Genomic DNA, 284,281 nt, shown 5'->3' with positions numbered 1-284,281 from the left:
AGCAGATACTGTAGAAAACAGAGGGGCATACCCAGAACAAGCTGACTGAGGCTTGAGAGGTAAGGAAACAACAAGCCTGCACAGCTGAAACATTAACCGAGCCTGCTACCTACCCTCACCCTCCCTCTGCTCTGAATCAGGTCTCCTAGACACACTGTCTCTCCCTAACAGCCCTGAAACCAGCCGCTGTGTTTTGTATTCATGACCAGCTGCTTCACTCACTCACGTCTCTGTTCTTTGGCTCTAACAATGCAATGGCTTCTACATGTACAGTCAATCCTCGCAATCTTCTCCCTGTGCCACTGAAAAGAGTGTCTGCGCTGCCACGGTCACATGACCGTGCTTGTGTGTGGTGGGTCATTCCTAATGAGGGGATGCTGCCTGACTCATCGTCTCTATAGCAACCACTTTTCCTCCCTTTTGCCATTCACAGCCATTCTTTGTATTTTTCCTGTCACACAATGCAGTGGTTTCTCACTCATTCCCTCTCACTTCTCTAAGTCACATGTAGGGTTGTTTGTGTAAGTAATGGTTCTGTCCTCAGATGGTCTCCAACTCCACCCTCCACGGTGATACTGGGATACTGCTCAGCAGTCTAACACTGCTTCCTTTAACTGCTTCTTTTCCTTTATCAGCAAACAAACTGGGGGTAAGAAAAGACAGTAGTTTGGTCCTGTCATAAAGGAAATACTACAATGACGTGGGTTGTTGGGCTGCTCGACTGTCAGCAAAAAGGATGAGAAAAGAGACAGAGGGAATGATAGGAGGGGAGAGGCGGCTAATGCCGACACAGTCATAAAATGGCCTCATAATAGGTAGGTTGACAGTGTGGTGGACATTCATTGAACAGTGGCATCAACACCAAGAGATACAAGTCATCAACCCAAGAACCCAATCTGTCAATCAGCGGATGAATCAGTAAAGATTATTTGTGACAGACATGGGCAAAACACAACTTTGGAATATTACTTCAGCCACGCACAGAGAAAGGAAGAGATGGATAAAGTGGACATGGGTAGGAGGGCAGACAGGGGAAAGGGTTATGTATTTAAGTGTTAGTGGGAAGGAGAGCAGTAAATAAATAGAACCAGTTGGTTGAGGTGGAAGCAGGAGGAGGGGGGTTTTGATGCTTTCTATTCCACTGCAAGCAGCAGACTGAGCTAAAATGGCTGCTTGCGGTGAGAGAAAAATGTGACAATGATCTATGCTAATGAAAACCACAGACACAACAGACAAAGGAGTCCATAAACCAGGTAATGGTAACCTCTAAAGGAGTTAATTCCTCCAACATATGGATCCAGATACGGTGCCAGGCAGGGAAACGGCTGAGACAGATGTAAGTAGGGTTTCAGAGAGTGCTGAGAAGGGTGGGGACCTGAGAGCGGGGGGAGGGTACAGCCTCATGGAAACTGCTCTCTACCTGATGTGTGCCCTGCCAGGTCTATCTTTGCTTTTTAGTAGCTTCTGATTGTGGCTCCTGGCCATGCTGATTGGGGCTTTTTAAGAGAGCTTGCGGCAAGGCCCGGCTGCATCAGAGAAGCCATTACGAGAAGCCGAAGCCCTCCCTACGGGGGATACACCTCCCTCCACCATCTCCTCCCCTCTCCTTGAACACATAAGGAAGTGGATGGAAGGGATGGACTGATGTGGACATGTACTGGTGGAGGAGGGGAGGAGGGGGGGGGCAAGACAAGTTTATTGTGCATGTGCAATAAAGAAAACAGAGAGGTGGCGGGGATAAAGTCTGCAAAGAGGTAGAGAGGGCAGAGAGAAGAGGAGGAAGAGCAGTGTAAGACAAGATAAAAGAGCCTGCAGCTGCCTGTGATGGTCAGATGTGATCTGAGAGATAAACCAAGCAGTGGGAAGAGAACAAGAGAAAGGAAGGGTGAGAAACACAATGGAGAAAATGTGTTATAAGTAAGGGGTAGTGAGAGAAGAGGAGTTAATGGAAACGTGATTAAATAAAAATGAGCAGAGAAAAATGGGAGAAGGACACTGAAGTACCTGGAAATGGGACACTGAGGCAATGATCTGACAGCAACTTTGCCAAGTTACTTTGTTATCTTAACAGATTTGTTTTGTTTGTTTGTTTGTTTTGCTTTAAGATTTCAACAACAGCAAACTTTGAATCTGTCCTGAGAAACTAAAAAAAAGAAGGCAAGAGATAAAGCATGGGAAAAAAAGAGCAGCTGAATAATGTGAAGAGAAAGAGGAGAACGTGTTTTTTTTCTCTCAGATCTGTAGGGACAGATGCACTGAAATATCGAAATGAGTGAACAGCTACTTGCGAAATGCGAATATATGAGATTTGAATAATGAGACAGTTCTATTGTCAGGCGTGTGAGGCAACAGAGTGAATATGAAATATGGTTTCTAAAAAGGATGGGAAAAGAGGAAAATATGCCATCCATGAAATGACACAGATGCATGTTGTCTGTACATTTAGGCTGAGATGTGCTTCTTCATACAGGAAAGGAATGATGTTAAATTCTCGTTTATCTCTCTTAGATACGGGACTGACCTTCTGTGATGCTTCTTTTCGTTTGTGTGTGTGTGTGTGTGTTTGTCTGTGCATGTGTTTGTGTGTGCATGAGTGCAGGTCAGGCTGGTGTCATCAGAACCAAGGAGGAAATCTAGAAGGACTTTAGAGTTTTGGTTACAAGTCAAAGAGAGATAGAAAGAGAGGAGCAAAGGAGACGATTAGAGATCGAGAAAGAAAAGGGAGGGATATCAACATCAAACATGACCACTACACAAGGTGCTGGGTTAGGAGGGAATATGGGGGAGGAAGGGAGACAAGGGAGGAGGAGGAGGAGGGAGAAAGGGGCGAGCTGTGGTTGTTATGTTCATTGTGGTCTTTACCTTTTTGATCCACTTCTATTCAAGCATCGGAAAAAAGGAGAAAGAAGGAGACAGAAGGAGATAGAAAGATACAAGAGAAAGACAGTAAGAAGGAGAGAGAGAGAGAGAGAGAGAGGGGGGGAAAGTAAAGGGAATGAAAGAAAAAACAGGTGCAGGAAAAAAGAGAAAATTGAGATTAAATAAAGCGCTGTCCTTTCTCTCTCTCTCTTTTGTTTTTTTTTGTTTGTTTTTTTTAAAGCAAGTTATCTGTCTGTGTAATGGTTGGCTACTCAGAGAAAGGATGGCTCAAATGGAAAATGAGAAGGGGAAAATGGCCTGACCTGGGTTGAAATCCATTTCCATTTCATTTCAGATTTATCAATAATCCCCCAACAACACAATCCACCCCCAACCACAAACTCTCGACCCCACCTCCACCCATCTTATTGCTACACCGCTCCCTCTCTGCAGCCCTGCTTTCCCTCGTGCCCTCGTGCAGCTTCAGAAACCTGGCGGAGAGAGAAAGTGAGACGGGCGTCTTTGTGCAACAGTCGTCTTCTGCTGTGGAAATAAGCAAGGAGCAGAGAAGGCAGAGAAATAGATAGAGAAATGGGAGATGGTGATGAATATGCCTCTATCTGTGACCGGTTATCTTTGGAGAGATCGTTGAATCTCTGTCTCTCTTCCACTCTCTCCAAGCGCAGTTTGTGTTGACATTAGAGCGGTCCCTTGATCTACAGAAAGCGGTGCTTTTGGCTTTGCTCAATTTACAGAGTCAGGATGCCTGCTATAGAAGCCAGCAAAAACACTCAACCCATCGACCATCTAATCAATGGGGAGCTGCTGGCTTGCCTGGCCGAGACTGGCTCATCAAAGAAAAAAAGAACAAACAACAGGGGAAAGGGAGGGCTTGACAGAGTGTAACGCCTGAGAAACACAGAGAGGAACCGAGAGGCACAGTCGGGGGGGGGAGGGGAGGGAAAATAAAAAAGGGCAGACACAAAAGAGAGATGAGAGAAATATCTACAGCGGGCTCATCACACACAAATCAATAGATTGGTGTGTTGAGTCACACTGAGGCCTTAGCTGACACGGGCAGGTAAGGCGTGGTTCCCTCAATATCCATGACGCTGGTAGGAGTCTGCTTGTGTTGGGGTGTTGAGGGAGGTTCACGAGCAGCTGGAGACTATTGGAGAAGCAAGCAAAAATTTCAGCTCCGCCTTTCACATTACAGCACTCAGCTTCTCTCCATGTTTGCTGAGGCACCAGTGCCGTGAGAGTTGTTCTTCTAATGTCTCGAGAAAGACGCGTGTCAAAAGCCACATGGCTGGTGGATCCCCGCTGTGAGCGTGATTGTCATGTATGTGTCGTGGAAAGTCCCCGGGGAGCGCTGTGAAATTGTCACGACACCTCACCGGGTTGCCCGTAAAGATAGGGGAAAAAAGCGATAGCAAGAGAGAGGGTAAAAGAGAGAGAAAGAGAGTTTTACAAAGACAAACAGAATAGAAAAGAAAAAAGAGTGATAGCAGCGGTTGCCTTAGCTGTGTGGGGGATGCACCTCGGCAGAGGCGGCATCAGCATCAGCAGCCACATGATCATTTATCATCATATGCCAAGATCAAACTGGACAAACAACCTCCACGAAGACCTGGGGAGTGGAAGCCACTTTCAGCCTAGAGGGGTAAACAAGGGAAAGAAACTAGTGCAAGTTTTGTGATGCTGGGGCAGGGACCAAAAAAAAGAAAAAAAAAAGGCACGTTACATGCCTGCCACCAACTGTGAGTGCAATCATTAGCTCCAAGGTTAGGGGAGGCTGACACTGGCCACAGAGCATCCAGAGCTTTCATCCTCTCTGTGAAACCGCTGCAGGGGGTAGATGAGGACACCAGAATTCAAATATACAGAGTTTTTCCACGTTCCAGGTTTCTACTGACTGCAGAAGCTCAGCTCTTCATGCAAGTGTGACACTGCAGTCCTTAAAAAGTTGTTGTGCTAAACACAATATTATAAATGCACCACTGTGTATGTTTTTCAGAACAGGAGGGAAATGATGCAGTGACATGTAGAGAGAAAACGAGAGAGAGAGTGAGTGAGAGTGAGAGAGGGGAATGAAACTTCTTCAATGCTGCAAAAAAAAAAAAGACTAAAAACAAAGAAGATGGAAGACTTCTGTTGACACTGTTCTTCCATTCTTGGTTGTCCTGAAAAATAGACACAAAGAAACGACACACACAAGATCTTTACAGATTTCTAAGAACACACACACACACACACACACGCACGCGCCTACACACACGCACGCACGCACATAAACACAGAGAAAGGAGAAGGAAACTCATCAAACTGTCCTCACAGTGAGTTGGAGGTTAGTTTAAGGCCACCTTGGTTGTTTGTCTGATTCATTCAACGTTTCTCTTTCAGGGATCTTCTGAGAAATAAGCCACTGTCCTCTCCCCTTAATCACTCCGCTCAGCGCTCTCTACAACCCTATCAATTACTCCCACACTAATGAGTACAGCTAAAACACACGCTCTCAAATACGCACACATATTGCTGAAGCACTGCAGGAACACTTGGCCTCCTTCTAGCGTGTCCTCTTCTGCTTCTTCTTCCTCGGCCCCTTCCTATTGTCTCCTTCTCAAACTTCGCATTTTTCACAGTAAAGAGCCATCTCTTTCCATGGCCCGAGCAAAGCTTCCTGCTTCTCATTCACCAGACATGTATGAGCCACTCATCTAATGGTGTCCCTATACATATTAATAGAATTTCATTTTCAGCTACATCAAAGTGTTTCCCCTCCTCCCCTCAAAACTTGTCATATTACAATGCCATTATTCCTGCGACTGACAAACTCCTTCCGACAAGTCAACTATCATTTCCAGTGGCTTTGTGTCCAAAAAGTGATGTCTTGTAATGAATAGGCAGTGCTGAATACATTTGTGGGGAAGAATCAATTTTATAAAGTGAAACAGCGGCAGAGTACCAAAATATAAATGGAAAAACTGGAGGATATAAAATTAAGCTAAGAAACTCTCGACTGTAAAGCCTGTACAGCCACCTGCACTGTGCATATTAACCAGATATATAAAAGCTGAAGAAACAAAAGAGCCACAGGAGAAGGTCTGCTAGCTCTGGCATGGCTAGCATAGATAATCCCAATAGGGAGCATTAGGAATCAATAATGATGTAGCACAGTGTTCTGAAGAAAGAGCGGGAACAGGTAAGGGCTCCCTCGTGGGATAGATTTATTTTAACTCTGCGTACATCTATGTTAAAACTGCAGTGTAGGGGTTTAACTGCAGTAAACACATCCTGCAGTTGTATCCATGGATCTGTGATGTCTTAATGGGATCTAGCAGGCTACGGCAGGCTGTGCCAGTGTGAAATGAGAGTTCATTTGAGCCATTTTGTCGTCTTGTGTTCCGGATGGCAAAAACAATGCTACGTGGCAACGGCTGGGCGGCCTTGCAGGGCTTTTTGGCTCGATGAGATATGACTTGACTAGTTGGTGGTTTGTTGTATTTTGCCAAGGCAGTCCCACGCACAGCAACACACACACATACTTGTGCAAGACCCTTGTCTGAGCTCTGCCAGCTGAGGTGTGTGCGTATGTCAGCTCAGCACTGGCTGTCACCGTGCCGTTTCAGGTGACTGGAAACACAGCTCTCACACAGAGGACCCTGTCAAAAGCAAACATCGCTCGTAGCCATCAACATGGCTGCACACCATCTCAGCTGCCATGCCACACAGCCCTTACATATCATCTCTCAATTGTTCACCTTTTTGTCAAGACAACCAATGAAAACCATGTGTCAGGTTTAGATGATACCAGAGTGCCCAGCAATCCCAACCAGACATAAATGATGGGGCATTACCAGAGCGATTAGCTGCAGCAAATTCAATTAATCTTGACAAATCTCTGCTGAGGCAGAACTGAAGAGAGCGAAGCGCCCCCTCTCCTGGTAATTAAAAGTGGCCGAGTTGAGTGGCGTGTGGTGCGACGGTGACTAGGTTTTGGGATGAACAGTTCCAGCTCTGAGTCTGAATGTGTCAGGTCGTATTTAGTTTGTCAAATGAGCACAAATACATAGAGCAGCCTGCAGAGTTTGAGTAGCGTGCATCGCCTGTGTACGCACGCGTGTTTCTATTTTTGTGAGGGTGCGCAAGTTAAGTGCTTTTGCTTCTCCAGTGGAGGAGAGTGGCAGAGGACAGGGGTAATTGGCTCTTCTTTGTCACCTCAGACAAGCGAGACTTTATATCATAGGAGGATGATATATCAGCTTCCAATTTTCTAAGTCGTGCCATACTTCGGGCACAATCAAGAAAGTTTTTTTCCCCCCAAACACAAGGAGGAAAAATGCAAGTCAGCAGCTATTTAATCATCCCTTTGATTGCCTTGCAGTGAGAGAACAAGCTCCCTTGTGCAGTCAGGGGGAAAAAGACAAGGTTAGAATGCATGAGGAGAGGAAAGCAGGCACAACTAAGTAATGCTACCTTGACCCTCTGTGGACAATGCAGGAAACCGAGCAACAGCACAGGACTATTAAAGGACTAACAAGCAAAGTCATATCAGTGTGGAGGGAAAAAATATAGCCAACACAAATATCAACTGGAAGAGAGGGAAACCTAATGTAGAGGACACTTGAGAAGAACTCTTATTACCACTAGGAAGGCTATGAATAAAATCCACACCAGAAAATATCACCCAATGTAAGAAACCAACCTTCTCATATATGACTCTAGCCGCAACCTGAGTCAACACAGTCTCTCATAAGCTAAACTAAGTGCACATAGCACTGAGCAGAGGAAGGGTGAGGACTGAAAAGTGGCACCTGGAAAACCCTGGATGCTTTGCATATTTGTACCTGTAAAAATACAAATAAATAAATAACAGGGACAGCAAAAGAAAAATGATAGAGTGGAATGATAAGCTAGTGTGGCAAACTGGTGGTCAGAGAGTAAAAATAAAGGAAGAATAAGCGTAGCAGGACAAAGAATAAAGATTTAAGACCGTGGAGTGAAGATTGAAAGTCAAAGACAGAGAAGAAGGGCTAAAAAAAGAGGTGATGCTGACTGTGAGAAATAATAAAGCGAGTGTGAGTTGGAGTCCTCAGAGAGAAGTGATAAAGAGGAGGGTGAGGAAGAGGAAAAGAAAAGGAAGTTAGCAGCTTGGTGTAGTCTTGATCCTGTGGTTCACTTCAACTGCACCTGAGGAAAAAGTAGAGACAGTTATCCCACACCCTATCATGAGAAATAAATAGCTCCCCCACCCCAGTAATGTCCTCTTGTCCTCCACCCCTCTGACACAACACTCTCATACTTCCCCACCACCCTTTCCTGAACCCCAAATTCTGCGTCTGCCCAGTGGAGGGGAGCGCCACTGCTCCTCCCCTCCAGCCACGTGCACCTGCACAGTGAGGGGATCAATGCTGAGAGTAATAATACATGAGAGGGAGGAGGGGAGACTGAGCGGAGATTTTCACATGAGTGAGGATCAACACATCACCGTATAATCCTTGCTGTGTCTGCTCCTTTGGCGGTGTGAGTGTGCTCTTGTTTGTGTGTACATGCTTGCTCAGAATGGAAGATTCAAGAGAAGAGAGAAAAAAGCAACGGTGCCCCCTCCCCCCCTCCCTTTTTGCAAGTGTAAGGTAGACTTGTGTGTATGTGTGTGTGGGCATGTGTAGAGTCACACCTGCCACATAGTTTTGAGCAAAGCAGTGAGGAAGCCAGCCGTTACCATGGGGACATTAAATTGTGTGGCGCTCCAGGTCATGTTGTCTAAAATAAGCCCTTTGCTGTTTGTGTTAACATTCCTATTGTGAGGTGTGGTATACACACAACACCCCCTGCCTTAAAGTCTCACTGTGCCCAATTTTAATTTTTATTGGAAATCAGAGGGACAGCAAAGGTGTTTGGCACCAGATAAAGGCAGTCGCCTGCCCCTGGGTTAATCAGTGCATGAGTGTGGGGCGGTGTGCGTTACACTGCTGTGATTGCCAATAAGGGCTGACCCCGTGTTTGCTGTGGGTGTGCGTAAAGTGCTTATCGGACCCTGTGTTTGTGGAGCACCTTCCCCCATGTGAAAATCCCTCTCAGCTACTGGTGCGTCAATCTGTCGATGAAGAAAAAAGGTTTAGTGCTCTGTGAGTGTGGGTGTGTATGTGCCTGTGCAGTGTATGAGAAAGAAGAGAGAGACAGAGAGAGCAGGTGAGGATGGCTGTCTGTCTTGTTTTGCTTTGACTGTGTTGAGAAAATCCAGAGAGAGCGAGTGAGCACGAGTGAGTATAAGAATGTCATCTTTTTTTAGGGTTCGGGGTGGGGGGGTTGAAGAGGACTAGAGAGGCTCAGGTGAGGGTACAGGGAAGGATGGGAGGGGCGGTGAATGGGGTGAGGGAGGGCGGGGAGGTGGAAAGGTGTGACAGGGTCTCAGTACTCACTGTAGGGGACACACTCATACTGGATCTCCAAGTACTTGTAGGTCCCTGGGCAGGGGTCTGGGAACACGTCTGACCCCGCAACCACCACACACTGAGTACGATTATTACACCTGTGAGATGAGACAGCAGGGTAGGAAGCGAGAAAAGAGAGAGAAGGGAGGAAGCAAGTAATAAAAATAATGATGAGTGCCATTGTAAGAAAGACAGGGAGGAGGGGTTGTATTCCAAAAAAAAATAAAAAATATCTTCAGGCTCTGAAAGACAGAGGGAACGGTAGGGATGGGAGTAATTTCACACTAGACTAGATCATGTGACAGCTGCACCCGAAGGGAGGTGGAAACAGAGGGGGAAGGAGAATGGGGGGGGGGGGGGGGAGAGAAGTGGGATGAAGGATACAGAGAAGCATGGAGGGAGGGAAGAGGCAGAGAGAGGGCGAGTGACGTAAGACCTCCTCTCCTGGGGGATTGTGAGTGGGAGCAATTAGAGGTGAGAGAACAGGGAAGGACGAGGGGGGCTAAGGCAGATACTCTACACCACACGCACAGGGAAAACATTCATATGCACATAATACCTACATCTAAACCGCATCGCTGCATGCCTTCTCACGGTTGCACACACCGAGAAACACATCCACACAGGAGAAACGATACACATCCACACGCATGTGCACTTAGTTATTCTCACCACATAATCCTTCTCTATCCAGCTTTGAGCATTTCCCCACTGCACACTCTTTCTCTCCATTCATATCTCAAATCTCTGCTGCACTCTCTCTATCATCCTATCATTTCTACAAGTCTTTCTTCTTCCTTTACCCCCTCAATTTTCTCCTCCACCCCCTACTACTTCCCTCCCTCCCTTGCTCAAGCTAGCACCCTGTGCCTCCATTACAAGCGTGATGGATAGCTGGAAGAGAGCTTCCATTGATCTGAGCTAAAAGGAAGCAGATGCTGAGCACAAACACAGAGAGCAGCTGTAGGAAGCGCTACAAATACTCCAGCAATAAACATATAGATTCTCATGCATACATGAAACTAAGCGCACTCACACACTCACGCGCACACTCACGCGCACACACACGCGCACACACACACACACACACACACACACACACACACACACACACACACACACACACACACACACACACAATTCCTTACAAATAAAAGTTTTGCCAAGACACAGCAGCATTAGTCAAGTATGCTGACTTCAGTGTTTCCCAAAAGAAACGTTTGAATGCACAAGTTCAAGTGGCCCCTGGCAAATTGCCTGTTAGTTATTTTTAAGTGAAGAGAAGTAAATAAAATCCTGGAGCAAACACACATTAAACAACTAAACTTCCTTCAAATATTAATGCTTTTTCCCCCTTCTTTCATGTACTTAAAGTTGGAAGTTACTTTACTAACAATTCCACCAGTATAGTCTCAAACTTCATTATAATGTTAGCAAGAGCTGTCACTAAGAATAGTTAGTTGATAACAATTTCCTCCCAAATTGTGCCACCTGCTACAATTATTGTCATTTTGTATTCTTAATTAAATAAAAATGAAACATTAAATTACATTTAAGGAAAGCCTCAGTTTGACATTGGTTTTACTTAATGTTATTACAAAAAAGATCTACAATTTGCCACAAGGTGCCCAAATTGTGCATCTGAAGAGGAAAAGCAAGTAAATCTAGAGGAACTGTGTTGTGAAATAAAATCTTGTTTCCTCTGCCAATACCGGGCTCTTACTCTGCACAAACACACACACACACACACAAGATCTAAACAGATCAATAGTCACCTCTGTGACATTATCTTGAAGGCGTCGGGCAGGTAGCACTGCACATTCTCCATCTGAAAGGGGTCTGCGTCACAGATTTTGTCATCGGTGCGGCCATAGTTAGCCGTCTCAATCATGATGACATCACTTCCAGGGCAACGCAGCTCGATCGGGTAGCCTTCACAAGCCAGCTCCCGGCGCATCAAACCGAAGGGCATCATTGACCGGCTCAGAGCTGGAGAGGAAAGAGAGAGAGGCAAAGTTATTGATAACTCATTGAACCTTAATATACACTTTTAGGAGGCACCTCGTTGTTCCGTGTAATTGTAAATCATATATGCATGTTTGACAGGAGCAGGTGGTATGAAAGTGGTTCCTGCAAACGAGCCATTATTGACTTGCCTTCATTGAATGGTAATTTTGCAGTGCTACTGATGCACAGCCTGGCCGACCACTTTCCACATATTGGCATGAAGGATTTGGAGACATACCAGCTTTTGCAATGAGATACTGCACCACTTGTGAAACAAACTGTGAGAGTTTCAAATGTTAACAAACTCCTACACACTGCCAGACAGCAGCTTATCATACTCATCCCAATGTACTTTCTCGCATCTTTTAGTGTATTCTACCTATCAGAAATGTTGGATTAGGTCTGAGCAAGAGAGGAAATAGAGGTGAAAGAAGTAAAAAAAAAAAAAAAAAAGAGAGACAGAGAGCATCTGTATGCATTTTCAACTCTGGTGTGTACACCATTTCCACACCCACTGCTGGTAATCAGCTGTCTGAGAGGCATGTCAATGTACTCCTGCGGCTCTGTGTGGAGAAGGGTCAGCAGGGAAAGCGGGGTACTCAGGGTTAATCACTGAGCCAGGCTGAGAGGCATGAAAGAGGCCTGCAAAGAGGTGCTGAGAGAGACACTCATTGCCTCTCCAGCTCTCTCCATAACTGCATACCTTTCCAACTGCTTCTCCATTCAGCCTAAAAAAAAAAAAAAGGCTGCCAGCTTCCTTTACAGTGCAGGTGGAGGCAGGGGCACAGAGACTGAACAGAAGTAGACAGGAGTAGAGTGAGTGATCTGGAAGTGAAACTGAAGGACAGCCAACGCTCCTTTTGTGAGCCTCATGCCAGGCCCTGTGAGAGCTGCTATCCGTGGTACTGAACTGACTTTAAAACTTCTTTTGGGAAAATGGCATCCTTAGATTTGGAGCTGCTTCAGAGATAGCTAGGTGTGGAGCTGTCCGCTGTCCTGAAGGACCAGAAGGCTTTGACCGAGCTCTCCTTTGCAGTGTCAGTAAGGAGGACATGATACATATTACCCAGATGGTGGGAATCCTGTGAAATCTACACAGAGTGGCGGTAGGTGTACTTTAACAGGGTGCAACTTCTTTATAAACCAAGGCTTTCACTATATAGCGCTTCCCCTTGCCAGACAGGCTCAGCAGCAGACAAGGGCACTGAGTCAGCCCCTCTCCCCCGCTACTCTTATTGCTGAAACCCACAGAGCAGGGCTGTTTTCCTTTTCTGACACTGAGCTAGCAGTGCTTAAGTTTCAGCCACTGTCCATTCAGAAGGAGTGCCCATCTGGGTCAATGTCAATGTCAGTCATCCCAGACATGCTCTGCAGCACTGTGCTACATGATTCACTGCCATCAGACTTGCTCATATTTCTAAATGCCACCCATTTATGCAGCAGGGACTTCAGTTCAGTTGTGTAACTAACGCCATTAAGGCTGAATGACTAGCACAGACAGACTTCAAATCTTTTATGCCTCGCCAGAATACAGTGCCAGTGCCAAATCACAAAGGCCTAAATGCAAAAGCGCATACTAATTAAAGCACATGGAGATGCAAACAGCAGGCGAGGCCAGACAAACAAGTCCACACTCAAACGCACAAGACCCACAGAAGCAAATTAGCACATACGCAGACGCACTGTGCAGACGAGTATGCAAGATCACATTCAAGCACACATACACTTGCACACATCCATGCATACACACAGAGTTCTTGTGTCACAGTGGGGATACAATGCGTAGTGTCAGTGTGTGGCCTTGTCGTCTTAACTACCCTGTGGTGTGAATACGCAGCAGTGTACAGCTGGCCAGTGATTATAACCTTACAATGAGCCAAGAGGGAAGTAAAAGTGAAGCGGGCCACCAGGAGTGATCACACTTAGTCAGCTTACACTGTAGGTTGGCGCAAAGAATATTAGTCCCTACCAGAGGCAGCAGCTCACTCATTAACCACACTTTATATACCAAGCAAATTTAAATGGTAAATACAGCATTTCTGGCTTTTCAGTTCCATATACTGCCACTGAGCTGCGAAGATCTCCTTTAAGCTATTTCTTCAGCAGAGTTTCAAAAGAAGTGCATATATTTACAGTACTGTGTAAACATCTTGAGCCACTTGTCATTTCTTTATATTTTGCCTCTAAGAAGCCAGACTTTTTTCTAATTTTGTTAAAAGTGGTCTTGAGCACCAGGCTTTCTGATGGTATTTCAAACTTTTAATTTGGACACTGACTCTATTTTCTCAATTTCAGTCTAGTCCTTCACCCTTTTCAAAGAATTTAGTTTTGTTTGTTTGTAAAGGCACTTAATATTGCACTATGAATAATTTATAGGCATATAAAAGACAACTAACTAAAGAATGAACGTGTTGAGTCCACACAAAACAGACAACTTGGCTTATCTCCTGATTTAAAAAGATTTACCACATTGAAAAAAAAAGAATTGGCAGAACTAACTAACTGGGCTCTATCCACAGTTCACTAAGCCTTTATCAGGAAAGGTCTCAATAGACACCTGTCAAAAAGTAGTTGGTAAGGGAAAAAAAAAACAGGGAAAAGAGGCGAGGTACGCCACATAACACAAGAACTAGACTGAAAATCAGTGGAATGATCAGTATGTACAGGGAAGGTCAGGAGAGAGGTGCAACAGTGAGTGTCCACAACCTTCTGTAAAACACAATGAAGGCTAATGGAGGCTTTTGAGCTCTATTTCAGGCAGTAGTGTAGACACCACTGCCCGAAATGGAGTTGGGGTTTGGGAATCTTGTCAAAAATGACGAAATTATGAAAAGTACCATTAGATTTTGAATCACCATGCAACACCATCTGGAAAGCAACTGATTGGCAATGGCAACACATCTGGATAGAAAAACACACACATACAAACGTACAACAGAACACTATCAATTATGGACTGACCTCCCCAGAGCCCAGACCGCCACATTATTGAAGCAGGATGGCATCATCATGACAGAAAACAGAACAAAAGGCAGCAAACATCCCCAAAAAACCTTAGAATTTCTTTTAACTAGCCTCGAAAACTATTCCTGAACACTGCTTAAAGAAGATACAAGAAAGCTTGCCTAAGACAGTTCAGGCTGTATTGTAGCAAAAAGGTGAATAATAATGGCTCAAGACATTGGCACAGAACTTTTTGCACAAAGCTCAACAATGTACCTTTCATAAGCTTTATATAATTGTGAAACATTATGTGGGATATCTCACTTAGATCTTACAGTTACACTTTATATAGTCAATGACTAGGCAAAAGTCTGCTGAATCACAATGATATGTACTTGATTATGAAACATTACCAAATTTATGCAGAGACTGTTGTATGGACCTAAATCCGTTGTCTTTTTTCCCAGGTATAACTTTCTCCGGCCCAGCTGTTACAGCATATATTTAGCCTTAATTGAGCACAGCCATTATGAGCCAGTAAATTTCAGTGTGGCAGCTAGATAACTATCCTATTTCTAGCACCCCTGCAAATCTCTGCTTGTGTCATTAATATATCATATTTCACACCGACATAATTCAGAGCAACGCAACCACTTTTTGACAAGTTGCAGTTCTAAGGTGGGTTTTAAAGTTTAGATATACAGAAGGATTCATCTTGCATCCATACAGAAATTTCTGAATGGTGTATTCACAACAAGCATGGATCTTATTAACTTGAGGGATGGATTCAGTGTCTATGTGTGTGTGAGAGGGTGTGTGTATGTGGTAGCGTGCCAGCCAGATGGCCTGAGGCCTAGCTGGAGCTGTGACTGGCTCTGAGCTGAGCTGAGATGAGATGAGCAGAGGATAAGCTTGGCCTGGCCATGGGCTATGATTGTCCTTCACTCTGCAGGAATCCATTAAGGTTTCAGGGTCTCTTTAGCCAGCACACACAGACACACACAATAACACACATGGGCATTTAGTCTTGTCTGTCAGACTCATAATAGCTGAATGGAGTGACTTTCTCTGCAGCAGCCATATGTATACTTGGATGTAATCCCTCGCAGTAAGACTATGACTTATCTCCTGTGGTGTATAAAACTGCATTAACAGCCACCGTGCTCAAGAAATGCTACCAATTGTTACACATACCAATAAAGGGCCAATTCAGTAATTATACGAGCTGATTTTCATGGATGTGGCAGAGTGGAAGTGACAGAGGTCACACACACACAGCCACACAGCCAGAGCCCTGGTGTCACTCCAGGGCAGCTGGTGTGAAGGGCTGAAGCGGTTGGCTTCAAATAGAAGCTCCATACAAATTAAGAGCAACAGAGAGAACTGATTGGATTTGACTCATTATCCTCACACAGTAATTAAAGCCTGAGGGTGGATAGATGCTTGAACCATCAGACAAGAACATAATTTTGCACAAGTCAATCTAGACTTTGCATGCTCATATGCTCTCTACTCCTGTTAGTCTTTAAATCTATTCTTAATCTTACGTCTGTAGCTGCAGTGCACATAACAACTTTGCGCGCAAATCCGATATAACTGATGAGGAGCGATAAGAAAATCTTACCTGCAACCAGAGCCATGCCCAACACTTGAGAAAAGTTAAGAGAAAATGTTTGGTCTGTTATGTCAGTACTGACTAAAACAGGTGGCATTCAAAATGATTTTACATTTTCTGTACGAACAGACAAAGATTTGTCTTCATCAGCAGCGATGTGCTTTCAAACATAAAAGCATCTTCATTTCACCACCTCAGACAGTTTGACCTTGGGATGTATTATCACCGAGGCTCTCACAGAAACTATAGTGTCTTTCTCTGTGAAAGTTTGGCCTTGGAGGTATCCAGCAAGTATGCGACTGAGTCACAACAGGAGATTATACTTGTGGAGCTCTGTGGCTCGTGGTGTGTGCTTTTGGAAGACTGTTTTTTTGTGATGATATGATCAGCCCTTTTAGCCTCTCTGTCTCCCAGTACTACTCATTAGCCTAGCACTGAAGCATAGAACTGGAAACATTTTGTCCAGTAGTGGGGAGGTTTCTTGTTATATAGGTCATTTTCCTATTTTTGCCCACATATACCAGTGGTATTATTAAAACACCCCTTACATCTACATATACCCTTAGCATTAGAGCTAACGCAAAGAGCTAACTCCCTCATAAGTTTTAGGTTAGTTCTTTAGTAAAGCTGGCGAGGAAGAACAAGTAATTTTACAGTCATTGGACAGAACTGAGAGGTCTCAGTGATGGGGATCCCTCTCCAGCTGATCCCAACCAATTTCTAGAGCTCCTTATCAGCTTAGTGCTGCATCTTAGCGACTCACTTAGCACTGCGAGTTAGCGTAATGACTCACTGGAGCATGGCCTGTCACCACAGACAGGCTGAGGCGATGTGGCCAGAACTGTCACATCCAGGCAGCCTTCAAGCTGAGGAGTTGTGACAAAGTGACATGCTGAGACAAACCTAAAGGCCTAACATGAGGGTGCGAGGGGTGGGGGCAGCCTGAGCTTGTGGGACAGTGCGTGTGCATGTGTGTGTGTGACTTTGGATGGGAGGGAGAAATGCTGGCCTCAAAGCTAGGATGCTATCTCATCTCTGACTCCTCCGCCTGCCTGCTGCAGGCAAAGGAGACAGAAGAGATGAGATGAGGAGTGACTGTATAGGGAGTCACCAGTCTTGCTATAAGGTCAGAACACAAAGCAGTGCCAAAATGACACACATCCACTGTGATGGAGCTGAGTCGCACAAGCACACAGGAGGAAGAAATGGAATGGCACAGCAAATGAGACAGGGTAACAATGGAAAAAGATAGAAACCTTCAAACAAAGTGCTGGCAGCAGATGAGCATAACGACTATTCTTTGTGGAGGCACAAGGTCAGTGACATAAAAGAAATGAGGCAGACAGATTCGTGGGAGAGGAGGCCTCCTATTGTTGGGATCTGCTCAATAAGACAGCTTCTCTCCTCAGCAGCCCCGTCCTCTAACAGAACTGAATTACAACATAGCCCATAACATTACATCATTCATAAGAGAATTAAATGTGCCCCTGTTGGAAACGGGATACTTACACTCTCACACAACACACACTCAGGCATTTGCAATTACGGACAAGCACATACACACAAACTCTCGCAGGCAAATGCACACAAGCTCTACCCATCATCCATCCTCAACCTCAAGAACTCTCTCTCGCTCTGTGCGTTGACAAACTTTGCTGTGGGGGGAACTAGCAGGCATTGCATAGATATTAAGACGGGTGGTTAAAAAAACCGCTGAGACACTGAACAACATACACACAAACTTGAGGAGGGAGGCGAGACGGGACGTGCTCATACTGTCAAACCACTTCATTGCTAGCCCTGGCGCCTAATTATGCAATAAAAGTGCCTCAACACGGGGAATCGGCATAGCCCAAAATAAAAATCAGCCTGCCTAAAAAGTAGGAGATTCACCGGGTGTAAAATATCCTCCATCTCCCCGGGGAAGGGAGCAGTGCTACAGGCCCAGCACAACTCTATTCTGTTCTATGTTTCCAGCACATATCAGAGGAGGCAGGCCAGCAGACAGTGAGTCAGACCTAGATTCATATAAACACTGTGCTGGGGTAAAACTGCTGGTGCTGCAGGGAAACAGCCACAGGGATGAGGGAGGAATGGAGTAGAGACAGAGAAGCAGAGAGAGGAAAGCGGGGAAGTTGGCGAGGAAATGAAGAGCAGAAGCAAGTGATGAGAAAAAAGAAAGTCAAAGTGTGGAGGAGAGAGGGGAAGACGGAGTGAGTAGCTTGTGCGGAGTGCTGTCAGAAAAAAAGGTGTGTGCAAGTATGAGTCTGTGTGTGTGTGTGGATTTGAAAAAGTCGTAAGTCGCAACCGGAGACCTGTTAGGAAAGATGAGTGTCAAAGCCCGGCCCCGCTGCTGCATTAGACACTTAATTAACCTCCTTATACACTAAGCCAAAGGTCCGGACGCTTGGACAGTGTGTGCGCCTGAGTGTATTTTCACTCTGCATGTTTATGAGGTGATCGATCTGTTTGCGAGTATACTTATGTGGTTAACTACAGCACGGAGGATTTTGTGTGCTCCTCTACTTTCATGTTTTCATAGCTACAGCATGAATTAAAATATTCCTCCTACACTTACAGGCCATTGTATTCACTTGCACTGTAATGAGTAACACTGTGAGTTTCCTCCTCTCTCTGTGTTTTTCTTTTTCACCTCACACCATCCCTCAATCCCTCATCTAATTTCATCCACCTGGAAACGATCTCATTTACCTTTACTTGTCCCCAACACACTCCCCTCATTCTCCCCACCTCTTAGCTTCACCTTCCTTCCCAGCCCTTTACCTCTAGTTTCTCATTTCAATTCCATTCTCCTCCTTTACTCCCTTTCACTGTATTGCCACCCTCTCTGCTGTGATCTAGCTCTGTCTTTCTTCACTTCTCTACTCTCTCTGCTCTTGGTTTCCAGCCGTAAGCTGCTGCTATTAACTATCACTCTGCATTCCACAGAACACGAGATAAGCAAATGCCCACATTCTTAATCACATAACATGCTTGATACATACACACCTTTGTACATGTTCACAAACCAGCCGTCTCACATACACACACATGCAGTCCTGTACGGCTACAAAGCCTCAAAGTTACACACCACGGCCCGGAGAGAACAGAGGCAGCTATCACGCGACTGCACAAACAGGAACACAGTACTCAATCCTTGATGTAGAAGCTTGTTTGCAGTACACAAATCAATGTACACAAACTAACATGCCCTTGCATACACACGACTACAAGCAAACACAAACACACAAACACACAAACAAAATGGGCGCAAACACACATACACTAACATGAATGAATAAACAAAAAGGCACAACCCCGTATACAGTCACAAGCACATGAGAGCGGCGTGCGTCATCTTCAAAGTGAGGTTTGAAAGAACACGCCGCCACACCGCCCCGTCGGTCCCTCCTTCTCCCCCCCCCCAATGCCCAATATATGTTCAAAGGCCATCCATTAACCTTTCACTCATACAGGCCTCTCTGTGATCTACTGCTCTCAGCCAAGGGCTTTGAAGAGCACAGTAACTCTCAGCACCAGGGAGCGAGCAAGGGAGGTAGCGAACGAGATATGACAGAAGGCAGAAAGAGGCGAAGAGAAACGAATAACAACGACAAGAGATGTGCGCTGCTAACGGACGGGAGGTAGAGGGTAAGGAAAGGAGGAAAATGTGGCTTGCAGGAGGCAGCGGGGTTAATCTCAATGATGGAAGCTCGATAGAAAGTGGGGTCGAGTGATGGGGAGAGCTGAGAGTTTAAAAAGGAGGAGAGCAGAAACGATGATGGGCGAACAGAATGGGAGGCCAGGAAAGAGATAGGAGGGAGTGTGTGGGGAAGTATATCACAGCGCAAAAAGGGGGTATAATAGCTAAGGTTTTGGGGGGGGGGGGGGGCTGAGAGACTGGATGAAAATGAGAGGAGAGAAGTGAGAAGAACTGACTGTTGCAAATAAGATGAGAAAGCAACAAAAGCTTGAAAACACACACACAAGGGGCACTGAGAGAGAATAGGGAGAAAAAAGGCTTTAGAGCAGCTCCTTATTGCAAAATCCAGATGATATGCAATATTCACAAGCCACTAGATTAGCAATTAGTGTCAGTAAAGGCTGTGGATTTCAGCTTTATGAAAGAGAAAAGCCACGCTAAAGCATACTCAAAGGTCATTTTCAGACAAAATGGGAGCATTTACTTGTCTCAGTGAACACACAACATGCAGTTTGGATGGCCTTGGTCTATAAAAATCCAAGCTATTAGAAATGAACTTGTCTCTATAGTTTATTATTTATGTCATTTAAGTCCAGCAATAGTCAACTGCCTCTGTGATCCTGCAACTAATATTTGTGTCAAAGGAGAATTGGTCAAAGTTAGTAACTGTACTCTTCTACTGAGCATCCTTCCCATGTGAACTCGGGGATGTGAAATACACAAGACTGATCGAGATTCAAAGTTACCGTGTAGAATTAATTACAAATAATAAATCACTGCAAAGTACCAGGTGTTGCAAGCAGGAGCAATGTGAACCTGACAGGATACAACATGCCTGTCTCTAAGAAATTCTGTTTTTCCAATTACACTGTGGTTGCTCATGTAATCAGTCACTGTCTGAATTATGTTCAGAGGCACCTTAAAAAAAATAACTACATTAAACTATGCTGAAGTTGCCAGGATAGTGGCTGAGGTAACACCGGAGACTAATTTTGAATTAAGTTCAAACAACAAATGTACTTGGCTGAATATATATATATATATATATATATATATATATATATATATAAACAGTATTTGTAATTACCAAATCCATTTTTGCTTCTGTAATAGGTATTCCACTATTACACACCAGGTCTTTAATCAAAGTGATATTTTTAATGCTAAAATGTAATTATTGCTGTTATCCATGAATTTTCAAATTTACTGTTTTACAAAAAAGCAGAAAAAATGTGAAGCACATTATGATTTTTTGATTAAGATGCCATTTTTTATTTGCATTCCTGAGATGAAAATTTGTCTTAGTGACTGAATGTTACACTTACACAGATGTCCAATGTGTTATTTGCCAAATAAATAAATAAATAAATAGAAAGGTAAATATATAGGTTTTTGACAGATTTCTAAAACATGTTTTTCGTTTTTTGACAGGCTATTTAACAAGTGTGTTAAACACACACGCACACACACACACACACACACACACACACACACACAGATATATATTCTTCATTTCATGTCTCAGATCTCTATCCACAAAGATGTGCAGTGAGTGCTTAAATATGACCATAAAAATAGCGAGTGGGTACTGTACTACATATGAGCAAGAACATACAAACCACTATGATAATTGTAGTGACACTTGAAGTAAAGCAAAAGGAAGAGCTAATACATTTTTGTCACAGCAGTCGATCACTTTCTTCAAATCTTTGAGGTAGAGCGCTGACTTTGGTGAGTGATGCACTTTCTCAGCGCCTTTGTAGTTCTAAAAGTATTTATGAATGCAAATTAATTGCATTCAGAATTAATTTCAACAAGGAAAGGATCTTTACTATGTTCCCGTCATGGACTCATTTAAATGCAACTGAATCTAATCAACTAATTCAGTGATTTAGTTCAACTAATTCAGCTTCAGTGCTCTGCTTGACATATACTCAAGCGAAAAGTGTAGAGCTGTGAGTTAACAAAATGAAGGGAATAAGGAAATACAAAATGCTGCTTGTGAAGCCTCAAAGTTACATGCTGTTTAGGATAGTACACGGCGACAAAAAGCTATGTGTTAGTAGCACTCTTTTATTGCCTCCTCTAAAGATATTATTGGCATAAGCCTGTCAGAGTCAGCTCTTATGAATTTATGAGTAGGTCACTGTTTTAAAATTACAATTTTAATATTTCTGCAGGACTGAAAGACGTGTCTTTAACTGTGCAAATTCAATATTGGATTTTAAGACCCTCACTCACTCATTTTTTTTTTAAATCTTTGCTCCCACTTTTAAATTTAGGATATGGCAACATTTGGACCTGGAAAAAACTGTCAGCTCAGACATTTTAAAAAAAGCATCTGTCTTGCAACAGCATAGTGAATTCTTTATGTAGCCCTCCATTACGGCTGTGCGATATGACCAAAAGCTCATATCCATATCATATAAGACATGTATCCTCCTGATAACGATATAAATCACAAAAATTTAACATTTTCTGTAAATTCTGTGAATCTCGGCTCGACTTGCGTGAAGTGTTTCCAGCTGGGCGTCGTGTACCTGGAGTCAAGTGTTTTAACGATGTATGAAACTATACATTTTTAGACATAAGTTGTAACGTATATAAGTATTAATTACAACGCGTGCTGCGGGGAAAAGCCTGTTCTAACATTTGAGTCTAAGGTTTATTTTTTAGCACCTGACGGCTCTTTTTTTGCTTCTCATCCGTAAATACTCTGCATACTCTTTCACGTGATTCAGTTTATTTTGAAAAGTCTCAACAGGATCTTGAGCTTTATTGTGAAAGGTTTATGTGGAAAATAAACAAGCGGACACGCGATGGCTTTACCGTCTTGTTGCTAAGCACAACGCATAAAAACAGGCGCTTGTGTGTGGTTATATTAAATATAAGAGAAAGAGAGAACTTTAAGAAATTAATATAGCCACTACAGTGACCATCAAAACGATGAAAAAATATTGCCGTAAACAGTTTATTTTGCGACACCACGAAACAAACAATAGATGTTTTTATATCGTCGTCCGATATATATCGTTATATCGAACAGCCCTACTCTCCATGGAACAAAAAAAACAAAACAAAACACCGAGCCCTGCATTACAGAAAGCAAAAGCATACACTGAGAACAGTCCCCATTCAAACATTGTGTCACCCTTGGAGAACAGTCGAGAGACTAAGCACTTTGTTGAGAAGATGTGTAAAAACAGCTAGTCCCCTATCCTTAAATAATAGCTACTGTTCAGGGGAAAAGGCAGGGAAGAAAAAAAGCCAGGCAGAGGAGGGGAAGACAGATAAAAATGTCTGCGTGTGCACTAAAGGACCAGGGGCCTTTCCACACGACTGATCTGAGAGCAAAGGCTTAAATACAGGGGAGATGAGAACAGATTCAACCAGTCAGCTGGCACTGCCATCCTGGTATGAGTGGCACACACAAACACACACACGCACACATACACACAAAAAGGCTCATACGCACATCTATCTGGATATGTCAGCACTCTCACATAAACACAAAGATCCATACAGACTCTCGCATGCACACATCACCATGCACTCATGGACATACAGGCACATTATGCACTATACTGTATGCTTGCAAATTCATACCCATCACATTGCAGACTGAAAGGACCTACAAATAGCCTTGTAATGGTCTTCCTGCCACCACTGGTGCACATAAATACGAATACACATGCACACAGCAACGCTTTACACTGTGCTAAATGAAAGTTCTGTGTCAGGGCTTCATCACGTACAGCGCAGCTGCCTGCAATGCCTGCCACATTAAGCAAGCCTAATGGGCTTTCAGATCAGCAGCACTATGTATGAAGGGTGGTACATTCTCAAGCATTCTGTGGAATCAGCGGGACATTCTGTTTGTCAAGGTACGCATGTCAGGCTGTCAGGGAGACTGCCGGGACAAAGGGGTGGAGGGATTTTCTATATGCCAGTATGATTATGACTTTATTTGCTTGTGTTAGTATGAGTTTGTATTCACAGATGAAAATATTGTCTTTTGTCTCACGCAGCCATTGGATTTCAAAGACAAATGAAAAACTGCACAGTGATTTAAGGGGATAAATATTCACTATGTGAGGCGTACGTGTACAAAGCTCATGCTGGTTAAGAACATTTGCACTAAAGAGCTACTTCCAGAGTAGAATAAATGGGTGTGTGTTAAGGGTAAATATTAGAATGTGCAGCCAGGAGCAGAGTGAGGTTAAAGCATCGCAGATTAGTCGGGACACGGAGGAGGAGCAGGGAGTACACATTAGACTGTGAAGCCATGTGTGATGATCATGCAGGTTTCCAAATGAGCTTTGATTAGTCTAAGAGGGATTTCAGCAGATCTCATCACATCAAAACCCTGCGCTCTTCCTTTAAATTCCACTTCCCTTGTTCTCCTTTCTTTTTCTCTCCTGCTCCTCTGGTCACACTATAAAAGAGAGAATGAATTTCAGCCAAAATTTGACTGCCAAAATTATGTGCACCAAAACAGTGTGGGTGAACATGAGCCAATGTAAATGTGCAATGTGCCTGATTCCAATAGAAAAAAAATCTTCTTAATTTCATCCAACCAAATGTTCTGTCTGTGCGCTGATAGTGATTGTGACTGATTATTGCTGTATTATTACTATTCCCGAAGTGCCAGGTCATGCAGATAGGTGGAGGCTTATTTTCATACAAATATATACACCCACAAGTAAAACACAAAGCAACATGATGCCAGTGGCCTAATGGAACACAACATGGGCCACACAGATCTGATGCAACCAAAGGAGAAAAAAGAATAGCTTCTCAAATTAGAGCCACACCTGTCCAATCATAGCTTTCACTGGGGAACTGTTAAATCCAATATTGATATCAGCACTAATATGAAAACACACCTTACTGTTCCCCACTTTCTTCATCGCTAGCTCCTCCCTGCGGTAACCATGTGTCCTTAAGATCCTCCTCTTCATTCTGGCTGTCCATCACCCAGCGGCTCATTGGCACAGAGTTGACGGAGAACATACAGCAGATGGTGTGCTGCTGTCTGTGTGGCAGGCCACTAGCAGGACACCCAGCAGCCCCTCCTTTCCCTCCTCGGCCCGCTGCCTACCCCTGCAATTCCCGTTCCTTCCCTCATACATATCTTCCAACAAATACACAACACCCTCCAGCATCACTTCATCCCATCCAGGTCACCTGCTGCCAAGCTTACAACAGCTAGCGCACATGCGACACAAAACGAAACATCTTATGGTACATGGCACATTCAAGGAGGTCACACATATGGCACCATTACATGCACGGATTTCCCCCTTATTCTCTTGCCACGCTCCAACTAACATCAAGATGACAAGAAATTTTATTGACATTCTCACATCCACCTTGCTCAGACACTCTCTCTCTCTGTCTCCTGTAGAGAGAGTTCAGTTAATGAAGTGCAGCTTTTCTAGCCTGGTCAGCAAGTCAATACACTTACAACCTTCATCACATGTATAAATATTGCATCCTCATTTGCAGTAACCTCAGGCCAGGCCGGCTACAAGTAACGGTGAAACCAACAGAAGCTTACGGTGTGTAAAACAGTCTAAGCTGGCTCGTTGAGTTAAAACAGAATCTTAACGCATAAATTCTGAATCCAGATGCACACATGTGCACTCGTCATGATATAGACAACACTAGAGAATTTTAATATTACATACCCTGTGAGGATGGAGCAATGTTGCTGGAAGCCACAGCACAAGTGAAGACGATCCAGACTGCAAGAGCCATGCTTGAGGCCGAGAAGTGTAAGGAACTGGTCTAGGTGGTCAGAGGTGGTCAGCAGGCACAGGTGAGTTGGGGGGCACTTCCTCAGCTTACACCCACTTTGAGGGTGAACCTGCAGGCAAAGGGGAAAGAAAAAACACGGAATTAGGAGCCTCTTTAAATTCTGTATGTGCATACGTCAAGAAAAAGGAAATTATTTTTTCTTCTCTGTACAGCATTTAAATGAGAGAAGAGGAGAGGAGAGGAGAGGAGAGGAGAGGAGAGAGGCTCCCCCTGTGGTGGTCAGGTAGAATGATCAGTTGGGAAATCGGAGGCCATTTTGTGCAAGATGGCTTGGCAACAGCTGTTGCCACTACCAGCTCATCACTCTCAAGTGTTTGGACGCTTGATTGAATCAGACTTGCTACATATGTTTTGGGGCTGTTAACAGAGTTATTTTCACGTGAAAAATGCATGTCTTCTCTATGTGTGCGTGTGTTTGTGTTTGCAGGCGTGCATACAAATCGAGACAGTGAAAAGCGGTGACTCAGTCAGCGGTGCTGCGGGGCTCACACATCTCATTTGCCTAATGAAATAAATCACAATCTGGAACTTGAGCTCTGATTTTTTGACAGTGGAGCCTGCTCTGCCCCTTCAGGGGCTAGAAGGCAGAGAACAGTAAAGATGGTATCGTTATAGCTAACACTGCTCCTGCTGAGTTTGCTGATGGAGCAGACAGATTGGTCTACATCTCTTTGTGTTGTATGAGTGTTTGTTTGTTTTAGTGGGGAGCCGGTTGCTTTGTCTTATTTCATTTACTGCATGATACACACACATGCTCTCTCACACACACGCTGGGATACTGTATGGAGCTTTTATTGACTCCATTCATTTTCTGTGCTCTATACCAGTTTCAACTAACCTACAGTCAGCACTTCACTCTTGCTACCAATCAGCCACATAACATAACGCATGCTGAATATTATTTAAGTCCACTCAAGAACACCACCAGAATACACACTTGTGACTTATCAGGGTCTGGATACAAGATATGTCTGCAGTATGTGGCATTGGGGCTCTAGTAGATTTGGGGACATCATGGATGGATGGTATGGTCTGTTGAGTTTGGATTTGGGATCAGTGCTTTGGCTTTTCTGGTTGTATTTCTTGGGTTTCCTCAGGCACTTTTTTGCAGTATGAGTGCATTTTCCAGCTTGGTGGTGCCAACACCATGAGCAGGATGCTTTGCTCAATTTTTTTTAGCTTTCTGGGATGTGTCAATGTAACATTCAGATGTAGAGCATCAACTTTTCCGTTCACTTTGGCTTTCAACAGTTTTAATGTTGTGGTCGATGGTCTATTGTGACAGTTTTAGCTCCACATATTTGTGTGAGATAAAAAAAAAACGAATCCTAATCTAGAGCCAAACTTTCCAAATGCAAGAAAATAAATCTCGCTTAATCACACACAAAAGATCAAACATAAAAATGCATGATTGTGATAAATCTTTAAGATGACAGATTTAGTGCATATTGCAGACTATGTGACATCCTCAAATAGTTCAGAGAAATTTTTATCATACTATGTGTATATCTGTACAAAAATAAATGTAATCCTAATCTTGATTATAAACCTGAACTTAGAATACAAAACAGACAGTTGGGATTATAAAAGTCCCTGCATTTTTCATTTATCAAAGCTTTTCATCCTGCTAAATATGTCAACACACACAACATCACGCAGGCATGGCAGTGCTTTTCATCTGGTAGCAAAGACGGCAGGGCGTGAGCGGCTTCGCCCCTCTCTTTATCATCGCTGATTTGGTTTTTCCTTCGACCTCTCCAGCCCCGCCTCTTTGTGACCTTCTCTGATATTTAACCTCTTCCCCAGTGGCAATGCAGGCCCACAACCTGCCCCGGTGTCGCTGCATGGATTAGTATGTTGGATATCGCAGAGTACAAGCAAGGCAGAGAGAGAGAGATGCAGAGAGCAAATAGCAAAGAGGGAGAGAGAATAAAAGCAGAACTGAGTGGCAAGCACATTCACAGCAGCTGTTCTTTGCACCAGCGTTTATTTCTATCATACACTGTATGCACAACACACAGACACACACACACAACCTCTGAACTAATGCAGCTTGTGCCTTAATTTGAGTGTTGTGTGACCACCCTCTATGATCAGCAGTTGAGAGAAAAGGACATGCTCAGATGGAGGGCAGGAGGGACAAAGAAAAAGTAGAAGAGCAGTAAACAAACAGCAATAGACATGCAATGTACTACTCAGCTCCACAGCTCTCACGGCATTTACTCTCAAGCTATCCCGCAGCCCCCACCTCATCCCCATTCAGTGCAATGACACGCATTTGTTTTTCCTACCAACATTTGTGCTTCAGTGTAAGAAAAATCTGTCTTTTCTCCTGTTTCTTTTGATTGTGCTTCTTTCTGTGCTTTTCAACAATAGCTCTCCTGTGGTCTCTGAAGAGGGCCGGGTAAAGAGAGCAAGGAGGGAGGCAAGGCTGGTGATTGAGGGAGAGAAGGAGAGAGAGAGGGAGCTGGGTGGATAAATTGGTTTTATTTTGTGACAAAAAAGAAAGCTGGCATTATGAAATGTTCATTTTCAGTGTGATGGGGAGGGAGAATGGAAGGAATAAAGGAAGAATGCAAGGCCAAAGTGAATGAAATGAGACAAAAAGAGATGACAAAACAAAGGAATGAGGTGATCAAGAAATGAAAAGAGAGGAAGCATCACACAGACCGAGTAACTAACAAATAAAGAACAAAAAGAGAAAGGGAAGTGAAGGATGACTTTCTGTACAGGGAGAATAAATTCTAGAGAATGGGAGGGGAAACAGCTGAAAATAGCCAAGTGAGAACAGCAAAAGGAATAGTAAAAATGGACGAGTAAAGGCAAAAGGGAAAGTATTTCTTCTGCTTGTGTCTATGAGTCAGCGTGCCTCTGGGTGGAAGAAGGTTAGGACTCTTTGGAGGGTGTGAGATGGGTGTCTTCTCTCTTTGTGCTCTCCCTACTTGGAGGATGTTACATGCCTGAGGCCAAAGCCTGCCCTTTTGCACTGATCACATCCACCATTATTATCATCACTGTTTCTCTTCTAATAGAGCAGAACATCATATCCCTGTGAGACTGGAACCCACAAAAAGCGAGAGTGGACGGCAATTTCAGAGCACTGGTGTAAAGGTGAGGAGGATGATGAATAAAGCAAAGCCGGGCAAATGGCGATCGCTTGTGTTAACACAAAGACAAACGCGGCAGATTTACATTTAAGTGCACAGATCTGCTATCTTGTTTCACATGCTACACTCTGTTTCTTTAGCTATTAATTTACAGGCCGCCTTGATCCAAAGCAAATAACCTCATTATCCACTTCTATTGGATCATTACGATAATCACCATGATCATTAGAATCTGTTTGCTATGGCAGACATGCTCATCAAGAACAGGGTGACACAAGTCCTTTCAGTGCAGAGTGGGGGAAATGTTAAAAGCTGTGTGTGTCTGTCACATGAACCATTCACGTTAACCCCATCACTCAAATCATTTCTGTGCAGAAGAAAGAGGCATTTAGTAACATTACCTGACCAGAATCAAGAGACAGAAGAACAAAGAGTTTACGTAGACAGTTTTTGCTGCATAATTAGAAAAGCTGGTGCAACTCTCAGAGCTGCTACAGCTTCAGGCTTTCTCTCTCCTGTTTTCTCCCACAAAAGGGAAGTTGATATCAAGGTGGAGGAGACAAGTATGATAAGTGTGAGTGAAATCACTTTCTGTGTGTGTGTGTGTGTGTGTGACTGGCCAACGCCTCGGCAGAAAGTTTTCCAACTCGATTGAACAAACGCTGCAGCTTTTAAAGCAAATTTTCTGAGGTTTCCAAAAATAGCTTGTACCCATAAAGTGTTCTGGGACCTCCTAACATCTTAATTAGCATTTCAGTGCATTCGAAAATGAGGTATGCTGAGAGAACAAGCCAAAATCATGCATGGCAATGGGGGGCGACGCGGGGATCACGATAACACAAACACAAATTTATTCAGCTGGGAAAACACTCGTGATTGATTTAAAGATTTGACAGTCATAAATTATGACGGTCAGTTTCTTCATGCAAAGAGAAGTCTTTCCATCTGATGATGAAGCACAAGCGCTTCCCGTGCTATTAGGATTGATGTTTATGCCTCAGATGCTTCAACAACAAATAGTTGGTTCAGTAGCAAAGCTCCCGCTATGAAGGAAATGATTGCCTCCTAGCAACCGACACAGCCGAGCGTGCGAAACTGAATGGCAATCACTCACTTACAAATCAGAAAGTGATGCAAACTGCTGCATTAAATATTTGTAATCAAGTAAAAATTCAGTTCAAAAAGACATGCGATTAAATTGGAATAAATTGAAAACAAATACATGTTGTATTTACTCTGCGCTGCTTGGGTTTGGCATCAGTCATGTCCAAGGCAGGCACTTCATTTCAGAGGAAAGTATTATTTGCGGAGGTTATCTATGCCGTATTGTGTATAGTATGATGAGATGGCAAAGAATGACAAAAACCTGTGCTTTGCCTGGGGGCCTCTAAGTAATTCTCCCTCTGACTCATTGGTGCCGAAGCTTTGTCACACTCGATACTCCTTTGTACTCTCTTGAGTTAGGCAAGAGGGAGCCATACAAGGAAGTGTAACAATAAATTAGGATGAGATGGAATTCATTAATTACTTCTTCACCTCCATAAAACTAATCACTCGCCAAAGTGAATATAATTATCCTACTTTTCCTTTCGAAATGTACCAGACATACCATGAAATATCATTATCGCCACCATCTGCAATCAAGCTTTGCTGAGTGGGAGTCTGTACTTCTACTGACAAATCTGTCTTCCAAGATGCTGAGGTATGACAGTCAAATTTAATGATTAAATGATTATCCAAATTAGCCCAATTGGTAAGTTGGACTTAACAGTTACATCTGCATGTCAAAATTAATAGAGAACATGCAATCATATCAATCTGGTACTGACAAAGAGTTTCTCTTAATTTTAGTGCTATTTAAATTGAATGGATTGAATTTTGCTTTATTGAGAAAAAGTGATTCGAAAGAAAAGGAAATCATGAAATTTTCATTTCATTTCATAAGAATTGTGGCATTTTCCACAAAGTACAATATGAGCTCGGTACACTTAACATCTGATAGCACCTTGAATAAACCGCTGCCCTCCCAACCTCTTCATTGTTATCCTCCAGTTGGGCCTATCGTTAATCTCCCTAATCCTTTTTGGTAAAGCTAGCATGCTAGCAACGACAACATAATAGCATTAGATATTATTCCTACACAACAACCTGATTTTATTGCATTTGCATTGATGCTGAGCAGCCCACTTGCTTGACCATAGTGAGAAATGATAGCCTCCTGTTATGTTAACACGAGAGCAGTAATTTAGGATGGATAATATTGTTAAGCTAGCAGCAGCTACAGAAGCACATTCAGGTCAGATCATCCCAACACCTCCATTTACTGGGGTAGGTCAGTTAAGGGCGAAGCTCTGGTGTGGTAGTATCTTGCTGGCTGCAGCAGCAGGGCTGTTTATATAATGACACCATTGTGCCGTCTGTGTGCAGATGGAACATCAGAGCTCTTGTAATGGCCTGTGTATTAGGGCCAATGTGTTTGATTACTGACTCAGGGAGAGCAGGGATAGGCTGTGTAGTCAACAGGGAATAAGACTCTCTCCAAAAGAGCAACCCAGTGAAGAAAGACCTATTTGAAGAAACAGAAGGAAAGAGGGAAGAGACAAAAAACAGGGGGAGACTTTAATGGAAGTGTGCTTTAAGGGAATGCAAATGAGACAAGGGAATCTGCAGAGCTGCAGAACACAGTGGAGAGATATTACATGGCTAGTGTGGCTGCCAAAGAGGTAAAGGCAAAGGGAATGGGGAGTGAGAAAAAAAAGAGCCATTCTCACTTTATTCAACAGACACTCCTCTACATTATTTCCTGCTTCAGTATCAGCCCTTGGATGTAACTCTCCACAAACCCCAACCCACACACCTCCTCATCTCTAGAGTATATGCTTTGACTATTAATATTATTTCTCCAACAGTAGTAGTTGTTTAAAAAGTCACAGTACCTATAAAGCAGTCAGTAAGAGTCCAATATTCCTGAGGGACAGCTGTACATGCTAACCAGAGTACATGAATACCTGAAGGGGGTCGACTGTGTGCGATAACAGTGCAGCATCTGTGAATGAGCGATAGAGATAGGCTGCTGCTAGCCACCGAGTCAGTCTGTTCGTCAACACTGACACCGCGCTGAAGAGAAGCATGCTCCCAGCCTGGTCTTCAGTGTCTCCAGTGTGGCCTGTGATTTATTGTGGCTGTGGAGAGCTTGTCACTGTTCATTATTACTGATGCAACAGGAGGCAATGCCACTACCCATCAATGCTTGCCCTGTGATGCCTGCCATGGCTGCCAGAGGAAGTGACCTTAGCACCCACCTGTCTTCTCACACAAATACTGGTTGCAGCCAAAGTCTAATGAGCTCTAATATCTTACGGGGATTAAACCCTTGACCCAGTTTGGCATCCATCCCTTAACCAATGTTAACCATTTCAAAAATATTTATTCAGCTTTATTCAGTCAATTTCGCACCAAACAAATGGCAAAGCCTTATTTTATACAACACATAACTTTATCTTGTTTCTAATGGGGGGTTTTTTCCTTCCCCATTCTTCCTAACCTCACAGTCAGATTAGATATACTCACTATCTGTCAACCTGCGCTGTCAACTTTGTCAGCGTGAGTTGCACTGCAAATCAATGAAATGAAATGAATAATTCACTATGACCATTAAGTCTAAACAAAAAGAGTGATAACTGCCGGCTCCGACATTAATCTTCTGAGCCACCAACAATGGATTATGATATAACATGATAATGTTATGAAATTGTACTCTCTAGTGACGCTCCATCCCACCCTTTTCACCGAGCTGTTCCCAGATGTCACTTGGCTGTGACTGGCAGGTTGCCACCCCAAGTGCCTGTGCACCGCCAGGCCCAGCTAGATCCATCTTCATTAAGGACAAAAGCGCTGTGAGTTGTGTGTGTTATTATCAGTGCCTATTAATCTGAAAGCTCCAACAAGGCAATCCCCGTCTCACTGTTGCACTACAGTTCACAACAGCAAAGCACATGGAATGAAGAAGCACACTATGGATGCAAACCAGACACACTGAGAGTGTGAGTGTCATCGCTAGCCAGAGCTCGCTCTCTCTAAAAGTAACAATGATAACAGACTTAAACAATTTGTAGATATTGTGTAGACAACACAAAGTGAGGTGGGAAAAAATGAATTCATAGCTGTTTAGCTACCTTTGGGATTCACCCGAGGCAAACTGTAGACACCACGTCCCAAGTGCTGGTTTATGCTAAGATGCACATAGTCAGGGCTCGGAGCACTTGCACACATGTTCGCACACATGCACACAATCACACATGTACACACACTGAAGAGCCCACTGGGGCACCACATGTGATGTTGACCCAGTTTAGATCTGTGGCACAAAGTAGAGCAGGGATTCAGAACAAAAAGAGACAGTGACATTTAAAAATAGGTTGACATTCTTTTCATCTCATTGCTGAGGCCCATACAATGGAAGTATCCATCTTTTGTGTCAGTGGCACTATCCACTAATTATTCCGTTACATCTTCAACCTGCCACTTTAGAGACCGACATTCTTTACACGGGCATCAGTTTGGGTTGAATGAAGCTAGTTAGTCAGAAAGGCCTACTAAAATCTACGAATGTACGCATTTTATTGGGAAAAGGCAATTATTTGTTACAGATGAACTATTTGAATCATTTCCAATGAAGTCTGTGGAGGACTGTGATCACAGGGTGAGTAATGAAAAGTACCAACATTTTGTTTTTATAGATTTTTGTTTTGTACATTGTTGTACCGTGATTAGTTAACAAAAATTTGTGTTCAATTTTCCAGTCATCTTATGAGACGTTGTACTTCTATTTCTAAATATCTTTGAAAAAGCCACCTTTTAATTCATTTTCCAGGCTGATGGTTTGAGTTTCTAACACAATAGCTCAAGAGTGCTGTTTTTAGCAGCCCTAATGTCTAATTCGCAGTCTCATACACACACACACACACACACACACACACACACACACACACACACACACACACACACACACACACACACACACACACACATAAAGACACGCAGCACTTCAGTGTGTTTTTTAGCTTTTCAAATGAGAGGACATTAATTAAACCTCAGATGATTACATCTGGACATTTATCACCACACTGCTTTCTCTCCTCATGATAGCCGAGAAGTAGATTAACTAGTTTATGCCAATTTAAATAAAACCAAAATTTAACTTGAACTGTACTCCCTTGCCCATCCATAGCTGTCTGGAGTTATCCAGAGAGATTATTCTGTTGTGGGTCACAGGACTAGAGTGCGGGTGTGTGTTATCCCAATGCAAACATATCTACCTTTTCCAAATGCATATGTCAGAGTGATTTGTATTGTGGAATGGGGTGAGTGTATGTTTATGTGTGTGTATGAGTGATGTATCTGATTTGATAGTACTGACCCCAATCTGCCTGCCAAGGTTATCCAGCTTAGGGATGTGCCGAGTGGGCATCAGGAGATTCTGACACAGCAGGCCTGACTGCCCCAATTTTAAAACATGGCTGTCAGTCAATTTCTTTCTTTTTCCCCCATCTCTTTGTACCTCTCTGTCTACACACACACACACACATATTTGAAGACATGGACACAGCACACCAGCGGTCTTCATAGCCACTTAGGAATAACTGAGTAGCATTCACGGGCATGTGCACAAACAAAAACACATGCATCCTATTCAACTAAATGTCAAGTTAATATGTACCTGTAAACTGAAAGAACTAAACTGGTGATCATTTTTTAAGAAACACTGCTAAATACAAGTGCTGCAAACAGACAAGGGGCACATTCATGTTTCTGACACATTCCCTTTCAATCAGACAAGTGCATGCATTCATGCTATGAGGTCCTTGAGGAGGAAAACGTGGTGGTGGTCTGATTATTAGACAGGACCTCTGGGAGAAACAGCCCAAAGCTTGGGGGTTCAGTCAATCCGGGCATAACAGGTGCTACTTTACACTGTCTGCTTCTGTTAATTATCAACAAAGCAGTGCTGGAAACATTTACCGGAATTCACACCAGGTGAACACCCATTAGTGCATGGAGAGTACCCAGAGGGTCTGTACAGACCACCTCTCCAACTACAAATCATGGAGTGAAACTAAGCAACTATACACACATGAACCCAGAAATTAGATGCTAGCGAAAGTACTGTTCAGTATCCACACTGTGTAATACCATTACTCTTATTGTCCAAATATCCTCAACCCACTGCATTCAGTCATCATTACTGTGCAATATTTAACACGTTTCCGTAACCTTTCCTAATCTTTGTTTATTCTTGAATATGTACATAGCGCTGCAAAACTGTGCACCTTACCCCCCCCCCCCCCCCATCCACCCCTAATTTCTTTTACATGTCTGTGCTGGATAGGAATTGCTTTTAATCTCATTGTACATGCGAATAATGACAATAAAAATGCATTCTACTCTAGTCAATTCAAACAACAGAACTGCAAACGCTGCTATGCACTCATAGCACATGCAGTGGTAGATTTCTGAGTTACGGACACTGGGCTAATGGTTACACCTAAACACAAAAACATTCACACACAAGAAGTCAGCTCTGTCTCTCTCCTCAGTTTCTTTTTTTCTTTTCAAATACTCATTTTTCCCTTCATCCCTTCCTGTCCCCGGAGGCCCGAGTACATCAGTTCATCGACACATTTCAGTCTGGTCGGTGGGCTCTATGGAGCCTCCTGTTTGATGCGACCTTTCTGCCCTTTCGTTCTGGGAGTCTCAGGCATCTGGTCACTCTGAATCATTCCCTCCGTCTGCTTTTGTTTGGGAAAAAAGGTTCGGCAGAGAAAGGGAACCAAGCGCATAAAGGGAGATGAATCAACAGACATCTCATGGCGCCTGCTATCCAAGTGAAGTATAGTACTGTTTGAACTCATCCACCTTATCACCCCTCCCCTTCCACCCATCTCCCTTCAACCTTACATTTCTCCCCCTCCACACACCGTAATCCCCCTGTTTTGTGCCTGCATGCTCCCGAATCCCTCACTGGTTCTCATCCTATTTTCACATCTCATCATCATATCCCAGTTTGCTTCATTCCCATAAATAATGAAAGAGATTCTGACTGGGTGAAAATAAATAACTCTGAGCCAATCAAGTGGGGACTTGCAGACATTCCACCAGATGCTTTCACCAAAGCGAGACAGAGCTTTGGTGGCTCATATAAGAGATGTGTGTAGGCTATGAGGCCACTGAAAGAAAAAGTAAATTATTCAGGTGGCATTCTATTTTGCAGCAAAGTCGCCTAAACCAGTCTACTTTTGCTCTGCTTAGAAGACTAGAGCATAAAAAACAACAAGAAACCAAAAAAAAAAAAAAAAAACAAATTTTTTTTTCACAAAGTGAAAAATTTAAAATGCAAATAGGCATTCACTGACAACAGCACTCAGTCATAAACTGAAACACCCTTAAAGATAACTAAACACATGCAAATGAGCTGATTAGCTAAATATGCAAATTAATTCATTATTTGTAGAAGGCATTTATATGTTAATTGACATATGGCTCACTGAGGATTAATTATTTATATACAGTATACATTAAGCATAGAATAATTTACTAAAATGCATGTAGATAAAAAGATAACAATTATGTGTCTTTATTCTCGTCTTTCTGATCTGACATATTGCACTGACCAAAAGTACAAATTGAGAAAAATCTCACTCTCATGTTCATGAAGCTGAACAGAGCTTCTACAAATACTCCAAAGCAGAACGCTTGCTTTGCATTCAGAGAGGATGGGCGTGGAGGGAGTGATGCTAGCTGTGAAGCTCTGTAGGTTTCTCTATTCTCCTTCTCTCTCCCCTTCTTTTCTTCTCTTTTTTTATTGTGTCTAATCCCCACTTTCTCTTGGCCCCTTTGACCTGTGCAGGTCTCACGTTTCTGGCTCTCGCAGCAAGCATCCAATCGATAGATGGATCTGACTTTACCCTGACTCAATAACCTTTCATGCACATCCTCTTCCTCTAAGGAGTGGATGCGCATGTGTGTGTTTGAGTGCGTGTGCCATTAGAGGAAGGCTCTGGGTCTGCATGTGCAAGTTTGTGCTTGCAAGGCATGGTTTTGGGCTTTTTTGGCAGAGTTGTTGATGTGTGTGTGCGTCTGTGTCTGCCAGCTTCAGTCTCTCACCCTAGGGCCTAGAAGTCACGGCAGTGTGAAAACAGATTGATTTCTCCCCTCCCACACACAAACAATTAACTACACAGCGCTCAATTAGACACACGCTGGAGACGCCTCCAGACAAGCCTTTGCCTTGACCTGGGATCTGTTTCCTGCACACCAACCTATAGTACTTCATTATGCCAACAAAGCATGAGAGGTGTGGAAGGTGATGGGAGCAACTGAGATGATAGTAGGAAGGCATTTATGTGCCTTGCTCGGACAAAATTAGCTCCTCCTGTTGTGCATGGCATCTTCCTAGGATTATGTGTCCCAGCACAAAATGAGCCAAGATTATCTTTAATGATGTCAACGGTGTGCAGTTTCATTTTCACTGGTGTTCACACACTGCTCCACAGCTTGCGCTGCTAGCTGAGTAAGCGGAGTTAGGATGCTAATTTAAAGACAGGGGAATTCCAGTGGAGCGTGGAACTATCTGTATCAGCCGCCCCATGTCCACCTTTGGGACCAATATCCACGTAACACATGTTGATCATCCAGTAAAGGACAAACAAGGTTGTCATCCCTCCGTCAGCTTTCTGTCACTTTTCATTTTTCCAAGTGAAACACTCCAGTGAGCATGTCTTTCTCTGTATCCCTCTCCCTTTCTGTGAGCCAAGACATTTGTCAGAATTTCAACAGTGTCCACTGCTTGAGTAAATCGAGCTTTGTTTGTTGGCTGCCTAGAAAAACATGTCTATTGTCTACGTCTACTCAAGCAAACACAGAATATCTGCTATTTACCATCCTTAAATCTTATATTAAAGGGTGATTAATTCAACTCCGAATGCAATTAATGCCACATCACTGTTGGTTTTAAAAAAGATTATTACATCATCTATCATCATTTTAACACATGATCAAAATACCATCAAAATTCATTCAAAATTCAAATTAACCAAATTCATTATTACCCAATGAAGAAAAAGACATAAAAGAAAATTAAAATGCATTTCCCTTCATAAACATAAACAAAGAGTGGGACTCAGGGCATTATTTCCACAGATATCTTTCCACTGCCACATGGCCAAGTCATGCCATGCTTTGCATGTGTCATTCATAACACATGCTTGGACTAAGGGAGATAATATAATTCTGAGAGAATGCGTGTGTGTGTGTGTGTGTGTGTTTATGAAAGCCACAGCAAATGAAAGAGAGAGAGAGAACGAAACTGAGAATTCATAGGAGTACAAGCTCCAGTGAGTGTTAACATTTCTAATTATCTCACTGTCACGTCTGGAGGCTAAGAAGATAACACCTGAAGTCACCAGGGTGGAGAGCAGGCACACACACACACGCACATAGTACACAAATACTCACACACAGCCAGTCCCACAAGCTGATACACCTCCCACCTCCTGCACTTCCATGCAAGGCCTTCAGATTTGTCTCTCTCTGCATGATTGCCTCTACCTCGCACTCCTCTTTTTCTACTGTTCCCTAATTTTTTCTCCCTCTTTTTTTGCAGTCACACCCTCTGCGTGAAGTATAAAGTGAGGTCCAGCTTGCAGGCTCTCCCCTGTTTACCTACGTATACACTGATGTCAAGACGCTGCCTTTGCCTCACCCCTGCTGCCCATTTGCAGGCAAGGCCATCACTATACTGCACATTTGCACTGATGTTTATCCTTGTCATGCCCATTGAACATGGTTTAAATCCTGTGTTTGATATTAAATCCCATGCTATGGGGCTTGATGGTTACTCTACTGATCAAATAAGTACCAGTGGGAAGGCGAATGGATTTAACTGGTTTTAGTATGCACAACAGTCCATTCCGCCTCTGATCCTAGTGTACATCACAGCTGAGGGATTTGCATTCAACCCACAGAATAGTTTGTCCACTACCATTTCAATTTAAACCTGTTTTTTTTTTTTTTTAAATATACAGAGACATAAGATTTGACTTCACAGTATAGCACTTCATGTGCCATCATAGCCAACTTGCTACATTCTACAGCTTGCTTAAAGGTTGATAAAATATTCACAGACCAGTGTGTTACAGCAATATCTGGAGCTGTGAAGGTTTTTAAGGTCAGCTTTCACAGAGACCAGCTCTTGCCAGGCTGTCCTGTTTTGCCTACAGATCCTGTAGAAGGCCTTTTGGTAGTGACAGCCATTCTCCTGTGACTTCATTCTGTCACCCAGCCATCCGCCATCCCTTCCCTGCTAAATGCATGTAGTGTGAAAGCTGGCAACATTTCTACTGTATGCCTGGGTCAGGGTGACTCACTGAGTGCCAGAGATGTGGCTTTTGCTCTTTTAGACTGTTTAACATTATAAGGGCAAACGGAGAAGAGTCTTGAAATATTAATCACTTCAGAATTAACAGATCTGTCAATCACAACAGCTACAGTAAATTGCCCTTGTGGCCGTGCATGGGCTTCAGTGTCACTCTCAGCATTTGCAATGTGAAACAGAGACGGAAATGCCATATTTTCTCCACAAGACAAAGACATGTGTACTATGCTGTTCAACCACCAAAAAAATAGCTTGTACACAGGCCAACAATGCGTGTTTGTCAGTGCAGAAGCACAAATACATCACTTCCCAAAACAGCTTCCTCCTCAGCAGCAGAGTCCGCCAAACTCATGTCTCATAATCCAGTCTGCTGACGTTCACATAGCTATGTCCTGATGGTCTGAGCTGCAGCCCAACTAGCCAGTTCCACCAGCACAGAGGTCCAGTGTGATTCATGGCATTTCCCGCTCCCATGGAACCCAGATCTCTTTTGTTGTGACATCACAACCAGGGCCCTGATTGGTCACCAGATGTCTGCCCTGATTGGATTCTGGCCCAAACTGTGCCGACTGAATCACTGGCTCAGTGCTACTCTGGATGCTGATCCAGCCCACCTGCACTGCCCAACAAACACACACACACACACACACACACACACACACACACACACACACACACAACCAGAACACTTGCACATGAGCAAAGATACAAGCGCACAGCAAGTATGGGTGACATTCAATTAAAGATGTCCATTCATAAAAATAAGTCACTTAACTGCCAACAACTATATCTTGCTCCTTTCAATCTGTCTTTACCTTTTATATGTCTTGTCAATTGATTTTAAAGCACTCCTTTTTGAAGATTATGGCCCTTTAAAATCTAAGTGCCCTTGTTTAACTTAGCTTAAACGACTCTCCCTCTTTGCTTCGTGGGTTAGGCCTCATTTCAAGATTTCTGAGCACTGTCCTGGGAGACATAAAGCGTATGAGAAAGCAAGGGCATTGGGAGAGAGAGAGAGAGAAAGAGAGAGAGTGGTTTGCTGTGCTATGTGTCCATCTCTAAGTGTATCAAGGCTTTTACGCATGTATCTACTTTCGTTCACTGTCTCTGTTCGGCTACATGAAGCAATCAGCAACCCTTAAGTGCAGGCATTCTCTTTTAAATACAGTACAAATGGACGTTAGCTTCTACTTGAGCCTTGAGAGGCACTCCTGAAGCCTCTCTGATTGAGACATGAAACCAGAGCTCTCTTCTATTCCCTCCTCTTCCTGCATACCCAAAGGGATGCCTGCAGCGCAGGTCTCTAAAGATACCCCTGGCACACACATCCTCACCAAACACAGCTCCCGGAGGACAGCTGCAGGCATTCTGCAGTGTCCATCCATACAACCCGACCACCGTTTCACATCTTCAGTCCCAGGGCTGCACACTTTTCAAACAGTGGCATTACTCTTGTTATTTATTCTGGTCCTTCAAAATCCTCATCAAAATTTCCCTTCTCTGTTGTTTCAATATCCTCTGTTTTCTTTATGCACTTTCCTGTTGTATCGCCCGGCTGATCAAACACTTGCATCTGCAGCTTTTTCAATCCCTCCAGAAGTGAGAGAGAGTGAAGCAACACCCTCTCAAAAGCCAAAAGGAAACAGAAGCACCAAATTTGGCAGAGGAACAGACCCCCTGCTGCACCTGTGCCCGTTCAGGCAGATCAGTATTTAGCTGAGCCCGCCTGCTGCCCCGGGGACAATGAGAAGGGATGGGAGGATGGACTGAGGATTTGAGAGGAAGACTTGGACACCATTCCCCACCCTCTGTGCCAGCGTTACAGGTCGAGTGGTCCAAATGTGTACTCGCTGGCGCTAACAGACAGCTGTTTGGTGAGCTGCCTTTGGGCCAGCCCCTCACAGACATGAATGTGAAGAGTAACACATTGAACATCTTGTCCAACATTGCCATTTCCTCTTTTTCTCTAGACATGAATAGAAAAAAAGTAGTGTAAAAGGGATCGCGCGTACAGGAAGGAATATAAATAAAATTATGGCCACAGTTAATCAGATGGTGGTAAATAACAGATGGTGTTTGACTTGAAATTGCTTCATGCAGAACGTAACAGAAACTGTTAGAGAGACCATTACTACCTTAACTTGTGCTAGAATGTAATATGTGCTTTGCAGATGTACTTAGATTGACATCACCTGTTTCTGCATTTTAGCACATGCAGGCACAGCATCGTACCTATCTCAAGTTTGTTCCCCAAGGTTGTCATTCCAACAAAACAAGCTTTAAAATTCAGAGAGAGACTGTCCGCCCTGGTGCCAAACACTCCCTTACCCCCTCCCCTGTTATATTTAAGAAAGCTGTTGATCACACCTGTTCCCGCTTCATCCTCAGATGTGGGAATCACGATGAAGGGAATATCACTGAATGTGTTATCTGCTTAGGAGCTGTGACGCTGTGTTTCTATGGTAACACTCCACCCGGTATTACAGTCATTTTGTTATCTTTTCTTTTACTGCCAGCTATTCTCCAAAAACAGCCTAGGCCCTGCAAAAAGGGCCAACAGGAGTGCTTTGTGAAAAGCTAGCCAAGAAGAGAAAGCCAGTTCCATGTAGGCAACTGATTTTGTTTTCTGTCTGTAGATTTTCCCAAACTTACCTTTCTCACATTCTCATGTTCCCTACGTAGTTATCATGGGAACATGAAAAAGTTGTGGGCTTTTCCTGAGCTGTTCAATACCCATGTTTAGAGCACATTATTCACAGAGGAAGACTTAATTCATGAATCCATTCCGCTATTGGCTAAGAGCTATCTTTACCTAATTATGCACAAAACAGACATTCATCAGACTGGCATTTGTTTGTGCCTGTGTTTCCTCTTGAATAAATGAACATAACAGCCTGTGGTGAGGAAGTAACACCCTCCCCCCAAGAGCCTGGTGTCCTACAGGGACGTCGATCTGCATGGTGACAAACTGTTGGTCTGATCGGTACAGCCCATTATTGATTGCTCACTGATGATCAATTTCTCCTACTTTTCAGTATCATTATTGCAACAAATACCATTAATGAGGAATGGTGTGCCTATTATCCTGTCCCATAGATATATATTCTTACTCACACACCTTTAAATTTTCCACTCAAATACATTGTATGTTCTGAGGCTTACACACACAAAGAGAAAGAAAAAGGCAAGAATCTTGTGGAGTCTGTGGAAGAATGATAAACTTGACCTCATACCACACAAGGGGAGTGTGTAGAGAACAATGGAGAGCAACACAAGGAGAGGAAAGATGAGAAGGGATGTTAGAGAACATACACTCACCATATCACTCTTTCCCTCTTTCCTGGGGCTCTTGGGCTTTGGAAAAGAGGGGAGAAGGAGAAAGAGCTGACCAATCTCCAAGGAAACAAAGGACTTAAGGGTAGTGGGGGCAAAGTTAAAAGGCAAACCTGAGCATAGACAACGAAAGCAACTTTCCTTTCTGTATGACTCCGCCAAGGATTATAAACATATATAAGGAGGCATACTAGGGAAGTAAAACTGAGTAATGGAGACATGGGGAGAAAAACAAGAGAGACAGCAGCACAGAGGGAAGCCTGATGGGAAAAGACAAAGAGGAGGAGAGGGAGGGAGGGATGAGGATAGAGATTGAGCACATAAGAGAGTTGTAATTTGCCTAACGAAAGAAGAGAGTGACAGATAGTGGAAAATGAGTATGTTGAGAGGAGGAGAAAATGATGGGCTAGTGAACATGTTGGTGAGTCGCAATAGGTTGAAGGAGAAACAGCACACAGATGAAAGGGAAGAAGGTCAGAGATGCAAATGTAGGGGGAAACGGAGAGAAAGAAAGTGAGAAAACTCGTCTCTGGGCGTCAAACTCAAAGGGTGGGGGGGGGATGAAAGCTGATGAAGATGGAGGCATCTTGGGTGCGGAGACTGGTCTTTAATCAAAATGTTTTTTAATTAATTTTACAATTAAGGCACTGCTCGTTAGCTTTGGCGCACGTAAGGAATGACACCGCAGTGTTACGCGTGTCATTAATATAATGATGACAGATCGGCGCTCCAGTGGGACCGCCTCTGCTCTGTGACAGCTGGGTCCTCCAAACACTGTCACCTGACTGGCGTGACATCACCTAACCTCATTCAGCGTGGCTGCCAGCGGCACAAGTGACATGACCACTGCACGACAGCTACTGCACACCTACTTGGCTCTGCTAGTAAGGCCAGCGACACAAACAGAAGACCTTCTCCTTTCTTTCTCGTCGCCTCTCTCCCTCGTTTCATCATTCAAACAAATATATAGAAGCAAATAAACAGTTAGGGAAAATACACTCCCACCCACCTTCTAACAAAAAAAAACGACTAAGGTGCACTTGTGTTATGGTATCACATTGTATACTGTTTCACAGATAATCAGTCACTAAAGGAGCAGGGCAGACGCACACACATCCACATACCGCACACACTGCTGGTGCCTCACTCTCTTATACACTGTTGTCATGGCAACCCCATTAAGGGAGGACAGTCAGGCAACAACTCTGGTGAAATCATCCTGTCTCCTTTCTACCTCTCTCTCTCTCTATCTCGTTCTTTCACACACATGCATCCACCTTCCCTTTCTTTCACTGCCAGCCATTTCTATTTTGTCTCCCTCCATTACTTTTTCCTTCCTCACCCATTGTCCTTCTCCTCCTCTCCTTGCATCACCCTTGGCACACCTCTCTGCCCGTCTCTCTCCATTACTATGCTACCTTTTCATCTTTTCACCTCCAGGCTCCTACATCCCAGGTGAATGTAAATATGTCATCTCACTTCTCAAAGGCTCACTGCATTTATAGCTGACTTATGTTTGGGCACAATCCCTACATTCACACGTACGGCTATCTGACTGTCTCACGCTCTGCCTGTCTCCCTTCCCGCACTCATTCTTCTAGACACAGATTTGTGATTGAGCCACCTCCTTTTTTTGTACTCTCTCCAATTAAAGGTGAGATTTACAGGGGGAATCAGACAGAGGGCAGCCTCCGAGGACAGCTTTAATAAGGGGTCTGTGCTGCACTGCTCTCTTTTTCATGCTCTCTCGCTTTCTCTCTTAGGAAGATGGCTTGCCATTTAGCAGTTGCAAGGACAGGAGACAGGAGAAACAGGTTACATGATAACCCCTCCCTGACAGGAACATTAAACACTGGCCCAGCCATTAAAAGCTAGCCAACCAACAATGATCAATGCCAATTTGCGGGTGACCCAATGCAGTTGAAATAATCACATAAAGGTGATCTCTAGAACTTAACAGCTAATATTATTCAAGCTCATGCTCTGAGACTTAACTGCCACATTAGTTCCAGTAGCCATCTCATCTATCTTTAGTTCACCAGCTGCTGTTTGACTCACTCTGTTGCTTAACAACTTCATCATAACAGTGGCACATGCTTACAAATAATGCCTTAATGTTCAGAAATCATCTTTCCACGCCTTTCTACACAGCAAATTCAAAAGTGTTAACTTTTTTGGTGTTAATAGTCTCCTTGCAAAAGTAGAGTTAATTTTACTCTAAGCAGAGTCACATTCTTTTAATGTAACTCTGAGGTGTAAAATGATAGTAGTTAAAATCGAGTGTTAAAAATGAGTGTTTCTCTGTCAAATCTGGAGGTGTTACAATGGAAACATTAACTCTTGACCTCTTAACTCTGAACTCCTACAGGGGCTATGACACCAACAGAGTAAATTCACAGACTCCGCCCCCAGCACGGCTCCAATCGAAGCTGAAGTGAAGCCGTTTCAGAACATTTGCTACATATTTGAGTTGTTTGCCATGCTTGGTAAGTCACTTTTTCAAAGATTGTTTCAATTGTTATTAGCTTTTACTTCTGTGGCTCTTTGGAGTTGAGACAAAGCTGTGTGAAAGGCATTAGCCATGTTGCTCGGTGATAGCATAATATTCTGTTTTAGCTAGCTGAAAGGTATTGTTTGCGGGCAAATACCACAGCCTTGAAAAAAAGCTTGCATGTGAATTTTCAGTCAAACTTTTGGTCAAATACACCTAAAACAATGTCTAGAATGTGAAATGTTGGTATAATGGTGCTACTTGAAGCCTGAAAACGATCGCCCATAAAAACAAAAAAAAACCGAGCAAACAGCAGTAGCAGACGTCCTGACTGGATTCTACGTTAGCATAGATAACTCCAGAGTTTTGTGCACACGGTTTAGGTAAAAATGAAAAAGGTTGAGGTTTTACATTTAGTTCAGTATTACCTGTTGCCTGCGTCCTTGTGTAAAGTATTTTCCCAAAAGACAAGTAATGGCTCAAAGAGGATTCCCTTTTTTTTTTTTTTTTTTTTTTTTTTTTTTACTGTGCTGCAATTGTTTACTGGATTATTTGTGCCATTAATTAGTGTCAACTAATTTTTATTCGATCTCCGCACAGGATATGCTTGTGAAGATGGAATATGGGGGAGAGCAGAAGTGTGTTGAAGTTCCACAAAGGGATGAATGAAGGACATGCATATTGTATTGAAGAAATAAGTGATGAGAATGCTGTTATTTGCATTTACCATGTCAGACCTTTTGATAAACAAAATTCTAATGAAAGTGAGAACATGTACACTGTTACATCTTTCAGAAAATGTTTTGAAATTGTGGTGCACAGTTCAGAATAAATGTTTTTCAAAAACCATTGCATCTTTTTAGTAAATGTTTATTTCCAAAAGAAATTTCTAGAAGTTCAGAACAGTAAAATTCCCGCTTTTTAGAATGAATTAGAAGATAACTCTTACGTAGTTAAACTAAAATACTCTTTGAGAGTTAATATATAAACTCTTAACACCAAGTGTTAAATTATCAACTCCAGACAGATTTGGTGTTTAACACTAAATCAGAGTTAACGTACCAACTCTCCAAAAAGAGTTAAATTAACACTCTCTGGTGTGGACCCATATAGACACTTTAATAGTGTTGAAATCAAATCCGACAGTGTTAATTTGGACATGATGGATTTGCTGTGTATGACTGATAGTGCTCATCCCTATGAGGCACCTTTTTGCCACAACCCAGAGCATCATGTCTTAACCCTCGACCATCTTGATCCACTCTAGCCCACTTGATGAGGTAGATAAAACAGTATGGTGGAGAGCACATACAGGATGCTCCCACGAGAAATAATCTGCAGATACAATGAGCGAATACAGGAGGATAAGCAGCATGGCCCTGCACTAGCAGGAAGCCTGCACGATGAGAAGACAGGCGAAATAAAATAAATAGGGACAGAGACAGAGGAGACAACAATAGAGAAAGTGAGTAAAGAAATGGAGGGCATGAGGAAAAGGCAGGATGGGGGAGGCTTCATTAAAGGAAGTAGAAAGGAGAGAGTGAGGAATGAGTAGGTGGTAGCATGTGAGGTGATGAAAGAGGAGAAGAAGGGGGAGCAAGCATTAGAGGAAGACGGAGGCATCTGCTGCTGCTCCACATGGATGTTTATCCAGCCTGTGGCTTCCTAACAGATTCATAGTAGAACTTCTTTCACCGGAAGGTGCCTCTCACTTCACTCTATGGTCCTGTGTGTTCATGTGTGCCAAAAAACAAAACAAAAAACTGAAATACATTTCTGTTCCTAATAGTCTTTGCATGAATTACACACTGGCCCAGCAATCTGCCTTTGCCTAAGTATGGAATGGATCTTTCTTTGCATGCATAATAGCTTTGCTTTCACTGGCTGTAGCTATGCTTCAGTGTAGTTTAAGTAGCACGACCCCTTTAGCGACTGATGGTTGTGCCCATCCCTGAGAGAGGGGGAGGGTTAATATAGTGAATAGTGTGAAAGAGAAAAGAGGAATGTTTATATTTAGCTACACACTAGACTGAATTTTGAAAGCACTGGTTATTACTTAGCGTATATACTGTACTGTTCATATAGACTGACCGCAGAGTAGAGTAGCTGACTTGCAGCGCTGTGTTCAGGGCCAGGAGAAGCTACGTCATGAGAATTGCCTCTCAAAATGGAGGGGAGCGGATAGCTCTATGTTGCAGCGTGGCTTTTATGAATATTTGAAGCAACCATATCGCTAGACTCCTGGTTGTGGCTTGAGGGGAAACATGGGTGCGGGCATAGAGTGCTTGGCAGTACAGAGAGGCCGGGGTAGAGAGAGGATGACGGGAGGGGTAGTGGGCAGTGGCGGAGGCAGCAGCCCATCCTGAGGCTGGCAGCAGGCAGTTCAGTGAATGAAAGCAGGGCAGGTCATGTGTGGGTGGGGAGGCGGGACTCTCCTGCTGCTGAGACAGATGCCACGGTTGTTAGGCTTAATTTCTTCTGCCAAGCACCACCCAGAACTGGCCAAAAACAAACTCAAATGCTTGTGGCCAGTGTGTGTGTTTGTGTGTGCGTGGCTGTGCTCGAGTGTGCGTGTGTCAATAGAAAGAAAGAGCACTGTTTGATTCGGTATCAGGCTCTAACAGGAGCACACACAAGCAGAGCAGTAATCGTTTATTGTTCAATCCCGTCCACCTTCCTCCTCTGTTCTCCGAGTCACCCTCCTATCTCCATTTCTCACCATCAATCTTCCAGACTCTTTCTAGTATGTCTTTTCTCTCTCCCCCCATCTTTACCCCATCTTTCCCTCTGCAGCAAAGCTGGCTCCCACTGCAGTGAAAAGAAAAAAGACGGAGAGAGAGGATGGAGGCACAGAGACCGAGAGAGAGAAAGAAGTGTGAGATAAAGGAAAAGCAGTGTGGCATTATTGGCTCTAGTTGATCTGATCTGAGCAGATTACAGGAATACACCACTCACAAACTCACCGTTTTGCCTCTTGAGCCTCACATCCCATCACTTGTCTGCAAACACAACACACAAATGCTAATGCTTACACACAGACACTCTCTCACACACACACACACACACACACACACACTCTGCCTTGAGCCGACACCCACACCTGTGGCCTGTCTCGTCATTCTGTAGTCAGTGCCCGTCATACCTAACACTACATTCACCTGAACACTTGAATGCACACATCATTCACTACAGTGCTTCCTTCCTTGTCAAGAGGCATCATCCATGCAGCAAGTCATAATTATCTCTTGACTAATAATTAGTAAAATAAATACAGCAGCAAAAAAAAAGAAGAAGAAAAAGACTGCAGAACACATTCTTCCAATGTACTTCCATAATGTGTTCATTATGAACACTTACGTTTTTCTTTCTTTCTCCTCACTTCCTTCTTGACTTTGCTCAGCCCAGCTGAGTTGAAGGTTGCTGGGGTGGGGGCAGAGCAACAGCTTGCGCCAAGCCCAGTGTGACATGTTTTGACTCTTTACTTACACATTAATTCAAGTATTGATTATGTTTGTGTTAAGCGCAAGGATAAAGAGCGCTGGGAAGTCAGAAAAACACGAAACTGAATTCATCAGAAGCCACCATTACCATTCAGGAAACAAGAAATAACACTGCTCACACACACACGCATGCCTTCACACACACACACACACACACACACACACACACACACACACCCCTCAAGTACCAAGGACAAATGCATCATACATGCACAGTACACACTGAACGCACACTGATGCAACTGAAAAGCATCACTGCAGCTTTCATACCCAGATGCTGCCTTACTTAGAAACATATGCTGACACACACACAACTGCTACCACATTCATTTCATCTGTAGCACAGCAGGTCTTTGGATGCCGATCCATAAACATTGATTCACACTTCGATTCGCTCTTATTCATTTTATCTATTTACTCATTCATTCACTTATACATTTCATGTCAAAGACCTGCCAGCTGCCGTGGCTAAGGTCTGGTAATTGAATCATGTAGGATTTTGATATTATTATTTCTTTTTTTTTTCACTAATTAGACATAAAAATCTTATTTTGTTTGTTGTGGAAGCGGTGTGTCTTTTTCCATCAATCAAGCGGGAAAAAACAAAGCATTTTCTGCCTTATTATGGACTGAGACATTTTTCGGTCTCTAAGCTGATAGACATAACACTGACAACTGCGAGTTGTTAAAGTAAGACTTTCTTTAACAAACCTGATCAAAACTGCACAACAATAGGAATAGCATTTCAGCACCTTGGAGAAATGTAGCAGCTGCGCATGTGCATCACATTACAAATTCTACAGTGTCCATTGGGCAGTAAAACAGTAATCTTTCACTCACACACACACACACACACAATGGAGAAAGCACTACCAGAGTGAATCATGGTGTCTGAGTGGTAGACAGGTCCCACAGACAACAACGGTGTAAATTAAATTCCATTTAGGGCTAATCCCATTTCCAAACCTCTGCCGGGTCTCACTGCTGTTGTGACAGTCAAGGAAATCTGTCTCAATTGTTCACTGCTACACTGCACGAATTGATGGTGATACACGATACAGCATAAATAATGGAGCTTGATCACCAAGAGACAGACCCTGAAGGAGACTACGACAGGGTCAGAAAAGAGTGCTGCAGCCAAGGATGCTGGGGAGTTCACGAGATGAAGAAGGTGAGAGAGACAAGCAAGCCAAACAAGTGAAAGCCTGATGAAGGAGCAGCAAGAGCAGACAATGTATGTGCATTTATACCACGCAAATTCTCCTGACATTTTATACTCAGTACTGTCTTGCTGGCGGGTTACTGATGAAGAAGAGGTAAGAGGGGGAAGGATTTGAGTGCAGCACAGGCTGGACAGACAATAGCCTAATCACAAATGTCCCAACATCATCCCAGTGACAGTGTTGCACATAAAATACGTCCACACACTTCTTGGCGTCGAAAGCAAATCGGCCATTGGCATCCCAAGGGAAAGAAAGCAAGAATAAATTATCTTGCTGCTCTCTAGTAACAGCTCCTCTCTAATCGAGCACTGGCATCACTTAGTGTTCCTCTCCCTAGGAGAGTAAATAAACTTGTCTATTACATGAAACAAAATGGTTCCCAGTTATAGCATGCCAAGAAGCTTGAGATTATTTTTTAATGGCGTTTAAGCTGAACTAAAAATACAAGCCTCAATTTTGGTACTCTCTGGGTGACAAGAGGCAAGGATAGAAGAGGTTCCCTGAAAAATTACACAGCCCAAACCCACTTTCTATAATTACACAGAAGATGAAATGAGGTGTTCAAATGTAGCTGAGCTTTTGTGCCAAGGAGGCTAGAAAGATGCTCATCTCCTGGGCTCATCTAAAATGATGTAGAAACGACAGTAGCCTGACACATAGATATAAATGTGCAAACACCATCCACCTACTTTTCCTATTTACATTCATTCCACATCCAACTCGAAATTCACATCCAATTTTACAGTCAGTTCACGTCCAAGCTGGCACTCAAATTCAGCCACTTGTGCATGCAGCCTGTATTCGCAGGTCAGTGTGGTTAAAGCTGACACTTTCTGTCAACACACCCATCACTAACCCCCATTACTCACTCACTTAGTCTCTTCCATCATGCCTCACTCATTCATTTGCCTGCAAGCGCACATGTGCAACAACGCCCCCACAATTTGCATGAACACACAGAAACACACACTCACTCCCCACTTGTTTGCTTAGCAATTTGTTCATTTGCTCAGGCCTTCACTTGTTCACAATATCCTCGCCCCTTCATTTGACTTTCCTTTATTGTCCTAGCCACTCATGCTCTCATCTGGTCCCCTCAATCTTTGCCACCACTCCTCCATCACATGCTCATTCTCTCATCCACTTGTTCCTTCTACTTCTCACCCATCGGTCTCTGTCGCACACACTCTTTTTCTCATCCCCATTCGCTTGTCTCTGTCACACACTCCTCATCTAGTCCATCCCACCCTGTCCCTTCATTAAACTCATGAATGACACACTCACTCACCTCTCTGTTCATCCTCCACTCTAACTCTCTCTGACCAAGTGTGTTGTCTCCCTCTATGTATAGATTGCTTCCACTTATTCCAATATTAGATTTAAGAGCTCCTTTAAGTGCTAATCAGGTTGTCATCCGTGCAGCCAAAATCAGAGGCTTGATAAATAAAGGCTTGTCTTTGTTGGCTAGCGGCTCACTGTGTTTAAATAGGTGACACTGGAGTGCATTCTAAGCACACTAGATCGATGCCAGAACCCCTGGGGTCCCCTGAAATGGTGAACAGAGACAAAGCTTAGCGCTCGATAATAACACAAGGATAGGTAGCTTGCTCCCTATTTTCAGAGGTACTCTCCCTGGGATTTTCCTCCACTCTCCTCACTTTTTTTCCTCATCCTTTTATCACGACAGACCTTTTCAACTCACCACTTAAACACAGAGACCTAAAATCTGACACCTAAAACCTTTATTTTTGTACATTACACCGAAGATTAAGCTGTTGCACTGATGGAAGAGCATTAAAAAATACCTACAGACACAACAAGCACAGTTATCTTCTATTCCCAAGCAGCACTCTCTCCTGGCCAATCATCCCATCATATCCCACTATGGCCAATTTGCTGCTATGCCTAATCCTGAAGTCAAACTGTTCGCCATCACTTGAAAAAGTGTACCAACAACCCTCACTGTCACCTGCAACGCCATATCAACACACATCTCTCGCTCTCTAAATATATATATTAGAGGCGATCGTGGCTCAAGAGTTGGGAGTTCGCCTTGTAATCGGAAGATTGCCAGTTCGAGCCCCGGCTTGGACAGTCTCGGTTGTTGTGTCCTTGGGCACCCATTGCCCATTCACCCGTTGCCTACTGGTGGTGGTCAGAGGGCCCGGTGGTGCCAGTATTCGGCAGCCTGGCCTCTGTCAGTGTGCCTGAGGGTGGCTGTGGCTACAATGTAGCTTACCATTAGGGGTGGGTTTTGATAATCGATTTATCGATTAAAATCGATTATCGTGATATCGATTCATTAAAATCCTGAATCGATTTTTTAATATAAATTTATTTTGCCCAAACACCAGAATCTCAGGTTAAACCTCACAAAATTTCAACAACCACCAAACAGCTAAAACAGTAAATGAGAGCAGGAACACGGATTCTGCACAAAGACGTAAGCACTGACTAAAAAGCGCGGACCCGCCGACAGATCTGAATCAGTGAGATGTCGCCTTTCTCACCCGACGGCACGGGCACGGTCGGGGCTGAAAGCTGACAGCTCGCTGATTCTGATGTTTCGGCGGCCCACGCTTTGTGTTTACACCCTTTTGCGCTGATTCTAAAGCTGCAGGTTTTATATCTCTCCAAACAATATTGACCGAACCAACAGCAAAAGAAGATCCAAACTACGCTTCACATAAACATTGTCATGAATTCCCTCTGACTTTTGCTGTTTTGCTTCCACCATGATAAAATCACACTTCATGCACAGCTCTCTCTCTCTCTCTCTCTCTCTCGCTCTCTCTGTATACTTCAAGAACAGTTTCCCATCTAAAAATCTGTTTTCTGCATTATTCGCTTGCTTGTTACGCACAATTCTACCGTTGTTTACAGCGCTGTCGGCCGCTGTTTGTTTTTCTTTTACTTACTTCCGAAAAGAAAACCTAATTTCTGCCGTTCAATAGGCTTCTGAACTAATTTGAACTTTTTAAAATTATGCAAAATGCAAAACGCTTAGCCGTGTCTCTAATAAAACCTCTGTAACTTCAGAGGTAATGTTCATATGTTGATTAATGGTTTTCTTTCGTTTTTGATGTACTGCAGAATATTTTTTATAAAATCCCAGGCCAGGAAAATCAATTTCATGTTTTTCTGTGTTTTATCTTCAGCTACTTTGACACAAAGGCATCTGCTGTGATGCTTACACCTTTGATAAAGTCTGTCGAGTGTCAGCTTCCTTTTTATAGATACAAATAAATGTAAATGTACTGATCTGAATTATAATATTTCTGACTGTCTGAGGAAAAGTTTCCGAGATTCAAATTGAATTGAATCAAATTGAATCAAATCGTGGATCGAATCGATTTGGGACCTTGTGAATCGGAATCGAATCGATTCTAGAAATCAGTGACGATACCCAGCCCTACTTCCATCACCAGTGTGTGAATGTGTGTGTGAATGGGTGGATGACTGAATGTGTAAAGCGCTTTGGGGTCCTTAGGGACTAGTAAAGCGCTATACAAATACAGGCCATTTTACCATTTACCATATATATATATATATATATATCTACACTGCTTACACACACTACTGTAACACAGTGCCCTTCCTTTACTCTCCTCCTCGCTCTACCTGATCTCACCCTGCATCAACTTACATTCCCTCACATGAAAGCTTTACACCATGCAACGCCACTACAAAGGTCCACCTCTCCCTATGTGGCTCTTTTCCTTCACTTTGATTTTCTGTCCATCAAGGGGGCGTGGATTAGTGCTCTCTTGTTTATCTCCTCGTCAGTTTTATCTATCTATCACTAAGCCATCCACTGTGTGGCAGCGGCCCCAGCACTGCATTAATCCCCTATCAGCCAGCCAGCCATCCATCACCCTGCTGTCTATCACGTCAGATCCATCATCCGCCCATCTGTCTCACACTGCCCATGCTCGGAGATGATCTCCTCGGAGAGCCCCACCAGCAAGTCACAGAGGGCGGAGGGGACAGTGGGGCAGAAGGAAATTAGAGGGAAATGCAAAAAGAGAGTCAAGATTATAAACTGCTGTTCTTTCTCTCTCCCTCCCTCAGCCCATATCCTGCTGAAAGCTTTCACAACATGCTTATTAGATGTTGTGTTTTCTTCCTTTTAATTTGCCTCTTTTCCTCGCCTGCTAATTCCACCCAATGGGAGAGATGGCAGTGGTGGGAGAGACGTCTGCTAGGACGAGGGTCGTAAATCCCATAAAACCCAGCTAAAGTGAGAAACACTAGCCCCTCCTTTTCTAGCATGTTGGAGCAAGGAAGGGATATTGTCTAAAGCCTCCAGCTTTAAAACAGCTCAATATCTGGGTTCATCAGGGGTCATTTGTATTTCCATCCATATCTGCTTGAATCAAAAGGTGAGTTAGGGGGGCACATGAGCAGGAGAGAAGGTGAGTGTAGGGCAAACGTTAGTACACTCGCAAAAGGAAGCAGAATTCACAAAGGTGCATGAAGCGCAGGATGAAGGGGCAAGAGAGTGCAAACAGGCACATATTAGGAGAACCAGTGAGCACACAGACATTTAGGTCTGTAAACTGCAAATGGTAGGTGAGCAAACAGGTATGTATGTGGGCTGAAGCGGCATAATAATTTAGACTAGTCGACAAACAGTCTGTGTCTGTGAGGGCAGAGCAAATTATGTAGAGGGTAACAAAAAGAGCAGAGAAAAATAGGCTAATGTAGATGCTTTCAGACTTATTACAGAGGGAAAAAAGTGAAAGTCTAAAATGTAGTCTAAGAGCTCAAAAGAGACCCTAAGTACTAGATCTGTGGGAAGCAGTTTGTTTAAATACAAACCATAACCTGTTTACTATGTGCAACCACCTCGAGGTGATTGCACGATTATGGTTTGCAGTAACTCGATTTGCTCGGTAGACGATGTTCGCATGATGCGTTTGATGCAAAGCAGCCAAGCAAAACATGTTTTTTGCACCACAAGGAAAATGTTCAAGTCTGTTTTGCTGTGATGATCAGTTTACAGAGCCCTGTAACACAGGCTTTGTTACTTTACTTTGAAACACAAAAAGACACTTCTCTGTCACCCAGAAACGTGTTGTGCTTTTTCAGCTGACTGTCTACCTCCAGCCGTACCTTGGTGTTGTACATAAACCCACTGCTTTGCATGGAAACAAGGAATAGTGAAGTAAAGCAAAAGATTGATTTTGAGGTCAGTCACCTAAGTCAGCCATTCTTCAACTGTGGCTCCAATTTAGCTAAGATAATCCAGTTAGCATGACTACATGACTGCTGCAATAATTTGGTTATGATCACGTTATTAGCATTCATGTAACCTCTTCAGGTTAGGTGTAGAGGTATTTTACATTGATTCTGGTGTTTGCTTTTATTTTTTTAATTTCAGCCATCAGAAATCTCTACAGTATAATTATTACATGACTCTTTGTGAGAAACACCAACAATAGAAAACATAATGGAATCTTCTTATAAAATGAATAAAAATGCCCTCCCATCACGCCCACCTTATTTGTCCCTAAGCCTCTTTAATACAGTGTATTTTAGTCATACACCTTATTAAATATACAGTGTAATATGCACAGCAGAAATGTCAGTGGAATACAGAATGCTGCATTCGTCTGAACTTGAATGGTAATTATGACCTAAGCAGTGGTCCATGTCATATGAGTGAATAAATACATCGAGTAAGAGTTTACAGTGCATGGTTCACTGTATCCCCCGTTAATAAATTAGCACTTTCTCCTACAATCGACAATAGCTATAGATCTCCGATCGCATGTAGCGTCTTATACCTTCATGTATTTTAGTGCTACTGTAGACTGATGCCCAGCCCCAGAAATGCATCATTGATCATTTCTCAGTACAGTTAAATGGTTTTTTATCCTTGCAGGATCCATTCTAGGATCACATCTGGGACTGCAAAATGTCTTGTGAGCACACAAGATGCTCCATAAACACAGGAAACCAATTGACAGCTGAGATATCTGTGTAACAGCAAAGCTGATGATTACAGCAGACATAGAATGGGAGAAAATAGATGTGCAAAGCTTCTACTTTTATCTATAATGAGCCTAAACAAACATCTCCAAACAACTGCTTCTTCCATGGGGCAGCAGAATCAGATGAGACAGCTGTCAGAAAGCATCCATATCCATCCTGAGTTAGCTCTAATTAGAACTGTTCTCCTTCTTCTGGCCCTCTTTGACAGATACTGCTCAATCACCACACCGGTGCTGAGCACTGCTCCAGCTAGGCCAGTGCAATTAAATTGAATTTTATTTTCATTTACGATTTTGGCTTCTGTCCATAGTGAGGCATGATAATTCAATTCAATTCAATTCAATTCAATTCAATTTTATTTATATAGCGCCAAATCACAACAAAAGTCGCCTCAAGGCGATAATTGAGATAACAAGACGCTTTTGTTTGGCGTCATAAAAATCTAGTGCACCCCTTTCATTTACAGTGGTGCAATTCCATTCACACCGGACTGTGGCAGGTTAAAATTACCACCAGCTCAGTTAAAGGAAAGAGAAGTCTCGGTTTACAGGATAGGTAAAATGCATTACGTTATGCATTTTACGTCATGTTATGTAATCTCGACCACAACAGTGTCTGAAATATTAATGATCATGATTTTACTTCAGCCCTACGATATATTATCTGCAATGACAGAGCACAGTACTAATACAGGGACACCTCACATGTGGCACAGTCCCCATATATGCATATACTGTACTGCGCAGTGTGTGTATGCATTAATACTAATCGCACAAGAGCCGAGTCTTGATGTGATGAGTCATTAGACACAATTCAGTGGCAGCATGCTTTTGCAGAAAAGTTATACCTTCCGAACATTGCTACAGAGAGAAAGACACACACAGATACATGTATAAACAGCTGCACAGCCAACACACACCTAAATTATTTCGTAAACACTGAATTAATCAGCTCTTAGACAAATGGCTGAATAAATACTGTAGATAACCAAATCAATATTATACACTCAATTCATTTGAGTTCACAGAGATGTCAAATTCCGCATAGTTCCATAGCACACTGATTAAACAGGCACCACATTAATTCAGTAAATCAATAAAACCAATCCGTCAAATAAATCAAGTCGCATGGCCGACTGCAGCCAATTGGAGGGCAAGGGCACATTAGAATTCCCTTGCTCTAACTGCATATCTGTGTCAAGCAGGCAGAACACTGATTTACTGTGTGGATTCCACAATTTGTTGAATGAAAATGATTAATCCATGAAACAATAACCAGGGTGCCAAGAAGGCACATGGTAATTCTATAATGATCAAAGACTCAATTAAATCCATTCCCATTCTGTTTCCTAAATGCCTCTGCAGCTGCAGAAAGCATGTGTGCGTTTGTGTCTTTGGTGATCAGTTTATGTTGTGTTATGTGTGTCTTTTCTGTATCAACTTGGGGATGTGAGCTGATCAGGGGGCAAGCTGTGCTTTAGCGAAGTCCTATTGTGGTCAGGTGACGTACGGCTCGTGATCATACACTAAAAGCACTACAGGAGGACAAGCGGTGTGAACGTAATTGTTACTAGATTAAAAGTACAATCATATTCGGACAGACAGACTAGCTACTCTATTCAATTACAGACATGTCCTTCACCATCCACAGTGTAACCTCTTGCGGTCCCCATCTTCAGATTTTCATTTTTCATAAAAACGTTTGACTTTCTTTTGTCCCCGTTTCAGACAAAGGTAACAAAGCACTCGATAACTAAAAATTGCTGCACAGCAGTGTAGTTTTTAGAAACAACGACAAAAAAAGAAAAAAAAGAAAGAACCCTCCATATAACCACAGAGGGTTTGCTGAGCATGCATGGTCATTTTTAGCAGCATCTTACCTCACATTGATTCTGTTAATACCACACCTGGGTGCTAGTTGTTGACTGTTTCAGTGGAAAAAACAAAGCTTTATCCACTCAGAGGCATGAGCATTGCAGCCTCAATACTATCTTTGCAATGCAAAGAGGAAACTGTACTTGTGCCTCTATAGCTGATCAGCATAGAAATATCTTGGATTTTGCAGTTCATTCCCATCACTCTCATCAACCCCATGTACATGCATCTCAGGTGTTTCTGAAAGCATGCTGATAGACCCGGCTTATGTTACCTGCCTTCTACCACAACAGACAGAAAAGTACCTTGCTCGCTAATGAACATGATGAAGCAATTAGCTGCTAGAAAGAGAGTAAATTTCACGAGGTGGCCAGAAATATATCAAATAATTATTCCCGTTATGCATCTACCAGCTGTGTAAATAAGCAGGTGTTTGTTAACTTGTTCACCGTAACAACTGATACTCAATCACTGTTTACAGATGCTAATTTAAGCAAAGCATGTGAAAACTGAGACTTGTGTAGTTGCTCTTTAGTGCCATCAGCTAATTGTTGGGAATTTAAACAATTGCCTGGACACAAACTCACTTTTACCTCAAGACGATTCCTACAGGACTGTGCCGCGTTCTGTCCAGATAAGTTTGGCATGTTCGCTGCACAAGTACAAAAGGGAACATTATAACAACAATATTGTACTAGGCCGATTAAAAACACACACACACACACCCAGAGCGGCAAAAAGGTTAATAAGCTGTTGCACTCATTCACTTTTGCATACAGTGTCAGGGAGGTGAATCTATGATACCACAAGTGTGGGTAGTACTTTGGTTTGTGTCCATATGTGCAGAGGAGCAGAGGGCATGAGGATTGGAGAGGCGCAGCACAGGCTAGTCTCAGGTGAGGCATGCATAGTCCCAACATAATTATAATCCTTAATTAATCCACCTCGGATGCTCTCTCTCTCCATCGCTCTCTCTCTCTCTCTCACTCACTCATCTACCTCTCTCTTGAAGTCCATTGCTCTAGGTGTTTATGGACTTTTTCCATCACGGTGCACTTCCCCCCTCTCCGTCTTATCTGGCATCATGTAAAATGCTCTGGGTGTTTTTGCAGCTGTTTATGTATATACGTGCCCTTTCATACCTTTCTCAAGGAGCTCCATCTCTTCTCCCATTCCCCTCCTCCCCTACCTCATTTCTTTTTTTCTCAATCTGCTTTCCTCCAGCTCCCATCTTGGCAGACAGGAAAACAAGCAGCTTCTCTCAGTCCCATGTTGTTTCTTGGTGTTCTCAGTACTCACAGCACGGAACACAGAGACATACAGACACAAACATGCTCACACCAGTCCAACACCATATACTCCAATGGGAGTGCTGCTGACACAAATACAAACCCACTAGGGCCGTCCCTCTGTGGAATGACTCAGGTGTGTCTCGCATGAACACAGCTTGCAAGGATCCTGTTTATAAACATGTCTCTCCTAATTCTAGTGCCCAACAGAATGCCGGTATAGCAAAGACAACACCGAGTAACTCCTGCAGTCATTGACTGCGAGAGGTCGGTGGCAGAAAGCGAGAAAGGAAGAGGATTGTGCAAACGGAGAAATAATAAAGGAACAATGAAGTTCCATTGAAGATGAAGGGTCTGGACATGGCACTAAGCAGAAGGTAATGAGGATAAAGGTGTCAGTATTGACGCAGGTAGAATGAGAGCACCAGGTGTGAGGAGGAGTGACGACTACTTCTGCCATTACCACTCAGTCTCTCGCTCTGTCCATTTTGGCCAAGCCAATTAGAGGGGCTCATCCACCACTCCGCTCTGCACCCTCCATCAAGCTATCAGAAAACATAAGGATTGATTGGACAAGCTATTAGGTCAATTGATCCCTGTTTCCTTTCATCTGTGTGCTCCTCCTTTTTCAGATGGATAGCTTAGATGTGGAAACCTACTCCAATTACCTAAAGTTTCACCTTTTGTCTAGTCAAAGTTTCTCCCATATGCTCCTTTTGGGTATTTAGTTTTAGGTGAAAATTTGCATTTAGAATTTTATAAATATTTGGGTTTACTTGCACATATTTGCATTTATAGAGCTTTCTGTGACTGCATCCACGGTTCGCAGAAGGACTGAAGTTGATCTCAATGGCACCATTGCCATTATACACCTTTGGCAAGAGCTGCCACAACTTACTTTCCAAAATGCCAGACAACCCACAGGGCAAAATTATACTGATTTGTGATCATTATTTTCAAGTACCTTTAAAATTATATCCTGCCACAGGGCTTTGAAAACCTGTAAAACGCATGTTCATAAATGAAAACTGGAAAACAAATTGATTTGATACCTGGGATTTAAAGTTTTCCATTAATTTTTTTTTAGAAGCAAAGGTGACTGGACAGCTCAAGTAGTTTGGGTATATGTTTGCCTACCTATCTAAACTCTGAATATCCAATAAAGGCAGAAAATTACATAAAATAAAAAGAGCAACTGTAATATGGTCACTGAAACTCCAGCGACACATTTGTTTTAAACAGAGATCCCATTTTCTCTGACAAATCAGTGTAAAACTGAATGAATTGCTGGTGAGGCTGATTGGTCACATTGAATGAGCATCACTGAGTCTTTCCCCTGCTGTACACCCAGTCGTCTCTCAGTCGATAGACACAACCCAAATACACCAGACACTCAATCCAATGTGTTGCTACATGGACCAATCCAGCTAATTTAACACCCACTCCATTTATGAAAAAGAGTCCTCATCGATTTTTTTCCGTTCGTGTGCTCTTATTGCTCCTGTTCATTTTCGCCACGCCGGCGCCTACACGTGCTCAAGGCTGGCAGCAAGTGAATTGAATTAGTGTGTGGTGGGGTTCCTGTAAGATTGGCTCCTCAAAACCCACACCTCCAGACTTTCTCCAGATGTAGCAGAGACGCCAGAGCCGATAACCAACAGGCTGCAGCACAGCTGCGTGACTACATCACCGATAACTCCACAGCACAAAGCCCGGTAGCCTCACAAAGGACATTCAATGCCCATCACTTCTGCACCTCATTGCCACAGCAAAGAAAGGCACTGTTTCTTGGCCGTTATATATATCCCTGGCCAGTGCAACCTCCACTCTTCACCCCTTCTATTTTCCTTTCCCGTCTCCCTCTTTTTGCTGCTTTATATCCAATCCATTATTGCATGTTTATCCTCCAAAAATGTAATCTAGCATTTAAGGGGAAAACAGCCAAATGGGCTTAGAAAACATAATATGGTATTTTTGATTGCAATAATTAGTCCAACAAAAGCTGTTAAAAACCATTTCCAGTGTATTTTGTCAGCAGTGGTAAAACACTGAAACACAATAACTGTCATAATCATAATGGTTTTCCTGTCAGGACAAGTCTTATCAGGCTAGTGACAACCCCAGAACTGCCACTGCCAGGTAAACACTGCTAACTACAAAGTCAAGGAGCGAGGAAAAGCTACCTGGCACTACACAATAAAGAGCTTCTGGGTCAGTCCAGAGAAAAACTGCCCAACAGACACGCAGAATTTGGACATAACAAAAAGGGTAATAAAAGAATACTCCTGCCCATTCACAAGGGGCGCACAGGTACCCAGGCAGCATCCCGTGAGACAATAATAACGGGCATGGATCCCATCACTGCCACAACCCTCACTGGTTACCTCCACCCTAATAAGATTGAACAGGCTGAAGAGCGCTTCTTAATCTCATACTGTAACGATGCTATATCACTCATCTGAATGCTTTTTGTGTGCTATGCAGAAATCAGATTAAGAAAAAAATGTTTGTTAGCCATGTATTACAATGGAAAATAATCTTCAGATTTATGATAAATCTATATATATTGACCACGCACATATCCGAAAATAAATTTTTTCAATGGCCTGCTGTACGTGCAAGGATTTTACTAATCCAATATCATATCTGGGAACCTTCCATCATCAAAAGACAATTCTGAGATTAAGTTTATCATTTGAATATACTGCAACGCCATAGTAGAGTTCCTCTGTTCTGTACTGGAATAAATATTTGCCTTTAATTCCCTCCTGGAGATTGAAATAGCTTATAGTGGCATTATGTGTGCACAGTAAAGTGTGTGTTGTTAAGTGGGCATGTTAGAACACCATCACCACATATGCAACAATTTGAATTAATTAAAATTATTCACTTTGTAATGAAAAGAGAAATGGCTACATGCGTTATCGTGTGCACTTGTAGCTAAATAATTTTTGTGTTTGCCGCACAATGTTATGAAATTCTGTGTCTTGACTTGACTGACGGATGGCTTTAATTAACAGATTTTCATAGCAAACGGCTCCCTTCTATTCTTTAGTGATTATTCATTTATTTTTTATTTTAATAACATGTGTAATTGCCCACTGAGAACCCAACATTTAAAACAATTTGATCGCAAAACAGAAAATTGAATTGAATTGCGTATTTATCTGTATTATACGTGCATTTTGAATTATGTTATTTGCTACCCCAGAGGGCATTAAAACTGTAGAATAATGTACTGCTATACTGTTACTACAAGCCACATTCAGTTTCATTTCATACCATCTTATGTGTGAAAAAGATGTCACTGGCTTTCACAGGTTAAGGATAAATCTCCATGCAGTGTCAAAATCAACAATCCAGCTTTTTGGCATGTAACATTCAATATGTATTGCTTCTAGTAATTAACAATCGTGACAAGAGCTTCTTTTTTTTTTTAAATCAAGTATTACAGTGACAGAACAGGTGTCAGCATTTTTTTGTAAATCCAGTCAATGTTATTTTTCTAATGTGTCTAATGTGTGAAACAGAATTATGCTGAACTGTCCTGAAATAACACAGGTTATTTTGTAAAAATCATCAATTCTTTTTCCTTTCCGCTAATTTTCTATCAACAAAGTTATTTAGTCAGTCTTGTCAAAGAGCTGTAGGGATCTAAACAGCAGAAAGCAAAATGAAAAGAATTTAAAAAATCTGAAGGTGTAGTCGCTTTGGGAACTTAGCACTGTTAATCCCATTTATAAAAAAGATCAAGTGTACGTGTCTGTGCATGTGTGCAGGCGCTCGCACACGTGCACAGACATACATGCTATAAACGAAAACATGAGTATGTGCATTTCTCATGTTCATATAGACTCAATGACTACACTTTAAACCTAAATGGATAGAAGAATTTAAAAAAATCAACCAGGTTCTGTATACAGTGTCTTCTTCACAGCCGATGTTTTAAATAAAATAAAACGATGATCAAATCCTGACCACAACATTTCAAAGTCTCGAAAAACTCAAGTAAATCTAATTCTGATAAGTGACTTATTAAATGTGTGACAATCATTAATGCCATGCTAATATATGACTATTATTCAACCATTGAAAGCCAGGAATAATTTTTCTGATGGTGATGTGACACACAGACAAGGGGGAAATAAATCCTTCTGTCTTCCCGAGGAGTGTGTTTGGCAGTAAACCAATTCCAAGTCTGGCTTCTTGAATGCCCAGATAACGCAATCAGACAGTTGCAATATTGCTGTTTTACCACCTGAAGAATTTAAATTTCATTCAGCCCCTTCAGAATAGTAGACATGCCAATTTTTTCCCTAAGAATTGGCAGGGCAAACACAATGCACCCCAGTGAAATGAGGGAAAGAATGAGGGAAAGGATTACAAACTGAAAATAACTGTTTTCAGGGGCTTTCTTGTTTGCCTCCTCAGGTTCAATTTTATCATAATAACACACAAAGACAAAAGGTTTGATTTCATCTATCAGAGCTGCAATACAGTCGGCTGATGCCTTTTTATTAGAGATTTTATTATTAAATTGGGAATTAGCTCAGCGTAGTAACATTATAATGGGGTTATCATGATTTGAACCCCTAAATATTAAGGGGGTCACATTTGATTAAATTTGGATGTATGACAGTATGCTTCCTGGCTTGGTTTGTAGTGAGGTGATATTAAGACAATAACATAATAACATATTCTGTTGCCATTTTGTGCACAAGCTATTATTAGAATGTCAGATGGGCTAAATTTAACAGAACTTCTCACATAGTTTGGGAGACCCAGAAACACTCAAGGACTCCCCAACAGCTAGCCTATAGTTAATGATTTGACAAGGTAGGATTAATGATGTAGTCTTGGACAGGGGGTTGGACAGAGTAGTTCACACTGAGGCTGTACACTTGCTCTGATGCATTCCTCTAATAATCAATTGGTTACTTCATTTCCTTCTCTAATTGAAGGAACTTGCGGAGCAAAACCTGAACAGAGTGATTACAAAAATCACTTCTGTCACAAATATCCCAGAACATCTTGTTTTTTTTCTTGTCTAAAAAGAGTCGTGATTTGCCTCGATTTCCCAATGTCAACTGAAAACACTTCACAGCTTCTTCGCTTTTATAGGACATGCACACTGTCACTTTCAGGCTCGCAGACCCTAAGTATTAATTAAAATTGCCAAAATCTGTTACTGTCCAGGCCACGGTGCAACGCACAGGCCCACAGACGAGAGTTATACTCGCAGATGCGACTAATTTAGAACATCCAGCACGCATTTTAAATATGAGGCGACTGCTGTTGACGCACCGTAAACATGAACTTCGCTACCTGTCAAAACATAAAATATTACATAAATAAATCGTATTACCACGTCTGAACACCTCACGCAGGCTCACAGAAGAAGCCAGGTTGCTGCGCATTACATGCTATTACTGTCGCACTCGTATCACATGTATTTAGAGCACGTGTAAAATAAAAAAGCTGGACATCGATCCTACCTTGTTTCCTCCAATCTCCTTCTCCTTGTTTTCTCAGTGTGTCTCATTCATTCTCGTTTCTCTCCTCACTTGCCTCCTTCTCCTTTTCTTCCCCTCTGGTTATCACTCGTTTTTTCTCCTCTCTGGTGCCGTCTTCGTGCGGATGCATAAGAATTAAAAATTAATAGCCTGCTATCTTAAAGACGGGAGACAGGGGGGGGGAAATCCACCCGACTAAAAAATATGATAAAGCCAATGGAGGGAAAATCCTCACGGACAAAACAGATTCTCACGAAAATGCGCCCGTGTGGGCATCAAAATAAATAACGGCGACGACACCATCCTGGTAGAAAAATAATATTAGAGCATGCGGAACACTTTAACGATGAAGGTGACGGAAATGTTAAACTATAGTTGATTAGTAAGAAAAATTAAGTTGTAATTCTGTTGTCCGTCCGCCGCTGGCTTGGTGGTGAGCATTTGAGCAAATGTGTCACCGTCGCAAAACGTCTGCGTAATACAGACCAGACTCTTGCATGCCTGATGTGTTTCTGTTACACGCTTCCCCCCCCCGAACTGTCGACTCCTTGACTTCGTGCAGCTCTACAGTGTAAAAATCATCCGTTGGAATTAGGACAGTCTACACAAGTCACATGCGGTTATCTCGTGCGTCTTGACGCACAGAACGGATCACTCTAGTTTCCCTCTTTGTCGACAGGCAGCGCGCACTCTCATCAGGACCGTCCACACGGCATTTTCAACCTCTGCAGTTCTGCATCAGGCCAATTACAACCTAGCGCATTCGTCACTGGCTTTCACATACAGTTTGGTACCTTGAAGACAGTTTCATGACAGTTTTATAAACAAGCCTTAGTCGACCTAAGTTAGGGAAATTTAGTCTATACCACGTCTGCCCGCCCACTAATGAAACGGCTTTTTTTGTATAACATTAGCACCTTTTCTTTTCTTTTTTTTTTCCAGATGCCTAACCCACGTGGTTTCCCAAGGTGGATTGTAGGAACCGCCAGAGGTCCTCTAAATGGTCATCTGTAATTGCCCTGCAAATTAGGTGTAGCTTAATTGCACACAGTGCAAATCGTCTTGAAGTACCTGCAAGAAAAAAAGGACACTGACTATTTGATTCCTACATTAACTTTGCTCAGAACCACCTTCCACCTTTCTCTGATATATATTTCACTATACAAACGGTTCCAAAAATGCTGTGACTGTTTTGTCTTATGCCAGCATGTTTAAAAGACGCTGGGGCAAGGTCATCAAAGACCTGGTTGTATAATGACTGAAAAATTCTAAAAAAAAGCCTAGTGGAACATTAAGTGATTAATTAGTTTAATTAGCAATAGGTCACAAACATAAGTGGGTATAAAAGGAATATATAAGAGAGGCTGAGTCTTTCACAGGCAAAGGTTATAGCGGTGCACCGCTCTGTGAAAAAGCTAAAGAGATAATAGATCAGTAATTTGAAAATAAGAAAAAAACTGAAACTTAAAAAACTGAAAATGACATGATCAACAGTAACATAAATCTCTGTACCGGAGGGCATTCACAGTGGGTCTGCATTCACAACAGAGCTTATTCTAAAGCAGAGCTCACTCTATGGGCTCAGTAACACTTTCCTCAAACCTCTGGCAGTGAACAGAGTGTAACTACATCCACAAATACAAGCAAGATCCAGAATCGCTGCTGCCTTCTCGGTGCCAGAGCTCATTAAAGACTGAGGAAAAGCAGAAAACTGCTGTGGAATGACTGATCAAAATTGGAAACTGGCTTTGGACATTATGAATGCTGCATTTGCCTGGTTAAAGAGGAGAGAAGCCATCCATCTTGTTATCAGAGTACAGTTTAGCAGTCAGTGTTGTGATGGCATGGGTGTGCATTAGTGCACATGGCACGGGGAACTTGTAAATCTGTAAAGGCCCCGTGACTGTTGATTGATATATACTGATTTTGGTAGAACATGCAACTACTCAGGTGACTTCCTTATTTCATTCAAGTCAATGCCAAGCCAGATCCTGCACGTATGCCGGTAGCTTTCCACCCAATGACCCTTTCATCCAATTATAACACCTGGCATATTATGACACAAAAAATATGACAAAGAAGACTGTTGAACTGTTGCAGCAGCTGACATTTTGCTTGTAAAACTACAAGTAACACAACTACTGCAATTTGCTTCCTCAGTACAAACACTTACAGAGTTCTCTTAAACGAATCAGAATCAGAATCAGAATCAGAATACTTTATTGATCCCTGGGGGAAATTATTTTTTGTTACAGTGCTCCATTTTAAACCAACATTAAGACAAGACAGACAATACGCTAACTAAGAATAGTACAATATATACATATATATACATACATACATACATACATACATACATGAAGACGATGATCATCACAATGGTAAATACATCTCTTTCCCAACTTTTGGAGAAAAGAACTGGGATGGATGTTGCTGCATCAGACATAAAATTGGTCTATTTTTTTACCCAAACCCAAAAAATTCTCAGTTTTCACATTTAATTTGATATGTTGCCTTTGTCTTCTATACGGAAATAATATGCAAATCACTGTAAACTGATTTGTGCATCATTTTAAACTGCATGCATCTGTATTTTAAAATTAAACAGCCAGTGCTCTAATCCAGCTACTTAGCCTGCCACTGAAATGCTTTCACTGCATTAATTTTAAAGAGGTGTTTCACTTAGAAATCGTCCAAGTTTTTTAAATAGAAAAGACGTCATTAAAGACAAAGTTCTATCCATGTGTCAGCATGAAGTCGAGGTGACTGAACCTTGCTGCTAGAGAGGTGAAATGTCTAATGTCAAGATGGAGCTGAAGCTTCAGTGCAGGACATTATGTTGACTGTGTGTTAAAGATTTATTTTAAAAGTCCAACAATTTTATACTGTATGGACAGTTAATCAATAAAACCGCCATGATAACAGCCATTTGTGTGGGAGTCATTTAAATCAACCATACAGCAAGTTCTCTGTGCTCATATAAGACTTGTAGATTCTTCACTTATGTGCACCATGTATTAAAATGTATCTAGGCTTTTTATTTTTTCCATTAGTTTCAAAGCACTTAAAGAAAAGTTTCTAAATAATGTCAAAGCACCAACATTACAAAAAACCTACATCTTTAAGATTGCAGTCTGCTGCCCAGGAATAGATGGATTTTTCAAAAGATTGCTTTTCTGGTTCTTCTGGTGTCAGACAGTTTGTTGAAAAAAGAAAGCGTGTTATACGGCTCTGAGTGAGTACATTGGCAGGTGTTCTCCAGGACGTTCACAGGTGGGTACAGGTTTAAGGGGGTGAAAGTGTATGGAAGGAAGGAAGAAAAAAATCAGCAACTAAGTGGAGGCATTGAAGCTTCTTGGTAGTTCTACTAAAAGCTACTCTTAGTTGCAGCTGCTCACTTTTTCCGGTAAGTGTAGGCCTATTCTTTTAAGCCTGTTTCTCTTGGGCCAAAATTAGCATCCCATTTAAGGTCACCGAGAATTACAGCTGCACCTTGATAAGCAAACTAGCAAGCTAGGGCTAGGACTGGGTAGTGAGAGCTATCCTCCAAATAAATATGGTACTCACCAGTTAAAAAAATAACACTGGCTTCAAACCAGTAGCAGTCGATGACATTTATATGGCAACATTCCTACACTGCCTAATGATGCCTTAAAACATAAATTACATTACAGCATTACTTTACTGTTACCCATGGAGACAGCCACAGACATTATAATAAGAATCTGAGGCAGACATGCGATATATTTACAGTTCCTCATCCGTCGTCCAACTATACAGGCATTCAGTGAAGTAGCTTTAACATTTATGTCCTTAAATAAACTGAACGATTTAATCTGCTATTATCATTCAAATGCACCTGTTTTAAAAAAGTTACGTATCCTCACTAAAAGCACTTTTATTACGTGGATATTGGCGCGTGTGTCTGTGTGTTCAGTGGAAATTGTTTTGCTATGTCTGCTTGAAAGCCATTAAATAGATTTAAATTTGAACCAACTACTAAAAATGCAGTTTTGTTTGACTTTTATTTTAGACTGAACTTGCCATGAGTAATAACTCTGGATTAATCCCAAGAACTCTTTGTCTCCAGGTGAACATGGGCTAAATTCTCCAGTGCCAGATGAAATTATTTAACTTCCATATCACATGCAATAATTGCACCAGTTCGGGGTACATGTTGCAATTTTTCTTTTTACTCTGAAAATCCTTTTGGCAGTTTCTATTGTGGTAGCTAATGTTGGACTCTATTGAATAGGCGCTACATGCCGTTGCCACTTAGCTTTCTGTTACACAGTACCGACTCTGTTATACCACTCTCAAATCTAGGCAATTGACCTTCACAGGCTGTCTGACTCATTGTGTCAATAAACACAGGGCATAATGTAGTTTGTGCTCTATGGCGGTCTCACACTTTATCAGTATTTTTTCAGAAACAGATGTTATTCATGCAAAGTCACAGTACACTGTATAATTAGGCTGCAGGCAAACCGTGCCACCTGGTCCACTCTGGACCGCTAAAAAAAACAAATGTCGACAAAGTTGAAGCATCAAGTCTTTCCTTTGTGCTTTGCAAAATCTGAACAGTTGTTCACTGCACACTGGTCTCTTAGCAACAACAATAGTAACTCTGATTAAGTGCTGATTGGCCTCGTAAGCGCTGCTCATAAATAATATGATCTCTGAAAGTCAAATGATATAAAAGATAAATAAACATAAAGAATGACAAAGATTTACACAAGCTCTTGATTGAGAAACTGAATGGTGTGCATTAGATAGTTATGATGGGATGTTGTTTGGTGTTGAAATACATAACAAATACAATGAATAGTTTATAACAAAACTAATATATGTGCATTCAAAACAGAACACACAGTTACATTATACTGTAGTGCATTATAGTGCAAAGTTCATGGTGCTCAAATATATGATCTGCCTTTTGTCTCTCCACGCATGGTTGTGTTGTTTTAAGAGGCTCTCAAACAAATAGATGCAACTCAGAAACACACAGGAAGCTGAGTGCAAATCAAAAGCCCAGCTTTATTCAGAAATGCACTTTATAGACAGCACATGGTAATTACTCTCCTGCTTTCACCTAAATAAATTGATCCAGATAAGTGTTGATAAAGGCAGTGGTTAAAACACAGAGCTCATGAAAAAAAATGAAAGAAAATCCAAGATAAGCGTGAGCGCCTGTGTAGCACTGTAGCGGTTTTTTGTGCTGATGTGTGAGGATGTTCTAGCACTGAATAATTTCATTGAGGCTCAACCATGACTGAAAATCTCAGTCACTGTTAATAATCATTCTTTTTCTTCATTTGTGTTCCATGTTGCATTTAGTTTCTCAATACAGCGATGACTTGCTCGATAAGACAGACTTTATCAACAAAGCATCAGTGGTCCTGTTTGCCTGAATGTTTTCATGTGTTCTCCCGAAAAGGCAGAGAAAATGGACTCATACAGCTGGCATACTTTAATTTGTTCTAGCTCATGTTTGATTAATGCCAATTCTTCCTAGTCGGAGCTCGTGTTTGTGCGGCACCATATTTACATAACACCTTACCCTATTTGCAAATAGCTCCTATTTTCACAGTTATACGGCTTTGTGTTTTCCACTGATTGACAAATTATCTCCTGTACCACAAACCACAAAACCAAAATTTATTTTTGCAATACTTGTTATCAAAGCACATCACATTTCACAATGTGCTCTATAAAATAATAAGCCGAATAATGGTTGTGTGTGTTTTTGTACAGATAAGGTTGCTACTTAGCAATATATTAAAACATGATATGCATTACTTCAGAATTAATCCGTTTCATACAAATCACTGCTATTCACTTTGTGTATGAATGAAAATTAATCAAGATATTACCTGCATTTCTTTTCAGCATGTTGCCATATTGTCGGCAAGTAAAAACATAGTACTACAGAAAGCCACCATTATTGGAGGAAGTCTTTACTGCCTTTCATGCGTGCCCTGTGTAGTGTAGTCGAGTAGAAGACCTGTGGGCGTACAAATGAACACAATAGCAGGAAAGAAATTGTATGGTATTTCCAGTACTGAAAGGGGAGGAAACCAATGAAAAGGGTTTAAGAGTCTAACAAAGCAGACATGGTATTTGGAGCCAGCAAAGCGTTGGTGTACCACCTCTGCTTTTATATAGCAACCTGTGACCACCAGAGCGCTCTTCCTATCACTCTCTTTCCATTGGGATGATCATTGTAAAAGCAGTATTTCAACATTTCCAGAGACTGCATCCATAAAGATACCTCCACCTCTCCCTCTCTCTCGTTTCCCTTTTCTCACTCACACTCTCAATCTTGCTCTTTTGCTAATTTTCACTCACTGTGGCTCTGTGTCTCGGTTTCCCTTTTGCAATATGACATCGTCCATTATCTGCTCTTAGTACTAATTGGTGTATTAACGCCATGCTGTGGGTGACACAGTGAGAGAGAGGAAGAGAGAGCGAGCTTGAGAGACCGAAAGAGAGAGGAAGAGGAAGAGAGAGAGAGAGATGCAGGATGAATATGGATGAGGCAGACGCAGGGAGGGAACGAGGCTCTGGGGGAGGCGAGTACAGAATGAGAGAGAATGGAAGGCCAAGGTAAATCTTTTCAGCTGCACAAGTGGTTAAGAGCAGCATGGCAAAATGACGAGTGAAGGGGGAAAAAAAAGAAACCATCCTGTAATGGCTTGTTTTTTTTTTCAGTTGGCCTTCTCTGTATCCCTTTCTATCCTGCTTTCACCGTCACCACTTTCAACCCAATTATCCACTCTCCCTGGCGCCACTGGCAGCATATGGAAATGTAAATTACAGGCAAGATGGAGTTGTTGTTTTTTTTTTTTGAAAGATGTGGAAGGTAAGCAGCTCTTGAGGATGGGGAGAGTAGGAGGAAGAAAAGAAAGCGATGACAAACAACTGAAACTGAGGGGCTGCCTTTAGTCCCAATAGCTTGTCAGTATTGCTACTTTATCAGATATACAAATCCACCCACGGAAGAAAATATAGTAGACTGAAGTTGATTTATGTTGCTACATACATACACACTGTGAAGCTCAAATAAAAGTTTGCATAGAAGAGAGTATACATTTACAGCTTTAATATTATATACACCCAAATATAACTTCATGTTGGATGAAGTCCCTTGAATAAAACTGACATATCAAGTATACATATCTCCATATATCTATAGTAAGTACGGAAAGGGAACCTCAACACACTGAAAACATCACCAAACACCAGACTGTAAACCTCATGTAGGCATGAAGGAATACATAAAATGTCAAATGTTCTGGAAGGCCGTATGTTCATGTGTTAGTGCAGCTATAGGTCAGCATCTTTTAGCAAATCCACAACCATGTCTGCTTGGGAAGGCTCCTGCCTCTCTTAAAGAGAAAATGCTGTGTTCCAGTCTCTTATAATGCTAGCAAGAAAAGCCGTAATGGTGAAGTGGGTTGGAAATGATCCCCTGTGCGGAAATCGTTAATCTCAGAGGCTGTGAATATGGAAAAAGTTGGACGCCACATCAGTAAAAGGAGGACTCTTTTTCTTCAGCAGAAATGGGGACAACTGAAACTTCTGGGGTTGATTATAATCTGAATTTAAACTGATGAATTGGACAATTGCCACATCTTTAGACTAAAAAATCATGAATTGGATTTTGCTACATAAAACAAACTACTGTGCAACTGCAAAATATTGTCTCATTGCGTTATTGATGTCACAGCATTTCTCGCCTGATGTACCTGTTTAGTAGCATCTCTGTAGGATTGTTTATATATATATATATATATATATATATATATATATATATATATATATATATATATATTGTTTGTTCATTTGTCTTTAAAAACTTGATAAACAGAATTATGACAAAAAGCATGATATACGCACGTGCACCATAAATAAACACACTGATGCCAAACACACACTTAACTACATGAAGGTCCACCAACACGGTTGCATCACATGTTTGAGGGACTTCTCACATGGGCCAGCCATGGGGCTGGTGAATAGCTGCTGAAACTCAGGATACAGAGATCAAAGATGCTCATCCTTTCCAGTGCATGTGACATTGAGACACATAGAGGCTGATTATTCAGATAAGCAGATCTATCCTCGGGGGTGAAGGCAAAATGGAGATGAGTGTTTTGTTCATTATCATTAAGATCTAGCTTTTCCTCTGTTCACCTCTCTTCTCTCCACATGCTCATATTTCGCCCCCGCAGAGCTGATGAAGCCAACTTCTCAAATCTGCAATTTGCTCAATTATTTTCAATTATCCCGCCATCGCTGCTTCTATCATTCCCCTTAGTTCAATTGTGAACAGAAATCACTTGTTGATTGACAGCAAAGGCCAATTAGAGACAGGAGGAAAACTCTAACCCTTATGGTAATTACGGTTGATTGGTGTCACACAGACATTTTACAGACCATACACACTGATATTGGTAAATGTCCCTTTTACAGTGCAGCCTCTTGTATCTTATCACAAACATACTGTAGAATTAAAATGGATTCTTGCTGAGGTCATTTAAAGTTTTGCCGAATTTTAATATGCTTTACTGTTTCTTTACATGTTGAGTGAATATAGTGCACTGGGAAAGCTTTCAAAGCAACGCCTGAGACAGTATGAATTTCTGTCTAGCAAGAATCCCGTGTCTGTGTGCCTTTAGCACATTAACTTCAAGGTAGTTCTGTCTCAAGGCTTTAGAGAAACTCTTCGGCAGTGTGCACAGAAATCAATGATGAACTGCTTTTGAGCACGACAAAGACCCACAAATTCAATATACCTTCAGCAGTTTTGCTGTCTGAGTTTGTTCACCATATTTTAGTAGCTTAATGTAGGATAGTTCAGGCAAAACAGAAAATCAGTTACTTCATATATTTTCATTTTGTTGTGCATCTGTGGTTATCTTATGTGTTATTAGTTTCTGTGCGCCATAATCCATTTTTTTGTTTATTTTGTAGACGGTAATGAAAATTTAAAATTTGACCTCACTACTGCTTTTGTTTGAAGTTGTATTACCGGAGGTTATGGTCTACCACATTATTGATTGCTTGTTCTCCAAGTAAATATATGCAGACAATTACACATAACACGGTCGCATATGCAGAAGACACAGGTGACTATTTAATAAATTTTTCTAAATTAATTTGCTGTATAATAACTCGTTTTTATTTTAAATCTGTCATTCACAACAATGTGCTACATTTGATAGCACAGCACATGACACGCAGTGTATTGAGTCACAGTATCTTAAGTTGGCAGATATATTTTGATAGTTATTTGGTGATTGTAAAGGACACATCTTTCATAAAGTAACGGGAACACACATTTGTAAACTTAATAAGTGTCTAAAACAATCCCGACAGAGTCCTGGTTGTACAATAAAACGGCATTTTAAAGCAATGTTCACGAGCATCCCACAATTTACTTCATATGTCATGAATGTTATGTAATGAACACATGCTAACAGCCATGTTTCTTTTTCCTTCATCAAACATTGTAGTCATATATAGAAAGCCTTCCTGAGTGCAGCTCAACATTTCCACATCTCAGACTAAGGCTGATTTTTTGTGTTTCTCCTGTTAAATTTCAAATGACTCTATGGGGAAAAAAACAAACAAAACTTGAACCTTTCCACTCAAGCCTCTTTATTCTGTGCCGTCTTGAAATGGACATTTTATGCGGTACAAAGCTATTGACTTGCACTGTTGTTTGTGACAAGTAGGCTGCCAAAGCAAGTGGTGGTTACTCAGGACTCCCCTAATGACATTATGGGCCTAATGAGTTTTAATTGGGAGAAGATCTTAACTTGCAGACCTAATTGCATCTGATTAAAGACAATATTAGTTTTACTCCTGGCAAATTGGTTAGGGAGGCTTGGTAAGAGGGTTTTGGATGGCTCAGTTGTCTCCTTATGGAAATATTGCACATATCCCCAAAATGGTCTTGAAGCAATGGAACATAAAGCAAAGGCAGAACCAGGTGAACAAACACTCAGCTTGCAGTGATGATATAACAGAGGCATGCTACAGAGGGAATGAAGGAAGAGGGATAAGACGAGCAGGACTGAAGATTAAGAATTCAACCAGAACAACCCTGTTTCTGACCTCTACAGCTTCTACAGACACTGGGTGATCGTGTGATACGTACGCCTTTAGATTAAGGGCACAGAAAATAAGTCTCTTGTACACAAATCTCACCTCCCGGTTATTATTTTTATCTGCTTCCTAGCAATTCTACTTTCAGTTCTTAATAGCTGAACTGTTGCTAAGCCTCAGTACCAGTATGTGTATTTTTGGATTTTACTTGGCTTACAGTTTTCTCAGGAGTGGGAGCAGTGGAAATCTTCCCTAGAACCCACTTTGCAGTTAAATTTTCCAATCTTCAAAAAAGAAGTATAAAAAAAGTGGGGAGGAGAGGAGACTGCTAATTCTCAAACCTGAGAGCCAATGATCTCATCTATGCCCATCTATTTTCAGGGGCTGATAACATTTAGCTGAGATTTAAATTAACTTTATTTCATCTAACATGCATGGATGTTAAAAAAAAAGAAAGAAAAAAAGTTGCCAGATCTTCAGAAAATTGCATCAGCTGGTATATCGCTCTTAATAAAGTTGTCCTGTCCCTGCAGGACTTGGAAAAGAAATTCTCCTTCACACAATCTAATTTGTTCAAAATCACAATGTGGTAAAAATGATCATGAAGGGTCATCATAGTTTCACTGGGAGAGCGAACTTGCCGTTTACGGACATTGAAGTGTCATTAATTAAAAAAAATGTAATTGTAATTTATTTAATTGATTAAAAGCGGCAGGATAAACAACAACAACTTAAGTTATTACACATAATTATATTATGCTCATGTCTGCATGTTAGTATACACACAAACAAAAACAAGTACACAAAAACACAGTCCTTATTCCCTCCTCGTGGCATCATAAATATATGCCCTGGATCAGCGGTGATTTAAGGCCAGACACAGGAGAGTATAGTAAATTATGCGTGTATGAGGCTTCATTTCCTGCTCTTCTTAAGCACTTGCTTAATTGCCATTCTCACCTGAGCAATTGTATAATTTCCTTTATTTTTCTCCTCCTCTGCCCAGAATATGAGTCTATAATGAGCTGTGGGTGTCCCCCAAAGCTAAGCCTGGCGCCTTGAAATAGGTTTCACTAATTTACCAATTAGTCATAAGATACAATTAGTGTGCAAGTTCCCTAAGTCCATGAGTGCCCCCACCAACGGCCTCCCTACTTTGATTGTTCAATCTCTGCAGTGATCATCACTCCATTACTTGGCTCATGCTCTGGCCCTGCTCTGTTCAGCATCGCTACAAAAGCGAAGTCCCACCTGCACTTTGGATATTACTCTAACCCTATGTGCCTCTGAGGGAATCGGTGTGGGAGTGGGAGTGTGTGAATGTGTCTACGTCCGCAGCTCTGGGTTTCTGTTTAAGTGCAGCTGGGACCGGTTTCACTGACCAAGAGGATGAGAGCTGAGGAGGGGAGGGGTGGGCGTCTGGAGACTACAAAACTTATGAGAACTGAGATAAGTTACCAAGCAGCAAAGTGAAAGTTTGCTGGAGGTGCAAATCTAATTTATGGTTGGAGAATACCGTGTTGTGTTTCTCGCCTTAGTTCGCTCAGCCATTAAAACTAAACCCGAGGACAAATAAGAAATAAAAAAACAAACAAACCAAAAAAACAACACAACAAATATCAACGCTGCTACGCTCGCTGCTGGTTGTTATTATGCTGTGCGTGAGGCTCTGGGTGTGCAGTGATCAATATGTGAGAGGTCATTTGTCAGTGCCTTTTCCAGGGTGAAGGTAGGTCATTTTTCTTGATGGGAATACAGCCATCTTATATTGGATTTCTAATAATTTCTAATAATTGCAGCATATTACCTTCTGTTTTCATCAGGGTCTTATGCATCTTATCTACGAGTAGGTGGGGTCAAGATAAAATAAAATTACAAACTTATTGCTCGGGGAAAATACAACCAAATTACACAAACAGTAATGCAACAACTAATAAATGCTGATTTTTTTTAATTATGTTATTATTCTATTAATGCAAATGGTCTCAGGGATAAAAATAATTAGCACATTAAGATTTGTACCCAAGAGACAAGTTATCAAAGTTAATATGTTTTGCCTCTTGATGTGTATGTTGCATCTTAATTTAATATAGTCTTTAGGTTCATGTGTAAGAAACAACAAATGTTAACAAAAACGTTTTATTATTAGTCCATATTTCAAAAGCAAAAATGTGCAGAAATGTGCTAAAGAACAATCAATTGCATAAAACAGTGAGCCAGGTTTTAGCTTCAGCACCTTCTCAGTTAGCAGAGACTGAGGCAGGAGTTTCTGTGTTGATTGCTATTGGCATAAAGGGACACTTACAGTGCGATCACACCAAACATGTTTGGAGCGCTTTATTGGAACTGTGGAACAGTTACTGTGAGCAAAAACAATGCCATTTGATCAGCAGATAACTGCGCTGAGACTGAGGGAGGGCTAACTATGAGATAGAAAGAGACAATTTTTTATGATCTCTGTGCAATAAACCCTCGCAGTTTACTCACAGTGACTCTTCATGTCAGCAGACATGTGTAAGCTGCGGCACAGACTCCAGTATAGGTGACGAGCCCTGCATTTATTGCTGCGGCTGACTTCAGTCCTGTTTGATTTGGAGAAACTTCTCTGAGAACAGAAGAGCTGTTTTATTTGTTTCCAGCACAGCCCAACAAAACTAACCTTGGTTTAATAAAGAAATCATTCAATAATAACTGGAACCTTGGCGTGATTTTACACCGCGCATTGCTTGAGTCGCTTTTTTCACACAACAGAAGTGCAAAATAAACACTTGGTTAACTTTTCTGAGGAGTTTAAAGAGCAGTTTGTCACCTGCAGCTTTTAATCAGCAACGATTTTCTGTTCCTTTACTTACAAAAACAAAAATAATCCAGAGATTGATTAAATGTTGAAAATGGTATAAAGTATGTTGTCCTAGGAGCCATCTTTAAAAATCAACATGAAAAGCTTATTTCCTATAATTGCTCAAACACATAAACCATTGCATGTTTTGCCTGTTTAATGCTTCTTTGCACTCGTATTAGAAAAAGTTTGGCTAACATTATCTGTAACTGCATGCAGCTCGGAAACAGAAAGCAAACAGTAAACTGTGAAGCTGAATTCAATTAGATAAAAATAAAGGAACCCTGGATTGTTAACCTTGTGAATGTTTTTTTATCCCAGTGCAATGGTGGACTCCGAACATAATTATTATACTGTACAGGCCATTAATGAATGTAAGCACAGTGAAAGACTCGTTAAAAAGTAGTAACATAAAGTTATTAGAAGTTGTTCATTTAAATCAAAATTGTAAATGTGCTTATGAAGCCCGTGAAGACGATGCAGCCCAGGCAACATACGGGGTAAATTAAAAAATCATGTAAATTTGTTCATTTATATGAAAAATATAGGTTGGTTTAGAGTTATCCTCGCACTACACTCAAAAGTAATAATATGCATATATTTCACAAAAAAATAAAATAAAAAATATTTTTGTGGTACTCTAAGTTACGTTAAGGCAAATGGCATCGCTTTTTTCCCACTAACACCCTCCAACACCTGTTCTGAAAGCATGCAACTTTGAGAAAAGTAGAAAAGTAGGTGGATGTTTTTTAGTGCTGGAGATGCACACAATGCATTTATTCAAATTATCAGTACCATTGTCTACCAGGATTGTTCTTAACGTCTCTATGGGACTTGGGGAAAGAACTTGAATTTTTTTTAACGTTATCGTGAGTGACCTAGAGTGGATTTTTATTGCGTCTGACCTCCTGAAGTCTGAAAATGTTCCTGTATCAGTAGAAACCTTAAATCCCTGAGTAATAGGTTATAATTAAAGCATATAATTTAGTCAATTAAGCTGCAAAGCAGTTTAAATTAAAAAAGTTACATCCCATCGGTGCATATCAAATATGTATATCCATTTATTGACTTGTCATTTTCCTCTGTGTCTTTCACAAACCTTTATATCAGCTACTCCCTCTCTCTCTCCCTCTCTTTCATTGTACCTTCCTCTCTCACTCACTTCCTCTCAGAGGTTCATTCCCCTCATGCTAATGGACAAACTCCCTCCCCCCCATGTCTATCTAATCAAAAATCAATTAAAAACACCTCGCCGCCGAGTCTCCAGAGCTGAGGCTAGGTTGAGGGTGGAATAGAAACGCTTCCCGCACCTCTTTCTCTCCCTTTCACAATCGCTCGTCTCTCCCCCTCTCTCTTACTCACTGCCTCTCACTCACTCTTCCACCTATGGTCTCGCTCACTCTACCCTAAGCTCCGCCCTCCTGTCTACTGGAAGTTGGCAACATGATTTACGAGAACGGAGAACTTAATTTATATATTTTTTTCCTCTTGCATCCTCTCATTTATTTATTAGATTTTTCTCCCAGCCGCCTCTTCCTGTCTCTGGTGTGGAGGGGAGGAGGAGGATAGAGGGAGAGAGAGGATAGGATTAGATGGAGAGTGGTCTCGGGGCAGACCAGTAGACTGGCAGGCCTGCAGACATGGAACAGATCTGTCCCACACTTAATGGCATTAGTGCCGTCCCTGAAAGGGGGAGGGGAAGCCAGCAGGGAGACAGGCTAACATATTAAAACTGCTTCTATACCAGACGCTTGTCTACTCCACTCAAACTCTAACTTCAACTCCAACTCTCTTTCTTTCTGGGTGTGTTTGTGTTGTGCAATTGAGTAAGTGTCGGCTCTTAGCTGAGATGTGATATTCTGTGTTTAAACAAATTTAAACAGCAGACCGCATCAGAGTTATTTCTTTCTAAATATGCTCACACTGCACTCGCTGCAGGGGTAGCACTGAGCCAGTGCCCATCCTGCACACATGTGGATTCAGGCAGAAAACTTGCTTTCCCATTGTGTCAGGTGCAAATAGGCTTCAGCTCAATAGCTAACATAGCCCACGGTGAAAGTGACATCTCTGTCGACTCTGTCTGTGTGGATAAAACTACAATCACTCCTTCCTCTGCACTCTCTCCTTAACTCATTTACACTTACCCTCTTCCCACCAGGATTTTACACATCTTACCAATCTGTGTGACTTTGGTGTGATCAGTGTTGGATTGCTGACTGTCAGCACACCTTCCAAAACTAAATCCAAGCCTCGCGGCACCCTCGGAGCCTCAAATTACCCTCTCTAACCTTCCTGGGCAGCACACTCATATGACACACCACTAGAGTTCCAGGAGCATTCAGAAAATGCAAGAAAAGGGGAGTGAAAAGGAGGAAGAAGCCAGTATAAGGTGGAAGACTGGAGTCAGCAACAAAAGACCAGAGACAGAAAAGAGTCAGTGCAGACATAGAGAGGAGCGCTCTCCTTAAAAATGCACATATCAAGTGAATGAGACCATGAAGTGGCTGGGGTAGAGGAAGTTGCCAAGGAATGTGAGAGGACAATGACAGACAGGTGGAGCCAACATGGTGTGTCTTTTGATGGATGGAGCAGAGAGTTAGTAAATATACATGGACCCCGCCCTCCAGCTCTTTCAGCTGTCTCAGCACAGCCTGGCGTGGATGGATGGTAGGATTTTTTTTTTCTCCCTTTAAGAAAAGGTTAAGTCACAACAATATTGTTGTGGATCATAGAAATATTAGCAATACTTCCCTCTCTGTCAAGCGAGTTTGATTTATCCATCTTCCTCTGAGCATGCTGCGGAAGAAAAGGAGGAGGGAAAGCAGGGACAGGGGGAGATCGGTAGACACTAACAGCCTGGGGAGTGTTTTCTCTTTATCTGTGTGTCACAAAGGCCACCCCTAGGTACTGCAAATGTGTCTGGGAACAGCTTTAGAGAGAGGTATTGATCCTACTGAGTACTCCTACTGTATATAGCCAAGCTCTGCCCACATCCTTGCACCCTGAGGAAAACTATACAGGAACGAGCCGTGCTAAAGGTCACCCTCTGATGGAGACAGGAGCTGCAAGTGTCTATGCATGCCAATGTCTTAACTAGCTTCAAGCACTATTATTAAGTTGAAATACATGCACGCGTGCATAGTTATGTGTAGTGATTAATTCTGTTGCCCCAGAAAATTGGGCAGGGAAAACAAAAAATAAACCATCAATATTTTAATAATATATTAATAATTGTTTACAGAATATTTATGATCATGTGGATAAAGCAGTCACCCAGAGTCCAGAAATGATCAAGATAAGTTATTGCTTATTTTTAAGCAACAAATTATACATTACAAAGCTTTTCTGTCACCCATCCATTACTGCAGCTCCTCATGCTTTTAATTTTTTCTGCTAGTTGCTCGGTTCAAGGTAACACATCAATTCCGGTAACTACATTTGAATTTTCTGTCCCTCACTGTCTCTAAATTATCCTGCAGAAAAAGCAAATTATTAGCAAATCACATTTTGACATTGTGAACAAAGTTACAACAAGGTTGAGTTCATATTGCTACACAATAAACACAATTGCAGTGTACTGCGCCACGCACTGTTAGGCACATGTTTACAATACTGCATCAAAATTTTGAGTAAACATGTTTAAATGCTTAGTAAATACATTTCACTTCACTCACATGAGAGTCGAGAATATGTTCCGTTAAAATACTCACTTAAGACTTTATTGTGAACATTGTAAGTAATCTTATTTATCTGTCCATTGCTTAGCAATTTCTTTAAACACTGGATGCTGAAATGGTTTATTGGATGCAGTGTTATGAGCAGCTGTATGTGTTTAGCCTGCAGTTAATTCTGGATGGGAGTGAATGTCCATTAAATGTAATCTTGTTTTTCAGTCCAGCGCTCAAACCACAACTTCAGAGAATTGGCCACCGATGAAGACATCATCCATCATCCTACTGACACTCTGCCAGAACACTTGGAGATAAATATGGAGGCTTTTCAAGTTGTACCTGTCTTTTAGAAACCACATAAACCAACATAGAGCATGCTAGAATCATAATTCAAATTTATTTCTGCAAATCTAAAGTGTAAAATATGCCTATTCATCAGGCACTTCTCACTTTGTCAGCAGCACCTTTTATCCAGCGTCATTATTTCACATTTTGATGCCCGGTGTTTATGTTTGTGTGTGCCTCTGTGTGTGCATATGCGCAAGCTTTTCAACCTCATCTAACCTCCTGAAAATGTATGAAGAAAACCAAAAATGATCCACTCACAAATTCGAGTTCTTGCTTTAATGAAATAGTGCTTTTGCAGCTAATCTGAGGAGTCCAGTAGAACACTTATCTCAGCATCAACAGTGCTGCAGAAAAAAAGCTGCCATAATCGGATTGCTGGAGCTCTAAAAGGTTTTCTGTACATGGGTTCCTCGCTACGCCACTGGGCTCCAGGGCCAGACTGGGCACTGAAGCCTGACTGCCAAGCGGACTGTCGCTGTACAGGCTGATAAAGTCCAGAGAATCATCAGTTTCTTTGTTTGCCACCACAAGTCTACAAGTAAGATGATACTAATTACAGGCTTTCAATATGTGATTGAATCAGCAAGCAACACAGATGCAGAAGTTCACAGATACACAACACCCACACCTCTTCCACGCTAAAATGATACACTATGTAGATATTATGGTATCTGTACATGCTCTCTCCCTCTCTCGCTCTCTCTCACACACACACAGACACACAAATTTTAGACTCTGATTTGCTTTTGTTCTTTTTTTCTCACTGTACACCTACACATCAGTCCATGGACTCACACAGAGGAATTCATCTATCAGTGGTTCACTGTGCCCTGAAGCAAGTGAGAGCTGCAGCAGACATTGATCAAACTGACTTCTAACATGAAGAAGTTCAAAATCGCACTTTTCAAATCCCTTTACTGCCAGCAACCTTCCACTACTGAAATAAAAGAAGGCACACACACACGCACACACACACACGTTATTACACCCTGTTGTGTGGCAAACGTGAGCACAAAAACACAAAGATGCCCATTCACAGGCAGTGTTACAAAATGCTACATAACCCTGGCATTTTTAGATCGTGCTCACGCATAAATGGCAGCGATGCCATTCACACTCCTCAAGTGAATGACTGGGAAAATAATTCAGTAATAAATCAGTAATAACAAAACAATTAAAAAGTGAACATGAAAACAATGAGTGAATGGTCTGTCACACTCAAATTATACGTCTGCATCAACTTGCGCCATAACCGCAATTTTAACTCTACAATCCTTAAAATGTAACTACACAGCGGATAAAAGGAGTTTCTGGTTACTACCTAAGTTAGGACATAAATCTATGTCCAGCAGAAGCTTAAATCAAGCTTTAAGCAGCCAGGTGGGATTTGGGCTTTATCTTCTTCATGAATTAGTCTTTTAAATTAGCACATTGTATCAACACATTATGCACACAGTATCCTTTCTCATTCCCTCAGTTTAGTGATTTGCACCTTCAAATTGCTTAATTTATTTAATTGAATTAATAATTTGTGCCCTCAAACATTTACATCACACAATCAAATTCCTTCCAATTATAACTGTTATCACCTCCTTTTCATTCATTTCATTTGTCCTAGCCTTTGAAGAGTTCTTGCAATAGAAGCTGCAATTTAAAACCTTTTTATCAGCTTCGGATTCGCTCTATGTTACTTAAACATATTTCAGAGGATAGCGGGTGAACTCTGTTGAAAAAGAATTAGTCCTAAAATGAAGTGAAGGGTAAGTAGTTTCAAATTCAACCATCTCGATTACCACCGAGGCGCGAAATTCCTTCCTTTGGTTCAGATATGCTTTCTGAATTACTCAAAAATAACAGACACCCATCTTCCTCCTCCAAACGAAGCCTGTTTGGCGACCGCAAAAGTCAAGGAAATGTACCATCTTTTTGCACAGCAGCTCCAGAGTTATTAGCCTTTGTTCCAACTGTTTTGCATATTCAGCCTCCCTTCCAGCCCACATAGATGTTAATTCACTCCCACACAAACAGATCGGTGTGAACAGGGCAAACATATTTTCCATCTCTCTCTCTCTCTCACTCTCTCTCACACTCTCTCAACTGTCTTTCACTGCTTTTAAAGAACTGACATCTAACACACTTCACACAACTGGGAACGCACATGTCCATACACACACGTATGCACGCGCACACACACAAAGGTGCAGAAAGTCCGTTTTTGTGAGTCTCTCTCAGTGTGCTGGATCAGCTGAAATAGGATCCATCCCTCAGATCCCGCTGTACCTCTCACACATACTGATGTAGTCTGATCTTCTGTCAGAGAGATGGCCTGCAGGGAGCGAGTCAGGGGCTTATAGCACAGCCTCCTGAGACCATCTCAGCCAGATGCTCAAGGAGTTGGAAAGCAAGAAAACAATAGCCACTACAGACAGCCAGAGATATTAAGGGGCCAGGGCTGCTATTCTGCGAGCCTGAGCTGCTTTACTCTGCTTTATAAGACATCACCACACAGCTCACGTCTGGCAAGTCACCAGAGTTTTGACGTGAGACAAATGTAGTATATAGTGATATGCCTCAGGACAAGTGCACATACTCGCTAACACACTTGTGCACATTTGTACAAAGGGACACACGCGGACTTAGTTCCCTATGGCAAAAGTGTCACAACAGTGGTCAACAAAACACACTGTGTCGAAGCAAATCTACTGAACAAAGGCTTCATGTGAGTGCATGACTGAATTCAAATAGCCACAGCTCTGACTTTCCAACACGTATTCTTTTACAGACAGGGTTTTATTTTGATTTTGTTTAGCCAACATTTACACAAGTTACAACCAATTTCGTAATCTATGTGATTTATGTGTCTGCTTGTTATGCAGCTTGAAAATGAAGGTGTTGCAGCTGTAATCACAAAAAGTGTGATTCACAAAAATGCTACAAGCAGCAATGAACATGTTATAGCCAGTGAAATTAATACATTGAAGAAAAATAATACATGGGAAGAGTAAGCTGGAGTTATTATAGGTTAACGTTAGTCACCCTTGAATACCAATTTATCAAATTCTCTTAGCATGTTTCATGAAAAAGGATTTTTCTCGCACGCATGCATATTTATGACATGCACAGAAGGGCAGGTCATAAATATAGAATGACTCGCCTTGTTGTGACAATGTTGCATTAATTTCTTCTTTGAATACCGTTTTTCTCCCGCGAGAGCAGTGCTCCACTGCTGAGGCACATCCCCCTCTTTTTTTCTCACTTCTTTACTACTCTCTTTACATGAGAATGTGTAAATATGGAATTATTGAGAAATTGATTGTTGCTCTCTTCTGTCCAGTGTGGCCTTCCTCCCATTAATCTCTAATGCCTGCAGAGGAAGCTAAAAATCCATCTGGGGCCATCGCTGCAGACAATTGTCTGAAAGACCCATTCCATCCAAATTGAATTAGAATCAATGTGGAGCATACACAAGCAAGAGCATCATTAGATGAAGAGATGTAAGCAAAGAGAGGGACAGTGAAATAGAAGGAGCCAAAACTAAGGGCATCACTTTTCTCCTTTCCAACAATCTTATCAAACCTTCCAATGAGAGCAATAAATATTTTATTTTTTTTATTCTTGGAGTGTTCATCATTACATCTGTATGTTATTTGTGTATTTTTTTTTACAAAACATGTTAACACACAGAAAAATCTCCCAGGTTTTCCAAGTGACTGTTGAGCCTAGTCTTTAGCCTATAAATGATATAAATATCACTTACTTTTAGTAGAAAAAATGAAGATGCAGAGTGAGAAGAGGAAGAGGAGGAAAAGGAAGAGGATGAAGCGACGGTGAGCCACATGCAGACACAGCTGGTGTGACCGTGCTGCCTGAGTGAAAGCAAGATGGGTGACTGAGACTGAGAAAAAGATGAAAGGATGCGGCAGGGTACAGTTGAAGAAGAAGAGGCGTACTAAAGTCAGACTGAAAGCAGGTCAGTGACAAATGAAAATACAAGGTGACTGCTATGTCTGTCAGAGGGGTAAAAGCTACAGCTATGAGTGAGGAATATATGGTTCAGAACCTGAAGAGAAGTTGGGGGGAGATTGGTGAGTGTTAGTTAGTGAGATTTGTTCATCCAGAGGCGAAGAGAAGAGATACTTTAGAGAAAGCAAAGCTAAAAAGTAACGAGGATAGAGTAGGCGGACGATTTAAGCAATTTTGAAACTGATACAGTTTGTAGGCAGGAGAGTTGTGTGAGGGGGTTGAGACAGGAAGAGAGGAGATATGGTGTGAAAAAGAGATACAGAGAGAGCAAGATATGAGAGAGGGTGATATAGAGATAGATAGGCCGGCTTGGAGTGAGACAGAGTTATCGGCCATGATCGATCTGGCCGGCTGATGCCAAATGGGGGGTGTAATGATGGGTAATGATATGAGCCTGAAGAGTGGGCATCGTGTGTGTCTGTGTGTGTATGTCCTGGATCTGTGACCACACAGTGGCTAACACTTTCATTAATAGAGCCAATTCATCGAACTTCACAGCGATGGTTTAATAGACACCCCCGTGCAGTGCACATACATGCCACAACAATCATATTACAAGTGTTTTCTCTCTCTCAGTGTCTTTGTCTCCCACCACCTTGTCTGGAGATCTGTCCACGGTCCTCCTTTGGCTGTGTGTTCATTGCAAGTCTTTGTGTGCCCCCACACCCCCCATCATCATCTGTCACTTTAGTTTCTCTCCATCATTACTTTTTCATTTATTTCTCACCCACCAAGAATCTCTGTGAATCTGTTCCTGTTTTTCAACTCAACCTGTCAAACATGCATTGCAGCTGGGTTGTGCAACATTTCAATTGATAAAACACATAGTATGCCAAGCCATACAAACATGCACACACACATACCCACAATGACATGTTTATCTGCACACCCTTGGCAGACCTACTGACTCTAAAACAGTTTCCACAGCAACATGAAGTGGCTAAGAATAATGTATTCAGTTATGGCTGGGGATGATTAGCATTATCCTGTTCTGTTTTAGAATCAGTGTTAGACTCATCTCACACTGTTTTACAGAAACTTCAGAGTTGACTGAAACCTAATCATTGCAATAATACAGCCATTAGCATGGATATATGATTTAAAATGAGCAACAGTTTGCCTTGAATAGCAATGCTAGATTGAAAGCATGCAAAACTATACAGACCGGCTGAACAGTCATAAAAATGCATGCCCACTGGCACTATTCAATGGATGGACTAGTCCGTGGCCATTACTATGGTAACCAAATCCAATTCAGAAATTTAGGCCAAGATCACATCTTTCAGAACTGACTATTTTCCAACATTTGACCATACTGAGTCACTCACAACCAGGCTGAATCTGTGACAAGAGGAATAAACAGTTTTTCAGACACTAAATCAAACCAACATTTGCATATATTTATATTCAACAGTCCAGCATTCAACTGACTTCCTTTTTCTTCATTCCAGAGGTAGTGTAAATTCATCTTGAGGTGTGGGCAATTCAACAATTTCACAAATAATACAACTTTCCTTATTAAATTATATAAAAATGTTCAAGGTGATCAAGTTAAAATAAAATCTGCGGAAATTTAGACTTTAAACTCTAGCTGTCTGAAAGGCAGCAGAGGTTTGTAACATCACTCTTGGCTAAACTCTAGAATTAAAAAAAAATCAAAATAAGTACAGAGGAAACTTTACACCTTTCTTCCGATCCACAGCCAAATATAGACCTTGAGCAGGTGCATTTTGGGGAACTTCCTAATTATTTGGCAAATATTGTAACATTCATTATGTTGCTATAGAGCTACAGCAAATTAAGATTATGAAAAAAAGAGGTAAGATAGAGAGACACAGACAGACAGACAGACAGACAGACAGACAGATAGATAGATAGATAGATAGATAGATAGATAGATAGATAGATAGATAGATAGATAGATAGATAGATAGATAGTGTGGAGCAGGGAAATTATTTTACTGCTATTGTTAAATAATTGTCATCATTACCATTGCATTAATAATATAATCTGGAGTTTATATTGCATTCAGGGGTTGAACAGTGTGTGTCTTTCAGAAAGGCTAAAAGTAACAGGACAGGAAACAGGCTTGGAGAGTTTTGCAGAAGTGAAAGTTATTTTGAGCAGCAGGCTAAGACGAGGCTTTAACAATGTAACAGATAGCTTTAAGAAGGCCTTAAGCAGTTATGACTATTTTATACACAATGCATATCTGTGCTTATTAAAGAGTTGGAGCCCGGTCAATTAATTGGGGGTTGGAAGCTTTGTTCGGCGCGATGTCCGGACAATCTATTGTGCAAGTGACTTGGAGCCATAGAAGGAATTGCAGTACATGCTTACAAAACACTTATATATCAGGTCATTTCATATTAAGGTTTTAGTAGAAGTTCTTGGTTAAAACATTTATTTAGTAGAAGACATACATATAGTCTCAGTGAGCCTCTGGTCTGGTGAAAGGTCAGAAGTGCAACAGGTGAATTGAGAAAGAGCATGTGAGGTCGTGACACACACACATGAGTTAAATTTATTTAGAGGAGAGATTAGTCATGTCTGGTTGTAACTGCAAAAGTGTCTCGGTAAAAGAGGAACCGTCCTTGTTGTCTCGGCAAGAAAGAGGAACAATTTACTTTAAGACAAGAACGGAAAGTACCAGCCATGAAAATAGAAGATGATCTTCTGGGTTAAAAGCCATTGTGGTGTTGATCTGATCTATGTATAAAATGTATCTGTGACGCATGAAGGGGCGTCAGTAAATCAAACCCTGATGCTATAAAATATCTGTTCATGCTTTGATTAAGTTGGAGATCACTTGCTGTCGGCGTACAGAGTGTTCTTCCCACACGTGTGTAGTCATTAAAATCATTGTTTGACCAAGACCTTCTGGACCAAGGGTGGTTTGTACTCTCCCTCCTCAATTTTGAACCTTAACAATAGATAGATAGATAGATAGATAGATAGATAGATAGATAGATAGATAGATAGATAGATAGATAGATAGATAGATAGATAGATAGATAGATAGATAGATAGATAGATAGATAGATAGATATTATTACATGGTTACACCTGCTGTTTTCTTGTTTGTTTTTTTGGATCACTTTTTATTGAGTAATCCTTTTCTGATCAGATGTAATTACTTGTGCTTTGAATTGGTCTGAGCTTTGTTAAAGCTTGAGTCCCTCTTGATTGGCATCTTGGGAACGTTTTGGTTGGATGATGTTTTTGAATAAATTACTTTGGCTGATGCCCACACTTTAATTCCACTTTTGTTTTTTGGTTGCTTGAATTTTGGCAAGGCATTGTGGTGTTTTTGTTTGTAGCTGCAGGCCATGTGGTATTAGACATGTGCTCTGGTGCTCATTCAGGGAGCAACACTTTGATTTGGACTTGCTGTTCTGAGGTTTACTAATTTCTTGTTGTAATACCTGCAAGGATGGATCTGCCAGTTGAAGTGGATACTACGTGCACTCTTCTGTGAGGTAGTTAAACATTTTGAAACAACTTTTTCTACAATGCCATTTTTCTGTAGTAGTAGTTTTCCCTTAACCTTAATTTGATCCTAAAAACATGGTTGCTGGGTCGGAAAGCTAGAGCTGGTAGGATGAGTAGAGCCAGTTGGAATTTACGTGGCAGGATGGGGTGGGGCAATTGTCTTCCCACTGTCTCAAGAAAGTACTAAGCCTACTCTTACTGGTAATTGGCTGACATGGGAGTGTAGTCAGCTAATGCAACTCCCCGGTGCCTTCTGGCATATAAAGCCAGTTCAAATGAACTGTTCATTCTTCCTTCTCCATTCCAAATGGCATCAAACATCCCTGATATTTGTATCTTTGTTACTTTATGTTTTATAAGTTATCTTATCACTAATCCTCCTTGTCACTTATGTTTAGCCAGTTTATAACACTAGCTAACATTTTCTTTGTTGTCAAAAATCAACAATGACTAGACAAAGAACTACGTTAAAGCAGATAGATTCTTCTTGACTTTATAAAATTTTTAATTCAGCTTAATTTTATTTTATTTATACAAGAGCAATTCACAAAAAGAGTTGCCTCATGGTGTTTTATATTGTAGTATGAAAACCAACAATATTACAGAGAAAACCCAACAATCCGTCAACTCCCTATGAGCAGCGTTTGGTAATAGTGGGAGGGAAAAGCTCTGGTTAACAAGAAGAAGTCTCTGGCAGATTCAGGCTCAGGAAGTGGCTGACCAGGTGGGGGGTGGGGGGGAAGAGAAGGAAGTAAAGGGAGACAGGACGAAGGCCACTCTACAGGAGAGAACCCCAGAGTTTAATAATTACTAACGATTACCTCCAAATCCAGACTGGGAGATGGGAGAAACCTCTAGCTGCCACAAGTAAGCCACCAGTCTGAGAGAGAAATGTCTGTAAGAATAATACGGCACTTTGATGAGATTCTGTATTAGGGTAGATTCATCTTAGGTTCAATTCTGAATTTAATAGGAAGCCAGTGAAGAGAAAATAAAATTGGATAAATATGGTATCTCTTTCAAGTTTCAGTTAGTACTCTTGCCGGAGTGTTCTGGAACAACTGAAAGCTTTTAAGAGCAGCATGACAATAATGTATTACAATAGTTCACCCTAGAAGTAACAATGAACTTTTCACTCTGAGACAGGATGCTTCTAATTTTAGAGATATTGTGCAGATGAAAAAGTGCACATTGAAGGACATATCCTGGTCAAAAATGACTCCAGGTTTCCTCACAGTGTTACTGGAGGCCAAGGTAATGTCATCCAGAGTAAGTATCTGTCTAGACACCATGTTTCTACAATATTTCTAGGGCCAAGTACAATAACCTAAGTTTTGTTTGAATTAAGAAGCAGGAAATTAGAGGTCATCTAAGCCTTTATGTCCCTAAGAGATTCCTGCAGTTGAACTAATTGGTGTGTGTTATCTGGCTTCATGGATAAATAAAGAGGATAGAAAGAACTAAAGGGTACACCTTCAAGCCCAAAGAGATCATATCCTCCAGGATTGATATATCTCATCACAGGACAAAAGGTGATGACTGAGAAATAGCCACTGTTTATTTGCTGTCTAACCACAGAAATATATTAAAGCCGACCTATTCTTTTAGTCATCGCAATGAGTGAAAAATGTGCATTACAATAGTAAAGTGCAAGGCCTTCATGTGCCAACAAAACAGCTTCTTGCCATTGATTCTCCAACTCTGCAGAACTCTGACAACATGTTTCCAAAACGTCTCACCCTAATGTGATATTTGATGATGGTGGTGGAGAAGAATGGCTCACAAACTTCCACATGCTTTTACTGTTAAAATCTAGAATATGATGTTTAAAACTCAAGGCTGCACACCATGCCTCTTCCATCTTTATAGACGCATCAATTTATCAAGGATCTGCAACATCCATGGTGATTTATTTATTAGAATAATGTGAGGCTGAAGATTAAAGTGAGACAAGAGATGGGCTCCGATTGCTGGAGACATTGTTGGATTATTTGATCGAGGGTGTTCTACAGTGGACAACTGACTGAAATTAATTTCTGCTTATGAATTACTCAAGTGATTTACAGTCTTTCATAACGATACAACTGAATCCCAACTATAGAACTTAACTTTATAAGGCAAAATAAATGTTGTCCCTCCAAGTTTTTCTGACTGTGAACAGAGGTTAAGGTCTTTCTGAAATCAATAGTGCAAATGAAATTAATGTTTTTTTAATGTTTGTCTCAAACATTATTCATACTATCTGTCAATTTGAATAACTAAATTGGATGTTTCATTCACATTATGCGACTTGATTTCACACAAGGTTTTTGCCGTAGAAAATTCAAATGATGATGAGTTTCTAATGAAAGCCTGCTGAGGACTGAATATAGGAAACAGTAAACGGAGACCAAGCATCGGCCCATTATCTTTTCTTCAGCAACTCCTCCTCACAACTTCACAAGCTGTCCCTAAAAAAAAACACTTATGTGGACAAACTGGCAAGTGAGGACGAGGAAAATAAATGAGAGGGAAAGGGTGGTTAATGAGAAATGCTATTTTTACTGCTTTGATGTCCCCATCCACATAAGCACACAGCTTAGACAAAAACAAATTAGAGATGTCGACTGCATCCCAAAGACATTAAAAACATATTAGCACAACAACCATTTGAGACTGTGTCCATACACATGCACATGTGGTGTGTGCGTGTCTGCATTTCAAATTCAGAGAAAGTATGCTCAATGTATTTCTTAGCAATTGTCCACACTGGCTGGCATTATGCATATCAGCGTGAGCAGTTGTTCCTTGTGGCTAATAGTAGACAAAATATCAACATAATGACACCATAGTTTCTGCACGGCTAGATGACTCAGAGGCATAGCATGATTCATTTCCCCACCGAGAACTCTATAGAATACAGATCAACACATCCACAGAGATCTAAAGGCACTTTATCTAACTTTTGAAAATGATACTGATCATCATTTTTCTGTTTGCTCCTCAGGTATTGTCCATTTTAACTGGATACTAGAGCTGGTTGAAAAAAAAAGAAAACTACAGAAAGACTGAAAGGCAGAACAACTAAATCAACATATGCAGAAGGGAAAAGGTTTTAAGAGTTTCCCAATTACAACGCTTTCGCATTAATAAGAAGATTGAATCGAGCTGCACCACCTTTGCCACCTCTCACTTGTCGCTGTGGGCACGACAACATTCAAAAGCTTTGGTAAACTTTGCTTGTTAGCAAGTATTGAGTAAATAAGCAACCCACCACTCTTCCTGGGAATTTGCATGACTTTGTGGTAGACAGAACTTTATTTTTGTTTTTTGGTAACAAGGTTCATATAAAAAAGAAACCCCAGAAACTTAATCATCTTCTGCTGCAAAGATATTCTTCCACATCTGGTAAAAAATTTTGCTAGCCCATTTCTCTTAAAGTAAGACGTGCAGAGACTGACATTGCCCATTTTTTGGATAAAGTTTCATTTGTTCTCCTCCCACACCTTCTTTTACAGCAGTTATTCACCTCTCATAAATGGATTCTATATTTTCTTTTTGTCCGTTAAAACTGAGTGTAATATCTAAAGTCGGGATGTCGGATAAAATCTGGTTCGGTAAAACTTACTGTGGAACATATGACTAGTGTAAAATAAATAAAATTTGTGTTATATTTTTAAAGCTGGTCCAGCAGTACATGCACGTTTAGGGGATATGAATCCATCCCTTTGAATCTGTTGTCCCTCCCTGTGCTTATAAAGAGGCTAGTGACCTCGCAGCATCGTAAAATCAAGATGGCAGACTGTAGTTTGAAACATTCAGCTGGAGGCAACCTTTCAGATTTTCATTCAATAAAGAAATTGTAGTCTTTCACTAAAAGGCTTCCAACAAGAAGAAGGATAAGACATCTTTAGAGATGCAGAGCTGTAAAAGCTACAAAAGGGTCAACAAAGCTCTGGTTTCAATTATGGTTCTGTTTGTTATGGGCTGAGATCCTAGCCCTGCAGGGGTTCTGAACGTCATTTACACCACATTTAATTAAAGTATAGCTGTTTTGTTTTATAAGCTTTATAAAAAAAATACTTCTCTAAATACTTCGTCTTCCCCCTAACTATTCTGTCACAAAATACACAGCCCAGAGTCATTACTACATTTTATATAACTCTACACTGTTCCCCACTAAGGCTAGGTTTAGCTATAAAATTTGATTGAGATCAGGGACCTAAAAGTGTTGATTACTGGTATTTGTAAGATAGAACACTTTGCATCAAAATGACTCAATAACTAATTTTTAACCACATCAATGGTCATACAGATTAGTAAAAAAAAATACCAATCAGTCAATCCATTCACTGGAAGAAATCAAAATGGGTTTGGAAATAAATTAGTATATCACTGTATATCTTTTGTAGGACTCCAGATTCTAACAAAAACTACACAAACAAGATGCATCCACACTACAAAGACAACAAAAAGGAAAACAAAAAAAAGAAGAGAAGGAAAATGGGGGTGTTCATGACATTAAGGAAATGGCAATGACACAGACCATTCACTGTATCTTTGGGAAATGAGAGGAGACAGACGAAATGAGGGGAGGTTGGTTAAAATGAAGAAAGCTGAAATGGCTGCAATAACTGACCACGGACTCTAAACCACAGTCAATACATCTAAGTGGATTTTAGCTGTGCCACGATAGAAGAAATGCTCCAGCATGCCCGCAGTGTACACACACACACACACACACACACACACCCCAAAACAAACAAACTCAGAATTGGTTTAATTCCACCAACTGGGTTTGAATGTGAGAATAGAAAGTGACATTATACTCACACAGTGCTACAGCTTCACACCTGCCTGCAGCTTCATTGGGTAGGTGGGGGCAGCAAGGTTGCAGGCTGCAATATTAAACCATCAATCACCCCCTAAATTAGGCATTTTACATCACACAAGCACTTACAGCTCTCTCTCCTTCTCCCACAGGTGGGGTCCAAGCCAAGGGAAAAGAGATTACATCACAAAAGCAATGATGGTGCAGCAAGACCCATGAATACATTACACCATCATATATACACAAAGTATGGGTGGAAAGCAGCAGCGAAATAATAAATCATAATGAATAATATCAAATCAAATAGTTATTTCTTTACTCTGAGGTACATGAAGTATGTATTATGCAGGAACTTTTGGTACAGCGTGTCTTGGTTGCAGGGTATTTTACAATAATGATAGAAAATGGAAGCAAGTGACCTGAATTACCAGTTGTTCACAGACGCTCATATGTCATTCATTACACAGTCCATTTTTTGTCCGTCAACATTGAACACATGCAGCAAATGACTCATTTCAAATCACCCGTGGTGGACGAGATGGCATCATGTCCACTCTGCAGATTCTCGTGTTTTGATTATAAAAAACATCTGGGGTATCAATGAGCCGGGAAGCTATTAACAAGCGAAGAGAACAACACAAGACAGAGCCACGGAGAAAGATGAGGTTAAAGCAGAAATGAAGGGGGAGGAAGAAAACAGGAGGGGAAAAGACAAAAAGAAACAAAGAGGGTGACAGTAAATGAAGCATGGAGTTGCATTTATCCCAATTAGCTACTGCAGGGGTCTTGGGTGAGAAGGGAGAAAGTGTCCACCCCTATTAAACAGTGTTTACTGACATGCCTGCTGATTACAAGCTCAGGGAAGAAACTGCATCCATAGCTCCGCTCTCTGTGCAAACTTGAAAAAGAAAAAAGCAGAGAGACAGCTAAACTCACACGCACCAGAAAATGTTTTCGTCTAGCGCCCTTCACATCATGTTTCCCCTTACCACCCTACCTCTCTATATGACACCCTCACTCTCTCTGTCTGCCAGCGCATCCAAGTTGAAGGTAGATTTCATATGTCCCATTACGAGTCAACTTCTATCCTTGTCTTCCTCGTGTCACGCTGTGTTGTGTGGCAGCGATAATGGAAGTAATTACACTGGCTCCATGTCTGTTCCACACCACAGCAGCAAAGACAGGCTATGGCAACATGATGCCCACTGCTGATTGGCCACATTCTCGACGCGTTCTGGAGAATCGCAGTGGAAGGGCCTGTACGCTGTCACAAGGAAAAGCAGACACTGGGAATAAAATACTGTTCGTTTGGATTTGTGAAAAGAGCAAACCAAATATGCAAAGAGGTGATAAAAAGCCTGTGGATATTTATGTGCTGTGGTTTTTATCCCGGGTTCATTCTGCAAGTGTTTTACCAACATCAAATATGTTATGTGGTTTTAGTAAGATTTGCTGGGATCCAGTCTTATGGCGTTGCTGAGATAAGCTGCCCATGGGCAAGCATACTGCTGCACTTCTGACCCTTACATAAAACGATGTAACCTCTGCTACTCAGAACTGCATTTGATACAAGAGAATGGAAGAGCAACAAAGAGCATGGAGGAAATGTATGAGTTCCTCCAAAAGAAGGGGGAGACAAAGCAATGGGAAAGCATATCTCAACTAAACCAGAGAGGGAGAGAAAGACAATGCGCATTAAGCAGAAAGAAAGGCCTGAGGAGGTGAAAAAGGGCGATAAATAACACATACAAAGTACCTGAGTAAATGAATACATGAAAATGAGACATTTTACTCACTGGCTCCAGGACCTTTGCAACATATTATCTCTGCAGAATTTATAGATGACAGTTGTGCGTTCTGCATTTTACATCACAAATGAGTTGAGGCAAATAGATGAGCAGAATGCACTTAAAGAGTTGCTCCTGAAAACAACTAAGAGTTCAACAACTAGGCAGAAGCTTTGTTACTCAACAGGGAACTGAAAAACAGTCACGTCTATGTACAAACAAGGGCACAAAGAGAAGCAGAGGACCTAGTAGAGTTGGCCTTGCTTCTTTCTTCTCCACCCTCTTCTCTAGGTCTGACCTCTCTCAGCCCCTCGGTTACTCTGTGAGCTTCAAACTCGGACTCTAACCCATCTGAAGAGAGACACTTAGTGGTGCAGAAGAAACCCCTTCAACAGCTGGACCTGGACAACACTTTCTATGCCAACTAACTTAACCGCACACCACCATTATGCCGTCTCCTCTCTTAGGACCCTTAACAAAGCCACATTAATCTAATTGAAACACCAACTACAGCAATTATTGGCGTAATTTCCACGTTGCTTGCTGTCAGCAACAGACTCTTTCCTAGACAATGGATTTGTTTTTGTTTTTTGGGGTAGTGCTAGGGATTCTGTGAGAAAGGACAAAATTGTTATGGATGAGGTCCAATCTTTGGTGGCTGTTCAGGTTGACGTGTGTGGTATGTAAGAAGAATGAGACTCTTATTACCTTCCAAGGATGATTAAAAGCTGCCCCTCAGGTATGTGGCATAATCACAAATCAATTAAAGTCAGGCCGCTTTTGGAGAAGCCCGATAAAGGCAAGACTCAAAAGTTAACATGTAGTAAACATGTACTACAATTTTCTGTTGCTTGAACTGCGTTGTGTTAAATGATTCCTAATGTTTTTTGTTGTGTATCAAATTAATTGAAGGAAACTGAGAATAAATCGCAATCCGGCAGAGGGTTTCTTGAAGGGTTAATAATAATCTTATAATTAATGTGACAGGTTGCATACAGGACATCATTATTCTCTCTGCGAGCGTGCAGTCATGACAATTATTACTGGAAGGTCCCTTTAAAGCACCCGTCTCACCTTATAGGTCTAACACTAAATCAGCTGACACGAACATCCAGACATTCCCTTCCAGTCAAAAATCAGTTGAATCATGACGCTTTTGAAAAGCCAATCTGCCATGACTGCTCAACGGAGTTCTCTGATAAAGCCAGACAAGGTGGTATTACACTAGTGAGCCCCAATCAGAACGACTGCAGTCGATCTATCATGGTGTTATCTGCGGGAAGGGTATATTACCTGGAGCCCAGACAGCCCTGGGCATGCGTGGATGTATAGGGCCGATAGCAGAGCTGGCTGTCATCCCTCTGGGCTGATTAATGAGGAGCTCGGCCCAGTGTTTAATGTGTTTAATATGGGCCGCTGACGAGGCCGTCACACTGACGGAACCCACCCGTCTCCCTGACTGATGAAGTCACCTGCAACTCTCATTCACTCGATTTCTTTCACAGATACAGTAACATGGAAGTATACACACACGCACACACATACACGCACAGAGGCAAAACCATGCCTTTATTTCCTTACAATATCCTATTTAACATCACATAAGGATCATTTTTCAAGCATTAATCAGAAAAATGGCACTTGCATTGCTTTGACAGAATAATATATCTTTTATTCCAAAATGTACCGACATAAACACTTCACATTTATAGCCTGTAACACACAGAAACTCTTACAGTGTTCACCACTGTGACCCTGCTTTCATGGTGAATGGGAAAGAAAATTAGGGCCAAACAGAAAGGCCCTTTCTGGGAGCAGTTTGGAAGCTGTAGCCTTCTAATGAAAGATACTTAAACCTTTCTTTGTGGAAAGATTCAGCCTCTCTTGCTCTGTGTAATGAAACAGCTAATATTCTTATGCCTTCTCTGCCCGGCAATCAGACTCGTCTTCTTTCCTCCCTCTTCCTCCATGATCTGTCTATTACTTTCAGCCTGCCTCACTCTCGTTTTCTATATTTCAGCTCTCCTACTCCCACCTGCTAATTTTCACTTCTTTCTGCCTTTCTCCCTCACTATCTGTTGGCTTCCCACTCCTTCCCAGCACATCTCTATCTCTTTTTTCATCTATCACCTCCTCTGCAATGTTCTCATTTAATCATCCCCTCAAGAAACATATTCATTTCCGAACAACTGGGCTCCTATTAGATCACATACTCTGTTGTTACAGCTGTTATAATGGCCAATTCCTGTGCTCTCGGGGTGGCCAGGGGCTACATGTACACAACGGTCCACTTCAGGACAAACACACACAAATGGGAGCAAAGGTGCATTTTGTAGGAAAGGCTACTGTCCATTACATGCAAGCAAGATGGCAGCAGCTTATAGCAGCAGACATACATCTTGTTGCTTTACAGTGTTAGCTTTCACACCTTTTTTGAAGCTCACATTTCTGTCTGTCTCATGCGAATTCATACCTAAAAGTAATAAAAATCTACCTGGTAGCAATTTAGTCTGCTGATATTCATAGCAGCTGGCCTGGATAGATTAATTTTTATTGAATTTTTTTGTATTTTCCTGGCAAGCAGTAACATTCAATATTACATGTTTGGAGAGGCAGCATCTACAGGATTCAAGTACTTGTTGAGTCACATCACATGAGTGGGTTGGACTGAAAATGTCTTTTTCCACTCAAGATAGTACAGGCTAAGCTCCCATGGGGAGTGTCCAGCTCTCTTTAAGGCAGGTACAGATCAACCCAGCAAGGTTTGGGGGGTTGGGGGGGGGGGGGGGGGGGCGTACTCGGTCCCTCCAGACTAGAGTAATGAAATATCTGCTCTCTTACCAGGCTGCTATACCTTTCGAGGTGATTAGTTAAGGCCTAGTTTAAGTTTAGAACATGGACAGAATCCTAATGATTCGCAATCTAGTCCTCCTACCATGGGCTTTTCAGTTTTTAATATATATGGGTCTGCTTTTTTAATTATCTTCATGTCATGTTACACTTCCTTTGCACCGCCTGCGAAAAGAAAGACAAGCAAAGCGTGGCTGCTACTCCCACTGCAGCCTTTCCTGCTCTAGCCGCCCGAATCCCATCTGTGCATTTATTCACACATGCACAAACTGCGCACAGCACACACAGCGTCAGTGGAAATAGAAACAAATGCACACTTTTGCGTGACTGAACAGCTATACGTTACTACATATGCAAGGGCTAAGGAACATATGTAAATCAAATATCTATTGTAGACTATGAAATTGCATCTGCAAAAGGATATTATCTATTGTAGTTTGTGAATGCAAGGAAATGCAACGAAAGCATGACAATATAACCACAACGACTGCAAGCAGATGCAAAAGCAGATTATGAAATGGCCGTGCTTTTGTAATACATCTATTATACGTGAGTGAAAACGTACCCACAAAGTGGTGCAAAGAATTATTTCTGCTCTCAGTTCCCAGGTGATGTATCATAACAATAATCACTGTCAGACCCAGAATGAAGGTGTTTCTTTCAGAGAGCGAGGATGAAGGCACAACTCTGATAATTATGCAGTTGTAATGGAGTCTGTGCCTAGTGAGAGCCTAATGAGCTTACTGAAGTCTACCATTGAGAATTGATTCCTGGGAAAGAAAAAAGTTAAAAACGCAGTTTGCTCGCAACAGCAGGCCAATAGAGGTGAGCTTGTCTTCATTGTTGTACACTTAATTGACAGGAAACCAACATGTAGCGAAATTCTCCAAGAGGAATAATAATAATGGAAGACATCTTTATCCACAGAATACCCTGATCTGAAGCCCTTTATTGTACTGTCTGGAGGATGGTGTCTGATCATATTCTTAATGTGCATGCATGCACATGTCAGTGCATCTCACTTTCCATTATGCCCTGCATTAATGTACAAAATAGGATAAAACTGTCCATTTCAGCAGGGGGTATTGGAGATTTCTTGCCTGGTTTGGCAAAGCTGTCTTAAAACTACTGCAGAAGAGGATGAAACAGACTTAACCCTGAAATTAATCTGACCTATTTGTTCTTTACAAAAACCCAGCGGGTAGACACCAGCAGTGTTCATATCTGGTGCAGTTACAGCCTGTTCATGCATATATGGGTTCACGTCAGTGTGTATGCGAGACTGTACTTAACTGCAGTGGATCATATCATCTGACAGTCAAATTGCAGGAATATATACTCCAAAAAATGCTAGAGCAAACCTATCTTGTAGCTGTATAATATTGCTACTTTTTGTGTAGTTTGGCCGTGATGCATTTTTCATCTTCCCCAAAAAACAGACAAATCTATTAGTATGGCACGCAAGCTCCCTTTCAACACAACTGCCAGCGACAGACAAAGCTTTCAGACTCAATTTTCACACATACTTCACTCAATAAGTGCCCTCTCAGCTTTTTACACATTTCCTTCATTATAAGCTTTTTTTTCTCTCTTGCTTGTCCTGTCTCATCATCTCCCTCACTCCAATTTAATTATGATTACAGTAGGAGAAATGAAAATATTTATTTTAATTAAGAAAACTAAGTTATGAAGCGACTGACTCTGGGTGGTGGTGACCATATGGACACTGGTGATACAATTCTGGCAAGTAGGCTGGTAGCAGATGCCACAGACCAGTTTATTTTCCATGGAAGTAGGGATTCGAAGAAGACTTAATCTATTCTCGTAAAGGATCCGCTTAATTTTGAGGTACTATTCAAGCAAATGCATTATTCTGCTTTTAGAAGAATATCAGTTATTAAATACACAAATGGGACAAACCCCTGGTGCTATTTCAATTTTAAAAAGCTTCTTGAACCAGATTGGGCATTAAAAAGCAGGAGTTACACTGAGCCACCTCTTGATAGTTTTTCTGTTATGAAAGCTTATAGATTTACCTTACATTACATATTTTAGGGTAAATTAAATTAAAATGGCTATTGAATCTGCGGAAGTAGTTTAGTGGCTTTATCTGAAGCTTTCCTTCATAGTCAAAGAAGCTCATGAATTTAAAATGCAAGCTGCAAAAACAAAAACATGCAAGCTGTCTAATGGGTGAATCTCAGGAAATTCCTGTGACAGCTCACAGCAAAAAAAAAAAAATGTATCCGTTCTGGGAGCTGAGTTCATAGGACTAAGCTGATGTTTGATCAGTCATCTCGCAATGCAGTAGTGTGTGCTGTAGGGTTTCTTAAAGCTGGCATTACTGGGCAAAAAAAATAAAGAAACCTAAATGATAATCTATCATCAAACTGTAATTTCGGGGAACTCGAGCTGTTCTTTGGTCAGTCTCTGTTCCTTGGACTTTATGTAGGGTGACCAACCGTCCTCTTTTCCCCGGACATGTCCTCTTCTGTCCACGGTGTCCGGGGGGATTTTCGAGATTGATAAAAATGTCCGGGTTTTCCTATATTCCGACAGAGCACCCATGTGTGTGACATCATCCCCAAACTGCTGCTTTGTGAGTGCTTGCTCTGCGCTCACAGACGGGACAGACAGCATGCAGCAACACGCCTAATGATGTTTAAAAGATCCCAAAGCGCAAGTCCATGTTTTCAGACGAACTGCAAAAGAAATTTCCCTCGTACCAACCCAGTACTGGTAATGTTTCTTATGCAGATGAGGCATTTTTTCTGTACCATTATTTAATTCCAGAGGCTTTTAAGTTATTTTTTTGCACTTGTTGACTTGCAAAAGCCTGTATGACCTATTTTATTTCACAATCCATTAACCACACAGAGAAGGAATCGTTTAAATATGTTAAATATGTTTCTTTAAGCAAGTTCTTCATGACTGAGCCAAGTGTCCTCTTTTTTGGAAATCAAAATATGGTCACCCTAACTTTATGTGAAATGTAAAAGTTCACATAGGAAGTAAGATGTACTGGCACAATGGGTTAAACAAAAGAGGCTCACCTGGGGTTATAGTCCTGTGTGAAGCCAAAAATCAGCACTGACTTACTTTAAGTGTATTTTAAACCTTTCTAGTAGGAGGACCTTAGATAAGCGAGGGGAGAGATGTAGGAGGGTTGTCTATTTTCAATTTTAGATTTTTTTGGTCTAGATTTCTGCCTACTGCAGCTTTAACTCACCGAAGGGTGACACATTTTAATGAAGGTTAGTGCAAACAGTGCAGTCATATTTTCACAGCAGCACCAAAACATATCCACAAAGCAGATTAAATGGCTTTTGATCAATACAACTGACTCATTGATCATTCCTTTTAGGGCCATGATCTCTGGTTCAAAAAAAAATTACCTAGCTACTATCCAGCTGATAACATTTCTTGGAAAATGAAAGTCCTGATTAGCTGTCAACTTTACTCTCGTTTCAATTGCAAAATATCGTCAGAAAAGCACTACAATCAAGTAAATAGTGCTTTAACATCTGCTTTAACATTTCAGCCACAAAGGCTGAAAAGCCCTTTGCTTAGGCACAAAAAAAGCAAATGACGCAGCAGTATTATTATTGCAGTATTTTGTATTTTGCATCATGATGTATTACCTATGTACAAGCTATTTCTGTTGGATCTCTGGTCTAATTAGCCACCTTATTCATCTTTCTGTGAATATATGGGTTTGTTGTTTGTTTCAGTTATAGACCATGGTGGACTGAGGAGAATGAACATGTGGGGGGAGGGAGGCGTGTTGACTGTGTAGGAGAAGATGAGCTCTAATAATGCTGGTTGCCAATAGAGGTCATAGTTTATTTTACAGACCTTTAAATCATCCTTCTGCTGGCTGAGAGGAAAACGTTTATTATAATACTGTAGAGATCTTGTTTGTTTCTAGAAGAGCTGTTTTTTTTTCTATGGCTGCAACTGTAAATGCGCACAAATGAATCAGCATGAGTAAAAAACAAAAAAACAAAACCAAAAAACTTACAAATTAGCTCTTGCATAAGCACTTCTAGTGTCAGAATGAAGTGACAACAGTGCGGCGGCAGCAGCACAAGCACAATGGAGTAGAGTGTTATTTCTGTTAAGGAGTGTGGGAACACTTGAGGATGGTGTCCATCAGAAAGCGTGCAAAGCCGAGTTCACACGTTGGTGCATCGAGCCACAGAGGCGTGTTGCTATAGAAGCAAGGGCAGGTTTTACAAAGGGACATTACACACCTACACCAAAGAACTGTTCACTTAATGTGCTCCTGAGGGACTGGCTCATTGCAGCACACTCTATTCACCCCTTCCCCCTCTGCCTTTCAATCATCTCTCTCTCTCTCTTCTTTCTCACTCTATTTTCAGGAACCAGGTGTCTAAGTCTGTGTAATAAAACTGCCTGCGGTCCTTAACTGTTGAATATTTCATACCTTTTAATTTTTCTTGAACACTTAAAGCAACTTTTACAGTGTCTTCTCTCTTTATCCTTATCTCCCAGTCTTTTATTTGTCCACCCTCAACAGATGTGTGCTGTAACTCTGGTAAGATTTCAAGTCTAAAACATATTATGATTTTAAAATGAACTGACCTTCTATAGGCAAAGAGCCACACATTTTCCACCACCAGCTCTCCCCATGCTTCGAAATGAACCACATCAGCAGCAGAGCTGGGGACTGACAGCACTGACAGTGACATATTTTATCATAGTGCTTCAAATTTCCATTGTTTATATTGGCTATTAAATAGTCCGATGGAAATCCCATGATTGCTTGACAGCACCGTTAAGGTTTTCTATGTGTGTGTGTGTGCCGTAATGACCAAAGCGATTTAAAGCATGAGGAGAACCAACACTGAATATTAATCATAAATAAGAAGTGACGGAATGGAAGAGAATTTACAGTCTACTCTCTTTCGGCTTCAAGAAGACGAAATCAAATGAAAAGCCTTTTGAAAATGCAATTAAACTATTGCCCTGATTTAATTAGGCTGCCTGTAGATACCAGTGGATTTAATTAAGGATTTCACTGAATCTCTCCTCCATTCTTGATTTGACCGTGATCCTGTCAAAGTGGACATTTTAACCTGCAGACTTTGTCCGCAGGTTAAAATGCTATTCATGAGCCTTTTCACTTCTCCATTTAAAGAACCGCTTTGCCCCCCTCAGGTATACTACAGTCCAGCTCTTGGCTTCAATTCCATCCTCCTACTTCCATCAAGCACTGGAGGGGGAGGAGAGAGGGGGACAGCAAAGAGTGGAAAGAAGGATGAGGTCTGGGCAGTTCATACCCACATTGAGTCAAACAGGTCCAAACATTTCCAGGCATGCATCACGGGATCCTAGGGGACCACTGTGATTAAGATCTGAATAAGAGGAAGGGGTTGTGGTTGCAGTCAATCTCTTACAGGTCTCTGGGCCTCTCATTACTCATTGATTGGTCAGCTGGAGCAGCAGCACCATTCTGCAAAGTGTGCCATATAATTACACAAGAAGAAAAAAAAATAATACTTTCAACAAACAAAAAATCATACACATACTTATACACCCACAGGCGACACCTGGACTCCGGAGACTTACTGAGGGCAGAGAGGAAAAAATACAGTAAAGTGTTTGAACGAATTCTGTCTCGGTAGGAACAATGTACTCATCTGTCACAGTAGGTACCATTATAATGCCTCTCCTTGGAGCCTCTTGTGTTTGCTTTTTATGTATAGTATTTTGCTATGTCTCTTGTTGTTTCTTCTTGGTTTTGATGATGAAGACACTGTGTTGTAAAGATGTTTTTTGAGATTGTCACAGCCAACTGGTAGATTATAATTAAGGGACCCTGTGCTCCTGTTTTGTGTCTCTGAAAAACATTAATTAATTTCTTATTAGAAGATAATCAAGGATAAACCAGGTGTTTATCTTAAATTGAGCACTGATGGGGATAGATCTAACACTTTAATTATTACATAATTAATACAGTTAACATTAGACCTTTGGTGTGTCTTTGCTCTGTTTTATTTAAAATGAAGCAAACACATCACAGTTTAATCGTTACATTAAAAGCGATTATGAGAACAGAGGTAGTAATGCCTACAGCGTTTTTCAGAGTTGGATGATTTACATGGGATTTCATTTTAAAGTTTTAGAAACATTCGGTGGATTCTATCGCATTGCAGATCATGAGCATTTTTTGCTAAGGTGAGACATATTCATTATTAATGACTGGATTGCACAGCTATAATACATCACCCGCACCCTTAAAATGGCTAATCATAGGCCATAAGTAAACACGACAAATGAACCAACCAACCTATTGCTTCATACTAATTACCTCAGTATGTCATATGCTAATTACCTTTATTAGCATCCAGATGATTAATTTTAATATATAAAACTGGCAAATCTATGACTTGGCATCATGATCTGACTTAATATAATCAGGATACACTATATTCTAAGTATTAGAATTTGTCTTCAGCAGCCTCTGTGGATACAGACATTTAGGCAATTCAATTAAGATGGGGTCACAACAGAGAGAGCTCTCCTGAGTAGTTCCTGAAAGTGCAACCAGACAGTCCCAGGCAGAAATCTCTAAGAGCACACAACCTGCGGAGGCAGAGGTCAGCCATGTTAACGGGATCCTTGGAGAGCAGAACAGATCTATACCCCACAAGCAAGCTGTGAGACCCCAGCTGAGACTGGACCTGAGTGTATCACAGCAGGCACCACAGGAGCGTACAAAACTACAGAGGTCAAGTGGTTTGACAAATTATTCTCGGCATATTTTCCGCAATAGAAGATGTTATCGAGTATATGTGTTGATGTGATTTTTATATTTGGAGGTGAGGAACCGCAGAGTCCAACAACAAGAAGGTGCACAGTGGGCACACACATGAATCTTGCACTGTGGCAATTCATTTTGAGATCATGTTTAATTTGGTCAGGGATGTTGATTGTTATTATTATGTTGATCTTTTGTATTTTGCTGGACTAGGAAAAGCATTTATCAGGAACATATCTTAAAATCAATCATTTGTCTAAGCATGATCATAACCATTAGAAACCATTTATCTAGAAAGATTTTAATAAAATAAATCACACTGGAAGTATTTTTTTCCTGTATTCATATTTATATTCACAGTTGCTCCTCTAGCGTCGGATGAACTACTGTTATACAAATGTTTGAGGTCATTCAGGTTAGCAAGCTGGCATTCATCATGAAAACATTTAGCAGCTAAGACAGACTCTTTCTGAACAACATCACAGCAATAAATAAAACACTTGCCAGGGTCCAGTCATGCAGATTTTAATTCCATACTTTAGTATGTGCACCAACACACTGTAAATAGAAATACTGAAATAAGAAGAAAATGGAAAGAAACACCAAAAAACTGCAGGACACTGGAGCCGAACTATGTAGAGGATCACAAAATTTGGTCCAGAGCGTGGCGTTTGGTTCACTATACGATTTTAATATATATTATTAAGGTGGTTTATCTCTATTTTGCAAACTACCAAAATGACCAATATAGTTAAATATAAACCATTTTTATATGTACAGTGCCTCTAGAAAGAAGGTGTCCAATTCACCTTGCAAAGCCAAATTTAAGGGAGAGATTGGTGCAGTAATGTTAGGCCATTCTGGACTTCAGGGCTAAAGCTCAGCACCAAGTGAATAACGGCAAATTAGGCAGTAGATTGCAGAATCAGGATGGCTCTGAGGGCCCCTGGTCCTCTGCTCAGCTTCAATTCCCTGACGGAGTCTCAGCTCTGAACACCAGCACTCTAATTAAACATTATGCAGATTCTTCTATATGCCATGCAGAGAGCTGGGCAGGACAACAGGGATACAAAAGAGTCCCAGTAATTACTATTTTCCAGCATGTAGTCACGAGAAAAAGATAATATGAAAGACCATGTGTGCCAGCCTATATAAAAAAAGACATAAGAAGATTTGGTACTACTTTACTTTAAATGCACACATGCTCCCCAATAGCTGGTTGCTTGATGACAGGCATATTAGTACTCCTTATAATTTGTTATAAAGAAGTAATGGTTTTTTCAGCATAGTAATTTTCTACAGCTAAGAAAAGGAAGTTGTCCTGCAGTAATTATGATCTCAATATCCTTTGCCCAGTATGTACCTTCTAAGGAGGTAGTGCCATGTAACAGTCATATTAATGAAATATGTTGTACTTTCAGTATTGAGGTTTTGCTTATCACCTGTTCACTAGTAGTTTCAGACACATGTTTGTTAAGATAATTGAGATACAGATTCTTTTTACAAATATTTGGTGCCTTTTCATACCTGTACCTGTACTCTCAGTAGCACCATAGTTTTTTCAAGGTTTAACCCATCCTTCAAAAACGATTCTATCAGTTGCAGTAGAAGTATTGTCCCGAAATTGATTTGTTAAATGTGAAAAGACAAGTACAGAATAGCGCACCTGTGTGGAACATTAAATGTCAAAAATGAGTGAGGTAGCGATGAGATCTCTAGAGACAATATTCTTAACAGGAAAGATTAATTTACAGTTACTTGAATGACATTACCAGTCATTTTGAGTTTTGTTAAATAAAACCATAGTTTTTATTGTGTCTTAGTAGGGGAGAATGACTCCAACCTTGTATGGCTTATGAGAGCAAAGCATGTTAAGATGACTATCCATCTACAGCAATTTGCTCCTTAATGAGTTACTGAGTGAAAAACTAGTTATCAAACATGGCCATGCAGGACAAGGCATTTATAAGTAATAAGGTGATACATAGTTAAAATTACTGGCAGCTGGCAGTAGTTTCCCTCAGCCTCCTTGTAAAAGCACCTATGGTATAAATGTGAAAATTCTAGGGGATTTTTAGAAAAGTTGGCCACTGAAATTTGAACTCCTTCAAGATTTTTCATTTGAATTTCAAAATCCTGTGTCGCACCATTCTCAAGTTATCACACTTACAAACCTGGGTGTACCCTATCAGCCTATTCACAGGTGAAAAGCAACTACTAATTTACGAATCTGAGAACCTTAATTTTAAAAAAGTGTTGCCAGTTAAGTCAAGCTACTTGTAGCAGCTGTGTGGATAAATATATGCCAATAATACACTGTTGTCGTCTGCTGTAAATGTGGTGTAACTTGGAACCCTAGAGATTGACAGACTGGAGCTTTTTAGTATGTTTAATATTGTCATGGTACTGGGCTGTTGACCCACTCTTCTGTGTTTTGGACCATTTGAATCTTGTCAGATTCATTTTTATATTTTGAGAAGTGAACCTATTTTCTGGATTTTATTATGTTGGCTCTTCTTGTTTAGTCTGTGTGTTAGAAATGGTAGCGTTTGATAAAATTTACTTATTATGTAAACCCGTCTGGCACTCTGTAGGCTTGGATAGCTTTTAAAATAAATTATCATTTCAAAAATGCATTTTGTATGTCCTCAGTTCACCTTTGTCTAATATTAAATTTTGTTTTTATTATCTGAAACATTCTTTTTTCACAAATATGCAAAACAATTAAGAAATCAGAAAGGGGGCATATGGTTTTTCACAGCACTGTACCTCTTCAAAAGTTGTTTGTCCTTTTAACTGTAAATATAGCTACAAGTTGCTGCAGAAACCTTTATATCGGTTGTTTCAGATGGGAGGAAAAATAGTTTCATGATCACCTCTACAGAAGGGTTACTTTCCACCTTTGCAGTTAGGGTAAGATACACCTGGGACCAGGTAAGGTAATTTTGTCATCAGAGGCTGATCTTAAAACTCCATGTGGACGTGTGCCCTCCAATTTGTGGTGACTCTGTAGACTTGTCTTTGAAGACACTAGACTACACTGTAACAACTACACATTCATCCTGCAGGCAGACACCAAGCTGACTTGAAAAACTATAAAATAAGAAAAACTTCCCAGCCGTGGTGGCCACAGCTGTCCATGCCCACAAGAGAATATAATCCCAGCCTTAGTTGGAAGACTTGTTTGAGTGAATGTCACCCACAGTCAAGACTTCTGAAAATCAGTTATCCCGTGAATCTTACTTAGCATAGAAGATACTCAATATGGAAGACTCAAAATCCTGCTGTGTCACCATGACTGTGTATTCTTTTTTTTTTCTTCTGTGGCCATAGGAGTGTAAAAGTAGCTGCTTTTCCAGGGTTTACGGTGTCCGTTAATCCCCTGCCTGTGTGGTTATGGAGGTAAAACACATTTCCGTGCTCTTACTCTGTAGCAGGCAGCACTGGTGTGTGGCTTAAGCTCCGAGCAACAGGAAAGGGAAGATTCAGACATTTTTTTCCTTGGTAGAGACTTTTTTCCAGTGTCGTGCTGTTGGACGCGTGTATTTTGGGGATTAGTGGCTTAATCGACCTTGTAATGGGGAGATCAGAGTGCCATGCAGGCATGAAGAGAAGTGCGCACACACATGGTGATACACACGTATACTGTATTCTCTCATGCACACAGTCATATTTAGGCAAACACACTTAAGCACACAGATCTGTGAATCCTTACTTTATTAAAAAAAATACACACCCCCATCATCACAAGCTCTCCTTTATTTCATAGGCTACTGCACCAACTGAAACCAAGTACAACATTTTCCTTTTACAGAGGAATATGTGCCTCATACACACACACACATACACACAAACACACACACTAATAACCTCATACTTCTCCCCAGCAGCCAGAAAATGTACACTCACAACACATTGTATAGCAGAGTACATTGGACACCTTATCACTGCTTCCACCCACTGCTCCCTCTGTAATATGCTGTGGCTGTGCGGGTACATTGCACTGCATACCGAGGGCTCTCCGGGGGTCAGTGTATTGTCTCAGTGAACAATGAGCACTCTGGCTAATGCTTCCATGGACTTGAGAGGTCAGCCATGTGAGTCACCTAGTGTTACTATGAATTTCCTACAGCACATGTCCATCTTTTGCTCTATCTTTACCTGAGGGTTTGTGTGCCCCCTCAGCTGGGGTCACTCCGCTTTCCTACTGGTGTGGTGGTTAGAGTTAGGGGACTGGAGAGTCGGAGGGATGGAAGTAGTGTTATCTCGTATCAGCGGCAGTCGTGGAATCCAGTGCAGTGCAGCTGATAAGATGAACAAACAGTTGGGATCATTAGAGCGAAGACATTGTGTAATCACTGCTCTAATCTCTCTCTAATCCCAACATCTCCAACCAGCCAGAGGCTCCAAAGCACACGGGCCCATGCACCAGTCCAAAAGCCAGGCCTAAACACACAAATACTTTGTACACAAACACACACACAACTCATACACAAGTGCTGCCACTCAGGCAACGTGAACTCTCACACAGAAGAAATATATGCAAACAGCCAGGCACCAATAGCACACACACACACACACACACACACACACACACACACACACACACACACACACATACACACACACACACACACACACACAATTCCATTTTTTGTTTCTAAACTAATAACAGGCTGTGCGCACATGGCCAACCCAGAGGAAAAAATCAATACTCTCTCAGACAAAATCAAGATTTCTTTTATCCTTCTATTTTTTTTCTCTTTTGCTTTCTCCCATTGCTTTGTTTCCCCACTCTCTCCCTCTCCCTTTTCTCAATCGACATCAGCAGCTTTTTGATCTTAGTGGAAGTCCTAGGAGCACAAGGCACAAAATACTCCACTGGAAGATGTTCGGTGGTACTCACCCTGTAAAGGCTGATCAATTCAAATAATAAGAGATTTTCCCAGGGTACTTATCTCACTTCTATGACCCACACTTCTGTCCTTGCCAGGTTCAATCCTAGTTCAGCTATGTAAAACAAGGCTGATCCTTGCAACAGCAAGTCAAGCCTCCCAATTTCCAGCCCCTACAAAGGTGACTCGCAGGTCAGCTACAGCTCTCTCGTTGCCTCTGGACAAAGAATCCAACAAGAAATGATGATGAAAAAAAAGAAAAAGAAATGATGAGCTGGGACTAAGGCGGTAAAGTACCTGCTACTGTGCACAAACACAGGCAAAAAACAATAGAGGGCAATTGAAAAAGTGGGGGGAAGAGGTTGAAAGGAAGAAACAAGGAGCGATGTAGAATCCATGGCCTCTGATCCATCCATCTATATTTATATCCATTTTATATTGGCATCTTTTTCATCTCAGGAAGAGCAACTGGAATATCTCTGTTAAGAGACTACTGAGATAGTTTTGTTTTCAACTGGCAGGAAAAGAGTTGGGATACACTAAGCCTGGGAAGTGAGAAAGACATGGAGAGGCACATAATTTTCTTTTTCTTTTTCTAAAGCTTTGGCACCATCACATTGCCTCAGTCATGCCAATAAAGTCTGTTTGAAATTAACTGAATTGACACAGGCAACCAGTGAGACAAAGAAAAGGAAGCAACAAAAGAGTGTCAGAAAGGTGTCAGAACATGGAAAGGGAAATTCATTACAAGTCAGTTTTTTTATAATATATATTTTCCTCATTTTGTCTCTGCTGTTTGTTTTATTTATTTGAAGTTAGTGGCTTAATGAGATCCCAGTGGTACTACAATAGCTAAGAATAAAGCAAATAGAGAGAGCGAAATGGGAGACAATTTCAGGAAAAGAGGAAGAGAAGGATGCAGGAAAGCAAAGAAACATAGAAAAAGAAGAAAAGTTACGGATCAATATATCACAGGAGGTGTAGCATTGAGGATGCACTGGCTCACTGTCTTATGCCTCTTCAGTACAGCTCAACAGTTGCCTTTTGTATTTGTTCTGCGTTCAGTCTGACAGATATACATCCAAACTCCAGGCAGAAGACAAGCGCGTGTTGAGCCAGGCCACTGTGAGCTCAAATGAGATGAAGCCTAATGCAGATTGCATACCTCAACACTGGCGGCGAGAGATTGGCTGCAATGGTACGGCAGCCAGCCAACTCTCTGTGCCGAGCAAAGGAATGAAAAACAGATGCCACATAAAATGCCCTGGCATGAGGGCCGTATATTGATTCATTTGCTGTATTTTCTCTCTTTAAACAATGCTGTTTTATTACTTAGCTAAATATGCTGTATGGTTGAATGAGCACACTTTGGAGTGACAGCATGTGTGTATGTGTGCATTTATGCTATGATCTGTATCTAAGCTTCTTTGCGCACAAGCAATAGACCCATTCACTTTTTTTTCTGTAGAGTATATATTGACAAAGTTTTAAAACCAGTAATGTATAAAGTTTTATGCCTCTATTATCAAACTGCACACAGCTCCTTTTTTAAGATCTGCAGGTAGATATTTCCTAGTGTAATCTTATAATAGTGATAATGCTTTTCTGCTACTTGGCAACCTCTTGTTATCTGAAGTACAGGAAACAGGTGACATGCCCTCCAGAGAAATAAAATCAACACTCTCCTGAGCACTAAGTCAGAGTTGGAGTGACTCATCACACAATATGCTCTGTCAGTACTTTTTTTTTTTTTTTTTTTTTTACTTTTAACACTAATACATACCCATTTTATCCCCAAGTTATTTTCTGGAACTCCTTGACTTTTTTGCTCTTTGTTGGGATCTTGATTGCCTTTCTTTTTTCGGGCATCCTCAATAACTTCCTCCCATTAGCTGTTTGCTGATGTCGCCTTCTATCATCAAGTGATTCTAGTCACAAACTCCAGTCCATCCAAACTGGAGGTTTGTGTTCCCTTCATAGCTGTGGTCAGAAATTGAGATACACTAATCACGGACATGAATGTCATAGTAATTTCAGATTTAATTATTTATTTGAACTGTTCTTGTTCCAGGGTGGAATATAGAAAGTAACCATTAACAATATATATTAAATACATGACAGACTGTAGAGCAAACAAGAATTGGGTGCACAATTTTGAATTTATTTTTGATATTTTTTAATTCACACAGGGTCAAAAATATATGCATAAGGGCTAAAATATTTACATATAATAACTACTTTACTTTAATTGGTGCTGAAAGTTCTAGAATGTCTTTTAAGTAAGAACAAGGCCTATTAACATCCTGCTAGTTATTATGATTGAACTGCTCACTTCTCTAGCCAGTATTGAAAGGAAATATTTGGCAAAGCTCCTTAGCTTGACTAATGATCAAAACAATTGCAAAGTCCAAGCTCTAAGAGGTAGAATTGGAGATTAACACAAAAACAGGAAGGTTTCTTGGAGCCACTTCTAAACAAATGCAGATTCCAAGATCATCCTTTCAAACAACTCAACCAAACTACAAGTTTTTCAGATGTGTCACACCAACTGTTATCCCCAGATGAGAAGAAATGGGCTAGGATGTTCAGGAACAACCCAAGAATACCAAGGCTCAAGTTTGTCAAGAACTGGAAACTGCAGGAACACCAATGTTACTGTCCACAGTGAACCAGGTTTTATATAACCATGAAATGTGTGGACGCCAACCAAGAAAGTGTCTTGGAGCCCCTGCTCCAAAATCAATCCCTTCAAGATTGAGGAGAATTTGTAGCCCCCCACATGGACAAGCCAAATGCCTTCCAGAGAAATGTTTTAGCTATTTGGTCACAATGACAAGAGGTATGTTTGGAAGACTAAAGGCGAGACTTTCAAACCTAAAAACACTGCACAGTGGTCCCTCGCTATAACACGGTTCACCTTTCACGGCCCCGCTTTTTCGCAGATTTTTTTGTGCGGTTTGTCATGGGTTTTTGTTTGTTTGTTTGTTTCATTTTTTACAGCACATTGTGTTCTGCGTCGTGATTGGCTGTAGACTATTGTCAATCAATCTCATGCAGTGTCTCCTGTACAGTACAGAATGCGTCCAGCTCCTCAAATGTAGTCCCCGTCAAGTTTTCTCCCCAACAAACACAACACTGTTGACAAAACGTTTTGCACAATCAAAGGCAACCGTGGGTGCTTTTGGTTTCATTCTATAATACTGGATTCATTTTTCTATGAAGGTTTGAACTTTGAGAGAGTTTAAACAAGAGAGAAAAGTGTGAAAAAAGTGTTCATGCCTGTCTGAGAAAAGTGTATAAAGTGTATAGTGAGGGGTTTTGCAGCCTTCAAACATCTATAATAATTGTAAAAAAAAAAAAAAAAAAAAAGAAAAGTTGGCTACTTGGCAGATTTCACGTATCGCGGGTTATTTTTAGAACGGAACTACCGCGATAAACGAGGGACCACTGGAAGCACGGTCAAGCATTGTGGTGGTAGCGTCATGCTCTGGGGCTGTGGAATAAAGAAGGAGGAGGACTACCTCCAAATTCTTCAACTTCATCTCAAATCAACAGCTAAATGGTTGAAATTTGGACACAACTGGGTGTTCTGACAGGGCAATTTTTAAAATCAGTTTTGGAATAGATAAAGCAGGCTAACATTAAGCTTCTGGAATGTTCTCCTAAAGCACTGACCTCAATGATATTAAAAATTTGTGGACTGTCCTTAAAAAGCAGGTCCGTGCCAGTAAAACAAGCATGTTAAATTAGTTCTACCAATGCTGCCAAGAAGAGTGGTCAAATATCCATGCATAATTTTGCCAGGAGCTTTGTGATGGCTACCAAAAGCATTGGGTTGAAGAGCAACTTGCTAAGAGATCTCTAACCAAATAGTAGTGGGGATATGTGTATGTAGATATTTGAGCCTTTATGTATACATGTTATTAAGTTAAGTTATTAAAGATGTATGCTGTAGAGTAATTTCACCCTGGAAAAAGAACATTCAAAGAAATCATTAAAAGCCTAAAATTACGATGACATTCATGCCCACGACGAGTGCATGTAAACTTTGGACCACAACTGTATCATCTCTGTGGTTCATGGCTGTTTTATTTTGTCAAGCTATTGTGTTTCCATTGAATATAGCTTGATGCCCTCTATCCTTGTTTAACTCCCTGTTATGGGTGGAAGTGGTAGAGGGCCTTTTTCTGTTTTTTGGCAAAGTACAAAGGGGCGGAAAGGGGTAATGAAAAGGTATGTGTGACGAATTGAGGCAAAGGGCAAGGAGGCAAGCTGTGTGTCGATGAAGAGAGGAGAGGAGATGAGGGCACAGCAGAGGAGGGAAAGTCTGTGAAAAAATGCAGAGTTGAAGGGTTTGGAAGAGCAGAATCAGCACTTATGCAAACACTCTGAGGAACTAGCCACACACACACACACGCACACATACATAAACACACACACACCTGTGCACAGCCATCCAGTGAGTTTTGCTGTAGTACTGTTACCTTCCATATCAGGATGTCATACTGGGCAGAGTTGGCTCTTGGAACAGCGACTCCCTGTTGCGCTATGAGGCTATTACATGGTCTAACAGAGCTCGACTAATAACATGGACCGGATCAGCCACTTCCCACTTCCTCCTCAGATCATCACGTATCACAAGAGTTGGGGCATTTTACCACCCACTCATGCCAAAGACATTTCCCAACCCTAATCCTACACTCAGACACACACAAAACTACCAGTCTTCTTTTTCTCCGGCAAAGCTCCCAACCTTCCATATGACGCATCATATAAAACATTAATCAGTTGTTGCCATCGGTCAGTTGGCGACCATCCACTGTCAGTGTTTTATAGTGCTTTGTTTGCCTGTTTGTTGCTGTTAATCTGTTTGAATAGCTGTGGGGGGCTTTCCAAAAGCACTTCCCGCTAAATTTACTGTCTTGGTGGCTGAGCACACATCTGTCTTTTCCTCAAACAGAATTCACACCCAATGCACAGTCCAAATCCTTCGTGCATAAACACCTTCAAACCCCAATCCCCAAGTCGTTGTTTAGTAATTGTGTGAGCATGCATGTCTGTGTGACAAGGAGATGTGAGATGTTTGCTACCATCAGCGTGAATTGTGTTTGCCACTGAATGGGCGATTTCCTTTTTTCAGTTGGTGCTTTTCTACTGTGCTGCTGATTGAATCAATTCTATTGACTGACCTATAGCGATAAAGAGAGATGACACGTAAAAATCATTGTATTAAACAGCAAGGTCTTATCGACTCTTATAATGCCGCAATTGTACCAAGTTGAAATGTCTCCCTGATTAGGTTTTAGATCATGTATCGCTACCATTGGTTTTCAACTGGATATTTAAAAGGTTTGCTTCAGTGCTTCCTGTGGTACAAAATGAACCTACAGCAACAGAGGTGTGCTACAAACACAGTTCTGGTCTTCTTCTAAAGTCAGATAGAGGCAGTGGCATGGCAGTTGTCGCCAAGATAAACATATGATGCAGTATTACTGTTTAATCGGTATGCAACCGTTTTCCATGTGTATACATTAGTGCCAGACTATGCACTTGGCTTCAGGTGACACAGAATTGCATAATAAGACAGTTGAAGCTTACGACAGTCTGTGTGTCTATATACAAAAAGGGGTCCTTTGGGAGATTGTAATGGAATACCATTAGGAGTCACAAGCACCAGACTGTATGGCTTTATTGCAAACAGTGGAGCACTAACTGCCAAACGTGTTTACACCGGAATTGAGCATTTCACACAAGACACCCCCTCGCCCCCCTCGCCCCCGGCACAATGTCGGTCAGTCTGCCTCTCTGTATGTCTTTCTCTCTTGCCATGTCTTCCATACCAAGATGTCCATGCATGCACATACTCCTGTCAAGCCCCTCCCTAGCCTCACTCCTCCATTTTTTCCCTCCATCAATTCGGTGACACCCAGCAGTGGGCCGTGACATTACAGAAAAACAGAGCAAAGGAAGAAGGGCGGGAATGGGGAGGGGAGGAGAAGGTGGGTCGAATTAAATAGAAGTAGGAACATTGGAGAAAAAGGAATGGAGATTGTGAAAAGCAAAAGGGAAAGATTTAAAGACAGGGTTAGGGGGTGGGAGGCTGTAAAAAGATTGAGAGGGACCAAGTGGCTGAGTGAGTGAAAAGTAAGTGAGGGACATGTGAGTGATTTCCTCAATGTCATGAGGCAACATGGGGGCGGCTGCAGCCTCGGGTGAAGGAGCGGTGAAGCAAACTTGATGGCCTACACATCTGAGGAGAGGAAGTGGTCCCCTTGAAAGAAAGAGCTCAATAATTCAAATGGATGTGGAAAAAGAAAGAGAAGGGGGTGACAGAATGCAAACTGCTGGTTGAAAAGTGTTTAGAATATACTGTATATAGTGTGCTGAGGGCCAGCAGGTGAGAGTTGATTACCCACGAGTTAGAAATTATCAACACCACCAGAGCTTTTCATGTGCACATGGATGTCAGACATGCTAAAAAACACCTTTGGGTTGTCCTGATGCAAGTTTTTCAGAAGCAGAATTTCTGGCACTGTAACAGTGCTATGAAATCTATCGGGCTTTGTTCCCAGGTAAGCTCTTTGTGCAGGACATCACTTTGGAACAATTCATTCACACTGGCAGCGATGCAGTATGGCCACAATCAGAGCTGCCACCAGCCTGCAGTGCAGACACAACCAGAGGAATTATACTCTTACAAAAACTGTGGGGAGTCCATTCAGAGCCGCAATGCTCAGAGCACATCTCCATTCTGTACAGCAAACGGTGTGTCATTTGTCTTAGCCAGCACAGTGCTCAGAATTAAAGTGAAGAAAATTTGCTGCAGCTATAGCGTAGTGAACTTCCATTTGGTTTGTGAGAGGTTAAGACACCCGGCACTTACATAGCATGTAATGAAGGTGACACAGTTAGAAAAAGGAATGAAGGAGCATTAATTTAGAGATTTTGCTCTTAGCTAAATTAATGTTGAGCAGGATGAGAATTAAAAAGGGGTCACAGTGGGTGAGGCTGTGACAAGAGGACACAGATTAGAGTTGTTCATAATGCAGTAGGTTTAAATTTATTTCTGCAGGCCAAATTCTATTCTCACAATGTTGAAAAGTTTAAGAAATCTGGAATTGTTCCTAAGTTGGATGATAATAGCCAAGCTAATTAGAAGCTGGCTTCAATTAAGTATTAAGCAACAAGATAATCTCAGTCATTTCTCCAACCTCTAATTTGAGTGCAGATATTCATTTATGTGAAAAATGGTATTCATTTTCCCACATACATAAATATTCATCTCAGACTCACTGAAATGGTGCTTTTCAGCTTGATAGTTTTCCTGACATTAAAGTTGGTGCCTGATGTGGCTGCAGTGCATCCTGCTGGTTGAGAATAAGCACAACAAGCCTCACACCCTCCGTACCATATGTGGTCGCTTGACCAACTTCTGCTTTATCTACAGTTTTTCATTTACAGCAGGAGCTCTCTACAAACTCAGCCCTGATTGAAGCCAAACTGGAATGCACAGCCTGATTTTGAGCAGCACTGATAAAACTCTGAAGCTCTTTTACCATTTCCCATCTCACACACTGAATACAATCCATTATTTGTAGAGTTTACAGCCAAAACACATCAGCTTAAGTACCACTGCACCTTTTCTTTGCATAAAACACTGACAAGACTAAAAAATGTGCTATTGCTGTTACTGAGACAACTCCAAAAACAATTCTTCTAACAACTTTTGATGTCTAAAAAAATGTTTTCGATCAATTGTACAAAAAGAGATATATGCAGTGTTTGCAGAGCATTTGGGGACAATAAAGAGAAATGTACAAAGCACAAGAACATCAACAAATCTTTATTTCTCAGATGTGACTTCAAAGGAATTTTAAAATGCTTACACATACAGCTTCCAAACTGAGGTCTGGGAATTGAGACTGCCACTAGTGTACCTGCAGTAATGTCTGCAAGCACTAATAGCCAAACCTTTGCTATACATTTTGATAATATGTCACGTTTTGTATTATAGCAGATAAGAAAAAGAGATCCACACATAACTTTAAAAGCCTAATGTCTTTTTGCTCGCAGTGATAAAAATAAATAACCTTATATATGGGTTATACATCGTCGGTATTAAGTTCTGGGCAATTCCAGTATTTTTATTTAGAGCTTCCATCTTAAGAGTGTTTCTAGTGTATTTTTTTTTCCTTTTGTTTTTACAGCATAAACAGAATTTTTTAGTCAGAGCATTCTGGGGGAGCCAAACATTTTTTGCTCTCATGCCTCTTAAAATACCTGTGAGTGCAAATCTGACATTTCTCTTCACACTTGCACAGATGGATACGATGGCACGAAGTTATGAACTTGACTGAAGATAGAGAAATGCAATTACCCTGAGATTATGAAATTATTGCATTGTCCCTTAAGCAGTCCTGCAGCTTTTTGTTTATTCATTCTCATCAAAAAGTGAAAATGCATCACATTCGTATTGTTAACGCTTGCAATCAAATGATGGCATCAAATTCAAATGTGTTTCATGCAATATGAAGTACATCCATCTATGATTATTAACTTAGTGATGGTGAATTGGTCTTGCTGGATGCGCTTTAAAACAAATGGGGTTTCTTAGACTTGGTGCTGACAGCAGTAAATGCTTAAATCAACATTAGCCAAAGACATCAGTGCTCTGAAGTGAGCAACTGCTGAGCTGTTAGTGATGCAGCCTGGCTTTAAATACAGCACTTACTTAGATCCCCATAATAATATAATAATCACCTTAATGTGATTAAGTTTCAATGATTCACACACAGAATCTTGCAACTCGAAACAATAATTTCTTTAAAGGCTTTGCCCTCTGTCGAAAACCACAACTCCACACACACAGCAGTTCTTCAGTTGGCTCTGTAATAACATAAATATCCTTATTATTAACCATTAAAAAGCTTAAAATTACCAGCTCTCAACCATTGTGGATAAAATGGGCCTCATAATGCATGAATTTGTCCCAGCTAAGCTGGCTAATAGCCTCTTACACTTATACTTCAGTAAACAGTATATTTATTAAATTTTCTTAAAAATATAAAGCAATACTGTAAACTGTGCATAACAAACAACTCTGGGGAAGAAAAAAGTTTTGAGTGTTAATGAGGGTATAATTATGTATGAGTAGACTGCCATTATATTGTATTAATCATATAGTCAAACATAACATACAATTTGCATACTAAATGCATTGAGACTGAGGTAGGGGAGAAAAGGTAAAGAATTTTGGGAAAAAAAATCCTTGTCCCTTACGTACTGTGTTACGAAATTTACGATCATCAAATTTATAATCCATCCATCCATCCATCCATTCGCTTATCCTTTTCAGGGTCGCGGGGGGTGCTGGAGCCTATCCCAGCTGTCATAGGGCGAGAGGCAGGGTACACCCTGGACAGGTCGCCAGTCTGTCGCAGGGCTAACACATAGGGACAGACAACCATTCACACTCAGATTCACTCGCACATTCACACCTAGTGGCAATTTGAATTATCCAATTAACCTATCCCCACAAGCTGCATGTCTTTGGACGGTGGGAGGAAGCCAGAGTACCCGGAGAGAACCCACGCAAACACGGGAAGAACATGCAAACTCCACACAGAAAGACCCCGGCCTGATGGTGGAATTGAACTCAGGACCTTCTTGCTGTGCGGCAACAGTGCTAACCACCGTGCCACCGTGCTGCCAAATTTATAATCAACTGTGTATATTAACAAAAGATAAAATAAAAATAAATACAACTGAAGAATTAGTTGATAACTAAAAATGAAGACAACACTGACATATTCTTCCGAGTAAGTGTTGTTCTCATCCTCGGTATTAAGTATAAACCTGTAGTTAGCTGTCTAGTTTTACCAAAAGAATGAATACACTATGGTAAGACTTTCCACACTATCGATAAGTAGTTCCTACATGTCTTCACCTCTATCCAAGCACAGGTGTTTCACTAGAGCCCTAGGTAAACAAGAGTACAGAAAAACCTTTCTCTTTTTACCTACAGAAAGTCTGCGCACCTCAGAGACAGAACATGACCTCTGAGGCCTATGCAGCATGCCTATAATATGAAGTATTTCTCATGGATGAGGTTCACAAAGCTCTAAAGAGGTTGAAGCTCCAGCAACACTTGTAGTATGAAGAACAACTTTTTATGCTTGGCAGACACTTTTCAGCCTGTAGCTTTCACCGGGGTACAGGTGCTTTTGCTTTAGCCTTAACACTGTCAGACATTTGCTCTTCTCTATGCACTTCGAAAGAAGGCGAAGTTGAATCAGAAACCTTGACACTGAACTTTGCAGAGGCCAGGTAGATTTTGCAGCTAGGTGTTTGCACATCTAAATAAAGAACAGACTGTTGTTGGGTGATCAGTCCTGTACTCTCTTTAGTACCCAATTTGCAAATGATTCAGCAGACCTGACGGTTTTTGTGAGTGACAAAAGACAGCCTTCCTCGCCTGCCCTGATAATGACAGCACAGGGCAGAATAATATATGCACCCTGTCTCTAATTTCTGGTGGCACTGAACTGATTATTCAGGCCAGACTGCATTGTAAGATGATTCAAAATTCATCTACTATCCACTTCTGAGGCAGTGGTTCATGGGCCTTGGAGCAAATTAGAGGAGTCCAGTTCAGTCTGTCAGTGGGGAATTAAAAGGGCATCTGCCACTCTCGGCAGCTCTCTATTAGCAGTAAATGACAGTGTTCAATGGTGAATCTTGACATGCAGGAATTCAAGTGAAGAAGACAGCTTAAAAAGTCAAAGACCCTTTTCTAAGATGTATGTAGGTTGTAGAGGTTGTAAAAAGTTACTTCTGTCCTCAAATAAAATCAAAAGATAGTTCAGCTAGAACGTCCTTAAACCCACGTTACAGTGTAAATTTTTAATGTGGAGGTGAAGTCTAGCTCTTGTCAGTGCTCACTATACACTCGCTTAAAAACAGGAATATGCATTAAAGCAACAAAGAAGAAGAAGAAGAAGAAGAAGAAGAAAAGATGCTGCGCAATTAAATGGAATTACATGCTTGGTTACTTGCAACGCAGTGGTTGTTGATGTTCTACTTATTAGGGTTATAACAATGTTTATGTACTCACCACTCTCTGGCGCATTCTTAAACTTGTGCATCACGAAATTCTCCATCTCCAAATTCGACCATCTAACTCTGCTCCTCAGACGTTATAAGTTACAAATGTGACAGAAATTGTAAAAAGACAGATCAAAAATACACGTAATCAGCACGTTGGAAGATTCACCATGGGTATTTTACTGTAACTGATACACCCAGCATGCACCTGTCGAGAGCCATCACATCATCGTGGGTGTGTTTGATGTGGTTAACGTGACAGTGGCTCACCAGGTGGTTCGCTCAATCAGGAACTCTGCCCTCTTGTGTCCGAAGACACAAAAACAACTCATTGATGAATGGCACGACAGAAAGTGAAATGCAGACAAACGCAAATTAAAAGACATTTAACCAAATGAACCATTCTGCATGTGAATGAGTGCATGGGTGAAGTAAATGGTGTATGCAGTTTTGTTTGGTGCAAAAACCCCAACCAAAGCACAACGAAAATCCAAAAAGCAACTGAGCTCCGAGGGCTTTCATAGAGCACTGGCACACTAGGCCCAAGTGTTGCCAGTGTCACTGATGGGAAACGATCCACACCAGTCCTCCAACGCCTGCAAATGAGACATGCCACACAAACGGGCAGAGAGGAAGGCTGGGTGGAGCGGATCATTCCACAAGAAAGACTCTCAAAAAACAAACAAACAAAAAAAAAAACATTACAGCAGCAAGAGTATATGTGATTCATTACCTTCAGTCCTGTTTGCTTTGTTGTTGATATTATAAAAATAAAGGACACGAAATTGCACAATTTCTCAAGATGATGTCAGAAATTGTGCTAAATTACTCCTGAAGATTTCTCCTGAAGGGATCGCACATCCACCCAGGAAAAGAAGAGCGGTAGACCATTTAACAGTTTAAATTGTTTGTTAGATGAATCATTTCCTGAATTTAACACTCAAAGAGTGCTACACCCTGTGCAAAATTAAGCGCTGTAAATATCTGAATATTATTAATATGCTTATCAGTGATCAGGGCCCCAGCCATGTGCTAATATTACTGTTGTGTGATAGATAATGTCATATCTGAAAAAAGAAACATGCTTAAAATGTAGACTTCACCCTGTCTGGTGCATGATTAGATAAATGTTTTGATGCAAGATTGTAAAGGAGGCTGTAAGGTTAGAGTTCTTGAATAGCAACCAGCTTGGGAAATGGTACTACACAATGACATGCAGGGGGAGAATTTCAGTGCACACTATCTAAAAATTCAGTGCAATATCCAAACAACTGTCTGAAAGATTCCCCTTCGGACCTGGTGGTTAGAGAGTCTGTTGAGGGGGGTGTTAACATAAAACATGGTTTTATCATTTGCCCGAAAGCAGCCCTCTGGCTTTACAGCTGCACACGTAAACGAGCACTGTTTTTAAAACACTTAAGTCAGCATATTTAGGAGTTTTCCTTAAACTTGCTGAATATGCTGAGTTAGTGGATCCACCTTAATTTTCAACCCAGTAGCACTAGTTAAATTGTTATTTTCCACATTGCACTTGATAAGACTAATTCTCAACACTGAAAATTATCTTTCGTCTAATACGGTCTCTACTGAGAAATTGACTGGCCTAATCTGCAGCACCAAGAAGAGTTTTTTAAAGCAATCAAACATCTAAATTTCCCCAGGCATAATAGATGCATTATTGCATAACGCTGCATCCATATATTGTGAGAATAAAAATGCAAGGTGGCACAGAAGTCAGATTTGCACCAAATATTTAAATACAACAGCTGAAATGATGCATGCCACATGTCTCCAACGTTGGCAAGTTAATTTGCCAGCCTAGTGAATCTAGTGTGGGAGGGGGGGATACGAGAGTAAAAGTGTAGTACCTATATTTCTCCACTAGATTATGCAACATCACCATGACAAAATATTCACACCGAGTACGCCATTTTGATTTGGCACTAAGAAAATATTCACATAGTGGATTTGAAACATGTTTGAATAATAAAGTCATTTTCTGCCTGTAAAGTCAAGAGAAAATTTACTTTGATTTGTTCTACAAGTTAAAGTTTTAGATGTAGCTCCTAATTCACTGCCAAACAGTGAGCATTTGGATAAGTGTGCTTTATTAAATGAGTAATTACACGGCAGAGTTCAAATGACTAGGAGAACTAGGTAAATCATTTTACTTGTTTAGTTGCTTACACAACTACCATGCCGTTCGAAACTATTTTGTTCCTCTTTGGTGTTATTCCCTCTTTCATCTCTTTTTTTCATTTTAATCTTTTTTTTATTAGTTTTACCAAAAGGTCAACGAGCACAAAAAGAGAATATGCAACAAAGCGGAACACGAGCAGCAACAAAAATAAAAAAGGTTTCGCACACCCATGATCTCAGCACTTTGTAAAAGCTTAGCTCAGAGGTGTGAAAAGCTGGTGACAGCATGAACACACTTCCTCTACATGCAGGGGAGCTATTTTTTCACAGCTATAAAAGGGAAATGTCTCTTCGCACATATTGTCACAACGATCAGTACAGAGTGTTGAACACTACATTCAACAATGCGGGAATTTTTGAGTCTTTATGAATAGCAGTCAACATCTATTCATTTCAAATTCATCCACGTGTTCTAAGTCAACTGCATATTTGTAATCACTGCTGATACAGAGTAATGTGAGATAAAAGCTGAAAGAAAGCAGGATTAAACTTGTCAGTTAGCACTTCTAATTACTTCTACAGAACTTTCAAACTAGTAGCTTAAGAAATTAAATGAAAAAGCAAGGAAAGATCTTAATGTAAACTTTGACAACATTTTTTGCTATAACGTGTGAGATGAAAGGGGAGAGTCTTTTGGTGTTTCACTGGTTAGCAAGAGGTCTACATTCTCATCCGTTCCTCAGTTGTGGGATGTATTTAGTTGCTAACCTCAACCATATCCTGTATGTCACACTGCTAGGTCAAAAGTAACTGAAAAAAACAGTATCAACACATTAATTTTAGTATTGCTTTTGGGGGGAGGTGTGAATAGTTTTTGATGTTTTTCAGTTAAAATGAGTTTTGTTTTTGTTTTTAAATTCCTAAATGCCAAGAATTTAAAGAAAAACCATAAAACCAAAAAGAAAAAAACATTGCAAAGGACTGATGACAATTTAGATTTCTGAGAATCAAACAGGAGCGTATTTTTTGAGACACTAACACGGGTTATTTAACAAAATGTCCCAGTTTTGTCTCTCTTCTCTAATAGGTAATACATGTAGTCATGTTGCTTAAACAGAATTTTCTTGTAAAAGATGGAAAGCAGAAGAGAAAAGGAGAAGTGGGAATTTAGCAGTACCACTATTTTTTTGTGTTTTTTTCATGTTAACAGTTTCAGACAGTAAGTAGCAAAAAGCAAGAGTGTCCAAGCTAGAACTTCACACTGGCTCAGTGAAAACTGCTTTAAGAGCCGTACCATACCAGCAGTATCAGTTAAAACACACAGTTTGGCTAACTTCAATATTCACTGCTGTACCACAGATTTCTATGACACGAACATATTTTGGACTTACAGTCGTCAGTGTAAGACACAGACACAAACCAAAACATTCAGACTCCATTCTGACCTCTAGGTTCAGGGTATGTCAGGAAGTTGTTGAGACAACTGGGTCACATTCAGGTTCCTCCTCATTGTTTGGGAATCCAGAAAGAAACAAGAAAAACCAAACACAACTGACACAAAATACACAAAACTCTGAAAGTACACTATCTTGTTATAGGCAGGAAGAAGTTTGAAATATAACAGGATAAGCCTTGGACGCTTGCCATGATCATTATTGGTAAAAGTCACTCTGTGAAAAAGAAGTCAAAATGAAACAGTAGGAAGACAGTCGCCCAACTCAAGCGAAACACATGTATCATTTGAATACAGACTATGTGCAAAGGAGTGCCTGAGCTCTGGACTCACACACTGATTTATCATGCTAGGCACAGCTTTGACTGAGGTATGCATAACATCCTCACCCACAAAGCCTGACACTGACCATTATCTGTATTGTATGTGTTGGCCAGATGCATCATGTTGCTACTCAGATGTATTCCCTTGTTGCACTGATATGCTTGCTTTTCTATGTAATATCCATCCATCCAGTTCAGCGGGGACGCTGGCGCATGTCTTGGCTGATATAGGGAGAGAGGCAGGGTACATCGTGGACAGGTCACCAGTTTGTTGCAAAGCTAACACAGAGAGAGACAGACAACCATTCACACTCACATTGAATCCTATGGGAAATTTAGAATTAACAACCTAACCCCACTAAATGCATGTCTTTGGACTGTGGGAGGAAGCCGGAATAACAGGAGAGAACCCACACAGACACTGGGAAAACATGCAAACTCCAAACAGAAAGGCCCCGGTGGATTTGAAGGCAGGATCTTATTGCTGTGAGACAACAGTGCTAACCACTGTGCCATTATGTAGCTTTTCTGTTTAATATTAGGTACTTTTTAGTGAAGTTACATTGTGATAGCTTTTATTCATAGATTTTATTTTATATTTATCAGGCAAAAACAGTGCTACCACTTTAGAACTATTTCATATACACCTATGAACACATCACTGTAGGCTACATATAATGACCAACAAAAAAAGCCAAACATTTGTGTCCAGAGCTCTGTAATTTAGAGATCTGAACATACTTGTTATTTGTGAGTTGGGTTATTGAAAAACTTCCAATAATGTAAAGCAAAAAAAAAGAGTAAGAAAAAAGCATTTTTCTGTATTTGTCTGTGACTTTGCATATAGATCGATACCAGTGATACAAGTAGTATCACTGGTCTGATCTGATAACAATACCAGCATTGATATCTATATCTGTTTCTCATGTAAACATGACAAAATGTTGCTCTTACACTTTATATTTTAGGCACTGAATCTTTGTCTACAATAATCATGATATGAAATTAAGACTGCAGCCTGCACAGGCCTGAAAATTACACCATGAATGTCAACTGGAAACAAAACAAGTCACTGAAAAAATTAGCAGTCTGTTTTATTTTATGACACTGCTCTTGCAACATGTTTCCATTCCTTCATATTTTCAGAGCAAAAATCAACCCTCACAGATCTTGATAGGTCATAAATGTATGAGTGTGTGTGTAGCCAAGCACGTCATAGTATAGTTTCAAAAGACTGTTTCCTGTTACACCGTGCAACAGGAAACCTTTAAAAGATGTAAAGTTTTTGGTTTGTAGAAGCATGTGGTGTATTTTTTCCAGTACTGTAGTGCTTAATCTGTCCTTTTATTGAATCAAAGTGCACTAGGCCTCCGCTCTGGGGAATTACATACAGACTATATACTATGTAGAGGAAACAAAATAGTAGAAGCCTTCTTTGTTTAATTCTTTCTAAATACAGCTCAATGCTGTTACCATTGTTACATTGTCTAAAAAACATAAGCAGCCAGAGGCTAAAACCATGAATATGTCATCATCATCATAATCAGCAGACTGTGTGCCTATGGGAGGGTATATCAGCTGGCAGGACACTGTAAAACAATGACTAGCCTCACAATCTAAACTTTTAACCCTCTGTCTGTTCCCACACTACGTCTAAAAGAGGAGAAAGTTCAAGTGACAAGTGAGCTATGGCAAAAAGAGACATAAATTATCAGGGTTGCATAATCTAGTAGCATATTGCTGCAGCTGTGCAGTCGTCAGAAATACTGGATTTCATCTGTCACCACACCGCACCCCTCAAAAAGTTAGTTCCTAAAAAGAAACTTCTGGTTGTACTCCCATAAAAACTTCTGCGTCAGAGGACTGATCTTATTACTGTGTGTGTTAGAGTGAGCGAGAGAGAGAGAGAGAGAGAGAGAGAGAGAGAGAGAGAAACTCCTCCCAACTAAAATTCACAGTCACCACACTATGTCACCCCAGTAGTCAGACAGGCAGAAAGAGAAAGGGGATAGTTCAGTCTGTGAAGGGATGTGTGTTGTTGGGGAGTGCTTCAGTCGCTGAGTTATTGGTTTGCTGCTGTCAGCATAAACGTTAGCTACTTTTTCTATATCAGTTCATTTGACTGGTGGATTAATATTTATTATTTTTCAGTTTTTTAAATTACAGAAACAAGTTAAAGAACCTTTGAAAGAGTTGAGAAGAAGAGAAAAGGTTGGGACAACCTAAAAGTAGATAATTCTGCAGTTTTTGTCTGGGTTGGTTAAACTTTCTTGAAACGGGTAAGGACTCTTTTTGCTTCTTCACCATGACGTGCAGATGGAAGCTTCTTATACTGGGTGAGTCACATATGTGGGAGATGGAATGAAAAACATTATCTTTTAAGATTTTTTTTGTAAGGATCTGAATTTAGGATGAAACTTAGACAAAAACATTTTCAACATTTTCATTGAACTGCTGTCTAGTAATACTTAAGCTGTCTAAAATAATGTCTATGTCTAAACAGCAGTTTTTGCTTTTCGGACATAGAAACTCTTGCTTTTTGTTGCATTTGTTTAGTCACTTTTCTTTGAGATAAAGTCAGCCAGCATATTGTCATTGACAAAATTATAGTAAATGAATAAAAGTTCTCAGAGATTTTCTCAATTTTTTGTCGAATATCTCATTTCATCTAAGCTATAATTCCAATTTTTCATGAGACATTACAACCATGTCACATTCGTGCAAAAGGGGGCAACTCACCCAACAAATTCCATGATATAAAAGCCCAGTTATTACTTTCTTGGCTGACTGCGCATCATGCTACACATTAATTCTCACTTCATTACTGTCATGTGGTAAATATTCTTTTTAAAAAGTGTTTCCTTCTTATTTCTGAATGACACAGTTCTGACAGCTGATAGTTTTTCTAAAAAGACACCAGGGACTGTCGTTTTAGTGCACAGCACTGCTGCCCTTTTGTGAAGAAGCTGAATGACCGCCTTGTACATGTGCAGGTTTCCTTTGAGAGCTTTACTAACCATACACTAAGTCAGGGTTCGAGACTTGTTTAGAAAAGAGATTCTTAAAGGTTTCACTGGTTAAAAAACTAATATTAAGTTGACCTTTATACTTAATGTTTCTTCTCTTCTCCCCATCCTCCACCATCCTGTCAGCTATACAGAAAGTTATATTAAGCAATTGAACAATTTAGCAATGTTTTAACTTCTTCAAATTAAGTCAGGAAACAAATGATTAAGTGTTGCTGCATCTAGCAACCAAACGTTTTAAACTGGCAACAGTTTTCTTTCATGGAAAAAAATAAACTGTAAATACAATGACAGGTGTTTCATTCTCCACCCCCACCCCAAAAACGAAAAAGATGCAGCATATTTCTGAGCCATAACAATAAATTAGTTATTTGTTTCAAAGATTACAGTAAATTTCTTTGTGTTTTTAAATAGCCAACTTTATACGGTGCAGTATAAAGTGCACATCAGGTGTCAGTTAGGAGTTCAAAGTAAATGGTCTGTGCAAACTCGCAGATGTAATAATGGTTTGTTTTTGTGCTCTGTCATGTAATGTTTTCTCACTCATAGGAAGCACAGTTCTCCAGACACCAATGTGCTGTTTATTTTGAATCATATTTCAGACGCAGGAATAATGTGAGGAAATTATGATAGAGAATGAGGGCCTTTGCTTCTTCTTCCCAGACTTTTTACTATCACAACCATTTTTGTGCAATTTATATGATAAACAAAATTCATAATCAGAATAAAACATCAGAATAGATTAATGTTCAAAAGTTACTGAACTATAGTATACAAAGCTGACAGTTCTCTGCTTGTTTTTTAGCTCTGTCTTTCTTCCTCATCATGGTGCTGTCAATATCAGCAGGCTGCCCTCTAGGATTTTCAGCAAAGAAAAAAGAGTGCATTGGTATGACAAACTTTACAAAACAAAATATCTGACACTTAATCAGTAATGGAAAATGTGCAAGCTGAGCAATGTGTGCATTTTTTTTATTTAATAAATAATCTAATATTATCTATTAAATAATTTTATTAAAAAAGAAATAATTAAGATGTGTTTTAAACTTTTTCTATCAAAAGTTTGAGTTTTGATTTTTCAAGACATTTTTTTTAATCTGTAACAAAATCATATCAAAAAAAATATTTATGCAAATACATCTTTTCTAATGTTTGTGTCTTTACAAAGATATAAACGAATGCAATGATGATGTGAAGCCATGTGGACAACATACAAACTGCACAAACACAATTGGGAGCTACTACTGCCAATGTAAAGATGGTTTCAAAAGAAAGACAGGGGAGGTGAATTTTACAACTGGTGCATGCGAAGGTAAGTCATCTCAAATTTATGGTGATAACAACTCTGTGGTTGATTTGGAGAAAGTTTATGTCATACAGTCATAACTTATGTAAAGATTAAAGGTCTCTTCTTTTTTAAAAGATATCCGAGAATGTTCGGAAAACAAAGCCAAATGTGGATCTAACGCCAAATGTGTGAATACTATCCCCTATTACTTGTGCACCTGTGATGATGGATTCATTTCTACTACTGGGAATAAAAGCTTTCATCACGATCAAAATGCTACATGTGAAGGTAAAATGTTGTTCTCATTGGTGCTTCCATTTTAGAGTGAGCTCTTCAGTTTAAGGTGATGGCAGAGGATTTTTTTTCAGAGGTATTCTTACATGTCTTCTTCCTGCTGCTCTAGATATTAACGAATGTCAAAAAGGAAATCCCTGTGGTCAGAATGGATTATGTAACAACACACAAGGCAGTTATTACTGCATGTGCAACGCAGGGTTCACTAACTATGGCAACAAAACGGCACGGTGCACTGGTGAGAATACTGTCCATCATCCATTATTAAACTGGGGTTCTTCCCAGTAAATGCAACAGAAACAAACAGAACACTTATTGAATACCTCTGGTCATCCGTAAGCAAATTTGTTCATTAAACTTTCTTTCTTCAGAATCGAACTGTGATGTTTTCAAAGCTCTAAACGGGCTGGAAGAGGTAACTCCACATCACAAATACTATAAAGTATCAAAATTCAGCACAGATTATGAATAGAGTTGTCTCACATTTTTGTTTTATCCACCACCAATCTCTCTTCTAGAAACTTCCCATTGTGAAGCAGCTCAATAAAAGCTGTCAGGAGCTCACAGGGGACAAAAGTCAGAATCCATCTGATCGGACAAACCAGACTGAAGAGGACTTATTGACGGTACTACTAAATTCAGAACATTTTAACCTTACTGCAAAAAAAAATCATCAAGTTTCTTGAAACCAGGCAGGAAAATAATGCTCTGCCTCTTTCAAACTGTCACATGATGCTCAGATGTCTCATAGACCGTTTACACTGAGGTAGCCTGAAAGTCTGCCTCAGTCTGCCTCTGTTTCTTGTTTCTCATGGTCTCCTCTCTCATTCCTCTCTTTGTCTTTAGAGATTGCAGTCAGAAATAGATCAGCTCTTGTCCAGTAAATTTCTCAAAGACAGAAGAAGAGTCTCCATCTTTCTGGATTTGGTGGAGAATGTTCTGAGGCTAATTGGAGCCATGACGAAGATGCCAGGGAGAAACACAACTTCCACTCACACAGGTTTAATAAAAATTTGCATTTGCAGCAGAATTTAAAAGAAAAACAAACCAACAAACAAATATGTCCAATTCAGGTAGATATGTTCAAATATGATAGGAGCTTTTGCCTAGAGCTTGTACATTTATTATTAATTACATTTTCTTCAGCATTATTGAACAAGCAGTGTAAGATAAGAAAAAACAACAACATTTATCTGGTTTCAGAGCTGAAAATGCTGGTACATCATGGGCCTGTTATATCCAAAAGAAACACAACTTTATCAACTAAGCATGCTCAGTTGGACATCCAGATGGAAATGGCGGCTGGAGAACCTGCCTATTACCCTGGTAATGACAACGAATATCAAATTTGTAGCCAATTTTATCACGTTATGACACACTCCAATTATTTTCTCCTTTTATTGTTTCAGGCTTTACAACAGTGTCCTTGATGAGCTACTCAAACCTGGAAGACTCTACAGATACCTTCTTTGATGGGATCAAACCACAAAAGTACCAGAGCTTTAAAATAAACTCCAAAGTGGTGACTGTCACTGTTAGCAACAGAAATACAAGCCACCTCAAAACGCCAGTGAATCTGACTTTGGACCACTTGATACAGGTAAAGAGGAGAGCTTACTACTAATGTTTAGGGACTGTGTTAATCTACGTTGACAAACAGGAACAACAGAACAGTCAGTATCTCTGGTGTACATCTGTTTAACAGAAAAATCAAACGCACATCTGTGTGTTCTGGGATTCCTCGGTGAACGGAGGATCATGGTCTGATCGTGGCTGCGATGTGGTGAAGTCAAACCCGGAATATACTGTGTGTTCCTGTAATCACCTGAGCAGCTTTGCTGTACTGATGGCCCTCTATGAGATGGAGGTTAAAACTAATTATATATACCATAATGCTTTTAGTTCAGAATAAGTTTAAACTTCAACCCATTTTCATACAATAATGTTACCATTCTTTCTCTTCCACAATAGAATAAGTTCGAGTTGCAGCTGATCACCTGGGTGGGCCTGTCCATTTCACTGATTTTCTTATTCATCTCCATCCTGACATTCTCAATGATCCGCTCCATTAAAAGCACAAGAACCACCATCCACCTGCATCTCTGCATCAGCCTCTTCATTGCAAACCTTGTCTTTCTAGCGGGAATCTCTCAGACAGCGAACAAGGTAAACAGAAACTCCACTTGCCATCAGCATGTGTGCATTAGCAGAAGTTTCTGCCACCTTCAAATATAACAGAGAACTGTATACTAAGTTGCAGCAAAGCTACTGTTAAATACCCCAACTCTTTGATCTTTGGGCTGAAGGAATAACAACACTCAGTGTATAAATGCTCAATCAACAATCTCTTTAATCTATACAATTCTCTTTATTCCATACAACACTTTGAGCATTACAAATGTCCGAATGGGAGATGTGCACGGGAGGGTGTCCGGCAAAATCTCAAAGTGTCTGACTGTTTCTCACATTCTTATAGCTTCAGCCCTCCTCCAAACTAAGCATTCACATTCTTTCTCTCTCAGTGAGCCTAAGTTACAACCTTGGCTTCCTGTGCAATATGTTTTGTTCTTTCTACAATCAGAAAAGCAAAGCCACGATTCTCTGCAAACAGTATTCTCTTTACAAATCAACAGTACGAAGTACCATAGGATAGTGTAATTCATTCACAGTAAATCAGCAGTCAAATGTAATACAAACCAGCCTAATCAATCTAATAATTTCACCTTCTAACTATAGTATAATGCAACCGAAAACTATATAATGATTTCATAAGCTTAAATCAGAGGTATAATGTAACATAAGACAGTGTAATAATCTCACACTACTGAATTATTCATAAGAGATATTAATAAGAGATATATAATAGACACATAAACAATTGAAAAATTTCTAGACATTTCTCCCTCTTCATATTCATCCACATTATTCATGTCTGTTACCCTGATCCTCCTCTTTCCTTCACTTTCCCTATTAGGCTGGCTGTGCAGTGGTAGCAGGAATCTTGCATTTCTGCTACCTGGCAGCGTTTTGCTGGATGTGTCTGGAGGGCATTCAGCTGTTCAGGATGGTTGTCCTCGTCTTCAACACCACCTTTAAAACCCTCCACATGATGGCAGTTGGCTATGGTGTTCCAGCTGTTATCGTTACCATCTCTGTCTTAGCTAATTCTGGAGGATATGGCACTAAGAGATAGTAAGTTTTCCCAGTTCCAATTATATTGTTCTATCGTTAATTCAAGTTTGAATTACTTACTTACTTACTAAACTCTTGATGTGCATTTCAGTTGTTGGCTAAATCTGGAAATCATTTGGAGTTTCTTCGGCCCTGTCTGTGTCATCATCATTGTAAGTATTTAAATAATTATTGAGTTTAATGTGATCCAAAATGGTGACTTGTGTTATGTTTAAACCTCATCTCTTTGGTCTTTCAGATAAACATTTTCTTCTTTCTCATAACTGTGTGGAAGTTAGCACAGAAGTTCTCAAGTTTAAACCCTGATCTTGATAATCTGCACAAAATAAAGTAAGTCACAACTCAAGCTGCCCACACTAAACGCCCCATGCAATTGCTGTGTGGAAAGTATAACGTAATCTATTGCCTCACCAAAGTACCTAGCACATGACATGTATGCATCTTTGTTGCCTCCTGCAGGGCATTCACCATTACTGCAGTGGCACAGCTGTGCGTTTTGGGCATCATGTGGATCTTTGGTTGTTTCCAGTTTGAGGAAAGCACTGTAGCCATGTCTTACCTGTTCACCATTTTTGGCAGCCTTCAGGGTGTTATGCTCTTTATCATGCACTGTCTGTTTTCCAAACAGGTTAGTCACATTTGTCTCAAAAGTAAGGGACGAGTTCTGCTGTCTTTAGTGATGCCCATACTAAAGATTTTCTGAATTTAGGTGAGAGAAGAATATGAAAACATCCTGGCCAGATTCTGTGTGCCTCAGAAGAAGAGCTACAAAGAGTTCAATTACTCCAGCAAAGCTCAAGTAAGCAGCTATTTATATTTTGTTTTCCTTTTTTGACTTTGTCACTAAGCAATATTAAAGTGAAATCAAACATTTATTATAGAACATTCATTTTGATTTGATTCATTTCATTTCATTTTCATTCATTTTGAACATTTGATCTATTATGGAACAACTACTTAAATTTTAAACCCTAACGAAACTCAATTCTTTCCCATTGGTTAAAGAAGAAAATAAAATGTTATACTTAATACTTTTTCATACTTATGCAACTGTTCCTCAACTGTTCCCTATACTTAAGGAACAGTTGAGATGGTTTTCACAGCTGATTGAACTATGCCCCTTTGTCATCTTCAGGCATCCAAGAGCAGCCAGGACACAGGAGAGTCTCATTTTTGAGAAGCTAAAACCTGACTTGAGACAAACTCTGATTTGCTGGAGACTTTCAGTCATTGGGACATATTGACATCGCACTTATAACGCATCTGTTTGCACCTGTTTGCTTTGTTGCAAAATGTTGTAAATATTATCATTCTTTACTATGTGTGGGCCTTTTATTTTAAGTCACTGAGTTATCTATTCAAATCATTGCAACTTACAAAATCCTTACAAAAGAAGCATTTTGTTAAGTTTTTCAAACAGGAAATTATGTAAGTAGTTTTAGAAGCATAAATCTACAAGTATTAAAAATTTCAGATATGAAAAAATGTTTTCAGATTATCATAATTGTGTAAAGACCTGTTGTATCAGGTAAATCTAATAATGCTAATTCTTTAATTCAGGTACTGTATTTAATGAGCAATCTGAAACATATTTGCTGAAAAGCACCTTCTTCAACCACTTCCTCAAGCTTCTGAAAGACCCACAATAAGAGGACAATTATGAGACCGAAACATATATTTAAATGTTTTAAAAGTTTGTGTTTATATTGCTGAGCAATTTTCCTGTGTTTTCATTCTTGACTGCATCCATTCTCTGTGTTTTATCATGAAGCTATTTTAGAAGATTGTAAAATTTTTTTAATGCATTTACAGTTTGCAATTACTTCTTTATTTATGTTTATTGTTAAAAACGTTTTTTTAATTATTTTTTTAATGTTCTCCTAAAGGTTTTAGGGTAAATACATATTCTGATGTATATCATCTTTAGTGATTTTAAAATGTATCGCATTTGATATAGAGAATAAACTAGCAATGAACACCAGAAAGTCAACTTTTTGGCCATTATTTCAGAACACAAAGCTTTAATTCAATGTTAAAGCATTTTCATAATACAGACTGCACCTTATGGTGTAATTTCCCCATATTTCGCATATGATTTCAATGTCATCTTTTTGAAATCAGGGTATAATTTTCATAAAGTACGTCCTTAGTAGACAATAACTTTAAGTTTTATTATATATATTATATAATATATTTATTATATTATATATTTTAGAGGAAAAAGACATTTGAAGACATTTTAAGTACTATATAATTTCAGTGTATTTTAGAAAAAAAGAGCAAATAATGTTTCCCGATTTTAGGTTGGAATTAGAAAGTGATTCTTGATGTTTATGCCATAGTTGTAGTAAATAGTCAGTTTTACTCTCATGCACAGTTGACTGTATCTGATGAAGTGTTGATCTGACTTTCCTGCATTATAATTATAAATGCAAAAAAGCACTATCAAATATTACAAGACTTAGGCCGTGTGACTTCCAAGCGATTTAATGTTTATATGTTTTATATATTTATTTATCTTTGTTTTCTGTCATAAACATTCAGGGTCCAAAAGATTTCTTTCAAAGGAAAAGAAAAATATAAAAATAAAATGGATCTTTTGGTGGAGAAGAAGAAATATTGCCACTTCGAGAGTGTTTCAGATTCCTTTTTTAAAAACTTCTAATATCTTTTTTTTTTTTTTTTTTTTTGGGGCCTCGGGGGCTTGGATCCTGGTTGGTGTGTTGCCGGGGTTGTGGGCGGGTGGGTGCATGGGGGCCCGGCCCTGGAGCAGGGTGCCGCCGGTGCGTCGAACCACCTGGGGGGCTCTTCAACTGGTGGGGGAGATGGTCACATCTTGCAGGAGCTTTCCTCTCTTCAGGAACTCTCTCTGCAGGAGGGGGAGATACAGGAGAGGTGGAGGAAGATCTCAGCCTGGGCGTTTACTGTCTTATGTAGTCTGGAAGATGAGTGGATGGTGGGGTGGGTGCAGTTTTCTCTGTGGTGGGGTTGGGTGGACTGTCCCGGGCTCTGTGGGGCCAGGAGGCGCTGCTGCACTGGGCCCCGGTCTGGATGGGCCTGGGCCCCCTTTCCCTGGCGGGTCGCGGAGTGTGGGAGTGCCTACTGGGGTCAGCGGGGGAGCTGGCCCCAGGGAGGGGTTACCTGCCCCTCCCTTCCTTCCCTCCCCATCTCCAGCTGCCTCTCTCTTCCCGCTCCACCACAACCACCCACACATGCAGGACCTTGGAGTGGGGGTATGTCACCAGGGTGCAGAGGAGGCTACCCCCCCCCCCCCCCCCCCCCCTCTGTCCCCTTCTGGCTGCCTCTGCCTCAATTTTATCCCACAACTTAGACATTCACATTATTCACACTCTCATTACACATACATATAGGATCTTGGGGGTGGGCACAATCACGGAGTCCAAATTTCCATCAGGGTGTATACCTCACCCCTGGCGTCGTTGCCCACCTCTCAATTTTAAATACACTTAGTCATTGAGGGCTAGCAGGAGGGACCATGCGCTTACCTGCTGCTCCTTGGCAGGTAGCTCCATGCCCTCCTGGGTTTTAATTGCACCTTAGAACACACATGCATCAACACTACAATGAGCGGGTGGAGGGAGGTTTGGAGTCTTCTCCCACCCCCATTCTCTGCGGCCTGCTGGAGCGGGAGGGCTAGGAGGAGTTGGCCGTCCGACTGCGGTCTGGAGTGTGGGGCCTCCCTGCTGCTACAGAGTCGGGGTGGTCTGCCTCTCCCCACCGCAGGGAAAAGGGTAACACCACCTGGGTCTGGGTGCAGTTCCCCCCTCCAGGGGCAAGGGTACCTAGACCCGGTTTGTAGAGTACACTTGGGGAGTGTGATCGTGTGTACAGCGTCTCTTTATGTCTGTCTCCACGTTGGTTGAGTGTGGAGTGAGTGCATATGAGAGCATGAGGGGGGGAATGGATGTTTGTGTCTGTGTGTGCCTGTATGTCTGTGTCTATATGTCAGGCTGGGTATCAGACGCCACCTCTCTGGGGACACCTCAGGCCCTCCAAGGTTTGGAGGCCTATCTCCACCTACCACCACTTCCCCTGCCGGTGGCGGACTCCCTCAGGTGTCGGTGCGTTGGTGGTTCTTTGTGTCTGGGGGTGGGCGTCCAGGTACACACTGGCTCACTCCTTGGCGGCCGCTTATCGGGGCCTGGAGCCTGGGGCTCGCTCGGGCCCCTTCGGGGGTGGGGTGCCCCCGGCCTCTCGGCCTGGGGCTCGGTCACTCAGGCACAGCTGGCGGCCGGCGGAGCTCACGGGCGCGTCACTGCAACTCCCCCTGGCTTCTGCTCCGCGGCTGCTGAGTGAACCCTCATCTGGGACTCTCCTCAGCTCTTACTGGAAAAGTGGCGCGGCTGCCCCTCTGTTGGTCTTCCATGGTTTCTTGTGTTCTGGGGGCCTCTGGATGTCTGGAGTTTTGATCTCCTCCATACCTGCTTCACACCCTGGAGGACGGGGCTGTGGCCCCCCCACACTCCCTAGCAGATCGTTACATGGAGAAACCTTTGGAATACAAGCACGCTGATCCACACAGGTATGCACACGGGTGTTCACTGCTCGTAGACCCAAATTACACCTTTCTTGGCTGCTACTTCGAAGCACATCTGTCCTGCGTGCTGCACAACAACATTGAATATTTAGTATTTACTGCTGTTTACACTTAGCTTGATTAATGTGATGGTGTTGTGTTTAGTATGTTGCTTTGTTTTGTTTTTTTTGTCTTTTTTTGCTTGTTTTCTATTCTTCTCTCAACAGGTGATCCAGGAGATTTTTATTTTTTTTCTCCCCCCCTTTCTCACTGTCCCTCTCCCCTTCTGTTTTTCCTTTCCTTCCTCTTTCTTTCTCCCTTTCCTATCTCTCACTCATGTCTGTCCCGTCTGTAACATCTGAAAATAAAATATAATAAATAATAAAAACAAAGATCGACCAAATGGACCAATACGGCAATGCCACGATGATCCATTTGGCAAAGTAAATCCATTGGGTATTCTTGTTGGTCTTCAGACAACAATTCTGATGGCTAAAGAACCAAATGGGACAGGCGAAAAAAACAAAAAAAAACAAACTTCTAATATCTTGAAAGTTTCTGTAGTCAGGTGAACTATGGAGTTTTAGACTCTTTAAGATAATGTTTATGTTTTCATGTTAAATTAGTCCTGTAAATGTAGTTCCATTCATTTACACTGCACACATTAGGGGCTGCTTAGCAGACCAGATGGCTGAGTTTTCTTTAACATCACCAGTTCATACAAGCAGTTCAGTTTCTTAGTAAACACCCAAGAGACAATCCACATCATTTCAAGTGTACACTGCATAAGTCCATCATGCAGTAGTCCCATTTTTGGTAGTCCAGGCAAGTTGATATGCTAAGAAATAATTTTAAAAAGTAAAATGCATATTTACTGGTGTTGGTTAAACAACACATCTCCCCCCCCCCCCCCCCCCTTTTTTTTTTTTTAATATGACTGGTACAAATTTGTACGCTCAATGTTTAATGCCATCAGTTAGAGTGTTTTTGTTTTGTTTTGTACTTTTAGACTCATTTTTTGTCTTGTTTAAGAGTCACCAAGAGTAAATTATGATATAAAAATAATTAGCTTTGAATTATCATATTTGAAATAACGTATTTCCCCATAACATATTATATAACACATACTGAAGCTGAGATTTATTTTATTTTGTAATTTGACATGAAGATTATATTATATAATATTATATTTTTAATACAAATGTAAATTAGTACCAAATATCATTATTGGTTAGTACAGATGCTGAAAAAGCATGTGACTCAACCGATCCATGCATTAGGTTTTCTTAACAGTAAGAGACATTGAGGTCTATCAGCTGGTTATAAGCTGTAAAATTGTTAGTGAACATATGTTTCAGTCATATCCAGCAGTCAAAGGGGGACTCAAACGGGGGCTCTGAAGTAAGGGTTCACAGGTTTATTTACAGCAAGTGAGTACAAAGATTCAGCACAATGACTTTCATGCAGTGAGCTCTGTGGCCAGGTCAAACATGGAAGACCACCGATTCCTTCTCTCCACATGACTATTTCTTCCCAATTTTCCACACCACAGTTTCTGCACAAAGAGAGATTGATGACTAAAGGGCACAGCAGGTAAGCACAAGAGTAACACTGTAAAACTTGAGGAGCCACACTTTGCAGACACAGACCAACAACTCAAGTGAAGGAACCCCTCCATCTTAAGTAGCAGCTGGTGATGGGTGAGAATAGACAGTTGAGTTAATTACCTTCAGGTGTGTGAAACCAGAGTGCTGGAGCTCAGGAACAGGTCTCACCCCTGAAACACAAGGCAAAGGTCTCTCTCTCACACACACTCTCAACTCGAGGGCCTGCTGGTTTTTCAGTGGGCTCTGTTGTCAGATAAAGGCAGTGTGCCACAGCTGGTCTGTGGGCCTCTCATGTTCATGCTGTGGTTGGTTCGTGAGCCAGCCGCAGAGGAGTGCGAAGTTATAACATATAAAGAGCTGAAGTGAAACCAAGTGTTAAAAATAACAAAAATAAAGTGTCACTGCAGCCCAAAGGCAAGTTTAGTTTTGAGCACCTCTAAAAATAATTATATTAATAATAGTAATACTTATCCATTTTAGTAGTATTTTCTGACATTGTCTTCAAATGTTATATTTTCGATATGTTATATTATATAAATCAGTCACATAGATCATGTCCTCCAGCAACATGCAGTCAACAACTTGGAGAATTGCACGGTACCGTCTCCTGTGGGTGACCCCTCACCCCTCTGCCTGACAGAAAAATGTACACAAACACATCTGTAGCAGCATAAAACCCACTTTAGAGTCCCTTGGTGGAGTGCTGGAGAGTTCTCCCTCCAGGGGCTCCATTGTTCTGCTGGGGGACTTCAATGCCCATGTGGGAAACAACAATGAGACCTAAAAGGGCATGACTGGGAGGAATGGCATGTCTGATCTTAACTCAACTGGTGTTCTGTTATTGGACTTTCGTGCTAATCACAGCTTTTTCATGACGGACACCACGTTCCAGCATATGGACACCCAAAGTTGCAGATCAGTGATCAACTTTGTTATTATATCTTCAGCCGCCATACTGGACATTTGGGTGAAGAGAGGTGGACAAATATAATGTACCCAAACATATAGTGAGTGTACACTGCTGGCACAGATCATCTCTGGCAGAGATTCAGGAGCATTCAGAAAAAGGGTGAGGAAATAGCCCCTCCATTGCTGAATCTGCTGCAAAGAGCTGCAGCTGCAAGGTTCAATTCAATTCCAATTTATTACAGCGGCAAATGAAAACAACAGTTGCCTCAAGGCGGTTTATACCTTAATGTAAAGACCGTAATACAGTAAAACAAAGAAAACAGACAAAATTCCAACAGTCATATGACCCATTACGAGCAAGAGCTCTGGTGACAGTGGGAAGAAAAAACTCCCTTTTAACAGGAAGAAACTTCCAACAGAACCAGGCACGAGTACATGTGCCTTAGTCTCACTGTTCTTGTCACTTGTTTTACTTTGACAGGCACCTGTCATGTGTGCATCATGTTCAGTTTTGCTTCCCCTGTCTCTGCCCTGATTTCCTCTTGTGTATATATCATCTGTGTCTCCCTCCATCCAGTGTTGAGATCTCCCTCATTTCTCTGGCTGTGTCTACTGTCTGTTTGTATTTCCCAGTTTAGGTTCCCTGTTGTTTCCTAGTTTAATGTATTCTGTGAATCCAGGAATAAGGCTTCATTTTGAGTTCAGTTCTGTCTCTGAGAGCTGCATTTTGGGTGCAATCCTGCCTGCCAAACACAGTTTCATGACAGGGGTGTATTCTGAAGTGCTAGCAAATAAAGTGCTGCTATACTGTTCATGTAAAAAAAAAAAAAGATACATAGTCTTGAAAAAATAGTAAAAAATAGAAGCAGGAAGCGATAAACACGGGGTCTTGTCACCACAGTGACACTTTATGGTGATAAGCATTGAACACCCCTGGCGGCATGATGATATGGGCGGATAAGAATTTGACGTGACGAGAAAAGACAGCTAGCCAGAGAGAGAAAAAGACCTGGTCATTCTATGTAATGTTAAGATCTTGGCATTTTTAAATATATATATTTGTTTTACAATATTAGCCTAACTTGTAGCTACTTTTACATTTTCACTGATTTCATCCATAGAGATCTGCACACTGCTTCCAACATAACAGGCACGCGGATCCTGCTGATACTGGGTGAGTCACATCTATCATACATTTGCACAGGAGTAACAGGGGAAAATATTTTATAAGAAGTTACATACAAACCTTTCATAGCTTTTTTCATGCTTTTCATATTAAATCTAATGTTGGATCACAATTTTCAAAATGTAATTTTTTTTTGCAATTACTCAACTACAAGTGGACTGATGCCTTGTAATACAGTAATATACAGTAACTATATGCACAGATCTGCATGTTTGCATGTGCAGGAATTTATTTTATATATACTGTAACGTTCACAAGAACCAGACGGTTGGGGTCTCAGTTTGTCCGTTTATTTGGCACATAAGCCAGCGGGTTGTTAACTCAGGGGGAAGCGCTCTCGAACTCCCCCTCTCTTCAGCCTGGCACACACACAGAACAACCAGGTCCCACCCACCCCTTCCTGTACACCACAACCAAACATGAATCTTAAAGGAACAACAACAGTGTGCAGAGATCACCAACATGTCACTGTACAATAACACTTAACCATCGTTACACTGCCCCCCCAGCAATAAGTTCCTCGTCCCCGAGGGAACGACACAGTCTCTGAGGCGGGGTGGTAGCCTACGTTCCCTCCTTGACCTCCTGAGCCCCTGAGGTGGACGCGGAGCTTCGGGGCTTTGGGGTGGAGAGTCCGAGGGAGGGGAACGCAGCCCCGGTCGGGGGTCCCTCTGAGCAGGGTCACGGACGCTCTGTACACGTCCCTCTGGAAAGGAGGGGAGGGACTGCCCTCTGTAGGGGGCCATCCGGTCTCTGTGCAGCGCTACTATCCTCCCCCTAGGAGGCAACTGCACCCTGTAAACAACCTCCCCTACTCGCTCTGGAACGCTGCAAGGCCCCACCCAGCTGCTATCCAGTTTAGGACACCGTCCCTTCTTCCTCTTTGGGCTGTAGACCCACACCAGCTCCCCAGCATGGAAGTGCCTCCCCTTAGTGGTGATGTTGTAATTCCTCCTTTGGCGCAGGCCTGCCTTCGCCAGCTGCTCTCGGGCGTAGGAATGTGCAGAATCCAGCCGGTCCTGCAGCTTCCTTGCGTAGTCCCGGCCCGGTGGTGCCTCTGGCGCGTCCGGGGGCTTCCCAAAAGCCAACTCTGCAGGAGTTCTCAGCTCTCTCCCTAACATGAGCAGGGCAGGCGTACATTGGGTGGAGTCCTGTACTGCCGACCTGTAGGCCATGAGGGTAAGAGGAAGATGGTAATCCCAGTCCCGTTGGTGTTCTGAGGTAAGGATGGCTAGCTGCTGGGCCAGCGTCCTGTTAAACCTTTCCACCAGCCCATCGCTTTGGGGGTGAAGTGGGGTGGTGCGGGTTTTCTTAGTCCCAAGGCGTTCACACATGGCAGCAAATACCTTGGACTCAAAGTTACGCCCCTGGTCACTGTGGAGGGTCTCTGCTGTTCCAAAGCGGCTGAACATCCCCTCCACTAATACATCAGCGACCGTCTCAGCCTCCTGATCTGGGATGGCGTATGCTTCCGGCCACTTGGTAAAATAGTCCATGGCCACAAGAACATAGCGGTTTCCTCTGTCTGTGCGAGGAAATGGGCCCATGACGTCCACAGCTACTCGCTCCATTGGGGCTCCTGCTGGTTGCTGCTGAAGCTGAGCCCGGGACTGGTCCTGTGGCCCTTTGTGTGAGGAACATGCATCACAGCTGCGGCAAAAGTCCTCCACGTCCCTCCGCTGTTGACCCCAGTAATAGCCCTGGCGGAGGCGGCGGAGAGTCTTGGAGACCCCAAAGTGGCCGGAGCCAGTGCTCCCATGGCAGGCTTCCAGCACAGCTGACCTCAGCGACCTTGGCACCACAACCTGCCACCTCTCCTCCCCCGTGGCAGGATCCTTCCAGGCACGCTCCAACACCCCCTCCTTCAGCCTGAGAGCTGCAAACTTGGCCCATAGCCCCCTGGTACAGATGGAAAACCCAGTGACCTCATCCCAAAGGGGTTGCTCCCCCTTCTCCAGCCACTGCAGGACCGGCAGCAGGTCCGTGTCTTGTTCCTGCCGTGCCCTCCACTCCGCTGCATCCACCATCAGAAGAGCCCTGCAGGCGAGCTGTGCTGCTCCGTCTATTGTTGTGAGTTCCCGCTCTATTTCCTCTCGCTTCTCACAGTAACGCCAGCCAGCTGCAGCACATGGGCGACGAGAGAGGGCGTCTGCGTTAGAATGGTGCGTCCCTGCTCTGTGCTCCACAATGAAATTGAAGGCTTGGAGCTCCTCCAGCCAGCGAGCCACCTGTCCCTCTGGCTCCCTGAAAGACATCAGCCACTGAAGGGCAGCATGATCAGTTCTGATAACAAATGCTGTGCCGCACAGGTAGTACTTAAAGTGTCTCACCCCCGCCACCACAGCCAACAGCTCTCGTCGTGTGACACAGTAGCGCCGCTCACTCCTGTTCAGGACCCGGCTGAAGTACGCCACCACCTTCTCCCCTTCCGGCCCAACCTGCGACAACACCGCTCCCAGCCCCACATTACTTGCGTCAGTGTCCAGGACAAAAGGCAGGGCGGGGTCAGGGGGGGCAAGGACTGGAGACTCTGTCAGCGATCTGCGGAGGGTGTCGAACGCCTGCTGACAGTCCCGGGTCCAGATGAAGTCACGGTCCTTCTGCAGCAGGTGGAAGAGTGGTGCGGCTATGGAGGAAAAGCCCTTCACAAACCTCCTGTAATAAGACGCCAGTCCTAGGAAGCTTTTGAGCCGTTTCTGGTCTGCTGGTGTGGGCCACTCGGTAATGGTGTGAATTTTTTCCTCCAACGTGCTGATGCCCTCACGACCCAGCTTGTGGCCCAGAAACTCCACCTCCCTCCTCATGAAGTGGCACTTGTCGGGGTGCAGCTTCAGGCCTGCAGCTGCCACCCTCTCCAACACTTGTCTCAGGGCATCCAGGGCAGCATCAAAGGAGCTCCCGTGCACTAGAAGGTCATCCAGGTAAACCAGACACCGTTGCCGTGGGACGCCAGCCAGCACACTGTCCATAAGCCTCTCGAAGGTCGCAGGAGCATTGCAAAGACCAAAGCTCAGGACTTTGAACTGCCATAGTCCCCTGTTAGTGCAGAAGGCTGTCTTCGGTCTGGATTCCGGGGACAGTGGCACCTGCCAGTAGCCACTCCGCAGGTCCAGGGTGGAGAACCAGGAGGACCCGGCTACTAAGTCGAGAGACTCATCAATCCTGGGAAGGGGGTAAGAGTCCTTCTTCGTCACTTTGTTGAGTGGTCTGTAGTCCACACAGAAACGCATCCTAGGACTTTTTTTCTTAGGCACCATCACCACCGCGGAGGCCCACGGGCTATCAGATGGCTCTATGATGCCCGCCTTCATCATTTCACACAACTCTCTGTCCGCAGCCTCCTGATGAGCCAGGGGCAGGCGGCGTGGGCGCACTTTAATAGGCTGGGCATCCCCGGTCTCAATGACGTGCTCTACCAAGTGTGTCAAGCCAACATCACTTTCTTTCAGGGCAAAAATGTCACTAAACTCTTTTAGTACCTGCCATAGACTCTCTTGCTGCTGTGGAGTCAGCCCCTCACAGTTCTTTGACCAGATACTCCTCACTGCTAAGAGCCTCTCCTCCTCCTCCTCCGCTCGCTGTTCTGCTGGCGGGTCTGCAGCGGTCTCTGCGGTGGAGGTGGACGCCGCGGCAGATGCTGTGCAGACCGGGGGAGGAATAAGCGGCACCTTCTTCCCATCAGGGGTTACGAGGAAGCCTTTGCCTAAGTCCAGTACACCGCCAATGGCTCGTAAAAAATCCAGCCCAAGGATGCAGGCGTCCTGCACGTCAGCCACCCAGGCAGCATAAGACACACCGAGGTCCCCCACCTTGAACTGGAACACTCCCCTCCCTCTCATTGGGGCCAGATCACCGGTCACAGTCTTAAGTTGCACATTAGTCGGTTGCACAGCAGCTCCGGTTGGGACAATATCGGGTCGGACCAGCGTTGCATTGGACCCCGTGTCCAGCAGGGCCGTACAGGACACCCCCGCGATCGTCACTGGAACATGGCAAAAGCCGCCAACCTGGGTCCAGCCCACAGCGATGGCCGCACCGGGTGGAGGTGGCGGTGGTGTGGGGATGTCGTTCTCCCAGGCCCGTGTACTCCCGCCTACACGGGCCCGTGGGCGTTTCCCTGAACCGCTGCAAGCTTGGGGCACTGCCTGATGAGGTGTCCGGGTTGTCCACATCCCCAGCAGCTCTGTGGTCGGCGGTGTGGGCCAGCCCGAGGGGAAGGCGACTGCAGCGAAGCCGCCTGCACCAAACTGCACAAGCCCGCTGGCGTCTCCATCTGTTCCACAGGTGCTGACACAGCCCTCACCACGTGTGCGTCATCAGCGCCCCCAGAGGATCCTGCAAGCATCTCCCTCTCCAACGCTAGCTCCAGGGCTGCACTGAGTGTGGCTGGCCGAGCAAGCTGAGTTTGCATACGGAGCTCTTTAGGGCTCAGGGCCTGCAGGAACTGGTCCCGAGCTAACTCCGCTTGCACTGATGGTGGCATGCTGTCATACGCCCTCCGGCAAAGGCACTCGATTTCATGGGCCAAAATGCGGAGGGGCTCGCCTGGCAATCTGCGTCTGTTGTGGAACTCCGACCTCAGCAGCACTGGTTGGTTATACTGCCCGAAGCGCCTCTGAAGTGCTCCGACCAGAGCATTATAATCTCCCCTCTGCTCCTCGGTCAGCAGCAGCAGGCATGCAGCTGCATCCTCACACAGACACAAAGCCAGTTGGAGAGCTTTATGTTCCTCAGACCAGCCAGCTGCGACAGCTAACAGCTCGAACTGTGCGATAAACACTTCCCATGGCGTCTTGCCGCTGAACTTAGGCGTTTTTATATTCGCTGCAGCTTGCTGGGCGCCGCCATGTTTGTTTACATCACGTGACGGCGCGCCAAGCGAGGTCGACTCCTTCCCGCCGGAATCGCGGCCGCTGTGCGAACAGTTCCCGAGCCTAGTCAAACCTGGAGAAAATCCAGCCTCGGCAGACAGCCGCAGCGCCGTTTCCCTCACTCCATGGGCGGGCGAGCGCGGACGAACCTCCCTCTCCTCCGTCTCCTTCTTAATCTTGCCCGGCAACATCCTCGTCTCGTAACGGCAAGCGTCGCCAGCAACAGGGTGTCGGGCGTTCTGGGGTTCTTTTTTCTTTCTTCACTTCTGACACCAATGTAACGTTCACAAGAACCAGACGGTTGGGGTCTCAGTTTGTCCGTTTATTTGGCACATAAGCCAGCGGGTTGTTAACTCAGGGGGAAGCGCTCTCGAACTCCCCCTCTCTTCAGCCTGGCACACACACAGAACAACCAGGTCCCACCCACCCCTTCCTGTACACCACAACCAAACATGAATCTTAAAGGAACAACAACAGTGTGCAGAGATCACCAACATGTCACTGTACAATAACACTTAACCATCGTTACAATACTATAAATGAAAATAAAGATCACCTTCCACCATAACACCTTCTAAACCCTCTTTTTCCGCTTCCTTTCTCAACTGCTTCTCTCCATGTTCAAATATGGCAGTGGCTGAACTACGAGTCTCAATAAAGTATGCTTCATTTTTCTCCCTAAAGAAAAATAAACTGCTAAAACAGAGGGAAAAAAGATGCTAATGGGTATGTTTTAATCCTGTTCTCCCACATCTTAGTGAATATAATAACAAAATAATCATGTTCATTATGTATGTTAGTCAATGATTTTGTGTTTTATTTTGATAGTTTGTCTTCTGTGTCTTATAGCTAGTTCCACTTCACCTGTCTTGTGGTCTTGAGTGTTTTGTGTCTTGCTACCTGTGTTTCCCATTTCCCTCATTATCCCTTAGTGTGTCTGTGTGTTCATAAATAGTGTTTTTTCCCCTCCGTCACAGTTTCTATCATGCTCACATTGTATTTCCGTGTGGCATTTCTTTTTCTGGGTTTGTGTTTATGGAGTTCTGGATTTTTATCCATAAACCCGTGTTTTATTTTTAGTGAGTCTTTCTTCATGTGTCTGCGTTTGGGTCCTCATTTTCCAAATCCTGACAGATCGTTTTGCTTCTGTCCAGAACGTAGGGTTAGTGGCTTGAAGCTAGGCTTAAGGACATGATGGATGATGACTTACCTCAAAAGGTTAACATGCAAAAAATAAAGTGAAAACATGAATTAATTCATTTAAGATGACATATTTCATTAACTGACTAACATAAAATATGTTTTTACTTTCTTTCTTTTTAAATGTTTTGTTTTACACATGGGAAGCTTTAGTTTATAAAAACAAAGTGGGATGAAGGCTTCACAGGAGAATGTGAGCATCTGCCTAACAAATCTGACACATGTATTCATTTCTGAGACAGGGGAAAATGGTGCTACAGGTGATTAATGTGAGCACTTTTATTTTTGCTTCATAAAACATACTATTTACAGATACTCTTAGAAAAACCTTCTGATGAGCGGTGCTTTTTGTTTTTGCGTAACAAACTATTTATAAAATCATCTTTCCGTGTTAAAGAAATAATGTTTAAATGTTTTTATGCTTTGCTTCAATACTGATAATGTTCATATTTTCACTGTGCAGCTCAGCTTGATAAACATGAAACTGCAAGCCTTATGATAAGGCCACAAGATCAGCACAAAAATACACATTTGCAGAAGCTGATAGGAGCTTCACCGCACCCACACATCCGCAGAAGTTGACTCGCATTATTTTTATTATTCTTAGAAAATGACTTGCTGCACACACACATACACACGAACATGAAAAACAGGAACCGCTATCTATGCTTTAATTAAAGAAAACACCTGCAGCTGGGTGTGAGTCTCTCTGTTGAGCTCTCACCCGTGCACGTTAAAAATTCTCTCCAAGTGTCTAAGTGTCGTTTCTTCACCTGAGTGTTTGATAATTGTTGATATCCTTGACATTCCGTTATAAAAGATAAGCATCAGTTCAAACCTATAGCTCCACTCACTTTGTTATCAGGGTTGTTTCTACAGCCTGTTGCATGTTGTCTCCATGTTGTCCTTCAGGTCTCCCTTTTGTGAGTGCTACATTGTTTAATAGACTTTTTTTTTGTCATGCTTTTTTTAACTGATTTGAACTGAGGGTTTTACCCTGTCTCTATGTGTTCTGTGTTTTTGACCTCCTCCTGCAGTAATGGTGAATTACAACTTCACCATAATAAAATTTACATAAATGAATAAATAGTGTTTTACCAACCAAACTTTGATTTTTAAATAATATCCAAGCATAATGGATTATTACTGCTATCATTTTGGTAACTTGGGAATCATTCAGTCTGATAGATGCAAATATATAAATGCTGTAATAGATTAAGAGCACTTGAACATGTTGTCCTACTCAAGGACCATTTAAACCTGCATACCAAGTTTGCAGCCGGTAAATAAGAAAATGTATGAGCTTTTGGTCATACATTGTCAGTATATATACTAAATGTAATGTTAGCATATATCAACATGGTTCTACAAAACAAATTACATTCTTTCATAGCAAATACAGTTCAGTTCTTAGAGGAAATACAGTTCACCTCACACCACACTGGTGATTACTGATGGTACTGTTGGCTAAATCTGAACTTTTATTTTTTCCTTTCTCTAGTATACTAGAGAAAGAAAACATAAAAGTTCAGTATCAAGTTTCTATTTGTTACGTCCCCACGATGAGGTCGAGGGGTATGAGTGTGGGGACCGGTAGCAAATGGGTCCAGAGCTGAATGAAAGGAAACCAGACAGAGTGCTCAGTATATATTATAGCTTTATTACAAATAATCTTAACTTAAAGAGCCGGCAACACCGTTTTACCAATAATGCCAAAGAAACAAAGGAAGCAGTCGCAGCAACAAAGGAAAAAACTACCAAACAAATAAGGGAGACACTTCCGGAGCCCACAAGCCCATCTACTCACGACTCAAAGGAGCCTGTCCAAAACCTAGGGGGAAACCGTGTAGCGCCACAGGGGGAAGAAAACCAACTCACTCACAGTTCATCCCCAGCTTATATAGCCTCAGAGAGGTGATTGCTAACTGGGCCCAGGTGGTAAATGAGGCTAATCAAAAGCAGCTGTGTCCTGGGGAGAGAGAAGAGTGAGAGAGAGACAGAGGGGTGGAGCAAGAGAGGAGGAGGCGGAGAGAGAACACCACAACCACACAAGGGCAATTTCAAGAAGAGGCCCTGCTAGGCCCCTAACCAGCCATTTTGATTTTTAAATGCATATCAAATTCATTTTGAAGCATATATTTGTGCAACTACATTGTTTCACATTATTTTTTTATAGATAAAAATTACAAGCCATGTAGAGAAATCTCAAATTCATACTGAAGCACATATTTGTACAAATTCATCCCTCAAATTTCTGTTTCCTTAACAAAGATATAAATGAATGTGAAAATTACAAATGGTGTGAAGAAATTACAGTGTGCAACAACACAAATGTAAGTTTCCACTGCCAATGTTCTCTGCTTGTTTTTCAGCTCTGTCTTTCTTCCTCGTCATGGTGCTGTTGGTATCCGCAGGCTGCAATCCAGGATTCAGCATGAAGAAAAAACAATGCATGGGTATGAAAAAGAAAACATCTGACACTTATGTGTGCATTTTCATTTAAAAAATAAAAACATATAACATGTATAATCTGTTAAAATTATTTTTATGAAATATCAATAACAACTATGTATATCAAACTTTTTTGTAGCATCAAAATTCATTTTGAATTTAAAATCTATTTTAAATTCATATTGAAGCACATATTTATACAAACACATCCTTTTGCATTTCTGTGTCCTTAACAGTGAGTCTAACAGTGAGTTACAGTAAGTCAGCAAATAAATGATTAAGTATTGCTGCAGCTAGCAACCAAAAGTTTTAAACTGACAACAGTTTTCTTTCATGGAAAACAATAAACTGTAAACACAATGACAGGTGTTTCAGTCTCCACCCCCTCCAAAAAAAGAAAAATGTGTGGCATATTCCTGAGCATATTCAGCTGACTGGGTAACAATAAATTAGTTATTTGTTTCAAAGATTACACTAAATTTCTTTGTGTTTTTAAATGGCCAACTTTATACTGCACCCATCAGCTGTCAGTTAGGAGTTCAAAGTAAATGGACTGTGCAAACTCGCAGATGTAATAATGGTTTGTTTTTGTGCTCTGGCATGTAATGTTTTCTCACTCATAGGAAGCACAGTTCTCCAGACACCAATGTGCTGTTTATTTAGAATCATATTTAATGTGAGGAAATTAGGATAGAGAATGAGGGCCTTTGCTTCTTCTTCCCAGACCTTTTACTATCACAACCATTTTTGTGCAATTTATATGATAAACAAAATTCATAATCAGAATAAAACATCAGAATAGATTAATGTTCAAAAGGTACTGAACCATAATATACTAGGCTGACAGTTCTCTGCTTGTTTTTTAGCTCTGTCTTTCTTCCTCATCATGGTGCTGTCAGTATCAGCAGGCTGCCCTCAAGGATTTCTCACAAAGAAAAAAGAGTGCATTGGTATGAAAATCTTTACAAAACAAAACATCTGACACTTAATCAGTAATGGAAAACGTGCAAGCTGAGCAATGTGTGCATTTGTATTTAAAACAAAATTAAACATATAACATGTATAATCTCTGAAATTTATTTTAAATAAAAAACAACAAATATGTGTTTTAAACCTTTTCTATCAAAAGTTTGAGTTTTTGGATTTTCAAGCTATTTTTATTTTTAAATCTGTAACAAATTCATATCAAAGCACATATTTATGCAAATACATCTTTTCACGTTTCTGTGTCCTTACAAAGATATAAACGAATGTAATGATGATGTGAAGCCATGTGGACAAAATACAAACTGCACAAACACAAATGGGAGCTACTACTGCCAATGTAAAGGTGGTTTCAGACACCCAAGAGGGAAGGTGAATTTTACACTTGGTGCATGTATAGGTAAGTCATCTCAAATTTATTGCGACAACAACTCTGTGGTTGGTTTGGAGAAAGTTTATGTCATACAGTCATAATGTATGTAAAGATTAAAGGTCTCTTCTTCTTTTTTTTAAAGATATTAAAGAATGTTTGGAAATCAAAGACATCTGTGGATCTAACGCCAAATGTGTGAATATTATCCCCTATTACTCGTGCACCTGTGATGATGGATTCATTTCTACTACTGGGAATAAAACCTTTCGTCACGATCAAAATGCTACATGTGAAGGTAAAATGTTGCTCTCATTGGTGCTGCCATTTTAGAGTGAGCTCTTCAGTTTAAGGTGATGGCAGAGGATTTTTTTTCAGAGGTATTCTTACATGTCTTCTTCCTGCTGCTCTAGATATTAACGAATGTCATAAAGGAAATCCCTGTGGTCAGAATGGATTATGTAACAACACACAAGGCAGTTATTACTGCATGTGCAACGCAGGGTTCACTAACTATGGCAACAAAACGGCACGGTGCACTGGTGAGAATACAATAAAAACTGAACTTTGCCAAGATCCATTTTAATCTGATTTTCTTCAAAGTAAATGCATGAACAGAACACTTCAAGAAAACTTTGGTCATCAGTAAAAACTTTTAATACTTTATTTCCTCAGAATTAAACTGTGATGTTTTCAAAGATATAAATGATGTGAAAGAGGTAACTCCACACAAGACACAGTTATATCACGAGTCAAAATATATTTGAAATGCGTATTATCTCATAGATTTATTTTATCATCCTCCAATCCCTCTTCTAGGGATTTCATATTGCAGATGGCTTAGTGAATTACATGGAAAAAACCTGTCAGGAACTCACAAACAACAAAAGACCGGTAGAGCTGAATGGAGAGGAGACTCTAAAGGTACAACTGAAGTAAACTGTAGTCTTTTTTTTTTTTTTGGAAGGGGGTGGAAGGGGGGGGGATATGGTGTTCAGATTTCTTGTAGACTGTTGATGTTGACCCCAGTATCAAAGTCTGCCTCAGTCTGACTCTTTCTTGTTTCACCCTGCAGTTACGATTATGTCCAGAAACATTTGGACAGTAACAGATTTCTTTTTTTTTTTTTTTTTTTTTTTTTTCTAAATGTACAGTAACAGATTTCTAAGAGATATTGTTCTGTACTGCAATAGATTTTAAATGAAACATTTAAATGCAATTAAAATGTGTGCTTTCAGCTGTAATTCAAGCTAAAGAAAGTATTACATTAACTCCTAAAGAATGATTGCATTGTTCACACATAATCACAAATATCTCTTTTTTTGTCTTAAATGCTGAGTGAAGAGCATTCACAATCTGGCCTTTTCATGTAGTCTTTGTGGGTTTTTTTTCATTGTGCTAGGCTTGGATAATTAATTTGTAAATATGATATGCCAACCTACTAGAGAGTTTTCTTCACTTGCTGGATGTTAAGGTGTTCTTTTACTGGGTGAAAAGTTTTCAGCAATCATCCAACGCTGTTGTCTTCTGCTGCCTTTTTGTGTTGCTTAGTTCATCATTTCATTCTTTTGTTTTATTTATGTGAGATAGACTAAAGCCCCCTGTAACCCTGAATGTGTGTCTGCATGTCTGCCCGTGTGTAAATATTGCCTGACTTAAGTGTATTTCACTCCATCTTCCTCTCTTCTCCTGTGCCTGTAGAGATTCCTGAATATGACTGATGAGCTCTTGTCCAGTGCATTTCTTAATTATAAAAGGAAAGTTTCAGACTTTCTTGACTTGGTGGGAAATGCTCTGAGACTCATAGGACCCTTCACTAATTCTTCAAGGATTTATATCTCCTCAACTCAGACAGGTTAAATAGAAATTCGAAGAAAATAAATCAATTCACTTTTAGATGATTTTTTATTGATACAATTTTAGGAAACCAGCAATGCATGTTCAGAAAAGTCTGTCTGGTTTCAGAGCTGGACATGTTTGTACACAAGGGGCCTGTTATACCTAAAGGAAACATAACATTATCAACTAAGCATGCTAACTTGGACATCCAGATGGAGATAGCTACTGGAGATCCTGCCTATTACCCCGGTAATCATATGCCAACAAATACTATATTTCTAACCAATTTCATCAAATTATGAGCCCCTCTAATGATGCTCTCCTTTCATTCTTACAGGCTTTACAACAGTGTCCTTGATGAGCTATTCAAACCTGGAAAACTCTACAGATGGCTTCTTTAATGGAATGAAACCACAAAAGAACCAGAGCTTTAAAATAAACTCCAAAGTGGCGACTGTCACTGTCAGCAACAGAAATACAAGCCACCTCAAAACGCCAATTAACCTAACTTTAAACCACCTAGAAGAACAGGTAGAGGTTATCTCTCATTTGTTGTTTCAGATTGTGGTGATCACTTTTGCCAAAAAAAACACCACATATATTTGTTTTATAGGCAAATCAAACATTCCACATCTGTGTGTTCTGGGATTCCTCGGTGAATGGAGGATCATGGTCTGATCGTGGTTGCGGTGTGGCAGAGTCAAACCTGGAATATACTTCCTGTTCCTGTAACCACCTGGGAACCTTTGCTATACTCACGGCTTACAATGAAATTAAGGTTTAAACTAATTAACCGCAACATTTAAACTTCAGACTATTTAGTAGTTAAACCTTTAATCCACTTTCATGTACTTTCATTTACTTTCCCAACAGGAGAAGTTTGAATTTCATCTGATCATATGGGTGTTCCTGTCCATTTCACTGATTTTCTTATTCATCTCCATCTTGACATTCTCAATGATCCGCTCTATTAAAAGTCCAAGAACCACCATCCACCTGCATCTCTGCATCAGCCTCTTCATTGCAAACCTTGCCTTTCTAGCAGGAATCTCTCATTTTGAGAACCAGGTAAATACTAACTGTGTTTGAAGCTCAGATGAATGCAGATCCAGAATTTTTTACTTAACTTGAATTGTGATGTAAAGGGACAAAATGAGGAAAAGAACAGAAGTTTAGTAAGTCTAGTTCGGCAATATCTCATCTCTTCCCCATTAGGATGGCTGCACAGTGGTGACAGGGATCCTGCATTTTTCCTATCTGGCAACATTTTTATGGATGTGTCTGGACAGTGTACAACTGTTCAGGATGATAATGCTTGTTTCGAACACCAACTTTAAAACCCTCCACATGATGGCAGCTGCCTATGGAGTTCCAGCTGTTATTGTTGCCATCTCTGCCTTAGCTAATTCCAGGGGACATGGCACTGAGAGATAGTAAGTTCCCTCTATTCCTAAAATTTTATCATCAATTTATCCTTGAATCTCTATTTATCTTAACTCTTAATGTGCATTTCAGCTGTTGGGTAACCCAGGGATTTATTTGGAATTACTTTGGCCCTGCATGTGTAATCATCATTGTAAGTAAAGTTGAAATCAATTTAGGGAAATGATTATAGAGTAAAATGATGTGTAAAAAAAAAAAAAAAGCTGATTTAAACATAAATGTTGCTTTTGTTGTTCATTTGTTTTTGCTTTTTCAGGTAAACATTTTCTTCTTTTTCATAACTGTATGGAAGTTAGCACAGAAGTTCTCAAGTGTAAACCCTGACCTGGATGACCTGCACAAAATAGAGTAAGTTACCCATAAGCTGCGCATAGAAATCACTATCATGATCCTGTTGAGTTTTGGTTGTGCTGTTTAGATTATTTCTTACGTTGCTTTAGAATTTTTTATCTAGGTTTTGGATTTTTGTTTTGGGATTGGTCCGTAGCCAACAAAGGCTGATTTTTCAATCGGTCATTCATTTTCTTGCCTGCAACATGTTTTCTGCAGGGCATTCACCATTAGTGCAGTGGCTCAGCTATTTGTATTGGGCAACACCTGGATCTTTGGTTCTTTCCAGTTTCAGGAAAACCATACAGCCATGGCTTACCTCACCATCTTTGGCAGCCTGGAAGGAGTTACACTCTTTGCAGTGTATTGTCTGTTTTCCAGGCAGGTTAGTAATATTCATGCTTAACTAAATAAGAAGTTCTTGCCGGTTGGTAAAATTTCATTTATATCCTCATTTTAGGTGAGGGAAGAGTACAAACATGCCTTGACCAGAATGTGTGCTCCTCGGAAGAAGAGTGACAGAAAAGCTCGTGTAAGCAGTTATTTACAGAAATTGATGGCACAGATTAACATTTGATCGGCAGCGGTACTGCCGCAAACTATTCCTGAAGTTTCATTTTGAACACCTTCGAAATTTGACCATTTTGTTTGTTTGATAAGCTGTTCTGAAGGACATCAAGATGTGAAGTGAATAAGATCCTTTGGTTATAATGAAAGACATTTTTGATCATTTTTTGAATATGAATATTCTTCATTTTGTCATCATCAGGTTTCGAAGAGTGCCCAGGATACAAGAGAATGTCAACTTTGAGGAGCTAGAAAGTAATCACCTGCCGGATAAAAACTGCTGACATGTATATTTCAGTTTTTGTACTGGACAAATATCTCTTAAGCAATCTTATAAAAGTGGAGGGATGATGACTTTGTATACTTGCTGATATCTGTAGAATTCCCCTGGTCATTTCTGAAGCGGAAATTTCTGAAGATGTCAAAAGGGTTTTTGTACCAGGCTGTAAATATGCTTTTTAATGCTATAAAATTTGCCTTTTTAACATAGTCTATGCAGACTGACTCCCCTTTTGGAACCAACTTCTTGTGTCATCTAGAGAAACTGCAATAGTTGCAATTTCTGCTTTGACTTCATTTTCAAGCAGCCGAGGTTTACCCTAACCTCAGTCATATTTACCATCACCCTGTTGTTGGTTAAACTAATCATCTTTTTTTTTGCCTGAATTTATATTCAGTTAACTGTTGGTTCTGTAATGTTGTTGTGTTACCTACCACTAGTTGGGGCTCCCACTCCCTTCTCTGTACAGGGAAAATATAAAGGGTGCAGCACTTGAGAAGTTCTATGTATGCTTTCAGAGTAAATTGAAATATAACCACTCAGCAGAAACTACATGCAACATTCGGATGCTAGCTCACCAGAAAGGAAGGCTGATGGTGTTTGCAGATAAGACTACTAACAGTAACTTCACTCAGGACACACATCTGGCATCCTGTGTTTGAAATATTATGAACAGTGAAGGTTGAACAGGTTGACCAGGTTCATTTTTCTTTTGTGTAATACAGTTGCAAAGAGCATTTATAATGTACAAATTAAGAAATATGAATAATTAGGTATCCTTGTTTTGAATGAGAGCTTTTATGATTTGTTTATATTACATTTTGACACCAATATATAATTTATGTAATATCTATCTATATCTATAGATGCAAATATATAGACATGTATAATCTGCAACATGATTTTTTGAAATAACATTGAATAAATGAAATCTGTGTTTGCAACAAACTTTTTCTCTTCTGTGTTCAAGGTGATGGCTTAAGATTTTTTTTCTCAGCTCTTCTTAAATGTCTTCTTTCTGCTCATCTAGACATTAACAAATTTCAAAAAGGAAATCTCTGTGTTCACAATGCATCATGTATCAACACACAAGGCAGTTATTACTGTTTCTGCAATGCTGGCTTCAGACTAAAATCTGGCTGATTTAACTTGTCTGGGAATCTGGAACAATAAGGAGGTGAGGGCTGAGTATGACATAATGCAGCAAAATGTTTATCGTCTCTAGGCATTGTTATATAACAATATAATTAGATTTGTAATATTTAGAAAACTACTATAAGGGTTAAAGTCCAGACGCTTTTCTTTGCAAGCTCCTTTGACTACGATGACCTGGATGACTGAGAACCTTCACAGACATACTATAGGGGTTGATTACATTAAATTGTAGAAGCTTAATTTTCAGACAGCTGCATGCGATCAGAAAGAAAAGCACGCACAAACCTGGAAGAGTTGGCCAGATTTGTAGTGAAATGGCTGGCAATGGACAGATGCAACGGTATTGATGATTACACCCTTGTTCAATAAAGAGGATGTATGTTGTATAACAAAACACAATAAGACAGCTCATCAATTTGTTCATCTACACGGGGCATTTTGTAGAGGGTAGCAGGTGTGCCAGTTTGTCTTGAAACAACAAATGTAATCTCCACATTATGATGTTTTTCTCAAAATAGAATTATTACTTTAATCTCATTTTTTTAACTTTAATCTCAAAACCCATCCATCCATTCTTTCCCACTAAATGATCAATAATATTTTTGTTCTTAATAATGCCCATTTCCACTGCAGAAATGGAACCATTTTGAGCCAGTGAGAATACAAAAAAACTGAACTGCCCTTGTGAATTATCTGAAATAAATCTCTCAGGAGCTCAGAGACAGTAAGAAATCAGTGGACCTGAATGAAGAGGACATTCTTTGTAGGATAGCGTCTGGTGACCCTATGGATGGATGTTGGAAAACTGTTCGTGTTGCGCTTGCTATTTCTTTCTGATTAATTTGTTATGACTCTAATTAATAAATTAATAAATAGACAAAGGGCATTAGTAAAGGTGACTGGGTAGAAAAATAGGAATAATTATAATAATGTTTTAATTTGTTCATTTATTTATTTGTTGAGTCACTTGAATTAAAGCTGAGTTTCATTAGCTTAGCTTTAACTTGTTGCATTCTCATCTACTGAAAAACAGAAATAAATTATTTAAAATTGTGTCATGGGCTAAATATTTTCTGACTTTAACTGTATTTCACTCCATCTCCTTCTCTTCTCCTGTGCCTGTAGAGATTACTTAATTTGACTGATGACCTCTTGCCCAGAGCAGTCAATTCTAAAAGGAAAGTTTCACATGTTCTGGTCTTAGTGGGAAATGCTCTGAGATTCATAGGGCACTTAACTACCACTTCAGAGATATGTTCTACTCACAAACATTAAATAGAGGTAAATCAGTTGAATTTTTGACCATTCGTTAAGTAGAATTCAACCTTTAACTTATATTTTATACAGTATTAGCAAAGAAGCAACGCATGTTCAGAAAAGTCTGTCTGGTTTCAGAGGCGGACCTGCTTGTACATAAGGGGCCTGTTATATCCAAAGGAAGCACGGCTTTATCAACTAAGCATGCTAATTTGGACATCCAGATGGAGATAGCTGCTGGAGATCCTGCCTTTTGCTCTGGTAATCACATGCCAACATATACTGCATTTCTAACCAATCTTGTCAGATTGTAACCCACTCCAGTCACATTGTGATTTTATTGCTACAGGCTTTACAGCAGTGTCATTGATGAGCTACAGATACTTTCTTTGATGAGATGAAATCACAAAAGAAAAACAGCTTTAAGAAAAACTGCATATACAAGATTTTTTTAGGCCCAAAAAATGATGGTTTCTTCAAAAAGAATGTGGAACAAAAAAAACTGTCAAACTTGATTGCTTGTGAAGAAATAATATCATTTTTAATTTGGTGCCAAGAACACATTGGCACAAAAAATTGTGAGACTAAAAACGTTATATAAATAAACATTATATATATAAAAACTATTACAGCAGTTCTTCCCTTCAGTGTCCTAACACTTACACTTACAGTGCTTTTAAAAGAATCCTTGCTGCAACACAGAGAATATTCAATTTTCAAAACTTTTATTTCACATCGTGTGTGTTTGTGTCTGCGTGTGTTGCGTTTTACACAGCACTCAAACTTTCTTGGTAACATGACTTTACACAAAGCTTGTTACATCAATTTCCTTTCAATTTCATTTCTGTTTATTTATTTTTCAAAAGAAGCTTGAAGAGATTAAACAGATAAAGCAGAGCTCCACACAGGGTAACATAATAATGCTTTTTGTGGCATCCACAATTTTCTCCAGAAGCACCTTCTGACATGTCTTTAAATTAGTCAAAATTGTATTTTAATGTTTTTCTGTTTACATTTTCAGAAGCTTTAAACTGAATACATATTCTCTGTAATATTTTAGGCCTTTGTGTATTGACATTTCCGACTTCATTCATTTTATTTTATCTGGAAAATAAAAACAGTGGAAGGATAAAGAGTTCTATTTTTCTTTAGTCGTTTAGCAGAAATAAAATAAATAATTCCGCTTCCATTCAATGACATTTTCCATCTTTCCCCTTATGTTTCTTAGATCTGAGGGTTCAACTTCAAAGACTGAAATAGTTATACTCAGAGAGGAAATGGGAGACTGTCTCCACTTCCTTCCTGTTTACGTAAGATCACAGATAACAACTCTGAACAACTCTGAAGTCTACACATAGGTTTATGAATAATGCTGTTTAAGTTATCATTGCAAATTCCTTGTTTAGAAAATGTTTAAATACATGTCTAAAATACTTTTTCAATAATATAATTTTTAATATGTGAGATACCTGTTAGGATGTTGTTTAGCATGTGATGGTGCATCTAAGTATCTAATTATCATCTACTCTTTCAAACTCTTTTGATGATTTTTGTCTGGTGTATAAATGCTGGAATTTGAGGAAGAAAATGTTAGTGAGGACTAACATTTTTTTAGCTCTACTCTGTTCCAAATGAGTATCTCTTACGAGTAGATTAGAGGACATGTTCAGACGGGAAAGAATAGCATGCAGAGAAACCTGTCTGCAGATAGAGAAAGAGAAAGGTAGACCAGGCAGGAAGAGGAGCTTTCAGAGGACAAGAAAAAAAATTAGGGGAGGGGAATGAAAGTAAATAACGTAGGCAACTGTGATCATACTGTGATTTGGTACATGAGGCATCTGTGTTATCAAGAGGCACATTCATCATCCTTCATTCCTTTTGAGTGTTCATCAAAGGAGTCTGAAGGTAAGTTAATGGCAATTTACTACATAGAAATAATACTATATGTTTAGATACATTCCCCTCTACTGAAATAATTTAAGCAAAACGTGATTGTGGGGAGATCTTGGCAAGACATTTCTTACTTACCCCCCCCCCAAAAAAAAGAAATAAACAGATCCAGTCATAGTTAAAGGACAACCTTCTTTGGACACTAGTGACACTTTCTTAGTATTACCCTTGAATTCCTCTGTAATGATTTCAGACTTACTGAAATAACTGATTAGCAGACCAAAGGAGATTATTCATATTCATTAAAGCTCTAGTTGATGTTACTCTATTATCTCAGGCCTATAACATCAAAAGCTCAAGTGCAGTTTAACTCAGCTTTCCCCACTCTCCTTTACAGTGTTGCTTCAGTTCATTTATGCACAGCTCTCTTAGATGAGTTGAGGTCTGAATTTTGACTTGGGCATTGCAGCACTCTGTTTTGTTTTCTTTTTCAGCCGTTCTAGTATAGATTTGCTCCTGTACTTCAATCAAGCCTGTTGCATGACCCTATTTGAGGCATGTTTTAAGCATTATTAGTCTACATCATTCATTAGGAATAAAAGCAGGGTTTTATCTACTGTGTTTCATTCTTGCCAAGGAATAGAGGCTCATCTAAACGCTCTTTAAATCCCATTTGTCAGAAACATACCACTTATTATTACTTTGAGCTGCCCAGTAAAGCATGTATCTACTGAGTTTTTGTTTGTTTGTTTTTAACTTCTCTGATGTGTTGTTGTCTGCAATTTACTTGAGATATCTAGATGGCAAAACAGGTTGAAATTAGCTAAAAAATTGTAGACTTTAACTAATGCATGTTCTTTTAAACTTTTTCATAATTTTTCTTTTTGTAGGTATCAATGGAAATGATGACAACTTGCCATCTGAATCAGACATGTGGCCAGCCGAATAGTAGCGTCCCACCTCCCATGAGCAATTCAGGCTTAGCAATATCCTGCTTCACAATGTTATTCGGCACCATCTCCAACCTTGCTGCACTGAGCATCCTGGCTAAGTCTCGTGGTAGATTCTGCCGCCAGTCCAAAGCACCATTCCTACTTCTAACAGTGGCTTTGCTTTTGGCTGACCTCGGAGGTCATGTGATCCTAGGTTCCTTTGCACTGTATCTCCACATGAATCATCAGTATACTATGAAACTATGTGATGTCTTTGGAACAAATATGGTGTTTTTTGGCCTGTGCCCTTTGCTGTTCGGTTGTGTTATGGCAGTGGAGCGCTGTGTGGCCATCACTAAGCCATTTTGTCGTTTTAATATGATTACTGTGGCTCATGTGGTACGGGTGGTGTTATTCCTTTCCGCTCTTGCACTTGTTCTGGCAATTCTGCCTTTACTCAAAGTAGGGACTTATACTATCCAATATCCATGCACCTGGTGTTTTTTGAGAGTTACTTCTCCATGTTTTGCAGCTGACACTTACCTGGCTTTGATTTTCTCATGTCTGGGCCTCACTGCGCTCACCCTTTCCCTGTTCAGCAACATAATGAGTGTTGCTTCATTGGTGCATGCCAGAATGAAGACCCCCAATGGTCAAACAAACCACACAACCCGCTTTGGTCGTCATGAATCACGTACATCATCTTCTTCGCTGTTTTTTTCATTGGATATAGAGGTAATGGCGCAACTGGTAGTCATCACTGTTGTTTCCTGTGTCTGCTGGAGCCCCTTCCTTGTGAGTGCTGCTTTTGTTATTCTGAAGACTTTTTTTCTACAATAATTTAGATATGATTTATTTTAATATTAGATCTGATTAATAAAAAGGGACAAAGAATAAATAACACATCATAATTGTTTTCTCTCATTTTTCTCCTACATTTTAGATCCAAATTCTTCTGATGCAGCTCAAGCAAAGCCCTGGAACATCAGCTCAAAAGCTCATCTATGTGGCTTTACGTATAGCCTCCTGGAATCAGATCTTAGACCCCTGGGTTTACATCTTACTGAGGAAGACAGTGCTCTTCAGAGTTTGTGGACAGAGATGGACCCTGACAAGAACATAGTTCCACTATTTGCATTAACTATATTACTCATGGACTTTTTGTATAGAGAACATAGATACTTTCTATTTATTAACAAACCAAGAGCTTATTTACACAAGCAGTTAGTGAATAAGAGATGGAGGCGGACTTGAACTACATTTCACAACATTTAGTAGTCTGTACCGGTTCTGTCATCAATAGCAGCTACTTGCAGATTGGCCAATGGGGCGGTATTAGTTTTGACCAATCAAAATTGAGAAAAGCTTGACAAGCAGTGAGTTTAACAAATAGCGGACCTGCAGGAGAAGGTTAACGCCCGTGGTGGGTGGTGCTTCTGTGGCAGCGACTCTGTTCAATATGGAGTACAGAAAATAGCCACATTCAGCTGGAGTTTAACTGTTCTCATTCACATTTGTGCCACTTGGGCACAAATTATAATCGCAGGCTCGTAGAGGACACGTGACTGGACTCGCTAACGTATGTTTGACATATTTATAGATGTACTTTGAATAAACTAATAAATACTTGAGCACAACTGCGCTGTAAGAAGTAAAAGTGTGCTAAGACTTGGAAAAAAATAATACGGATTTTCCTGAAAACGCTTCATTGGGGACTTTCTCGACGCTCCCAACAAACGGAAGGACGATTTGAAATACCGCTGGTTTTCTAAATAATAAGGCGGGCCGACCTGCGAGGTTATCGGGTGAAAGGTGACAGTGCTTCTGTCTAATTGACCTGTAGGTAAGTTATGCGTTTAAAGTTTGTGAGTAAACAGTGGTTCTTTAAATGCCGCTTGTTCACACACGATGCTTAAATTTGAGCTGAATTCTCTTTAAAAACGTAATCTCCGTTCAGTGGAGTAATGCGTTAGTTACAACCTGCAAAAGTTTCTCGTGTGTACTGACCTGCAACTGTAGTACTTTAAGCCTCCAGAGTGGAACTCATGTAGGCTTTAGCTCAAGCCACTTCTTTCTGCTAAACGCTTCGTCTTTCTCCTTTTATACTGTGACAAGAATGCACAATGCAGCGAGTGTTTCAGCCTCTCTGGGGTCCATGGGACTGTGTCGTCTCTTCGGGGTGTCCTGGCCCTGGAGTCTGGCAGCAGGTCTTGGGGTATATCTAGGCACAAGCAGCTGGAAATACTTCTACATTGCAGCACGCACGGCCAAGAGAGACCTCAAGTAAGTTAACGACATCTACATCAAGTTGTGACTCATTTGCGTGTATATCTGTATACATCTTTGTGCTTAGACCTGATTTTTCTTGTCACACTCCCCAGTGGCTTGTATGTGCTCATGAGAGTGAAGCTGGCCTTATGGCGCTACATGCACCATGGAAGCAATATTCCTTCCATTTTCGCCCAGACAGTGAAACTCCACCCAAATAAACCAGCTCTCATCTATGAGGCCACAGGAGAAATGTGGACCTTCACCCAGCTGGATGAGATATCAAATGGAGTCGCCCATTGGGCGAGAGGTCAAGGATGGGTCTCCGGAGATGTTGTGGCCCTTTTCATGGAAAGTAGGCCATTACAGGTGGCACTTTGGCTGGGTTTGGCCAAAGTTGGAGTGGAAGCTGCACTCATCAACTTTAGTCTCCGCTGTGATCCTCTTCTGCACTGTATCGGGGTATCAGAGTCACGGGCGATTGTGTTCGGAGCTGAGCTGGCGGATGGTAAGAATGTAGAGATGATGTAGAGAGAGCTGATCATAAAATGAGTATTTGTTTTAATTTTGTATAAATGGAGCTGTTTGTATAAATCTGTGATGCAGTATTATACTGTCAGCAAGGGACAGGTGTTATGTTTGCACCCACAATACAGCTAGTCTCAGCTACAGATTCCTTGCTTGATATCTGTAACGGTATAGTAGATGGTCATCTTAGGTAGTGTCGTTGTTCACACTCAATCTGTTTTAGAATATGTTATTAATCCCTAAGGAAATGATGTAGTTACAGTTGCTCCAAGACAATAAGAACAGTAACAGACTGTAATATTTTAGATTAGTTCAAAGTTACAAAGTATAAGAAATAGCTCAATTATAAATATCCAGAATATTACAGAGATTAAATATATGAGTGACACTGTACTCTAAACTTTAAACTGTAAAACTTTATTTTGTTATTGTCACTGTAGAGCATATGCAAATATTAAGGCTTTAACTATTGCACTGTGTACTGTGCATTAGATGGAGAAATTGTACCGAGAGAGAGCCTCAGGCAGGAATGATTTCCTGTGTGGTTCAGTGGTGCATTTAGGTAATCTCAGTCTCTCACTGAACGTGCTCCTGTGACTGGGCACTCATGGAGTGGGTGGAGGGTATTGTCCAGAATTGTCCTTATCTTGGACAACATCCGCACCGTCACAACAATATTGGCAGTATCCGCATCTGCGACCCTCAGCCTGCTGTAAAACAAACAATAATAATGACAGGGCCTATGAAATGTAAGACGAGTTGGACCTGTCGTTGGCATCCATGCTGCCAGTGAAATTCTTGGTGAAGCTAGTTAACGCAGTTTAAATACAACTTCTAAAAGCCAGAGACAATACCTGATATGAATTTGGCTGATCTCTCCTTCAATTGTGCGACCTTGAGCTCTTTAGTTAGTTTCCAGTGCTATTTTTAAATCACTTAGTGGAGGTCCTATTCTGATCATTTACAAGTGGCATGGATCCCATGAATCTCAAACTTGCACAGAGAGAAAACATCAGCAACTGTGTCAAACTGGCAAATGCCAGGAATTTTTGGCTGTACATACACAAGTATGTGATTAGATTCCCTGCAACTTTCCCCTTTACCAAAGTGGAATTCAAGTTAAAGGGCGAATGAGAATCCCAGAAGACCAAGTGATCAAAACATAAGTGTTCAGAAGTGATCTAATAATAGCAGATTGTGGTGAATTACTACCCAAGGTTATGACCGTGAAGAGCACTAGCTGAATTAAAATCATCTAATGGTGTTGGACAACTTTATGATCACACACATACAATCTAGAGAGTCTGAACTGAGTTGACTTATATCCCCTTTTTATATCTAACTATGTTTCTTCCTGAATGCCAGCTATGTTGGACATCAGTTCCACCATGAGCCAGTCCATGGTACGATTTTGTACAGGAGACCTCAGTGCAGAACAGTTAGCCTGTCTTGCTGCTCAACCTCTGGACCCTATTTTAGCTGCTGCACCTAAACATTCCCCTTCGCCTTGTGTTCCCCCTAAAGGAATGAATGGTGAGTATCTCACTAAACTCAGCTCTCACTCTGACACTTAATCTGTATGTTAATGAGTGACTCCATTTCAAATGCCTTCTTAAACAATTTCCTTACAGTGTGTGTAGCTGTTAACCTTTGGTTCTTGGTTGATTCTGAATTCCCAAAGTGTATGCGCCATAGTAATTCATTTTTCTCACACTGCTATTTCAAAACTAAAATTACTTTCCAGTAATTATATATCTCAAGCCTGATAAGGAAAATACTTGGCTAATAATGCGAGTCATTTTATGACAGTTGCATTTATTTTTCTTAGACAGCTGTCTGGAGCAGATAAGAGTGACTTGCTTGCACTGTCCAGTCTGGATATTAATAAACCATTTCCTAGCCCAGTGGTAAATCTGTCTTAGATGAATTAACATATAAGCCAGTATTAAAGGTGTGAGCTTCAGATATACCTTACATAACAGTTCAGATGAAATTGCAAAGGGAAATATTAAGCAAAGTAGAAACGATGTCTGCATTTTCAGTTCTTTAATGCATTGGTTTCCAAAATGCCATCCCAGCAGTAAATAAAACACTATGTAAATTTGCAGGGTGCATTTTTATGCTATATTCTATTGTTTTGCAGACCGCCTATTTTATATTTACACCTCGGGGACCACAGGATTGCCCAAGGCTGCCATTGTGGTTCACAGTCGGTATGTTTTCTTGAAGAATCACTACCAAAAGAAAAAAAAAATCACCTTTCTTCAAAGTTAATACATTTAATGTTTATCTGGGAATCTCTGTTTTCTTTGACAGCTATTACAGAATTGCTGCTTTTGGGTATTTTGCCTTTCGCATGCGCTCTGATGACATTGTCTATGACTGCCTGCCTCTCTATCACTCAGCAGGTATGTGGTGCTAGTCTACAGATTTTTAATGACTACAGTTTCACCTTCAAGGTTTGATCAAGTTTTCTTCTCTTTCCAGGAAACATTATTGGAGTTGGCCAGTGTCTGATCCACGGCCTCACTGTTGTAGTGAAGAAAAAATTCTCTGCCAGCCGCTTCTGGGAAGATTGTATTAAGTACAACTGCACTGTAAGCACCTATTGATTTCATTAGTATGGCATTTATAATAGTTTTTTTGAAGTTATTCATAAACCATGATGTTTTGAACAATAAGATTTTTTTTTTCTTCCCTCGGCTTGTAGGTGGTGCAGTATATTGGGGAAATCTGCCGCTACCTCTTGTCTCAGCCCGTGCGGCCAGCTGAGAAGCAACACAAAGTACGGCTTGCTGTGGGAAATGGATTGCGCCCCAGTGTTTGGGAAGCCTTCATGGAGCGTTTTGGGGTGGCGCAGATTGGCGAGTTCTATGGGGCCACCGAGTGCAACTGCAGCATTGCTAACATGGATGGCAAGGTCAGCAACTACCATGTAACTTGACATGCATGTCCTCACTATTACAATGTTAATTGGATCAGAGTTTAGCTAATTCTATCCTGCCAGGTGGGAGCCTGTGGATTCAACAGCCGTATTCTTCCCAATGTGTACCCCATCCGTCTGGTGAGGGTTGATGAAGACACTATGGAACTTGTTCGGGACAGCCGTGGGTTCTGTGTGCCTTGCCGCCCTGGTACTGAACATCTATACAGCAGTTACAACTTGAAGGGTTTTGGGAGTCTTTGACCTATGCTGGTCTTCTTAGAGTGCTAAATTATAGTCCTCCATGCCTTGCAGGGGAACCAGGCCTTCTGGTAGGCCGCATCAACCAACAAGACCCATTAAGGCGTTTTGATGGCTATGCTAACCAGGATGCTACAAAGAAGAAGATCGCTCACAATGTCTTCAAGAAAAATGATTCTGCTTATTTATCAGGTTGGGAATAATTTTTGTTTGATGCACCTATAAAGAAATTATTGTCCCTCATCTTTTCTAAACAAACATTCATGAAGTCTACTGCAGTTCAGTCGGCTTGGCAGGAAATAGATTAAGTTCATTCAGATCATTCAGATCACCTGGAGTCATTTCTCCCTGTTACCTGGCAAAATCAGCAAATTACCATATGATCAAGTTGATAATGATGTCTCGCACAAAGTTTTGTTTTCAGAGTTTATATATAAACTTTTACTGTGACATCCACCTTGCTACAGCTGATTATCGATGTAGTGGGAGCTTCACCCATTTTTCTGCCTGTCATTGTTTATGCTTGCATAGCTTGCACATCACATTTTTAAAATTTGCTACATTAAACTTGTGTTTTTCAAGTGTTCAAGGTAATTGTTATTCAAACAAAACTTGGAAGTTTAAATAACTCATGTCAGTGATTAATAGCTGTAAAAACCGCACAGGTACTTTGCTTTACCTCCACCCCAGGTGACGTGTTAGTGATGGATGAGCTGGGCTACATGTACTTCCGGGATCGCAGTGGGGACACCTTCCGCTGGCGAGGGGAAAACGTCTCCACCACTGAGGTTGAGGGTATACTAAGCAATCTTCTGGGTCAAACTGATGTTGCAGTGTATGGTGTGGCAGTGGCAGGTAATGGTTCATGTACTTAACTGCCTTTAGCATTGCATTGGGACTATGTAGTTCCCCTTTATTGTTTAGTGATTTTAAAAGAACTCAATACTACAACTATTTATTTCTATGCTTAACTCCAGGTGTGGAAGGTAAGGCAGGCATGGCTGCCATTGCAGATGCCACGGGGAGTTTTGACTGCAGCAATTTCTTGCAGGATATCCAACGAGTTCTTCCTCCGTATGCTCGCCCTGTGTTCCTGAGAATCTCCCCACATGTAGACACCACTGGTAAAATGCTCCTTTAGTTTTATGCTACCACTGATGACTACATATGAAAACAAATTATAATCTGTGTGTATCAATATTTCTGTATAGGTACATTTAAAATCCAGAAAACCAGGCTGCAGAGGGAGGGATTCGACCCACGACTCACGAATGACAAGATCTACTTTTTAAACACCAGAGGTGCACGTTACGAGGCCATGAATGAGGAGCTATACAACGCTATAGTCGAGGGAAGAATGTCTTTATGATCTGGAGGCTTTAGCAGGGCAGTCAGGGACCCTTACTTAAACAGCTACTTTTCAGAGAATGAGTAATATACGGATATAGGAGTGTGTGCATCACTCAGCCTTGATGTACCACAGTTGCAGGGAAGAGACTGAGCGGGCTTCCGACATGGAGAGAGTACTGTAACAGATGATGTTTTAACACTGTATAGTAACACACCAGAACATGATGTGTGGGCATTTATTCCCTTTAATAGCATCTTTGTCCATTTTTAAAATCTGAGCATCACCGCACATAGAGTGGAGTAGAAATCTTACATTAATGTGAGTAGGAAAAAAGGGTAGTCAGGTTAAACTTTGTTACATGGTATGTACCTGTTTATAAACTGTGCTGCAAGATTAATTCTGTATAGGTTTAAACAATAGTTTTGTGTTATTGCTGTGTGTATGAATGAGGCTAAGAGACCAGAGTTCAACATGCAGTGTATGTGGCTACTAGCTTGAACACCCACCCTTGACATTTTTATCTTTGACATGTTTATTGCAATGGGAAACTAATCCCACTTGTCAAATCTGAACTTCTGAGGACACTTGTTTACAAATATGCCAGCATTGCTGTTTTATGTGCCTTTTATGAAACTAAGAAACTAAGATCTGTATTTAATGACTTTATTTTTTAATATGAGCTTAACTGTGTGTCGAAATCACAGAAGTGATATTTTCATCATACGATACTAGGTCACATATAGTAACTGTTATTGTGTAAAAAATCTCATTACTGTTGTAAGATGTAGTTGTAAAGCTTGGGAAGATATTCACAATCATGGATCTGTTGGAAATTTTTTAACTCAAATGAAAGATTTTAAACTGTGTCTGTTTAAAGCAATTAAAGGTTACTTTAATATCCTACTGTAACCTGGATCATTATGAAGAGCCTCAGAGTTTACAGAACAATTTCATAATGTCTTCAAGTTGATTTACTGTTCTGTTGATAAGGATATCCGTGAGGGTAGAATTTTCAGTGGATGCTCTTTGCAAGCAGTGCAAAAGTAAGGAAAGGCTCTAGGCGTGACAATATCTGTGAAGGTGTAGAGGGGTGTTCTCTGTCTAGGGTCGTAAAAGGTCACCTTGCCTCTGTCCATGTCTAAAACCACTCTTATCACATCCGGCTTCTTGGTCATGTTGAGCGGCTCCCACGGTGCTGTGCAGGCTTTATGCTCTCCATTGCGAAACCTTATAGTCCAGAATCCCTCTGCTGGTGTTAGAATGTGTTTACCCTTCCTGTTGATTGACTCACTGGCTACCCCGACCACCCAGTAGGTGTTGTCATTCACCTCTACATCCCAACTATGGCGTCCAGAGGAATAGCCCTCAGCGGCCAGCATCTCAGCACTGACGTCAAAACGTTCTGGGTTGTCTGGGAGCTTGAAAATCTGGGTAGAGTTCTGCACAACTGCGAGATCCTCGGAGATGATGAAGCAGCTAGCTGCTGTGTTCGGATCCAGAATCACAGGAGCTTGGGGAAATAAGTAAGAAGTTGGTGCTGTGATTGGCATAAAAGCATGACAGTAAAACTGGTAAACAAATTCTGTGTGTGAAACTCACTGTATTTGACTATCCTCTTCATCTTCTCCCACACTTTATATTTCAGAGAGCCCAAGTGCTTGGCCACATCAATCAGAGCACTAGATACCATTTGTGGATCGGGAGAACTTTGCCAGGTTCTGAAAAGATACTCGAGCAGTTAATTTGTGAATATTGTTAATAAGCTGAAGTGGATGTGGTAGCACTTACCTCCTTATTGTTTCCTTGTATTTCTGAAAGTAAAAATAAAGAGGATCATTAATCAAATGATACTTTCAAATATATAAAAACATTACAGTCAGCTTGCTGTTCTAATTGATCTGGTCTACCTTAAGAAATGGGATATCTTGAGTTGACATCTCCTGTTCAACTAATTTGATGGTGTTGGAAAGAGATGCCATTTCACCATTGATCTCTTCAATCGTCTGGTTAATCATTAAGTTCTTCTGATCCTCCTCAGCCTTTAAATCAGAAAGTCTGGCAGCCTCCTGCTCTTTAAGGAAACGGTGAAGGGCTTCAAATTCCTGTTTGATCTGTGTTTCAGTCTGTTCACCTTGGTTCTGGAAAGACACATGATTGATGAGTAATCATTGCTTCCGCACCTTGGCTCTTTTTGAAGTCCAAAGCAACATTTGGAACTGATGGAACCAACAGTACCTTGGCATGTTCTGCCATTTCCTCACAGACCATTTTTGTCTTCTTGTACAGCTGTAATTTCTCTTTCAATGGTAAGAGTGCACTCTTTAGTTCCTCCTTTAAAAAAAAAAAAAAAAAAGACAGGCCATCAACTCTTTAAAACAAGGTCACTCTGGCAGGTGGCCAATCTGCCAGCACAAAGCGGGGCTTTCAGCTGCTGCATACCCTTCATGGCAGCATTCCATGTCAGTGCAAAGCTGCACATTACATCAGCATTGGCTTTAAGAGACAAATATCTTTTTATCTGGTGACACAAACAATATCAAGCATCCAAACAGGAGTATAATATAGGCTCCTATAGTTTTATTTTCCAGATAAATATTAAATGTTTACTGGTCTTGAGACCAGGCAGAAGAAGGCATGAGTAGAGTTAATGTGGCGTCAGAGAAACCGTGTGGGAGTCAAGTTTCAGTTCTTTTCGCACAGCAATAGCAACAGTAAACCAAATATATAAATCTATTATTAGAATGTTAATGAACACTGTCAGAAAAAAAGCTTCACACATATTGTATCAGCATATCAGACTATGAGAAATACAAAAGAAGTTCAGAAGAGTAAAGTCAAAAGTAATGAAAAAACTTCTTTTTTTTGACAAGATTTCAATTAAAATACAGTTGAGGTACAACATGATGCATCACCTGTTTATAAAGTGATAAACAGTCTTTGAGGCTGACTTCTGAAATATTTTCATATCCTTAATTACACAGGCTTAACCTTATTGTTAATCTTAGGTTGTAGTCATTGACTTGTCATTTACCTTGCAAACACTGTGGCTGATACATCAACAAACATTTTTTTCATTATCCATTGCGTCATTTGCAGATAGAGATTGTTTTGTGCAAATTTATTTATGTTTAAGATAAGGAAATCTAATTAAACCGTGCAACTTATGTTTGCAAAAAGTAAATGGTCTGAGTATCCCTGTGACCTTAACATGCTTACCTTGCAGTCATGGGCACCTTCCCCGATGGCATAAAGCCGGTGCCCAGAGTGTGCAGCTGCTTTCCCACATAGACCACAAATTGGCTCTAAGTCTTCCACACAGAAGAGTGTGAGCTTTTCTCCATGCTCTTTGCAAGCCTCTGGGTCATTCTTGCTTCTGTCCTTCTTGAAGGATTCACAGGCCTTCTCGAGCACAGTGCTCACGACTATTTGATCCATAGAGGAACGGCGCCAGCAAAGAGGACAGTAGTGTGAATGTGAATCCCCACTGTCTTGTGTGTCCCAGCTGTCTTTCAGACAGGCTTTACAGAATTTGTGTCTGCAAGTGAGCACCACAGGCTGACTTAGAATATGTCCACACACTGGGCAGGAAAGGTCATCCTCAGTATGAGCACGTCTGGTGGCCATTCTTCTACACAGAGCTTTGATGATATGACAGGATCCAAAGCCACTCCCATGTGCTGGACGGCTACTTCTTAGCCTCAGAAATAAGTGTTAATATCTCAGCTCACACAGGCATGCTGTGTTGTGTTGTGCATGCAGATTGTGCTTTCTCAAATAAACACCACCTCTGAGAAAAAAAACATCGCTTTATCAAAGAGATTTTATCTATTCAGATGTGCACAAATAATATAATCCTAGGGATGACAGAAGGGAGAATAGTGATGATAGAGTAGCTGCACCCTCGGTGATCTTCTCATTACACTTATGTTATTATCGCCTCTAGTTATTTGAGAAGTTTCTGAAGTCTGTGTGTAATAAAAGAGGTGACTAAGAAACAAGGTCCAAAATAAGACTCAGGGTGGGAGTATAAATAGAAAGAAGTCATCAACACTGGAACATTTTTTCTCTGTTAAGTTTAGCTTTGGACATGAGGCTTTTAGGAAGTGACACATCATTTTTCCATATCCCTTATGGTAGTCCTTATATTTCAAAAAAGGTGTGCAAACAGTCACATGGTGGTCATGGCGGTGGATTTGTCCATTTTAAACATCTATAAAAGCAAGCTGGCCTGTTTCTTATTAGAACAATCAACCCACCCCAAATTAGGTTGAGTGTGTTGATGGGAAAAGGGCACAGGGATTTCTGAGGAATTTGTAGTCCAATTATTATATTAGTGATGGAGTGAAAAAGATGTTGCTTCTTTTTTATGTCCACCTTTGCCTAAAAAGCTTCCTAACACATCTAAGCAAACCGTGTGAACTTTGAGATTAATTTGGTCATGAACATTAAATAAAGTGGGTTAATTTTATTTTTAGCCGCCTGCCTTCTTGTTGAGATGCCAAAGTGAAAATTTGATTTGTGCTCATGCCAGAGCCAGGGTAGCAGTTCAGACACTAATAGCAACACAAGAGCCAACAAACTTAAACACACACATACTGCATATATATAAACACTACAGTCATGTAAGAGTTTGCTCTGTAATCATGTTTCAGCTGTTTACAGTGATACTCACTTGTAAATGGTTTCTAAATGGATGAGATCAAAATAATTAGGAAAACACATTATTGCTGCTTTGCTCTGTGGATTTATGTGTTCAGTCACATGATGAGGTTTGAAGGTATTACAGTTCACTCCTGATCAGCTACATAGAGTGGGAAAAATCTGTCACCATGTGCTTGCCACTATGGATGTGTGAAGTCGAGAGTCTTTAAAATAGAGAGGACACTTTTAGTCAAGAAGGCTTTTCCACATACATTGCAGCAGCAATCATCCACCATTTGGAAATTTAACTCAGTACCAAAAAGATCTGTATCACTGTGCATGTATTACATACAAATAAGTATCCCCTTGTAGCCAAATAGAGTGGGAGAGAGCCTTTAGTTTCACCACAAATTAACACATATGAAAGGAAGGTTTCAAGCTAGGCTAATGTAAAATTTAAAGAACACAAGTGAAAATATTCCTCTTGTATGTATGTGATGAAAAAAGACAAAGTATGAGCCACGATGATTATAATTGATTAAGTGAAAACTGTTTTTAGGTGCCCCTGCAATAGATTGGTAACCTGTCCAGGGTGTATCCTGTCACTCCCTCTTTCAAGTACAAAGATCAGCACTAAAATACATTTTCTGGTAGAAGAATTAATTAACATTGGGAATAATTAAGGAATTCCTTATGTAAGTAAGATCCTAGAAAAGGTTTGGTATTAACAATACACTTACAGGCCTAAAACAGAATAGAAAAACAGTGAGGAAAGCAATTAACCAAGACTAAAATAATAATTGTAATAGTAATAGCAATAATAATACTTATAATGATAGTAACAAGTATGTAATATATGTAATGTTATGTAATGTAATGTTAACACTAGACTGTTTATAAATTCACATAAATTCTTTGACACAAAACAAAAAAGAAGGATTTTCTGTTTTATATGACAGATTCCAGGAACAACATCTAAGATCTCTGTTAAGAAGAGAGCAGTCCTAGGAACAGCTAAGAGACCCTCAAGCTCCCAGGCCTCTGGTAGAGGACATGATCTTGAAGGACTGACTGCCAGCAGGGGTGAGAGGGGATTTTTGTTGTTGTTTTTTTTACTATTAACAGCCTATTATGACAGAATAACTCCCAGTCAGTGTCCCAATGTGACCAAAACTGAGAACGCCTTCTCTTCAAACATAATTTAAATACTGAAAATATGGTGCAAAAGTTGGCTTAACTTTCTAAAAGAAAATGTCTGACTATTAACAAAATAGTAATTATTTGTTATTTTAAGACATTTTAAAAACAACACTGAAATGTTTCGAATCACATGGTCCACTTTAATCATTTTCACATTGGAATGACAAATGTGGAAAGACAAAAGAGCATTGATGAGTAAGCAGAACAGACACTGTACAAAAAAAAAAGCAAAAGAATTAAATGCTCAAAGTGTGTAAGTAAGTTGTTGTGAAACAAAACAACAGCAGAGACCATTCATCAGCTCCTTCAAGTTTGAAGTCTTACTTTAGCGCAGTCAATCTTAAAAAGATTTCTTTTCTGGCTGAAGTGAGGTTAAGGCCAAACTGAACATAAACTCTAGTAGTACTACTAAACAAAGTATACCACAGAAATACAGTGGCTCACGTGGAAATTGAATTACATGGTGAATTACTTGTGCACCATTTAACTCTAGAATAAATGATTAAAGTAAATGATTGTCAGTTTAACACGAAACATAGTGAATGTTTAATTTACCTTTAAAAAGAAAAACAAACTGACAGGGTATAATGGGAACTCAAGATATTGCCTAATATGACCAATATTAGATGAGTTATGAGCAACTATGTACATTTTCCATACTAAATTTACACAGAAGAAATTAACTATTAATTTGCCTTGTAGTGTGCTGTATTAAATACATATTCTGATTATTTGATTTTTTTTTACCTAGTATTTCATTAGCAAACACTTACAATTTGACTTACTATTGTTATACTATTTGGCTTCAGTAACAGTTCTCATCTTACAACCATATTATTATTTCACTCCTTGATATTTGTTTTTTTAATCTCATCCTACTATGGTATAATAACTTCACATCAGCTTCCTGTCATGGTGATCAGAGGAACGCCCAGAGCGCTGGTGTCGTACCTCAAGGTGTTTGCTCTGGACACGTTCAAAATGCTGGAGCAGCTCACTGTAATCCACCTGAGCGTGAGAGGCACGTCTGGAAGCCACGTGCTGTTTAGAGTCCATATACTTGGATTCATCTACAGTCCTCATGAGCTCTGGATTGGGAACACAACTCAAGCGGTGGGAGAGCAGTTGAAAGGCCTGGCTCTGAGGCAGCAGCATCAGCAGACCGTACAGTGCCTTTATCAGGTATGGGTTGTTCTCCACATCGAGGAGCTGCAGACGCAAGTATGTAAAAATGGGGCTTTCTATAAGCTGTACAAGCTTGTCGACCTCCATCAGGAAGTCAACTGTAACCTCGAGATTTCCAAACTTTTGGATCAAATCATAGGCATGCTTGTAGTTCTGCGTGAGGAAACAAAGTGAGACAGTCGCCACAGGGTTGTGGCACCAGGAACGATACAGGCAGCAAAACAAAGCACAGCTCTCCTGAGTGCGCAGGTCTTTCAGCTGGTTGCGCAACTCAAAGAGCTCAGCTGAGGTGAGCAGGATAGTGTTGAGTGTCTGAACCATGGTGGATGCAAATTTAAGGTCCTCCTCCTTCAACAGGATGTCAGCCATGGAGTGGAAGATGTTCTCTGCATGAAGCAACAGACACAACTGTCTGATGATGAAAGCTCCTCTGTTCTCCAAAAGCTTTCTCTCCAGACTGAAACGCTTGAGCAGGTTGATCATGAACTTGTAAAAATAAGAGTTCATACTGGGAGTGGAGGGGGATGAGTCCACCCCCTTGGATCCTGTGCTGGACTGCTGTGCAGGCTTCACACTCTCTGGTACCTTGAGCACCACTTTATTGTCAGCGTTGTCACAGGACAAATTTTGGTCTGTTTGGCCAGCAGGGGATGATGCTATCTCAGCTAAGACCTCCAGATCTTTCAGTATGACCTCATCGGACTCATCGGACAGAGTTTTCAGGAGCATGGGAAAGAGACTGTCTGTGTGGCGGAACATTTTGCGTGGTGTCTTGATGTAGAGGTGATAAAGCCATTTAAGCACAGCTATGCGGGTCATCATGCCAGTGGAGGAGTCATGAAGGTGGCGGTCCAACACCTGAACAATGCCATCCAGGTCCAGAGTTACCTGAGGCCTATCAGCACTTGCTGGAGTGAAGAAACTGATATTGCTGAAACTAACAGACTCCTGGGATGCATTCAGCATATCATTGCTGTCTGTCTCTGTTTTGGGCTTGTCATTTTCCTTAGATGGTGACCCTGTGCTTTCACGCCTTTCCTCCTCCTCTTCCTCATCATCCTCAGGAGTGACCAGTTTCATTAGACTGTAATTACAAGCACTAGCAGCTTCTTTAGTATTCTTCTTTCTGTCATCATAGGAAAGGCAAGGCAGCACTGCAGTCAGGATGCCAGAAGAGTACGGAAGCATCACTCTGCCCGCAAGCTGGATGAACTCCCTCATCCATGTCATAGCTGTCAGCTGGATCAGATCATTTGTTAATTTGGTCTCATCTGCAGCCTGGCAGTGGATAACCAATATGTTGGCCATCTCAGCAAACTTCACAGTAGAGGGAATCTTCTTAATCTCCTTTAGAAACTCTCCAAGCACCACCTCGCAGGTCTTTCTAATCTCTTTGCTATTGTCCCCCATGATCTGGAAGAGCCCATCCAAGATCTCAGGGAGATAGTCTAACAGGTGGATGTCTGGCACAGACTCCAGAACATGAATCCAAGAAATTATAAACTGCCTGGCATACTGATTGTTGGAGTAGATTCTCTCTCTCAACAGTGGAACAAATGCCACTAAGTCAAAACTGTTGCTTTCGGTGACAATGTCTTTCAGTAGTCTATCAAGGAGTTCAGATCCGCTTTTTACATTTGGGTCAGGATCTGCTGCAAGTTTGCTGAGACCATCAAAAAGCAGGTTGAAGTGGGGCAGCACAGCTCCCCTAGCCACTTTGACTATGTTATAGAGGGCCTCACAGGCGTAGTAGCGCAAGCGGCTGTCTGAGTCATTGAAACACGTGAGTACAGGCTCAATGAGCTCCTTCAGATACAGACCCGACTCTTTTCCGAGGGCGATGGAGCAAGCTGCCAGTCCAATGAGACCCCCTTTCCGGCTGTGCGGGTGTTGAGAGAGGGCAAACTCCGAGGCTAAAATCTGGATCACATGTCTGATTTGAGTGGCGTTGTTCTGAGCCACAAACTCCCGCACCAGCTTCTCGATCTCTAGAGCTGCGACTTTCCTCTTTTCGTACAGTTTATCATTCAGAGCCCTGACGATGTTGGGCGTCAACGGCGAAAAGTCTTTCTCCGTGTTCATTTTCGCAGCTGCGTTGGTCCCGGATGCGGTCTGCTCAAATCTGCGTCGATATGCGAGGAAACGTATTGCATTTAATTAATTTGATGAAGAGACAGTCAGCTGCTTCTGCTTTCATTTGCTAAACCAGGAAGCTTTCTAATACAACGCAGCTGACCGGTTACATCCACCGGAAATACGTCACAGTTGCAACATTTATTTGGGTCCCGCTTTGTGTGTATCGTTACCTCAGATTAGCTTGATTAGTTACGTGTTCAGCCAATGAGCGTTTTCGTTTTCTTTGCTAGCTAACGACATCGCACGTTGGATTTTAAGCATACTTTCTCTGAGCTGTTTGTGTCGTAGCCACAATCAGCAGCCATGGCGAGCCGCCGCTCTTTTCACTCGCAGCTCTCGTCCATCATGGAGACGATGGCCAGGTCTGCTTTGAGCCAGGTCTGCAAACTTGTGGACGAAGACTCGGCTGAGCTGCGGCAGGAGCTGTCTCGGCTCCTGTTTGCAAATTCAGCCCTGGCAGAGAAAGTAAACAGCCTGGAGTGCAAGCTGACTATAGTGAGAAGCGACGCCCCTAGTTTGTGCAAAAGTTATCGCAGTGTGGGTGTGCAAACTATGTGCTTCAGAGACGAGGATGCTGCTGGTAGCTGAATTTATTCGCAAAAGCAAATCTGATTTCGTGATCGCCATCACTTTTGTATTTCGTTGTGTGTTTATTTCATACTTTTATTGTTTGACCTTTCTTTAGTGCCTGGGCCTCCCACCATAGAGGGAATCTTTGGGAAAGATTGGTGCATGAATCTATGGAAAGACAGAGACCCGTACAGTCTGCAGAGATACACAGACTCACCACAGTCCCCTGATAAGGTGAGAACAAGTTAGACTCGGGTATGACGTATTTGCTGTCTTTATGCCTATGAGCAATTTATAACAGAGTTTCCAGACAGGCAACATATATAAATGGTTTAATATAGAATACTGATTACCAGGGTACACACATTCTGCTTATGCACATTGAAAAGCAGACCTTATTTTAAATGTGTTTAATAATAAAATGTAAACAAAGTAATGCTAAACAATTCATTTGGAATAATATGGCGTATTTATGATATTAAAAAATCTAAACACGTGCACATCTTCCACAGCATCTTTTTGTTTTGGTTTTATATCAAAATTTGCTGCTGATCATTTCATCATTAGTTACAACTGACAAAGCGTTACTGTTACAAACATATTGCTGTATTAAACTACAATTTAGGATCGGATGTTTTCTGTTTTGTAGTCTGTGACAGCACTATCTGACCAAATAACTGTGACTGAGATCAAAGAGGAAGACTACGAGGGGGATGCTGTCAGTCGCTGCCAGCAAGAAACGCTCAGCACAGAAGGTAAGTGAGGGAAGAAGAACTTAGCCAGGGGAATATACCCTGCAGATGTAGCAGCTTTAGTAGCTTTTTCAGTGTTTGAATTTTTGCTTTTGTGCAGCAGAACATGAAGACAGCGTGGCTGAGGAATCAGAGCAACTTTCTGTTGGTTACACGTTCGATGGCAGCACTTGCAGTCTGTCTTTTGATCAAGATGGGGAACAGGTTGTATCGGTGGGTGGTATTGAAGAACCATCTGTGCAGGTGGTATCCATCAATGATACAGAAGAAGCTTTCAGCACTCATATCATTCCAATCGAAGAGGATGACAACGATGATGATGATGTTCAGTTTGTTCAGGAAAGCCAGCAGGAGCCAGCAGTGAACACTACTGAAGTTGGGCCCAGCCATGAGGAGCAGCAAACAATGCCAGTAGACAGTACAGAAAAAGACTCTGCTGTGGATAAAGAGTCTCACGATGACTTTAATGTGCGTAACACAGAAACTTCCAGAAATCAAAACAGAGAGAGATTTACTTGTCAAATATGTAACAGGACATTCTTTCACAAGGGCACTCTAACACACCACATGAAGTCACACAAGTCAAACTTTTGCAGCATCTGTAAGCAACACTTCCCACACAGGAACAAGTTAAACTCACACAGCTGCCTGCCTCCAGTGCCATCTCACAGAATCAGTAAGTCGTGCGAGTTGTGCGGGAAGAGCTTTGCCAACCCATCAGCTCTGAGGATTCACTACGTTGTCCACACAGGTGAGAAACCCCACAGGTGCAGCTTATGTGGGAAAGGGTTTACCCAGAAAGGCAATCTGAAGTGTCATCTGCGCATCCATACGGGCGAGAGACCGTTCCGCTGTGTTAAATGTGGGAAAACCTTCACGCAGAAGGTGAACCTCAACCATCATTTAATGGCACATAGAAATCGAGAGGTTGTAGGCGAGAGGCCCATACCTAGGAGACACGTGAAGAACATGATAGCAGCAGTCAGTCAGTAACAAACTGAAGTAACTTATCAACTTTGACGCCTCTTCTACGGTTTTAAAACTTTAGCAAAAGGATAGTTAATGTTACGTCTGTAATAAATTGTAGTCTGTAGTGTTGTGCTTAAAAACTCTTGTATGGAAGAAAAATATTTTAGTAGTTTGGTGTTTTGACTTTACAAATAAAATGCAAATGTTTACATTATGATATAATTTCTTACATTTTCTACTTTTTAAAATTGCTTTTTTTGTTCAAAACTCACAAATTTGTCAGTTTTAGTTACAAGGTTTATAACGATGAACGTGCATGTGAGTACAAAGGGGAGGAGTTTCAGGAACAGATTTTTCTTTGGTAAATATAATTCACTGAGCTGGGTCAGCGTAGACTGTTCAGGGCAATTATTACAGGAACATTTGTTGTAAATCTCCGTTTGGACATTAAGACAGTTCAACACAATATAAATATTTATTTCAAACAGTAACACTACTTAATCTTGAAACCTTTTGGAATTCATTCAAATATTATATGACAAACACAAGCATTTTTTTTTTAAATATCAACATTTTTTTCAAAGAAACAATGTATGTTGCCTAAACATAAGTCTAGGCATATGTGGAATATAAAACATGACACAAACTGATTTAATCTACTTCTATTTTGATGTGAAGAGGTAGTTTGAAGGTTTATGCTACACATGTGCAAATCATGGAGAACCTGCCTAAAGTAATTATTTTGCCACCAGCTTGGGCAAGCCTTTTGTGGTCTGAAACATGAGGTATTTAAACATGTTACACGTGCATGGATGAGAAGCCAGCAAAGCTTTTTTTGTTTTTGTTTTTTCATCATGGATCAGAAGTTCTCTCTCATTTTTGATCATTTCCTTGTTAAGCGTGATGTGAAATGTCTTGGGGACTCCAACCTGTCAAACTGAATCCCATCAGTCTAATGGCTCATTTAAAAAAGGACACATTTTCCATACTGTTGTTGGCTGTTGCTGAATTTGCATTTGTAACAAAGCTAAAAGCGTGCCAAAGAATGAGCAGTAATGATAACCACATGGGCATTAAAGTTGGTTTTGTAATAGAACAAGTATTTCAAATCTTCATAATGTTTTTAAACCACGTTGAGGGTTATATGGACATGTTGGCAGATGATGAGCAACTGTGGGTGATACTGAGAGCACTTCTGTCAAAAGCTTCTGGTTTGACCGACAAATTAAAACACTGGTGGTGATTTAAACCATACTTGTACGCATAACATTTCCCACAATCCACACAGCTATAAGGCTTTACACCCGTGTGTGTCCGGATATGTATATTCAAAGAGCTTTTCTGAGAAAAACTTTTTCCACAGTCTGGACAGCTGTACGGCTTTTCACCCGAGTGCACACGTTGGTGCAGTTTCAGGTACGTCTTCTGTGCAAACCTCTTTCCGCACACTGGGCAGCTGAAGGGCTTCTCGCCCGAGTGTCGCCTAATGTGGACTTTCAGGCTGCTTAAATAGTTGAATATTTTTCCACAAAATAAACACTCAAACTGTTTGGTTGGCTTCACCGGTTTTTCCTGAAGGTTGAGTTCTTTGGTTGCGTTCATGTGAATACTGTTCGTATAGTCTGAGTATTCTGTGGCAACTGAAGGAGGATTTGTGTTGTTAATCAGAGCGCCCATCGCCGCATCGTCTATTAATTTGTCCATAATTGTCGGCTGTGCGCGTTGCTGTATTTCACTGTCAGTCGTCATAGAGAAGTTGTTCAATTCCCCCGAGTGAAGTTGGAGATCATCAACAGATCTTTGAAGCATGCTGTCCTCTTCAAACATCCCAACAACTGTTAAAAAGAGAGCCACTGTAAACCAGTACACACACAGGACGGGATTATGACTTGTGTTTGGTGTCTTTTTAATATGCACTTACTTTTTCTGTTGTCTGTGAGCCTCCTCTGCTGTCCAATGGGATAATCATCAAACATCTCCTCCTTGACAAAAATCAGATCAGGTTCTCTTTCCATCATATTGATTGCCTACCAACAAGAAATGACAAGTAGCTATGAACACAGCAATCATTCAGCTAGTTTGCTGCTTGTTACAAATACAAAACTTAAACCCAGACTCCAACTGATTCACCAACCGCAGCTCCCATGCTGGTTGTAGCGGCAGTCTCCACTGGTTCTCTTCTTTGAGAGGGCAGCTTCTCTTCTCTCCACAGGTCCATGCACCAGTCCTTCCCAAAAACTCCATCAATGGCTGGAGCAGGTTGGTGCTGTTCTGGAAGAAGAGAAACATGCAACATTGGGACTTGCTAGAGAATGATGATCACCAGTATGCAGTGCAGAGTAGAATCTCAGAAGAGATTATATGCAATAAAGCTATTCGGTCCACTGTAATTCTAGCCCCATACTATAAATATCATGCAGGATGTGGAAGCCCCCTGGTATGTACCAGTCTGCACCGATTTCTTACCTGCAGGGTGCCGATCCCGGCGACTGACGCTGTTGTTGACGTGTTCGGGGTACGTCTGTGCCCCCCTCGCTGCTCTCAGCTGGACCTCCAAAGAGTAGCACCTCTTCTTCAGCGCCTCGTTCTCCGTCTTGTGCAAGGATATCTCGGTGTGAAGGACGGAGGAGCACTCATCAGCCAGGTTGCCTATTTCAACCAGAGCCGCCTTTGTTAGCTTATCCAGAATAACGGCCAGCTGCGTCCTAAAACTGCGGTTTGTGGTGTCGCACATCATTTCGTCAGCGAGGCTCAGTATTTGGAAATATTGAAACGATTCTCAGCGTAGGAACGCAGCTCCTTTAATCAAATGTGAAATGTACAGCTGTGCCGCAAGGAATTGTGGGAACACGCTTTCTTCGCCCCCACCCCCAAGCTGCTGAAGACAACACAGTGGAAAATTCAACGCAGCATTAGAATATGTTTTCTGCCTGCACAGATGTTTTATCTCCCTATTATAACAATATATGTGGAAATAAAGACATCTCTTTAAAATCACACCTTATTGCCAACCTCTCCACCACACTGTCCGTGCAATTCACAGCCCTGCGATGGCAAGGAACCACTGTGAATTCACATACAACGAGCAAAGTATAACAAATAAATGTATCTTTTTATTTTATTCTCACAGCGTCTGTACTTATTTAGAATATACACAGTAATGTTGAGCGCCCTCTCTCGGTCACTGTTAAAATCTGCAACACAACTTTGTTGCCAGCATGATAAGTATCGGTGTGACTTTTAGCAAAATGAGTGTCACTATGAAGAACATTCATTCATTCATTTTGTGATTGTTAGTTAATAGTAGAAACTGGCATGATAATAGTTTCATTGATATGGCTTTTTAAATCACTCTATTAGAATCACTTCCCTCTAGTGGTAACAATGAAGCACTTTAAAATCCTTAATTCAGATTTTTTTAAGATTAAGAATATTTTCTGTTTAATTATGATTGTTTTGTGAATGGGTGATATAGATGGCATAGTGGTCCACTGGATAGCAATGTTTCCTAACAGCAAGAAGGACTTAGATGAAGATCCACTAACCTTCTTACTCTGAGTCAACATTGCTAACCATTTTTTCACCGCATATAGTTATTATATAGCGTACACACAGCATATATCTGTATAGCTAATTTAATTAACTAATATAAACATAACATTAAGCCCACAATCTCAGATGGGTATGGACAAGTCACAAATTTCTGTTGTGGGTCTGAACCATCTCAAGTAATGCCAGCCCAAGGAAAATGCTGTCAAATGCTTTACTTGTGTTTCCCTGACTTAAAAATGTAAATATGCAACTGTGTAACTTAGAGTAATTTTTTTTAAACCACACACACACACACACACACACACACACACACACAGTAAATGCATCCAAAATATTAAACCATTTGAAAAGCAAGCATCAAAAACTCAATTCTGGAACAAATATAACTTTATTTTCCAGAACAAAAATACAGATGTTACATATGATTGATGTCTTAAGAGGTTCCATTTACAAATGTCCCACTAAACATTGGTGCACTGGAGTCACTACCATATACATTTGAAGTAGGATCAAGGTGTACTGCAAGGTGTTTTTTCAGATTGCAGTTCTTTGTAAAGCCTTTGCCACATTTGATACAAACAAAGGGTTTTTCTCCAGTGTGTGTACGCTGATGCATATCGAGTGTGCATTTCTGAATAAAGCCCTTTCCACAAACAGGACAACGATACGGCTTCTCCCCAGTGTGCGTACGCTGATGTGTATACAGGTGTCCTTTTTGTGCGTATCGCTTTCCGCATAGTGTGCATCTGAACGGCTTCTCCCCAGTATGGCTTCTCTGGTGTATTTCAAGCTGACTAAAGCATCTGAAGCTCTTGCCACACTGCAAGCAGCCAAACCTCTTAGTGGTTGAGTTCCTCAAGTTATGAAGCTTCATATTTCTGAGCACACTTAAGCTTTGGGAGGTTATATTTTGAGCCAAGCTTTTCCCAACTTCTAGGGTTGTGTCGGCAGGTGTAAGCTGTGGGTTCCAGTGCGTTTCCCTCCTCACTGTTTCACTGAAAGATGGCAGGGAGCTTAGAGGCACAAAGCTATCAGTAAACAGTGGCTGCTGGTGGTCTGCAATGTGTTTGGGACGCTGCATCACATTTGGAGCCTTCTGGGCGTCTGTGACTGTTTCTCTTCCTGTTGAAAGTAGACGTACAAGTTAAAATTCAGATTTTCTTTTTGTAGAAATGACCTTGATGATAGAAGGTTATGACAATTTTGTACAACTATGATGAGCAGAAAAGTCAAATCCAGCATGGTTACTGAAAGTCCTCGTGAATTTCACATACAGCTGTGCAATCCGACATAATAAGCAAATTTATAGTCACTGTTTTCAGCTGTCCTGTCTTGTTGAGTGTTTCCATTGTCCACCTCACATGGCTCCTCTTTCACCACTACCAGTTCTGGGTGCTCTTTGGGTTGGTTTGGAAGCTGATAAGACGGGGGGGGGGGGGCATTGATTATAAATATCAGCCACAGAGTAATCAGCTATGATAACAAGAAATAAATGGCTGGTTATTACAGACTTACTTCTGTTGCAGCATACTCTTCACCTTGATGCAAACTGCCAGTCTCAGAAGAAAAACTTTCCCACGGGATTTCACTAGGATGAAAAACACTGAGATTAAACACACCAAGCAAGAAGAACACAGCAAACAGCTACGTTCCATAATATACACACAAAGCAACATACCTACCTTTTAATTTCAAGTCTTGTCCTTTCAGTCTCCAGTACTCCGTTTTCTAAACCGTCCCTTCCAACTAAGCTCACTTCTGTCGCATCCTGCCTGCCCCCCTGTGCCATATAAAGCAGCTTCTCCATCAGCTGTAGTTTCTCTGTAAGCGAGGCAATTTCGTTGCGCCCGCGAGTTATCTCGATCTTGAGCATCTTTGACTCGATTTCGACCAGTTTGCTTATTTCCATTACAGCTGTTTTGGATAACGCATCCATGATGGAGACGAGCTGCGTCTGGAAAGAGAAGACTGTCGACATGATTTCTGTTTGTTTTGTTTTGGCTTTCCTGTCACGGTCCAGTAGTATCACGCGAACGACCTGACGCTGTCACGGGGGTCTTAATGGCCACAGCAAAAATGTTGTTGAAATGTAATGCAGGAGAAAAGCTGCATGTGCATGCCTTCGAGGTGCGCGTGAGTGTCGCTCCAAAACTCGAGTGGGGCTGAAGTGGGTTCAGTGTTTCCATCTGTCGGCTGGGAGGAAACATCGCAATTACAAACAAAACTTTAAAATTAGCGCTAATGTTGACAAAGAGTCCTGTTTTGACATCAGGGATGATTGTTGATTTGTAAAAGTTACCACAGCTTCCGGGGCGATTTGCTCATTGCAACCTACGTTTACTTTTTAACGCCTTTGACGTCGTGGTTGTTGTTCAGGACTACGCTAACCAGAATGCAGCACGTTATCAATCGGAATGTGATTGGTGGGTGAAAACTCGCTTCAGGAAGCAGTGTGGTGAATTACATTTGCCCATTTGCCAACTGAAAATCCTCACGATAATCTGCCTCAGAGATTCCAACTACAAGGTAAATGAATGTCACTATGAGGGAACTTGTAGAGGTAAAGGTTGCCCTGCGAGGCTGGTTGGTTTAAGATGCGATGCTTTGTTGCTCTTGCGTTAATGGCTTTCTTTTTCTTTTCTTTTTTTGAGTGGTCTAATCACAAGACAAGCCAATTAAGTTTGCTCAAAGTAGTGCAAAAATAACAGCTTCACAACAGTGTAAAATTAAAAATAAATTAAATTAAACGACTGAGTAAATCACATTTACAGAGATAGCATGATGGCTTGCAAAACTGTTTGGTAACTGACTTCCTTATATGTTGTTCACTTTTCTTCTTTCTTACTTTGTCAGTCCTTCTCACAGAGTGTAGTCATGGCTGGAAGGAGAGTCCTGGTCTTCCCCTCATCAGCAGAGCTCGGTCCAGTCCTGGCCCAGCTGGTGACTTCACGGGCTGAGAAGGCCATCGGCTCTCATGGCAGGTTCACTCTGGGACTCTCTGGAGGAAGCCTTGTGTCCATGCTTAGCAAAGAGCTGCTTGCCCTGTCAGAGCTGGACTGCAGCAAGTGGTTGGTCGGTTTCTGCGACGAGCGCCTGGTTTCCTTTGACGATCCAGAGAGCACCTACGGGCTGTACAAGGTTTCTTTGAATTGGTGTTTGTGTTAACATAAATGTATGTTGCTCTGTTACAGTTGGATGAACTGCAGACCTTTTCATCTTGTTGCAGAGTCAGTTATTTTCCAAGATCAACATCCCCGAAAGTGGGATCTTGACGATCGACTGTTCTCTGCCAGTGAACGAGTGCGCTGAGGATTACACGCGTAAACTGAAAGAGGTACACAGCAATCACAGGCTTTTAGATTTTAGTGTCTGCAGAATGTTTACATCATTATTTTCGCTGTTAAAACACACAGGTCTTCCCAGATGATGACTTCCCTGTGTTTGACCTATTGCTGTTGGGAATGGGGCCTGATGGACACACCTGTTCTCTTTTCCCAGACCACCCTCTTCTGGAGGTGAGGGCTCTTATTCTAATGAACAATTGTCTTCTACAATAGATCTATGCTGAATTATTATGAAAAAGAATGAGTGCAGATACAAAATTACAGCTTTTTTAAGAAAGGAATCATTTATAGTTAATTCAAAACATGTGTTTTATTTTGTAACACAATATGTCATCGTGATCCTAAAAACAATGTTTCGTGCTCTTAAAATGCATTTTGGGCGTTCTTCTAAATATTATCTCTCCGTTATTTTGTATAAAAGGCATATCAAGCACATTTGACTGAACTCTGGCACAGCATTTGTGGAAGAATGCCTGAGTTTGCTTTTGGATGTGGTTTCCTAATTAGCTACTCTAAGAAAACAATGTCTTCTCCCTGCAGTTTTCCAGTCACTCTCTCGACAATGCATGGATAATCACTGGGTTTTATGACAGCACAGTTTGGATTTTATGGTCTTCATAGTTATCCTTGTTAGAAGTCTGAAAAAGATCTGTCTCATGTTACATTATCCAGTTTCCCAGACATGTATTAAGCTTCGTGTTCAGCTCCAGTGGAGAAAAAAAAAAGCTTTTTAGCTTAATCCATGTCTGAGAAACTGAGCCTTCATATTTGCTAGTTTAAAATTATACGCTTTTGGTTCTCATATTGTCACTTTTGGTGCAATGATTAGTTATTGCCTTTGGGTGCACCCCATATTCAGGAAACCAAGAAGATTGTGGCTCCTATCAGCGACTCTCCCAAACCACCGCCACAGCGTGTAACTATGACTTTCCCAGCGGTGAACTCTGCACGTTGTGTGGCTTTTATATCAACAGGAGGAAGCAAAGCACCCGTTTTGAAGGTAACACTTAGGGGCGTCTGCTGAACATACACATCTCAAATTCTGAATCTTAACACCCTACTATTTCCATAACGCAATAAATAAACTTTGACAGTGATGAGACAAAAATGAGATGCACCAAGAAACAAGGGTAATTTGGTTAGGCCATGTGACTCAATATTTATAGTTGAAAGGAGGACTGGGGCCAGAAGAAACACTGATGGGACTAAATAAGCCAGAGATGTGACTTTGAGCAGAAATCATTGCATTTATTCATTTATTATATTTTTATACAGTAATCTAAAACTAGATGTGAAAACTAGATTTTTCAAAACATCTGAAACAACTTTTGCAAACTTTAAAACTAACAAATTAAATAAAAATATAGAGGCAAGTTTTTAGTATTTGTTTAGTAAAAATGTAATTACAACTTGTTGACGAGGCTCTGATTATCATGTTTATTGAGACTCTGGATGTTTTCAAACAGTTGTGTGTTTTTGTTGACAAACACCCAACAATATACAATCCATAAAATAATAATTTAAAAAGTTAACTTTAAACTAATAAAAACTAAACTAAAATATTTTCAAAGAATAAAAAATGAACAGAAATAGAAAAAATCTGAAAATTAACTGAAACTTAATTTAAAAACAAAGTCAAAATGGGAAAAAAAACTAATTAGAAAACGCTAAACTGTAATAACCTCATGCTTTATAGTTTTGTGTTTGTGCTATTGTAGCACATTAATTTCTCTCTTTTTATTTGCAGGAAGTGTTGGAGGATGGAGAAGCTTCACCGTTTCCAGCAGCACGAGTTGTCCCAACTAAGGGCGAGCTGTTCTGGCTTGTTGATGAACCAGCAGCTGCCTCTTTAACTATCCAGGTAGAGAGGCCAGGCTCAGGAGCCAAGCTGTAGATCTGCCTGACTAATACATGCAAGGAGCTCAATGAAGAGTCTGGAAAATAGTGCAGTTCATTCCTCAATCAGTGAAATGTTTGTTTGCGTGCGCACGTCTGTCTGTGTGTGTGTGTGTGTGTGTGTGTGTGTGTGTGTGTGTTTGGGGGGGAGGGGGGGTGACGACTGTGGGGTAGTGTCAAGGTACCTTTATTAAACTTTAAGCTCTGCTTCGTGTTTTTTTTTTTTTTTTTGCTCATGATTCATGTGTGTAACAGTGCATGTTCAGACACTAGAAACTCCATTCAGTTGTTCAGCAGTATATTCAACTGTGGTGTGGTGAACATTGCAACATTGCAATGAGTATACAGAATATAATTTTGATTAAAAGACACACAGGTTAACTTGTGTATTTAAAAATATCTTTTTCTTCTTTTCCTTTTTTAAAGAAAAATCCATTCATTCGAATTGGGCATTTGCCCTCGGTGTTTCCTGTGCTGCAGGGCCTGTATTAGTCCACCCCCTTTATCATCCAAACAGATCCCACCCCTTTAGAGATTAACCTCGCACTGCTTTTACATCAGGGACTGTAGCACAGACTTTCCCTATCTGTGATGACGGCAGAAAGTCAAGAGATATTTCTCTATAGCCCCCGACGAGCCACAGTCCACTTATAAATTATCATTATTCTATTCCATAATTTGCTATCGCGATGCCCAGGCTCGCTGGCCTCAACGACGCCCTGCTCCTCCTGCTCCTGTCCTGCTGCAGTCCTGTCCGGGGATATTTTGCGGAGGAGCGCTGGAACCCCGAATCTTCACTCCTCGCACCCCGGGTTCTTCTTGCCCTCATTTGCAGAAACTCCGAGCACTCATTGCCGTATTTCCTGGGTACTATTGAGCGCCTCAACTACCCGAAGGACCGTATGGCACTGTGGTAAGTTGTTACTGGGTAATGTTAGATGTTGCAGACTGTTAGGCAGCAAAAAGTGAAAGTAATTCTTGTTTTTGCCACAGGTTTCTTACAGAAAAATAAGTACCGAAGGATACTTTTCTGATTGATTAGATCGATTAGCAGGAAAGGGAAAGAAAAGGGGTGGACCCGCAGAGATTGTCGGGGGTAACAAAATGGCTTTGGAAATAAGCGAAGTGTTGCGCAGAGATCATTCCCTCTTTGAAAAAACAGCAAAAGAAAATGTGAAAAACTCAAGCATAATACAAGAACGAACAAATGCATGAGTACAAACCAAGGATATAAAAAGAAATAGGCAATATTTTGCAGTCAGGGTAGGGGACAAAAGTGAGCACATCTGCTCATCAGGACAGTTGTGCGTCGTATTGATCTGTATACGTGGATGGGAGTGAACGACCGCATTGACCACGAGGGGAGCTGTGTGTTGTGTGTGATCTAAGATACAAGCTCTGACACAGTGCTCCACAAGCATACCGATGCCTGATACATTAACAATAAACGCAAAACAAGTGTCTGCCATGTGCAACTGAGTTTGGATTAGCACCATGAAAATTACCTGACCCATGTAGTCTGTTAGTAAGAGGCACCTTCCGTCGCGAAATGTTACATCTCAGGAGAAAGAAGGCAAGTGAGGTCAAACCAGGACATTATAGCTATCAAATCCCATCACCTCAGGGTTCAAAGTTTCACGTTTTTCTTTTAATTTATAACATATCTTCATCTTTAAGCTTATTCCAGTCTTCATGTACCAAAGCCTACATCTTCTCCACTTCCTGACTGGAAGTTAAACAGAGATATGCATCTGGCAAGACAAGTCCCTGTTTGTGAAGTGTTTTTCTGACATTATTATGTGTTAAATAAATCACCTAATAACGACATTCTAGACAATTTATTGATTACATTACAATGAAGTGCTAAGTAAGAAAAGACGTTATGGTGCAGTTTGATTATTAAGCTTCTCCTAGGTAAAGGCCAACCTTAGATAATGACTCTCCGTGATAAATGATTATGGAGGCTTAAACTCAGTTCTCTCTTGATGGTTCATTAAACATGTTTATGTAGACCACATTTTAGACCTAACATCTTTGCACCCTCTCCAGAAAGTATGACTTCCCAAGCTCCTTAGTCATCTGTCAGTCAAGTAAGTGAAGGAAAGCTATTTTCACCCTATACTTAATCAACATGCTTGAACAGCCCACCTGCACTTGTATCCTCAAGCAGTTTGAATGACTACCTGGTGGGCTCGGACAGGCGTGGTCTTCATTCGCTATCTTGATGAGCAAGTTTCACCTTGTGCAGGAGTAAGCGTGTCTTAAATTCCTTTTTTTGTTTGGTAGTTTGTAAAGTCTTGTGTAAATATGTTGGCGGTAAGGACAGTGTTGTTTGACACACATTAAATTACATCTGGAAAAACCAAACAACTGTGTGATCTTATAAACACTATACACTGCACACATTTTGCAGCTGTAATTGAAATCTTTGGCGTCTTATGCCAGCATTCCTACACCGCTACAGAAATAATAGCTGATGTGGAAGTGGCACACCGCTCCTAAATGTATGTTTACAATGAAAAAGTGACATAGGTCTAAACAGTGTTCTTTAATAAGCACTTATTTTATCTGAGCACAAAAGGGAAATGGGAAAGACCGACAGCTGGAGTGACTGAAAAGTGTTTTAGCAAGGAGCTGCAGTGGGGAATTTCCATGGAAATCTGTTCTAGTGTAAACCCAGGGCCAGAATATAAGCACAGCTGGCTGTAGAGCAGGTGTCTGGGGACAGCAAATCATGTTGGCCTACATGGCCAAGAAATGAATCCTGCGGGTATTGGGTTATTCTGGAGTATCATTTCTAGGCTTTTCATCCTCGTGTAGAATTAGATCAAACATGCAGGCAGTCTAACTTGGGTTCATTTGCCTCACGCATAGCCTAAGTCACTTTAAACAATTTCCTTCTCTGTCTGTTGCAAACAGAGGTTTCACTTCTGTAAAGTAGTTTCCGTACTGTTATCGTTTTTTCACATTTCCTTTATACATAACTTGTCGATGCTGACCTAAAGTTTTTTGTTTTGTTTTTTTATGGGGGATGTTTTTATTGCTGTGTGTTTTTCTGAAGCTGGTGTCCTTTACACTTGTGTCACTTCCCGCAGCTTGTACATAATGCATTTACAAAAAGTGAACACAGGGCTATTGTTATTTGAACCTTGGGTTTGTCTTTCACTCATGCCTCAACTAGAACTCAGTTTGGCACCGCTGCCTACAGTCAACCACTGTTACAAATTTCTTCTCGTTGTTACAGTTTTCCTCCTTTTACCTAGGTTCTTGATGAATGCACTTAATTCTGATAATTTACATTTTTTTCTGCATTGACAGGGTAGCAACTGATCATAATGAGGACAACACCACAGCAATTCTGCATGACTGGCTTGTAAAAGTACAGAAGCTCTACCATTATGTAGAGTGGAGGCCAAAAGAGGAGCCCAGGTTTGTTATTTTAAAGATGGAATTGTATAATGCTCAAATAGCTCACAGGAAATTGAGTCAGACATCACATGAAATGAGTTTAATTAATACTGAAATATTTTGTGTAGAAATTATGAAGATGAGGAAGGTCCAAAAGACTGGACAGATCCTCGTTATGAGCATGTTATGAAGCTTCGGCAAGCAGCGCTAGAGTCTGCTCGTGAGATGTGGGCAGACTATTTTATGGTAGGTAAATAAAACTACTCTTTACAGTTACAAAAGGAAGCAGAATTACACTCAAAATGTTGATTATAAACACTGGGCCTCACTATTTTTAACATTCAGTAATAAAAGCCAAAGAAAAAGTACAGAATTGGGACCAAAATGCCACCACAACTAATTTAAGAGGGAGACAGACTGTTAAAACTTTTCCCAGTTATGTTCTGTTTCTTATGGTTAAAGTTCATCTTTCAGTCTAGTTCATCTGGACACTTAAATCTTAAATGCACATTTCTATTTGTATTCACCAGCCTGGCCCACATTGTCTTGTTTCAGCAGGGTATAATTTTGAAGTGAAGTCTATCCAAAATTGCAATAATTTCGTGCTTTTAATCTTACATCTAAACTTTCTCTCTAAAAAACAGAATTGTAGTATATATACTGCTGGTCAGAGATCACTCAGTTTTAGTTACCCCATTTATCCTTTGGGAGCTGTTCAGCGTTTCTTCTCAAGAGTTTTGTGTACAGTGTGTTATTCATACACTAGCTGTTTTTCTTATGCTCCTTGTGCAGCTGGCAGATTGTGACAACCTCCTCACCAATTCAAATGTGCTCCGGGGGCTGATGAAACAGAACAAGACTATCATCGCGCCGATGCTTGACTCTCGTGCAGCCTACTCAAATTTTTGGTGTGGAATGACTTCCCAGGTACTGTCATGATCACTGAGAAAACCCCTTTGTGTATGTCAGAAAGTTTCAATAATCTCTGTAATAAACAGCCTAACAACTCTCATCCTCCAGGGTTATTATAAGAGGACACCTGCCTACATACCTCTTAGGAAGCAGATACGAAAGGGCTGTTTTGCCGTTCCTATGGTACACTCCACGTTCCTAATAGACCTCAGGAAAGAGGCCTCCAGGCAGCTAGCCTTTCACCCACCACACCCAGAATACAGCTGGGCATTTGATGACATTATTGTGTTTGCTTACTCTGCTAAGATGGCAGGTAATTTGATATTATCCAACTTAAAGTCTACTTATTTTTATCATAAATAATGTAGCTTCAGATTAAGTTTTCCTATTCTGTGTTCGCTACAGAGGTTCAAATGTTTGTATGTAACAAGGAGACCTATGGATACTTCCCTGTGCCACTACGTTCCCACAATACTTTGCAAGATGAAGTGGACAGTTTCTTACACACTGTGTTAGAAGTTAATGGTGAGTGGCTGAGAGCTTTACTTTTGCAACCCCCTCACTCTTAACCACTGGCTTATTTAAGTCTTAATTCTACTCTCTTCTGCTTCATCTAATGGTAACTTTCAGCATGAGTTTCTAAATATCATTTATACCATTTCTGCATCCATCTTCCCTCTGACTGTGTAGTGCGAAATGCCCCAGTGATGCCATCCAAATACATAAGTGTTCCTAGAAAACAACCTGACAAAATGGGCTTTGATGAGGTAAGAAGTGATGTGAAGATGGAATCTGCAAAAATGGCCGACTTTCTGTTTCTGCGCTGAAATTCTCTGCCTGCTGTTGAAATCTATAATTACACTGATTGGTTCCACTGTTTACCTTTGTGTAGGTGTTCATGATAAACTTGCAGAGGCGGACTGACCGCAGAGAACGTATGCTGAGGGCACTGCATGAGCAGGAGATTGCTTGTAAAGTTGTTAATGCCGTGGATGGAAAGTAAGTGATGCTTTCCACTTATATACTAATTAGTAACTACCACTGACTGGCCCATCTTTATTGTCATTTTGTCACATTTCTACTTCTCTCTATTTCAGAGCAATGAATGTCAGTGAAATTCATGCTTTGGGTATCCATATGCTTCCTGGATACAGTGACCCTTATCATGGTCGTCCACTAACAAAGGGAGAGCTGGGATGCTTTCTTTCCCACTATAACATCTGGAAAGAGGTAAACCCCTGAAGCCAAGAATTTGAATATTTCCAAACCAGACGGATGTGTGACTTAAAGATTTCTCTGGCCTTAGATTGTGGAACGAAGTCTCCACACATCTTTAGTGATCGAAGATGACCTGCGCTTTGAGGTGTTCTTCAAACGTCGCTTGATGAACTTAATGAGTGAGGTGGACCGTGAAGGTCTGGATTGGGATCTCATGTATGTTTTTACTTCCTTCATAATATTTTTTGTCATTCCCACAGAGTTTACAAATTCTTATCAACTTGTCTTTCTGTGTTTTGTTGTTTTTTTTCTTCTTTTAGTTATATTGGTCGAAAGAGAATGCAAGTGGCTCACCCGGAGAAAGCAGTGCCAAATATACACAACTTGGTGGAGGCAGACTATTCATATTGGACACTAGGATATATGATATCATTACAGGGTGCCCAGAAGCTTTTAAAAGCAGAACCATTAAAGAGGATTTTGCCAGTGGATGAGTTTCTTCCTCTCATGTACAATAAACACCCTGTGTAAGTGTTAACACCAGCAAACACAAGACCACACACACACATAATATATCATGCATTTCAAAGGTTTATAGGTAGTCTTAAGAGTGCAAAAGTTCAACATTTCAGATTTATCTTAAAATGTATTCAGTTTGTATTTCCTCAACGGTCAAAAGTCTCTCAACTTATTCCATTATCAGTGCTGGCTCCTAGATTTGAACCCTGACACAGTTATATTTTGTACATCTGGGCACAATCTGAATTCAATTTATGACACAGAGACTTGAGTCACCCATTAGAGATATTTTAAGGAACAGTCATAGAAGTAAAATACACCAGATCTCATCTGATGAGAACTAAAACTGAATCTGTGTTAAGACATAAAAAAATACTAAGAAAACTAACACTAAACACTAGAAACAACATTTCTAAAGAGTTTTTCAGTGCACTGTGTTTCTATTCAGGAGTCTTATCTTTCTTTCTTGACCTTTCCTACTCTCCAGATCTGATTATATGGAACAGTTTGAAACCAGGGACCTGCTGGCATTTTCCGCAGAGCCTCTCCTTGTGTATCCAACTCACTATACGGGTGACCCAGGATACGTCAGTGACACTGAGACCTCCACTGTGTGGGACAATGAAAAAATCCGCACAGACTGGGACAGAGCACGCTCAGGAAAAAGTCATGAGCAGGCTGAGATCAGCACAGAGGCACAGAACTCAGATGTGCTCCAGTCTCCTTTGGACAGTACAGCACGGGATGAGCTATGAGAGGAAGTCACTAAGAGCCTTGGAAAAATAAAAAAAGGTCCATAAAACGCACCACATTAGTTTTGTAATCATGTTTAACCTTTGATCACTTTGATTTTGCATCAGATCAGATGTGGTATCAAAGAATATAGAGAAGTTTAAATTATCAGAAGTGAAAAGTTAAAAAGGGATCATGCATGTCATGTTTTCTGCTGTCGTCAGCTTGTGGTTTTTACTTTATAAAGGCACTAGACTTGCCATTTGGAATGGCATTTGCAGTTCCCACCTACTCTCTGTCATACAGAAATAATGTATACTGGTAAAGAACAAAACTGGACTGCTGCATTTCAGTGGTGCTAATTTGAGATTAGACTGCGTTTTGTAGCCTTGAGAAATTAATGAATTTGGCTGCAACAACAAATCTGCACCACAGAGCAAAATAAAGACGTCTTAAATCAACCTATGCAAAACCTATGAACTTTTGGCATTTTGAATCGTTTTGTTTGTTTTTGTTAAATTTTATAACAGTGCTTTTTTTAAAAAAAAATTTAGTTGGTCATTGGACGGTACAATAGAACCCTGTAGCAAATTTCTATCAAAGTGACAAAATTCAGAACCAAGTAATTTAATTTACAGAAATACTGAGGCAGATTTACCACCAGTAAATGTTGCTGTTTTGTTTAAATTTTTGTTTTGTTTTGTCCTGTTTTTTGTTTGTTTGTTTGGTTGGTTGGTTTTTTTACTCTTGTAGTTCCACCAACCACCTCTTCATACAAATAGACGTGAGACAAGCCACCAAACACACTGGTGTTTCAACTTGCCCACATCCAAATGCACATCAGCCACTTTATTACCTCTCTCCCACAGATGCGGTGCTGGTACCCGTGCAAGTTCTGCCTTAGTTTTTGGGGTTTTTTAGAAAGAGCTCACATTTATGTAGCAGACTTTGAAGTATTTTCCATGTCCATAAAGTTATGGCGCAGTGACGCACCACTGTGGGCTGCATCTATAAATTACCTGTGAAATTTTTGTGGTTGCCCTTCTTTTTGCCAATGATTGTTCTGATTTTGGGCCCATTAGTTTTGTGGCGTTGTGAATGCATTTGTCCTTTTTGGCAGAAATTCTATCAAACAGGTTCTGGATTAAGCACCAGCGCTGCATCGGTGGAAAAGAGCTGTATTGCTGTTCCATCTCAGATCAGTTCAGTGTGAATGTTGAGCATTTTGATTGTGGTAGACTTTATGAATTGTCATTACATAAGATAAGTGTAGATCATCATATTTCTCACAGTATATTTATTGTGTCATGGTTTCCCTCATCACATACACAGATCTCTGATGTAGCCAGTTTCTGTTGAGTCCTGATGGGAGTTATTCACTCACGAAGTGTGCACAAAAATGTTAGTGGTGCTTGTACCGACAAAAAATAAAATGTTTTCTTTTTAACAGGTTCGACTTCTGTCATTATATGCTTACTGTTCTGTTGGAGTAACCATTTTTTTAGTTAATGTTGACTGTCCAAATACAAATTATGACGTCTGTATATTGTGACTAATGGAAAATTGTCTGTTACTGTGTAGCCTCTGGCACAGTAACATTTTACTGTGAAGTCATTCACACATTGTAGACTGTGACCTGAATGCAGATTTTGCCTTCACCATTTCATTCATCATTGTCACTGGAAAACACAGAGTACCCAAGCTGCTGATTACAAGTAGAATTGAACTTTTTAGCTGATTATTCTCGGCATGTCACGCAACCGACTTTCTCATTGAGGTTTTTATCACACCTGCAGATGGCTGAATAAGGTAGCTTACATGACAGTGAAATAATGTTTCTTAAATAACTTATTATATATATTAACAACTGTGTTTAGTATATACTAATTTTTAACCAAGTTGGTTTTAACCAAGATATGTTTTCTGAAGTGTAATTGTTACATTACAGTGGTACATGCCAATATTTAAGGAACAATCTTTCTTACTACGACAATACAAATTTATCACAGTGGTACCTTTTCACTATATATGGTTAGACAATGTAGGTGGGGCCTCCAGTGACTGTAAGATACACTTCCTCTTCCCCTTGATGGCGAAAACATTGGCCAACCTTCACTCTACCAGAGGAAGATCATTTTAAGAACTTGCATATCAGCGCGCTTGGGGCTCAGCTTTATATCGCTGTGTTTAAACTACAGTCCTGATTTCCTACCACTTCAAATACAAAGTGTTTTACTGTGTATTGTAGTTTGACCCTGATGCGAGATAATGTGTGAGAGGTGTTGTTAGGGTCTGCCTACTGTGGAAATAGCGCAGAAATGGAAGAAGATTTAGTGGAAAACAAGGATTCTACTCAAGGCACAGGTGAGCACAAATAAGATATATGACATGTGGTCATTTTGAGTAAATTGTATCCTTTACTCTAAATATCAACTTGCCCATGCTTAAATGAAACTTAAATCTGTTTTCTTTCCTTTCAAAATGTTCAAATTTTTTTGCTATTAATACACATTTTTCTTCATTTGAAGAAACCCCAAACTTTTTAATTGCCAAATATTATTTTGGTTTGTGTTACTGGAAATCTACTCAAAGCAGTGTAGCGCCATTATGACATGGGTATTCATGTGGGTGCATGCAGACGCTGCATGCATAAAGTGCCTTTGTTAATGAGTCTGTCAGAAGATTTCTGCTGCTGTGCAGCATCCTCCTTGTTGATGAACTTCCTGAACTCTTTTTTTTAAAGGTTCTTGTTCTGTCTTTTTGTTTAACTTCTGTATTTTTATTCAGCAGAATTAGCCTACTCCTTCCAAAAAGCCAAGACTGTCCACTTCTTTTAAAACTAATGTTTTGGAGACTTTTGTGTCATTTGACACACTAGAAATTAGAAATGTTTCTTTGCTTGAAAGTTTCTATTCAGAAGCTTGTTGCAGTGTAGCCTCAATTCATGCAAGTAGCTTTTGCAAATGTTGCGGGTAAACAGCAAACACAACTGTCAGAGTTAAGTGCAACTACATTGGAAAACTGTTCAAATTTTGCTGAAACATCTTACTTTCCTGTCAGCTCTTATTCTTGAGCTGAAACACTGGTGGTGTGAAAAACAAGGACTCTATGTACACGATGGGACGTGACACAAACTGCAAGCAGGATGTGGTTGACCAAAATGGAGGCCTCTCTGAGCGAGTGATTTCTTTTTTACATTTGTTACACCTATTGTGAATTATCAGTTTTTAACTTTTTGCTATGTCAGAGGGTTATAAACGGTCAAAGTGTTGCACAAAAGCACAAAAGTTTAAGCAACAAAATGTGTCAGTTTTATTTCACATTAAGTGCAAATGCTGTCAGATAGGATTTTATGAGAAGCTAAGTTTGATTATTTTTTTGAACTGGATCCTTTTTTCAGTTCATCTATGTGTGTATCTGTGTGTTTGCAAGCTACCAAATGTTGGCATATACTTGATGAACTAGCTTTGATACTGTGGTATAATATGCATTTCTATATAGTTTGTGCTCTTTCGGGGTGGGGGAAGGGTACACATGTCAGGATCACCGTTTACTCTATGTAACATAAATACAATGTAAAGTTTGTGTGTATCTTAGCTTTTACATTTCTCATTTCAGATGTGAAACGAGTGCAGAAATCGGAAACAAAACGATACAGTGAGATCTTCCGAGATTTTGATAACCTTGATTTATCTTTCATCTCTTCGTAAGTATTACCTTGTGCAACCCTTTTCTCCTGCATCACTCGGGTGCTAAGTAAAAACTGTGGTTAGTGAATTGGTATTTCAAATGGTCTAGAGATGGAAAATGATAAGAAGCTCTTGAGGATGGAATTATTAATTTATATTTTATCATTTAATAATCCATCAACATGAACTCAATTATGTATGATTTGTCGGTATATTTATCTAGTGCAAGCTTTTAACTAAAGGTTTAATAACTTTCTATATTAGCATTGCCATGTCTGGTTTAATCTATCCTGATTGTGACTCATATTTTATTAGAAGCACTGACTGGAAACTGTTTATAACATTTCTCTAAAGCAAAGGTGCAGTGGTGAATATAGTTAAGATGATAAAAATACATAAACTGGACCTTGAAAGGTTCTTAAGGGGCTTGTTTATGGTACTAAAAGGCCCAGTAGCATATGCTTGCTGGCATATTCCTTGACAAATATGTTTCTCTCCTTATACATTCTTTCTGTGCTCAGCTCAGGGGATGATCTGCTAGCAGAGATTGACTCCCAGTCCATCTCAGAACCTATCTCTGTAGAAACTGCAGAGACCACAGAGCAACATGACGTGACTGTAAGAAATAAATACCTTTTGAATGTAGTGAATGACCTACTTAATCAAAGGCCTGTCATTTATGCTGTTGTTTATGCTAAAGTTTAGCTCAGGTTCAGTTTTCAAATGATGGTTTGTTTTTAGACGATTAGATGTGCTTTGATAGAGTTGTAGAGTTCCACCAGTTTGAAGATGCACTTTGTCCACAGATATGTGCCGAACCCAATGACGTGGATGGAACTCAGACAGGTATGGTTTGTGTGACAGAAGGGATGAAAAAGCCCAAATGAGTGTGTTATTGTCTGCATGCTCTCTGGTCAGGGTCAGTGAATAACGACAGCTGTTATAAACAGTTGGTCTCAATGCGACATTCCTTTACACTGTGAACCTGTTGCTGAAGTGGTTCAGTCACCTGTTTAACCTAGCACTAACCTTCCTGGGACTGACAGGATACTATCCTTCATCCCATCGGATCATTAGATGTAGCAGGAGCTACTGCCTGTGACACTTTACAAATACTCTTCTTCAACATTTATTTATTGTCTTATAATCAGCTGTGAGTTGTAACGATCCCTCTGTAACAAGATTAGGCTAAAGAGAGAGGATTAAAGCAGGGGACAGCTGCTCTCAGTTTTTACATTAGACTAGTGGAAAAAAGAGAGTCACAGAAATCTCCTGTTACATGGTCTATGGCATAAATACAAGTCAGATGGATAAATGCACCAGACTTACTCATAGTCTACAGTGGGACTTTGGGCTAAGTGCACAAACTTCAGTTTGACTCAAATTATAGGCACATGGTAAGATAAGATATTACAGAGGCACACTGTGTTAAACTTGGATGGTGAGCAATGTCAAATGTATTCTTGGGGCATAGAAGCTCTTCTCAAGAACACCTCCCCCACACCACCTTAGCACGCTTGCTCTCTCACATGCCAGGAGATAAACCTGATTCAACGCTCCTCTAAACCCTGTCACTCTGCATTCTGGACTTGACTTGAATAATCCTTATTCCAAGTGCTTGAACTCCAAAGGATTGATTTCTGAAAGTGCTCAGAGCTCTCCCTAGAGAGGAAAGGCTAAGAGAGGTCACCCATAGCACAAAACCTAACATATCTCTGGAATTGCATGTTCTATTTTGTGGGCTGCGCATGATGGCAGAAGAAAGTCTGGTTTGATTTTTTTTCCTACCACTCTAACTGGATTTGGCAGCTATCTGAAGGGGAAGAGCAGTATAAAATCTGCCTCTCTGTCATAACATGCTTGCATGTTTTAAAGCACTGCACAATGGACCGCTAGAAGAAGTGAAAGTTGCTGAAATGCATCAGCTTTGGTTAAAAGAAGGTTTTTTGCGAAGGTTGTGCTGGAAGTGGAACACATTGAGAAAGTAGTGTAGGGAGCTTTTGTTAGACCATGTGACTGTCACAGATACATCATCCACCCTGCACTAGTGTGACTCACAGAGGAAGAAGAGTGGTTATCGTATTAACGCCCTGCCTTGGTGACCACAGTAGCGCTATAACAACATGCTAGTGTGCTGTTATGTGCTCTCACAACATGGCTTGTGTCAGTAGCTGACTGAGTGAACAGGTGTGAGAGGGAGGGGCCAGGCAAAAGGGAAGAGAGAGGAGGGAAGTTATTTAGCTAAAGCAGTTTGTTTTGGGGCTGTCCTCTCTCTAGTTACATCCTTTTTCTGTCAACTGTGAGACATAGGACTAATTTAAGAGGGGGTTTTTCTTTGTTTTTTACCGACAAACTAATGTATATTTTAGTATACATGCTAGAGTTTGCTCTCACCTTCTGGAAACTGCAGGACCTTTACTCTGAGGAGCAGCTATGACTTGTCATATCCAGCCATTATTTCCTGTTTTGGGTTTGTGTATATCTTTTTTTTAAACTGGTATTTGATTTTTAAATTTCTTTATGTTGTCAGATATAGTCTGGGACCATTAATATCACTTAAGGACAGACTAAATGTTTTCTTGAGAAAAGGGGATATTAGGTGCTATTACAGTGTAATTCCTGGGTACACCTTGAGCCTACCATTATGATGATGTACTCTCTCACAGTCCAAGAAGCAGACCTGGCCCTATGTCGCTGTGAGGATGGAGTGGAGACGGCGCTGCAGTACGCCAAGTTGTGGTGCCGATATGCCAAAGACCTTCTTGCCTGGATGGAGAAGAGAATCAGCTTGGGTAAATACACAGCTGAGTAAAGGAAATAGTAGTGTAACATGCAAATTTTGTGTCTTATCGTAGATGGCATATTTGAATAGAAACCGCACACAGAAACAAGAATAGGTGGATTTCTTACAAAATGCAAAGCCATAATGTGTACAATATAAATGAAAATAATTTTGATCCACTATGAAGTCAGTAGTCTTAGAGTAGTACCAACATTAATTGGTTTAAAGTGTTAGTAAATGATCATTTCATGCAAGTAGGTTAGGTATAAGTGAATGTGTCCTAGTATTTTCATCTAGAGTTAGAGCAAATGGTTGTTGTTGTTTTTTTTGTTTGCTTTGATATAATAACATTTGAAATAGTGCTGCAGTAGTCACCCTGTAAGGAGAAGAGGTGCACACTGAAGATTGGATTGCTGCTTTGTATTACCCATTAAGAAAGAAAAATCATAATACATGCATTTTTAGTATTAGCTGGAGTACCATCGAGTAATTTTCATCTCCTGCCTGGATTATTTCTGTTAAAGAGGATGTGAGTTTATGCAGTCCTTCCAGAGAACTGCACGCTACACACAAACAGAAAGGATTAAAGAGCAGATTAGCTGAAAAGAGGAGGGCAATAAAAGACACTACTTGCCTTTGGAGTACACAGCGATTCCTCTTCTGTGAGCCTTTTCAGATCCTATGAGTTCAGGTAGTGATGTCAATATACTTTGACATCACTACCTGATACTAGTGTTATCATTCAAAACACAGAGCAACAGTTACCAACCTCAAGTGTGTAAGGAGATCAGTTAGGCAATGATAACACATGAGTAATGCTGGGTGAAGCTCAGCCCCAAACTAGTGATTACACAGTAAAGCAACACATTGAGTTTGCTAACAGTATAGAGCCCATTGCTCAAAGAGAGCAGTCAGATCACAAACTGCTGTTGACTTAGTGTTTGTATCAGTACTTGCACAGTGTGAGTGAGATCATACTGACATCAGCTTGGTTCATTTCCTGTTGCAGTTCTTGAACTGATGCAAAATGCAAACCACAGGTATTTTTAACCAAATTAATTCCTCTTTTAAGTTCAAAATAGACACAGGTTAGATTTGACCACACTACAGGTTCTAGTTATTCTGTGGGTGCTGCATAGGTTATTCATCAAATGTCAGACTTGTGAAGAGACACAGAAGATAGGTAATGTCCAAAAATGTTCAGTATAGTGCAAGAATTTCAGTGGATTCTACTTGTGTTTTTTTATCTTCATGTACCATGCCTGTGTTTTTTATTTTTACATAAAAAAGAAAAAAAAAGTTTGTTTTTTTCTTTGCAGAGCAGGAATTTGCAAAAAGTATAATGAAGACGGCTGAAGGAGCAAAAACCAATGTACTCCAACAGGTATGGTTTACTGGATACTTGACAAAAACTGTACCAATGATTGCTAAAGTACATCACAATGGGTTACTTATAATGGTGCCTAGAACAGAGACTGTGGCATTTCTCTTTCTTAGACTGTGGCGTTTCTCTTTCTTTGCTCTTGTCTATGCAGGAAATGATGCCATTACAGTACATCTACACACTGGCTCTAGAACAAGACATCAAAAATTGTCTGAACGCTAGAAGGACTTCTGATCTGCTGCAAAGTCGCTGTTACCAGGTATAGAAGCCTACAAACACATCATCTAAAACCATCTCTAATGTTTAGATGTAGATGTGTTAAATATCGATTCTCTGTCTCAAAGGCCTTGAGTGCAAAGAGAAATGAGATTGATAAGTGGCGCAGAGAATTTAAAGAGCAGTGGGCAAGAGAACAAAGGAGGATGGTAAGTAAATAATCACTCCTGGTATTGGTTGACGTTAAGCAGAGTTATTTGCACCGTTAGTGAACTTGTTGGTATCTATTAAAGTCATATTAGACTGTACATGAAAATAGTAAAATTGTTGCCAGAATCATTACATATTTTTGTCTCAGTTCATCTAAAATTAGTATCTGTGTATAAATTGTATAAACAGTCGACAGTATACTTGTTTGCATGTCATGTATATGTTGTTTTGTCTGTTATGGATGTAACCAACATGTTTCCTTTCTCGTATGTTGTGCTAAAGTTTGTGCCAGTAATAAACAGTGTTCTCCACTCTGTGTATCTCCCTTCCTCGTTTTCAGAATGAAGCAGTTACAGCTTATAAAAAGGCCAAGCAACAGTACTTCCAGCGCTGTGATGAGCTAGAAAAGGCGAAAGCTGTCTCTGCTAAGGCTGCAGATGACACAGTAGGAAGCAAAACACTAGATAAGAGGAGGAAGTCTAAGGATGAAGCTCAGACTAAGGTGAGTGTCATGTTAATAGACTAAATACTGTATAATCTGTAGAAATAAGGGCCTAAGGTTTCAGCAAACAAAAAGTAAATATTTTTTGGTATCCTTAATAATGGCTTATGAGACGATGCAAAAAGAGGAAAACACAGATTGCATATCCACTTAGATTTTCTTTCTGTCCTCACAGGTGTTAGAGGCAGAGTTGACATATAAACAGTGTGTGACTGATGCAAAGATCCACCAAGATGAGTTAGTGAAGGTGAAAGAAAGAATCATTTCACACATTCGTAAGCTCATCTTTCAAGGAGACACTGTGCTCAAAGAGGTCAGTACTTCATTTTGGTATAAATATAGAATATGTGTTACTATATAGTTGATATTATAAGTTGTCTTGGATAGCTACATATATATTTACAGGATCATTACCTAAGAACAGTCTAATCACTGAAGAGAAGTTAACATGTCTAACTATTAGTAGTTAATCAGCTTGATTAATACAAAAATGTACCTGAAAATAATAATCTACCTAAGCAGTGATTTATGTTTTGCATCATACAGTATAAAGAATTTTAATAAAAAACTACCATGTTTTATAAAATTACAAGATTCCTTTGCATATTTTTTCTTTTTTTCTTTTACTTTTTGCGGGTATGAAAAGTAAATTGTGAGCAAAACACTACTCTTATATTTTATATCACTTTTTTTGATTAAAATTTTTTTCCTTGACTCCACATGATGTCTTCTCTCTGTATTAGGTCACAGTGAACCTGTTCTACTTCCAGCGTCAGCAGGCAGAGCCTGTTCCACTTGGCTATCACAACCTGGAGGTAACATGCAGAGCCCAGGAGTCTGGTGAGCCCTATCTGCAGTATGTTCTCAGTAAGCGTCGCCCTGAGCAGATTCTCCAAAAATTTACCTTCCAGGAGTATGTTCCTCACGGTAAAGGGTGCGTTAAAAGGACTTATTGCTGCTTCTTTTATGTAGCATGTTTTTAAATATAAATGTGAACATATAAACATGTGTCAGTAGGGACAGATGTATTTGAGTGTATATCCTTGTCATAAAATAGGATTGAAAACATGTTTGATATATTCCACCTATTTACTTATTAAAATAATTGTTTCAATAACTTCTTTTCTTTAAAGCAACAAAAGAAAAACCAGCGCTCTGAACACTCTGCCAGACTCGTTCATGGCAGATGATAGTCCTTTGCGACGATCCAGTGATTGCAGTAAGGGCTCCACCTAATTATACTTTTTTATATTAAAAAAAAATCTTTCTCTTTAATAATATTTGTGTGTTGGTTCACCTAAGGGAAAACTGGATATAGTGACAGTGAGAGCATCGGAGGCAGTTCGGAGTCCCTGTCTAGCCCTGGTAGGCACAGGCTTACATTTTGTATCTAACTTTTAATTTACAGTACATGCATCTCGTAACTCGGAACTTTAAAAAAAAAAAATTAACTGTGTTTTTGCTTTATTTGGAATATATAACTGAAGCTAGGAGGCAGTGTAAAACCGCATCCACTTTGACAGTGTCATCAGACGACCTAGATGACCGGGATGAATCAGGTTCTTACCTCCTTTTCTTTTCATGAACAGAATATGTTAATAGAGTATATTTTTTATTTGATCCTTGGCTGGCAAATAAATCTATCTTCTCCACCTTCCTCCAGAGTACAATGATAGTCAGCCAGCCAAAGTGCCACAGGTTTCGCGAGCTGCACTATCACATCGACTCAAGAAAATGAAAAGCAAAATGGCCAAATGCAAGCAGTGTGACAACTATATTGTTGTCAGTGGAGTTGAATGTGAAGAGGTATGATTACACATTTGATGAATATATTGTAACATGGGCAGAAAACTGTCTTTCATGAGATTATTAATGAGATTAGCTCTTTTCTATCTCACATTCAGTGTGGCCTAGCTTTGCACAGGAAGTGTATGGAGGTGTGTCAGCTAGAATGTGAGCATAAGAAGGGATCGGTGTTTGGAGTGGACCTCTCTCTGCTGCCACGTGACAGGCCAGATGAGGTGCCCTTTGTAGTGATTCTCTGCACATCTGAGATTGAGAGCCGTGCTCTCTCTGTCCAGGTATTATTTATCCTCACACTGGTACAAATACATTGGTTGTCAAGTATGAATAGTGATCTAATAATCATTTCTGTTAGGGTGTGTATCGCGTGAGTGGGTCCAAGCCTCGCATTCAGAAGCTCTGCCATGCCTTTGAAACACAAAAAGAGCAAGTGGACCTCTCGGACCTCTCACCACATGACATCACCTCTATCCTTAAGCACTTCTTTAAGGAGGTAAAGGAGATATTAAAATACAAACCTCATTTTTGCACAATTCAAGAGATGTAATTTTTTGTCTGATATCGCACTGAATATTTTCAATATTATCTCTTGCAGCTGCCTGAGCCCTTACTAACTTTTGACCTGTACAATGATTTCGTTGCGGTGGGGAAAGCAATTCAGCACCTGAATGATGGGGAGACATCACCAGAGACTAATGAGATAATGGATATCACTGACAACCTGCAAAAGCTACTACACAGACTTCCTCCATATTGCTACAGCACCTTGCAGCATCTTGTATCTCATCTTCAAAGGTGAGCATGCTCTGGCACCACAGACCTCTCTAGTTTAACTTGGCCTAAACCTGATAGATGACATTTACTTATTTCTATACTGGACCACTGACTTTGACTTCTAAGTCAAATTTAACTTAAGCTGTCCTTGAATTTGTCTCATGTGTTTATTTACAGAGTTTCAGAAAACTACGAGAACAAGATGTCTCCCAGCAATTTAGGCATTGTTTTTGGGCCAACGTTATTGCGCCCTCTAGTGTCGACAGACATGTCAATGATTGCCCTCTTGGAGACCACCTACCAGGCTGTACTTGTTGAGTTCCTCATCACACACCACGACAAAATCTTCGGCCTGGAGCAGGGATCCGATACACCCCCTCCTCCACCCCCTACCGCACCTCTTCCTGACACCCCTCCCAGAGGTTCCTGCCCCTTGGATGGGGTAGCTTATCTCGACTCAGAAAATGAAACCACGTCCAGAGAGCGGCCACGCTCAGTAGAAGTAAGTATTTCAGTGCGCTTTAAACATCTATGGCTAATTTTTAACTGCTCCCTTTTAAGCAGCAGTTGCTTAGCATTCACACCATGTGAGAGTAAACACACTTACCAGTTTTTTAAGAGCCTTAACACTTGCCACCTTAACCTCACGTTTTTTCCATCAGGATTAACAAGATCCTCACGCACACTGCTGCATTTCTCCTGCCCTCTGCACTCTGGCCTGCATGACCGTCTTTCTAGCTTTTACTTTCTGCTTTACACAGCTCTTTCCTGTAAAAAAGATTTTTAAAGTTCACCTAATTGTGGGGTTTTAGCTGGGTTGCATCAAAAGAATTAAAACACAAAAAGGATATCACCTTTCTTTAGGAGAGTAAAAACTTTTTATATTTGTACCTAATAAAAAAAAAAAAAAAAAAAAGACTCATCCCAAGTAGTCATTCCCCCGGTAGGAATCCTATAATAATGCAGTGCTGCAGGTTTAGATGTGGTCTGTAATCCACCACTCAACTTGTGTCATTCCAGCAGAATCGAATCAAGAGAGAGTCAAGCGAGGGTTATATATCTGACAAGTCTTCATCCAATGAGGCAGTGGACCAGCTCAGCGCTGAAGCCAGTGAGAGAGCAGGTAGGCGGGGCATAGTGATAGAGAAGTTACTCCTGACTAGAGCAGGTCAGCAAATTAATTTATCCACTGTGTCTATGTCCTGTGAAACCTAAAGATGTTGACATTTTCAGTTGCCAAGTACAACGAATTCTCTCTTGTGTCAGCTTGTAGTTTTGCTACTTGAGGACATGTCTTAAATAATCCTCTTGTAGGTATTACCAAACAGCTCCCAAGTGTTTTGCTTAATTTCTTGCACACAGGGGGTTGGTTCTAATTTACAGTTACAAAGTAGCTTGTGTTTCTAAGGGTGAGATTATGTAGGTGTAGAATACTTAAAATGTCTGTTTTTTTTTAATTACTTTGCGTACATCATCCAGTTATCTTTAGAAGTAGGACTTCCTTATATGTTGCTATTCAGTAAAAGTGGCTGAATTTGGTTGAGTACGTTTTGTCGGGGATAGTCTTTGTGGAATTGAGGAATTAATTCGTGTGATTTTAATTATAATATGATCATTTCTTTTGGAATTTGCAGTTTGACATTTGAGTTTTTGTATGAATTTGGACAACACAAAGTTAGATTTTGGAGTTTGGGGATTTGGAAAGTCTGAGGCTCAAACCATTCTTTGCTTTCTGTACTTTCGCTGTGTTTCTGAGGGGCTCTCTTCTCTGTTGCTAAAACAGCAGCTTCAAAAGTCCTCGATTTCAAGTCAAGTTGCACTATATATCATATAGAATGATTTTGGTTTTTTTAAGCAAAATAATCAATAACTGGTGTTGGAAATGCTTAACTTTGTGAATCACATGCTTATCCTTCTACTGCTCCAGTCCTGGCTATGAGAGATGTATCAAGTGATCCTCAGGGTGAGATGGTAGGAGAAGCTATCTCTGATTTAGGAGTCCAGCCATACTACCGTTTCACCAGACAGCCTGTGAAGTATCACCGACATCATAATACAGGAACCCGAGTCTCGAACCCAGCATGTGCAGCCAGACAGGCTGCACCTCAACCGAGGGGCCACACAGGAAGTGCAGACAGCAGTCGCAGCTCTTCTCCAGAGCCAGGGGCACAAAGACTTTCTCGAGACATAGATATCCATTATGAGGGCATTCTTGAGCCCCAGCATGTGACTACTGACACAGAGAATACAATGGATGCCCCACTAAGCCCCCGTGAGGTTGTGCAGTACATGCTGGGCTTGGACTCTACGTATGCACCACTTTCACCTTCTACAGCATCCAGTGCAACGCAGGCTGCTGAAGAGGTGGCAGGAGGATGTCGAGCAAATCACAACATAAATCAGAGCAATAACAAGCAGAGTACTGGACATTATCACCATCTGTGTTCGTCACCAAAGACAATTCCCGTTGAGAAAAATGTTACCTCACCAGCCCAGAAGATCCTGTCTGGTCTAAGGCTGAGACGCAGCCACTCAGGGAAGGATGAGCAGCTCTTTGTCTGAGGGAAGATACAAATCTGCAGATGGTTCACTGGAATGATTTCACATACAGCAAAGGACATCATTAATATGACCATTATTGTATGTAACAACAAATGCTTCTGTCAATATTACCATTATTATGCCTTTATTATGAATAGAATACATCCACATTTTAGGTGCAAATGTCACCACAGGAACACAAAGTCTTTAGTCATCAAACCTACTGAACTAACATATGAAACACATGGAAAAGTTCAATCCTGGTGCCTGCTTGGATTAACACTTAATCTTCTTTAGATTTTGGTCTGTTGATAATCCAGCAGTTCACTAAACAGACCACACATGAGAAGTTTATATATTATTTTTTTAATTAGCTCTTGTGTTTTGACTTAATTAGTAGGCGAGGTGAAAAGATACAAACTAGCACCTGAGTATAACGGTTTTGACCCGAACAAACTGTAATGAATATTTGTAAAATGCAGTGTCATCGATATAATGCTGTTTTACATTTGTTGTGCTTTCCCAATGTATTATTGCCTATAAATGAAAAATGTTATAGTCTGTAAACAAATATATGCCTTTACTGGTGTCCTTGACCCTAACACTGATCATTTTTAGCTTAATGCACCTTTCTTGTTTTAACACAAGGGGGCGGTCCTCTCTCAGTATGCGGGAAAAGCATGTCAGACAAAATAGTGAAAAGGCAATAAACCTTTTATCTTTAATTTCAGTGCTCTGCGTTTGGACATGACACTTTTTTTTACTTCCATGTCAGCATTTTAGTGCCTGCACCTGTTTGATTTTACAGCCTGGTGTAAGTAAATGGAGTGAAGCAACATTTCCTGATGTCTAGAAGGAGTAAAGTGATATCATCTTCATTCGGCTTTGTTCTTTTGATATTTTTGCATCAAACTCAGACAGTTTTGGTGTATAATACAACAAAAATTTAAATATGTTTTCCTGTGTGAAAGGGGCTGATATGTCATCACAAGTTGTTTCACCTTAGCTGTGCCCTTTTAAGTTTCCGTGTAACCGTGAGCACAAATGCAAAAGATCCTCCCCATCTGAGTTATCAATAGGCTGTATTATCACTCATCTTCCCTCATCATTTTCCGCACCTTCTCCCTCCCTCCTTTTCTGTCCATCTCCTCCCTCTGCGCCTTTTTACGCACAAAACAAGTCGGAGCGCACACACGGCTGCCGGAGAAAACAGGAGAGACAATAGGCAGTACTTCGGGTCATCATGGTATTTGGATTTTTACCGTAGGCAACATGCTCGGCGCTTTGTGAGGTACAGGTGGATAATCTGCGATCGCGTCTGTTCATTTACTAGTCTAAAGTTTCCCCAGGTTTTAATGTTGCCAACCGAGATTTCAGGAGGAGTGTGTTTCACCTCAAGGTAGGTCTCCGCAACTCAAGAACAGGTTGTCACTGAAGGCAGCCTCGTGATTTCCAAATAACCGTGTTGCTTGAATTGATGTGCATTTCGTGTTCCAGCAGCAGCGCGTGCTTAGATCCAACATTATTAGGGGTCTTTTGACAAATACACGGGATAAAGTATTAAATCCTGATGACCTTGCTGTCTGTTATGTTTTATGATCTTCGATCTTTAATGTATTGGCACAAGCATGTGAAATAGTCCTAAAAATATGATGCTAAAGGGAACCAGCTGCTTTACAGACTGCAAGCCGCTTTTAGAGTATTATAATAATAATCATTATTATTATTATGTTCGTTTACAGTAGTTTTTAACGTGACTTGAATTCAGCAATCACATCTACAACTCAACTTTGTCTTTTACTTTTGATGGCACGAGGGAAGGTCTGACTTTTCATAGTTTCCAGCTATTTATTACAAACAGCTTGTAAACAAATCTCTCAAAATAGAAAGACTGTTTGTTGCATTAAACAGAGATTGGCTTCTTAGCATTAATTTGAATGCAGTTAACATTCAGCTTTAAAGAAAACATTGTTCATCCTCATAAATATGACAGTTTTGCTTTCTTTAATTGTAGCTCCAGGTGACTTGCGGGAAATCCAGAAATCGTTATTACTTCGATATTGATGATCACAGCACCGGCTTTTAGCGTCGACGTGTAATTATTGGTGCTTTACACAAGTGTGTCATGAATGTATTCAACCCGCAATTAGGAAAAGTGCCAAATCAGATTAGTTGTATTTACATAAGTCATTTGGTGTTATCTAATTACTTCACTTTCTAAGGCAACAATCCATTTTATATTCCCTGTATTTTACAGGTTCACCCCACAGGCCCCTCAAATGTAGAAATCAATAGGGTTCCTTACAATTATCGCAATAATAAGAACATACACAAATCTAGTGTGTTATTCATTTAAAATATAGACTATCATTATATTATTATACTTTACACAAAACACTAGAATCTGGTGACACCAGTGCTGAGAAACTCCAGCCTGCAGAAAAACATCAAAGAAAGTTTTCGTCAGTGTTTCCACAACTAATTTATTTTTATTTGAATCTTTCGCCATTTTTGCTTGTTTTTTCTGTCCTCTTTCATTTTTGTTTGTTTGAGCAGGTAAATTAGTAGAATACAAAATGCCGTCCGAAAAGTTTCTCTTTTCGTTATCCGTTTTGATTAAACGGGTCAATTAAAAAAAAAAAATTCTGTAAAGAATAAAATGGAAACATTGCACATTTTACAATTAACCTGATCATATATATATATATATATATATATATATATATATATATATATATATATATATATATATATATATATATATATATATATATATATATATGTTTAAAATAATTTCAACACAAAAATTTTAAATTTAAACCAATATAAATCTAAATATGTATTTTTTGCTTGTCTTACATTTTTTGCATTAGAACTGTTAATTTGTTATCATTTCTTAAAAGAAACCATAAAATGCACGATACATACAAATTGCCTTGCACCATTAGAAGTAGAATATATAATGCAGAAGTTATAGCTTATTGCAAAGTTTGAAATACAATTTGATGCTCGTAAAAAATCCCTTTCAATTAGAATTTTTGTTGGGAGAGAAACATTCTCAAATTCTCTTTTTTATCGTGTTTTTTTCTCCTGCAATTAATAAGCTTGTGCAATCCAGTCTGTAGGTGTGTATTTTTGATTCAGTCTGATTTTAAATAATGGTGGCATAGACAGTCCTATTATAAAATAATGAAATAAAAAATAAAAACGTCTCTCTTACCAATCCCCTTATTTTTAGGTTGATTTACTATAGCATGGTTCCACTGATATTTTAGATAGAAATGGTTCATTTTTGTCTCTAGCGATCACACTGAGGGGAGGAGAGAAGGGATGAAAACAGAGGAGAGCCAGCAGTCCTGTCTGCAGCAGCCTCCATCCTCCACGCCTTTCGGTAAGTCCGACAACCGATACACTATACAGTGAGTATAATAATCACAGGATGAGCTTTTTGGATTAATTTATCATCTATGAAAATCATGAAGACCACAAATAAGAATATCAAAGCATTTGATCCTGTCCATTTTGTCCGCGTTTTTAGGATCCTATAGACATTCAGGCCTAAGATTATAATAGAAAAAAATATTATTTAAAAATAAATAAATAAATAAATAAAATATAATATTGATTCAGTTTTTTAACAACCAACACAACATTAGACTATTATCGTAATACTGGGCTTACCCTATGAGGAACAAAATGCAACAAAGCCAAGGTTATCATATGTTGTAACATATGACTTATGTTACCCTAACGTAAGAATTAAAATAATAATATAATAAAAGCAACATCGACTGTTTATAAATGTAAATAATTCAAGATGATCGTTCACATAAAGTCGAAATAGGAATGAAATAAACAAATATCCAGATGTTAAATATCCAGATTTTTGATTGAAAAAATTAATATCCAACACCGAGGTTGCCATAAACTTTTGTGCGAAGTATGCGCCTGTCATTTTCCATCCATGCGAAAGAGAACATCGGTTTTTCTATGCCAGATTGCATATACAAACGATTGCATATACACACAGTAGTACACACGCGTTGGTCGATTGAATAAAACGTGTTTTATTGCATTATCGATGACCATGATGCAGGGAAATTTAGAAGCATGCTACTTTATACGGCTGGAGTTACACTGTGGAAACTTGGCCAGTATCTTGGCTTTTACCTTCTCTCAATCTCTCTGTTCATGCTTTGATATGTTCCCTTCAGGTCCAGAGTACAGAGGAGGAGAGGTGTGTGCGGGCTGCGAGTCTCCCATCGCCGACCGCTTCCTGCTGCGCGTGAATGAGCGTTCCTGGCACGAGACCTGTGTCAAGTGCGCCGTGTGTTTAAGCGCGCTCACTGGGACTTGTTACAGCCGGGACCGCCTGCTGTACTGCAAGCACGACTATGAAAAGTAAAAACACACACTCACAAACACACATGCTCACACACAGACATACACACACTGTCAGTTCAAGGATAACACAGCCTACAAATTTAGGTTGGGAAATTCCCTGTGACTAAAACAAGCTTTATCTCGTGCTGAAAATAATTTACATAATCTGCAAAGAAATACAGTTGCATAATAATGGAAAGAATAAAGTTAATTGTACGTTGAAATGTAATTATAATTCTCAATTTGGTCAGAGTAAGTTTACTTATGGAGACTATTTTAAACATTTTAGTTTTGCCTACTCAATCAAACTGAACTGATGTTAGCCAGTCTCCTGTTTCCAAGCTAAACAGGTTTTGAGACTTCAAATTGAGAGGTAATTGTTATATAAGTATAGTGACATACTAATCTTGTAACATTTGCTGATGTGATATTATTGTGTTACTGACACACACACACACACACACACACACACACACACACACACACACACACACACACACACGCAAGGAGAGAGTGAGAGAGAGAACAGTGAAGTTGAACTTCTGTTTAAAACAGATGAGGAACACGTCTTTCATATTTTACATCTACTGGAAGTCTTTTGTTAGACTTAACAGCATCTATCAATGTGCCAACAAAAGATGTAGTAAAATGTTAATCACTGCAAGAGCACGTGTGATTTTAATTCTGAAAAATTAATGTAGGTGTCAAGAAAGGAGATTATTTAGACTGTACAAATGACCTGCACATAAATCAATCCTCACACTGAACAAATCTGGTTAAATAATATTAATGAAACTTTAACGACTTAGTTTAGAGATGAGGAAGACTTATGAAGTTGAGAAATGAGAGTAGCAAATACAGGCTACATGTTGTACTAATGTTTGGAAAAAAAACTTTGCAAATTTCTATAACAGAAATTTGTGTAAAAATACATGGGCCTTTAAATTGAAAATCCACATTCAATCCGAAACATCTATCATTATAGACAATGCTGGATTTGTGTGTCAAACCTATGTGGCTTTACTTAAATTCAAGATACCCAGAGGGTCAGTGTGCTTACAATTTCACATTTTTGGAATTGAGCCACAACCAATATAAGATATGAAAACTGACTGAATGTATGCAGTAGCAGTTTTTATAGCTTATTTTTGCTTATTGATCTAGTCGTTTCACAAAGGCAAAGTCTATTTCCCTTGTTTTTAAATTTACAATCTTAACTGAACCAACAGCCCTTGCCACTGCTATTCAGTACCTTGTAGTACAGCATCTGGACACACTACAATATATTGCAATGTAAAAGTTCAGAGATTTTTTTTCTTTAATGGCTCACTCCACTGTACATTTTTGTGGCCATTCTACATTTTAACTTTGGCTGCTTTGTGTGTGCTGTGGTCACTGGGTGTGCCTGCAAAGGAAGCTCCAGGGATGGACAGCTTAAGGACGAGTCTGCAGCTTGTTATCATTGTTATGAAAAGTGTCAGACGGCATCCAGCAGCACAGACTCTCCCACTGTACCTGACATCTGGAGGAGAGTGAGGGAGAGAGAAAGAGAGGGAGGGGGGGGGGGGGGGGACTGTGATGAAAGTCCATTGTGTGACGTTTATCTGGAAAAATGAGTGGGAAACTTGGAGGCAGTAGTACCATAACTGAAGAACTGGGCTCATTTTCAGTGATGGAATGAAAAAGTATATTTGCTCTCACTGTGTAATGACTGTAATTGCAGATCCAAATTAATAGTCAGAGGCTCATTCACTATGTTGTTGATTTAGTACCCTATACATTGCATATGCCTTGTTGCCTTGTTGTGTGAGTCGGTGCCAGACTTGGCACATAGTTATGCCCGTGACCTTCAGTGGATAGGCAACAATGTCTCCTTGTTTTCCCAGCAGTCTGTCCATCAGCGCCTTACTCTACACCCCCACCACCTCCATCTAGAGCAGGTGTGTGATAACCATGTCCAAGAATTTGGAATGTGCATAAGAATTTTAGGGGAATTTGTACAATTATTAGTGGATACCAGGATATGGATTTGAGTATCCATATCCATATCCTGGTATGGATACTCAAATCCTGCTTCAGACAGGAAAATGCACATCATTTCAGTGCTGTCACTGCATGCTGATGAGTTTACTTTGTCAGGAATTGTAAGGAGTTAAAAAAAAACTGAATTCACTGAAAAATATGTGAATGTAATGCATTAATTGAAAAATGGCATTTTGCAAGCAGGCTTGGGTTTTTAATATTGGGATGTCTTCCTTGTGCACTATCTCCGGCTAGTCCAAATATATGTTTTTTAGTCACAAACAGACCAGACCAAACAGTGCATGGTGCATGTGCTTTTTTAATCATAGCTTTCTTTTAATATATGAAAAAGAAACAAATACAAAATGTATTTGTGGGTAGGCATATGTTTTTAATTAATCTATCTGGTCTTCACGAAAAAGAAAACACACGCAGATTCAAATGAGAAAGGAAATCAAATTTTCAAATGTTACCCATCCTCCACCCTGATTCGTGTGGCGTTAACTGCCTCCAAGGCAAAGGTTTGTTCAACATTTGCATGTTTAATGCTTTTGAAGGATACATTGCTTCTGTATTACTGTACACTGATTATCAAAAAGTCAATATAAGGTTTCAAAATATCTGATGATTTTTTAAACATCTTATTTATTTATTTATGTATTTGGGGTTGCGGGGCAGGTGAACCATAATCATAGTCTGCTCGGTTCTGAGAATGCCTCAGAACACCCTCACTGAATCTTAAGTATGTCACTCTCATTCACATTAAGTATGTGAACATAAATAAGCACATCATTACTATTTATTTAATAAAACAAAAATAAAATAAAATAAAACTGGAGGTATGCCTTTTTAGTAGTGCCAGTTTTAAGTTTCCCTGGTCTCAATCTGTTATGGAAATGAAGGGATTTAGACACAACTCAAGTGCATTTGTGGATTTTTCTTGTGGATTTATTTTTGTTTTGAAACCTTGAGAAATTCTCTGGAACTCCATCCTGTTATGGACCAGATGTTCAACATGAGGCACTAGAATAAGACTTCGCTGCACACAAATTCCCTTAAGGTTGTTTTTACGCACAGGCGCAATACATTCCATTTACTGGCACAATGGACAGTTATACAAATCTGGCTAGAAAAAGTTAGGAAGTGATAATTTTATAAAACTTTAAATGGAATTTTTCAATGATGTTACTTTTCTGACAAAATTATTAATAGTACAGCACTCTAGTTGTACTGTATGTTAATATAATTACAATTAAACTAAAAACAGACTTTTTTTTAAAGCTGTTTAGGCATAATCCTAAAACTGGTTATTATGATTCCTTGTCAAAGTGACAATTATAAAACAAGTGTTCTCTTCTCAATAGTACTGAACCCAAACAGCGCTGAGGGTAGTCTGGCTGTGAGAAGCCTCCAAACTCCCTTGAAAGCCACATAAAGGCAGCTCCAGCTCTGTGAAAAACAGGTCACAAGAGTGGATATTCACTAAACCTTGAGTTTAATGCCTCACGCTGTGGGGTGGAGGGCACAGAGACTACATCTAAGTTTACAAACCCTCTCACCACAGACATAGAGAGGGAGGCCTAGCGGCCACAGCTATAGAATCATCCTCTGCTGACCGAGTAGTTAGACGTGAGTCTAACACTAACGACCTGAAAGAGTATCCTCTCAGTGCATTTATGCGAGTGAACGTCTAAGTCTGAGGTTAGAAATCACATCTTTTACCCATTCTCCCTTCTATACCTCCACCCCACCAACCGTTTCGCTCCCTATCTCACCATCGTTCATCACTGTCTGCTTTGTAATAATATTTCTCTATTCCAAACCTCATTTCCTTCTTGTTGAGATTGATAGCAGCGATGACACCAAACAGTTTATCTCCCCGTTTATCCCTTGTTTTCTCTTAATCGCCCCCCCCCCTCCAGTGCTCCTTTGTCTCTCAGGAGGGGAATAGGAGGAGGTGGCAGGGTGGCTGATTGGGTACAGTGCTAATTGCCCAGCTCTGGCTGTCCTGGGTTGACAGGTCTGATACTGGGCTGCAGGGAAATACTATTACAGATAATTATGCAATGATATGTCAGTGGAAATACAAACCCTTATTCCTATAAGCCTAAAATGAGTCACTATTGACGTAAAAAAAAAAAAAAACATTGACCATTTTAAAACATGTCAACCACAACAGAGTTTGATATTTTGGACTTATTTGGCTATAATTATGAAATCCCTTTGACAAAGGAGAAGACAAAATAATTTGTCTTTGTAGAAACCAAACCATGACAGCGTGAGGGTGGAGGCAGAAATCTGAGCAATTTTAGGTTAAATAACTGGAAATTTCAGCTCAGAGAGCGTAAGGTTTATAGCTCATTGTTGGTGAAGGCAAATGTAGTTTTTCTGCTCTGGCTGTACATCATATACACATGCAATGCTCAAAAGTTGAAGTACTTCTCTCTCACCTAAGAGTCTTATATTAGCTACACCTGCAGCTCAATAGATGATGGTTGGAGGTTTGCCAGATGAGAATAAAGTGCGGATGGATGGGTTTTTGAGCTTTGATGGTGTGCTGTTGAAAAACAGTCTGATTTGATGGCATAAATGAAAGAGCATCAGGGAGAACTGTCACTGATGGAGAAAGGGTTCAAAATGGGTTAAAGAAGGAAAGGACAAGGTGTGGGAGAGTTTTAAGGACAGAACGGCTTCAGACCAGGGCAAATTTTTGTCTGTGTATGTGTGTAGATGGTGATGGTGGTGGTGGTGAGGGGGTGATATTGCCACTGTTTTTGCATAATGTGAGATGAGACCCCATCATCTTTCCTCCCCCACAACAATTTTATAACAGACAGCTAATAAATGTTTCATGGCAGAACAAGCTGCTCGCCTCAGCTTTATTAAATCTGAGATAATAAAAGCAGAGAGGGAGAGGAAAAAAGAGAGTGCGAATAGGGGGTCGCACCAGAGAGGGAGAGATAGGGAGATCGGCGTAGACTTCTCGCAAATCGACCGGCTGTATCTCCTGTTTCTGGGGCAACGGGTCCCGCTGTCCCCCGCCACCCCCTCCCCGCTGCTTCCCGCTCCGCCAGAGACAGACAGGAAATGAGAAACGGGCAGACAGGATATTGCGTTCTGGTGGCCTGGGGATTAACTGTTTTATCTAAACTAACACACACCCACTCACTCACACACAAACACACATCTATATCCTGACACATAGCATTCATTCTTGGTAGCATCAGGTGTAACTCACAGCCACACACCCAGAGACACATATCATGCATGCAGAGACCATGCACATCGTGCAGGTATTTGGTTGTTACTTTACACAGGAAAAGTCTTGAATATTATATACATCAGTGCTGCTCTCATGTAGAGCTGGTCATTACCAAGGTTTACTGCAAGAGTCACACCATGTAACTTTATAACTGTGGGACTGCCTCAGTGTGCACAAATACCTCTAAAGATCTATTCTATGTACTGTTGGCCCTTGTGTCCGTTGGATAGCAAGTATTATATACATGTTGCACATTTTTAGAGCATGCATTGACCTTGTTACTGCACTGATGCATGGATGGACGTGGTGCACAGATGCAGCATCTGTCACCGTTTTATTGATGTTTGTACCCAGGCACCTTATCTATGTTTACACTAACTGTGCATATTTGTGTTTATGTGTGCATGCGGCTGTATATATCCGTGTGTTTGTATGCATGACTTTACTATATATATCTATATCTATATCTATATCTATATCTATAGATATATATATATCTTTAAACCTGTGTATTTCTCTATGAGAGTGTGAGTGAGTGAGTGGTGGCAGGGTAGCAAGTATCGTGGGGAATGCTGGGAGATTTTAATAACACAGAAGCAGTGCAGGGAGATTTAATAAAAGGAGATGATGTGATTACTGAACCCTGGCTCTGAGCCATTTTGCTTCACAGAGCAATATCCGCCAAAAGTGCACACACACAATTCCACACACACAGACACACACACACAACCGCACACACTCCACACACATCTAAGAAATTGATACTAAACAGAATACAACTTAAAACTAAGATTGATGCATATCATTTGTACTTTTTGCATCTGTAACGTGAATCTTCTATTATACCTTCATTGTCGCACACTACGGTCACATATGTGGGAATCACAAGCTAGGACATCTAAACCTCTGCTTATCACACCTTGTGAGAAAGAGATCCATCTTAAACTATAGGTCAAAAATCAAAATGAGTGACAATGGTGGTGGATCCTTGGTGGTGAAAGTTAAATTTATCTAAGTTAGGTTCTTTTGGTCTTGGTGACCAAAAGACCAAAGCTTAGTGCAATAAGAGAAACTCCTTAAAAAGAGAGTTAGTATAACCAAACCTATACCTGTATAAATATTCATCAGTTATGAAAGCAAGTGCAACAACTGCAGTTGCTCTGAGACACATACATATTTATGGAATGATTGTATTGCAGACCAGACAATGTCATGCTTGTCACAGCTCTCAGGCAAAACAATGCCACATGACACAGCTTAGGGAGGTGATGAAGATTGTGTTGTGATGTTTGTATGCCTAGGCTCTGCAATAAACAAAAGGGAAAGACAATACTTACAATACAGCACCTTTTTCTGCCTCTCTACACTTGATCTCGTAATCAGTGAGCTTGTAATTAGCCATGCCCCGTAACCCCTCCAAAATCCATGGCATTGAGCATAAAGTTGCCTAGAGCCAGTCTTTATAATGTTTTGTACATCACACGCTCTAAAGGTTGATCATTACCTTCAGCCTCCTGTGAGCACTTGCAACTCTATTCTACGCATTCGCGCATATATCATATTATTACTTCATTAAAGTAAAGCTGTCTAAATCCAAAGCAAAGAGGGTTTTTTTTAACTATCTATTCGCTTAGCTTTCAGCACAGCTGTTCCTTAATATACATCAGCTGTCTGACTTCTAGTTTTCACTTTTTTGAATTGTACACATTAAAAAGTTAAAACAAAATTAAGAACATAAATAACTATGTAACACCCACCATACCAGAAAAAATACAGATATTAACCCATACCATAGAGACTTATTATTTTTAATGATTTAAAATAAAGAACTCAAGATGAATTTGACAAATTTACTCAATCACTGGAACCTGGGCTGCATGTGTGGCCATGTTTGACTAGAATGTATAAATCCTGTAAAGTTAAATTCACCTTAATCGTATGATTGCTCTTTATCCGTCATGCCCGTAGTGATTTTTTGGAAGCTGCACCCTGGTCAGGCCCATGTGTGAATGATACTTCTATTAGAGGGATTATGCTGATCTACTTACAGACCCCCCTCTGTGGCAGTTGCCCCAAGTTTCCTTTATTTGCCATGTTGAGTAAATTCCTACCGTGCTGTGTACACCCCTGATTAGGGAGTGTGGGACTTAACCACCAACCTCATCAATCTTGTGTCAAGCAACCCTGACGATTCTGTTTTGTTGTTTTTTGTTCCCAATGAAAGGACATATTTGAAATACTGAGAGTGAGGCTGTGCAGAGCGGTGTGATGATTGCGCCCTTTTGTAGCATGCATGTTCTGTACCACATGTTATGATTGACATGTGCGTTATTGCAGGAATTTTACAGTGGAAGCATCTTTCTAAAATGCAATGTAATGTTACTGTGACTAAGTAATTTAAGCAACATTTAGTCAAACACAAGGTCCTATCATAATAGTCTTTGTATGGTTGCTTATAGGAGTATTGTGTTTGCTTTATGATGTTAAGTTAGCGACACTGTCATTTGGGGATATTTGGGGAGCGTTTGGCAGATGGATTGAGAAAGATTAGCTGTAGCAGCTGCGTTTGGGACAGAATCACAGATTAGGAGCTCTAATGTGCAGACCTGGCTCCTTCTTTACTCTCCAGATTTGGGCAGCAACACCTTCCTATCACTCAGTCAGGGAGCGTCAACACTTCAGGCTTCATCCCTTCTTCCCCCCATTCCCTCCCTTCCCATCCTCCCTCCTTTCTTAACAGGGTTTGTGTTCCATTGTGCTGCTATTTCTGTATACATCAACCTTTATCTGTTTCACACCCATGTTCAGGCTTCCTCGTAACTTTTCCCACTGAAGAATTGTAATGACGATCAAGAATATTTCCTAATCATAGATGTGTTGCACCACTGCTTTGATGATATGGTGAATGTGAGTAACTATCCAAATATATATATACTGATACTCGGTGGGTGAGTGTGTGCAAATGTGGTGATGGTGTGTGTGTGTGCGTGCATATGTGCATGTGCGTGTGTGTGTGTGTGTGTGTGTGTGTGTGTGTGTGCGCGCGCGTGCGTGCGTGTGCATAAGTGAGAGGAGAGAGATTAACCCCATGCTATCCCCAATCCCTGGTTATGAGTTTACAGCGTCTGTCTGGCCATCTCACTGTTTAAACAACAATCTAATTAATCCTGTCTTTATTAGTTTCAGTGAACTGGGGAGGCAGGCTGGGAGGGCATGAGGGAGAACTGGGAATGCTGGCAGAAAGTACTGAATACTGAGGAGGGAAGGGGAGGAAACCAAGTGCAAGAGCAGGGATTTGAGAGGAATTTAATGGCATAGATTTGGGCCCTGTGAATAGAAATAGGGATGTGCAAGAGATTGTCATGTGGGAGAGAAAGTTAGGGGTTGTAACATAGCACAGGAGGAGAGATGAGGGGACAAAAGAAGGAAAGTGGTCATGGGGAAAAGTAATAGACCTGAGAAAGACTGTTTTAAGCTTTATTCACTGAGTTAAATACATAAATTATGGGCAATATATGGACAGAGTGGAGTTCACTTCACCAAGGAAATCTTAACATTTAAGGATTTAAATGGGGAAAAACTCTCCACAGACATCTTTTTAAGAAGCTAACTACTGCCCCCTACTGTGAGAATGTTAAAAATAAAAAAACAATGTAATAATACAGACTACTGTAACCCATCTAACAGATGTTCACCTTGTTGCACTGTGAATTGGGTAATGCTTATAGGACCTTTAATTAAGAGACTATGCTAATCTCCAGAATCATTGGCGCTAAGGGTAAATGTGTCAGAGCTTCTTGTTTGTGCTGCCATCTTTAATTAATTTACTTCTTATTCTAAGCTGCTAGACTGTTATCATGCCATGTTTCACAGTTTATGGATGTATCCATGAAAATATAAGCCCACGTGTGTATGTTTCTGTGCCCCTCCAGGCTTTTTGTAAGAAAGTGCAGTGCCTGCTTGCAAGTCATTGGACGTTCTGAGCTGATAATGCGTGTGCTAGGCCAGGTATACCACCTGGGCTGCTTCAGCTGCTGTGAGTGTGAACGTCGGCTGCAGAGAGGTGATGAGTTTGTGCTGAAAGAAGGCCAGCTGCTCTGCCGCATGGACTATGAAAAGGAGAGGGAAATGCTGGCTGCCATCAGCCCTACACCAACTGAATCAGGTAAAGCAGGTTTCTTCGGAGGATACATAATAAAGGTCAAAATTACTTTTCTTGGGGAAATAATCTTTCTTTTTACACTCATGCCTTTAGTCAAAATCAATCATTTTCATCCCCTTCAAATGAGTAAACAGTATTTGAAAGAAAAACCTTAATATTTAAGACAAAAGCAGTTTCAAGAAAAAACAAAAAAGAAAAAAGTTTCAAGCTTCTTCCTTTTTAAAAATTTTAAATGAAGGCGCGATTATTGAATTTCAAATAGTGAGAATAGTTTTCAGCAGTATGTTGAAAGTAATTTAAGCAGTACCATTTTCTTCCATGAGAACGAACAAACTGTTACTGTAAACTACATGGAAAATATTTGTTTCAAATGTCACTGTTTGCAGAGCATTGTTCTGATTGTGCTATTGTTTACTTAACTTGCTCAGTAAAAAGTGAGGATGAGGATGGTGGAGGAGGCTCCGGAGGAGGGAAAGGCGGTGATGAAGGCAAGGAGCACAAGCGTTCAAAACGTCCACGCACTATCTTGACCACACAGCAGCGGCGTGCTTTCAAGGCCTCCTTTGAAGTGTCAGCCAAACCATGCCGTAAGGTGGGTTGTTGGTCTTGTCAGTATGCCACAAGATACTCCTGGTCATGCTTTCCAAACTTTAGTTTTCAAGGGTATGGCTGCTGTGTTTGGCACTGTGAAGTTAAGATTTTTAAAACAATTAAAAACTCTATCCTCTAGGTGAGAGAGACACTGGCTGCAGAGACTGGGCTGACAGTGCGTGTTGTTCAGGTGTGGTTTCAAAACCAGAGAGCCAAGGTAAGACTTTATAGTTTTCCTAAAGGCATGCTCACAAAAGCACAAAGAGAAAATTTGTACACCATGTGCTTTTGTGCGTCAGATGAAAAAGTTAGCTCGCCGACAGCAACAGCAGCAGCAGCAACAGCAGGAACAAGAGCAGCTGGGAGGCACCAGGAGGGGACCGAGCAGAGGGGGCCGCCAAAGCAATGATGACAGCGAGGGTAAGAGCTTTGAGTACCAGTACAAGATCAAGAAGGAAAGAAAAAAAGATGGAAAGAAAGACTGGTATGGTTAAAGTTTTGGGCGTTTTGAATCTTTATATAGATGGATCTAGTACCCATGGCATGGATGGGATGCTGGGATATCCATCTCTGCCACGTCAGCAGCTCCTTGCTCTGGACCCCAACATTTATGGTGGAGAGCCATTTCGACATGGGCTTACACCACCTCAACTGAATAGCGAGCAGCTCCACTCCTATGGTATGACAGAAAGACAAAGATAAAAGTTACAAAAAAAATAACTTGCTTTTACTTTTTTTTTCTTGCTCTCACTAAAAACTCTTTCACTTCAGCTGTCCACACTCTCCTTCCTTTTGACTGCAGACTCAGAAACAGTGTTCCATGACCTGGACAGCGATGGAAGCCTTGGTCACCTTGGCGACTGCCTCTTAGCAACAGGGGAGGGCGGTCTCCTGGCAGGGCGAGTGGGAAATCCCATCGACCGTCTGTACTCCATGCAGAACTCTTATTTCACCTCCTGACCCTTATAAACTGTCACTCTTTCCCCTCCTGTTTCACCTTTCACCTCAGAGATGCAGCTAATGGAGTCTGTCCATCAACATGCCTGTGGGACCATTCTCCATGAAACACCCTACAGCCAAACACACTTACGAGCTTTTATCACAGGCTAACATCAATTAGACATAGTTAGTCATAATATCAATTTGCAGCAGATTAACATAGTGATCCCACATCTTTCCCAGATAAGAATCACATGCTGGAAATACAGACACTGTAAATGTCCAAGATAAAGGACCTCAGTTTACTCTGTTGTATTTATGTAATGTTTAATGAAAAATGCTTCATGGCACTTTCCAACAAAAAAAAATTAAGACACTTATACCTATCAATATGTATATCACGAATTACAGATGATAATTGGTTGCTGAAAGTGAATTCATCAATCAAATCACATATAATTAGCAGTCTTGGCAGCTGATGGGCAGCTGAGGGTTTAAATTAAATTAGTATATTGCATTACTTTTTTTGTTTTGCCAGGACTAGAGTAGTTATTGTGTGAATGACTGCAGCGTATACAGCACTGTATATGGATTGGAGTACACTTTTGCTCTCAGGTTAGTGTGTATGTTTGTGGAACCTGAGCCACAACTCAGGATATTGTGCTGGATAGGATGACAATTTAACTTGCCCAATGACTTGAAGGACAGAGATTGCAAAGAAATTCTGTGAAAAATTATTTCAAACTATATCCTTGGTTTTTCATACTGCATGACTGATAAAATATGGACCAAAAAAAGTGGGTTTTTTTGGCATTTAGCTATAAACTCTACAGGGTCATTTGAGGAGCCTTATGCGGAAACAGGGTTGTTTAAGTGGTTATCGTTTTAGTTTTCCTTTCTCTTTTATAATGTGATCACTCAAAAACAGTGCAGTAAATTTCAACTCTTTGGTATATAATTTCCCAAATGAAGGATACTGGGTACATGAAGGTACTCCAAATGTAAATGTGTGTATGACTGTGTTATAATTAACTGTTGTAGTCACAAACTGTAATAATTTCCTTCTCAGAAAGTCACATTAGGTAGGTATTTCGTATCTTCTTATGTGATAATCAGCAAATATTTAAACTGTAGCATGATATTTATGTGCCACAAGTAGGTATGAAGAAATAGCCTCCAAATTCAAGTGTTGCAGAAGGCATCAGGATCAGAATCATGAAGTGGTGCAGAATAAAATAGGATTAGGGTGAAACTCTTTTCATTTAGAAGCCAGTAATTGGCTACAGCCTGTGACATTCCTTCCTGACATTATGTTTGACTCTGATAACTGACTCATGGTGTTTTTAAAGTGATAATATTGTGAATGTAACTTATTTGTGCAGTAGATGAGTTCTTATCTTACTTTTTTGATCAGTGACTGCCAGGTGATGTGCTTTGAATGTAATGTTGCCGTATCTTCAATACAATCTGCGGTTTCGTCTTTGAACAACACTTGGCTTCTTTGTCCTAAATACAATAAATGATGACGCATTTATCACTTGCTCAAATGGTATGAAACAAAGATGCACTTTAAAAGCAAGGAATCAGTTTCCTCTCAGTCTTTCCACTCAAAACTTTAATAACTCAACCAGAAAATGTCTGTTCTGCTTAGTGGTCACAGGGTTCATAACTCAACATCCTCCCTCTGTCTCTTTCAGTAGTCCCACTGATTAGAGCTGGACAGCCCTCTCCTTTCTTCCCAGACTCCCTATTGCTCAGTCACTGAGTAGCCAGGATAGTTTGTGTGGGAGCAATACATTCCAGTTTAATATTTGACTCTGACTCAGACCTGAAGAGGGCACGGGTGGGAGGAATAGGCACAAGAAACAGAAACAATAAGAGGATGACAACATCAGAAGAGTATTAGAAGTCTAAGGTCATTTTTTTAATGAAACTGTTCAATAAATCAGTACACACCTGACTTTCTCACATTCAGAGACATAAATCTTATTTTTAAATCATAAAACTTACATGAGAAATTAGGGAATGACACAGCAATTAAATACTTCATGCAATCATGTAACCCACAGTACTAACGCAAATTTAAATAAATACAGTGTTGTTAAAAAGTATTTGCCCACTTCCTGATGTTGTCTTTTTTTTTTTTTTTGCATAATTGTCACAATTACATGTTTCAGACTATCAAACAAATTTAAGACAATAATCCAATAAAGAATAAAATACACTTTGTAAATTATTTAAATTATTTAAGGGGGGAAAAGCTATCCAAACTCATGAAAAAGAAACACGAAAAAGTAATTCCTAACATCATAAAATCAACACACTATTTCAGAAGTAGAACATCCTACCAACAGTCATCCATGGTGGTGGTAGTGTGATGTTTTGGGGCTGCTTTGCTGCTTCAACACCTGAACGACTTGACTGATGGAAGCGTCATCAAGTGCACATCAAATTTGTCTGACTCCATTACCTAATCAAGCACATTTGGTTTATGCATGAGGACAGTGACCCCAAGCACACAAGCAAGTGTGACCTTGCAAAAAAACCCCAAAAAAAAAACCAAAATGAAGACTTGGAGTGGCCTAGTCAATAAGGTGCTTTGGCATGACCTTAAAGCAGGTCATTCATCCTTGAAAACCCTGCAGCTCAGCTGAATTAAAATGAAAGACTTATTGCCAGTCATTGCAAACCCTTGATTGCAATTCTTGCTGCCAAAGGTAGCACAATCAGTTATTACATTTAGGCTTTTCAGCTAGGGTTAGGTAGGTTTAAATCAGGGGTAGGCGACTCCAGGCCTCGAGTGCCAGTGTCCTGCAGGTTTTAGATCGCACCCTGGGTTAACACACCTGAATCAAATGATTAGTTCATTACCAGGCCTCTGGAGAACTTCAAGAAATGCTGAGGAGTCATTTAGCTCTTTAAATCAGCTGTGATGGATCATGGACACATCTAAAACCTCCAGGACACCGGCACTCGAGGCCTGGAGTTGCCTACCCCTGGTTTAAATGATGATTTAACAAAATAAATGATCATTTAAAAACTGCATTTTGTATTTACTCAGGTTATCTTTGTCTAATATTAAAATGATGATGGTGGTCTGAAACATGTAAATGTGATAAATATGCAAAATAAAATTAGGAAGTAGGAATTGGGAAGTATTGTATTCTATCAGCCACTGTACATACATGTCTGGAATACATTTGAAACCAGCCCACCTGGTGGCAGTGGTGTAGATACAGGTTTTTTCTGGTAATGGAGGACATCCTGTGCTAAGATGGTTGAGATACTGGATTTGTAGCTGGAAAAGATAAAAATAATCGTTTGGTATGTTGGCAACTAAAGCTTATGCAATATTATTATTATTTTTGCAAACATTAGTGTCTTCAAAATTTGTTTTATATTATGATGCATGAAAAACCAGCATGCACAACCTGTTTCCATAAAAAACACACTGAAAAACGTACCCACTCCACTGAGGTCGACTGTCTCTGCACAGCCCAGAAAGCGAGCCACATGTGGCGAGCAGGAGACAGGTTGTCCCTGATGTTCTCTCAGGCAGCGCTCAAACTCCACAAACTCATTGGAACACTCCTGCCTGATCTTCTGGATGACTGGGCTTAACATAGTTAGAGGTTAGATTAAAATACGCCTGGAAAATATTTACAGCAGGATGCCAGAATCACTCGAGTAGGAATGACAGAACAAATAAATGGACTTACTGTGATGATGTACATTGTGCAACATTCATCTTCAGCTCGTGACACTTCTGCTGCCATGTTGATGGATTGGAGGCTACACATAACCCATACGCTTCCATTTCTTTACGGCAGTACTTTGCAGTTATATCCATAGCAGCCTGCCTGAAAGGTGACAGATTTATTTAAACCAGTGCGTGAGAACAGATAAGAACTATCACTCCTGTGTGCAGTAAATTCAACACGATAAAGTACTTTTCTGGAGGATGCAACAAATACTTGTAATTAGTTACATTAGATTCTTTATCTAGGAAATACAACGTGTACGTTGTGTAACTGATTATTTAAAATTCTTACATGTTGCTTCTTTTATGGTGTTTGAAACGAGGACGCTAATCAGCCAAGGTTACACCACCACTACTTCTGCATGTGGAACCATGCCTGGACAGGAAAGCCAATGTTTCTATAATCTTATTGGTTCAGGATTGCATCAGTCACACACTCTGGCTACGCCCCTACAGTGACGTCACTTTCCTTAAAGGGGAAAGCCACTTGCTCGATTAACATGCAAATAAAGTCTACATTTTGCCAGATACACCCCTATATTTAGAAGTGTTAATGTTTTTAATGTTTACTTTAAACAGTAAATTTTACAAGTATTTCGAGGTAAAAACAAAAAAAACAACGTTGTTTTTCCCGGTTCAATCGCGTTGTGCCAGCTAGAACATTACGTGTCTTTACGTCGTTACGTATGCGGAAGACACGGCCGTGGGAGCGAGCGATTCAGTAAACGGGCTCTGAGGGCAAAACCGCTCACCCTTCCGTGTGTAGATTCGTATTTTTACAGGCTACAGCACGACGGGTGGTGGTGGATGATAGAGGGGGCCAGAGGGGCGAGCACAGTACGATGAATGACACCAAGAAAGACGGGAGAATAGCTGCAGACGGAATCCGGGGACCGGGTGAGCTGCAAATGGCCCCCTCTTTGAACCATAACCAGCATGACAGCGGCACCGGCGATGAGCTGGTGAGCTCGGTGACGCTGTACAGGCGAAGGCCCCGACTGCTGCACGGCACTGTGCTCCCGTTTCTGGCTTTTCTCTACCCGGGCTGGCTGTACGTATGGCTAGGAGTGTACGGAGCCCCAGATTATCCAGAGGCAGGCCTCCTGGCGTTAGCTGCTATCGGGATCGCGCACGTCCTCACAGCACTTTCCGGTTATTGGTCTGTGCACGCGCATTGTTGGCTCACTTGTTCAAAGGTAAACATAATTAATAAATATCTTATTAAGCCTGCTGATATCCAAATAGATCCCACTGGTTTGCCCTTCTGTGTTTGTCTATGTCAAAGGTCAGGAACATCATGAGCTCAAGTGCAGGTACAGGTGTCTGAAACCAGTGGAGCAGAACAGGTTTTCTGGTTATAATCACTGCACTAATTTCATGGACACAAATGACCAAACTTTCACCGTACATCTCCACATTTCCCTTATAAAATCGTATTTTAAATCTTCGCTACAACATTTAGTACCTTCATTTAAAGTCATCAGTATACTTTTAGACATTATTTCCAAATTCACTGTGTTCTAAAACGGGGCAGATGTGAATCAAAAAAGGCGTAAAAACCTACGTGACTTTAATCCTCCCAATGGGAGATTGACTTATTGCTGAAAGTTTATATAGGAACATTTCTTGACTAGGATGGAAGCCTCCACACCAATAACTGGTGGGCGTATTATGTATCTAAACACAAGTGGTCTGTGTACAGAAAAGCAATGAGTATGTGAAATATTTGCATAATCTTATTTGTTTGTTTGTTTGTTTTTTATGTCCAACTAAGTAAAGCAAACCTAATTTGGGGGGAAGAAAACCCTGGTGCTCAGCATTTCTGTGTTTACTTAGCAAGCAGCTGCATAAGAATAGTTTCCCCTTCACAAAATCAAAGTTATATTTGCATCAATAACGTAATCAAGCTCAATTTTACAGTCAGACATAAAAGTTAAGTATAGTTTTATATTGAGGTCCCAGTATAGTTTAGCAGGTTAAATCTGCCCTGAGGCTACTTACTGTGCTTTCTTGTCTTCTCTTTACTTTCTTAATACAATAAAGACTAAAAGCCCACAAAATATAATGGACAAGTGCATTTTCACATTCTGCCTGAAATGCATGTTTGCTGTACATCAGGGAATGCTTTATTTTAGAGGAACAAAATTCATGAGGCACACGACTATGCCAAAAATAAGTGTGACTGTTGTGTGTGAATTTGTCACCTGTCTTTTTTGACGTCTGCAGGAGCCAGACCCAGAAAAGGCTACGCTGGCAAAGGTCATACCCACCCCCAACAATGGCTCCGCGGAGCTAGTAGCACTACAGAGGGACCAGGTCAGTGCACATAATTTACTCCTGGCATCCTCTGAAATGATGTGGATTTTGTTGTTGATCTGGAGCATGCTTCCTGTTGACAAATCCCAAGGTTTTGAAGCAACACTGTCTCCTTTGTCACTTTCTTATGAATGCTGCTTATGTGTGAACCTTCTGGGAAGGTTTTTGGTTTTACTTTAGGCAAGGAAAATAATTTTAATAGCTTACAGTCTGCAGCATTGATAGTCCCATGTATCATGCTTGAGTAGTAACAGAAGTTAAATGGGAAAGTGTTGTCTTGCTGTCTCTGCAGTCTTGACAAAGTGCTCAGTGTTAGGTTCGCTTTCATAGCAGATACACTGGTATACTGGAGATAAACCATTTTCAGTTTACCCACTGAAAAGGCCACAACTTTGTTGGATCTTTTTCTAAAATATTCCCCTACTTGAGAGTACATATAATTTGCTATAATTAGACATGATGTGAAAATTGTAAGGAGTATGAAGTGCCTTTCAGCCTTTTGTGAATGCTTCAGTATACAATTTCTTATTTTGTCCAACAGGATGAAAACGGGGAAAGAACTCTGTCTTTCGAGTTTCAAAAGATCCGCTACACCTTTGACTACAAAGAAAAGAAATGTTTCCTTCCAATAGCATTTCCCATAAGTAACCCACTGGGATACTTTCAATCCTGGCGTGGCTACCAGGAGGAGACTGAGCTCAAAGCTGCAGAGAAGCGTTATGGCACCAATCGTGCTGAAATGATTGTTCCAGATTTTCTGGAGCTCTTCAAAGAAAGGGCCACAGCTCCCTTTTTTGTTTTCCAGGTATGTGTGGAAGTATTTGACAGGTTTTATATTTCAAAAATATATGTAAATATTCTTGCATTCATGTATTGTTACGCACCTTCGTCCATATATCAGGTGTTTTGTGTGGGGCTGTGGTGCCTGGATGAGTATTGGTACTACAGTGTTTTCACGCTGTTCATGCTGGTGGCATTTGAGGCCTCTCTGGTCCAGCAGCAAATGAGAAATATGTCAGAGATTCGGCGCATGGGAAACAAGCCCTATATGATTCAGGTAGGGTTGATGTATTTTATTGTTTTGTATGATATGTTTTGAAAGTATAAAGCAAAAAACATTATTGTCAATATTGCAGACAAGCCAAAGAAATCCTGCAATTACATTAATTATCATAACACGTCAACATCTAAAATATATTAGATGTTAAGTGAAGAGTTGGTTCTTATAGTGAATATACTTGTTGTGGGATAAATGCGTAGTTCTAAAAACCTAATTTTAATAATGGCCACATAATCAGTGGTTAGCAGGTAGTGACACTGGTCTGAGAAGGGACCAATGAACCAGGGTCAGAGTGTTGGAACAAATCTGATTCATGCTTGCTTTAACACAGGACCATGGCTAATACAAAGCTATGCTGAAAGCATCACTGAGCGTTGTGATTTGTAGTTCTCTTGCCTTAATTGATTTGAGATTTGGTAGCAAGCTCATCAAGGATTCTTGCAATGTTTTGTTTAATCAGTGCAAGTATTTAAAGCAGCCCATATTAAATACATGTATTTTTTGACAGGTATATCGCAACAGGAAGTGGAGACATATTTCTAGTGACGAACTTGTCCCTGGAGACATTGTCTCAATTGGTGAGTCTCCAGTCAATGTTTTCGTGATTTCTCAACACAAAAATCAACTTAACTCTGTTTAGCTGTGGCTAAATGTATATTCTCTACTTCTCTACCTAATAGGGCGCTCACCACAGGACAACTTGGTCCCATGTGATGTGTTGCTGCTTAGAGGCCGTTGCATTGTGGATGAGGCCATGCTAACTGGAGAATCTGTGCCCCAGATGAAGGTTAGAAACATATAGGTGATTACAATGTCTGATTATTCAAAATGGCATTAGTCTTTGTGTAGCTCAGCTAATTGCTAAAAATACGTGGTGATCAGGAGCCAATTGAGGACTTGGACCCAGAAAGAATCCTGGATCTTCAGACAGACTCTCGCCTCCATGTCATCTCTGGTGGGACTAAAGTAGTTCAGCATAGCCCGCCTTTAAAAGCCAGTGCTGGACTCAAGCGTAAGTCCTAATTCCATTTTCTGTAAATGATTCCTGATAATGATTATGTATTATATATCTTTTTAAGATTAGGTGCATGCTTTAAAGTCTTCTTCTTTATGTGCAGCGGTAGACAATGGTTGTGTAGCCTACGTACTGAGAACAGGATTCTACACCTCTCAGGTCAGGAATTTGCTTACTGCATTTATATTCTAGTTTTGATAGCAATCTATAGTCTGTGTTATGTCATACCCGAAAGTGTATTAAATGTGTGTTGTCAAACTTGCCTCTAGGGTAAACTGTTAAGGACAATTCTCTTTGGTGTGAAGAGAGTGACAGCGAACAACCTGGAGACCTTCATCTTCATTCTTTTCCTTCTTGTGTTTGCCATTGCTGCTGCTGTTTATGTGTGGGTTGAAGGTGAGAGGCCAAGAATGAGCTTACTGAGATGTAATTCATAACTAACACGTCATGTGTCTGGAATAAATTGTATCTAAATAATGTACTTGTGCTTTCATCCTGTTAGGGACCAAGGACCTAAGCAGAAACCGATACAAGCTCTTTCTGGAGTGCACGCTTATCCTCACCTCAGTGGTTCCACCAGAACTTCCCATAGAGCTTTCTCTAGCAGTTAACACATCTCTTATTGCCCTAGCTAAACTTTGTAAGTCTGTGTGCATGACTTGTGTTTGTTTGTTGAATATAAGATGTGCACTATAGCCTTAAACTTTCCTAGATATCAGCGCTGAATGTGAAAAGGAAAATGGCCACATTAGTTTGATCAGATATTAAACCAGTTTTACCCTGCCAGCTCCGTAGCACAAAGTCTGTGTCAAGCCTGAATGCACCCACAGTATTTCCATGTGACACGGACAGTCTCTTGCTATCTGCTACATATGAGAGAGAAAAATGGCAAAACAAAAAGCTGAACAAATTCCTATGATTTTGTTTAGATGGTCAGTTTCAAACATTTAGGCATTTAGATTAGATTTAGATGTAAAAACTTGTGAAGACTTGGAAAGGCAGCTTATAAAACAAAACTTGTAACAGCAATGTTTCATTCTTCTTTTTCTACTCCTCAGATGTATTTTGCACAGAGCCTTTCAGGATACCATTTGCTGGGAAAGTGGAGATTTGCTGTTTTGACAAAACAGGAACACTCACCAGTGATAGTCTGGTAGTACGAGGAGTAGCCGGTCTTAGGTAAACACTTTCAGCACCGATATTACTGTTTTGCCATAACAGCAAAAATTGTGAAGCACAATGACAAAGCATACTACACTGTACTTTAGGTTGGTTAATATTTACATACATTTACGTTACGTGGAACTTATTTTTTATGACAGAGAGGGGAAGGAGGTGATGCCTGTATCTGAGATTCCAGTTGAGACACACAGGGTGGTGGCTACCTGTCACTCACTGGTCACTATGGATGATGGACAACTAGTTGGAGATCCACTAGAGAAGGCCATGCTGACTGCTGCTGACTGGACCCTTACAAAAGGTACCAGAAAGTAATCCCTTCAGATACACAGTGCAGGGAAATGGCTTGTGTGTGACAGAACATGTGCAGTATAGACTCATGTTTTTGTTAAATAATGTTTCCTTTTCAAATTTTCTCATGCTTGCATTACCATACCCGTTGTGTTGAGCTTGTAGTTTATCTTAAAGCGATGCTTATTTTTAAATACAATTGTACTTTTACAGCAAATATTAGTATTTGGGTACATCTGTCTTTTACACAATGCTAACTTTTGTCTCTTTGACCAGATGAAAAGGTATTTCCACGAGGCATTAAAACCCAGGGACTTAAGATCCACCAGCGTTTCCATTTTGCCAGCGCTCTAAAGAGGATGTCTGTCCTGGCCTCCTACGAGAAACTTGGCTCCACTGAACTCTGCTACATATCAACTGTTAAGGGCGCTCCAGAGACACTCAGAGGAATGGTATAGGCTGACATCCTGAAAAAAATGCTCATGTCTTACAGCATAATCAAGTATATCCTAACATGTCTGTCATTGTAGTTTGCAGAATGTCCTGCAAGTTATGACCAAGTGCACAAGGAAATGTCACGGGAGGGAGCTAGAGTGCTGGCCTTGGGCTACAAAGAGATGGGACACCTTAGTCATCAGCAGGTTCTTGTTTCATTTTACTCAGAATGTTCAGATATTGTCTTATCTGAAAATAAATTTGTTTGAAACTGACCTGATTGTTTCTGGGTGATCACAAAGGTTCGGGAGATGAGTCGCGATGCTCTGGAGTGTGACCTTCATTTTGCTGGGTTCATGGTCGTGTCTTGTCCGCTTAAGAATGACAGCAAAGCTGTCATCAGAGAGATCCAAGAAGCATCTCATCATGTAAATAAGCAGATGTTGCAAAATTACACAAATGTACTGAGTAATGTTTTAAGATGCTTAATACATCTGTCTTCTTTCAGGTTGTCATGATCACAGGTGATAACCCTTTAACGGCATGTCATGTAGCAAGAGAACTCCACTTCATCCAGAAAGAACACACCCTTATATTACAGCCAAGCTCTAATCAAGGTAAGAGGAGTATCGCATTATAGAACTACGTGTGTTACTCAAATAACGGCCTAGGTGTTTAGATCAAGAACAAAACATGTTATGTATTAAAATTATGTTTTTTTTCCAGGTACATGGCAGTGGGAATCCATTGATGGCACTGTGTGTGCACCACTGCCCCCGCCATCCATTTCTTCATTTGTGCGCGAGTTTGACTTATGTGTAACAGGGGAAGGGCTGGCCAGATTGAGCTGTGATCCCCGGCTACTCCACACCCTGTTGCCTCACATTCAAGTGTTTGCTCGTGTCAGTCCAAAACAGAAGGTAGGGCCCTAAGCACCATTGGATCCCTTAATAGTGTTATGATTCATACTTTTGAAACATTTCAAAAGATCAACTCATAGAAATTTATCCCTGGGTTACATTTAGTGTGCCTCTATATGCAGCCATGGGAAAGTAGCTTAACAGGTTTTAAAAAAGGGGTGGGGGGGGGGGACCTCAGTGGAGTGTGGCAATCATTTGTTGTTGTCTATGTCAAGCACTAGTTATCAATTTGTTGGTGTCAAATTTTAAAATCTTAATTGTTTCTTAATAGTAATGAGAATATTACAGTGGGACCTATCACAGAGTACAGACAGGTAGTAGTTTCAGAAGTCTGTTTGTAGTGCATTCAAAACAGAGGCATTTTATACCTGTAAAAAAACAGGTAGTAACTGGAACACATTTGGTTAGACTTCTCTGGGGTTTGTTGAAATGTATTTTAGGAAATACTGGCAGTGTTTGTAACAATACTTTACTCATCCATTGTGTTTCAGGAATTTGTGATCACCAGTCTGAAGGGGCTGGGTTATGTGACACTGATGTGCGGTGATGGTACAAATGATGTGGGAGCTCTGAAACATGCTCACATAGGTAAGATTTATCAGCTATAATTGAGTTAGCATTTATGACACCAGCAGATTGCAATGATTACTTTTTTTCCTCCTCCCTCAGGTGTTGCACTATTAGCCAATGCCCCTGAGCGCATGCCTGAAAAAAAGAAGCGTGGAAGAGAAAAGGAGTCATCCACATCAGAAACCAGACCTTTACCGCCTGTCACTTCAGGAGGCAAACTGAGCTCAAGGGCCGCTAGACAACGGGTGATGGCCCAGAGAGAAGAGCAGCTTGCAGCACAAAAGGTGTGTAACTGTAATTTGCTTAAACTCCAATGACTCTTCTTGAAACCAATTTATATTCATTAGTCTACTGAATGTAGCACGCTAGTCTGTCCTGCTAGTCTATTCTGCTCTGTAATTACCTATCTATCTAGGGGTAATTTAAAAAAATGTTATTCCTAGAAAAGGTCATTAACTTGGCTTTTACTTGAGTAATAAGAGTTGTAGTACACTGGTGTTAATATCAGGGTTTTTCTGGAACAGGAGAGGATCAGTCAAGTCCTGCGTGAACTTGAAGAGGATCAGGTACAAGTAGTGAAGCTAGGTGATGCCTCCATTGCTGCTCCCTTCACCTCAAAACTCTCTTCCATACAGTGCAGTAAGTTACACAACCTTTTGATTTTATCTCTTTTCATAATCTACACCGATCAAACCATCTGTGTTTAACCATTTCTAAAACTTGTTATTTTGTGTTTGCCCCCAGTCTGCCATGTAATAAAGCAAGGCCGTTGCACTCTGGTAACAACACTCCAGATGTTCAAGATCCTTGCTCTCAATGCTCTAGTGCTAGCCTACAGTCAGTCTGTCCTCTACCTCGAGGGAGTGAAGTTCAGTGATTTCCAAGCAACTCTGCAAGGTCTCCTTTTGGCTGGATGCTTCCTTTTCATCTCTAGGTCAAAGGTGAGAATATTTACCTAATGTTTTTCTTCTACCATGACATCTGTTCACCATGTTCAATTACAGTCAAACTAAGAACCTCTTTTCCTCTTTGTCTAGCCACTGAAAACACTGTCTCGAGAGCGGCCCTTACCAAACATCTTCAATCTATATACAGTTTTGACTGTGCTCCTGCAGTTTGCTGTTCACTTCTGCAGTCTTGTTTACCTTTACAAAGAGGCACAAAGTAGAAGTCCACCCAGGTAAATCAAATTTGGACAGAAAGGGACAACAGGACAAAAAATTAATGAACAAATAAATAAAATCACTTCTGCTTTTATGGTTAATTGTTTACATTGTTAGTATTGTTCAGATATGGTTTGAACTTTCATTCTTTCACAGATAAATTCCAGATGTAATGGACTAGATTAGAGATGTTTTTCTCTCTCCAAAATCAGCCAAGACTGGGTGTCCTATCAGTAGTCAGCAGCAGTTTATGTAAATAAAATAATTTGAAGTTGATTTAAAAATAAAATATGAATGGCATTTCAACATCAAATATTCATTAAGTACTAACATTTTCTAAGGCTCTTCAGATATTGAAGTTTTTTACTTAAACTGGGAAAATCATTCGAGTTACTTTACTTTTTGCTTTCCTATCTGCATGTTATACAACTGGATATAAAATGTTTTTAATTTATCTTTAAATGTCTTATTGCATAGGTCTCCTAAAGAGCTTCCAAATTTTAGTAACTTGTTGCTTTATATGTGTTCTTTGTACAATTCCAAAGGCATAAAATGTGCTTGCTGTAAGGGCCACAGGCCTCTTAAATGACTTGACTGAGGATCTCTTTTGCCTTTTAAATGCAAAGGCAAAAGAAGAATTAAACCAGGAATTTACCATCCTGGTTTAACCTGCTTCTAATTTGTTTCTAATTTTTACCTGATTACATTACCTAATTTATTTAATGTTATAGTTTTGTATAGTTGTTTAATTTTTTAGATTTTAATTGTGTCCTCTCATTTGCAGAGCGGAGCAGTTTGTAGATCTGTATAAAGAGTTTGAACCAAGTCTAATTAACAGCACCGTGTACATCATGTCAATGGCCATGCAGATGGCCACCTTTGCCATTAACTACAAGGTATTTATCCTTAGTATTAATATTTGTTATTGCTGCATCTTTAAAGCGTTTATATAGAAGACTCAAAGCATTTTTCTTTGTGCGTGTTAGGGTCACCCCTTCATGGAGTCTCTTAGCGAGAATCGACCTCTACTGTGGAGTATCGCTTTGTCAGGTTTAGCAATTGTCGGACTTCTTACTGGATCCTCACCAGAATTCAATGAACAGTTTGCTCTTGTAGATATTCCAACTGAGGTGAGCTGACATTGTTTTACTATGCATTGTTTTGTTTTAATATCCTCATAATAATTATATACCTCCTGATTGACCTGTCTTCTTCTTCTTGCAGTTCAAATTCATCATTGCCCAGGTTCTGGTGGTGGACTTTGTTGCTGCTCTGCTGGTGGACCGTGTCTTGCAGTTCCTGCTGGGCAAAGGAACTCTCAGGCTGCCTTCTTAAACTTGGTGCCAACAGCAACCACTGCCTTTACCAACCAAACTGTAAAGGGAGAGATGATGTTGGAAGAGGAAGAGAATGAAAAGCTGTTGTGAAAAATACGGGACAGCTGAGACAGTCATGGCGTACAATACTGCACACTGTGTATCGCTTCCTATGTCCTGCTCTGCCCTCCTCCTTAACCATCTGTGTTTCTGTATTTTCATCAAGTCTATGTTTGAATTGTTTTCATTCTTTTCCTCATGACTCATTTTTTTCCACATTTCTCTCTTTCCTTATCTGTTGCTCACCACTGTTACAAAACGCCATGAAGACAGCAGTATTGAGTGGAGTGTGAGATTGTGCCAGCCAGAGTGAAACATACAGGCACAAAAAGGGGCATTCTCCAAGAGAATTGGGAAAGTGTTTTGGATTTTTTTGATTCCCCTCCTTGATTTTGTAAAAAGTGGAAACATCTTTAACAGACTTATAAAGACTTAATACAAATTGTGAAGTCTGCCACGTGTTTTGTCAAGGTTGACCATGTCCAACTGGTCATGAAAAACCCTGTTCCTTAAGATAGGTAAGTAAAGCGTGGTCAGGGACTTGTAGTACAATGTAAATGTACAAAGAAGGTTATTATTGAAAGCGTTTATCTCATGGGACTTGTGACACTGGCCAAAACAAATGTGCCATTTCACCTAGCTTCAGGTTATCAGAGATGCCTGTGAGCTCTTGAACTTTTTGTTTACTTGCTGACTGATCTAACAAACATGTCGGTCATAGAAGCACACCATATATAATCTTTGAGCAAAGTAAAGCATCTTAAACAAACCACCATTCTCAAAAAGATTAGGGAGAATTTGGATTTCAGTGTGGATCAAGAAGTGTACCAATTACTCAATTACTTTCCCCTTTACTGGGCCATAAAATCTAAAATGTGCTTATATACTCAGACAGTGTCAAGAATAGACAATGGGAAAGGTGTCAATTATTTTCTGAGAAGTTGGCTTTAGCTTTTCATTAGCTGCCAGGGCTAATTTTCTGCTTTACTAATGAAAAGACAGATGGAGTGACAGATTTAAACACAGTTAGTGGTAATTTTCCTCATTGTCAAAGTTTCACAGTTAACATGTATATTAAGTCCTAAATAACCGTATTTGTGTTTCTTAAACTTGCTGATCGGGGGAACATTTTAGCCCTTTGAAATGTAACAAATAGTTCCACTATTTTTTGAAAAGGTCATTTAAAAAAAAGTGAAAAAAATCTTTTGAAATGGTTGAACTTGATTATCACTTGAATTTTTAACATTTCACACTGTTTTGTATATGGATGGTGCATCCAATTTTATATATTTTTGATACATATGTACACTTGACATGAAGGTGACTTGGCAGCTATGAACACATTCCAACCAGGGGCCAGTGAACCTTAAACTCTGCTGTAAACAAATGAAGAGAAAAAAAATGCTTTCACTGCAACTCTCTAATTTTGACACTATGATAGAGATAGAGATCTAGAAAGATTACTAGGATGTGAATATGCAGATTTGAGTGACCAGTAGGGGAATGCTGGATCCATTATGGTAAAAATTAATTGCAATGAAAAGAGTAAGCACAGAAACTGAAACCTTAACAGGAAAATCTAAAAGTGACATGCAATGTATCATCATAGGTTAGTGGTCTGCTAAAAAGCTTGGGTAAGTGTTTGTGCATGATTGGACAAAGGGAGCACATGAATGACAAGATCTGTGCAATAGAGGTGGTTGCAATATTAATCACTTATACTCCAGTTTAAGTAGGTGGCTTCTGAAATAGAGGAGAATTTTTGGCGTAAATGTCCCAGCAAGAGCTGATTGTCATCCATAGTTATTACTTAACAAAATGAAATGTACTACAGAGTGCTTTTGACAAATAACAAGGGTTTAACTTAAAACTAAAATTGCCAGCAGTCAGGAAATGCCATAAAGGAGATTAAGCAAAAGGCCTAAAATTCAGAGGTCACAAAACACCAGAAAATCATCAGATAATCCAAAAGAAATTCAACCAGGTTTTACAAAAAAGACCAGGTATGGAGCTGATCATTTACATTGGGCAACCCCAGTAGGTCGAGCTTGATCCAAGGAGGTGTCAGAACTTTTATCCTGAATTTCTACATGTCATTACAATATAGGCATATTGTGGAGCCACATATTTTACTTCACTGTGATATTCAATATGTAAAATAAAAAAGAAAGAAAAAGTGACACAACTCTTTGGGAATATGCAAACTACATGTCCTGTGTCTTGTGTTCTACACACAGCCTTTGTACATCCCGTGCACCACACGGCTCCTAATAACCTTACAAAGTTAAACACTTTTCCCGAAAACCATCATATCTCTATTCAAAAGTCAATGTCTGTAACTACACTGAAAGTAAAGGTGGACTGCTTTGTCAACTATGTTTAAATGCTTCGAGGGCATTCGCTATGTTGGCCGCGATCTCGTTTGTATATGTTAATGCAAAACTACATTTCCCATGCTGCTTAGTTCCCTGGAGGGGTGTGGTTTTTTGGGCGCGCTGGGTGAACAACTATTTGAAAGAAAAATGGCGGAAAAGGATTTGGAAGTTGGTCAAGACGGGTACGTATCTTGGTTTATAAAGCCAGACTCAAGCAGTTTATTATAAACAGGAGTTGATGAATTAAGTATTTTTTCTTAAAGGCTTATGGCTGACAGAGGTTTGTTGAACGAAAATCACTGTAGTTTGCCGTTGCTTAGCAAAGTAAAGTTTTCAGCGATACGTAATAGTATTTTTTTTATCCAAATGTATATTATTAATATTTTTGCATATGTGTCGTTGTCTTTTAAATTCGCAAAATATTCTTACAGTTGCGGAAGTGTCGCCTTAGCTGACAGCCAGAGTGAGGTAAGGCATTTTAACTTACATTTAAGCTAACAACGTCACTCGTGCTAAATATAATGTTTTTCAACCTGTGTTTACCAAGGCCAACCCAGGGAAACAGTCTTCGAAAAGATGCTCTCCCACAAGTCCCGGTACATCTCCCCCACCCAAGTCTCCCCGTACCGACATGATATCACCCACAACAGAGACGCCAGATGTGGCAAAAGGGCAACCAGACATAGACGTCCAAGAGGTTCAGCCAGAAAATAGTGATGAGCATACAGGGTCCTCTGTGAGCCCCACTGCACACAGGAAATCCTGGAGGAGGTTTACTATAAGCCGAAGATCTCTCCCTGCCCTTCCCAATCCATATCAGGGTGAGATGTGAGGCTTTATGCCCATTGTAAAGTATGGTCATGGAGTGTTTGTTTTTTTTCTTCTTCTTCTTCCTCTTCATTTTTTCCCCCTGCAATATAAACATTTATCTATGTGTTTACGACAGCTTTGTGTGGAAACATAAGCACATCCTTATCACACCATGAGAGGATCGTGAAATTAATGGAGGCTTCGATGAAGGTATGATCTTAAGAACATTAGCTATAACAAACTGAAAATTTAAATAACTAGGGGCAATGTTATACTGTTCATCTCACTGCTAAAGCTTGTGTGTGTGCTTTTAAACGTACCGCACATTTAGAAAATTGACTGAATAAATGGAGAAATAAAGCCATTTGTGTAAAATCATTCAGCTACAATCACAGTTAACTGGAAAGATCTTGGTTGCATTACTTTAGTGGAGCACATGTAGTGAATTGTCAAGATTCCTCAAGGTTATCCACCTAATCATCTGTTTTATCCCTAGTTGGCAATAGGAAGAACTCAAAATCAGCTTCAGTCAGTGCCAAATGCCTCATTGGAGACTTTTCAAAAACAAGGTTGGTGTTCATTTGATATACATTGGATTTGAGGCTCTTTATTGTATGATACAGAAATATTCTGTCTATTTTCCTGGCCTTTCTTTGCATAGTTGAGCACATCCAGAAAGAGTGGGGTTGCCTGGCCGATACATTACATAATGAAACACATCAACAACCTTCTAGTGCAGCCAGGTATTGTAGTTGTAATTTATGTATCCAGTAATTCACATGGATTATAATTTTTTTATTTTTTCCATACTTACTGATTATTTTCTAGTGTTTTTTTTTTTTTTTTGCTTCTGTTTGCTTTTAGATCTAGTAACCCCGCAGTGCAAAAAGCCATGGAAAAATACCAAAGAGCCATTAACAGGCATGTTGTTCTTTATGCCCTTATAGCCATTTAAAGAAATTACCAGTCAGCCACATGGTATTCATTAAAGCAACATAAATTTTTTTCAACTAACTCTTGTGTTTTAGGCTTCAGGCTGAAAGCGAATCTTGGGAGACACTGCTGAACAAACACAGAAACAAAGCAAAGGAACTGGAAATGTGAATATATTTGTTCTTATTGAAGAATTACTATATCACTGACTCATTAATGTTCCATTATTGTCTTCTCAAAACTTTCTTGGTAATCTGCTCCTTTATTCATTTCAGGAAGGTGGAGAATGGCCAGGAGACGGGTGTATCGCTAGAGTCTACATCAGTGGCCCAGTCCTCACAGCACCTTTTCATACAGAGTAAACCTGACTACCAGGTTGTCCTGTGTAAACAACAACCCCTACTTCACACCATGTCCATGATTGTATGTTGGATTATTTTTTTATTTTTTTATTTTTTTTTAAATCATCATCACTAGAAAACTTGAAAGCAATGTGAGCTACACATCCTTGATTAACCAGAGTACATGTGCTGGCTTTTGGGCACTTAACATCTAAGTTACAAACTTTAACTCTTATTGCTGCTTATATTTTAGTGTGAGTTTAGTGTGATTATTTGTGATTATTTTAAGAGCATATACATGAACAGTCAAATAGGAAGAGGATCAAATCAAATAAAAACGCCTTAACTTCAGAACTATATTCATCTGTTTTGCAAATGCTATGCAATGAGGTTTTGTTTTTTTCTTCTTCTTCTTTGCCTTTAGATGGACACACAATGTAAGATGGTTAGAGAGCTTCTGTCTATCAAAACACACTCTCAGTTATTGGTGAAAGAAACTAGTGGCCGGCTGGGTAATAGTTTTGTCATTATTTTTTTTTTTAGCATGCAACTGTTTAGGCATATTAGACAAGGGTTTAATGAACTGACTGACCAATATGATTTCTTTTTCTACCAGCGGCAAAGGCTGGATTTCAGGATCTTTCATCTGACGTGCTCAGGAATCTTATGACAGCACCTTTATCCTCTGCAACTTCATAAGGAAGGAAATCATTAGCAGTCTGGCTTCTGGTGGACCATGGCTTTGTTTGGCTTATATAGTATGCTTGTATGTGTCTCTGTTAATTTGACCAGTATGTGATTTTTCTTGATTTGATGTCTTGTTTCATGACAAAGTCAACTCTAATGTTTTCCAAGTCAAATAAGGCTGTTTCAGTCAGAAGTAGAAATGGTGATGGGCGTTGTTCAGGTAATGCTTGTGCTTGACCAGCAGATGGCAGTAGCTGGCTATATAAAGTTGTGATAAGCTTGGTAAATCGCCAGCGCGGTTTTTACGTCAAGGTTTAATTAAGTACTTCTCACCTGTAAAAACCGGTGACTGCTAAGACTGGCAGATAATAAAAAGTTGTTTGTGAAAGATTGTCACAATCCTGCAAAATAAAGGTTACTGCTTGTTCATCAATTTAAAAAAAAAAAAACTGCAAGAAATCCCCACATCCAGGAGCTGATGACCTGTCTGAGGTGATTTGTATCAAAGTCAAAAACTAATATTGTATTTATTGAGTGAAGAGTAATGGCGTGCATTTGATGTGACAGCTTTTGAAGTGGTTTGACTATTACTATACTATAATTATTCTCACCAATGATAACCGAAAGAATTTGGTAAGTACACATGGTCAGTATAGTATAAATGATGTCAGTAAACTATGCAGAAATGAAATACGTTAGCAGCTTGAATTGACTTGTACTACTGGAAAACCGCAAGCGATTGAATACAGGTGGATTTTCATTTGGGATTATTCAGGGTTCATATGCTCATCCTCAGTCACATTTGCTCTCCTTTCGGTGCCGCATCTATTTCACTTCATCAGTGTCCCCTGACCATTCAGGAGGAGGCCCCTCCCCCACAGTGACTCACCCCCATCTCTTGCGTTTGGCTTGGTCACTGATGCAGAACGAAGCTTTGACATTGTACCAGTCAGTCAAAGCTTTGTTCGCTGTCTCTCCGATGTCTTGGACTCATTTACTCATTAATGTTCATGCTTAATTTGCTTCTCTGATGACTACAGCAAGAAATCCCACCGCCCCCCTTTTGCCAGCATTAAATAAGAGTAAATTACTTCCTCTGCTTTGCAGTTGTGATCTCAAACATGGAGTATGGCGAATTTTCCATCTAAATGTATTCAGGAGAGTGATGCTTGTCCCTGTGCTCTCTAGCATAGGAACAAGCAAAGAGAAGACAAGTGGGGTTGTGACCGTGAGAGCTGTGAGTAAGGGAGGACGGTGCACAGCAGGAGAGATCGATTCTTATTTAGATGAAAATGAGGCTTGATGCTTGTGGGGTGAGAGGAGGGCAGCTTTAGCATCCAAATGAATAGAAGTTTCACAGAAATGATCCTTAAACGAATCACCAACAATAAAACAACCAAAGTTTACAGAGCCAATGACAGCCTTTTTACTGTCAAGGGAGGTCTCTTGACAGTGACGGAAAATGACTTTAGGGGCCAGTTACTTAAAATTGTATGATACACTGCTGCTTTAAAAAAACAAAAGAAACTTCAATAACTGGCATGTTAGAAGCGTTTGATTTTGGTGCAATGTCTATTTAAATAATAGGTACTTTAGAGTGTCTTCTTCTATAGAAGAAGACACTCTAAAGTACCTATTATTTAAATTATTCTGTATACAGGCTTCCTTCTTGTTCTTAGACTATTATTAGAAGCGACAAGAAAAAGTTCATTAACCCGTTTTATATTTGTTATGTAGTTTAAACCCAAATGTTTATATGGTTAGAGGTGTGGTTGTATCAAAAAGAAAAAGACAACTTTGTAAGAACTGCACTGTGTACAGCCACTGTGTATAACACCTGAACCATGACTTGTACCGCCTGCACATGCAAAGACCAATTACTGTGTAGGTTTACTGTATATTCTATTCTTGTTGTCTCTAACTTTAGATTGATTAGCTACAGATTGTAGTGGATGGATGGTTGGAGAGTCAGCATAAACCACTGCCAGTTTGCTCTATACTCCCTCATGTACACCCATCATCTCTTCTCAGTATAGCAAGGCTGGGTGCAACTCTCCTCCACATCCATTCAGTCAGCCATTCGTCTTGGAAAGCTGTCTCTCTGATCTGAGTGATAAACTACAGCAGAATTGCCCAGTTTGCAAAAAACAAGGACACTTGTTTTCAATCTGCTGTCAACATTTTCATACTGAAAACTGATGGGTTGTTTCATTCATAGGGGGTTCGGGACAGGCGATATTTTAAGCCTGGGCTGTTCTGCTTTGGGATTTAATATTGCAAGTGAAATTGGCATATATATGCGTACATAAAGTTAATTGACTTTTAGGTACACCTTAATACAGTGTGTGACACCACACACGAGGAACAAATCATTCCTTTAATACACTTAACTTACTCATGGGCAAGAATAGACTGTGGCTTTTTAGTAGCATGCACCAGCATACTTTGCACTTGGTCCAACAAATATAACATGGCACAGTCACTGAGGCGGTAACACCTTATTTATTTGTTTTATTTACAGTGTTTGTTTTACACACACACATATATATATATATATATATATATATATATATATATATATATATATATATATATATATATATATATACACATCACTATCCCCATCCCTGACATTTAAATGTGCATGATTTTACCCGATATCAGTGAGGGAGAAAAAAAAAGCTTTAACCAATTACAATAGAACAAGCAGTTCTGGTGACGTAAGGGGCTATCAATTTGTAAAGGTCGTGCACGAGATGAGCTTGGTCACCTGAAGGAATAATCCAGTTCTAGTATCTGGAAGCATGTGCTTTAAATGTAATGTGGCAGTGTAGTGAGGTTATCTATATCATTAGCTTTCGTTCCTGTTGTACTATATGGGCTGCTAATGGACCCACCCGCTAGCTCGCACTCTGTGGTGCTATGAGTTTAATGGTCAAGGCGACTCACACCACTCGCGCAGATAAGAACATCCCACGTACTCGCGCGACATCAACAACAATGGCAAACCGTAGTCTGTTTTGATAGGAGATTTCGGATTGGAGCTACATGATCTGAAACTCTATTAATCCTGTTTTGTTTTTTCTTGAATTGGTGGATTTTATTTTTAATACCCGCGTGTCCGTCCGTGCTTTTATTTTTTCGCTTTACATTTTTTCCGACAATGTGCGAGACGCTGTTGGCAAGCTCACACAGTCTGTGCATGTGTGTCCCTGCTGCTGCTTTTCTGCTGGGCTACAGCTACTAACCTAGCTGCTTTTCAGTCGGTGGTTAGCTAACTTTAGCCTGGCCGCGTTTATTGACTGGAGGGGGGGAAAGACAAACGAATGTAAAGCGTATTTGTATAGTCTGTTTTATGACAACAGTCCCCAATTATTTGCTGATCGTCACTGTCGGTACCGTAAGCGGTGTTGTATGATTTGTCGTAGAAAATACTTTGCTGGCTAGCTAATAGGCTAGCTATTTGTGTGTATTCTTCGACGGAGGAAAACGGCGAGTTTCCTTTGAAAGTATGGATGACCAGACCAGGATGATGACGGGTCTCACCGGACTAGGTGGACTAGCACAAGCCGATGTTGGTGACCCAGACTCGGTCAGAAAACAACAGTCCCTCGGTCAGCCTCAACAAGACATAGGGGATATCCTACAGCAAATAATGGCCATCACTGACGAAAGCCTGGACGAAGCACAGGCCAGGTAAGACAACCGAAGAGCCATTTTCCACACATGATAGCTAAGCTAAAGTGAGTTGTATGTCTTCGTTTTTAGGTTCATTTGTTTGTGTGAAACATTCACGTAAGGTAATGCGTAATTGCAACATTAATGTAACTTCACGTTACAGTGTATTTTGCAGCTAAAGCAGTAACGTTAAAGTACATTTAGAATATCTCTCGAATAGTCTCATTACAGTGTTGTAGTTTGTTAGAAGCTCTTTGTTACTTCAGATTGGCTTTTTTGTTTTGTTTTTTCAAACTGCAGTTTGTATACATGCCCATATGGTTAAAATAACGTTAGGGGGCTATCGTTAATCTTAACTGGGTAATCAATGAAGTATCAGATTTAAGAACTACCCCATTTCTGGGTCAGTCGTTGCCGTTTAAAACGCACACATAGACACTTTGGTGCAGCCTTACCTGTACTTTCGTTGTATGGAAAAATTGTTTTAAAATAACTTGAAATATACTTTGTAATAACTTTATATGTTTATATATAAAAACCCTCTGCCCACTGCATCTTAGGAAAATTTATGAATCGATGGCGCAGAATTATCAAAAGTAAAAATGGTTTTTAAGATGGTGGATTTTTTGCAAGTTGCCATAGTTAAGTGTAATTATGTCTTCTGGTTATGATGCCAAATCTTTTGTGCATTTTAAACATTACTATTCTAAATTAGGTTAGAATAATTATCAGTATGTATCTGAAATGTTGTTTACATCAAATTAGTGTCAGTAAAATTGGGTATTGAAGTGCAAATGAGTGGATAAATTAAGGTAAAGGATTAGTCAATTTTACAGACTAGCCAAGTGCCGTCTGTGACAGCAATTACTCATTGAAATGATGCATCAAATGATGTTTGTGTTAGAGGTATCTTTTTAAGCATGATTCCTATAGAAATGGTGCGTTGCACTGAGTGACTGACCCACACTCATTTGCCATGTGGCTTGAGGAGCACAAGGTCAGTTTCAAAAGAAGCGTCAGTATTTCAACAATAGGCAATCGTCCACTGCAACACTGTGGCCACAGTGTGATGTGTCATTAGCTAGTGATTTTCCACCCAACATTTGACCACCTGGTTCTCTTAATTAATTCACTCCTCTTTCACTCCCTCCCTCCCTGGTGTTCATCCTTTTCATTGTGTGCTGGGTGCAATCAATTCTCCTATAATGTGTACGCGAGTGCAGCTGTCCGCAAATCGAGTTTCTATTAATGAGATGGTGGTGAGGGGGAGGGATGATGCTGTACTGGCAGCCTATGATCATTGGGATATTACCTTTCTTCACTAAAAGTTTGAAGACTTAATTGGGCTTCACTTCATTAATTCAAACATTTTTACATTCGTTTTTCCTTTTTAAGGTTAAATTTTTTTCCCTTCCTACTTTGTTTCTTCAACTTAGAATTTTTGTTGAAATTTTAAAAAGGTTGAGTCGTTTTCTGTAAGATAATGTCTAAAATGAGTATTTGTATTTAAAAAGCCAAAGATAGTTTTGGAAATCATGTAACACAATTATTTTGAGGTGTTAACAGGGTTTTCTGAAAAATAAATTAAAGGTGTGGCTGCTTGCGGAAGTGCCAGAGGTGTCCCTGCCTGTGTGCTTGTATTGATCTAAACTCCTGCTAATAACAGTCTGGCGTTTCTGAGGATAAAACACCTTCAGAACCGTATGCTCAACATTAACTGACAGTCTTGCTTGCAGTTAGTCTGTATTTGTTTGGCTGTTTTCTATTTTACATCTCACGTAACAGACTAAATCATAATCAGATTCAGGCTAACACAGACCATGTTGATACACATAGATTTGTTAATACAGAGCAGATGCCATGGCTGTTATCAACATAATTCTTAACTTTGAAAAAGTTTGCCGCCCACACATCTATCATTCCTTCAGTTATGATCCACTAATTACTGAGGGGGCTCACATGTGATCATGACGTCCCTGTCATGCAGGGTGGCAGTGTGTTGGGATGGGGAGTGGCCAGGGCAGTGCAAGAACTCGGTGTTGCAGAGTACACTTCCTGCGCACCATCCACCCTCATCCTCTCACCCTGTCGCCATATGTTCAGATACTGGCCAGAGGAATCGCCGGCGCATTGGGGTGGATCAGACGACCCCACAGAGGGAGGGAGAGCAGGGGGGGGCATGGCAGGGGGTGGCCTGCCACTCAACTTCCAGCACAGGTCAGTACAGGACCGCATGAGCACCCCCTTCTCCCCCTCGTGCTCATACCCACCATGCTGAAGGCAGCCCTCCCCCCAACTCAAATCCAGCAGTGACTGAATTGGTGGATAAAATTACACATTTAGTGCTAGACACATACCTTACACATATAACAGCTTGCACAGTGGGTGCACTATTTTCTAGTCCCCTCATTAATACTGCAGTGAAGATTCACAACTGGAATTGGTGTTGAGGTCAGGTGTAGCCAAATCATATTCATATGTGGTTGTTTTGAATGTGTCATCAGTGATGTTGTATGGAAAGAAATGCTTTATTTCTTTATTATAAGGAGGATCATAATTCATTCTCATTATTAACAGACTTCATGTTGACTTTGCTGTTTATCACCTAAATTAACTGTATATTGCTCATGTAATTGCATATCAACATTGTTGCTATTTAAACCCATTTTTACTATAAATGGTAACTGTGGTGATTTGTGGAACTCCCCATTGAGCACATCCAAATGGATTTATTAATTTATAGGTCAAATCTTTAAAAATACACAGGGTGCACAAATTTACAGCCATTATTCCAAGATAATTAAATATTGCAAGAGCACTGAGGGGGGCATTAAGAACACCTCCATGACCATCTCAACTTGATTAACAGGGCACAGTAGTCTATTGCATGCTTACTGTAATTAACATGTTTTTGTTAATTACAGATGCGTGGGGAAAAGAATACAAACTTTTGAACTATAGCTCCATATTCGCTCAGCAACTAACAGACTCACTCTTTCTGTACACTAATTGTACACTGCCAGTAAAAGAGTTTAGATATGAAACAATGGTGTAAAGTCATTTAGGGTCGTAGTAGGATCAGGGCTTTTCTCCATCCTTGCAGTTTTTAATGAGCTGTATGGGTGTGTGTGTGGGTGCATGGATGTTTTTTGGCAGGAAATTCTGTTGCTGAGGTGTTTTGATTATTTGATTACATTGAAGTGTAGAAGTTTTGCCTTATCTCATTTAATTGCCGTTAGCCTGTCTGGCAATAAAGAGAATGCCTTTGATTAAATTAAAATTGCATTTTAATCCTAGTCATCTCTATCAACTCACTGTCTACTATCATGGAACAAGTATTTCTCTAAGAGGAAGAAATTAGATTAGTGTGTATTAACTCTGAAATCTGGTGCTCAGTAATGATGACCTTGAGGTTTGGCATCATTACCTGCCCCATAGTGCAAAGCATTCAAATGACAACATTACTCTTGCTAGTTCGGATTGATGCATCAGGAATGTTTTTTGCACCGACAAATGCATTTGGCTACTGAAAATGCCTTTAAACAATATGACTCTGTCCCGCTGAGTTGCATGGCATTCTTGAAATGCTCTATTCATAATACATACAGCTCCTCTACCTGTTTTATAGAGGAGGACATGGAATGACTTGAGATGGAGGTCTGTTTATTGTAATCCTCCTCGCTCTCTCCCCCTCTTATTCCCTCTTCTCTTTTACAGGAAGCATGCCCTGAACTGTCACAGAATGAAGCCAGCCCTCTTCAGTGTTCTCTGTGAGATCAAAGAGAAGACGGGTAAGTTTCTACTTCACTCCTTACTGTGTTCTCCACTCTGCACAAATTGTAGCAGTGTTGAGATGTAGTGCATCTTTTCCAGATTCCCCAGCACCAAGTTATTGTTATAATGGTGCCATACACAACTGTATTGATAGTATTTATTGTCAGGTATTAAACACACATTGTGTGTGTGTTATGTGTGCTTTAGTGTTGTATGTTCCGGCCTTGTATTTACAGTTTCTTCAACCTATTTTTGGCTACCGTCCAGACTTTGCTCTGACCAGCTGAAACTATTCTTAGTGGATTAGTGCCTTTGAAACTTGAGTCCTGCAGAAGCTTTTGCAGAACATGCTAACAACTGTTATCTTACTTATTGGACTGTAACTTGGTTACCACGTTTCATCTGTGGCAACACAGTCACAGTTTTACATTTTGGTAAGTTCCCAGATGATAAACATTTGGGACAAAAAATGGTCTCAGTTGATTTGATGTCAACAATGTTTGTTATATTAAGGCATGGAAAACACCTACAAGTACTACTAGTACAAACCACTATATTGCGTTTAAATAATCAAACCTGTTCCAGATAGAAAGCTTATGCACAGCTGTTCAGAAGCCGGCAGATATGAAAAACTTCACAGGGGTTATTGCTTTACAGTCAAATTGTTATGCCGTTTCAGTACAAAGATTTTCTTCTCTACACCACTATATAAAAACTGCTACACCACACAGTGTAGGGTAATTGTATATTTGGAATAAATTGCTATGCATATAAATGCAGTACTCTTACCCAAACACAACATTAAAAAGCTACTACTGTGACACCATTTTAACAAATAATGCTGACTTTAAAATACACATAATCTGATGCAAATTATTACCTACGTATATGTGTATTCAAAGTAAACACGCTGCTTATTCTCATCTTGTTAGCTATTCCAGTCAGCTATCTGACAGATTTTAGTGTCGTTCAAAGGAGGAGGCCAGGGATGGATGGCAGATTGATGGTTATGTTAGTTTGAATGGTGTGGGTTTTCGAATCTTCTCCCCTTGACTCTCTCTGTCAGTTTCTCTCCCTTCGTGTGTTCTGTATGCTTTTCTCTCTGTCTCTGTCTTTGTGTATCTTTTAACTGTAAGCCTCTGTTGTTCAAATACAATTTGAAAATGCTGCACTGCTGCCTGTTGTGGCCCTCTGTCAATAATGTATTATTGCTCTCCAGTGATTGGAGAAAAGTAAAGGCTAGGCTTGAGTGAGTGGGGCAGGGTACACTGTTTCCCAGGCAACCAGTGGTCTTATTTACCCTAATGCCATTCACTTTGATTTTCACATTTAGTCTCCCTGCAAACTACAGAGAGGGTCTATGAGTACTTGTACAGTAAACTGAGCAGAAAAACAGACCAAGGAATAAGGGTAGGTTAACAATAGATTAATGCTTGAGGTGAATATGGCACCAAAGAGAAATAGAGATCTGTGGCTTTGCCTGTACTCTGCTGGCCATCTGCCACAAAGTGCCCTCCTAACTGCACTGTGTACCTGCTTTGGCATTTCACTGCTACTCAGACCCCCTGTAGGCCCCATTGTCTGCCTCTGGAATGTGAATTGACTTCTCTTCATTGCAGCTTGTGAAAGACTCAGTCAGTAGTCCTTTAGTATCTCCACTGATTTTTCTACAGTGTTTTCTTGCTAACAAACATAGACTTGAGCTGGCACACCCGCATACACACTCTGTCTCCCTTGCACATATACTCGCACACCAAAGAGGGATAAAAGCGAACTCAGTCTTGGGTCTACTCCTACTGCCTCGGTCTTGTCCTCTCCCCCTCCCGCTCTCTGCCTCGCTCCCATTCTTGAAAGAGAAGACTTGCTCTGAACTCGGGGCTTTGATATGGTAATGTAATGGTGGTGGTGGAGGAGGGGAGGTGGGGCATGGGGGATGGGAGGTGAATTCCTTTGAGTGCTGCAGTTGGTTAGATTGTTTTCATTGTAAAGGAAATGTTCTGCGCAAATGCCAGTATCCCCCACCCTCCCACCGCCACCACCCCAAAACACCCCTTATTTTCAACAGTGCATGCGTTGTCCTGAGCTCTCACATTAAACATGACCTCCGTCTGTGTGAAATTTGATTCTTGTTAATACTTTTTTAAAGATACACTTAAAAAAAAGATATTAAAGCACTTGGAAAGAGACTAGAAATTATCAAAGTTGAGAACCAGTGGCTTTGCTTCAACTCAGTTCTGTTCCCCCTTGCTCTCATGGGTATTTGCTGTAAAAATAGCTCTTGGTGCAATGGGACAGCTTATGCCAAAATCTCTCACAAGCTACTGCAGTTCACTCTCAGAAGTTTTTTTTTTTTTTTTTTTTTTAATTCAGTTCGGGCATGTTTCAGGCATTTCTCCTCACTTTTATGCATTCCTTGTGCTTTACACATGACAACAGTGAATCTGTCACTCACTCTGTTTTGATAACCTTCTTAAGTCCCTGTTTTTCAAGCATGAACATTCACGTTGTTTATTTTTGGAAATGTTTTAAATGAAAACAAAAATAGAGTTTCAAGTGAAATTTGAGCTGTATAGTTTTTAGGCTTGGAGACAACACAGCGGTATAATGAGCCTCTCCCTCCTCCCACTCACTTGGACAAGTTCACACTCCAACACTTGCCACTCTTGTTGATAAGCTGTCTGATAAACAACTCTGTGGCATAGTGCCATGAGTTAGTTTGCCACCATTTATAAGAAGCTAACTACCATCCTACCTGGCTAAGACTGAAATTGCTGGCCCCTAATTGTTGGCCCTAATGGATGTGAATCATATGCAAGTATCTATTATCAAATCTTATGGGCCATCAATCCTTTCAGCAACAACAAAAAGGATTTAACATCAAGTTTATTAGCCAGTGTGATGCTAACCTGAGCCGGTTACTCTGGTACGTGCCCAGTTGTGCCAGTATTCAAACAATGCGTTATGGGAACCGGTTAATTGGTGCTTGGCTCTGCCACATTTCCAATCCATTTTCCTGCACATTTAAAAAAACAACAACTTTTTAGTCACTCCATTTTTAGAATAGAGTCTTAATTTTCAGGCATTTTATAACTCATGCCCATGTTTATAATTATTGTTGTTCTTTCCAGAGCTCTTAAGGTATTTAATAAACTGTTAAAGTTGTTCATGCCTTATCTTTTACCTATAACTTATGACACACCAGTGCAGTGTTTGTGCCTCAGTCAGTCATCGGGCGAGAGTCCTTTAATTCATTAATTAAATTATTACCTTCAATTTATTTGCATTATTCAAGGTACTTCTTTGCATTACAATGTCATTTCACAATCCAAATGGACCCACTGACATATTAAGTGAATTATGACCTGTTTGTTGTTGTTGTAAAAACACTGAAACAACACAAGTAAATGTCGCACATAGTTGTTACACGTTTATTTGCCACCGGGCTAAACACCTTATAAACTTGAGAAATCTAACTTTAATTTTAAAAACGTTTTGTTTTGGACCTGGCCATGCATAAAATCTAACAACAGAATGTCACACAGTGGTGTAATCAAGTTGGTAATATTCCCATTATTGTAAAGGAAAATCCCTTTTAGAACCACATGAATGATTTATATGTTTGTATTCTACAGACTGAGTACAGTTCTTCAAAGTCTAGTGAATACCATGCCTCATTAAAGAGACTTAATTATTATTAGTTTTCAGAGAGCCCATTTTTGAACAGCCATAACATTTTATGTGTTGTTAGAAACCTGAGGGAAGCATTTCATTATTTTTTATGAGGAGAAGCATGCATCTTTTAAACTCAAAAGCATTAAGAAGATAAGAAATTGATTGTGACTAAAATGTAATGTAGGTGAAACTACCAAATTTACATTTTCAGTTCTATCATCTGTCCAATCTGAAAAGAGAATAGGTGAACTTCTTTCTCACTTGATCAAAAAAAATCAGTGATTTCTCTTTTAAAAAGTCTGTTTCATAGTTACCTTCACTATGCATTAGTACAGGACTATTAGATGGGCTTTTCAGGAATCTGCTTTGATTTGTGTTGTCCTGCCACTCAATTGTTTTGTTTTTTTTCTTTGCCTGGCTCATTTGCAGAAAAGGATGAAAAAAGATAAGGGTGTGTGTTGAGGGGGTGCAGGAGCGATACAGGGAGATTGATGAGGCAGTAAGAGAAGGAGTAATTACTTGGTGTCCATTCCCCAAGCCAGATTGGCAGACGGCTAATATCACACAGACCCCTGGCCCTGACAGACACCCCCACCCCACACGCACATAGCCTAACTCTAACTGGGGAGTCAGAGCTCTCCAACCTTCAGCAGAGGCCTAATGGTGTGCGGGCCAATGGACTTCTCAGTGTATGTTTTCTTTTCTTTTTTTCCCCCCTCTGAAGGCCCTTCTGACAGAGTTGTCACCAGTGGGAGTGGTTTCTCTTTGGTGGAAATGAGAATTTTCTCTAGTGGATGTACCCCTTTTTTCTGGGTTGAGTGTGCTTTGTTGTTTTGTTTTAATAACACAATTTACACATTATGGCCAGAACAGTGGGTTTATTGGAAAAGTTGAGACCATTGGACAACACAGATCAAGCATTTCGCCAAATGCTTTGCTGTTAAGACTACTATGTTTAGTTTGTTTTTGTTTGAAGCGAGATAACCGGTAGAACTGCTGCTGAAACGAAACACTTGTAATTACTTCAATATTGGTAACAGGCCATGCTAGTTCCCAGAATCAGTTTTATGCCAAACAAGGTAACCCATCAGTGTTTGTTGAGGATCATTAACAGGGAAGTCTCCTACCTCTCATCTGCCCTCCCTCTCAGCATGCCTGCGCCTTACTTTTCTTTTAGGGTTTGCTCTTAAAGGAAGCTGGCATCTCTTTAATTAAAGATATGTAAATGTGGTCTCAGCTGGATTGCACTAGTTTGGTGGTGGTGGGGTGGGAGAGTGTCAGAGCCCAGTTCCTAATCCTGACTAATTAACAATTAATTACAATTGATGGGTGCCTTCCACCCCTCTGCAGCAGTGCTCATTGCTGTCCCAGACAGTATGTTTGTATATTTCACACCATGTCATAAATGCAGAGGAGAAATAGAAACATCAGGGCTGGTAGAGGGAGGGGCTATGCGTCCCACCCTAGATTAGCAATATGCATTGGGATGCTGCCTTCATTAGTGTAGCTAGTTATTGTACCACTGTTGGTTAATGTATATTAAAGCCATATTCTGGGAACATGATTGGTATGCGCTTCAGTATCAGGTTGTAATGTAGACTAATCTTTGTGCGTGCAGGTTAACAGACTCAATCCATAGTGCTGTAAAACCCATTGCTATATTCTTATCGTGACCAGCCAAACATATTATAGGTACAGTGGTTTTGTTCCTCACAAGGGTGGAACTTTGAACCTGTTCAGACTAACCATGTAGCCTCACTTCGCTCTAGCACCATCTGACTGTGTCATAATGCTTGTTCACTTGTTATAAATGGGCACTGCTCTTCTGATCTATCGCTTAATTGCCACCTAATTTGCATAACAGTGCAAATTAACGACCTCTCAAATGAGCGTTCATTTTTCACAAAGTCTTTAGGAGCTCCTTAAGAGTCTGTGCTAATGAGCACAGGAGGCAGCTGGCCTGATGAGAGTTGACTGGGGAAAGATCCTAGCAGTGCTATAACAAGCCTCCTGCTTAGGTGCTCTTCGTCATCCTCCTCTTCCTCCTGTGACATTTAGAAAATTTTTCTTCCATGTCTGTCTTTTGTTATGTGCAGAAATGCATTGGACTCAGGATATATTAGAGATGTAATTACAGCTGCTCGCTTGTGCTTAATATGCACTTTAAACATTACAGATTTTAGGTATTGTACCTTATTGCCAATAAAATGTTGTCTAGAAAAACATCTTGTATTATTCATTCCTATAACAGCTCAGTTTGGTTACAAACTGTGCTGGAAGTTTAATTCACGCTTTGTCAGATGACTAGCTGTGAGAAAATACCAGTATACCTACTGCATCTCACAGTCTGCTTGTTTAATGTCTGTGTTATCGGCATAAGCTTAAAGCAGAGATGGAACGCACATCCCTCCCCCTGAAATCATAAATATGTACAATAAACAATGTTTTGTGGTGATAGTTGGGTAACAAACCAGACTGACCTCAAAAATTTCGATTATTTCAGCTGTTCAGCATGCAAACATTTGAAGGACTGAAAATTTATCTCTGGATCTCTAAGCATGACTGCTCTGTTATGCCAAAAGTTGGTGAATAGTTGTAATCTTAGTTAGTTTACATGATTATCGATTGTTTTAACAAAGGGATTCCTTGACCTTTATGCTGGTAGGGAGATGGCCAATTAATAACTCATTTGGACAGTGTTGAAATTGGAGTAAAACATGGAAATCTGGAGGCCAAAGCAATTACAGACAACTGTTAATGATTCACAGATTCATCTGTAGAAACCTTGTAGATTTTTTTTCTTCTTCTAAATAGATCTTTTTGATCTCTTCATAATCATTGGATTTTTGGTAGGAACTAAAATGTACCAGGAAATGCTTGTGCTTGATTAATAACTCAAAACAAAATGAGTGCATTGTGTTGAAAAGCCAAAAAAGCAATAGTTAGTCCCAATTTTCTTGTCTTCATAGTCGTTGGAAGCCATAACATTGATTACATTCAAATTTGTTACATTGTCCAGCTCTGACAGTTGATATTTCAGATTAAGATATATACAATATAAAAAAAAATTTTTACGTTTGTAATTGTTGTCACGGAAATTAATTTCATTACTTACCTAAAATACAAATATAGATTTTAGAGAAAGAAAAGCTTTGTTGATCTTTCATTAAGGGACAACACAATTGATATCCTTCAGTGTTTGTGTTGCATTTGTTGTTGTCCTTGTCCAAGCCTCTCTGTTTAGTTAATTAAGGGCTGATTGATGATGTGTTGGACTGAAGTGTTGTTTGCTAAAGGTGTGAATTCTCCAATTCACACCTTCGTAAAACCACAGTGTTTACTTTAAATGCTTACCTCTCAGTGTGTGTTTGTGTCAGTGTGGGGGGCTGTGTGCTACAGGACTCTTGTAAACTACCCAAACAGATGCTGATTAGTGTGAGCTGCTTAAAGTATAAATGGACATATGGATTGGGCTCATTAAAGCCCCATTCAGACATGCACTCCTTTCTATTAATCTGATGGCATCTGAACGTGTCAGTTTCATGTCCGAAGGAGCACCCTGGTCAGTCTGTAAAAGTTGCAATCACAGTTTAGCTAGGGGCTTCTTGCAGAAAGCTTTTTCTTTTTTTTACTTCTTTTAAAATCTAAAAAGATTTTTAAAAATAGATTTTTCATTCCATAAAAACTTAAACTTTGTGCCAGCTGTTAGAGTAACAGAAGAAAACCTGCCATTCATTATTGAAGAAAACCTCATATTATTCTGTATTATATTTCTCACTTCAATGGTTTTAAAATGTAGTTTGTATATCTCTCTCTTTTTTCTTTTTTTTTTCTTTTCTCTTTTCTTATCACCCACACAGAAACATATCTGCGGGTTGCATACACTTAGTTGATTGAACAAACTTAAATCACCATCTCTCTCATTTAAATCTCTTAGTTAAAAAAAACAAAACAATCAGAGTTCAGGTTTAATGTTTGGAAAGCCAGGCCGTACCTGCTAGCATTTACTTATTTTTAATAGCTAAACTTTGGGTTTGAATGGGTGAGGTAAAGAGAGGATTTATACTCCTGTGTAAAATGTGTAGAAAAGTGTAGGTATGTCGCAACTGTAACCTGACTTCACTTCCCTGGAAATGTAACTATACTCACCACGTCCACAGTTTGCACAGGTACAAATACTGGCAATGGCATTGGCCATTTGCCGAGGCTACGCCATAGGCTCTATTGCTTAAACTCTTTTGCAAGAATATCAGATTACTCAATTAACTGGTCAAAATCTACAGTTCTACCGATTAATTGTTCCCTCCATAATTCCTCTTCTACACCACTGCAATCGGGAAATATAAAATATTTAGGTATTAATGTTTCTCCCAAGCTTGCAGATCTAACTAAATTAAACCATATCCCACTTTTAAAGAAGGTAGAAGATGATCTGGCTAGGTGGAAATGTCTACCCATATCACTCATGGGAAGGGTTGCCGCTATAAAAATGATGGTCTTACCAAAAATAAATTATTTATTCTCAATGATCCCAACTAAACCGCCACAAGATTGGTTCAGATCTCTAGATTCATAGTATAAAATGCCAAGACTGAAATATTAATTGTAATAATATTGTTGTAAATAAATCAGGTAGAGCACACTTAATTGAGGAGTAGGTTCAGTTTTGGTCAAGTCTGGTTTTCTTTGGTCAAATATAGCTCTAGTTGCATTAAGCATATCCATGTCTTGTCAAAGGCTGTTGTGGGTTTACTTGAATTTAGTTGTGAAGAAATTTGAGGTAAGTGTAACATATGACCTAATGGAAAAAATGCCATCACTCACTCGATTACAGGATTAATCCTGTATCTGAAAAAGCTTAAAATTACTGAATAGTACAAAACGTTTCCTTTTTAGAAGAATAACTGAATATTTTTGTGTAAAACTACACTTTTCACTTTTGTTTTTTTATACATCGCCCATTTAGCATAAAACTCAGCAGGGAAGTGATTCATTTTTAATGCTAGTTTTACAGTTTGAGTGCCATATTTTTCAACCTGCCTAAGGCACAGTTTTGTTCACACAGGTCTTCTTTTTTCCTTTTTGAGCAACCCATATTTTTACCAAAATTGCATGGTAAATCAAAATGGTTCACACAGAGAAGAGGTTAGGTGTGAATATTGACATTAATCATTATAACCTATGGTTTTGTAATGAAATTGCTTTTGGCATCCAGGTAACTATTTGTCATATTGCATATATGGATCTGGATTTAATTAATAGAAAGTTTGCATTTCATTCCATGGTTTGAAAACTGGTCTCTTAAATAGTACATTTCACTCTTTTTCTGCAGAATGAAAGTCAAACTCATCCAACAAAAGATAATTAGGAGTCTGTTCCAGTTTCATCAAACTTGCATTTACCGTACTGTTGTTTTTTTTTTTTTTAATAAATAATTTGTGGAAATCAAATCAGTCAACCTGGAGGGTTTTCAGCTGCCGTTTGGTGTCATGCGTAGTTCAAGAAGAAGTTTATTTTTCCCAGAGGTTTTGTTTATTTTTCATCTGATAAAATAGTGAAAGAGTAGTTTAATAGATAGATTGGCCCCACTTCTTATTTCCCTTCACTGTATTTCTATTACGCAGGTGCTATTTTATCACTTGCAGTCAGTTTTAGTCTTTTATACATGGGTTTACCTATCATAACACCAGAGCTGGTGCTGAGATTTGTTTCTGCATTTTTATAAGTCAAATTAGCATATTTATGTAGCAATTTTTTTTTTCATTGTAAAAAAAAAAAAAAGTCTTTCTATGGGCCATTCTCTTTATCTGAATTCCGTATAATGAAAGGAAAAACTGATGTTTTCACAGTCCTATCTTTTTTTCCCCTTTCTGGCTCCCTCGCTCTCTGGCACGTCTGTACTCTGGATTCTGTATATTTGTGGCCCCTGTCTCTTTCTCTCCCGCACACATATCTTCTCCTGTGACTCCTTTTTTCAATTCTCCTTGGTTCTCCTTCTACCCTCTCTCCTTACCTTTTTTCCCCCTTTTTTTCCCTTCTCTATCCTCCTCTCTCTCCCGCTCCCTTGCTCTCTCCCAGTGAAAGGCTGAGAATACCCAAGGGAGCTGATGCAATTAAAATGCTAATCCTGTCTGTCTACAGAGAGAGGGAGAAGGAGGGGGGGGGCTGACAGCATGAGGGATTGCGGCTCACATGGAGAACTCGACTGAAATGGAGAACAGGGGGGTGGGGGGCACTGGGGGAGGTGTGTGTGGGGAGGGGGGTGCGCTGAAAGGGAGGGGGGAGGGGACGTGTGTTGGGGAGACGGAGTGAAAAAGGGGATGCTAGCGAGGGAAAAGACAGACAAGGATAAAGCTTGTGCTGTGAGCTGAGCAATGATATACTGATTACGTTTAAGCCTTATCTATGCCTATGTGTGGAAGGCATTACAGTTAATGTACAGCACTATACTACTGGTTAGGTTGTTCACCCTTACCTGCAGCACTTCATATATTGTGTTGTCTGCACAGCACACCATTTCCACATTGGCTGTGCAGAAATGAGAATGATTATGTATGCAGTGAAAGCCCAGCTGGATACCCTGAATATTTCATAGTATGTGTTGCTCGCTTCGTCTCTCAATACCACACCGCCCAGCTTGGCTGGTAACGTGTGCATAATAGTGTGATTTCTAAGATCTTTGAATGCAGCGTATGGGCCTTAAGCAGTCGTACTATTTTTTATTTTTTATTTTTTAAAGGTGAATTTAAGTATTATTACTTATAGCACTGCTGAGTTTTAGCTTCTCGGTAATAGACCCAGTCGGGTATTGGGATACATTTGATCAAATGGAAACACTGTTTAGGTTCTAATATGCAGCCAGCTTTCAGACCTGAAGACTCTTTGTTGTTTCTAGTTTTCACGAGTTGTATTGGTGGCTTCAGAGTCAAGGACTTTTTAAATTATTCTTTAAAAAGTCTTTATATGTGTCTGTGTCATATGGTGTTCTCTTCTGCGTGGTATCTTAACTCATCTTAACAGATGCTATAATACCACTAGACCACTAGACTGTGCATGAGTGTGATTCTGGATAATCACAGCTTAATTGGAGTAATTAGGGGAATGTAGGGGCATTAGGCTACAGCTGGGGGGCCATAATGAGTGGGGGCAAAAGGGAGGGGGAAAGAGGTGAGAAGCTTCAAGAGCCACAGTTGCCCTCTTAACTGTAGGTCAGTTGTACATCTCTGTAAATGGGCTGTAAAGAACAAAGCATAACTACACATAGTTATGTAGTTATAATCGGCATACATAAAACTTAGGCAACACTAATAATTGCGTAACCATTAATATATTGGATACAAAAAAGATCTTGCCATTGATATGCAATTTGGATATACTTCACATAGCTAAAAATTGTACAGTTCTTTTGTGAATTACAGAAAAGAAAGGAAAAAGAGGAGGGAAAGAGATGGGCGAATCAGGGTCATTAGTTCAGGCGGCTGGGTCTGCTGCATTCCTGAGCCCTGAGATGGGGGAGCAGCAGAGCAGGAATGTGCCTTGGAGAGAGAAGAGACCTAAGCAGAGGGAAAAGAAAAAGGCAAGAAGGAACAAGAAATAAAAAAGTGAAGGGTAGGAAATGGGGAAAGTTGGACACTTGACTACTTACGGCCTTGTAAAATGGTGGAACAGACTCATTTATCAAAAAGAAGTTATGAAAAAGAAAAAAACTCATTTGCTCCATTGCACTTGGAGAATTTAAGCAAAACTGTTTTTGTCCTCATTTCTTCACATCTGTTACCCTACACTACAGCTCCAGTCATTTGTTAGCTTTGACTTCTCCACAGCTGCGGAAAACTTGTTTTTCATTGCGACCCTTAAGGACTCCAAGTAAAGACTCACAGGTCTCATAAGAACTGAACTTTGATACGCTGACAAACTAGAGTAATCCTTAAGGAAGACAAGTGCCTAATGCCACTCAGTTTCCACAGGGATTAATCTCATCATCCATACTCGTAGAATCTGTCTCCCTTAAAATCCCTGTTAACTTTGTCTGTTTTCAATTTTTTCTTTTTTTTATTTCCTTTAGTCTCAAGTTACAAAGATCAACATAAATGTGGTTACAGTACTGGTTTTATATGTGACTATGAATCAATATTTCCAATCATAATGTAAATATGACCTTAAATGTATTTATTTTACTATTGTGCAAAAGCTTAGGTGTGTTAGATTATTAGTAGTAGGGAGGGGGGGGGGGCATCATAATTCCTTAGTTTTTTTTTTTTTTTTTTTTTTTTGATGTCCTTAAATGGCTTGATTTCTGTGACCAACAGTCAGAATATTCACTTTAAAGTGATGGGAAACAGAAAATGTATTTTTATTTATTTATTTATTTTTAAATCATTTATGGTCAAAAGATTAAAAGAGAAAAAATTGCTGTCAGAATTTTTTTTCTTTCCTTTTAAAGTCAAATAGGCATTCATAGCTATTTTTTAAATTCAGTCTTTTAATCACAGCAATAAAAAACGATTCTTTAATTCATGCATTGTTATTAATATAATGTATAAGATTTCCCAAAAAATGTAACAGTTTGTAAACGTTCAGCTCGAGACCAGAGGTGGGACCAAGTCATTGTTTTGCAAGTCTCAAGTAAGTCTCAAGTCTTTATCCTCAAGTCTCAAGTCAAGTCTCAAGTAATGTCAGGCAAGTCAGAGTCGAGTCTCAAGTCACTGGTGTAAAAGTCCGAGTCAAGTCACAAGTCTGAAACTTTGAATTTCAAGTCCTTTCGAGTCTTTAAAAAAAACAAACGAAAAAATAATGTTGCAGTTATGCTAAATGTAAATATTAGACCATGTAATTTTTAAATCTGTGTTTTTCTCAACACATGACAAAATAGTGAACTTAGAAAATATACACAAATTGTGAAATTGCACCTCTTTAAAATGCAGCTCAATTAAACCTAGCTCCAAGAATAATTTTCACCGACAGTTCTGAGATAAGCTGCATGTTATTCTTGGATGCGGTTGTAGGACCAGCTTTAAAATCGCATGACAAAAATATCATACACATTAAAAAAAACTGTATCACCAACGTAGCCTGGACAACATTTGCTAGTTAGATGAAGTCAGCTATCTCATTGTAGCATATTTATATGCATATTTATAATCATACGGTTCTTGGAGTGAGTGCATACACTCATGAAGTTTAGTAACTTCAGGTCACTGCAACAAGCCCAGGTACAGTTTACCGACGGATGGGTGCAGGACCTTGAAATGCACCGTGTAGAACGAAAGACCATCGTACGTATCATAAGTTTACCAGTCTCACAAATTGTCGTCATAAATACACATTCCTTAACCGTTTATTAATAGGACCTTTGAGCTCAACGGTAATTAATTAGTAGTGGAAATAATTTCTGGTACCCATCACAGAAATGTAGCAGTGACAACAATATTGTATGCTGTAATCGTACTGGGCAATTAGTGATACAAAAAAACAGTTTTATCCTGTGAATAAAAGTATATGTTTTTGTCAATGTACCATAATAACAGAAGCGAAACGCAATATTGTGTCAGGACAATTCACTATTTATGCACAATAAACAAAGTAGCATAGCGCGACAATTTCTGTTCTTGCTTGTAACCTATATCACCAATTATGTTATGAAAATGACGTATTAACTACTAAAAAACACTGACCTTCGTGTAAATGCTTGGAGCAGACTAACCTGTGAGCTGGAGTGTTCTGGGACGTTATATTTGGTCTTCGAATGGCTGCAATCCAGGCCATCCGTCGCGTCTTTGTTACTTCGGAAACATGAACAATTTCTCTTCAACGACGTAATCCGATAACAACCGATCTCTTTACCCGTCGGCTTCCCGTGGCTGTCATGCGACCGGCTATTGCAGTTAATAATACAACGGCTTCTTGACATTTTTGTTTCTTTTTATCGCTGTATAACTGATTTTAATTGAAAGCCTGCGTGCGCTAGTACCGCTTGCCACGAGTTCCCAGAATCCTTTGCGGTTCTACCCGTGAATGACGTCACATTTTCAATCTCTATATAATATGCATGTTAAATTTTATATTTGGGGTAAAATATCAAGTCTTTTCAAGTAAACCGGTTCAAGTCCAATTCAAGTCCCAAGTCATTGGTGTAAAAGTCCAAGTCAAGTCACAAGTCTTAGAACATTTTTTCAAGTCAAGTCTAAAGTCATAAAATTAATGACTCGAGTCTGACTCGAGTCCAAGTCATGTGACTCGAGTCCACACCTCTGCTCGAGACACTAAATTGTGGTGCCAAGTTTCTACTCTTACTTTTTGAAGTTGAATGATTGAGAGGCAAAAAAAAAAAGGGGGGGCAAGTGAAATTGAATTTAGTTAAGTGTTAAAAGCTCCAGGCTCTGAAGAAAAGATGGTTGTCTGGAGTTAAAACTTTTCTGTAACAAAGGTGTCTTTAAGGGAGTATGTGTTTGTGCACATGTGTGAGGGGGAGAGAGAGAGATGAGAGCATGGCTGCAGGCTGACAGAGGTCCTGGTATAATACAGTGGTGGAGAGCAGCGACTGATAACTATACTTATGGCCACTGGGGCTCATAGTGACAGCACATGCACTCCTATTACTGGTCCCATGCCTCATGCCCTTATCTCTGGCAGTGTGCCACTGAGGGACCACACTGCCCTCTGCTGTTGGTTTAGAGGAAGTTCAGGCTTATTGAGAATTCAGTCAGGCATTCATAGCAATGACTCAGGGGAGAAACTTGTGACTGGGTTTTGACAGTACTCCACTTCTTTGAATTTTAGCAGTGATTTATTGTCTTTCTGTGCATTCCTATAAGCCACAGCAGTATACCTTCGCTTGGAAAATTGTATGGTCTGTCTTTTTCTCTGCGTGTGTGTGTATGTTTTGGTTTTTTGTTTTTGTTGTTTGTTTTTTAACCAACAGGTTTTCTTAGATCTAGATGAGTAGTTTAGCAGGTGTTTTCTCAGACAGGTAAATGCTAACCTTATCTGCCTAAATCACATTGTCTCTCTCTTTTTTTCCAGTTCTGAGTATACGAGGTGTGCAGGAGGAGGACCCCCCAGATCCTCAGATCATGCGGCTGGACAATATGTTGCTAGCGGAGGGTGTGTCAGGACCAGAAAAGGGCGGCGGATCGGCTGCAGCGGCTGCAGCTGCAGCGGCAGCCGGAGGCTCCCCCACCGACAGCAGCATCGAACACTCTGACTACAGAGCCAAGCTTGCCCAGATCCGCCAGATATATCATTCCGAGCTGGAGAAGTATGAGCAGGTTTGTGCTGAATGCACATCGGGGACATGCATATGTGACACATTCCTTGCTTGTACAAAAAAACATTTTGGCAACCCTTGACCGTAAGATGAAAAGTGACTTTGTTTGTTGTTTGGTCAAACACAAGATAACTGGAAAAACAAGATACATTTGTGAAACTGCTCAACAGGGCTAGTGATGTGTAATAGACAAAAAGTACAATGGACAAAAGAAGTGTCCAGTTTATTTTCTAGTGCACTGGGAAATTATATATTTTAGGTCCACATGGAAAAAAATGTACAGGAATTAAAACGGGAACAAAGTATCTAATATTTGTTTTAAAAGAATGTATTTGTTTAATAATTTCTATTATCAGATGCTATATTGTTATTCAGAGTAGTCTGAAAGCAGATGCTTCAAAACGATCCCACTGGCACTGGGCAGAATTTGTGCTTTGTCCTTCTTTTGACAATAGTATTCAACTGCTCTCTCTCCCCCTTCCTCTCTCTTTGTTCCAGGCCTGTAGTGAGTTCACCAACCATGTAATGAACCTGCTGAGAGAGCAGTCTCGCACACGGCCCATCTCTCCCAAGGAGATTGAGCGCATGGTGGCCATAATCCACCGCAAGTTCAGCTCCATTCAGATGCAGCTCAAACAGAGCACCTGTGAGGCTGTGATGATTTTGCGCTCACGCTTCCTTGATGCCAGGTCTGTCTGTGTGGGTCTACATGATATGTTTATCATCTGTGTGTTGACTGGCTGGTTACCTTCCTGTGGGCAGAAATGATCTGAGCACTTAGAAATGATTGTTTTATCAGATGCACATTCCAAAGATACTGGTCATTATCTTGCTGTCTCTCTTTCTCTGTCTCTCAGACGTAAGAGGCGTAACTTTAACAAGCAAGCTACGGAGGTGCTGAACGAGTATTTCTACTCCCACCTTTCTAATCCTTATCCAAGTGAGGAAGCCAAGGAGGAACTTGCCAAGAAGTGTGGGATCACTGTGTCTCAGGTGAGTTGCCAACATAACTGTCATCCGGTATAGAGTAGAGATTATATAGTTGTTGAATCCAGGATTTTAGCCAGTTCATTTTTTTTTTTATATAAGTAAAATAAGACTGAATAACTAAACAATTGTGGGGTGGGGGTGCCAACAGATGAGATGCACGGCAGATAAAATAAATGCAAATGACATCTGTCTGGTCCTCAGGTCTCTAATTGGTTTGGCAACAAGAGAATACGCTACAAGAAGAATATTGGTAAGTTTCAGGAGGAAGCGAACCTCTACGCAGTTAAAACAGCGGTGGATGCGGCCAATGTGTCGGCGCAGGCCAGCCAGGCTAATTCTCCGGCAACGCCCAACTCAGGTACCGCATGCTCCATTTCTTCTACCCACATAGGCTTCACCTTTCTTGTTAACAAGCTTCTCTTCCTTTTGTATAAGCTTTTGTCCTTGCATAACTGGACCACAGGATGAGTGTATAGTGGACTGACATAATGGTTCACAGGAAAATTCACAATGCAAACTGCAAATAAGCTCTCACTCAGCTACCACGCTAAGTGTTTGTAGTTCTCTGAAATGATCTCATAGAAAGAAGGATGTATGCTGGTACATATTACATTAGTTATAATAATCAGTATTGAGGCAGTAACATAGTATGCACTTTTACATTCTGAAACAGAAAATTGCATGTACCATTTGGAAAATTTGGGCACATACCTTCAGCTTGTTTATTTTTTTTAAAGAACCTTGCTTATCCAAATATTTTACAAGAAACTATATGCTTATATTTTCTGAGCAGTTCCTTCACCAATCTGTTTAAGTAATTATATTTTGTCATTCAAACATAAATTACCTTTTAATGGAATGAGCCACAGTACTTACAGGATATTATGCTCTGTAAGCAATATTGAAATGACATAATGCATTATGTTATGCATTATGTCATAATGCATTATTACCCCAGTTGCTGTATTTTTTTATAGTTTTGTATTTTTTAATGATATGTTCTATATGTAGATATGGGACTGCATCCATACACACATGTAAAATGTAGATGGTACATTTCGTAACTCTAGTAGTGACAGCACTAAACTGTAGCTTATAAAATGCGGCTCTGAGCGCTCACCTGTCTGAAGTGTTGTACAAAATTTTATGTGCAAGATTCTCAATTAATATCTACAGTCTGTCATTGTGACTTTGTGTATTCAGACCTGTGCTATGTTGAATGTTTTACTTTCATAGTTAATGTACGTACAGAGATCCTGACATGATAATACTTACATTGCGACTTTAAAGTTACAGGGATGTAGAGCATATTAGAAAGGATACTTGATGTTGTTGATACACTGACACAAATGGTCCCCCATAATTAATTCGTTTTTTTTCTTGAACTTATATATGCAAGCAGCTTAAGTGGACCTTTTTAGGTAGAGGCTCTGGTTCATTTAATCGCTTCCCTTCTTGGGGCTTCTGTGTACTGAAACATACATTTTCCTTTTGAATTTTAGCTTTTTGGCTTAATTTCGTCTTAATTTCATCTAATAAGACACAGGATAAATGCAGCTGTCTGTGCCATCATTTCCAGAGCTTTAAATTTCAGGCCATCTGGACTAAAACGCAATCCTGGAGTTTTCACATTGAAACTGAGTCAGCTACATTTTCAAAAGGCCCCGTTGTAGTGGTGTGGAAATACCGGTTTAGTGCAGGCATTACACATGGAGATAACAAAACCGACTTATTTCAAAACAAAAAGGTATTTGTGTTGATGTTTTGCTGTTTCACCAGTTAGTGGACACTGAAGCATATTCTGCGCAGAATCTTCCTTTAGGTTTTATAAATATGAGAAAATAGTAACAATGACCCTGATTTTCAAAGCGTTGTCCCTGAGCAATGGTAACCTTTTGAGTCCATTACAACGTGGTGAGGCTGATTGGCTATTGGATATACATTGCCTGCAGGGTCACCAGGGTCATTCAGCTTATCTCACACAAGCGACACCTACCTTGGCCTACGTTCCCTCAACGGGGAGGGTCTCAACATCGCCCCCTCTCTACAGGTATGCACTGAGGACAGCTGTGGAGTTGGCAGTTGCCCTCAATGCTGTTAACCTAGCCACCCCACTTCCCCAGATATCTTCCCTTAGGCTAGCTCCTTTTGACCTCTCCTCATTTCCTCCCCTTGGCTTTGTCTTTATCACCACTGACTCCTGCTCCACACAGACCTATGTAGAGGAAACCTTGAGGAGCATTTGCCTTTACTCATGAGAATGTAGGCAATGTAGTTTGTGTCATATGTTCAGCAAGCATAGGACCCGGTTCAATATGGAAACGTCTGTGTGGGGTCATCGGGGTTCTTCACAAAGTTGTCTTCATGCAGCTGGTATATTCCTACAAACCAGGTCTGGGGATTGATCCTGTAGTCCCTCTGGTTAATCATCTGTTTCTCTATGTCTAGGTTGTCCTATATTTCCAAGTGTGTCACAGTATCCTGCCTTTTTCAGTCCTTGTTTTCCCCCAAGTGTTCCAAAAATCCCGTGTCTTTATATAAAACCCATTTCCAAAAACACTGGGTCACTATGTAAAATGTAAACAAAACAGAATGCAGATATCAGCAGACAATTTAAGCCTTATATTTAATTGAGAATTGTACAAAACCAGCAAGCCAGATGCTGAAACGGAGACACAGGGCATGTTTGTGACTATTGCATCACCTCTTCTCCAGTTACTGTAATTTTGAAAAGGAATTGTTTACCCATTTTTGCTTGCTTTAGTATTTCAGTTGCTCAACATTTCAGGGTGTTCTTTATTTTACTTTTTTGTTTGTTCTCTGCCAGATATTTTCAATGGGTAACAGATCTGGATTGCGGGCAGGGCAGGTCAGCATCTGGACTCTTTTATTATGGAGCCAAGCTGTAGTAATTCATGCACAATGTAGCTTGGCACCGTCTTTCCAAAATAAGCAAGGCTTTCCTTGAAAAGGATGTTGCTTAGATCGAAGCACATGTTGCTCCAAACATGCACATATCCTGTTAAGGGACCTGTTGCCAATTAAATTTATTGGTTTGTGGTTTTCTTGTCATTTTACTGCATTTTGTTACCACGTGTCAATAAAAATCCAAATTATAGTATGTGATATGTAATCTTCATTCAACTTTCACTTGTATAGAATTTTAGTTATTGCAAATCATTGCATTCTGTTTTATTTGCATTTTATACAGAATCCTAGCATTTGGAAAAGGTGTTGAATTCATAGGAGTAATGTGCACCATACTCACGTAGATGCAGAAGAGATTTTATTAAAGTGAATTGTTCTTGTTACTTGTCTGTGAAAAGAATTGTCATTTTGTTGTTTTGGATGGATCCACAGATTTCTTCTGTTAAGCACCAGTATAAGAGGAGGTAAAGCACTGCATTTTGGCTTCAGCTGCAGTCTTTCATTCAGACCATAAGTGGTTTAATGGAGAGTCATGAAGCTGATTGGTGAGCTGCAAATTTTAGTGCTCGCACTGAAACAGGGTAGTAGATGAGCTGTATTTTTGAGTAGTGCAGTCTGGCTCTGATGCCTACAGGAGAGGTTTGTGGATGCTGTAACTTCACTGGTCAGTCTGTGGAAAAAATATTTGTCTAATTGTGCTAAACTGTGTGTGTGTGTGTTTTAAATGTTTTGTCTCTGACAGGTGGATACCCTGCACCCTGCTACACACCTGACGGGCGGCTATGAGGAGTTGTCAGGTAGTGGCCTCTACACCCCTCATCGCCTGGATGTGAGTACCAACTTAAACTCATGTGGTGTAGCTGATCAATAAGTATTTGGGATGCCTGAATACTGCTCTGTACAGTGCTCTTAAAGTATAGAACATTTTAATTGTGTTGAAATTGTCAACTTTTTAAAGGTCGATGAAATCCAAGCACTTTCGCGGAGTTTCAGTTCATTTAGCTTTTGACTTGGTTACTTAAGAAAATGACTAAATATATGAATGTAAGAAGAAAAATAAACTTTGCTTCATGCAGGAAAAGTAACAGCAGAGAAAGAGAGAAATTTTGCTTTGCCCTCCAGTTTAAATTAAATGTGGGGTTGTATGTGCCAGGATTTATTGATTTCTGCAAATGTGTGTGTGGAGAGTTCTTTTCAGTTTTGAACTTGTACATAAACTAAATGTTTTACAAATCAGTGTGTTCTGTTTTGATGTTGTGCACCTATTGTTTTTTTTTTTAGAAACAGGTTGGTAACTTTACTTCTATTACTTCAGTAATACCCACTGCAAGTTAAAACATGCTAAAACATGAGCTACTGTAAACATGTTCTGGAGTTACGCATCTGGATTTGAGCACCTTCACTTAGTACATTCAGAAAACCAGGAAGAAGCAGTACTGTGTTTTAACAAAGTGGTTCCCTATTATTTGAACCATTTTGTCTTGCGGATGCATCCTTTGATTACTAAGCACAAATGTAGCTGATTAAGACTGTTATTTATTAAAACCTCCCTTCTCATGTAGAATCCTTCCTCTGTTGCTTTTTGCAGGCTAACAGCTGGCAGGACACCACCAACCTCCCCTCGGTTACCTCCCCTCCCGGTCCTCCTGGCAGTGTCCACTCCGACACCTCCAACTGATCTGTTGGCTCTTCCTGCCATCACTTCAGTCCCACCGCAGTTTGCTCTGACTACCATCTTCAGTCCCTCTTTTATTTTTTTTATTTTTTATTTTTTTCTCTTCACTACTTTCTTGTCTCTCTACTCAACTAGATGGCCACACAAGGCTTTATTTGCATTTCATAAACACACTGTGCTGGAACACAGGACAGCCGAACAGTAGCTAGGAGGACTTCTCCATCCAGCTCTTCTGAATTCAGCTCTACCCTAATGCTCAACGCTTCGTAACTCAGATTTGAAAGGGGGTTGGAGTTTACTGAGGCTGAGAAAACATGTTCTGTTAAGGACATTTCTGAAGACCACTCACCCAGCTGTGTAGATGATCATGATGTCTGTACATTATGTGTATATGCACGTTAACTTCACACAGTACTTACAGTTTGTTCACGTGCTGTTGACCTCTGCACTTAACCCTTTGCTTTGGAAAACTGTGTGTGATTGCCTGTATCTCGTGAAGCCTTGGCATTTGACAGCCAAACTGTTGATACGGATCACCAGGGAGCTCTGCTCACCTTGCTCGTACCAAAGTGCTGCCCCAGTAGTCGTCAACACATCTCTTCCTCAAAGATCACCTTCTGCCAACTCAATACAAGAGACTACTGTATCTTCTGGTCCTTATAGCTCGATGTTTCATTCTGTTGGAGATTTCAAAGACCCTTCCACAACATACACTTTGCAACTTTACAGTTGTTTTCATAGTGAGCTGACATAAAAGATGTGTCAAGCACAAAAGTTAGCATCCTTGTTATGGGTGTCTCTACCTGTAAAAGGGTAGTTAAGGGGATCACTGTTCTAAACCAGGCAGGACAAGTGATAATAGGGCTGATGAGAAGAGGAGGAAAGGGCAGAGCGAGGACAACATCTTTGGTTGAGTGGATGTAACTAATAGCCCTTTTTGTTGCTAACCAATAGAGGGTGTTGGTAGATGGCTTGTAGACTTTACTTCTTGCTTTCTGTCCACTAGTTTATTTGATTGTAGGCTATTTTCTAATGCTGTTTCACCAAGAATGCACCAGCCACCACCAAAAATTTGCTCAATAAAGCATCTAAATGACGATAAAAGAAGGGTGGAAAGATTTTGGGGCATTGATGTGTTATTGGGACAAAACGTGTCATGAATTTAGAAACGTGACTGTCTTCCATGCATGTAGGACTTCTAGGCGTGATATTGTTTTCATTTAACCTTCCGAGTTTTTAGCTTCATTTTTATTAACAAAAAATAAAGGGTATAATTATTACAGTCAGACCAAAAAGGAAAAAAGTGCATCATGTATTGCTATGATGTGTGTGTCTCTGTGGGCGTGTGTACAGTGTTCTTGGGATGTCTTAGTCAAAATGGCTGGTGCCCTCTGACCTTTGTAAACATAGAGACTGGGTGCTTCCACCAGCCGATCACACACCAGATGGGGTTCAGCTGAGATCTCCCCCCAATCTTGAAACATTTAAGCTTGTGAGCCCGAGGCAACACACTACAACCTTCTGTTGTACCAAAACCAAAAATATCAAGTTCAGTAATGTAATAATGCTACTCTGTGTCTCTAAAGTTGGTGCACAGCCACCTTCTCAGTTTGAGGAGAGGAGGGAATTATATTTGTATCTGTGTCTCTCTGTGTGGTGTTGTCATGCCTCAGTTGATTTGATTTTTGGGGCTTTTCGTTGTGGGGCGAGTAGTGTCGTATCACACTTGTAATTTGATTGTGAGCATAGAAGGAATGCTCTCCTTTTTACCCATCTTTTACTACCTTCTGGTAAAACTACAATTATTTTATCTTTAGTTCTATGGCCAATTGGGCAAGGGCTTCTCTCTCTCCTCTGTTACCAAAAAAGAGGCAGTCCTGGGTGTAGCAAAACTCTTAACCCACATTTCAGACAACCCCGCAACATTTTGGGTGATTTCATTGTTTGGAACTATTTTATACATTAGCTATTATGTGAATAACAAAGCATTTTTGATAGTAAGGTAAAGCCTTATGAAGATTTAAGTGTCAGTCAAGACTTTGAAGCATATGTTACAGAACAAAACTTGAGCTTGAACGCTGATCACATGTGATAACCCTGAGTACTCGTTTTGTTACTCATTGCAGTTCATATGACTGTATCTTATAATGTTATTGCCACACCAAATTATCACGCCCCCGCCTTTTTCTACCTGTTGTAATGGATGTCACTGTACAGTTTGTGTAATGTTTCAGTAATTTTTCTTTTTTTCGTATATAAGTTTTGATGTTTGGTTGAAATGCCTGTTTATTTTTGGCCTTTGTATCACAGGATTCACAATAACTATCAGTTTAAAATATTATTTAGGTCTTTTGTTACATACTTGGGTTGAAATGTATGCTATACAAATGTAATTGTATTTGGTGCTGTGGAAAGATAACTGTATGAATTGAGGTTATAAACATTTTATTTCATGTATTGATTTATGGATCCACTTCCTTTCTTAATCTCCTCCAAGTTTCCTCAGTTATACAGTCACTTTTCCAAATATTCCCCAATTCTGGTGAAATTTTTACCTTCTCAAAACATTCCAAGAAACAGAAAATTGCAGTTTAAATACAAAATTGGTTCTTTTGAGCTGTAATAAGCCTCTCAGTTATATCTAAAATGTAGATACCTGTAATTTCAAAAAATACAGACAGCAAATTTGCAAACAGGAGTCAATGCTTTTCAGGTTTTTTGTTAGAAAAAAATTGTTTTACATTTAATCTGAAGATCTGTTTTTGTGTGCCACACCATAAACAGTGAATATAGCCTAAATACAGTTGTCCAAATCCCGTAATGTTGATACATACACTGTATGTCTCCTTGACACATTTCAGCCTTATGATTGTTTGGATTCTGTAAGTGACTAAATGACTTCCACAGCACCAAATGGCTTCTTAACCCTTTGATTTCTTTGATTTTTATTAGTCAATTTGTATCTCCCTTCTTTCCCTTGTATTTACCCCTCTCTCTACCTCTGTCTTTCCATTTCTCTTGTATATAACCCCCACTGTTTTCAGACTTGTGAGTCTGTATGAACTCCTTTTATACCTCAACTTTAGAATTGTTCTAGAAAGAGTAAAACAAAAAGGAAGAATATGACAAATTGTAGTGTTCTTATTAGAAAATTAATAAAATGATTTAGTGTGATTTTTTTTTCCCCCCTTCAGTATTTGATTTCAGATTTTAGAAGTGTTTCATTTTATAATTTGTCACAAATGCTCTTGTGATAGTCAAACGTAATAAAAGGAGAGATTGCACCATCTGATGATTATGTGACTCTGTTAGTCTCGTGGAGACTTAAAAAAAAAAGTCTTGTTCAGCCTTTAATTCAGTATCAAAAAGCAAACATGGAAAAGTGAGCTTTGCAGAATTTGGCTGATATCTAGAAGAATTAACTGATCTATACATCTTACTTATATTATTTTTGATCTGCCGTTTATAACCTAGTCACTGACCAGGCGTTGTCTTTCTTGATGTCGTCCTAACACAAGGCCTCGGCTTCTGACTTCAGGCCAGAGCCAAGTGTTTCCTGTAGGAAAGAAAATAATTTGAAGGTAACATGACACAGAAGAAATATCTTATGAATTTCAAGGTAGAGGTATAATATTTTATAGTGAAAATGGACTCAATTTACATTTAGCAGTTTAATTCAGTGTTTCCTTTAACCACTTTTACCCAGTGGTGTTTAAAGATTCAAAACAATTATTCTGTATCTAATCGGGGCCTTTTCCAGGAAGCAGGTTTAGTGAAAACTCTTGTTTGTTAATACTTGGATGAGACAAACACTTGGTCTTCTGTTTCGGGAAGAGTACCAGTTTTGAGTAAATGACTGAAATTAACCTGCTCACTGGCAGGCTCTCTCTGAATCCCATCCCCAATCTGCATGAAGCTTTTGAGGCAAAATACTGTTCAGTGAAGACTCATATCTTGTGTTGGAGATGATGTGTGAACTAAAGACAGTCTTGTACTTTAGTTTTTTAAAATCCAGGTTACAGAAAGGAAATAGTATCTTTGTAGATTTAAATACAGTTAAATTCACAGAAATGTAAACGTCATCAACATTTACACAAAGAAATCCTAAAATTAAAAAACCTAAAGGAAATAAGAAATCAATGAAAAAAAATCTTATTGGGTCTGTCCTATATCATAAAACTGCATCTTATGTGTTTGAGCCACATCTTTATCTCAAGTTTCTACAGGTTACAGCTAAATAATTAGATTTCAAAATAAAATGTAAATCTTATGTAAATGAGGACTGAGCAGATGACTCTTGATCCCTTTTTTGTTTTTCGGCAATGTCACACAAAGAGTTGGTGGACTGATCCCCGACTCCTCCAGTCTATATATCCTTGGGCAAGATACTGAACCTCAAGCCGTCCCTGATATTGAAATAAAAATGGAGGCTCATCTTCTACCCATTCCCATGGTGAATCTTGGCATCAGAAAGTGGTTGTCATATGAACATACAATGAATTGAACCAACTATGATCAAACCTCTTAGCTCAATGTTACACTCTGATTTTGCTGAACCTGCTTTGTGGAACAAGGCCCAGGACAGGAAACAATACTTTTATGCATCATATTGTTCACTTACATATAGAGCAGATATGGAAAGTGAAAGCTCTCATGACTCATTGTGAAGAAATGTGAGAAACACAAATGAAACCTGAAGCAATGAAGAATAATCTCAAGTTTGAAAAAGATGCCCCAAAGACTATTTTGGGGTACCTTTTTTAAAGTGCTTTGAAGGTCTAAGGCAGGCAACTCCAGGCCTCGAGAGCCAGTGTCCTGCAGGTTTTAGATGTCACCCTGGGTCAAAACACCTAAATCATTACCAGGCCTCTGGAGAACGTCAAGACATGTTGAGGAGGTAATTTAGCCATTATATCAGCTGTGATGGATATAGGACACATCTAAAACCTGCAGGACACCGGCTCTCAAGGCCTGGAGTTGGCCACCCCTGGTCTAAGGTTTACATTTCACAAGTTGTATTCTGCACCACCGGGTCAACACCCTAATAAGTGAGGGTACCTCTCGCAGAGATGTGCCCCTCTTGACAAGTGAAAGTTGCCTCTGCTGATGAACACCTCTCCGACACAGAGAGCACAGGATCCACTTGAACGTCGTCCGCATCTCGTCGTCCCGTAGGGAATAGATGATAGGATTGACCAGAGAGTTGCACTCAGCTATGAACAAACAGTATTTCTCATAGCGGTTGGCATGACTCTCTTTACCCAACAGTCCATCCAGTAAGAGAGTCACGAGGCCAGGCGTCCAGCAAATTACAAAGGCACCTGCAGAGATGCAAACTGTTGATAAGAACTGGAAGTAAACTTTATTTAAAGATGGGACATAATGACACAGCAGAGTCTCTTGGGTCATACTGGTAGCTTGCTTGCTTGCTTAATTTCAAGGCTAGTTGCCAGAGAGAACACATTTATGCTCAGGAGATGAGTCACCTAAAGAAAAAGTTGTATTATGACGATAACCCCATGTCAGTTTTACTCGGAAATCCTAACAATCTATCAGCTTAAAAGATCAGCAGTAATCGGGTATGATCTGACAAACAAGAGCTGCAAAACTGGTTGATAAATGACTGGGTGTACACACGCCAAGCATTATAACTAAGATCAGTGAGATAAAGCACATCAACAATAGTCAGCTTTACTACAGAAAACAATACTGAAAGTTCATATGAAGTGAAATTCAATAAAAGTCACTACGCTTTCCTGCAAAAATCTGAAAATAATGCCGCCAACGACTATCAGTATGTTAAAGTTTTGTACCATGTACGTTAGTAATTTAAGAGTGCTAAAATTTTCAAGCTTATTAGAAATGAAACTATTCTAACTTCCCCTTTGACCGAAAAGTAAACAGCTCCTCACCCAGGACCATGGATATTGTCTTCATCAGGTTGACAACAGTCTGCTGTCGGATCTCTGTGACTTGTTGAGACGTGTTCTTACTTTGGTTCTTCACGTAGATAAAGATTCGAGTATACACGGCCACCATAACGAAGAACGTGAGCAGGTTGAGGACTGCCCAGAAGATAAGGAAGCGGCGGCTGTAGAGCGGCGCAAGGGTGGAGCAGTCCTTAAGATCACACTCGCAGTTCCAAAATGTCGGCACCAGGCCCATGATGATACCTGTGGCCCAGATGCATACTATCAGCAGCACCACACGCCGCTTTGGCATAGTGCTGTGAAGCTGCATGGTGATGATGGTCTGGTGTCGCTCCACAGCAACAGCAAGGAGGTTGGCCACAGAGGCTGTCAAGCTGATGTCAATCAAAGCGCCGCGGATATACCACTGCTCCTTGGTAAGTGTTCTAGTCCACGGGCCTGTGTGCAACATCAGGTTGGTATAAGCAATACCTGCAAACAGGTCTGCTGCAGCCATGTTCCCCAGGAGATAGTAGATAGGAAAGTGAAAGCGGCGGTTCATAAAAATGGCTATCATCACCAGCAAGTTGGCCAGGAGTACAATAACACATACTGTCAAGCCCAGTCCAATGACAACATAGTCCCGTGTATTCCATCCTGTACTGATCGTCTTATTCACCACTTTGTAGAAGAAGGTGACATTCTCGTTGTAGTAACAGGTATTCTCCACAATGCTCTCTGTGGCCATATCTGCAGACACAAAGTACATGTTCAAGATGTTAACCTGCTGTCTACAAGTAGTGAGTCAACAAGGAAATTTTTCATCCTTGAGCCACATCCCATTTGCTTATATTTTGTTTGGAAAGTGTGCAAACATGCATAAAAATTTCGTATATGAAACAAAAACAGAGTTTAAGCAATTCTAACAAGCTTTGAAGTCAACGTTTGGAATGAAAACCTTTGTTCTTCAGCACAGCTGGAACGCTCTTAGGCAAGCTCTCAAGTACACTTCAGGAATACTTCTCCAAGCTGCTTGAAGGACAGAGCTCTTTGGATGTTGGTTGCCTTTTGTTCCGTGCTCTGTCTAGATGATCCCACACTGTTTCAATAATGTTTGAGGTCCAGGCTCTGGGGAGGCCAATCCATGTCTGCTAGTGTTCCAATGGGGAGCTTTTTCCTATCCAAATATGCTTTTACTGCATTGCCACTGTTTTTTGGATTGCTGCAACGCTGAAAAAATGGAGACATCACTTTCCAGAGTATTCCACGGTGGATCAAAATCTGACTGTACTGTCTGTGTTCATAATTACATCAATTTTGACAAGCTCCCCAGCACCACAGACTAAAATGCAGAAAGGAAATGGCTTTAGAATTTTAGAAAGTGCTGAAGACACCCACTGTTGTACTTCTGTCTTGACCTCATGTGTACACGCTGACAAGGATTTAAACCAAAAATGCAAAATTTGGATTCATCACTTCATAAGGCCTGTTGCCACTGATTTTCGGTTTAGTTCTTGTGTAATTTGGCAGACCTCATCCTGCTCTCCCCGTTTCCACCGAAAGCATTTCTGATGAGACTTTAGTGAACAGTTGATGGATCAACTGAAACACCAGCGGCCCTCCTGTGTCAGGTCTTTCCCATTTCTTAAGGACATTACTTTCAGATACTGTTCATTTTATGTTTCGTTTTGACCCCTTCTTTTTTGGTCCTACACTTATCTAGTTTCCTCATTTTTTGAAGGACACACGGAAGAATCACCTTATTGGTGTAAGAATATACTACTTTTCTGCCTGTCCAATTCTGTTGTCATCGACTAAAGAAACGAGAACAAATTATGCGTTTTCACCACAGTCTGTTAATAACAAATGGCTACAGATCAAACTTAGAATTTGCTCAATTTTGCTATTTTTTTCTGTTGACTCAACACTGGTTCATCTCACAAGTTGGAGACCTTTTTATGCTTGAATAATTCATGTTAAGTGACTTCTGAGGTAAAGACATTCTTCTACAAAGACTGAACTGAAAGTGATTCTTTGCACCCATATCACTTGTTGTAAAAACACCTGACACGATTGTGCAAATAATTCCCGTATCTGAGTCATGGTACACCCAGCAGTGACTTTAGACTCAAGTGTTAAAACATGGACGTCTCTGCATTGATTTAGGGCTGGATTGGATTGTTAATTGGCCTCGTCCAAGTGCAATGATCCAAAACAACATTAATAGTAAAAAGTATTACAAAAGCAGTAAGACCGTGCGTAGGTGCGGCTTTAGAAATCTGAAGAAAGAAAATGCGCAAGAAATTCTGGTTTTGTGAGCACACGCAAGGCTTTCGTTGTGAATTTAGAGTTTCAGGTGTGCGCTTAGAGTCTAAAACAGTGCTCTTTCTGAGACCGCTGGGGTTAAAGGAGATAAAAGTCGGAAAGTAAGACATTTCCGTTAATACAGCCTGTTCAGACCTGAAGTGAAGTGACCTATGTGTCACTAATACCCGCTCGTGCAACTTAATCTCATGTAGACTTTTAACATGTAAAATATATAATAATTGTAGTAAATTACGACATGAACCCTACCGTCCGTCTTAGCGTGTCCTCCATCAAGACAGGTCCGACATGAAACAGGGGGTGTTGGGTGCCATTTGAAAGGAAAACAGAAGACCCTCTGGTTATTCTCACTGTTAAGTGTTCAGGCGACCGCACGTTTTCAAGCCGACGCCTTTTTGAATGAGGATCAGCTGGACCTGACAGACAGGTATCGGTGCTGCCTCCACGTACAGCTTGAAAAATCAGACAACACAAACTCTGTTTAAGGCTAAACATGAACTAAATTTGAAATAGCTTTGGGACCTGCTGGAGGAGTTTTATCAGTGAGGAATACAAAAGAAAATGCACCTCGAATTAGAAACAGTAATGCAGAAGAAACACACGCAGACCCCCCCCTCATCTTTCTGAGTTCAAATTCTTAATTTGGACTGACTATAGAAAGACATTTACACTGAGGGAAAAATCACTATAGTGATAACAACAGAATTTTAATAACGTGGACTAAATTACCAGAGTACTGCACATTTGTTGAGAGTATTTGTATTTAATGGTTATTTAATTTTTGCAGTATTAGAACAGTGTGAATGTTGAATCGCGAAGGTTTATTGCCCTCCAGTGGCCGCGATCACGCATTGCAGTCGGAGTGATTTTTCCTGTACTCCACACAATGTTGCTCCAGGTCAAGAAATGAAAGTGACTCATCACTGTTGTAAATTCTAATAGCTTTGGGACTTAAAATCATTAGGAAGAAAAAAAAAAAGGCTGGAAAACAGTGACTACCTGATATAAATCTAACGTTTAAAACAGTGCAAAACTAGTATCAAAGATGCAGATTTGCGTAAGTGGGTGGCTTTGTGCTATCCCGTGAGTTAACAGATGTGTGAGAAGTTTGTTTTCTGATAAAAAATATATATATATATTTCTAAGACACGTTTGATATATGTTAAAAATGTTTATAAACAGTCTTTTCATTGTTTAAATCTAACCATGTTACATATACAGACTGATGATACTGAAAATAACACCAGCAAATCAACGATGCTGCTCTTTAAATCACCAAAACCAGATTTCTGACAGCATTTCTCTCCCACGACCTAATGTTTTCACCAAGTTGCAAAAAAGTATGACATTTCTGATACAGCCATAAACACACACTGCCCTAAAAATACAAAATTCTCGGTCACATTGAGTTATAGCTTTTGATCACACCAATGATACTATGTGGAGAGAGATGCAACTAAATATCAAGGCATGTATACACCTTTGAGCACCCTGAAACTCTGTGGAAGGTTAATCTTTAGATGCATGAATGGCTGGACCCTGCACGTTTCCATCACTGGGTCAAAAATGTCTAGAATCAGTGTGTTTTTGTTTTCATTTGGTGTCATTTTTGGTTAAGAAGAATTATTTGTATTATATGTTGGTCTACACAAGAATCAATCATTGTTTTAATTTTGTATTTTTCACTATTTTTACATTTTTAAAACATTTTGTAAATTGGGACAAAAAGAGACAAACCAACAGCATTCACTTGTGTGTGTGTGTGTGTCACTGTCCATACAGTTTCTCTCTCTTTTCACTTGTGAGACACTGTCTGTTTCTGACTGTAATTACTTCACACAGGTACATGGCATTTGGTTAGTCCTGTCTGCTTTTTTCCTGTGGCTGAGTTGTGGCTTTTGTCACCCCACAACTTACCATTTCGCTGATCAGGGTTTGCAGTTGGGTGCAACCTTACAGTCGACTTCTCATGTTTGTTGTGACAAGCTCTTTTGAGAGCGCAGTGAGGAAGACCTATCTTGCATTGGTGATACCATTCTTGAATTCAGGGTGCTGACCCATGAAAAAGGTGTAAGCATTCAGGCTGGTGATGTCCAGTTGTACCACAGCACCATGGGCAGCCTCTATTGTGACATTTGCAAGTGTAGATGCCAACATATTTGGTCTATGGGGTCTACACCTCCTTTGGCCTTGTTGTAGAATGTGATCAGTTCTGTTTATTTCTTTCTGGTATTTTTATCCACCATTGATATTAATCATCACAACAACCTTTCCTTTCTTTCTGATATAGCTGACCACAGTAAGGTGGACACTGAAGCCAAACTCTGTGCTGTAAACCTCCCTGAACCTAGAAGCCTGGCAAAATGGCATGATATCAAAAACATGTTTTTTGAGGAATAGCTGGAACATGAAGTGATAGAAAGTTTTCATTAAGAAAACAGCCTGACTGGTTGATTTTATGCATCTTATGCACCTTATGCACATCAGAGTTAAGAGAGCATCTCACATAGCAGAAAACAGATGATCAGGAGGAGGAAAATGCAATGCTGTGGAAGACTAAGCATGAGATGTATCAACAGCAGATAAGACGAGGTGGTTGACATAAAGAGGGGGTATAGCAATGCCGACAGGACCCGGGTTGCAAGCCGTGCAAACCCTATGGAACATAATTGAAGCAGGTTGATAATACCACCGGTTGGACTTCAATCAGCTGCTGCAAGGCACAGTGGTCTCTTTTCTATTGACTACAAGAAAAGGGCAGTTGCAATACATGTGATAATCCCAATACCAAGAGCTGAACGAACAGCTGAAAGAAATGTGGAAAGCGACGTCCAAGTCAGATCCTGTGATAAATCCCGAGATCTGTATAGATGAGTGTAGTAAGATACTCTTGATCTGTAATAAATACACAGTAAATTTCCTGTTCTAGTTGTGTAGAGTAATATTAATAAGTAAGTAAAGCTATTTATTAAATGAATGATACACCAGTAATAAATACATGCTATCTCACTTAATATCTGAAACAGCAAACACGGTGGTAGAAGTTTATTTCTGTTATTGACAGAGGTGATCAAATAGCATTACTTAATATTTGGTCCCTCTTGCGGTCATTTGTGGAACTACACTACATTAGAAAAGCATACTGTGGCGTATTTCGTTCATTAACCTCTGAAGGCTGTAACGTGACCATAATTATTTTAATTTTCTATCTTTATACTTTTAAGTATTGTAATAAAAGAATAATAATAACAGTAAACCAATGTGTTGTGTGAGGTGAGTTTTTCAGTCGCAAGTAGAGCTCTGTATTGCTTGATTTGGATGGGAAAACGGCAGCTCTGCTACAGTAAACTGGTCAACTGTTACTATTTCATGTAATAATCGCACTGACAATTTAAAGCACAGCGATGTATAGACTGAAACGAAGGGTAATATTTACTTAATTTTAAATGTACTACTTTATTTTGAAATTAATTAGCGGAAGTGATGGCACGTTTCCCTTTTATAATGTGACCGCAAGAGGAGAGTTTTCACTTAGCCCAAACTGGAAATCACTGATGATAATTTTATACAGAAGTGTGACACTATTTTTGATTGATTTAGAAGTAACAAATATAACTTGATAAATAACAGTTAAATTGATACAACTAATAATTAGCCAAATTTTTTTTTACCTTACGTTTTTACTGTTATTTTTTTAAACACGTCAGTTTGTTTGCTACAGTTATTTTGAAATTACGTACAGGAAATATACGTTTTAAATTGTTATTTGCGGCAACTTGACGCAACTTGTGCAGTAGTTCCGCATTTTGACCGCAAGAGGGCAGTAAACGTTCACTTTAGTAAAGGACTATTTATTAACCCAAAGAAAAACAAACTGTTATTAGCTGCGCGTGTGAGCAACGTCCATTAATGTAGCTGGATATATCTTCGGGAATCTGTGTTTTAAATTAATATTGTATAATAACTAATAAAGTCACGGGGTCACAATCTTGTGCACTTCTATTGTAGTGCCTGTCCAAAGCATGCATAAATGGGAGGGCTAAAAGAGAATGCCCAAAGGTACTCAGCAATATAAATAAATATAACCTGATAAGTTAAAAATCACATTTAATTTAGGCGCTTTCATATGCTTAATATCAGTATGCTTAATACTTTTTCATTAAATTAGGTTCAGAAGTGTTAGTCCCTTATAAGTTTGTATTGACGGCGAAAAGACGTGTTGAAATGTAGTTCCTGCCTTTGACCGCCAGAGGGCAGTGAACTTTATTATTATTATTATTATTATTATTATTATTATAGATATTGACCTTTCCTATCTTGACTAACCTAAAAGCAGTTATAACGGCGCATGTGGGCCAAGCCCGCAGTTAATTATTTGTAATGCCCCTCTAGTAAACATCTGACGTGACCTTATTAACTTCAGTCTTTATTAACAATTCTTATACACGTATTCAATCTGACTTGTTACACAATGCGCTCGCTCTAAATTTTCCAATGTGACCACCAGAGGGCGTTTGGCATTGTGCCCAGTTTGATGTCAAGTCAGACATAATACAATAACATCACTTCCGACAAGTACCTTCAAAATAAGACATCCTAAATTTCTATATTTTCCTACTTGACAACATTGAAATAATACATTATCAGTCTGAAGAATGTATTATTACAGCAAGAACCGTAAGAAAACCGCTTAGCCAATGTTTTCTGACTGATTAGCTGTGCCCCATGTACAAAGTGCTAATCTTGACTTTGATACGTGCTTTCTGCAGGTATGTTACAAAAGCTGTCTCTTTGACTTTTGACTTTTTGTTTATACCTGTGAAGTATGA

At 40.4% G+C, this 284,281-nt stretch overlaps 18 protein-coding genes across 29 annotated transcripts in view; 12 read left to right on the top strand and 6 right to left on the bottom strand.

Annotated features, from left to right (window-relative positions):
* The window catches only part of adgrl1a (adhesion G protein-coupled receptor L1a), a 157,321-nt gene extending 35,612 nt beyond the window's left edge, over positions 1-121,709 (bottom strand). The window contains exons 1-5 of one of the 5 annotated variants that reach the window (XM_082529570.1): positions 121,590-121,709; positions 120,867-120,934; positions 25,252-25,430; positions 11,069-11,282; positions 9,282-9,391 (exon numbers count right to left, since the gene is read on the bottom strand). In XM_082529570.1, the coding sequence (XP_082385696.1) occupies positions 9,282-9,391; positions 11,069-11,282; positions 25,252-25,321 (394 nt within the window). In that variant the 5' untranslated portion in view covers positions 25,322-25,430; positions 120,867-120,934; positions 121,590-121,709. Of the gene's footprint in view, positions 1-9,281; positions 9,392-11,068; positions 11,283-25,251; positions 25,431-64,122; positions 64,958-120,866 lie in introns of those variants that run through there. The other 4 variants (XM_082529569.1, XM_082529572.1, XM_082529571.1 and 1 more) reach the window with 4 other exon arrangements.
* A 4,985-nt stretch (positions 121,710-126,694) lies between these two features.
* Positions 126,695-134,572, top strand: LOC309705385 (adhesion G protein-coupled receptor E5-like). The gene is made up of 18 exons (XM_082531179.1): positions 126,695-127,107; positions 128,603-128,686; positions 128,966-129,109; positions 129,221-129,373; positions 129,489-129,617; positions 129,751-129,794; positions 129,898-130,005; positions 130,226-130,379; positions 130,583-130,705; positions 130,789-130,979; positions 131,085-131,246; positions 131,351-131,545; positions 132,354-132,571; positions 132,663-132,723; positions 132,810-132,901; positions 133,031-133,199; positions 133,281-133,370; positions 133,707-134,572. Exons 1-18 carry the CDS (start codon positions 127,077-127,079, stop codon positions 133,746-133,748), a joined length of 2,190 nt encoding a protein of 729 aa, XP_082387305.1. The 5' UTR covers positions 126,695-127,076; the 3' UTR covers positions 133,749-134,572.
* Positions 134,573-138,459: 3,887 nt separating this feature from the next.
* LOC309705803 (adhesion G protein-coupled receptor E3-like) lies at positions 138,460-155,934 on the top strand. Its single transcript, XM_082531786.1, has 20 exons — positions 138,460-138,701; positions 140,746-140,798; positions 149,254-149,337; positions 150,199-150,282; positions 150,573-150,716; positions 150,832-150,984; positions 151,100-151,228; positions 151,362-151,405; positions 151,506-151,610; positions 152,388-152,541; positions 152,652-152,774; positions 152,863-153,056; positions 153,139-153,303; positions 153,399-153,593; positions 153,741-153,958; positions 154,041-154,101; positions 154,225-154,316; positions 154,518-154,683; positions 154,759-154,830; positions 155,068-155,934. Exons 1-20 carry the CDS (start codon positions 138,628-138,630, stop codon positions 155,107-155,109), a joined length of 2,352 nt encoding a protein of 783 aa, XP_082387912.1. The 5' UTR covers positions 138,460-138,627; the 3' UTR covers positions 155,110-155,934.
* A 3,394-nt stretch (positions 155,935-159,328) lies between these two features.
* ptger1c (prostaglandin E receptor 1c (subtype EP1)) lies at positions 159,329-161,635 on the top strand. Its single transcript, XM_082531039.1, has 3 exons — positions 159,329-159,462; positions 160,338-161,174; positions 161,323-161,635. The coding sequence occupies exons 2-3, from the start codon at positions 160,344-160,346 to the stop codon at positions 161,500-161,502; spliced, it is 1,011 nt and encodes a 336-aa protein (XP_082387165.1). The 5' UTR covers positions 159,329-159,462; positions 160,338-160,343; the 3' UTR covers positions 161,503-161,635.
* A 172-nt stretch (positions 161,636-161,807) lies between these two features.
* On the top strand, positions 161,808-168,619 carry slc27a1a (solute carrier family 27 member 1a). Its single transcript, XM_082531037.1, has 13 exons — positions 161,808-162,222; positions 162,495-162,662; positions 162,761-163,155; positions 164,541-164,708; positions 165,319-165,388; positions 165,492-165,583; positions 165,663-165,772; positions 165,886-166,095; positions 166,183-166,309; positions 166,414-166,551; positions 167,050-167,214; positions 167,337-167,483; positions 167,571-168,619. Exons 2-13 carry the CDS (start codon positions 162,496-162,498, stop codon positions 167,726-167,728), a joined length of 1,947 nt encoding a protein of 648 aa, XP_082387163.1. The 5' UTR covers positions 161,808-162,222; position 162,495; the 3' UTR covers positions 167,729-168,619.
* Positions 167,935-171,665, bottom strand: trim35-13 (tripartite motif containing 35-13). The gene is made up of 6 exons (XM_082531038.1): positions 170,927-171,665; positions 169,946-170,041; positions 169,618-169,848; positions 169,499-169,521; positions 169,310-169,428; positions 167,935-169,220 (listed from the first exon to the last, which is right to left on the bottom strand). Exons 1-6 carry the CDS (start codon positions 171,332-171,334, stop codon positions 168,682-168,684), a joined length of 1,416 nt encoding a protein of 471 aa, XP_082387164.1. The 5' UTR covers positions 171,335-171,665; the 3' UTR covers positions 167,935-168,681.
* Positions 171,666-173,670: 2,005 nt separating this feature from the next.
* vac14 (vac14 homolog) lies at positions 173,671-176,821 on the bottom strand. Its single transcript, XM_082530379.1, has one exon. The coding sequence runs from the start codon at positions 176,816-176,818 to the stop codon at positions 174,446-174,448; it is 2,373 nt and encodes a 790-aa protein (XP_082386505.1). The 5' UTR covers positions 176,819-176,821; the 3' UTR covers positions 173,671-174,445.
* Positions 176,822-177,170: 349 nt separating this feature from the next.
* Positions 177,171-179,377, top strand: LOC309704892 (uncharacterized protein). Of its 2 annotated transcripts, none has more exons than XM_082530382.1 (4): positions 177,171-177,452; positions 177,558-177,676; positions 178,092-178,197; positions 178,298-179,377. In XM_082530382.1, the coding sequence occupies exons 1-4, from the start codon at positions 177,176-177,178 to the stop codon at positions 179,185-179,187; spliced, it is 1,392 nt and encodes a 463-aa protein (XP_082386508.1). In that variant the 5' UTR covers positions 177,171-177,175; the 3' UTR covers positions 179,188-179,377. The 2 variants fall into 2 exon arrangements, with proteins under 2 accessions (XP_082386508.1, XP_082386507.1); XM_082530381.1 differs by having other exon boundaries at positions 178,295-179,377.
* A 94-nt stretch (positions 179,378-179,471) lies between these two features.
* On the bottom strand, positions 179,472-182,207 carry LOC309704893 (uncharacterized protein). The gene is made up of 4 exons (XM_082530383.1): positions 181,630-182,207; positions 181,298-181,434; positions 181,085-181,190; positions 179,472-180,998 (listed from the first exon to the last, which is right to left on the bottom strand). The coding sequence occupies exons 1-4, from the start codon at positions 181,898-181,900 to the stop codon at positions 180,304-180,306; spliced, it is 1,209 nt and encodes a 402-aa protein (XP_082386509.1). The 5' UTR covers positions 181,901-182,207; the 3' UTR covers positions 179,472-180,303.
* An 899-nt stretch (positions 182,208-183,106) lies between these two features.
* On the bottom strand, positions 183,107-185,029 carry LOC309705189 (uncharacterized protein). Its single transcript, XM_082530816.1, has 4 exons — positions 184,398-185,029; positions 184,231-184,303; positions 184,029-184,131; positions 183,107-183,837 (listed from the first exon to the last, which is right to left on the bottom strand). The coding sequence occupies exons 1-4, from the start codon at positions 184,691-184,693 to the stop codon at positions 183,149-183,151; spliced, it is 1,161 nt and encodes a 386-aa protein (XP_082386942.1). The 5' UTR covers positions 184,694-185,029; the 3' UTR covers positions 183,107-183,148.
* Positions 185,030-185,131: 102 nt separating this feature from the next.
* Positions 185,132-188,354, top strand: pgls (6-phosphogluconolactonase). The gene is made up of 6 exons (XM_082530817.1): positions 185,132-185,241; positions 185,569-185,853; positions 185,942-186,049; positions 186,129-186,230; positions 186,919-187,059; positions 187,807-188,354. The coding sequence occupies exons 2-6, from the start codon at positions 185,590-185,592 to the stop codon at positions 187,951-187,953; spliced, it is 762 nt and encodes a 253-aa protein (XP_082386943.1). The 5' UTR covers positions 185,132-185,241; positions 185,569-185,589; the 3' UTR covers positions 187,954-188,354.
* Positions 188,355-188,458: 104 nt separating this feature from the next.
* Positions 188,459-196,193, top strand: colgalt1a (collagen beta(1-O)galactosyltransferase 1a). The gene is made up of 12 exons (XM_082530815.1): positions 188,459-188,868; positions 191,274-191,384; positions 191,492-191,609; positions 192,156-192,290; positions 192,384-192,588; positions 192,681-192,800; positions 192,966-193,042; positions 193,168-193,274; positions 193,373-193,505; positions 193,582-193,709; positions 193,814-194,020; positions 194,500-196,193. The coding sequence occupies exons 1-12, from the start codon at positions 188,645-188,647 to the stop codon at positions 194,765-194,767; spliced, it is 1,833 nt and encodes a 610-aa protein (XP_082386941.1). The 5' UTR covers positions 188,459-188,644; the 3' UTR covers positions 194,768-196,193.
* Positions 196,194-196,834: 641 nt separating this feature from the next.
* Positions 196,835-209,523, top strand: gmip (GEM interacting protein). 4 transcript variants are annotated; one of them, XM_082529688.1, is made up of 21 exons: positions 196,835-197,108; positions 198,363-198,450; positions 198,955-199,051; positions 199,240-199,279; positions 201,100-201,225; positions 202,535-202,599; positions 202,751-202,858; positions 202,944-203,024; positions 203,366-203,527; positions 203,703-203,840; positions 204,271-204,461; positions 204,661-204,746; positions 204,830-204,892; positions 205,015-205,086; positions 205,191-205,333; positions 205,432-205,608; positions 205,686-205,823; positions 205,926-206,125; positions 206,282-206,606; positions 207,128-207,227; positions 208,032-209,523. In XM_082529688.1, the coding sequence occupies exons 1-21, from the start codon at positions 197,063-197,065 to the stop codon at positions 208,664-208,666; spliced, it is 3,081 nt and encodes a 1,026-aa protein (XP_082385814.1). In that variant the 5' UTR covers positions 196,835-197,062; the 3' UTR covers positions 208,667-209,523. The 4 variants fall into 4 exon arrangements, with proteins under 4 accessions (XP_082385814.1, XP_082385813.1, XP_082385816.1 ...); XM_082529687.1 differs by having other exon boundaries at positions 207,125-207,227; XM_082529690.1 differs by lacking the exon at positions 207,128-207,227 and having other exon boundaries at positions 208,032-208,158.
* Positions 209,524-209,788: 265 nt separating this feature from the next.
* On the top strand, positions 209,789-225,510 carry lmx1al (LIM homeobox transcription factor 1, alpha-like). Its single transcript, XM_082529691.1, has 9 exons — positions 209,789-210,044; positions 211,948-212,036; positions 212,860-213,046; positions 222,245-222,477; positions 222,903-223,066; positions 223,205-223,282; positions 223,365-223,485; positions 223,589-223,744; positions 223,868-225,510. The coding sequence occupies exons 1-9, from the start codon at positions 210,001-210,003 to the stop codon at positions 224,023-224,025; spliced, it is 1,230 nt and encodes a 409-aa protein (XP_082385817.1). The 5' UTR covers positions 209,789-210,000; the 3' UTR covers positions 224,026-225,510.
* A 2,791-nt stretch (positions 225,511-228,301) lies between these two features.
* Positions 228,302-238,531, top strand: atp13a1 (ATPase 13A1). The gene is made up of 25 exons (XM_082531729.1): positions 228,302-228,960; positions 229,991-230,080; positions 230,622-230,885; positions 230,982-231,137; positions 231,649-231,718; positions 231,821-231,927; positions 232,023-232,152; positions 232,259-232,314; positions 232,425-232,551; positions 232,658-232,795; positions 233,214-233,334; positions 233,478-233,635; positions 233,902-234,077; positions 234,156-234,266; positions 234,363-234,488; positions 234,569-234,677; positions 234,787-234,980; positions 235,472-235,568; positions 235,650-235,834; positions 236,075-236,189; positions 236,295-236,491; positions 236,588-236,730; positions 237,498-237,609; positions 237,700-237,843; positions 237,938-238,531. Exons 1-25 carry the CDS (start codon positions 228,607-228,609, stop codon positions 238,046-238,048), a joined length of 3,591 nt encoding a protein of 1,196 aa, XP_082387855.1. The 5' UTR covers positions 228,302-228,606; the 3' UTR covers positions 238,049-238,531.
* A 2,025-nt stretch (positions 238,532-240,556) lies between these two features.
* Positions 240,557-243,623, top strand: dsn1 (DSN1 component of MIS12 kinetochore complex). Its single transcript, XM_082529327.1, has 11 exons — positions 240,557-240,646; positions 240,896-240,932; positions 241,012-241,285; positions 241,411-241,484; positions 241,771-241,843; positions 241,936-242,017; positions 242,139-242,195; positions 242,303-242,374; positions 242,483-242,630; positions 242,973-243,060; positions 243,165-243,623. The coding sequence occupies exons 1-11, from the start codon at positions 240,612-240,614 to the stop codon at positions 243,245-243,247; spliced, it is 1,023 nt and encodes a 340-aa protein (XP_082385453.1). The 5' UTR covers positions 240,557-240,611; the 3' UTR covers positions 243,248-243,623.
* A 2,347-nt stretch (positions 243,624-245,970) lies between these two features.
* pbx4 (pre-B-cell leukemia transcription factor 4) lies at positions 245,971-274,392 on the top strand. 3 transcript variants are annotated; one of them, XM_082531116.1, is made up of 9 exons: positions 245,971-246,931; positions 250,631-250,704; positions 265,382-265,626; positions 266,124-266,314; positions 266,483-266,618; positions 266,817-266,973; positions 268,568-268,665; positions 270,286-270,372; positions 271,132-274,392. In XM_082531116.1, the coding sequence occupies exons 1-9, from the start codon at positions 246,747-246,749 to the stop codon at positions 271,219-271,221; spliced, it is 1,263 nt and encodes a 420-aa protein (XP_082387242.1). In that variant the 5' UTR covers positions 245,971-246,746; the 3' UTR covers positions 271,222-274,392. The 3 variants fall into 3 exon arrangements, with proteins under 3 accessions (XP_082387242.1, XP_082387240.1, XP_082387241.1); XM_082531114.1 differs by lacking the exon at positions 268,568-268,665 and adding an exon at positions 249,017-249,130 and having other exon boundaries at positions 245,972-246,931; XM_082531115.1 differs by lacking the exon at positions 268,568-268,665 and having other exon boundaries at positions 245,975-246,931.
* A 163-nt stretch (positions 274,393-274,555) lies between these two features.
* lpar2a (lysophosphatidic acid receptor 2a) lies at positions 274,556-279,883 on the bottom strand. Of its 2 annotated transcripts, XM_082531117.1 has the most exons (5): positions 279,702-279,881; positions 278,086-278,357; positions 277,131-277,877; positions 276,277-276,539; positions 274,556-274,774 (listed from the first exon to the last, which is right to left on the bottom strand). In XM_082531117.1, the coding sequence occupies exons 3-5, from the start codon at positions 277,873-277,875 to the stop codon at positions 274,727-274,729; spliced, it is 1,056 nt and encodes a 351-aa protein (XP_082387243.1). In that variant the 5' UTR covers positions 277,876-277,877; positions 278,086-278,357; positions 279,702-279,881; the 3' UTR covers positions 274,556-274,726. The 2 variants fall into 2 exon arrangements, with proteins under 2 accessions (XP_082387243.1, XP_082387244.1); XM_082531118.1 differs by lacking the exon at positions 278,086-278,357 and having other exon boundaries at positions 279,702-279,883.
* Between the last annotated feature and the right edge of the window lie 4,398 nt (positions 279,884-284,281).

This window comes from Aulonocara stuartgranti (assembly GCF_965226115.1).
Source record: "Aulonocara stuartgranti genome assembly, chromosome: 4".
Classification (NCBI taxonomy): Eukaryota; Metazoa; Chordata; class Actinopteri; order Cichliformes; family Cichlidae; genus Aulonocara; species Aulonocara stuartgranti.
The sequence above is the reverse complement of the archived record's forward strand: the minus strand, read 5'-3'. Positions and strand labels throughout refer to the sequence as shown.

Excerpts from the sequence above, each read along its gene's own strand:
- pgls (XM_082530817.1), top strand. The coding sequence starts at position 185,590 with ATGGCTGGAAGGAGAGTCCTGGTCTTCCCCTCATCAGCAGAGCTCGGT. Across the intron at positions 186,050-186,128 it reads ACACGCGTAAACTGAAAGAG|GTCTTCCCAGATGATGACTT; the intron begins GTACACAGCAAT and ends TAAAACACACAG. Across the intron at positions 186,231-186,918 it reads CAGACCACCCTCTTCTGGAG|GAAACCAAGAAGATTGTGGC; the intron begins GTGAGGGCTCTT and ends CCCCATATTCAG.
- atp13a1 (XM_082531729.1), top strand. The coding sequence starts at position 228,607 with ATGAATGACACCAAGAAAGACGGGAGAATAGCTGCAGACGGAATCCGG. Across the intron at positions 234,078-234,155 it reads CAGAGACACTCAGAGGAATG|TTTGCAGAATGTCCTGCAAG; the intron begins GTATAGGCTGAC and ends CTGTCATTGTAG. Across the intron at positions 236,731-237,497 it reads CAAAGTAGAAGTCCACCCAG|AGCGGAGCAGTTTGTAGATC; the intron begins GTAAATCAAATT and ends TCTCATTTGCAG.
- gmip (XM_082529687.1), top strand. The coding sequence starts at position 197,063 with ATGGAAGAAGATTTAGTGGAAAACAAGGATTCTACTCAAGGCACAG. Across the intron at positions 202,600-202,750 it reads AAACCAATGTACTCCAACAG|GAAATGATGCCATTACAGTA; the intron begins GTATGGTTTACT and ends TTGTCTATGCAG. Across the intron at positions 206,126-206,281 it reads CTTGTATCTCATCTTCAAAG|AGTTTCAGAAAACTACGAGA; the intron begins GTGAGCATGCTC and ends GTTTATTTACAG.
- vac14 (XM_082530379.1), bottom strand. The coding sequence starts at position 176,818 with ATGAACACGGAGAAAGACTTTTCGCCGTTGACGCCCAACATCGTCAGG.
- LOC309705189 (XM_082530816.1), bottom strand. The coding sequence starts at position 184,693 with ATGTCGACAGTCTTCTCTTTCCAGACGCAGCTCGTCTCCATCATGGAT. Across the intron at positions 184,304-184,397 it reads ACAAGACTTGAAATTAAAAG|TGAAATCCCGTGGGAAAGTT; the intron begins GTAGGTATGTTG and ends TTTTCATCCTAG. Across the intron at positions 183,838-184,028 it reads AGACAGGACAGCTGAAAACA|GAAGAGAAACAGTCACAGAC; the intron begins GTGACTATAAAT and ends TACTTTCAACAG.
- LOC309705803 (XM_082531786.1), top strand. The coding sequence starts at position 138,628 with ATGACTATTTCTTCCCAATTTTCCACACCACAGTTTCTGCACAAAGAG. Across the intron at positions 140,799-149,253 it reads GCGGATCCTGCTGATACTGG|CTCTGTCTTTCTTCCTCGTC; the intron begins GTGAGTCACATC and ends CTTGTTTTTCAG. Across the intron at positions 150,283-150,572 it reads AAAGAAAAAAGAGTGCATTG|ATATAAACGAATGTAATGAT; the intron begins GTATGAAAATCT and ends GTCCTTACAAAG.
- lpar2a (XM_082531118.1), bottom strand. The coding sequence starts at position 277,875 with ATGGCCACAGAGAGCATTGTGGAGAATACCTGTTACTACAACGAGAAT. Across the intron at positions 276,540-277,130 it reads GACAATATCCATGGTCCTGG|GTGCCTTTGTAATTTGCTGG; the intron begins GTGAGGAGCTGT and ends GCATCTCTGCAG. Across the intron at positions 274,775-276,276 it reads GGGGCACATCTCTGCGAGAG|GAAACACTTGGCTCTGGCCT; the intron begins GTACCCTCACTT and ends TCTTTCCTACAG.
- trim35-13 (XM_082531038.1), bottom strand. The coding sequence starts at position 171,334 with ATGGCCACCAGACGTGCTCATACTGAGGATGACCTTTCCTGCCCAGTG. Across the intron at positions 169,849-169,945 it reads AAATGGCAGAACATGCCAAG|AACCAAGGTGAACAGACTGA; the intron begins GTACTGTTGGTT and ends GTGTCTTTCCAG. Across the intron at positions 169,221-169,309 it reads GAAGAGGATAGTCAAATACA|CTCCTGTGATTCTGGATCCG; the intron begins GTGAGTTTCACA and ends TATTTCCCCAAG.
- pbx4 (XM_082531116.1), top strand. The coding sequence starts at position 246,747 with ATGGATGACCAGACCAGGATGATGACGGGTCTCACCGGACTAGGTGGA. Across the intron at positions 246,932-250,630 it reads CTGGACGAAGCACAGGCCAG|GAAGCATGCCCTGAACTGTC; the intron begins GTAAGACAACCG and ends TCTCTTTTACAG. Across the intron at positions 266,619-266,816 it reads GTGGGATCACTGTGTCTCAG|GTCTCTAATTGGTTTGGCAA; the intron begins GTGAGTTGCCAA and ends TCTGGTCCTCAG.
- ptger1c (XM_082531039.1), top strand. The coding sequence starts at position 160,344 with ATGGAAATGATGACAACTTGCCATCTGAATCAGACATGTGGCCAGCCG. Across the intron at positions 161,175-161,322 it reads TCTGCTGGAGCCCCTTCCTT|ATCCAAATTCTTCTGATGCA; the intron begins GTGAGTGCTGCT and ends CCTACATTTTAG.
- LOC309705385 (XM_082531179.1), top strand. The coding sequence starts at position 127,077 with ATGACGTGCAGATGGAAGCTTCTTATACTGG. Across the intron at positions 128,687-128,965 it reads AAAGAAAAAAGAGTGCATTG|ATATAAACGAATGCAATGAT; the intron begins GTATGACAAACT and ends GTCTTTACAAAG. Across the intron at positions 129,618-129,750 it reads CAAAACGGCACGGTGCACTG|AATCGAACTGTGATGTTTTC; the intron begins GTGAGAATACTG and ends TTCTTTCTTCAG.
- colgalt1a (XM_082530815.1), top strand. The coding sequence starts at position 188,645 with ATGCCCAGGCTCGCTGGCCTCAACGACGCCCTGCTCCTCCTGCTCCTG. Across the intron at positions 191,610-192,155 it reads TGTGGGCAGACTATTTTATG|CTGGCAGATTGTGACAACCT; the intron begins GTAGGTAAATAA and ends CTCCTTGTGCAG. Across the intron at positions 194,021-194,499 it reads ATGTACAATAAACACCCTGT|ATCTGATTATATGGAACAGT; the intron begins GTAAGTGTTAAC and ends CCTACTCTCCAG.
- LOC309704893 (XM_082530383.1), bottom strand. The coding sequence starts at position 181,900 with ATGATGTGCGACACCACAAACCGCAGTTTTAGGACGCAGCTGGCCGTT. Across the intron at positions 181,191-181,297 it reads CAACCAGCATGGGAGCTGCG|GCAATCAATATGATGGAAAG; the intron begins GTTGGTGAATCA and ends TCTTGTTGGTAG. Across the intron at positions 180,999-181,084 it reads GCTCACAGACAACAGAAAAA|TTGTTGGGATGTTTGAAGAG; the intron begins GTAAGTGCATAT and ends TCTTTTTAACAG.
- LOC309704892 (XM_082530381.1), top strand. The coding sequence starts at position 177,176 with ATGGCGAGCCGCCGCTCTTTTCACTCGCAGCTCTCGTCCATCATGGAG. Across the intron at positions 177,677-178,091 it reads CACCACAGTCCCCTGATAAG|TCTGTGACAGCACTATCTGA; the intron begins GTGAGAACAAGT and ends TCTGTTTTGTAG. Across the intron at positions 178,198-178,294 it reads AGAAACGCTCAGCACAGAAG|CAGAACATGAAGACAGCGTG; the intron begins GTAAGTGAGGGA and ends GCTTTTGTGCAG.
- dsn1 (XM_082529327.1), top strand. The coding sequence starts at position 240,612 with ATGGCGGAAAAGGATTTGGAAGTTGGTCAAGACGG. Across the intron at positions 242,196-242,302 it reads TACCAAAGAGCCATTAACAG|GCTTCAGGCTGAAAGCGAAT; the intron begins GCATGTTGTTCT and ends CTTGTGTTTTAG. Across the intron at positions 242,375-242,482 it reads AAAGCAAAGGAACTGGAAAT|GAAGGTGGAGAATGGCCAGG; the intron begins GTGAATATATTT and ends TATTCATTTCAG.
- slc27a1a (XM_082531037.1), top strand. The coding sequence starts at position 162,496 with ATGCACAATGCAGCGAGTGTTTCAGCCTCTCTGGGGTCCATGGGACTG. Across the intron at positions 163,156-164,540 it reads CGGAGCTGAGCTGGCGGATG|CTATGTTGGACATCAGTTCC; the intron begins GTAAGAATGTAG and ends CCTGAATGCCAG. Across the intron at positions 165,773-165,885 it reads GTATTAAGTACAACTGCACT|GTGGTGCAGTATATTGGGGA; the intron begins GTAAGCACCTAT and ends CTCGGCTTGTAG.
- lmx1al (XM_082529691.1), top strand. The coding sequence starts at position 210,001 with ATGTTGCCAACCGAGATTTCAGGAGGAGTGTGTTTCACCTCAAG. Across the intron at positions 210,045-211,947 it reads GGAGTGTGTTTCACCTCAAG|CGATCACACTGAGGGGAGGA; the intron begins GTAGGTCTCCGC and ends TTTTGTCTCTAG. Across the intron at positions 223,067-223,204 it reads CAGCCAAACCATGCCGTAAG|GTGAGAGAGACACTGGCTGC; the intron begins GTGGGTTGTTGG and ends TCTATCCTCTAG.